This window comes from Urocampus carinirostris, chromosome 14, assembly GCF_059441175.1.
Source record: "Urocampus carinirostris isolate Australia breed hairy pipefish chromosome 14, RoL_Ucar_1.0, whole genome shotgun sequence".
In the NCBI taxonomy this organism is placed as follows: Eukaryota; Metazoa; Chordata; class Actinopteri; order Syngnathiformes; family Syngnathidae; genus Urocampus; species Urocampus carinirostris.
In genome coordinates this window covers 36,759,682-37,048,039 of record NC_142362.1, presented here as the reverse complement: position 1 = coordinate 37,048,039, position 288,358 = coordinate 36,759,682, and the positions used below count along the sequence as shown (strand labels likewise).

At 40.1% G+C, this 288,358-nt stretch overlaps 3 protein-coding genes and 3 long non-coding RNA genes across 9 annotated transcripts; 3 read left to right on the top strand and 3 right to left on the bottom strand.

The window, feature by feature from the left end:
• Window positions 1-34,683: 34,683 nt before the first annotated feature.
• On the bottom strand, window positions 34,684-46,583 carry ndufa10 (NADH:ubiquinone oxidoreductase subunit A10). Its single transcript, XM_088352944.1, has 10 exons — window positions 46,416-46,583; window positions 45,136-45,304; window positions 43,011-43,226; window positions 42,849-42,935; window positions 42,653-42,774; window positions 37,331-37,410; window positions 35,385-35,439; window positions 35,233-35,318; window positions 34,933-35,041; window positions 34,684-34,863 (listed from the first exon to the last, which is right to left on the bottom strand). Exons 1-10 carry the CDS (start codon window positions 46,488-46,490, stop codon window positions 34,795-34,797), a joined length of 1,068 nt encoding a protein of 355 aa, XP_088209070.1. The 5' UTR covers window positions 46,491-46,583; the 3' UTR covers window positions 34,684-34,794.
• Window positions 46,584-84,919: 38,336 nt separating this feature from the next.
• LOC148353348 (aryl hydrocarbon receptor-like) lies at window positions 84,920-188,867 on the top strand. Of its 4 annotated transcripts, none has more exons than XM_088352168.1 (11): window positions 84,920-85,303; window positions 114,735-114,925; window positions 157,037-157,140; window positions 159,865-159,954; window positions 160,030-160,138; window positions 160,827-160,954; window positions 161,028-161,230; window positions 161,303-161,412; window positions 169,383-169,524; window positions 170,636-172,026; window positions 188,552-188,867. In XM_088352168.1, exons 1-10 carry the CDS (start codon window positions 85,245-85,247, stop codon window positions 172,017-172,019), a joined length of 2,520 nt encoding a protein of 839 aa, XP_088208294.1. In that variant the 5' UTR covers window positions 84,920-85,244; the 3' UTR covers window positions 172,020-172,026; window positions 188,552-188,867. The 4 variants fall into 4 exon arrangements, with proteins under 4 accessions (XP_088208294.1, XP_088208293.1, XP_088208296.1 ...); XM_088352167.1 differs by lacking the exon at window positions 188,552-188,867 and adding an exon at window positions 173,360-176,904; XM_088352169.1 differs by lacking the exons at window positions 84,920-85,303; window positions 114,735-114,925; window positions 188,552-188,867 and adding exons at window positions 154,522-156,130; window positions 156,197-156,506; window positions 173,360-176,904.
• LOC148353350 (uncharacterized) lies at window positions 96,793-98,261 on the top strand. The gene is made up of 2 exons (XR_015852754.1): window positions 96,793-97,032; window positions 97,797-98,261. It is a non-coding gene; the product is annotated as an uncharacterized LOC148353350 (long non-coding RNA).
• LOC148353349 (uncharacterized) lies at window positions 98,345-99,518 on the bottom strand. Its single transcript, XR_015852753.1, has 2 exons — window positions 99,139-99,518; window positions 98,345-98,724 (listed from the first exon to the last, which is right to left on the bottom strand). It is a non-coding gene; the product is annotated as an uncharacterized LOC148353349 (long non-coding RNA).
• LOC148353347 (uncharacterized) lies at window positions 108,891-244,672 on the bottom strand. Its single transcript, XR_015852626.1, has 2 exons — window positions 243,268-244,672; window positions 108,891-109,359 (listed from the first exon to the last, which is right to left on the bottom strand). It is a non-coding gene; the product is annotated as an uncharacterized LOC148353347 (long non-coding RNA).
• On the top strand, window positions 197,717-287,982 carry LOC148353346 (aryl hydrocarbon receptor-like). The gene is made up of 11 exons (XM_088352166.1): window positions 197,717-198,234; window positions 202,355-202,542; window positions 261,583-261,692; window positions 269,005-269,094; window positions 271,814-271,946; window positions 273,212-273,345; window positions 273,858-274,060; window positions 274,131-274,240; window positions 277,715-277,856; window positions 278,511-280,116; window positions 281,447-287,982. The coding sequence occupies exons 1-11, from the start codon at window positions 198,194-198,196 to the stop codon at window positions 281,588-281,590; spliced, it is 2,901 nt and encodes a 966-aa protein (XP_088208292.1). The 5' UTR covers window positions 197,717-198,193; the 3' UTR covers window positions 281,591-287,982.
• Window positions 287,983-288,358: the final 376 nt, after the last annotated feature.

Sequence of the window (288,358 nt, the reverse complement as noted above, 5' to 3'; positions counted from 1 at the left end):
GCAAGGTCTCGCAACAAAGGCAAGCAGCCGCCGACTAGATTTTTCCTCGTAGGCAATGTGGTCCGCGGTGTATGCTGCAATACGTATGCCGGCGTTTCATTTCCCAGCCAATATGTCAATCATCATTTGAATCAATCACTATTGGCTAAACTTATTCGGAGGTAAAGGGGGCGGATCCTTTTTATCATTTACAGGCTCGCATAGGCTAAAGGAGCAAAACAAAGCCTGCAATTGGCCGAAAAAGATGAATGTGAATAGCAAGTTTGCTTGAACTACAGCATAGAGAAAACATGTTTTATTATTCTGTATTTGTAAATATTTTACTCTCCTGGATTTACTACACTCACGGCTATAAGAGGACCATGGTTGCACATTATTATTGAACGCAACGACTTCGGTGAGCTACTCCGGCTATATATTTTTCCAGTATCTTGTTTCAGACTGATCTCGATGTTTCTGTAATGAGTCTATTTTTAAATTAAACTCAATTCCAAGTGTTTATTGTCATATGCACAGTAAAGTTGTGAGCGAAAAAGAAAATAGAAACTAAGGAATGGTTGGCATTTCTTGAATCCCAAGACTTAAACCTTCCGAATGATATTTGGAACGATGCATTTGAGTGACATCGTACAGACACTGTTTCCGTACATGTCTGAGACACGTATTTACTTCTTTGCAAGCTTTCGGAATGTTAAGGGGGTTATAAGTTTGACTGAACTATCTGACTGTTTTGTCGACGTTCCCATTGTAGAGCCTTACAATCCGGTGCGCCTTATGTATGGAAAATATAGGACGAAAAACTATTTTTTGGGGGTGCACCCTATAACCCGGTGCGCCATATTGTGCGGAAAATACGGTACGTAAAACGGTAGATACGAACATTTTTTTCAGGAAGTCGAAAAATATCTGGACATTGCTGTAAGTTCGATTTTTTTTTCTGTGTGCACCTTTTTCCGAGTGCAGGACATAACTGTAGAGCTTCTTTCCACCGTCACAGCCGTGTAGCGCTGTGAGAGATCACCCAGAATCCACCTGGAAGTTAAAAAAAAATCTGCTTCTTCTTTTTAGTTCGTATGTAAACATACAGTGCTGAATCTCCAGCGTGCTCAGAACTTTGACGTTTTTATTGTTTAATATCTCGTGCATCCATTCAATATGGTTGGTGTGAAGTGTAAAGGAGAGGCGAGCTGTTTCTTTTGAAAGTGGAATAAAAAAAGCTTGATGCCTTTGAGTAAATGGTCTGAACGCTTTTTTTCTGCCACTTTTTACCACGAAGGAAGACCTCTTGAAACACATCTTCCAAAAGTAAGTTAAGCCTCACTTTATTTATCTTTATAGAGCATATTATTTTTAATATGATCATAAGTAAGTAACCTGTAATATAGAGCATATTACAGGTTACTTATAAACGCCTTAAACATACTTATACAAACCTTAAACACAAAAAATATAGCACTGAAGCAACTTACAAACAAATTCAACTACAAACGATGGTTCGGATCACGTTCGTAAGTCGGGCAGTGTCTGTACACAAAAATCACATTGTCGGCTGATTAACTGTTTAAGCGTGGCCAATTACCAGGTGTACAGGTTTTTTTTTTTGTTTGTTTTTTGCCATCAGGCTGTAACATTTTTATCTCGTGCTTAGCAAGGAAATCAGCAGTTATACTTTTCGTGTATTCGCATATTCTTCCGTCCAGGTTGTATGGCATCACTCTACACAGACCGATAACTAATATGTGATATTTTGCAGGAATTCGTTCAAATACAGCGGAAAATCGGTGCCCTGATCAACACAGCATGTAAAATTTTGGATTAAGGAAACTAACATACCCAAGGAAAGCTCAGAAAATACTCAGAAACTCAGAAAATAAAAGAAATGGCAAACTCCAAACAAAGGCTGGACCTGAGAATCAATGTGATGTGTTGAGGCCTCTCTGAAGCAGTAGTGCTAATAAGTAATCCTAATTGCCAGCTGGTTAGTTTTATTGACCACTATTTCATTTCAAGTCTTTAGAGAAATGGCAGGATGTAAAATATTCACACCTGTGTGGTTTTCTAGAAATACTGTATTAGATATTCATAAATTGGGGTTAGGATAGAAACTCTGACTGTAGAGTTTAATAATGAATCTGTCTCCTGAACTTTGAAATATGACTTTGAAACATGCTGCAATGTCATTTACTCCATGAGGTCCATACCATTTGAGACCAGACAGAGGCCTGAAGATTAGTCAACCTTGTATCGAGAATCGACACGCTAGCTTACGGCTACCACTGTAGAAAGATCCCTCGTGTCCTAGCAGCTTGGCAAAGGAGCGTTTTCGGCAACAGCAACGTTAAAGGGAGCGTCAGCTTGCACGGCAGATGGTATCGTTATGGCCATTCAAATTGCACAATGTCTGACCATTTCCTGTTTCTGCACTATGATGTCTATGTTTGCACCAATGCATATGCTGACTATTTTTGCACTATGATGACTTTGCACCAAATGCAATATTGCACAACCGTTACGATACCAACGTTATCACGACAACCCTGTATGTAACATCCCACATGCCGACATTTCTTGTGTAAATACCATGTAAATTATAACTATAGCCTTATCCCCCTTGTCTTATAACATTATCTTCTCTGTTCCTTTATCTTCTTGCTCATACCTCACTATGAATGTGTAAAACTGGAGTGTCATGCCCAATTTCGTTGTCACAATATGTTAGCCCATTTGTAGCAATGACAATAAAGGTATATTCTATTCTATTCTATATTCTATATTCTATTTTTCTTGCTCTCCTTTGACTGGAGTTCCTACATTTAGCCTCCCGCTGTCTAAGAGCAAACAACTTGAACATTCATCACAATCTGCGGTCACAAGAGATGCAACAGCTAATTTTTGATAACAGTCATCAGTAAATTGCTGGGAAGTCTGCCGTACCTCTTCAGGGTGACAATGATGACAGGTAACAACAGTGATGAAGCTAAAAACCACTCAAGTGCAGCCTTGCCACTCCAACAAACAGGAAAGAAAGACGCACATGGTGGATAAAATCCTCTTGGTGGTTTTGATGCCATCTGTTTTGACTCGTGGGCGGCCCCCACTCTGGCTCCTGAGAGGAGCAGCGCTGTTTTTAGCTTTTAAACAACTCGCTAGCAACACAAACTCAAACGCAAACACAGCAGTCCTCCCCTCCTGACACCTCTGAGTTAATGAGCTGTGACGTGTAGGATGCACTTTCAAGCCACTTCCTGCAAGAGCTTGGGGACCGAAAATAGCGCAAACGTCAAGACGGGTCTCGAGCTCGGCAGGTCGAAGATCAAAATGAGAATGAAACCCCGTTCGTGCTTCCCAAAGCTCTTGGGAGACTGCGTTTGTGTTTGGTGTGCTTTCCTCTGTAAATTGGCACTGATTAAAAGATTCCGATGCTCCAAAGTGAATCAAGCAGCTCATGCTCAGTGGCTCGTCTATCAAGTTTACTATACAAATATGGAAACTTCCGCCTGATGTTTGCCCTCAAAAGACAATGCACTCCAAGAGTCTCACTTGATCATCACTCTCGTGACAACTTCACAGCTGAGCACTGGAGTGTTGGTACAATCACTACCGCAAAGAGAAAAGAAGCTGTTACACCAAGGATCTTAAACTATAGGCCCACAGGTTAATAAATTGGATAGTAGTTTTTAGCCACAGATGCAGTCAAAAGGAAGAAACCTCAAAAGACTCACTGTGCATCCCACAAGAACATTTATTTTTCCTTTTTCTTTTTTTTGTTCCTTAATGGATTATTGGATTACCTAAAATCTATGTCCTGATAAATTGTCTTCACACCAGTGTCCCCACACCCGTCATGGACAGTTTCAGAATAGATGTGCACACAAAGGCACACAGGCTCACGCTATAAAATGTGCTCAATGACAGCGACATTTTTTTTTCGTTTCCAGGCAGTGACATAACTTTACATACGTATAATAAAGATTGCCTTTGTGGAGTGTGTCATGCTTCATTCTTGCGATTCTTGATGGCGTGCATGTCGAATGAAATTGACTATCAATAAATGAATCAATCAATCAATTTGGCCTCTAGAGAGCTTTGTTTTGCCAAGCTTCCGTACCTTAGCAAGAACACACGCCACTGGTGGTCTATGATATCACTGGGCGTTTAAAACGTGCACGGCAATGCCCGCTCGCTCTCTTTTCTTTGGACCGGGCACAGAAAACAGGCAAACTGAACTGGATTGCACGTGGCTTGTTTTTTTTTTCCCTGGACAGTTGGAAAGGTAGGGAAAGGCAAGGTTATGGGTGTACAAAAGGATTTTTATCCATCCATCCATCCATCCATTGACTTCCGCTTATCCGAAGTCGGGTCACGGGGGCAGCAGCCTTAAAAGGGAAGCCCAGACGTCCCTATCCCAGCCACCTCCTCCAGCTCATCCGACGGGATCCCGAGGCGTTCCCAAGCCAGCCGAGGGACATAGTCTCTCCAGCCGCCCCCAGGGACTCCTGCCGTTGGGACATGCCCGAAACACCTCCTGAGGGAGGCGTCCAGGAGGCATCCTTATCAGATGCCCGAGCCACCTCAACTGGCTCCTCTCAATGTGGAGGAACAGTGGCTCCACACAGAGTCCCTCCCGGATGACTAAGCTTTTCACCTTATCTCTAAGGGAGAACCCAGACACTCTGCGGAGGAAATGCGGAGGAGCAGTGGCTCTACACAGGAAAGGATTTTGAGGTGATTCTAATGTTGTACAGTGGTACCTCTACTTACGGATTTAATTTGTTCTGGAAGTAGCTTGGTAACCTTAAACATTTGTAAGAGACACCTTTTGAATGTAGATGCGCTAATCAGTTCCAAGCCCCGCAAAAGTATGATAGAAGTTGTTAATAAATAATAAAAGTGTCATGGAACAGAACAAGACTCGGATCCAATAGCGTCAGTTAAAGGCTTTATTGTGACAAGATTCGGTGGAGCAGGCTTGGGACGTCGAGCCTTGGCAGTGGAAAGCCTCTTGGGACGATATGGCAACTCCGTGGTGAAAACGCGTGGCGAAACGTAGCAGGTAAGTCGGTGGCCGGGGCGGAAGAGTAGATCGTAAACTTGAATGTTGGAGGTTCACTCAGGAAATGAGGAAGACACTCGAACGTCCATCTCTGGACGCTGACAGCTTATGTAGTAGACTTCCACCAATCAAGAGATCGCGTTCCAGCACACCAGCTGATTACCTCAGGTGACTCCGGTTAGGTAATCACGACAGAACCCCCCCCTCAAGGGACGGCTCCAGAAGTCCCCCAGGGAAAAATAAAAATAAATCCAAACACGTCACATGGCAACACCGGTAATCCAAGGGAAGAGAAAAAAAAAAAAAAAAATCACAGGCCAGCTACAAATAATCCCCCAAAACCCAAAATACATCACCAATAATCCAAAATTGGAGGGCCCAGAGGTCGTCCGATGAACCCTCAGAATTCTTCCGAGTGGATAGAGGCCCCTTCGTCCGCATCTGAAGGGGTGGTAGCGGGTGGGTCTGCCGGTGGAAGAGCAGCAGCGTCAGACCTACGACGACGACCACGGCGTGGTGCTGGTTGGTCAGGATGCAGTTGATGAAATTCTGCCACAAGAGATCGGTCCAGGATCTGCCTGCTGGGAATCCATGATCTCTCCTCCGGACCATATCCCTCCCAATCGACCAAGTACTGGAAGCCCCGACCCCTGCGTCGGGAGCGGAGCAGGCGGCGCACTGTATAGATAGGCTCCCCGTCCAAGGAGCGTGGAGCTGGGGGAGGAGGTGAAATGGGTGCCAACGGACTCTGGCTGACGGGCTTGATTCGGGAAACATGAAACGTGGGGTGCACTCTCATAGATCTTGGTAGACGGAGACGGACTGCTGAGGAGTTGATAATTTTTACTATAGGAAATGGGCCAAGATACCGAGGAGCCAGTTTCCTCGACTCAACCTTCAGTGGATGATCAGCTGATGCTAGCCACACCTTCTGGCCCACCTGGTACTTCGGAGCAGGACTCCTCCGTCGATTAGCTCCAACGGCATGAGTCTTGCTAGCCCGAAGGAGTGTGGCCCGAGCACGAGCCCAAGTTCGCCGACAGCGACGTGCATTCGCCGTAGCTGACGGGCAGTTTACTTCCTCTTCTTGACTAGGGAACATAGGGGGTTGGTACCCATACACACACTGGAAGGGGGACATTCCAGTGGATGAGCTAACCAAGGAATTGTGAGCATATTCCACCCATGCCAATTGCCGAGCCCAGGACAACGGTTCGCTAGAGACCATGCAGCGAAGTGCCGTTTCCAAATCTTGGTTCACTCGTTCAGACTGCCCATTGGATTGAGGGTGGAACCCTGATGAGAGGCTGACAGAGGCACCCAACAGACGACAAAACTCCTTCCAAAACGCGGATGAGAACTGGGGACCACGGTCAGAAACAATGTCCAGAGGGATGCCATGGAGGCGGAACACATGCTGCTGGACTATCATTGCAGTTTCCTTGGCGGAGGGGAGCTTCGGTAGTGCCACGAAATGGACCATCTTACTGAATCGGTCCACGATAGTTAGTACAGTCGTCATCCCCTCGGATACTGGCAACCCCGTCACAAAGTCCAAGGAGATGTGGGACCATGGGCGGCGGGGAACCGGAAGTGGATGTAACAGACCGGCCGGACGTTGGTGGGATGTTTTGTTCTGGGCGCACACTTGACAGGCGGAGACATATTCCCTAACGTCCTTGGCCATGGTAGGCCACCAGAAGCGTCGGGACAAGAAACTGTGAGTCCGAGCCGACCCCGGATGGCAAGAAAAGTGAGAATTGTGCCCCCATTGGAGGACCTCAGACCGTAAGGGTTCGGAGACGAATAGTCGACCCTCGGGACAGGAGCTGGGGCCCGCCTGATCGGGTATCGCCTCTCTGACTCGGGACTCGATATCCCAGGAGACTGCTGCCACCATACAGGAAGCTGGAAGGACCGTTGCGGGACCCTGAGGTGTGTCATTGGAATTCTGGAATTGTCGGGAGAGCGCGTCGGGTTTCACATTTCGAGATCCGGGTCTGTAGGACAGAGTGAAGTTAAAGCGGGTGAAAAACAGGGCCCAACGTGACTGGCGAGGATTGAGCCGCTTGGCCGATCTAATATATTCTAAGTTCTTGTGGTCAGTCCAAACTATGAACGGCACCGTTACCCCCTCCAACCAATGCCGCCATTCCTCCAGGGCTAGCTTGACGGCCAACAACTCACGATCCCCCACGTCGTAGTTGCGTTCGGCCGGGGACAACCGCCGGGAAAAGAAGGCGCACGGGTGCATCTTCTGGTCCTTGTCCGACCGCTGGGACAGGACAGCACCCACTCCCACATCTGAGGCGTCCACCTCCACTACCAGTTGGCGTGCAGGATCCGGTACCTGGAGTATGGGGGCCGTAGAGAAATGGGTTTTTAGACGGTTGAAAGCTGCATTAGCCTCGGAAGACCACCGAAATGGCTCTCTAGGACTGGTAAGAAGCGTGAGGGGAGCTGCCACCGAACTGTAGTTCCTGATGAACCTCCGGTAGAAATTGGCAAAACCAAGGAATTGTTGGAGCTTTTTCCGAGACTCAGGGACAGGCCAAGAGGTGACTGCTGATACCTTGGCAGGATCCATCTGAAGGGTCCCCTCCGCCACGATGTAGCCCAGGAACGAGACTGTCTTGGCGTGAAACTCGCACTTCTCTGCCTTAACAAATAAAGAGTTCTCTAGGAGACGACGGAGAACCAGCTGGACATGTTTTCGGTGTTCATCGAGGGACTTTGAGAAAATCAAGATATCGTCCAGATACACAAAAACAAAACGATTAAGCACATCTCGTAAAATGTCATTTACCAAAGATTGGAAAACAGCTGGAGCATTGGTTAATCCGAACGGCATTACCAGATACTCGTAGTGACCGTTGGGTGTGTTGAATGCCGTCTTCCACTCATCACCCTCCCGGATTCGGACTAAGTGGTAGGCGTTGCGCAGATCAAGTTTAGTGAAGACCGTGGCCCCCTGTAGAAGCTCAAAAGCAGAGGCAAGCAGCGGCAAGGGATAGCGATTTTTAACCGTGATTTCATTAAGGCCCCGATAATCTATACAGGGCCGGAGTGACCCGTCCTTTTTTCCCACAAAAAAGAACCCCGCCCCAGCAGGAGAAGAGGAGGGTCGAATGATACCAGCCGCCAAGGCATCGGAAATGTATTCCTCCATGGCCTTCCTCTCGGGAACGGACAAGGAGTAGAGGCGGCCCCGAGGAGGAGCAGACCCCGGCAGGAGATCAATTGCGCAGTCATAAGGCCTATGAGGGGGCAAGGAAGAGGCCTTAGCTTTACTGAAGACCTCCTGTAGGTGGTGGTAACAGGCTGGGACCTTGGACAGATTGGGTGGAGCCCTCGTGGAAACAGGATGATTTGGGTAAGGAGCGGCTTGCAGACAGGTTTGGTGACAGTCCATGCCCCATTCAAGTATCGACCCAGTGCGCCAGTCGAAATGGGGGTTGTGTTGCACCAACCAAGGATGACCCAGGACAAGGGGTTGGTTAGGGGAGTGAAGTAAGTGAAATCGGATCTTCTCTCTGTGATTTCCAGACAACTGTAGTTCAATGGGTTCCGTTATTTGAGATACGGTGCCTAATAGGCGGCCATCCAAAGCCCGAGCTGATACCGGGTTAGGAAGGGTTTCAACAGGTATCCCCATCTTGTGTGCGAGTGACAAATCCAGGATATTTGTTTCAGCACCAGAATCGATGAGGGCATGGAAGGGTTGAGATGTACCGGAAATAATGAGATTTGCCCGGAGAACAGGTCTATCAGTCTTGGGGGACGATACTAAAGCTGAGCTCAATCGGATGTCCCCTATATCCGACGAGCGTTGGCTTTTAACGGGCAATTGACCACCCTATGTCCCTGGCCGCCGCAGTAATAACATAGCCGTTCAGTACGCCTTCGCTGGCGTTCTTCGACGGAGAGAAAGGTGCGGTCCACCTCCATCATCTCATGAGGTGCGGTAGAATTGGTTGGGGGGTTCGGTATCTTACTAATGTCTTGACTTAGCCGGGTGATGGGTTGGCTGGGATCTTCTCTCTCTCTGCGTCTTGCCTGAACCCTACGGTCGATCCGGGCGGTCAGTTCGATAGCATTGTCAAGAGTTACCGGAGGAGCGTGGGAAACCAATTCGTCTTTGATATAACCGGACAAGCTATGGAGGTAGGCGTCGACCAGCGCCTCTTCGTTCCAGTGACTCTGGGCTGCTAGTGTGCGAAAGTCAATGGCATAGTCGGCAATGGAGCGTCTCCCCTGGCGAATGTTCAAGATTGAACGAGCAGCATCGACTGATGAGGCTCCAGAATCAAAAACTTTAATCATCTCCTGGCTTAGCAAATTAAAAGAGGTGCATGCTGTCGCCCCCCGTTCGTATTCTGCCGTTCCCCAAAGGCGGGCTCTGCCAGTCAGATGATTTATCACAAAAGCCACCTTCGCCTTTTCGTTCACAAAGGCTCGCGGTTGTAGATCAAAAATTAGTCGGCAATTTATAAGAAAGGGGCGGACCTGGGCGGGCTCTCCACTGAATCTCTCTGGCGAACCTACTCGTGGTTCAACACTGCCGACCTGATCAGAAAGGGGCGGAACTGGATCTTGTGCTCGTGTTGCCGGGGGAGCTTCGCACTGTTCAAAAAATTCTTGGTGACGTCGTACTTGCCGGACTAGTGTGGATACGTCGTGGACGATCTGTTGTATTGCGCCTTCGGTGTGTTGTAGGCGCTGTAGCGCGGATTCCTGTTCGGCATTTCCGCATCTCTCAGAGGTGGGACGAACTGTCGCTGGATCCATGCTTTGGTTCGAGTGTTCTGTCATGGAACAGAACAAGACTCGGATCCAATAGCGTCAGTTAAAGGCTTTATTGTGACAAGATTCGGTGGAGCAGGCTTGGGACGTCGAGCCTTGGCAGTGGAAAGCCTCTTGGGACGATATGGCAACTCCGTGGTGAAAACGCGTGGCGAAACGTAGCAGGTAAGTCGGTGGCCGGGGCGGAAGAGTAGATCGTAAACTTGAATGTTGGAGGTTCACTCAGGAAATGAGGAAGACACTCGAACGTCCATCTCTGGACGCTGACAGCTTATGTAGTAGACTTCCACCAATCAAGAGATCGCGTTCCAGCACACCAGCTGATTACCTCAGGTGACTCCGGTTAGGTAATCACGACAAAAAGAGCATCAGAACATGGAACAAATGCATGTTAGAATAAGATTCTTAGTTCACAAATCACTAAACCGCATGGGTTGTTGGAGCACTAATGAGGACGCAACTCTGGACAGCTTTCTCCGCTGATGACGGTTCCTGGCCTGTTTTCAGACTGGGCAAAGTTGGCACTATTCTATGACTTAATGTTGTACCCCAGTTCTGTTTCTGACTTCCTCTCCTCTTCCCCCTTGGACTGTTCCCTCGAGAATTATCTTGGCCTGTCTTGATGATTTTTTGACGTGACCATACCACAGAAGTTTCTGTCCGCCCAGTCCACAACAGTTCTTCGTAGGGTTCAATGTGCCTTCTGATGGTGATGCACCCCGTTTCGTATAGGCTAAGAAGCTGATGCTTAGAAGTTTCCTGTAGCATTGCATATCCATGGCCTGGATTTTCATTTCTAGTTTTGCTGAGAGAGTCCAAGCGTAGAGGACGATGGAAGTAACCAGCGTTGGCATGAGTCTGATCTTCAATTTTTTTCTTGTCCCATGAAGGCTAACGTCTCGCCGCTTGTTCTTTTCCAAAACCAGACCTAGTATTCGGACTTCAAAAAAATCGAGCTGAAGAGAAGCACAGCAGTTGAGGACATTTATTACAAAGTTTCAAAATAAATGTAAAACCAGAGTGCACTCCGGACCAGTCGATGGGAAGCGAATCTCACTAGTGTGGTCCCCCCAAAAGGCATAAAAAATTGTTAACCACAGTTTAGATAGGAAATGGGTGTGGATTTGCAAAATGGAACATGAAACTCTAACAGACACACCTGGGATCTTGCATTACAAGGCAAAAGAAAGGGGAACTCTCTCTACAAGCTTTAGTACTGCACATTCCTGAGACTTCAAAAGTTGTGAAAAAAAGGAGGAAGACCACTGCTGGGAAAGTTTTTTTTTTTTTGGTTTGAACAAATTTATTGACACTAAAAACAGAAAACAATCATGACAATCTCAACAGCAATTAAGCACATTCACAATATTATATTCCAATATTACGTTTTTAACAGCAAACACAAAGTGAGGTTTGAACAAACCTTCTCGAAAATCAAACATATTCACAATTTCATTATATAACATCTTTGTTAGTGTCAATAGATCCGTCCAGGCCAAAGTCGATTGTCCTCGGTCTGAACAAATCCACCGACACCAACAGCAGCAAAACACAGCCATCAAGCATATTCACAATTTTTTTATATTTGACAATATGACGTGACGATATGACGTTTTAACATTTTTTCCTGACATTTTCAACATCAATTAAACAATTTCAGAGTTATTTTCTTTTAACAGTAGTTAACCAGCGTGTAAAAGGCAATACTATTGTGCAAGGGCATAGCTCTGCCATCCCACCCTCCCAAGCAGCATTCTTCCAGTCCTCTGTGTGGGTCCTTTCCCTTCTGCGTGGGTCCTCTCCCTTCTGGGTTCCACAACCCAGGCCGTTGCTGCCGGGACTCCCACAGTGTAGCTCCGGCTCCCCCCTCCGGGTGGGTGCAGACGAGTCTTCTTTATGGCTGCGTCCTAGGCCCGCCGCTCGCAGATTGTATGGTATCTGCAGCCATTTGGAGCACAGCCACGGGGGGGATCTGCCTGCACCTCCATACCAGCAGGTTTCTGGAGGTCCAGATGGCGTCCTTGATGGCGGCGAGAGTGAGCCAGTCCCTGGCAAAGTCGTTCCGATGCCTCCTCGATCGACTCACCCCGTAAAGCACGTACTGTGCATCAGGGACCTCTCCTGCTGGCAAGTCCGGGAACTTTCCTAAGTACTGATAAGAAAGGATATAGCAAGTAGATACTTCACGCAAATACGTGGATTATAGTAGGTGCATTTATACCAACTCAATGAGAAATATGATCATCAAAGCCATGATGCAATGGTCAAACTATAAATTTACTTTGAAACACTCATGCTATGTGACAACATACTCAGTGACCAATTTTAATAATCCAACACCATCCAGATGGGTTTAGGTCAGCCAAGTGCGGCTGTGGTTTGAACTATAACGAAGATAGAACAATAACCCTTAAAAACCCCAATAACGAAGATAGAACAATAACCCTTAAAAACCCCAAAACCCCAAACCTCACTTTGTGTTTGCTGTTAAAAACGTAATATTGGAATATAATATTGTGAATGTGCTTAATTGCTGTTGAGATTGTCATGATTGTTTTCTGTTTTTAGTGTCAATAAATTTGTTCAAACCACAGACCAAAAATAATCGACTTTGGCCTGGACGGATCTATTGACACTAACAAAGATGTTATATAATGAAATTGTGAATATGCTTGATTGCTATTAAGATTTTCGAGAAGGGTTGTTCAAACCTCACATTGTGCTTGCTGTTAAAAAAGTCATATTGAAATATAATATTGTGAATGTGCTTAATTGCTGTTGAGATTGTCATGATTGTTTTTTCTGTTATTAGTGTCAATAAATTTGTTCAAACCAAAAAAAAAAAAAAAAATCCTCGCCATGGTTTCTAGTTCTGACCTCTCTTCGGCTAAAACAGCTTCATGATTCACTCTATTTAAATTTAGTGACAGGTTTCGCTAGGGACTGTATATAAATTGCAGCTAAGTCATACATTTACTTGATTTATGAGTGTGTTCAATTATTTATATGGCATATATTTGCAGGTATTTATTCATACATTTATTTCTAGATAGGGCAGAATTGGTCTTTTGTAATTTTGAAACTTTCCTGATGGGTCCTTTGGTGGTCAGGTCATTCCGTTACGATCAGACCGATATGCAGGTAAGCAGGAACAGAGGCAGGAGTGGTCAAAAAGGTAAGATATTTAATCACTAAATCATGTACAAAGTAAAAATAATTAACAAACTATCCAAACTAGAAACCAAAAAGAAACCCCAAACCAAACCTGACATAGAATTGAAAGACAAAGACGTGACCCAGTGCGTTATCCAAGCAGTCAAAATACAAGGCAGGTGTCGGAAGATTTAACACAGGTGTGTCCAGTTCCACTCCTCCCGTTAGTACACTCTGGCGGCATGTCAGACTGTGACACAATGTTTACGATGTTGTTTTTGCATCGGGGACATACTTTTTTGTTCTCAATAAATCATTTATCTACCAAAAGGGCGGATCACAAGAGTTAGAGAAAATTCCAAGGCACTTCACACCAGTCCTTGGTCTGCACTGATTCTTGCAGGTGGTTTAATAACACATAAGGCAAGACTCAAGGCCCCACTCCCAACGGTAAATCAGAACAATATTTAGAACAAAATAGAGACTGTATAGGAAAGGAGTGGGAAAACAACAGCCCGTAAGGCTTTTAAATCCAGCTCGCCAAACGAAAAAGGTACAAATTAAAAGGTTATATTTTGTATAATTGTAAAATACAATACTACCGTATTTTCTGCACTATAGGGCGCACCGGGTTATAGGGCGCACCCCCAAAAAATAGTTTTTGGTCCTATATCTTCCATACATAAGGCACACCGGATTATAAGGCGCTACAATGGGAACGTCAACAAAACAGTCAGATGGTTCAGTCAAACTTATAACCCCCTTAACATTCCGAAAGCTTGCAAAGAAGCAAATACGTGTCGTAGACACGTGCGGATGCGGTGTTTGTACGATGTCACTCAAATGCATCGTTCCAAATATCATTCGGAAGGTTTAAGTTTTGGGATTCAAGAAATGCCAACCATTCCTTAATTTCTATTTTCTTCTTCGCTCACAACTTTACTGTGCATATGACAATAAACACTTGGAATTGAGTTTAATTTAGAAAAAGACCCATCACAGAAACATCGAGATCACTCTGAAACAAGATACTGGGGAAATATATAGCCGGAGTAGCTCACCAAAGTCGTTGTGTTCAATAATAATGCGCAACCATGGTCCTCTTATATCCGTGAGTGTAGTAAATCCAGGAGAGTAAAATGTTTACAAATACAGTACAGAAAAGTAAAATACTGTTTTCTCTATGCCGTCAACCCAACATGCTATTCACTTTCATCTTTTTTGGCCAATTGCAGGCTTTGTTTTGCCCCTTTAGCCTATGCCAGCCTGTAAATGATAAAAAGGATCCGCCCTCTATACCTTCAAATAACTTTAGCCAATAGTTATCGCTTCAACTGATGATTGTCACATCTTTTTCGGCCAATTGCAGGCTTTGTTTTGCCCCTTTAGCCTATGCCAGCCTGTAAATGATAAAAAAGATCCGCCCCCTTTACCTCCGAATAACTTTAGCCAATAGTGATCGATTCAACTGATGATTAACACATCTTTTTCGGCCAATTGCAGGGTTTATTTTGCCCCTTTAGCCTATGCGAGCCTGTAAATGATAAAAAGGATTCGCCCCCTTTACCTCCGAATAACTTTAGCCAATAGTGATCGATTCAAATGATGATTGACACATTGGTTAGCCAATGAAACGCCGGTATATAAATCTCAGGATACACCGCGGACTACTTCGCGTTCGGGGGAAAATCTAGTCGGCGGCTGCTTTCATTAGTTGCAAGACTTTGCGACTTAATATTGATCGGTAAATAAGGCGCACTGTATTTTAGTGCGGAAAATACGGTACTAACAAAAGATTGTTGTTTTGGTGCAACTTTTGTCCTCAGTGTCCCTTTGTGTAATTCTGGGTGTTTCAGAACCAATTTAATGAAATAAATATTTGTAAACAAATACAAAGGGAAATATAAAATGTACATGTACATGTTTGCATGTATAATAATTCATAAATGCTAATGAGAAGAATAGGATAGGTGCAGATGATCATTTTTCCTCATGTATTGACAATGTAACGGATATAAGACAAATAGCCGATTCAATAAAAATAAAATAAATATTTTCCAGCCCCAATGCCAATTTTTATAACCCAAAGCGGCCCACTATTGAAAAAGATTGCCCAACCCTGGTACACGACTAGAGAAATTAAAATATTGTGGCAACAAGTGAATAAAACAAGAAGTAAATACGTTTATAATGACATTTGAAAATATGGATTATCATAAAGTGCATTTGTTACTACTGAATGATTAGTTTGATTCAAATGTGATGATTTAAAAGACGGAAAAGGATTTACCTGGAGAACTCATCGTGAGTTTATATGCAGTTCAATATTCTAACATCTTTAATGACAGTAAAGGCTATTAAAATAATTCCAATTCTATCTTATATAAAATGGGTATGTACTCAAATGTAACCTTTCCACCTCCTTCTTTAACTGTTTCTAGAAATGTCAAGATTTTTTGTTTTAAGATGACATTTTCTTTAGATGGTGTAGTTTAAATCACATTTCAATCGTTGCTGTGTGAAATCTATTTTAGGAAGTAACTCAAAAAGATCTGACAGCCTGTTGCTGAAACTAGTACTGCCACAAATGTTTATGGGTGACTTCTGCTAGGGGTGGGCTATATCGGTAAATTTGGTATCAATCCGATTCAAGTAAAAGACGCTTTGCTTGAAAAAAACGTGTTCATTAACCAATAGAACCCTCCCCCTTTGAGTTACTTTATATTACAATAGACATACCACACAATATTCTAGGCACTGAATATATATATATATATATATATATATGGGCAGCACGGTAGCACAGTGGTTAGCGCTTGTGCGGCACAGTTCTGAGGTCATGAGATCAATCAGTCAAACCAAAAAAGCAGCAATGTAAAGAAAATAAAAAAAAACTATAGAAAACTGTCAACAACTAAAATAAGTCCTATGTACAACGGAGTGGTTTAAAAGTAAGAATATAAAGGTACAGTGGAACCTCGGTTCTCGACCATAATCCGTTCCATTTCTAACATGAACGTGTAAAAATACAAAAATCAGGTCGTTTACACGTCATTTAGCACCCGGGTCTCCACAACAAGTGGTGAGCAGTTAAAGGACAAAGAAAAGAATTATGAGTAGGATTTCTTACCTTGGCGGTTGTCTGCAGAAGCCATGCTGTGTTCCTGAAAGAAGGGAAACTCGCACACCTTCTTCATATTTTGCTATTATTTATTTCTTAAATGCAATAGTTGTACGCACTACTTCTCTTTTTTCACCTGTAGCAAACTTTGCTGCTTGCACCAACCTTCTTCCGGGCATAATTAGGAGTTAAAACACTCCCTTCACCGCTTTTGAAAAACGAAAGCAGAGAAGGAGTGCGCGTTGCCGTGACAACAGTTCTTCACGAGGGGTGGGGGCAATCTACACATGTACGCCGCTCAGCATCGCCCCTAGCATACCGGCGTTCAAAGTCCGGTTTTTTGAACGAAAAGCGAAGCAAGAATTTCGCAAAATTTTGGGTCGAGAACCGATTTGTTCGAACTGAGAGGCGTTCGAAAACCGAGGTTCCACTGTAGTAGAATGGCCAAGCCAAAATCCAAACCTTAATCCTATAGAGCAGGGGTAAGCAACCTTTTCGGTGTGGAGTGCCACTTTCCAATTTCCTTGTAAATCAGTGTGCCACACCAAGATTAATGACTCACACAAAAACATTTTAAAATCCAACAGAGCTGTCATTTTACACCAGTCCAAATATATAACAGGGATATACATTGAAATTGTATAACTGACCAATTTATCTTCCACTACTCTTGTTCATCAATTAACTAAAAAATGAATGTGAGCATCATGTGGACTGTAGACATCCATTACTTTAACTTCTTACCACAAGAATCCATCGGAATCAACTATTCTTCATCAACAATGAAGTACAATCAAAAAACGAGTGATATGGACAGCTACCAGACCATTCATCAATGATATCTTATGCAGGAAATATCAAATCTTGAAATAACAGCAGCAAAGCAGAAGGCTACTTGAAAATACTGTAGGTGCAACAGAAATAACAGCTGAACAGTAGGGTACACGCACACACAAACGCTTCTTTAATATATTCGCCATAAGTAAGTGGTTTTCTGTACATTGCTATGCAGTAAGCAATGTGATAGCTTGTGTTTTTTGCAGTGACAAAGGTTTTCAGGGTGTGTGTTTGTTTGCCGTGCGTTTTAATGTCTCTGCCTTGTCAGACTTGTCCTTGAATTTATGTTCGTGTCTCGTCTCGTAATGACGTTTAACACTTGATGTGCGAGGTACAACACTCTCGAGGCATAATGCACCAACAGCATGGACATTTTTTGTACAAAGCCCCAGTCCTCTGTCTACACTTGTAGGAAAAGCCTTGATTTTTTTTTCGCTGGAGGAGCTGTCGTGATTCATTCATTTATCGCGCGCCGTGTTTCTGTGGCTGGGTTAAAACACGGATCTCTCCTTGGCGCTGCGCAGACACAAGCTCACACACGGCGCTGAGGAGGAGGGGCACTACTGTAAAACCTCTACATAACACGGCGCGCAACTGCAAATGTCTTAATTTCAGGTAAATATGCGCATTAAAAAAAAAAATGTTATTTTGCCGCGCGATCGCGCGCCACTGGTTAACCCACCAGTCATAGGTTGCCGACACCTGCTATAGAGCGTTTGTGGAAAGATAAAAAAGATGCTATGCACAAACTGAACTTGAGATGTTTGGTAGGAAGAAAGGTCAACAGGACCTTCGTAAAAAAATGTCGACCCCATCCAATCCAAGTAGTAGCTTAGCATTGATAGTATCGATATTTGGATCGATCCTCCCACCCTTAACTTCTACTTTTCTCTTGCAAGGGTGAGTTCAGGGTTTCACTGGAAAACCTTTTGAACATTTTTTACTCCAGGTAATGCCATGTCATCTGACTCAGGAAAGGAAAAGGAACAAACCGGCAGTTGTGTGATTGCCCATGAAGGTCAGACCAAAACTGCAGTATTGTGATTTTAAGGAAAAGAGAGTTTTACAAATGCTAGAATTTTTGGCGATGCCCAACCCAAAAGACAAAATGTAGTTACATGTGAACTTCATTTAAACTTCTCTAAACTTCCAAACTCTATAATGGTTCAATCATTTCAGACCAACTCTATATTCTCTCACAAAGAAGTGAAGAAAATTGACAACATGTTTGATCCCTCATTCCACAAATATTTCTTGTTTCGAGATTTATTTTTTTTCATCGCACAATTCGTTTGATAAACCTTCAGTTTTTTTTATTCACCTTGTGCTGATGCTGGAAGCCAGCCGAATTATTTTCCAATATTTCTTTCGCTTCTTCATATTTTCACAACGGATAGTGCTTACTAGCATTGATTAATCAGTCTTTTTTTATTGGCCGTGTGTTATATCTCCTGCACAGGGTCCCCTCTGGAATCAATTACATCTCATTTGATTGATGTTACACTCAACCAAGATAGCAGCTTGGAGTCCTTGTCAAGTAGGAATACAAAACTGGAGCAGACTACACAAACGGGAAAAACATTCAAAAAGTCATGCTCTGCTATATGTAGCTGCTGTAAGAGTGTAAATCACTTGAATAGTTTTGTATGACGTATTTTTCAAATGTAGTGTTGCATTTCTACCATACATATATAAAATCCATATATATATATATATATATATATATATATATATATATATAGATAGATATATTATATGTAGGCAGCACGGCGGCGCAGTGGTTAGCGCGTGTGCGGCACAGTTCAAAGTTCTTGGGAACCTCCTATGTGGGTTAAAATCCAGCTACCGGACTTCCTGTGCGGAGTTTGGATGTTCTCCCCGTGCTTGCACTCCGGTTTCCTCCCACATTCCAAAGACATGCATTTCAGGTGGATTGGCCGGTTCAAATTGTCCCTAGGTGTGAATGAGCGAGCGAGTTGTCTGTCCCTGTGTGCCCTGCGATTGGCTGGCAACCAGTTCAGGGTGTCCCCTGCCCACTGCCCAATGATTGCTGAGATGGGCTCCAGCACCCCCCCACCCTACTGAGGATAAGCGGTGCAGCTAATGAGATGAGATGAGATATTACATGTAGATAGATAAATTGATGGTTACAGATGCATGTCATACAAATAAACACATTAATAAACCACGAAATACCTAAATAAGCAACAGGTAGCTCTGGAGATTTTTTTCACTACCTTCTAGATAGATAGATAGATAGTTAGATAGATAGATGGATAGAGGGATGGATAGAGAGATAGATTGAGAGATAGATAGACAGATTGAGAGATAGGGGGAGAGAATTGGGGCTGTAAGGGGCAAATACCCAAATAACAATCACTCCTGCCCCTGTTTTTAACTGCATTACACACATTTGGGCGCACATATTGGGACCGGCTACTTCATGGTGTAGGCTAGGGCTCGCCAGCCGGGAACATGGTGAGCCTACAAAACAGGGTTACCTTTTGTACATTACTCGTTAGCGTGACCACTGGGCCTTTACCGGTTCAGCCTGGGGAGTCGGGTTGCGCCAGTAGACCCGGTGCATCATTCCATGCTCGGGCTCCTAATATCCTCCACTTAGGAAAAAAAACCCTCCTCCCATTAGGCCAGAAGTGGGGTTGGGCTGTCTGCCTCTGTGGGGCTATTGCCCTCCACACTGGGCTGGTCTCGAGGTTTCGGGCAACCTTAGGGAAGTAGGTGGCAGGTTGGGCTTTGCGTGGATACGTTAGGGTGGGGTCGGGTCTCGGATTTCGTGGGGTAGTCAGCTCGGTGGGAAGGGGGTGAGGGGGCTTTGGCTGTGTATGGCATGATAGGTGGTCATCTGATGGCATTGGGTGTGAGGGAAGTTTCTTGGGTTGGATGTTTGGCAGACGCAGACCAATCTCATTTTCGATTCCCTTAAGTGTCCTAATTTTAGTGAAACTTTGGATCTGTTGAGGGAAAATGGTCTGGCAAACAAGGGGAAGACCACCGCCCTACCTGACACATCACCTTTTTTCAAAGGAGCAATAATGAATGGTCTGGGATCAGATGCCCTGACCCACTATGAAAAGTGCTTTGTCGTGTATTTTGTCATGTATTTTGTAGTGTACTTTGTCACGTATTTTGTTGTTCGAATGAGGAGGCGGCTCAGTTGCCTGAGCTATCCAGCTATTTGTGGAACTGTGATCAAGAAAGCCAATGGAGTTGATCAGTGCGCTTTTCGATCAATCAATAGGTGAAAAGCTGAGGCCATTAATACCAGGCGGCGCAGTGGTTAGCGCATGTGCGGCACAGTTCAAGTCATGGGAACCTCCTGCGTGGGTTCAAATCCAGCTCCAGACTTCCTGTGCGGAGTTTGTATGTTCTCCCCGTGCTTGCGTGGGTTTCCTCCGGGCACTCCGGTTTCCTCCAACATGCCAAAAACATGCATTTCAGGTGAATTGGCCGGTACAAATTGTCCCTAGGTGTGAATGAGCGAGTGAGTTGTCTGTCCCTGTGTGCCCTGCGATTGGCTGGCAACCAGTTCAGGGTGTCCCCTGCCCACTGCCCGATGATTGCTAGGATGGGCTCCAGCACCCCCGTGACCCTACTGAGGATAAGCGGTGCAGCTGATGAGATGAGATGAGATATATACCAGAGCCATATCCCCCTAGTGGGAGGTGGCTAGAGTCAAGAACACATTCCTGACTCTTTCTGGGAGATTGATACAGAGGAGGGGATTCCCAGCCCCCTTGCTCAACCCAAATGATGTGTTGGGAGTCATTAGGTGACCAAACCCCCCAATTCCAACCCTTAATGCCGAGCGCCAAGCAGGGAGGCAATGAGTACCAATGTTGTAAGTCTTAGGTATGACTCGGCCGAGGCTTGAACCAGCGACCTCCCAGTCTCGGAGCGGGCGCCCTACTTCCAAGGCCACCGACCTATAATGAATGTCCATAATTTCTACATAACCATTGCACAAAAAAAAGAATGACAAAACAAATAAATGTCAAAATGAATTGAAAAAATGCATGAGAGCGGTACATCCTATCTAAGTTGCATTTATGTCAAATTTAGGTATTACGTTATTTATTTCTGAATAAATAGCTTAAAAGAAGGCAGCACGGTGAAACAGTGGTTAGCACGTGTGCGGCACAGCTCTGATGTTATGAGATCGAACCTTCCTGTGTGGAGTTTGCATGTTCTCCCCATACTTGTGTGGGTTTCCTCCGGACACTCCGGTTTCCTCCCACATTCCAAATACATGCATGTCAGTTTAATTGGCAAGTCCAAATTGTCCCTAGGTGTGAATGAGCAAGTGAGTTGTCTGTCTCCGTGTGCCCTGCGACTGGCTGGCAACCAGTTCAGGGTGTCCCCTGCCCACTGCCCGAGTAGAGCTGGGATGGGCTCCAGCACCCCCGCGACCTTAGTGAGGATAGGTGCCGCAGATAATGGATTGATGGATAATATAGATCTTAATTTTAACAGAAGCATTAGTACAGAACAATTGCTCATATGTATTATGCTCAACAACGTTGTAGATGAGAGTTCATTCATATGGCATATATTGGTAGGTATCTAATTCTACTGTACAATAGTTTCTATAGGTCCTACATATTCTCCTCTAAATATTTATTCGTTTTGTTAGTTCAGACCACGGCTTTAAAAACACTGTATCCTTGTGAAAAAAGTCACAAGGATTTTTATTAATTTTTTGCCATAGGTTTACATGTTGTCGCGACCAGATAATAACAGGCGCTGCCCCATAATCAAAACGTGACTCCCTTCTTAGCACCTCAGTCTGGATTTTGAAGTACAAAACGTGTACCTTACAGATAAAGTGTTTTTTTCTAATGGTTCTCAACCATTCGCCTTCGCTAGCTACAGAGCAGCATTGTCACCTAGCGGTTGCAGAGTGAAGCACGGCATTATGGACTGCACTGCAGACTAACAACGTCACATCTTGGTCAGCAGCAGCAGAAGCAGCCCCAAATCGGTAATGGTGTACACCAGGTCTCACGCTTTTTTATTGAACACTGTGTCATTACAAACAAAAATGCACGAAACGGTCTAAAGCTAACAATTCAAGTGGACAAAAAAGTGCTGCGGAAATGCATAGACAAAATACACACACACGTGCACACGCACACACACACACACACACACACACACATTCAAATCTGTGATATACATACGTGATTTTTTTATCTAGCATGTGCATTTATCAAGGCCTATGATTTTTAGATCTTGAGTAAATCACAAATATGTTTGTTAATGAGACATCCCTACCCATATAGAGTGCTCCGAGGTCCTAAGATTACCCACAATGCATTGCTTGCGGGCATTTTGGAAGTCAACAAAGCTTTTCACTTCATTCTTATTGTTTAGCGAACCAGTTAGATTCTACATTGTAATGCCGAATACGTGCGTTATTGTTGGCTGTTGTAGCCGAGGGGAAAAGGGTGGGAAGGGCTTCTTTAGACTTCCGAAGTGTGTTTACGATCAGGGGATTGAAGCTCAGGAGAAAAGTGAACGGCGAAGACGAATGTGGCTGGCAGCTATCAACCGGTCGAATTTGCCAAAGCTTGACTTTGTTCGTGTTTGTTCTGACCACTTTCTGACGGGTAAATTGAATTATTTATGATGTAGAAATAAATTTTAAAAAGGTTATGGGACATGTGTACTTCATGTACATCTGTCGACACCATTCAAGTATGGCTAGGTTAAATACTGTGTGCACAGACACATCCCGAACCCAACCAGACACAAATCTGTCATAGGCTTCCATACTTTTGTAATTTTGAAAATCCTTCAGTTCACAAAAGGGACTTGGGTGGAAAATAAGATAGTTGACAAGTTCGATGTAAGTCACACACGGCAACAAATCGGGATCAGACTTCCAGTCCTTGTTTTTAATTTTGTAGGGATCCAATTTTCCAATAAAATGCAACTTCGCAGCGTACCGCACACGTGCTTCCTTGTCTAAACTCTCCACGTAGTTTTCCATAGTGTTGACAAAATCCGTACACAAAGCTAGTTGAGTAAATAAATAGACAAACTGAGTAAATATTTGCTCCTCTCGCTATCGCCGCTTGTAATCGACAGACTTCCAAGATGGCGGCACGAAGCCGTGTTACTATTTTTAGCACAGAGCTCGGAGCCCTCTATAGGTGTTGGGTAAAAATGTCAGCAATATGTAGCTTCCTTTTTTTTAGCTGCAGGAAGTTCTTCCCTTTAGAATTTACCACTACCTTGATTTTTTTGCACGACATATAATAAATGTTCATAATTGCTACATAATCTTTGCACAAATACACATTTCATAGTGCTCTGTTTGGGTGTAGCATGCACGCAATGACGATTCATAGGAAAATGCCATACTAACTTATGCCTGCTGCCATTAATCTCGAGGGAAAGAAAAAAATGCAATGGTAAAGCAAACCCATGAGACAGCAGTGCCCGTGTCATTTTTAAGCAGACTTGGCAACGATTTTAAGCACAATTCAAGCACTTTTCAATTCTTGAAAACACATCAAAATTCAAGCATTTTCAAGGATTATAACCACACATATGGTCAGTGTATATCAATGTTACTTAATGAGAAGATGTTCTCCTCAATTTGAAAACGTGATTTTAATAATTATTGTGATGGATAAATATTATTCATACTTTTAAAGTTTCTTTGATTCGGGGTGGCTTTAGGTAAATTTAAATATATAGTTCTTGATTTATTCATCACAGCATCTTCAAATTTGTAATGAATTCTATTTTATTTCTCAGGAAAAGGTCCCACCTGTTTTGGCCATTAAAAAAAAGGTTGTGGCATCCAAGGTTCAGACACAATTAGTTGAGCGACAACATTGCTAATTCTCCTTCAGATTAATCTCAATGCCGAGCAAGACACCGTGGGTGACATTTTGTAGCGTTAAATTAGTTCTCAGGGATTTCTTTCCCAATATAAAGTCAACTTTTGGGCGAAAGGCCATTTCAGACTTTTTCATAAGGGCTGGGAAGAGTGTTTTCCTGCTGTTATTCAATGCCACTAATCTGGTCTGGATTCTGCAATTTTGTGGCCATTTTGCTGTCGATGACACTATAGGAGCAGCGGGCAGAAAATGCAACTTTTCCACTATGTCTGGTAAAATGTAGTTTAAGAGAACAATAATAGGAACAAAACGTCCTGCATTCAAAAAAGGTAATACTATGTACTATGGCAAATAAGTTGTTTATTAAGGACTGTCGCGGAAAAATTATGCATTGTAATAAGGTTCTTTATTTTCTGTAATGCAGTTGAAATAACAAAAAAAGCCATACATTCTGAATTCATTACAAATCAACTGAAATATTGCAAGTTTTTTATATTTTTAGTCCCTCTGGTTATGACGAAAACTCAAATATCCGATCTCATAATATTATAATATTAACATCTAAACAATGGGCAAATGTGAGCACGAAATCTGCGGTAAAAGTGCACTTTGATTTTTATTTTTTTTAATTTGTGATTTCATTTTTGCAATACCGTATGCCTGGAGAAAAACTTTCCAAACAGTTCCCATAAATGGAGAAAAAGATCTTTGAGTGGTTGGACACCCAGACACTAAATTGAAATGGAGTGTGTTGGTTAAGTGTTGGTAAGCAAGTTTTCAAGATTGTACAAGAAAAGAAATATGAAGGGGTCACTGCTTCCACAGGTCGGTGAACTTTTTTTTTTTCTATTTCTTTTGTTTGGTGGCTATTTTAAAGCAGTTTTAGGTGAGAGGTGACTTGCATATTCCTCGGCATCACCTGTCTCACGCTTACCTTTTTTGCTCCCTGGTTGCCGTTAGATAAAAGAGGAGAAGTAGACATTGTGGTAAAGAAGTTTGATGACTATTTTGTTCAGCTGAGGAATATCCACGAATGTGCATGTTTTTACTTGCGTGTTCAGAAGCCGGGGGAGAAGGCGGAAAGCTTCATAGGGGCTTTACTGTATATGAACTCTTGGAACGTTGTGATTTCGGCACGAGGCGTGAGGAAAACATCCAGGACCGGATAGCTTTCTGAATATTGGTCTGCTAGTGATCCCAAGAGCCAAGAAGAGATCCGAAGGTTCGAGAGAGTTCTCCATTCGGGCCCCGGTGCTGTGGAATACTCTTCCCCCTGAGATTCGATCTGCAACCTCAGTGGAAATGTTTAAATCTAAGCTTAAAACACACTTTTATTCTATAGCATTTGAATAACCTATATTTTATATTGACAATACCTGTGTATTATTTGCCCTCGTGTATGTTTTAGATGAGGGGATGGTGTCATAATCGTGTGTAGTTTGAAATAGTCTTTGATCTGTGCAACCCTTTGAGACTCGTTGTGATTAAGGGCTATACAATTAAAGATGACTTGACTTGACTTGACAAGGAAGTGTCGCGTAAGCTGCAGTTGATGGCCTGACTCAGACCGTGCAAGTGGTCCGAAAGACAGAAGAGATTGCTGCGTACGTCAACATGCAAGAAGAAGCAGTGGGGACTGTATGAAATCTAAACCACAAGGTAGGGGAAAAAAGACAGAAAATGGGGAAATTTAAAGAAATGTTATAAATGTGGAAAAACACAGCCTCACACAGATAAAAGCTGCCCTACTAAGAAATCCACCTCACATATTTGTCACAAAGTATGAGACGAGGGTACACTGAGCATAATTAAAAGCAGGTGAACAAGATTATGAGCGGAATAAACAGTCAGAACAACTCGAGCAGTCAGCTTACCTTCTGGGTGCTGTGACAAATGTGGGAAAGGGGAAAAAAACAGTGGTCCGCTGAGTTCAAGCTAAATAAAAAGCCTATAGTGTTCAACTCGCTCGCTCATTCACACCTAGGGACAATTTGAACCGGCCAATCCACCTGAAGTGTTCAAGTCCGATGTGAATGTAGTCAGCACACACATGCAACCCAGGAAGTGCGTTTTAGCCACTAGATATCTCACTGGACGGCCCAGGTTCCAGGCCACTGTAACTTATAAAGGAAAAGCATATCCACTAACAGCCTATGTAGTAAGGGGCACCTCTGTCAATCTACTGAGTCGCTCCATGTCAGTAGAGATGAATAGTGTGAGGAGAGTAGACAAAATTAGTTTGAACTCTAGGCAGCATGCGGCCTATGGGACACTGAAAACTGAGCCCATGACAATACAGCTAAAAGACAATGCCAGGCCGTAGCTGTGCATACTGCACGCCGAGTACCACTCCCAATGTTCCAAAAGGTAAAGGAAGAGCGGAAGAGAATAATAATGAGGCAGTGACACAACCCACAGAGTGGTGTGCATCGATGGTGCCTGTCTCAATGAAAAAAACAGACAAAGCTAGCATCTGTGTTGCTCTTAAAAGACTGAATGAATCTTTCAAAAGAGAGCGGTACATCCTATCTACTTTGGATGAGATAACAGCCAAGCTAAGTGGAGGAACCGTCTTTTTATCTCTCGATGCAGCCAGCGGGTTCTGGCAAATTCCACTGCATCCAGACAGCTGCAAAGTCCACCTTCATTAATCCATTTGTTCGGTACAGTTTCGAACGCTTGCCATTTGGAATAACTAGCGCTCCTGAAATATTCCAGAGGAAAATTATAAATACTCTCCAAGGGCTGGAAGGTGTAGAGGTTTTCACGGATGATATTTTAGTCTACAGGAGCACTATGGAGCAAGACAACAGTCGTCTCAACAAAGTGATGCACCGCGTTCAGTCAGCTAGACTTAAGCTGAATATGGAGAACTGCTACATCAGACAGAGCCAACTGAAGTTCCTGGGGAATTTAATTGACAATTCAGGATCGAACCTGATCCTGGGAAGGTTGCAGCCATTCAGAAAATACCAGCTAAAGTGAATCCTAGGAATGGTGACTCTCAATGGGAGGTAGATTCCCAATCTCTCCACGGTGGGGCAGCCGCTCCATTAGTTGGTGAAGGATAAGAATGACTAGAAATGGGGTCATGCTCAGCAGAAGGCCTTCAAAAACAAAGGAACTACTGAATACTGCACCCATGTTGGCTTACTATGATCTCACCAAGTCACCAGTGTCAGTAGATACCATCAGTTCTAGATTGGGGGGTGTGCTGCCACAGCTTTACGGAGAGCAGTGTCAACCAGTGGCATACTGTTCCAGGCGAGTATCTGATGCAGAAAAGTTATGTTTCGATAGAAAAGGAGTGTCTTGCAGGCGTGTGGGCACGTGAAATATTTGTCACATACCTAAAGGCCTTGGATGCATCAGGTTTGTGACAGACGACAAGGAATTAGTACCTCTCATTAACAGCCATAGCCTAGAAAATGTTCCTCTCAGATGTCAGAGTCAACTCATGAGGCTCATGAGGTTCACCGTGTAAAACCCTTGTGGTAGCAGACACACTGACACGCAGCCCACTGACATGCAGAAGGGGGACGCGGATAGACACAGTGATGTAGCATGCAATGTAGCCACAGTAGTGGGGTAATACCAACTTCGCCAAACAGTCCTGGAAAGATCAGGAAGGTCACTGCAACCGACAGTTACAGCTGGTCAGTAAGTTTGTCAGCTCAGGGTGACCTGAACACATAAGTAGCCTCTTTGGATGCCAGGGAGTACACCAAAGTGAGGTTGGAGCGCTCAGCTGAAGGCGGCCTGGTCTTGTGCCAAGTTCTATATGAGCCGAAATTCTGGAGAAAATACACCATGGGCATTAAAGCCTGATCAAATGTAGCGAGAGAGAGCTAAAACATCAGTGTGGTGGCAAGGGCTGTCCAAGCAGTTAAAGGACAAGGTTATGTCATACGAAGTGTGTTTGGAAATGAGGAGGACACAACACTGCCCAATAAACCTTGGCAAAGAATTGCATTAGACCTGTGCAAACTCAACCACAACTATTTGACAATATCCGACTACTACTCAAGATTCCTGGAAATACTGCACCTGTCCTCAAACACCAGTTCACAGATAATTCAGGAATGTAAAACCATGTTTGCCAGATTTAGGGTCGTGGACCAGAGAGTTTGCGATAACGGGCCATAATTTGCCTGTGCATGGTTTCAGAACTTCGCAAAGGAGCTGGATTTTGAACATACAACATTCAGTCCTCAAGGCAGCAGACATGCAGAAATAGCAGTGCAAGTAGCAAAGAACAGCCTTACTGAGAAAGCTCCGGTGCTAGCCCTGATGTCCTACAGATCAACTCCATGTTCCAACGAGGGCTACAGTCCAGATGAAATGCTAATGAGAAGGAGAATCAGGCCGACATTTCCGACCTTGGAGAAGAATCTCCTGCCCAGATGGCCCAGCAAGAAAGCAGTGCAGGCTCACTACTACAACCCCCATCATGGACCCAGACTTTTACCCACTCTACAACCAAGAGAAATAGTCTACACCAGCCTGGACCATGAAAAGTCATGATCTAGACGAGCGATGGTCTCTGGAGAAGCTGCCACACCAAGACCCTAAACTGACTGAAGACACTAAATACACACACATAAGGGACTAATAGTTCTTGTTCTCATGATAATCCTGTTTAGAAAAAAATGTATTGTCACAAAAAAACGTGATATGACCAATAGTTGTGATTAAGATGACATATTGTTTTTGTACTTTGTAGTTGCAATTAGCGCTTTTCTGGTAAATATAGTGTCTGATTTTAATACAAATTTCATTTAATGAAGTGAACTTGACTGATGACTATTTGATTTGTTATTGATAATTTTCAGATCTACCGACTATTTTGAGATGCAAAATGTTTTTCTTTCTTAGAAAAAGGGGGGCGGGGGGTTTCTTATACTGTAAATTATTGTGTTTGCACAGCAGATCCGTTATTATGGTAGACACTGAGCAAGGATGTTTGTAACTCAGTGAAAAAGCTATCTCATGTTCTGAAAATAAACAACGGTTAAAAAGAACCACGTTCATCTTTAAGATTCAGTACTTGTATTTGTTGAACAAATACTTGAGCCTGCAAATTGGATTTGTTCTTGAACATTTAATGAATAAATTAATGGATAAATGAAGGTTTCTACTTTGCAGGTTATGACTATTGCGGGATGTTTTTGGAATCCAACCCATGCGAAAAACAGGGGATTACTGTATTGTTTTTTCATATGAAAAATATCACAATTGTTTGCTTTTATGGGGCCTATAGTCTAGAAAATGGACCGAAAATATTGAATGGGAGGTAAAGGAATGTCTTTTTCACAGCGAATTGCAGAATCCTTCAAGATCAGCTTGCTGGAGTCTGAAATTGGTTTCTGAACCAATAGCAAATGTAGGAATATAAAATCTGTGACAGCTATCGGTGTCATTTTATCCAAACAGGACCACCACACATTATGATAAAATACGGCTACACTGGCTATAAATGTTGACAAATTAGAGTGATCTTGCTTGATGATTACAATTATTTTCATTTCTTAAAAGAAGAGAAACCTGAAACTCAACACAGTCATTAGCGCATCACGCGTGTTGAGGCGTGAACCCATTTTTGGGTGCCATTTCCTCTTTTGGCAGGGTAATTGGAATTTTCACCTCTATACTGTAGTGACATACCTGATTGCTTGTACAGTATTGTGATCCTGGCTTCAGAGAGTAGAATGTCTTTCTGGAAAAGTTTCTGAGTCAGCAGATCAAAAATAGCTGAGTCAGCTTGCTTTAGGCATTTTTGCACATATAGATAGGTCAACCCTTTTAATTGTCAGGAAAACAATGTTGTTCTGGTCATGGAGAGCGGAATGTATTTCTGGGAAAAACGCCAGTCAACCAAAAAAACTGCCCATTCAGCTTTTCTAGCGTGACCAACCTGCCTGTGAAATATGGTGTTGATATTCAATATTGTTCTGACGTGTGAGAGTAGAACGTCTGTCTAATAAGAAATACTGAATCAACAAAACCAAGTTATTTTAGTCATTTTTCACATCTAGGGTAATCAAACATGACTGCCTGTGAAAAAATGTGTTGGTATCAAATGTTATTCTGTATTTTGGTCTTTTAAATATTAGATCGCTTGCTCCTAAAGCTTTACTTGTTGATAACATTATTCGTGATTATAAACTTAACTGTATGGGTCTTTGTGAAACTTGGTTACGCCCGGATGAGTATTTAGCGCTAATTTATGCTTCACCCCCTGACTACGCGAGTAAACATGTAGCACGCACGTTTAAAAAGGGTGGCGGTGTCGCGCTTATCTCTGAAAAATCGCTCAAATTTAATCCTCGTAACTCTAATAATTACAAGGCGTTTGAGGCTTTTGTGATGCGGTCCTCTCTATTGTCAATTTATGTAATAACTATCTACCGCGCACCTGGGCCATACACAACTTTCTTAGACGAATTTGCTGAACTTTTGTCTGAACTAGTAACCTATGCAGACAAAATTATAATTATGGGGGACTTTAACATTCATATGAACTCCCCACTCAGTTCACTTACTATTGCGTTTAGGTCTCTAATTGATGCATTTGGTTTTAATCAACTGGTTGATTTGCTAACCCATAAAGATGGAAACACGCTAGACTTGGTTCTGACTCGAGGAGTTTTAACCTCAAACATTATGGTGTTACCGTGTACTACCGTTATCTCGGATCATTAATTAGTTACATTTGAGGTGCTAGCTAAATGTAGTGTTAAAAAAGCTGAAGGATTTAGCGGACGCAATATAAGCACTGGCACAGTTTGTGAGCTCTTTGAACTCCTTCCTGGAGCAGTTGCGTCCTTTCCTTCATACAATGGCTCGATTGACTCACTCATGAATGAGTTCAATACCACCCTGACTAGTGTCCTGGATTCAGTAGCGCCCATAAAGCTAAAATCACGTCCTAAAAGACGCACGCCTTGGTTTACTGATGAGACTAGAACCCTTAAACAAGAATGCAGGAAATTGGAAAGAAAATGGCGCGCTACCAAGCTTGAGGTTTTCCATCAAACCATTTAACCTTGTTAAAGTATAAAGCGGCCCTTGCCTCTGCAAAATAGGCCTACCTTTCGAAGGTGATTGCGTCTCAAAAGAACAATCCCAAAGTCCTTTTTGACACTGAAGCATCGCTTACAAGGCAACAGACTATTGCAGATAGTTCGACGCACTCTGCTCATGACTTAATGGTCTTCTTTAATAAGAAGATTCAATGCATACAGGAAGAAATTGCTAAAGAAATTATTAATACCACACATATTAAAGGGCTGAAATCTACAGATGCACGACAGGGTGGCTGTCCAGGGAAATTGTCCGGTTTTAGTGAACTGTCACTTGATGATCTCAAACAGGTGGTGAATGCGGCCAAACCGACACTTTTGCTGCTGCTGGATCTTAGTGCTGCTTTTGACACAGTGCACCACAATTTCCTACTAGAACGGTTGGAAAAATGGATTGGTCTCTCAGGAACCGTCCTCTCGTGGTTCAGATCCTACCTCTCAGATAGGACGCACTGTGTTAAATATGGTGAAATGACATCTGAGCCCTTTAATGTTACCTGTGGTGTTCCGCAGGGTTCAGTGCTTGGCCCCCTTCTTTTCAGCATTTACATGCTTCAATTAGGTGATATTATTCGCAAGTACAATATTAGCTTCCACTGCTACGCAGACGACACTCAACTATATCTTCCGTTGGAGGAATCTCCCACACTAAACTGTGGAAATTTGGAGACCTGCCTCATTGAGATAAAAGAGTGGATGTCACTCAATTTCTTGCGTCTTAACTCTGAAAAGACCGAAATGTTAGTCATTGGTCCATCTAAATGCCGTGACTTATTCTCAAAAACTGCTGTGAACATTGACAAATGTCACATCACACAGAGTGACTCAGTTAAAAATTTAGGTGTCATATTTGACCCTGATCTATCCTTTGAAATGCATGTAAAGAAAATTACTAGAACCGCTTTCTTCCATCTTCGTAACATTGATAAAATCCGTTCAATACTGTCTCAGTCGGATGCGGAAATTATAGTTCATGCGTTTGTTACCTCCCGTCTCGATTACTGTAATGCACTACTCTCTGGTCTCCCGAAGTCTAGAATCAGTCTCTTCAGCTGGTACAAAATGCCGCAGCGAGGCTTTTAACTAGGACAAAAAAGTGCGATCACATAACACCGATTTTGGCTAACCTGCATTGGCTCCCAGTTAGCCTTAGATGCGATTTCAAGGTTCTCTTAGTATTATACAAAATCATACATGGACTTGCTCCCTCTTATCTTTCAGATCTGATTTGCCCCTATGTCCCTACGATCTGAGAGTTCCGGTCTTCTGGTGATCCCAAGAGCAAAGAAGTGTTCTGCTGGTTCGAGAGCGTTCTCCATCCGGGCACCGGTGCTGTGGAATGCTCTTCACCCTGAGATCCGATCTGCAACCTCAGTGGAAATGTTTAAATCTAAACTTAAAACTCACTTCTACTCCATAGCATATGAATAACCTACTCTTCTCGTCGGCTGAAAAATAGTCTGTGTAATATAGTGTAATAATCTGTGAAGCCCTTTGAGACTCTTCGTGATTTAGGGCTATACAAATAAAAATGACTTGACTATTGGAAAAATATGTATTTCTCAGACAAAATGCTGAGTCAACAAAACCAAAAGTGCTGAGTCAGCTTTTTGAGGGGATTTTTATCCCTCTTTGATTGGGAGTGTTAACAAGTAAAATTATGCAAGCACTATTATTTTATATACTGTCACTTCAAGAAGTGCAGGAGGTTGTCAGTGCGTATGGTGGATCACCGGAAGCGTTGAGTTTCCAAGGAGGAGCCAAGACACAGATTTAGGGTGTTTCTGGAAAGAAGAGTGGAATTAAAATCACCTGGCGCTCTTTTGCAAAACTGGTGGCAGGCTCCCAGAAGAGTTGTTAGTGCAAATTACTAAATAGTCACCTCTATATATCTGCAGCCGTGTTATTATATGGAAGGTCATTTCATGCCTGTTGGACCCAATCTACACTTTTAATATCTTTTGCATTTTCATCTGGCTCACTGCTAACTTTTTTGATTTTATTCTTTAATAAAATATATTTTTGGCCCATTATCAGTTTATTAAACTAATTTGTTCAGTGTCACGTTGTAAATTATTGAGATTATTCCAAGTCTTTTGTAATCCATGCATCCATTTTCTGCTCCGCTTATCGTCAGTAGGGTCGCAGGGATGTTGAAGCCCATCCCAGCTATCTTCGGGAATTGGGCAGGGGGCACCCTGAACTGGTTGCCAGCCAGTCGCAGCGCACACAGACAACTCACTCATTCATTCAAACCTAGGGACAATATAAAACAGCCAGTTAACCTAAAATGTATGTTTTTGAAATGTGGGAGGAAACCAGAGTGCCCGGAAGAAACCCACGCAAGCACAGGGAGAACATGCAAACTTTGCACAGGAAGGCTGGTAGCTGGATTTGATCCCATGACCTCAGAACAATGACTCGCATGCGCTAACCACCGTGCTGCCGTGCCGCCCAATATTTTGTAATACTGTTTTCAAAATGTATTAATACTATATGGCGGTCTTGGACTCTACTAGCATTTCCTTTTAATTTTTTTTCAATTTTCCAATTATTACAATGTACACAGAGCTGCCAAACATTCAGAATCATATTTCAGACTGGTTTTGAAGACATTTTTAGATTTTGAAAACAAATTTCAGTGGCATTTATAGGGCCCGGTTATAAGTCGAAAGTGGTTCTTAGACATAAAAAGACATTCAAAGATCAAACCTGGAGTTACTGTGTGTCCATCAGATAGCAGTGAAACAAAGTGATGACTGCAATACAAAAGTATGATGAGCTGGTTTCAGTGTCCTTTAACTGTTGGACTAACTGTAGCTTGTAAGGCATTATGTGCAGTCATCTTCTTCATACATGCCAAACAGTTGTTGTAGGACACCAAGTTCACTTACAGGCTGTTCTGACCGATTTTTGGGGGCTTCGCTGGAAAGTGGGTCAATCACATCTTCTGAAGTTAAAGGGGTATCCCCTTCTTTAAGCTGGGCATAAGCGCCCATCTGTTATGAATTTACCATGCCATCTCACTATGGACTTCCTCTCTGGTGGCTCCTTTCCAAATTTTAAACAAAATGCACGTTGAACAACAGTTCATGATTCAGATTTTGCAAATAAAGCACAGAAAATGCCTTTTCTGGTTAGCACCATTAATAGGTCTGAAAATATATTTACCCCAAAAAAATCAATAGCCTTACAAAAAAACCATTATGTAATTAGCTGTAAAATGGCACAACTTTTATCTTACTACTGTTATTAGTAAAGACATATGGGGACTTTAAATGTGCCCAAGATTTTCAGAACACACGGCGCTATGGTGCAAACTTACAATGTCAATTAGGTATGATATACAGTTTTAGGATACAGAGAACGATCTGATCTATTGGCAAAATAACTGAATATAAAAATATTCGCTTGTTACAGCCCTAAATTGAAATTATGTGACTTCAAGTGTTAGCTTCTTGGCTATATTAGTACGATTAAAAAATAAATCAATGTTATTTATATGGTAATCAATGAAAGCAGCTGCCATATAAAGTCTAGCCTGAGGCGCATCTTTGGAAGGCTATAACATTTTTGATGACCTTATTCAGTTTTACAATTAGGTCGAAAAAATCTTTGTAAGATAAACGACTGCTATAATAAACATTGATTGCTGTAGAAAAGAGGCAATTTCTTTGACCAATATAATAGAGCTCATCACCAGAGATGCTTCTAATAAAGTGACCAAACGGATCAGTGTGTGTGTGAGCATGCTCCAAGATCACCTTTTGAATGTTTACGAGATAAATTTATTCTTTCAATACATACATGATAGGATGTACAATTGGAGACAATGTATAAGCACTTTCTGCTGCAAACTGTAGCAAACGTTCTTCCTCACTTGAGCCAAATGTATTTGTCTCCGACATCTGCATTATAGCCCTTAGCATATTTCCTCCCAGGAAGCTTAAAAAAAAAAACAATTCAATAGGTCAGTTTTTGACAAACGGTAGAAGTCACGTTCATTCTTTGTACCGATTTAAAGGCGTAGAATTTTTCATCGAAGTCAAGCCCTCCAACAGTGATCTCGGGCAGATACTTGGGAATTTGTGTCAACGTTGACACACTGTGTTTGTCTGCAACACTGAAAACAGCAAAATATCTCTCATTCTTTTTTTGATGGATAACCCTCAATTGAGTGTCTGCTGTTAGCATCAGTTTATAAAAAACACAAGAGACTTCAGTTTCAAATTGTCACATTTTGCATTCTCCCAAACACAGTAAATAACAAGCAAGGAGTGCAGTTTGTTTATATTTCATTGACCGATATCTCACAGGGTTCTCATGTAATGGTAGGTGACGTCATCCTGTTCCAGCCACGGGCCTTTGTCAAACTTCAAATACTCAATGTCCTCTGCCACCTGGTTGCATTTGAGAATGTCAATGAATTGTAACATGGGAGAGGTTTTTCTTCATAAGAGACTTACCTTTTCAAAGTCTTGGGCTTGGGCTGCATCGTACATCAGCAACTCAGACTGTTCACTGAAATCCAAAAGCCAAAACTAGTTTACAAATGAATTGTGACAATCTTTATTTTCATATGTACCAATTTTCAGTCATTCATTCACTCATTCATCCATTTCCCAACAGCTTATCCCTAGGAGGGCCGTGTGAATGATTTTGTGTAATTATATATAAGCCGTTACTTTATTATCAAGCTTTCAACCCTGCAGCTTACGGAATGATGCGGCTAAAATGCATTTTTTGTAGCGGCTGCAGGAGGCACCCGAGCAGTAAAGGTCAGGGTGATAAACATGGAAAATATGTGTCGAGGGAGAGGCAGGTTTAATGTAATTTTGTGTTTTGTGCAAAAATAAAACTAGCATGTACAAACCCTCATCATAGAAAAGGTGTCAATCGAAGGGGGAGTGCCAACTACCATCTTGGGAATCATTTTACGAGTCTGTTTATTTGTAAATGGAAATATCGTGGCGAAACAAATGAAATAAAAGGACCAACATCCAATAAGGCAGAAACGTTTCAGGCAGATTTTTAGTATTATCGTGTTTTGGAGTATTCAATTCTGTTGGATTGTCCTTGATGTATAAAAGGAATTTTCGCAGACATTCAAATAAGTTGAAGATGGGCAAGGGACATAATGGCGAGTTACAACGGCTTTATAGTTTTTGAGTATCTTGTTTCAGACTTACAGTAATGTTTCTCTGATGAGTTTATTTAAAAATGGCTATCACATCTGGAATCCCAAGAGCTTAATCTTTCCAATAATATGTGACATGACGTATTTCAGTGACTGGTGACATCGTAAAGACACATTTTTGTTTATCACAAGTCCAGCGGCCCACCACAGCGTTAAAGGGTTAAGGTACCGTATATTAATAAAACTCTTTCTGTGTACCATCTTTCTTTGTAAATATCTTATGTTTTTATCTGAACACAGGTGGCTTATGGAAGTTGTGGCTTAGGTATGTAAAATATGTACAAAATGTTTTTTTCCTTTAAAAAGGTACTGGGGGCGGCTTACAATCAGGTGCGCTCTATAGTCTAGTTTCACAGCTCTATAGGTCCAACTCCCACTCAGATGTTTTCTCGTCAAAGGTAGAAGTTTGCTCTTTATGAAGTATCAATGATGATTAAAAAGAAAATCTTTAAATGGATAATACAATTTGAATTGTTTTTATTCTTATTAAAAAAAACTTTTTGAATATTGTTTATAATTAAAATGCATGTGTCATTCCTTGAAAAAAATATATAATAAAAGACGTAAAAGAGATACAATAAAATAAATAATGGGATGTACTGTTTAGGCAAAAAATTGTCTTTGCCGTGGTTGACGCGAATCAAACCAAGGACTCCCTCAGAGCAGGCAAAAATCATACCACTAAACTTTTTTTTCTTATAATTTCTTACACATCTTTATAATACTGCATAAAGAGCTGTTGTTAAACGGACATAAAAGGCAACGGGCAACACTTTTTCATTTTTTGATCCAATATTCTGAGATCAGTTCTGAAGGTCTAGTTGAGGAAACTGTGAACGTGCAATTATCCCAGATATATACAGCTGGCTTGACATTGCCGCCCTGTTTTATCCTGGCGTGGGAAATGTGCAACCGATTGGGTCAAAATGCGCCGGCCAAACTAGATCATGCTGCACTTATTCAGTTAGCCTGGATTTTTTATGCCACTTTTGTGCAATACCCCCTGCACTGGTTGCCAGGGAACAGAGACAATCACACACACTCATTCCTACAGACAATTCAGACTCACAATACCAATAGGGCTGGTAGCTGAATTAGAACCCAGAACCAGTAGGCAGGCGAGTTAACCAGTCATCCACCAGGCCGCAGTTAGCAACATGTTATGTGTTTGTAGTTTGGCTTTTCCCAACAACCACGCAAACATGCATTACGCACCTGATTTCTGGCAAGAAGGTCTTCTTGTAGCTGTCTTCAATGCTCTTCAGGTACGCCAACGGCACATTCTGAAGATAAGGCTTAGAGAAAACAAATATTCAACTTAAAGGGAGTCACATCCACAAACAAAACCAAAAATAGTCAGTGTTTTTACAAATTATTGTTCACCACGAGAAAAACAGGCATAATTTGATTCAAGTCTCATTCAGGAATGGCCAACACCTAGATAAAGGCAATTGAGTTTTTTTAAAAGCTTGATCAGTGAATTTGAAATTAGGAGTCTGTTATCCAAATAAAAAAGGGCGGTTATTATTGCACCTAAAAATCACAATTCGTGGATTGTGGATGAATGCAAGCAGTAAAACAACTGGTCGATTACAAAATTAATCAACAATTGTTTTTATATCGGTTAATATTTGAGATACAGTGCGAAAAAAAGTATTCGGACCCCCTTGAACTTTTTATTTCTTTGCCACAATTCAGCTTCAAATGTTACTTTTTGTTGTTGTCAAGAATCGACAACATCTGGGACACAATTGTGAGGTAAAAATAAATGTATTCGATATTATGTTTTTTTTTAACAAATAACAAAAACTGAAAAAATGGTGTGCAAGATTATTCTGCCCCATTACTTTAAAAGCAGCAAACTCGCACCAAAATGTCACCAAGGATCTCTGAAAGCTCAATGTTGTGTTAAATGAATGATGATAAATAGAATCCAGCTATGTGTCACCAAGTCTCTGCCGGGATTCACCTGCTCTCTAATAATCTCAGCAGTCTGTTTGAGATGTAGAAAGTATCATGAAGACTAAAAAAAACACCAAGGAGGTCTGGGATACTGTTGTGGAGAAGATTAAATCTGGATTTACATACAAATAGATTTCCCAAGCTTTAAACATCTCAAGAAAAACTGCTAGCAATCATATTGAAATGTAACAAACCACTGTGAATCACCAAGATCCAGCCATCCAGCTGAAACAGGGGTCTCTCAAATATTTTGAGGGCCCCGCCTTAATATATGTTTAATCAAAGTCTGCGCAAGTTAATATGGAGACTAACTCCATGTTTATTATTTAGCCAGGGCTAAAAATTAGGAACAATTCACTTGCAAATGCAGCCAAAACAACAATCCTTGCGGGATATAAAAAAAACATTAGCTTCCAAATCATAATTCCGTCTGCCGTGTGCTTTAAAAAGGGTATTTGAAAGTCAGCGTACTTGGCTGGTCGCTCCCATTAAAACCCTGACCTGTAAAATATACAGAAAAATAGAGAGCCATAAAGCAAAAGACAAACAGAGAAAGAGAGATAGTCAGAGAAAGTGACAGAGAGCAAAAGAGAGGGAGAGGACACGAAGGTTACTTATGACTAATAGGATTTTTATTCTCACAAACTATTTGGTTTCTTGATCATATCAAATATTCCCTATAATTAAACGTCTTTAGCACATTTTGACCTAGATTTTTTTGGGAAACTGTTAGGGGCCGGTCACACAGCCGTTTGCGGCTGAATCACGGCTAAAATTTTGCGTTTTTTTTTGCCCGTGGTTGCCCGGGATGGAAAATGCGCAAAATTGGCCAACCCGCTGTTCATCGGTGGTATGCCCGCAAAACAGACGCCGGCGACTGTTCCGCTTCCTCATCGCGTCATTTCTGCGTCATTTTCTCGTGTGGACCACGGGTATAAAAGCTCCCGAGCCGGTGTTGTGCCCAAATCCGACTCCTACGCAACACCCACACCGCCCCACCCCCTCGACTTTTTCATCCACGTTAACAAACGCATTTTGTAGAATATGATCGCACTTTATTGTTTAAATAAACGCGTTATATAGACTAGGATCTCCCAATTGTTATAATTAGCTCGCTTTATAGTTTTAATAAGCGTTTTATATAGAATACGATCGCTTTAGTTGGAAGCACAGAAGAATGCGCGTTCACGCGAGGGGGGGAGGATTTACCGTTCGATTACGTTCACAACAAAAACAAAGACGGAATGGTTTAAGTTGTATTACATTTCCAACAAATGCAAGACGAAATGGTTTTGGTTATATGTTCGCCATTACATTCCCTTAAATTGAGATAAAACGAGGTAAACGTGGTTGAAGTAGTGAGGGGATGCAAATCTTGGCACCGGACTGTAGAAATCATAACCGCACAAGACACAATCCGGTGAAGATCAAGATTTCAAGCTATGGCATCATTTTTATTTTATTATCTTGAAAAGAATTGTCAAGAATTAAAAATGGATTAAGACGAGGTCACTACGCTGACGGGGGTGGGGTTTAAGGGTTATTGGTCTATCTTCTTTATTCATTATCGATCAGTTTATAATACGCTACAAAGCTTAGGAGCCGGGACTCTTACTCTCAGCCAAAAGGCCAAGCTAAGGTCCTAGCATTAAAGCCTTGCTGCGACCATTGCGAATGCACCGAAAGATTTATTTGAAATGAAGAGAAACTACGCTGACGGGGATCCATGTTCACCCCCTTGACGTCACGAGCACAACTGACGTGTGCTCGGCATTCGCGCTGTTTGTACGCGGAGAAAGGCGTTTGACTGTCACACGCGTAACACGCTAATTTCACGTAATAACACCGCGATACAGGCGCAGAACATGCTATTACCATGCTCCACCCACGATTACCCGCGGAAATTTCCCGTCCTACCCATGTGTAAGCACGCACTGGCCGCGGCCAGAGCACGTCGTTCCGCGTCATTTCCTCGTGTTGACCACGTGTGCGGCACGCGGTTTAACACGTGCTCAAACTTTTGAGCAGCTCAAAAGTTTTGAGCGCGGCCAACCACGTGAAAATTTCCGACCGCGAGTAAAGCACTGCTCTATCTCGTCTATATGGCAGTCTCAAAACGTCCAACAGCGCCCAACAGCATCTGCTTCACGGTCAGATATTTCTGGCCGTGGTTCAGCCTCATTACGCTCGTGAAAGGCTGTGTACCCGCGCTCTGAAGAATTGAGCAGCGCCAAATAGTTTCGTGCTGCCACCCGCGCGCGAATTTCCGACCTCGTGTTAAGCACCGCTGTATCTCGTCTGGATGGCGATCTCAATGCGTCCAATAGCGTCTGCCTCAAAGGCAGAAATTTCTGGCCGTGATTCAGCCGCAAATGTCTGTGTGACCGGCCCCTTAAGGATATAAAACACATCTGGTAAATTTAGAAAGGTTGTAATCTCACTTTTTACATGGGTTCAAAGATGTTCAATGTCAGCGCCATGGGTCACACGACAGAAATCAAGCAGATATTCAATTTCTTGCCAAACGTGTCCTCCATTGTATTGTCAATGGTTGCAACAGCTTCTGTTATTCATGCTGTTATTTGATTTTCAGATCCCACGCCATGCAATTTCCTTTTGTGGGGAATTATGAACTACAGTAAGACCTCGGTTATCGCGGTTAATGGGGACCAAAACCACCCGCGATAAGTGAAAATCCGCGAAGTAGTACCTTCAAAAAAATTTCTTATTTTTTAGACCCGGTTAATGGGGAACAAAACCACCCGCAAAAAGTGAAAATTCAAATTTCTTCAAAAAAAAAAAAAAAAATCTCATCTCATTATCTGCACCGCTTATCCTTATTGGGGTCGCGGGGGGGCTGGAGCCCATCCCAGCCATCTCCAGGCAGTGGGTAGGGGACACCCTGAGCTGGTTGCCAGCCAATCGCAGCTGCAAATCACATTAGTTCTCGCAGCTTGCTGCGTTCTTCATCGACGCACAAGCCGAGTGATCCACCGCTGAGAGTCGTACAGCAGGGCGATTTTACGTCCGCCCGGGACGATCGGAGACATATTCACGACAGGGTTTTTATCTGCGCTGCACCGCGGGTGCCGTTCGGTTGCTCCCGCGAGCGAGCCCCTAACCCGCGGCGCGGGTACTTTCAGGCGCGATATGCACGACACCGACACAGTTACGGGGGTCCCGCGCACGTCCGCCGCGCACGTCCTCCGCGCGCGGACGGCCGCCTGTCGTCGCGCCGCGCTACTGGGGTCGTCGGACGAGCGGGCTCCCCCCAGTTACGGGGGTAGCCCGATCACGCCCGCCGCCTTTTCTCGCGTCACGCCGTGTCACGCCGCTGCCGCCGTGTGACGCCGCGTCCGCCGAACTCTCTCCGTCACGCGGCCCGGGAGAATTTAACTAGCAGCTTGATGTGTGTTGTGTGACCAGTGGTCACATTGAACATCTTTCAACATTCTATGAATATTAAATACATGTGATCCAAGCTTTCTGAATTTACCAGATATGTTTTTATACCCTTGATAGTTTCTGATATATTCAATGTCAAAATGTGCCAAAGACTTTCGTAACACTGTTTTTATATTATATTATTAATGTATTACTGATTTATTTTCTTACAATTCTACATGCTAGAAGAAGACTGATGAGAGGTGCAGCCAAGAGGCCCATATTCACTCTGGAAGAACTGCAGAGATCTACACATTAGGTGGGTGAGTCTGTGCATAGGAAAACAAAAATTTGTACACTGCACAACTCTAACCTTTATAGAAGAGTGGAAACAGGAAAACGATTTGTCACAGATAAAAAGTCTTCCTTATTATGTGCAGAGGTCACCTGGGAGACACTAAAAGTCAAAAATGGTCCTCTGGCCAGATTACACCAAAATTGACATTTTAGGTCAAAATGCAAAACAAATTGTTAAGCGTAAATGCGACACAGCTCATTGCTCTAAACACACCATCCAGACTGACCAACGGGGTGGTAGTCTTGTTGTTATGGGCATATTTTTCTTCAACAGGAAAGAACGGTTTGAATTGATGGAAAAATTAATGGGGCCAAATAAATGAAAATTCTTGAAGAAAAGCCATTGGAGTCTGCACTAATAAATATATCCCGTTGTTAGGATGGCAATGTCAAAGTACAAAGTTGAATACAATTAAAAACCTTTGAAGCAGAGCTAAAAATAGCAGTTCTCTAACACTTTAGATCCAACCTCACTGAGCTTGAACTGTTTTGCAAGAAATAAGGGGGTTTTCAGTCTCTCGATGTGCAAAACTGAGAAACATACCCCAAGCGTCTTGTACCTGTAATTTCAAAAGGTGGCACTTGAAAGTGTTAACGCAGTAAGGGCGAGTAGTATTGCACACTCAACTTTCCAGGTATTTAATTGTTAAGGGACACTGTAAAATTTGATCATTAAATGTTGCTGTGTTGTGTAGCACCAAACCACAAAGAAGAATAATGTGACCAAACCACACTATATCGCGTGTGAAATAATAATTTCAGCCAAGAGGAAAGAAAAACTAATTAGCATTTCCATAAAAATGATGATTCTAGACTTTAGTAATTTAGGCCTACTTTGTTGCTTTGTTTCAGCTTCTTCTGCACCTCATCAGCAGGTACATCCACATAGATGACGAGATGCGGAGGCAGGAACTCGCAGATGCTGATGTGTTTGATCTCGTTGTAGTGCTCCACACCTTTTTGTACCAAAACCACGTTAAAGACACAGAGTGTGTATATTTGTTGATGTCAAAGGCAATGTAGCACTTACACTCCTTCCTGATGTAGCCCTGCTTAAACATGGCGTCCAGGAACACCATATCACTGAAGGGTGAGCGCTCCAGGATGACACCTTGGCCTATGTCACACAACGTTATAATTTCAATGAAAATTTAATGTACTAACAAGAGACTGTAGTAGATTTTCATGCTACCTGTGGTGATCATGTGTTCAATGGCGTTCGAGTAGTGCAGCAGCCGCATGTTGTACATCCACAGCTGCAGCCTGTAGCTGTTTCCGTCGGCAGCTTTCGGGTCCTGGTAGAATTTCTCTAGGCTGCACATGCCATAAAAGTCGACCGGAAGAGGCTCCTTATCTCCTGACATCTTATCCAAAAAGAAGGTATCAGGTTCGGGCATGTAGAGCATCCCTGAGAAAACACAACATTGTTAAATTAGAGAGAAAAAAAATATATACGTATAGACAATATTAATATGTTCAAAATAAGAAGAAAAGACATCTTTGAATTTTAAAACTGCAAGAAGAACTGGGAAGCGAGCCTTCAGATAAGAAATTCCCACTTGTTCCTAAGATACTTCCCTAATCCCTTTCATTTACTTCAGTCTCCTAGACTAAGAAAGCAGATCTGCTTTCCTGGTTGAGAAAATAAAAAAAAAGCAGCATGATGAGCTGATAGTGACAATGATGTTAACAGTTCAGAAAAGTCAAAATGACAGACAACAGTGTGCAATAATAGTCAAAATAACGAACTCGGATCATAAGCATTACAAATCAACCAAAATATTATGATCCTTTATTATTTTTAATATTGCTAATTATGGCTTATTTTCATCTTGTCCTAATATTTTGAGATGGAATATTTTGCTTTTTGAACATAACTCGCAATATTAAAATAAAATACATAATTTCAGTATATTTGTTATAAATCCAGACTGAGTTTTGCTTTTTTAATTGCCTTAGAGCACAGATGTCAAACAGGCGGCCCGCGGGCCAGATCAGACCCGCTAAGGAATTGAAGCCGGCCCGCGAGACAACACTCAGAGAAGCGCAAGAGAAAAACAAGCTGCAGGTTGATATATGTCAACTTGATGTTGCCAAAGCCAGGTGCCTCTCACAAAGACACTGTATTTGTATTTTTTTCTCTCTGTCTCTGTCTGCCTTCGAGGAAATAAGGAGGTCACGCTTAAAATCAACCTTTTACACAATAAATCTGCTAGTGTACTTATCCAAACCAGTGGAGGCTGATTATGTTTAAAAAAGTTACAGACATTTATTGGGTTATCGTTCTGGGACCTATGATTAGACCTACATGGACATTTGTGATGCTTAAGCATTTAGTGTACACTTTGCACAGCTCCTACAATGACTTCTGGGGATGAAGAAGCCCTTGAATCATCTTGACATGATAAGTATGCTGGGTTTAGGACGCATTTGACACCATCAGGCCCCCTTGTAATAATAAGCAAGAACTGACTTGCAAGAAATACATCTTTTTGCAAAAACCTCATTTCCTCTGAATTGTTCTCAAAAACATGTTATTTTGCTCAAACCTAGCTAAAATCTATAGCAGATTACTGAAAAACGAAACGAATTAGAAACAAACATTTGTTTGAGGAAAGATGATGGTCTAATCTTTTATTTGGTGGTCTTAATTTATACAGGACCAACACATAGTTTTTCCAGGAAAGATGAGTCAAAATGCTCAAACTCAGCCATTTTACTTGGAAAAAAATAGCCTATTTTGGGAGAGTCAGGCGATTTATTTTTGTAAAATGGCTGTCACAAAAGGGTCTTCCTCAAAAATAGAGCACTGTGAGATTAATTTTTTGATTGATAACCTAATTAAACATATATATATTCAGAGTGATTATTGAGAATTTATCATGTTGTTAAGGACTTTGATAATGGTAATTTATTATGCCAGTTAGAAAACATCTATCCGTCCATTATCTGCACCGCTTATGCTCAGTAGGGTCGCGGGGGTGCTGGAGCCCATCCCAGCCATCTACGGGCAGTGGGCAGGGGACACCCTGAACTGGCTTCCAGCCAGTCACAGGGCACACGTGCTAACCACAAAGCCGCCGTGCTCGGTTAGAAAACAGATACTACTAAATATGAAAAACAATCAACGAATCGTTTTCCACCATTTATTTCCTAGAAAATCACAACCCACCACTCGAGAGGTAATTAGGAAACCAGTCCGCAGGCTACCAGAAAGATCTTTATGGGCCACATGATGCTCGCTGGCAACCTGTTGGTGACGCTGCTCTAGAGTAAGTGGTGTTTTTTACAATCAAATATATTCACAAAATGCTTACCCAACTTGTTGGCCAGATTCTGTGCCAGGTTTCCTTTGCCTGACGCCAGGTTGCCATCCACTGAAATAATCTTGCTGTACCATTTCAAGCGTGGCGTGGTCCTTTCGCCCAGTACATACGCCAACCAGCCATATTCCAGCTTATTTGCAGCCGTCGTGTGCACGGACACCTTGGGTAAAAAACAAACCGATGCAGACACTGACCTTAAATCAAGGAGAATAACAAGGATTGTTTGTGAAAGTGCAGCAATATAAATAGTACAGCAGCATTTAAGTGATAAAACCCAAAATTATTTTTTTTCTATTGAAAAAGTATTACGCTAATACTTCTGGATGCAAAACAACGGTTTAGTTCTGCTAATACTGATGACCAGGAATATCCTGCTTCTAGAGACACATACCGATAACCAATGGTGTATTTAAGAAGAAGAAAAAAACAATACCTTTATGTGTACTTTTATATTGTTTACAATTAAATTTTAAATCTCCAGTAAACATCTCTTCAAAAAGAAGAGACAAGATCTTGATATAGTACATACTTTGTCATTTTATGAAGTACAAACATTAATTTGCCAAATGTGTATACAAACCATCAAAATAAGTGAAGTACATTACAAATGTTGGTCATCTTTGAACGAATGTGTAGTACAGAAAAGTAGCACATTGTGTGCAAAAAGATGTCAATCTTAATCAAATCACAGGACAAACACGTTCCACGCACAAAACCAAAATCTCTGTACTTATTCGAATACAAAAGCCCGTAAAATCACAACAGTGCAGTAAACATTCTGGGCCAAGCTCTGCAACATCTATAAACGTTGGGACACTTTCATTTGAAACTTAATGCCTTCTCTGATCTTGGCATCAAAATATAAGCAAAAACAAACGCTTACTATAGAAACAATTTTAAAGTAGTATTGAAATAGAGCGATTTTTTGTTGTAAAACTCATTACCAATCCCAATCTGGGGACGCAAATTGTAAACAAAGCAATTCCTTATATTGCGACGGGTTTTCATTGAAACGATTTATTTGAGGACATAGCTACACATAACGCTTGCCGCTATTATTACTGTTTAAATGAGATACATAACATCAGCAGTATTTTCCTAAAACGTTCTTCTGTGGCTTTCCTCTTAGATTTAACTGACGAGCAGCATAGATATTGAAGAGGCAGCCTTTAGTGCTGCTGGTTTACCACGCAGCTAGCATGCTAGTTTAGGACGTCATTGTAGAAGTAGAATACATAACAGACCAGAGCTCGTGCATTTTGTCTTCGTACCCTCTGAGCAACATTTGCAGTTTTTACGGCGGTTGCCACGGGTCGGAAAACCAACCGGGTCGCCCTCAGGGCCATTATCGATCAACTGTCCTCCAGATCTCCTCCGACTTGACCTGAAAACACATCAACGAGTCGCAGAGTGGTGCGTCAGACATAAAGGGGCCTTCCTTTAATTTTGTCTCAGCCGACATACGTTAAAGGGGTGGCTAACCACTGCCTGAATACAATTGCTGTTTTATAACGTTTATTTCACGGAATGTTTGTACTACGTCAATAATGTAAAATAATAGTTCGTAATCAAATAGCTTGTAATCTAAATCATTTTTTAGGATTACATTGGTGCCTCTTAGCGTTTAAATACAGGTGGCAGTACATAGTTATTGTTACAATGTATGTGTTTCACTCGACAACAGAAAGAACCATTACTGAGCCATGACTTCCAATTGAGGCCATTTCACCGTTAATAATAAATACTACATAGTGACTGTGGACTATTTCTCAAATTTTTGGGAAGTTGATTATCTGCCTTATACCAAGTGCACCACAGTCATCCACAAGTTAAAGGCACATTTCGCTCGCCATGGTGTGCCTGATGTGGTGTTTTCGGACAATGGCCCACAATATAGCTCACAGGAGTTTAAGAGATTCAGCCAGTCTTTGGAATTTGAACATGTAACATCGTCGCCCACATATCCCCAAAGCAATGGAAAAGCAGAGTCTGCTGTCAAGACGGCTAAAAGGTTAATGGGGAAAGCCCTGCGGGAAAAGTCGGACGCATATCTAGCCATACTGGCTCACAGAAACACTCCTGTGCAGGGTTTCCAGGCCAGTCCTGCACAGAGACTGATGAGCTGACGGACAAAGACGTTACTGCCCATGTGTGAAAATCTGCTTAAACCTGCAATTGTGGACACTGGTAACGCTGTGCAGGAAAACAAGCTCAGACAAGCTCGCTATTACAATAGAGGGGCTAGCGGACTACGGCCTCTGCAGAATGGAGAACTGGTGCGAGTACAGTCACAAGTGGCCGGACGCACTGTCTGGACACCTGCAGCGGTGGTACGACAGGACCAGAGAAGGTCCTATTCGGTGGAGCTGGATAACGGGACTGTGCTGAGAGGCAACCGTAGACACCTGAGGCCAGCACCAGGGGTCTCACCAGCAGCAGAGACGGTCATCGCGGTCCCGCCAACCTCAACCCCTAGTGGTGGTGATCACGTCACAGACACACCTCAACCCTGCTCAACAGCTACTGTGCCGGATCCTCAGATGGCCCAGACTGGTGTCACCACCACAAGATGCGGCAGGGATGTTAGGAGGCCTGCACACCTCCGGGACTTTGTTTAGCACAATGTGAAGAGAAAAAAAAGGGAGGTGTTACAATGTATGTGTTTCACCCGGTGCGGTTATAAGGGGGCACCAACTTGCAATGTAAATACTGAAGTTTCCGGTAAAGCTGAGTGACATACATCTGTGTGCTAGTCTTCATTAATTCATGTAATATCTAGCATAAAACAGTTATTTATCTTATAAGGTACCGTAAATTCCGTGATGCGGCCAAGCGACGCTCGAGTACAAAAGGTAAGATCTAGACCGGTAGAATATATGCGCCGAGGAAGACTGCAACTTCACTAAAACTGGCCGCATGCAAAAGGCAACTTTTCGGGAATGTAATGGCGAACATATATCCAAGACCACTTCGTCTTGCATTTGTTGGGAATGTAATACAACTTAAACCATTCTGTCTTGTATTTGTTGTGAATGTAATCGAACGGTAATGCACACCGTATATAAACCACTTTTGAGCAGGTAACGTGTTTATTTAGCCTTTTTCGACTCAAATCGCTCGTATTTAAACTGTTATGCACTCTACCATAAAGCTTATTATGCTGAAACGAACTGTCAAATCATCAACAGATATAAAAGTGAGATAAAACGAGGTACGTAAAAGTGGTTGAAGTAGCGGGGGATGCAATTCTCGGCAGTGATGCATTTCTCGACTTAACACTGGCTGCGGGAGCGTGGGACGACGTCCATACGACAAAGTTTCTTTCCGACACTGAGGAAGACGACTTTGATGGCTTCAGTTCTAAGGATGAAGATGAAGACGGTTTACCGTGATTTTAACAAGTACGGTATGTTTTTTTTAACAGACCTGTTTACTGTGTTGCGAGCGTGTTGCTACCATTAACTGCCCGGATGAAAGTTATACTATTATTATTAAAGCTTTGAAAACTCTCGGTGTACCGTCTTTCTTTGTAAATATGTGTAACCATGTATAATATGTATTTGCAACTGTATATTCATTTAATGTATTTATTTGTATTTATTTTGGACACTTATTCTGATATGTTTTGGACAGGCGAATTAAAAAGAAGGGGCGTAACAAACGCGGGCTGACGGGAAGTGGGGACCGGTAAAGGTGAGTGTTTGTGGACACGGCGGACAATAGTGGATATATATTTTTCCCACCCTTACCTTTGGAAATATACATGTTGTGGAAAAGAGACGTGCTGACATCAGAGTTTGATAAGTTTTCTAAAAAAAACAGCGTATCATGTTGTTACTGTGTTTTTACTAGGATATGTATTGGAAGAGGAGTTAATTAGACTCTGTCAATGACTAAATAAATATGTTTACCAGAAAATTACAATGAAAAAGCCCCGGAGAGCTAATTTCAGAACAGGTCCACGGGCATCTCGGCTGTCCTTATCAGGGTGCTTGTGAGCACAATGTTGGAGACCCCTGCACTACACAATAGAGCGACATCTCGTAGTCAAAGAAAACAAACTGTCTCTTTAGCTTAAAAATTGAAAAAAAACATATCTGTAGTTGGAACATTTTTCTCTGGTACAATGGATAATTTAGTTATTTTACGAAACTGTAATCACTTAACTTGTATTGCACACGCCACTTAATATAAATCAAAATTCAGAACCCTTTGAGACTCTTTGTGATTAAGGGCTATACAAATAAACATGACTTGACTTCCAGTGAAAGTAAACAAATAACAAATGCTACTTTTTTTATTCTTTCATTCTCCAAACAAACATTTTAGGCCGCTTGTTGTGATAGACATATGACATAGCAAAGGTTTGTACTTTTTCTTACTCGTTTAATTTTAATTTTGTTTTGGAATTTTCCCTTTTGAACGTAGTAGCACCTATCAATGGTAAAAATACCTTTATTCATTTACAAAACAAGGCTGCTTTTTACGTTGCTGTTTGAGAAACTCATCAAACTGGGTGCACTTTTGGTGCCGTGACCCGTGACTTCTATCAAACTCTCCGAACCGAGGACTGTCCTACCTGCCACATCAGCTCACAGTATTTGAAATTTTGGTTACATGAACGTTATCGTTAAGCTCATTACCGTGCAGTGTCACAGTGATGCAGATAGCTAAGTGTGCTATACAGTGACGTGTTACGCAGGCTGCTGATTAATTTTGTGATTTTGACTTATTTACATCTTTGAAACATGTTTAATCAGAGCACGAGTGACATTTCAGAGGGTGTAGCTGATCAGATGACAAATATTATTCAGGAGATAGGACATAAATTGGCTGATAGCATTTTCTCACATATACAGTCACACAATATAGTATCTCCTAGCGCTGCTGCCACACAAGATGTAGCAAACAGATTGAGTCAGCCTAGTCATGTGTCAGATGGATCACAGGTACAGGTGGTTACGCAGAGAAAGGTTAAGGAACCACCGTCATTTATTGGGGATGGCTCAGACTCAATAAAAGTACATGAGTGGGAAGATCTAATGAGGACATTTATTAAAAAGAGTAATGTGAGGCTTGAAGAGCAAGCAGAGGAAATCCTTATGCATTTGAGAGGAAAAGCTAAAGATGTAGTTAGGTTTGGCATTAGAAACAGTACTATAGATGTCTATACCCGCCCTGACATGATTTTTAGTCTTCCCAGGAAACACTTTAGCTGTACCAAGTACTCTGCTGTCCCTTTAGCTGACTTTTATTCAACCTTGCCCAAAGACCAGGAAGACCCCTATGACTACTGGCTGAGACTAAACAGAGCAGCTGACCTTGCCTCTGACTGCTTGAGTGAGCAGGGCAAAACATTTGACAACCCTGAAATTGAGGTTACTCGCATGTTTATTAGGAACTGCCCTTGCAAAGAACTTGCACTCACTTACAGATCTAAAACCATCGATAAGTGGTCAGCATGTGAAGCACTAGAGGTGCTGAATGAATACCACGCTGAGAAGAGCTTCAAAGCAGCTTCCCTACAACAACCTGCGAATAGAGCGCAAATTGCCGTACACAAAGCTGAGGTGATCCATGGTCCAACCCTCATGCACGAGCCACCTCAGACTTCGAGCCCACAGTATGTCCCTCTAACGGACGTTATTAGTATGTTGGAGAAAGTTCTGATACGTGTTACCTCAAACCAGTTTCAAGAGAGAAGGCGAGCTCCTACCAGGCGACCTGGAGACAGAATTAATGGTTTCACTTACAAGCCATGTATCATTTGCAAAGAAGTCGAACACAGTGCTCTCTCTCATTGCCGAGACAAAAACCTTTGCTTTCACTGCCATGCCCCAGGGCATTCTCGACGTGATTGTCCAGTGACGAAAGTTGTCCCACTGCCTCAGGGAAACTGACTGATCTGCGCTTAGGGAAGAACAGTGCAGATCAACTGAGTATACCTCCCACCACTAATGTGATGCCTGACATGCAAGATAATAAATTAATTTATGAGTTGTATAGCAACATGATACCTCCATCGAAGAAGCTGATCTTTCAGGGGTTTCAGAGAATAGCGGAGACTGACGAACTGTTTTACACACCTGTACTTGTGCAAGATGGCCCCACTTTCAGAGCGCTGTTAGACAGCGGGTCGATGGCTTGTACAGTAAGTGAGGACACTGCTAAGTCCCTGCTGCAGCAATTCCCTGATATGATGAGTTACACGGCCGATAACTATGTCATTGTAGCCTGCGGTGGACACCAAGTTTCTCCCAGAGACATGTACGACATTCACGTCACAGTTTACGGATGCCAAATGATAATGCCAGTAATGGTTGTGCCAGGCCAGACAGAACAGATGATCCTTGGCAGCAATGCCATCAAACATATTTTGACTCAATTGAAAAGCACTGACGGCTATTGGAGATTATTTTCCACTCCTGACAACGGTCTGTCCGATAACCACAGTCAATTCCTGTCAATGCTTTCTAACACAGAGAGATGGAGAGGTGATTGCATTCCAGACAAGGTAGGGACAATAAAAATCAAGAGTTGCGTGACGCTGAATCCACGGACCGAGTACGTTATTTGGGGCAAGTTACCTGAGTTGGCCGGGACGTCAGCGGGCAGCACAGTGGTCGTTGAGCCAACCCAATCTAAGGCTGGGCCGAGACAAGTCCTTGTCGGACGAGTTGTTACTCCACTCTGGGGAGATGGATGGTTGCCTGTTAAAGTCTTTAATCCCACGGACAGAGTGTTGGTGCTGAGAAGAAACAGGAAAATTGCAGATGTGTCTCCTTGTATCGCAGCGGAAGACCTGCCCAGTGCAGAGGAGGTCAAGTGCAACGTGCAGAGTGTACAGAGCAAAGATGTCCGACCCGGGTCAGAAGAGGATATGATGCGTACATTGGAAGCTCTGGGACTGCAAGACATTGACCTGAAGTCATGCGAGGTTTCGCTGCAGTGTAAAGACAAGCTCCTTCATATCATCGAACAATTCGAGTCAATCTTTTCTCGCCATAAGATGGACTGTGGAGAGGCCAAAGAGTTTGTACATCGTATCCACCTTGTTGATGATAAGCCGTTCCGTCTACCCTACAGACGTATACCACCAAGTCAGTATGAAAAACTGAGGACGACTCTGAACGAGATGGAAGAGAAAGGATTTATTCAGAAGTCGACTAGCGACTATGCATCTGCGCTTGTTCTCAGTAGCCTAGATGGTAAGGCGCCCGCTTTGAGACTGGGAGGTCGGTGGTTCGCGCCCCGGCCGAGTCATTCCTAAGACTTAAAAAGTGGTCGGCGGCGCCCTCTGTTGGCTGCGGCTGCATCGGCTCGCTACAACGGGTCAGGTGTAATCGACATTTCGTTCTGTGTACATTGTTACACAGAATGACAATACAAGGAAATTATTATTATTATTATTATTATATGGAAGCGGATTGGAGAACTAAGGGTATGTACTGATTTCAGAAGGCTTAATGCGAGAACCATAAAGGATGCCTACCCACTACCGCATAAAGCTGATGCTTTGGCCGCACTTGGGGGAAATGCCTTTTTCTCCACGATGGACCTGACGTCAGGCTACTACAATGTCCCCTTGCACCCTTGGGCTTCACGAGTACAACCGGCTCCCCCAGGGACTTTGCAACAGCCCAGCAACATTTATGAGGATGATGATGTCGATATTCGGTGATCAGAATTTCATGAGCCTATTATGTTACCTCGACGATCTGATGGTGTTTGCCCCCACAGAGGAAGTTGCACTCCAACGCCTGCAGATGGTGTTTACTCGCCTTAAGGAACACAACCTCAAGCTCGCACCCAAAAAGTGTTTTTCCTCAGACGGACAGTGAAATTTCTTGGGCATGTCATCAGTGAGGATGGAATTCGGACTGACCCCGAGAAGGTGAGAGCGATAAATGACGTACAAGTCGCTGACCTAATGGAGTCTGATGGCAAGACGCCATGCCCTAGTAAAATCAGATCTTTTCTAGGCATGGTGATGTATTACCAAAGCTTCATTGAAGCATGTTCTGTGAAGGCAAAACCTCTGTTCAGGCTCACATCTGAATCTGGTGCCCAGCATAAGCGCAAGAGAGCCCTTTACCTCACTGTTGGACCAGGTCAACGGAGTGAACAACAGTACTGTGCAAGAGGAAATCAGAGTATCCAACAATTGTCACGCTGTTGTAGACGAGAGTGCTGAGACATCAGATGAGTCCGTGAAAAGGGCAGTTCCACCAGGCACGAATGGTTCTGTGACATCAGAAGAAGTTGCTGCTGTCTTCAGTGCTCAGTCCACTGGCGGCGTGGGTCAAGTGATGGGAACGGATGCTAACTTCAATCTTCTGCAGAAGGAAGATCAGTCAAGGGCACTCCCAAAGAGTCAGTTTGTTGGTTTACAAGAACAGGACAACACAATAAGTAGAACCATGTACTTTGTGCATAGACACAAGAGACCTACCAGGCGTGAGAGAGCTGTCGAGTCGCCAAGTGTGATGAAACTACTGAAGCATTGGAGCAGACTCACCATACAGAATGGCATGCTCTACAAAAAAAGGAAAGATCCTCGCATGGCCAAGAAAATCTTCCAGTTTGTGGTGCCTGACTCATTGAAACAGAAAGTCCTCCACGGTTTACATGACTCAGCAGGTCACCAAGGCCAGAACCGTACTTTGTCTCTGGTGAGGCAACGATTCTTCTGGAATGGCATGGAACGTGATGTTGTGAATTATGTCAAATCCTGTCAGCGTTGTATAGTAGGGAAAACACCAGAACCACACAACCGTGCACCGCTCAAGAACATAGTCACCTCTGAGCCTATGGAGTTGGTCTGTATAGACTTTTGGACTGCTGAGCAAGAGAACAAGTCTGTAGATGTCCTGGTCGTAACTGATCATTTCTCCAAGATGGCGCACGCCTTCCCTTGCAGGAATCAAACCGCCTAACAAGTTGCTCGCCGTCTGTGGCAGGATTTCTTTCTTGTCTATGGTTTCCCACGGCGTATCCACTCTGATCAGGGAGCCAATTTTGAGAGCAAACTGATCAAAGAGCTTCTAGAGATGGCAGGGGTGCAGAAATCCCATACGACTTCGTACCACCCCATGGGAAATGGTATCGCAGAACGATTTAACCGAACATTGGGAGATATGATCAGAACCCTTCCCCCTCAGCCCAAAGCAAAGTGGCCACGAATGCTGCAGCAGCTCACCTTCTGCTATAACTGCACAGAGCATGAGACAACAGGGTTTGCACCGTTTTACCTAGTGTTTGGTAGGATCCCTCGTCTCCCTGTCGATGTCATGTTTCAACATGCTAGTACCAATGATGCTGTTGTCAGCTACTCTGACTTTGTAACCCATCTGAAGAAGGATCTAAGTGAAGCTGCTCAGATTGTACGGAGGAATACTCTCAGAGAACAGACTCGCCATGCCAAGCTGTACAACCGTAGGGCCAAAGGATCACCCCTCGTCGCGGGAGACCGGGTGTTGATCGCCAACAGAGGTGTCCCAGGGAAACGCAAGGTTGCAGATAAGTGGGAGTCGACCCCGTATGAAGTCATATCAGTCAAGGCTGATCTCAATGTCTATAGAGTCAAGGATTGCCTGACGGGCAAAGAGAAGGTAGTTCACAGGAATTTGCTGCTCTATGTTAGCTTCTTGCCTTGTGAGGGAGATATGGCCAACAAATCTGAACACTCAGGGTGTGACGCTGCTACGCATGGAAGTGATGTATGTCCTGATTTACCTGACGCGGTCGAAGGCAGTGATGTCCGTACAGTAAACTGGGTGATACAGTCAGGTGAAGAGCAAGTTCATTCAGAGATGGAGGATAACTCACTAGACAGCAGATCTGATGTCCAGTCTGACTCTCTCACAGTCGGTACATCCAGTCAAGGAAGTCAGCACATCCCCGAACAATATGATGATCATACTGCAAGTGACAATACGGAAAGCCCACCTCAGTGCTATGAAAACATGATCCCTTTGGATATGGACCCACCAGACACTGTCCTCCCAGACGAGACCCCATTGAACACTGACCATCCGGACACTGTCTCCCCTGATACTGACTGTTTAGACTTGACTGTCCCAGACCCTCAAGCTCAGGTTATTTGTACTCAACCTAGCCGTTATGATCTTAGGGTCCGCCAGTCCATCAGGCCTCCCAGTCGTCTTATTTGTCAGATGAATGACCAGTTTGTAGATGACAACTCTGTGTCCGCAATATCTGCTAGTTCCTTGTTTAGGTTCTTTAGAGATGCACTTTCAGTTTGAGTAACAAAGCTTGAGCAAGAAACAAGAATTGTGCCTATGTGAGCACTTGAAACAACAGTAACAATGTTTTATATTTCAGAGATGTAACAGGCATCTTTGAGTCTGTGCTTGGTTAGGAGTATATAAATATAATAAATATTGCATGACCTGTAGTACCTGAGCTACAGTGACCCCAATTAAAAAGAAAAATAGATAAGAAAAACTTGACGCTGTTAATTAAAGCAACAAAAGACAAAAAAATATAACAAACAAAGGAGAAATATTGATAATAAATTTGATCATTTAAAAGTATCCCATTATCTGCACCACTTATCCTCAGTAGGGTCGCGGGGGTGCTGGAGCCCATCCCATCTGTCTTCGGACAGTGGGCAGGGGACACCCTGAACAGGTTGCCAGCCAGTTGCAGGGCACACAGAGACAGACAAACATTCACTCGCTCATTCACACATAGGGACAATTTAGACTGGGTTATTAACCTGACATGAAGTTTGAAGTAAAAAAATAGTTTCATTGGGAAATAATTTTTGGTCATTTGTCGTGAAACTAGTTTTCTAGAAAAACGAGAAATTATATACAAAGTCATGACCGGAGTGGGCCCTTTTTCAGCTGGAAGTTTTTTACACAAAGCTGGCCCACTTAGCTATGAGGAAAATTTTGAACGAATGAATCTTCAGCAAGCTCTCATGATGAGGAAATTTAGGTATATGTTGATAAGTTAACAGAAAATACTTTACCATTTTAAATTTAAAAGAAAGTTATGTAAAGATTCTTATATATATAGCCACTTTTAGAAACGCGTAGACATGCCCTTAAAAATGTGCAAAATACTAATCTTACGTTTTTCAGATTGTGATCAAATTTGACCGTGGACTAGGTAAGGCTTTATGCATTGTTAAACTTGTTTGTGTCATGTTTATCTCTACAGAAACCATATTAAAAGAAAAATATATTCCTCCCCCCATCATTTTCAATTTTTAAACATTTCAGGGAAGCGCCAGGTAGCACTTTTCAGATAATAAAATTCAACCAAATATGCTATATGAAATTAGATGTACACTAACACTAACTAACATGCTGAGCTGCGGGGTGTCGAAGTTGAACATCACCTCTTTTTGTTTTGTAACGTCTGTGATCAAAATTTTAATTAATTAAGGTTTATCGGAGGGAAATAAACAAAGGAATATCGAACAGATATAGATCTTAAAGTGCGGCCATTTTTCTTGAATATAAAGGATCCAGCACTTGAGTAAATCATTCGTCACTTTGCAAGTGGGTGGAACAAATACTACAGTATTGTGGATAAAAACTACTAATAGTCTGTAGTCTGTACAGCCCTTAGATATTTCTCGTGATTAAGGGCTATACCACTAAACTTGACTTGACTGTATGTCAGCCACTTGCGATTGATGCCATGTTGGTTATATAACACCTTAGCTATTGTGGGGAGTTTTGTATGCTGCTGCAGAAGGTAATTGAAAAACATTCGCAGATCTTGTCTTTGAGGATTATCAATATTTTTAAAATCAGTCTCCTCATCTACATACACTGCTGCCTGCATCTGGGGGATCTCCTGCTGCCCTGCTGCTATCTCCTTGTTCTAGCCTCCCTCTAGTCTAACATGTCTGTTCATTTCATGCATTTGGTTTTGTCTTCTTTTTCTTTTCCTGGCTTTTTCGGCTCCACCTAGCACCTTTCTGCCCTCTCTTGGGCAGACACTTATCATCCCAGGGGAATCCAGAACTTTAAGGTCCAATATTCTCGCACAACATTGAAAAGCCTTGCACCATCCCAAAAGCTATTCATTTTGTGGTCTATATTTTTTTAAATTACGATTAAAAAAATCAACCAATTCATCGATTATTTAGTTGCAGCCCTGGTTAAAACTATAGAAAGATCTAAAATTACAGCAAAAATAAACCAAAATGAAGTATAACAATATCATATTACCTCCTGAGCCACCATAACCACTGTCAATTCAGACAGCATGATAATTGTAAATTGAAAAAACACACACATGATACTGGTGCTAAAAACAGATGTGCCTTGAGATTTTTCAATCAATAAGGTTCTAAAAACACTGTTTTCAGATGCTTCTTTATTATTATCATTACTATCACTTGTATTACTATGATGATGATGGTAATAATGGTTAATAATTCATTCAATTTGTGAGTGTATGGGGCTTATGCAAGCTGACATTCAGGCATTGGACCTTGTTGCCAGCTGGACAAACCCTGTGACTAGCTGGCAACAAGGGCTTGATGATGTTTTTTTTTATTATTATTTCTATTTGAACATCATCCATCCATTGCGGCAGGGTCGGGTGGGGTTCTGGAGCCCATCCCAGGCATCTTCGGGCAGTGGACAGGGGACACCCTGAACCGGTTCCCAGCAAAGCTCAGGGCACACAGATACAACTCACTCGGTCACTCATACTAAGAGACAATTTGAACCGGCCAATCAACTTGGAATGCATGTTTTTGGAATGTGGGAGGAAACCAGAGCGCCTGGAGGGAACCCACGCAGGGTGAACTTGCAAACCCCGCACAGGAAATCGAACTCTTGGCCTCCGCACTATGGGACTGCGCGCCAACCACCCGGCCGTCATGCTGCCCGAGCCTCAGGTTAAAAGGTAATAATAAGTAGCCTAGATGGTGGGGCGCCCGCTCCAAGACTGGGAGGTCGTTGGTTCAAGCCTCGGCCGAGTCATACCTAAGACTTACAACATTGGTACTCATTGTCTCCCTGCTTGGCGCTCGGCATTAAGGGTTGGAATTGGGGGCTTTGGTCACCTAATAACTCCCAACACAGCAGTTGGGTCTAAAATGGCAGCGCCCTGTTTGGCTGCGGCTGCATCGGCTCGCTACAGTTTAACTGTACGGGTCAGGTGTATCGACATTTCGTTCTGTGTGCATGGTTACAAAGAATGACAATAAAAGTAAATTCTATTCTAAGTAAATTCTATTGTAATTCTAAAATAAATAGAAATGTATTGACCAACAAAAAGGTAACAGTTCTGTCCTGAATTTGAAACTTTGTTATATTTCTTCCTTCTTGCTCAAGTATGTGCATTTCTTGGACACGTTTAAATGAACTATTTTTTTTTTTGTGTGTGTTTGGTTTGGGGTTTGTACAGTATTTAAAACAGCACTGATCTTACTTTCACAATTTGCTCGCTACACTGACAGAAAACCTGGGGACAAGCTGGTTACCAGGTGGGCAGAAGGGATGGAAATGCATGTTTTAGGATCTGGTCCACCAACTTCCATCCGAGGGCGTCAAACAGGATTGGAACTGGGCATAGATGTGTCTAATGACCACAGACCTGATTATTCTGACCCTTTGTGATGATATTGTTTCCGTTTTTTTTATTTGGATACTTTGGTAGTAGTTTAGTACTCACTTTTAGTTTTTTTTGTTTGTTGAATTTTACGCTTGAGTCTGATCTTTGTCAAGTTTATTTGTTACTTAGTTCCCTGTTTTATTAAAACATGCAATCCTTATTATGAGCACCCCTGCCTCAATTCCTGTTTTCCCTTTACTTGGGTCCACCCACAAAACCCAACAGTGTGTCGTAGATCAAGATCTAAGTGAGAGATGGTGTGGCAATGTGGAAAAGATTAAAAAGATCATGCGAAGCGGACCATATAAGTATAGGTAAATATTTTATATTTAATATGGAATTGGACAGGGAGGTCAAATGGAGTTGTCGTTAAATTAAGTTTGGGGTTGAGAAGTCAAAGGCAATAGAGTTCTTAAAAATTTGCAGTTTTGATATTCAGTTTTATTGGGAGACCTAACAGAAGCAAATTATAGTATAACAGGCAGGTGGTGAAGGCTATGAACAAGGAAGGCAATGTTGTGTGGAGTTTGATGAGCATAAACGATTAACATAAAATATGTGACAATACGCAGATCGAGTGATATTGAGAATGTGCGATAGAAAAGAAAGTGTATTATCGAAAATGACACCAGACTTTTTACCTGTGAAAAAGGTATAACACAGTTTTTATGAAATATATTTCAGCTATGGATATGATATTATTCTAATAACTGCAATGCTTCAAGATAATACATTTGACAGTAAATTGCCTAATTTCTTATTGATGTTTCTTGTCAAATGAGCTCCTTTTTCTAGCAGTAACTGAGCTTTAATCCCTCTTTGCTCCTCACAGTTGTCAATTTCCCCAGAGCAAGTAATCTTCGTAAACTACATTACTGTTTCGCAACATCTATTGTCAAAAAAGCCACAAAAGGGAAAACATGTGAAACAGTCAAAAAGTTTGTTTGCTTCTAGCATTTCACTCAGTTTAGAGACTCATATCTTTATTTTTATATAACTGGAGCTGTAGTAGTCATTTATTCTTTACTTTCAACCACAAAGAAATCAGAATGCAAAAAAAAACGTTTTTTGGGGGTGTAACGAATATGGGTGGTAATAATTTATTCTAACAAACAATTTATTGACCAATGGAATTAAAGAGCTGAGTTTATTCTTTTCAAAACTCGTCTTGCCTATTTGGAGCATCACATACGTTTTTTGATCATTATGTCAGGAACACGGAAGAAAAACCTTGTTTAGTTATTCCGAAGGGTGGCTACACACACATTGCTGAATTCTTTTTACCGTTTTGATAGTTCAATATACTTTATCTAAGACACACACACTCTTGAATTTATGGACTTTTCGTTTACTAATCATCTACTGAAGAAGCTTGAATAGAACACAAATCAATAATAAGAAAATTTAAAAAAGATGTTGGCTTGATTTTTACGTAACTGTATTTTAAAAGAGTTCCCCCTTTAACGTCACACCAATACAAATACCTAGCAACCACGAGATGTTCTGTAATGTTCTGCTTTGATGAAGAAGACGGCCCAGTCATCAGGTCCTCGGCTGTTGAGCGATGAGGAATCATGGTAGGCTTGGGAGCCGGTTGGGACAAGGACCACAGGATGCAGAGTGTTGAAGTGTTGACTCCTGGTGGCTTGAGGCTTCTCTCAGGTCGCTGGCTCTGTCCCAATGGTGTGGCTGCTAGCTTGATCAAGCTTGGCTGCTGACTTGGCAAGGCTCTCTGACTGCCGTTGAGCTGAGACCTGGCCAGGACCGGCCAGGGCCTTGGTCCAGCTCCTCCTGTCAGGACATGCCCTCCTACCTTATGGCTGGCCAAATTCAGACTGCCCTTGCGAAGTGAGATGTGCATCAGCTCTGGGTTCCGGTCTCCTGGGAGAGGCGGAGCCCCTGTAGTGGAGTTGTGACGGCAACCTATGCCACGCGTGCCAGCAGTGGCACACGAGGGGTTAACCAGTGGCACGCGAGCACACTGCAAAATAATAATGATTATATTTTAAAAATGCACATTTTTACCTGAAATTTAGAAATTTTCAGTTGCACACTGTGTTTACGGGAGCACCCCTCTTCTTTGTGTGTGAGTGCGTGTCTGCGCCACGCCTCGCAGAAGAGCAAAGCTCCGTGTTTTAAGGCAGCCAACGAAACGCACGTGCGCGATAAATGAACGAATCAGAAGGGCTCCTCCAGCGAAAACAGCGCATTCTTTCCAGCCAGCGTGGACAGACGAAGGAGGCTTTGTGCAAAAAATAACCATGCCGTTTTGTGCATTATGCCTCGAGAGCGTTGTACCTCGCGCATCAAGTGTTAAACGTCATTACGAGACAAAACATGAACATGAATTCAAGGATGAGTCCGACAAGACGGAGACATTAAAACGCGCAGTGTCCAGGTATAGCAAACAAACACAGACCCTGAAAACATTTGTCACTGCTAAAAACAAAAGTTATCACATTTCTAACTGCATAGTAAAGCACAGAAAACCATTTACTAATGGTGAATATTTTAAAGAACCGTGTGTGTGTGCGTGTAATCTTCAGACGAGGAACTGTAATAGTCATCACCTTGGACTCTCTTCCTCCAACTACCACTGGATAATGGACTTCCTTTCAAACCGCCCACAGTCCGTGAAACTCTGCAACCACGTCTCTCTCACCCTAACACTGAGCACTGGCTCCCCCCAAGGATGTGTACTGAGCCCCCTGCTTTTCACCCTCTACACCTCCGACTGCTCACTGACCCACCTCACAAACACAATTGTTAAGTACGCCGACGATACTACCTTGGTCGGCCTCATCTCTGAAGGGGACGAGGCGGCGTACAGGGATGAGGTGGAGTCACTGACAACGTGGTGTTTGAAAAACCACCTCATACTGAACACCACAAAAACAAAATAACTCATACTGGACTTCAGGAGGAAAGGCAGGAACCCAGCACCACTCATTATAAAAGGAGATTTTGTAGAGAGAGTCCACTCTTTCAAATTCCTGGGTGTGCACATCGCTGATGACCTCTCCTGGTCTGCAAACACCAGAGCGGTGATAGGGAAGGCCCAGCAGGGACTCCATTTCCTGAGAGTGCTCAGGAAAAATCATCCGAAACAGCAGCTGCCGGTGTCCTTTTACAAAGCCACAGTGGAGAGCTAACTGCGGTCATTGTGCTTGCTGTTTACGTTCCACCGGATGCTAACGTTCCACCAGACACTAACGTTAGCATAGCGCTAAATTTCCCACCCGCTGCTATCAATAAACAGCAGCTTGCACACCCCGACGGAGCTTTTATCGTCCCCGGCGACTATAATCGGACATGTTTAAGGACTGTACTTCCCAAATCCATTCAATACTTGGACTGAGCAATTAGGGAAAAACACTGGACCGTGTGTACAGTAAGATCAAACATCTAGTTGGATCCGGCCATCTCTGTCCCTCACCCCCTCATACACCCCCTTCCGGAGGAAAACAAAGCCTATGCAACAAGGACAGTACAAACATCTTCTTTGTTCCTTTATCTCTTTTTTTCTTTAGCCTCACGGTAAAATGTGGACCTAGAGTGCCACGTCCAATTTGGTTGTCACAATATATTCAACCCATGTGGTAACAATGACAATATAGGTATATTCTATTTTATTCTATTCTATTCTGACATACTGCATTACGGTGTGGCATGCTGGGTGCACGGCAGCAGACAGAAAAACACTTCAGAGGGTTATCAACACAGCCCAGAGAATCGTTGGATGCTCTCTACCCAGTCTGGAGGACATTGCCTGCTCTCGCTACCTCAGCAGAGCAGAAAACATCATCAAGGACTTTTCTCACCCCGGTCACCGCTTCTTTGACCTGTTGCCTTCCGGCAGATGCTACAGGTCACACAAAACAAAAACAAACAGACTCAGAGACGGTTTCTTCCCCAGAGCCATTACCACCCTTAACACACCCCGCACAAAAAACTGAAACTCTTGCAAAAACACTACCAAATGTAAATTCGTATTCATGCCTATGCTCACTTTGCACAATGTTGCCTATTTTTGCACTACCGCAAATTGCACTAATACGATCCCAAAACTGTATGTAGCATCCTACATGCCCACACTTTTGTGTAAATATTGTGTAAATTATAACCTTTATCTTCTTTGTTCCTTTATCTTCCTTGTTTTCTTTTATCCTCACTGTTAAATGTGAAACTGGAGTGCCACATCCAATTTTGTTGTCACAATATGTTCAACCCATTTTGTAACAATGGCAATAAAGGTATATTCTATTCTATTCTATTCTTTTCTATTATATTCTATTCCATTCATATCAGTAGGTGGCAGTAGATTTTTATATACTTTTTATGTACTTATTTATCAGGAGACCAGAACAGACCAGGAAACCCCAGAGCATTCGTTTCAGTTCTTTATTTAAGGAAGCGTTCAGGGCTTGCGGGAGACGTGATGGCCGTCAGACATCAGTAGCCGAGCCGGAGAGATAGCTTCGGATCAAGTGGCCAATCGGAGTGCGGAAGTCAGGCAGGTCGAGTTTCCCCGGGCTGGAGAGGAGATCGAAGCGTGGGACGGAAACAGGTCGGATCGGAGGCAGGCAGAAACAGGTAAGCAGAGTTCTTTGACGAACAGGAAATCAGGAGAGTCACACAGAGTTACCAAAGTACACTCTGACGAGGAGGTCTGGGCGCAGCGTGCTTAAGAGCGAAGTGCCAGCCAATCAGAAGGCACCCACATGATTGCTCCAGGTGATCAGAGTTAGTAATCATGACACTAATTATCTGCTCTTGAAGTAGCACAGTACATTTAATCACTTAATTTGTTTGACAAAGCGGTTTAAGATTGCACTGTAAAAAACAAAAACATAAAGCACATCATTCTTTTTTATTTTAAGTATTATTTGTTTCTTTTTATATACTAATTATCTGCTTATGTATTTTCAATAAACTGAAAGAGAGATCAAGAGGTCGCAGGTTCGTTTCCCGGCTCCTCCGTGCTATATGTAAAAGGGAAAAGTGTGAAGCACATTGTAAAGCCCTTTGAGAGGTCTTCATTGACTTATATATATAAATGCAGACCATTACATTACATTATGAGGTAGTACAGTGAAATATTTTACATAACTTAATTTTCAAACATTTTTGAGGGACGGTGTGCCTCAAAACTTTTTTATAAATAAAAGTGTACCTTGGTTCAAAAAGGGTTGAAAAACAATGAGTTATATGATTAAAATGTATATGCATGTTGTATATTTGGACTGGTGTAAAATTACAGCTCAGTTGGATATAAAAAAATGTTGTGCGAGTCATTAATCTTGGTGTGGCACTCCAATTTACAAGGAAATTTGAAAGTGGCACTCCTCACTGAAAAGGTTGCTGACCCCTGGGTGTAAAGTTTAAAGAAGAGGCGAGCCGTTTCTTTTGAAATGAAAGTGAAATAAGAAAGCTTGATGCTGTTTAGAAAATGGTTGGATCGCTTTTTTTCCCGTCAACTTTTTACCACGGAGGAAGAAGTCGCCTAGCTCTTCCAAAATTAAGTCAAACTTAACATTATTTATTTTTAAAGTCAAGTCAAGTCTTGTTTATTTGTTTAGCCCTTAATCACGAGGAGTCTCAAAGGGCTTCACAGACCACAGAATGTTAACGCCTAATGTTTAGCTTTGTATTAGTATTACCGTATTTTCCGCACTATAAGGCGCACCTAAAAGCCTTTATTTTTTTCAAAAGCTGACCATGCGCCTTGTAATACAGTGCGCCTTATTTATGGAACAAAATAATTCGCAAAGTCTTGCAACTAACTTGCCGCCGCCGACTAGATTTTCCCCCTAACGCCAAGTAGTCGGCGGTGTATGCCTGGATTTATTTACCGGCGTTTCATTGGCTAACCAATGTGACAATCATCATTTGAATGGATCACTATTGGCTAAAGTTATTCGGAGGTCAAGGGGAGGATCCTTTTTATCATTTACAGGCTGGCATTGGCTTGAACGGCAAAACAAAGCCTGCAATTGGCCAAAAAAGACGTGTCAATCATCAGTTGAATCGATCACTATTGGCTAAAGTTAGTCGGAGGTCAAGGGGCGTATCCTTTTTATCATTTACAGGCAGGCATTGGCTTAAACGGCAAAACAAAGCCTGCAATTGGCCGAAAAAGATGAATGCGTATAGCACGTGGCTGACGGCACACAGAAAGCATTTTTTTCTATTCTGTATTTGTAATTATTTTATTCTCCTGGATTTACTGCACTCACGGATATAAGAGGACATTGGCTGCACATTATTATGAACACAACGACTTCGGTGAGCTACTCCGGGTTTTATATTGTCCCCTGTATCTTGTTTCAGACTGAACTCGATGTTTCTGTGATAAGCGGTGCAGATAATGGATGGAATGGAGAGTCGATTTTTAAATTAAACTCAATTCCAAGTGTTTATTGTGTTAGGGTTAATATTTTCGTAATAGGTTAAACTGGAGTGATCAGTAAGAGAGGCAAATGTAGTTTTAGAATTTATTCACGGCAGTGGGCAGACGGATTCAAAAAGTCTCACCGTCTCACAAGTTTCCCGCGTTGCAACCCGGTTTTGTTCAAAGCGTGCGCATGCGCAGAAAGTATCAATGACGTCACACATACGTCTACGGTTCAAAGTTCGCACATGCGCAGTAATAACCAACGACGTCATATATCTTTCGGTTCAAAAATAGTACAATAGTGGAAAACGTGTTGTAATATAAATCAAGCTCATCAGGATTATTTGTAACATAGAAGACAGAGAAATACACAATTAACTAAATATGATTAGCTTTGACATTTCCCCCCTGTTGTGGATTTCGAAGGATATCAGTGATAATACCAGAGATTTTCAAGTTAACACATTAAGAAATACAACAGGTTAATAGTTTCGTGGAGGGGCGAAAAACCTTCATAAAGGAAAAAATTCCCCTCCTCCCACCTCATTTTCATGAGGTCGAGAGTGTTTCCTATACTAGGAAATGTAGTAGTAATGTGCGATAGCTAAAAACACAAAACAAAGAACCCTGCCTGTGCGTTGGTCTCCACAGGGCCTGAATGACTTGGTGAGCGGGACTCGATTAGCTTACCCGCTCAGATCTTCGCGTGTGCAATAGAGAGGTTTCCCTTTAGGGATAAGTCCTTTTAGACAATGTTGTCTAAGTCCATTTAAATTTGGTGTATGGGAACTGATACCAATGTAACAAAGCAGTCCGCAAAGTCCAAAATTTTCAACATAACGATAGAAGAAATTGAACCTAATCTCGTTTCTTCCCTCAGTTGTTAGGATTCTAATTTTGGTACTTTTACGACCATTTCTCTAGATATCATTGTAGAATCTAATGCCTATTCTTTCGGAAGAATAGATTAGGGCACTATTGGCAGCTTTGATGCAGTTTTTCATGAGCATGGGCATCGTAAGGATCCCCACACCTCCTGGCGTGATGATGATGTGTTGCTTGTAGATGAGGTGACACCATCCAGTTGTCCACATTGGATTGCTCCTCTTTTCGGATCTGGCAAGTTAGCTTCTTCCCTGAGATTACAACAGCCTCCTGCGTCGAGGCGGACGTGTGTAGGAGACACAGTTGATGGCGCGAGTGCTAGCACACTCCCCAGAATCCTGACCGCTGTCCTTGGAAAGAAGTTAGGTTTGACGCTCCCTGTGGGCTGACAGAACTCCATCATCTGATCAGCAGGGGTCACCTTCTGTATGGATGAGAGAAGCAAAAATCAATACCATAGAACTGAATATTCAGGGAAAGCTATAGTTGGGGAAAAAAGGATAGTCAGGACTTAATTTTTTTTTATTATTAAATAGAATGTGCTATGCTATTTCTTCCCCCCTATTGAGACTTCATGGCTCAAAACGAATTAAAAAAAATTCATTTATAGATTTGTATATTTTCTCAAGTTGTCTTTATATTTTATAAGTGAAAATCAAAATCCCCACTATAAGTTGCCCTATCCATTTTGAGCGTTCTATCCCAAAATGCTAACTCGAAGATAAACAATTTATCTTTTAAATTGTCAGTTCCAGATTTCAAATTTTGCTTTTTCACTAAATCTAGTCACTGAATCAGTTTAACCATTATCCTTGTCAGAATCATTTACCCTGATTTGAGTGATTGAGTGTTCTCTTTTGTAGATTGATCACATTTGAGAAAAACATTTGTATGCACTTTTTATTTGCATTTTCTTTCGATTTTCAATGTGTTATCCTGCTGTTGGCCATTCCCCTCGAGGCAGATGACCAGGATAGATTGTTAAATTGTCAATTTAACCCAAGAAAAGACGTTTTTATTGTTATGATTCACCCTTTGTTTTGCCTTTTGTAAAAATCATAACCTATGTATTATCTTTTCAGTAAGTAAATTTGTTCAAAATGACAGTATTTTGCAAAGAAAGCAGGTAATTCACGTTCAAAGTGAATGATTTTGCCAAAAATGAAAAATACCATCCAAAAATGTTCTCAATGTGGGCGATTTTCTACTGGTAAATGGTTATTTTCATTGATTTTTGTTAATCAATTTGACAAACATTGTAAATTTTGTTATATTACAACATTTCTTCTGTGTAAAATTTTTCTATCCGTCCAAATTTCGTAATTTGAATCTCAAAAAACAGTTATATGGAGAGCTTATTCAGAAGACAATTTTTCATCAATTTCGGAAAAAAATAGGTTTTAACTTATATTTTACTGAATGTCTCAATGTTCCCCCCTGAGTTAAAACCTAAGTTCACAATCTATGAATAGGAGTGAAATCAAACACATTTATAAATTTGCAAGATGAATTTATCAATCTTCCTCAAATACATTTACACTTTGTATTAACAAGACTCTATATAACTTCAAGCAGACGCATTCTTGAATGTTGTTGTCTTTCAGTCTTTTGATTTGCTTATTCCACATTTCATTCACCATTTGAATGTTGCTTTTGGCCCATCAAAAATAGTTTTTCAGAAATGTGTCCATGTCAAACACAAAATGACTTTATTGACTTTTTTGTCAATTTCACTGGCAACGACTGCAGGAATCTCCTGTTAGCTGTCTGAAAAGCAGTTGGGATGTGCCCCATCACTCCCTTGATGTCGTTGTTGATGAGCGTAGCTGGGATGTGCTCCATCTCACTCCCTTGGCCTCGCTGTTGATAAGCGGCGCAGATAATGGATAACTGATGTCTTTGGCTCTTTCAGCAAATGATTTTTGTCCATGGTTTCTTTTTGACAGGGTGGTATGTCCTTTGAAGAGTAAATGGACTTTCAAAAAGAAAGGAAAGAGTCTTTTTGTGGAATTCACTGGCATTTAAGAGTCTCGTTAATTCCATTGTGCTTACGTAGTGGGATTTTTTAGTAAATTGGCCGGATTATTCAATGTCTTAAATTTTTCTCTAAATTTAAGTACTAGTAGACATTATCTTAGTTTAATCAATTTCTATTCATTTATTTCCCATGCAATTATTCTTAAATTAGCCCGATATGTCTCAAAATCAACTAATCCGTTATTTCCTATGACCCTCTTCAAGATTGATCAGTTTCTCATTGTCTTCTAAAAATGCTCTTCCATAGAAACCGTTTCCTTTTAACTTAACCAAACCATAAGTCAGTATTTGTTACACATTTGTTTATCATTTGTCAATCGTAACACTCAATCTAAAAAAATTCAGTGTGTAATCAATTGTCCTTTGGGCTAAATTTGTCAAAATTCCAAACTCTCACACTAAACATCAGAAATCTCAAAAGATCAACAAAAAATTCTCAAAAAATGCCAAATCGAACTTAATGTCATAACTTCTCCAATTGTATGTTCTTCTCTCTGTAACCATAATCAATCTTTTATTGATTCAATATAGAACAATACATACTTGTCACTTATGAATTATCTTGTTGAGTGTATCTATTTTGTTTATTCATTATCTTTTATTTTGCGCAACAATCTTTGTTTCTACGCACTAGTCTTCGTTCTAAGCAGCCTTTCGAGATCCCTTGTGATTAAAGCTAAACAAATTAACGATCTGGTCTGACTTAATACTTGTTTCTTTTTTTTCCTGTTTAAAAGAAAGAAAAAATAGATTCAGTGACTGAAATAGCTTCAGCTACGTTATGATTTCTAGTCTCCAATTCTTTTTTGTGTTAATTTGTCGTCATTTTCAAACTTCCTTCAAAATTTTGATTATTTGAAATGGTTCAAATGACCTATTGAGAGTAATCTATTATTGAATACGAGAACAACTAAGGAAATAACCTTTACATATTACGCCTCTTTTGAATTTGTCCATTTACGAACGAGAAGATGAACACTAAAATTATGGACGTTTTTCCAGTCATCTTCATTGCTTTTTTCGTCCCTGCTTTATCAGGAGCAAAACTACATGTCTTAAAGTTATTACCCTTTGTTATTCGCATATTCAACAAAAAATGATTAGTTCGGTTACTCAAATGTTCTTTCTTTTTAAACTATTCTGTATAGTTATCTTGTATTATACACTCATTGTTTTCATTTCCCCACGTTATTTATACTGGGGACGCAACTTTTTTCCCTTTAAATTGTCATTATCATTTAGTTACTCTTTAACAAAGATTTAACACATTACAATCCTAATCGTTAATTTGGTTTTGTTATATACGAGTTTTATTTTCCTGCACGCCGATCTTAGCTAACGAGATCTCATCGCTTCGAGATTACGTCATTGTTGTTGGTAATTCTTGTCGAGTGAAGGTCAGTCTTTTTATTAGACAAACGGCTTTTTTCCTTGTTCAATTCATCAAAGAGAGCTTGCTTTTACGGCTCATTTGGTTTGATGATTGATGTCACGAATTATGTACTACTAAGATGTTAAAGAGAGAAGTACAGAAAGTAGAAAAGTGGAAAAAAGACAAGCCTGTTATTTGCAATTACCATCAACAAATGCAGAAAATAAATTAATAATTTGATGATCAAAACTGAATGAATACGCAGATATCTTTGTATCACTTAATTTCAGGGGTTATTAGATCTCTCCCAAGATCTATAAATCTTTTAGCAAGCTAGTACAGGGAATTCAAAATCCCTATCATATTATCATTATTGATAGTTCAGTATTAAAATTGTTTCATATATATATATTATATATGTGTGTGCAGCACGGTGGCGCATTGGCCAGCACGTGTGCGACATTATTAAGGACCTGGGAACAGGTGTGTGTGTTCCAAGCCAGCCACTGGCTCTTGTGCGGAGCCTGCATGCTCTCATCGTTTCCGTCCGGCTATCCGGATTACTTACCTCATTCAAAAACATGCATTTCAGGTGGACTGGCTGGTCCAAATTGTCCCTACGTGTGAATGAGCTAGTGAATTGTGTATCTTTGTGTGCCCTGCAATTGGCTTGCAACCAGTTCAGGGTGTCCTCCAATCGCTGCTCGATGGTCGCTGTGATGGACTCCAACAATCTTGATACCCCATTGAGGACAAGCGGTGTAGCTGATAGGATGAGATCTACTCGTCATAGTTATGGTTCATACCGGCCGAATATGAACACAAAACTTTTCTGGTTCTCACCTGTAACACCTTTATTGATGACATATTCCTTTAATATCATAAAAATTGGTTTTTCACTTACCATTGTTCATCACATGGAATATCTTCATCATGTTATTTGTGCTACCTTTCGCTGATCCCATTTTCTCCCATTTTCTCCTCAGCGGGTTGTTGAGTCCAAATGAGACAAGAACCAAAATTCTAGAACTCAAAACATTGTTAGTGCAACACTTTTGCTGTAAAATCAAACTTTACCTTAGGTCCTTTGTAGTGTTTTCACGAAAGTTCCCTAACAATATTCTAGTCTATAATATTTCCCATTATGGCAACGAAATAGTGTAGTGTTCGATAGTATATCTATGTTCGTTTGCCTTCAATTAGATTTATCCCTTAAATAATTTCCGTTAATTTGTATAGCTTATCTATAAAAATACTGTCACATGTTTTGCACAATGCTGACAACTTTTTTACTGTGATGTCTATTCACCAAATGCATATTACACAAACCTCAATTGTATGTAACATCTTACATGCAATTATTTTTGTGTAAATATTGTATCAATTATAACTATAACCTTACTTCTCTGTTCCTTTACCTTACTCTAAAGATGGATTGTTATGCCAAATTTCATTGTCAGTCACAATATGTTAACCCATTTTGTAACTATGTCGGTAAAGGTATATTCTAATCTATTATAAATGGTTTGCATTTATATAGTGTTTTTCAAGACCCTAGAGGAACTCCAAAAACACTAATGTGATGTTTTTCATACTTTTGTCTCAAGTTTTTCATATCCAATTTTCAGCGAATTGTTTTTTTCTTTAAATAACTTTTCCCTTTTACATTCCTTCTTTCTCTTACTTGTATTCCACTTGCTCTTTTCCTTAACGATTCACTTTCTTTTCCCTTTTTTACTTCCTTCTACCAACTCTCATTTACTTGCAATATCCTTTCTTCTTTTTTCGCTCTGATCAGTCCACATCTTGTGTCTCTTCCTTTCCTCATCTTTTCTTTCCTTTCGTGAACTAATTCAGCCTTCAATCTGATCTTCGTGCCTACTTCCTTTAAAACCTTTCTTCAAAAACTTCGAACTTTCACTGTCCCTTCCACTCATAAATTTCACATCTGGATCATCTAACAACTTCCTATTGGTCTGACCCATTTTCTTCCTTTAACCAAAAAGAGAAAAACAAAAAAAACAACCCTAGTTTCATAAAAAGTTAATGAACCAAATAGAATTTTCTTTCTATTCTTGTAATCCTTGATTTATATATATAAAAAAAATATTCAAAGTTGAGAATACACAAACCCAAATACATAAAAAAAAAATCAAGAAACAAAATTTAGAACTGAAAACCGGAATATTCTATCTTTATTTTTGTTATTGTATCTTTAGTAAGTGTTATTCTGGCATTAACTCATTTAATGCATCTAAAATAACTCAAACATAAGTTTTCTAAACTTAGCACACTTAAATTTATCGTTTTCCAATTGAAAAAACAAAAAAATTTGGACCGAAAAAAAAAACATTTTTTGGAACCCCTTAGGCCCGCAGGCGTTATGTTGTACACCGTTAGCGTCAAACGCCGATTTCCCAAAAAACGAACGTTTTCGATTCCTAACGCGATGTGCTCTCGGTTCCACCCAAAAACAACATTTTTTAAATGGTCTTACTCTTAAAAAAACCGTTTCTCTCGTTGCAATGTGCACTTCGCTTCCTTTTTTTTTTCCTTTTAAAAATGCGCGCGCTCTCTCGTTTGCGGCAATTTTCTTCCGTATTTTTCTATTTTTTTTTTTTTTTTTCAGTTACGTGGGCCGATTAAAAAGCTAGCTCAAACATATAAGACAAGAAGAATAAGAATATAGGAAAGAATACAAACATTTACACATTGAACAAACATAAAACATTTGACAAGACAGAGTGGGCCCACAAAAAATTAGTTTAATTTTAGACCGTGTACACTTTTTTATGAAGCCATGCAGTTTACTTAAACCTTATTTTATTTTATATAACCACAGAGGGACCCGTCCTTTTTTTGAAAAAGGACAATGGGAAAAGTGGGGGTCGTCTCTGTACCCCTCCCCCTTACTTTTCTTTCCCATTCTACCGTCCCCACGCTTGGGGTTAGTGTCGACATTTCCGTCCCGAGGCAATCAATCCATTCCGTCTCAAACAAAAAGTTTGAGTATTTAAAATACTTCGTATTTTATTCTGATTCCTTTTGGGTATTTACTTAGCTAAGGTTTGTAATGGCTTCTCAAGCCCACATATGGCGCCCGTCAACACTATTGTCTCTCTCTGTGGCCAATTCAACTTTATCTTTTTATAAAAATGGCTTCGTTCTTAGAATTATTCCAAATTTTTATATTACAAATGCATCTCTTACCGATCACTTCCTCCTGGTTCGTTGACGGTGACGCGGACTTTGAAGGGTTTCCTTTGTTCTAGACCACGCGGTAGAATTGATTGTTTTTTTTTTTTTTTTTTCGTTTTCAACTTCAAAATACTACGTACTATCCGGGTCTCGGCACCAAAAATGTTAGGGTTAATATTTTCGTAATAGGTTAAACTGGAGTGATCAGTAAGAGAGGCAAATGTAGTTTTAGAATTTATTCACGGCAGTGGGCAGACGGATTCAAAAAGTCTCACCGTCTCACAAGTTTCCCGCGTTGCAACCCGGTTTTGTTCAAAGCGTGCGCATGCGCAGAAAGTATCAATGACGTCACACATACGTCTACAATTCAAAGTTCGCACATGCGCAGTAATAACCAACGACGTCATATATCTTTCGGTTCAAAAATAGTACAATAGTGGAAAACGTGTTGTAATATAAATCAAGCTCATCAGGATTATTTGTAACATAGAAGACAGAGAAATACACAATTAACTAAATATGATTAGCTTTGACATATTGTCATATGCACAGTAAAGTTGCGAGCGAAAAAGAAAATAGAAACTAAGGAATGTATGGCATTTCTTGAATCCCAAGACTTTAACCTTCCGAATGATGGAACGATGCATTTGAGTGACATCGTACGGACACCGCATCCGCACGTGTTCTCGACACATATTTGCGTCTTTGCAAGCTTTGGGAATGTTAAGGGGGTAAAAGTTGGACTGAACTATCTGACTGTTTTATCCACGTTCCCATTGTAGCGCCATATAATCCGGTGCGTCTTATGTATGTCAAAAATGGGACCAAAAACTATTTTTTCGGGGTGCGCCCTATAACCCGGTGCGCCTTATAGTGCGGAAAATACGGTAGTACTATGCTTTATCATTCAGCCTGCTTTGTAACGTTATAGAGCATATCTTTTTTGGTTTGAACAATTTAACGGACACTATTAACAGCAAATAAACAATGTGAGGTTTGAACAATTTTTCTCGACAATTTTAACAGCAATTAAGCATATTCACAATTTTGTTGTATCTGACAATATAGATAGATAGATAGATAGATAGATAGTGACGTTTTAACAATTTTTTTCTGACATTTTTAACAGCAATTAAAGACACAATTTCATTATATCATATTCCAACAATATGAGTTTTTATCGACACTTTTAACAGCAAGTAAATACATTCACAATTTCATTATATCATATTCTAACAATATGAGGTTTGAACAATTTTTATCGACACTTTTAACAGCAGTTAACCAATGTGTAAAGGGCAATACTATTGTCCAAGGGCATAGCTCTGTCTTCTAAAGTGGGCTGTTTGGGAGGGCAGGATGATTCACGTTGCTCCAAACCGTTGTAGGCTCGCCAAACGCAAGCCCCCGCACAGGACTCACTGTTGCTCACTCCTGCACAATAGCAATAAGGGCCCTGTGGTTTTGTAAAGTGTGACATTCTTGTGTTTCTAAATCAAATTTCTTTAAAAAGTCCCGAATAAAGAGATGTGTTGGTGGCAAGTTAAAGGACAGTGGTATCAAATGATTGTTTGGTACAAGCTTTAGCTTCCGCAAGTACGAGCCCATCCAGAACTGGGTCATCGCTAGACTTTTCAGGAAGTTGGGTGGGCCCATAGCGTTTTGGAAGTGGAGGGAGACATATTTGCGCCCTAGGAAGAGCTGAAGGTTAGGCACCCCTTTCCCCCCTTTTTCCTTTTTCTTTTTCATTGTATCTCTTTTTATCCTTTCCCACTTTGAGCCCTAGATAAAGTGAAAGATTCCTCGGTCTAGTTGTAAAAGCACGTTTCTTTTGGGCATAAAAACAAAACTGATTGATAAAAGCAGTGGGAGGATGATCGCTTTGATGATTAGGACCTTCCCCTCTATTGTCAGTTTTCTTAGAGTCCAAAAACCAAGTCTTTGCTTAACTTTCCTTGTCACATCGTCCCAGTTGGTCTCGCCTCCTCCATTCGCATTGAATTTTATCCCTAGAATTTTATGGTCTGTCTTTAACACCGTCAGTGGGAGTCCTGCCTTTTCTGTCTCTGTCCACGGTCCATAAAACTTCGCTTGTGACTTTTCTCTATTGAGCCTTGACCCAGATGCCCTCCCAAACAGGTCAGTCAAGTCAAGGGTTCTTTAACGGATAAGAGCTCAGTACATAAAATATTAAAATCATCCATGTACAAAACACACTTAATAATTTGTCCCCCACTTCCTGGGATATTGATCCCTTCGACAAATCTATCTTTTCTTAAAATTTGTACCAAAGGTTCTATGCAAAGGACATAGAGAAGGGGAGATAAAGGCCAGTTCGACCCGCTCCCAGGTTCACTTATTAAAAGTCTTTTTAGCGTCCTTGGGCCTTCAATTCTAAATATTATAAATACATCACTCTCCTCAGGTGTAGTTCCAGCAGCTTTTAAGTCCGCCGTTATTAAACCCACACTGAAACGACCCAACCTTGATCCAGAAATATTAAGTAATTACAGACCTGTGTCAAACCTACCTTTCCTCTCTAAAGTACTCGAAAGAGTAGTGGCACAGCAGCTGAATGCTTTCATATCGGAGAATAACCATTTTGAATCCATGCAATCAGGATTCAGGGCTAACCACTCTACTGAGACAGCTCTGATCAAGGTGACAAATGATCTCCTAATGTCAATGGATTCTGGCGCTTCATCACTTTTGCTGCTGCTGGATCTTAGTGCTGCTTTTGACACAGTGCGTCAGCTGGGGTTATAAAGTTTAAAATTAACTTATTTTGTGGAGCACCAAAAGATATGTCTTACCTTTGTAGTACTCTGGTAAAACTGACAAAACCCCGCCTCCTGGTCACATGTTAGAAGCCAAAACCAAACCCCACCCCATACCAGCAGATGGCACTGTTGGACTCAGCATTGCAGGACATTTACCAAAAACTATACACATATTTTAGCAGGAATTTCAATAAAATAAAAGTTATTATTACACCCGTTACATACACCCCCCTGAAATTCTGCTAAATATGGGAGTGCATGTCAGTTCTAAAACTCTCCCAAAAAGGAGTGTGAAAAGAAAGGAGGCGATCAAACTCCTAACTAAGCACAGACTCAAAGATGCCTGTTACATCTCTGATATATCAAACATTGTTCCTGTAGTTGTAAGTGCTCACATAGGCACAATTCTTGTTTCTTACTCAAGCTTTGTTACTCAAACTGAAAGTGCATCTCTACTGAACTTAAACTAGGAACTTGCAGATATTGCGGACAGAGGATTGTCACCTACCACATGGTCATTCATCTGACAAATAAGACGACTAGGAGGCCTGATGGACTGGCGGACCCTAAGACCATAACGGTTAGGTTGAGCACAAATAACCTGAGCTTGAAGGTCTGGGGCAGTCAAGTCTAAACAGTCAGTATCAGGGGAGTCTGCGTCCAGATGGTCAGTGTTCAATGGGGTCTCGTCTGGGAGACCCATACCCAAAGGGATCATGTTTTCAGAGCACTGTGATGGGCTTTCCGTATTGTCACTTGAAGTATGGTCAACATCTTGTTCGGGGATGTGCTGACTTCCTCGACTGGATGTATCAACACTGCGAGAGTCGGACTGGGCATCAGATCTGCTGTCTAGTGAGTTATCCTCTACCTCTGGATGAACTTGCTCTTCACCTGCCTGTATCACCCAGTTTACTGCTGGGACATCAGACGAGTCAGTAAAAAGGGCAATTCCATCAGGCTCCAATGGTTCTGTGACACGGTTGGAAAAATGGATTGGTCTCTCAGGAGCCGTCCTCTCGTGGTTCAAATCCTACCTCTCAGATAGGACGCACTGTGTTAAATATGGTAAAATGACATCTGAGCCCTTTAATGTTACCTGCGGTGTTCCGCAGGGTTCAGTGCTTGGCCCCCTTCTTTTCAACATTTACATGCTTCCATTAGGTGACATTATTCGCAAGTACAATATCAGCTTCCACTGCTACGCAGACGACACTCAACTATATCTTCCGTTGGAGGAATCTTCCACACTAAACTGTGGAAATTTGGAGGCCTGTCTCACTGAGATAAAAGAGTGGATGTCACTCAATTTCTTGCGTCTTAACTCTGAAAAGACCGAAATGTTAGTCATTGGTCCTTCTAAATGCCGGGACTTATTCTCAAAAACTGCTGTGAACATTGACAAATGTCACATCACACAGAGTGACTCAGTTAAAAATTTAGGTGTCATATTTGACCCTGATCTATCCTTTGAGATGCATGTAAAGCAAAATACTAGAACTGCCTTCTTCCATCTTCGCAACATTGCTAAAATCCGTTCAATACTGTCTCAGTCTGATGCGGAAACAATAATTCATGCATTTGTTACCTCCCGTCTCGATTACTGCAATGCACTACTCTCCGGTCTCCCGAAGTCTAGAATCAAGTCTCTTCAGCTAGTACAAAATGCCGCAGCGAGGCTTTTAACTAGGACAAAAAAGTACGATCACATAACACCGATTTTGGCTAACCTGCATTGGCTCCCAGTTAGCCAAAGATGTGACTTCAAAGTTCTCTTAGTATTGTACAAAATCATACATGGACTTGCTCCCTCTTATCTTTCAGATCTGATCTGCCACTATGTCCCGGTCCGAAGCCTACGATCTGAGAGTGCTGGTCTTCTGATGATCCCGAGAGCAAAGAAGTCTTCTGCTGGTTCGAGAGCGTTCTCCATCCGGGCACCGGTCCTGTGGAATGCTCTTCCCCCTGAGATTCGATCTGCAACCTCAGTGGAAATGTTTAAATCTAAACTTAAAACTCACTTCTACTCCATTGCATACGAAGAACCTACTCCTCTTGTCGGTTGAAAATAGTTTGTGTAATATAGTGTAACAATCTGTGAAGCCCTTTGAGACTCTTCGTGATTTAGGGCTATACAAATAAAAATGACTTGACTTGACTTAACCCTGACGTACACCGCAGTTGATCTCTACTGCTTCCGATAAATTCCCGTTAATCATGAATTTGCTGTAGGTGTCTCGATATAGCAGTCCCACCCACTTGATGTATTTTTGGGGAAAACCACATTTTTGCAGTACCCTGAAGAGGCATTGGTGCGAGACTCGATCAAAGGCTTTCTCAAAGTCTAGGTTTAGGACCACTAGTCGCATGTTTCTGTCTCTCGCATAACAGATGGTGTCACGGATCAGCATGAGACTGTCGTTTCCTTCCCATGATGGCACATGTTTGGTCCGGATCAACCAAGTCTCCTAAGACTACAGACATTCGTTTTGCTAAAAGCTTGCTGAAGATTTTACAGTCCACGTTTAAAAGCGTTATGAGTCGCCAGTTTTTTAAGTCAGTTTTGTCTCCTTTTTTGTGCAATAGAGTAACTATCCCTATTCTGAAACTGTCTGGCATGTTGTCTCGACTGGAAAATTCGTTAAAAACAGTCATCAGATCCGGTGCTAAAATACCCCAAAAAGTCCGATAAAATTCGAGGCTGAGCCCGTCCTCCCCGGGTGATTTGCCTTTTTTTAAAAGTCTTTATGCAATCATTCAGTTGTTCTTGGGTAAAGTCCGATGCTAAAAAGGGGCCTTGACGCACTGATCTCGAGATATGATCTAATACATGCCCCATTTCATTTTCATGTGTTTCTTTCCTTTCATATAATTTTTTGTAGTAGTCTTCGACTAATTTGGTTATTTCACTACTTTCCTTTGTTATTAGCCCATTTTCGTTTTGGAGTTTAAAAAGCCCCTCACTTTTGCTCATATTTATTTTTAAAAAATAGCGTGGCATTTTTACCCTTCTTCTATTTCTCTTTCTTTGCTTCTTATTATGATGCCTTTGCTCTTTGTTTCCGCCAAAGTGTTTAGTTCTTGTTTGATCTCTCTGATTTCATCATTAAAGTCCATCCTATTTTGTGTTAGGGTAAAATAGCGTTAGAGTCTTCTTTGTAGTCCCGACGTGTCTTTAAGTTTCTTGTTTTTCCCTGCATTTTAAAAAAAAATCTGCGTTCGTGTCTTTGTCATCTCCCACCATTGTGTTTGTGAATCATACGAGTCTTAAAGGGTCTGCCAGTCCTTGTACCGCTCCCTGTATTGTGCGGCTAAGGCCTCATCCTCCAGCAGTTCAACATCCACAGACCCCTCCCAACAGTCATACCTGAAGGAAGTGAGAGAGAGCAGGACAGTAGCAAGTGATATGAAAAAAAGACAGGAATTAATGTGGCATTACTCAATGTTAAACCCCTTGTAAATATGTAGACTATTCGAGAGGCTCTGGCATTGTCACTACTGAACCAGGTGAAGCCCTCCTCTCCTGGATGTATGGATTTGAAACAGTCTTCCAGTTTAAATGTCCGGCACATGTCCTGTAATAAAATTTGTGTTTTATCTACTTTAAACTCCTCATCGGTCCCCTTACTATCCTTTCTACTTAGGATGCAATTAAAATCTCCCACAATTAGTGGTTGATGGCCTAGCATATGTGACTGGATGTTTTCTAAGAGTTTGTACCTGAGTTGTTTGTCAGGATGACCGTATATGTTAATGGGGTTAAAATCGTTCCCTATATAGGAAAGTCTTGCTAAAATTGCGCGTCCGTCTCTCATCACAGTACTCCCTTTATGATGAGTTGAGGGTTGTTTATTAAAATGGCCACCCCATCGTTACGGTTTTCATTTGAGCCACTCCATAATGAAGGATAGGGCCAAATCTCTTCCCACTGTTTATAATTTTTTAAAAAGGGGATGCAGCATTCTTGTAGTAAAAACACATCCGTTCTGATGGTTTTTAAAAACGATAAAACGCTGTGAGCTTTAACTTTTGATCTCACACTTCTCACATTGATAGTAGAGAAGGTAATGTTCATAAGTGTTGTTAAAGTATACAAACTACTCAGACAAAACCGGGGGATCCGAGTCCATTCTCTGGTGGTCATTGAAAGTGTCACCTGTGTCGGATTCCTGATTGGGGCACAAAGCACCACTTAAGAACGGTACGTCATTTGGAGACCCACCGGGGAAAACTCTGGAATCCTCTGACTCTCTGTCTGTGGTTCCAGGTCTTCCCCTTTTTTCTGGGTTAAGGGTGGGCCAGAGGACCTATCGGAGAGTCTCTTACTTCCCTGCCCACAAGGGATCAGATTTTTTTCTTCCCGACTTCATACAGTTCCCTTGTGGGCGTTTTTATCGGCAATCAGCTTTCCTCTAAATCTCTTTTCTTTGTTTCCGGTGTTTTCAGCACCCCCAATTTTGTCCTATTTTTACCCCTCTTTCCAGTGGCCGTATGGGTTTTGGGAGAGTCATTCGCCTTTTCGATGTTTGTCTTCTTCAAATTCCAAGAGTGGAGTAAAAAACAATTTTGATTTTTTGGCCTCTCTTCCAGGCCCTTCCTGATTAATATGGGTTTTGGGAGGGGGAGGGTAAGTTGCCTTTTCTATATGTTTGTCTTGTCTAAATTCAGGTATTGTTGAAAATTCAAATTTGAATTTTTGGCCTCTACTCCAGGTCCTTTCTGACTCAAATTTGATTCTTTGGCCTCTCCTCCAGGCCCTTCCCGACTAGGGGTTTTGAGAGGGACATCTGTATTTTCACTTTGTTTGTCTTGTCCATTTTCTTTGTGTGTTTCTTGTTCATTTTCATTGGGTATTTCCATAACTTTATTCATTTCATTGTCTTTGTTATCTTTATTCATTTCATTGTCTTTGTTACATTTATTCATTTCATTGTCTATGGTGTTTCTTTGTTAACTGCCTTCCTAGCTTTCAACTTGTTAGCAAACGATTTCGGGCAGTGCCTATAGAGGTGGTTCGTTTCTCCACAGAGGTTGCATTTTCTGCTATTGGTACACTCCTCAAAAGAATGTCCAATTATCCTGCACTTTCCACAAATAATTCGATCACATACCTCAGCCAGATGCCCATGCTCACCACATTTGCGGCAGAGTTTTGGTTGTCCTTGATAGTAGATAAAGCCACGGTTTTTCCCCCAGGACAATCATCGACAGGGGGTGTTTCAGTCCCTGAAAGCCCTGAGGGTCTTGTCATTGTTGGACGGGTATCCTCCAGGTACAATTCCGAATGCCGTTCTCATCCTTCACCTTTATAGCCTGGCCTTTTATCAAGCAGTATCTGCTCAACCAAAAACAGATGTCATCTGCATTCACCACTTCATTAAACATTCTGACAATGACTATCTTGCTAGCATTATCAGTCAGCTTCTCCACCAAAAATCCAGAAAACGGGGGCCTCACTCCCTCAAAGCGACCCCAAAACTCTTGCAAAAGAGCCGCTGTTACAAAACTTACATCAAAGCCCTTGGCAAAAGGCAAGTTTATAATGCAATATATCTCGTCCGGTTTAAACTTCAGACACTTTTGAACAAACATGTTTGAAAAATCCAGCCTTGACATTTTTTCCGAATCAGCTCCCACATCTTTGAACAGGAATCGCACGCAGTTATGTCTCCACCCGCCATGGCAGGACTAGGCTGCTTTACTTTGCTAATCGGAACGCAATATATCGCAGACAGAAAGGATGCAATATGATAGTGGTCAATAAACCTCTTAAAACAGATTGATACCAGAGCCACAAGCCAAAGTTCTCAATCCTAACAGAGGCAATCACGCGACATACTCACCCTCCGACTGACTGAAAGGGAATCACTTTGTTAAACGTTTATATTTCAGTTGGAAAACAATACAGGTTACTCATCTATCCATCAATTATCTGCTCTGCTTATCCTCAGTAGGGTCGCGGGGGTGCTGGAGCCCATCCCAGCCATCCTCGGGTAGTGGGCAGGGGACACCCTGAACTGGTTGCCAGCCAATCGCAGGGCACACAGGGACAGACAATTCGCTCGCTCATTCACACCTAGGGACAATTCACCTGACATGCATGTTTTTGGAATGTGGGAGGAAACCGGAGTGCCCGGAGGAAACCCACGTAAGCACGGGGAGAACATGCACACAGGAGGTTCAATCTCATGACCTGTGCCGCACATGCGCTAACCACTGCTCGGGCGTGCTGCCCCACAGGTTACTCATACAAGCCTTAAACATACTCATACAAACCTAAAACATACATTCCATACAAAATATAGCACTGAAGGAACTTAAGAACACATACCTGTCAACCTGTACGTTTTGGCCTACAAAGTACGTTTATTATACATTTTAAGACGTGTACGACGTATGAGAAAATCTGAACGGAAAAACGCAAATTTGTCAAATATGGGTACCATCCGGTAAACACCGACTATCACGAAACGGCAAATCAATCAAGTCAAACCAGTTCGCTGCGGAAGCCTCTATATTGGTATCGTTTTTTTCGTTGCAAACGAAGCGAGAGGTTTGATGCTACTGTGCGCATGCGTCTGCCGCCTGGGGATTTCCCATCATGCATCATTCCGAAAAAAAAAAATATGGTGTAAGATTCTTTTGTATTTTTTACGGGAAAATACGACAGTTTGTACGGGCATGGAGCCGTGAAGGTTGACAGGTATGCGAACAAATTCAACTTATGAACGATCGTCCGTCTTGTTCGTTAGTAGGGCAGCGTACCAGAGTATTTGTCAACTGTAGGATAAATATATGTATATAATTCCAACAGTATTACATGAAAAAAAAAATAATTACATCTCATCATCATATCAGATTTACTTTAAGACAATCACAAAAGCAAATGATGAATGGTGTCGAAAAGATAGGAGTGAACTTTGAGGAAAGGAAAAAAGTGTTTTGGAAAGAAGTGAAAAGAGTAAGAAAGAGTAATTCTGGAAAGGAAGAGAAGGTGAAAGATAAGGACTGGAGATTGCTGGTTAGCGGTAGTGCAGTCAAGACGAGATGGGCAGAGTATTTTGAGGAGTTGTTGAATGTGGAGGATGGGAGAGAAGTGAGAGTCGAGGCAATCGGTGGTATGGGGAGAATGCCCGTGCTCGATTATTTAAATGTAGAGCCTGTGGAAACATGGGAGGTGCAAGAGGCACTGAAAGAAATGAAAGGGGGGAAGGCGCCTTGGTTCGATGGTTGTACTGCTGAATGCTTGAAGAAAGGTGGCACAGCTATGATTGACTGGTTAGTACGCTTGTTGAATGTAAGGGAGAAGTAAAAAGGTGTATGACAGGGTCGATAGAGAGGCTTTGTGGCAGGTGATGGTGATGTATAGAGTGGGTGGAAAGTTGTTGGAAGCATTGAAGAGTTTTATGTGAACAGCAGAGCGTGTGTAAGAGTAGGGAGTGAGACAAGTGAGTTGTTCCCTGTGTTGGCTGGTGTGAGACAGGGGTATGTGATGGCTGTTTAATGTGTACATGGATGGTGTGGTGAGAGAGGTGAATGCAAAAGTATTTGGCAGAGGTCTAGAGATGATGGATAACAGTGGAACGGTGTGGCAGGTAAGTCAGTTGTTGTTTGCAGATGACACAGTGCTTGTGGCTGATTGTGAGGAAACATTGACAAGGTTGGTAATGGAGTTGGGAAGAGTGTGTGATAGGCGTAAGTTATGTGTGAATGTTGGGAAGAGTAAGGTGATGAAGTATTCACGTGATGGATCGGACATGGCGTTGGAAATAAGGTTGCATGGACAGGTGCTGGAAAAAGTTGAAAGCTTTAGGTACTTGGGTTGTGATGTGGCTGCAGTTGGCTGAATGGAGTGTGAGGTATTGCACATTGAGTGAATCAAGGAAGCAAGGTTTTGGGTGCTCTGAGGAGAGTGATAAACAACAAGAGTATGAGTATGGATGTCAAGAGGGGACTGTATGAGAGTGTGATTGTGCCGACTGTGTTGAATGGTGCAGAGACTTGGAGCCTGAACGCAGATTTGAGAAGGAAATTAAATGTTTTTGAGATGAAGCGTTTGAAAAGTATGTTAGAAGTGACAAGATTGGATAGATTGAAAAATGAAATTGTGAGAGACAGAACTGCAGTAGTAGTGGAACTGAGCAAGTGTGTGGACAAGAGAGGACTCATGGAGAGGATGGATGAGGAGCGAATGTTGAAGAGGATCTACAGAGCAGAAGTAAATGGAAGGAGATCAAGAGGAATGCCGCGATTGACGTGGATGGATGGTGTTATGAGTGCACTGAAGGAAAGAGGTCTAAATATAATGGAAGCTAGAGCTCTTGTTGGTGATAGGAATGAGTGTAGAGGTGTTGTAAAAGAATAGTTGGATGTTTAGACGTGTTCAAAGGGATAGGCAGGGCACCTGTATGATGCGGCAGGGGTAAACCAGCAAAACTGCTATTGAACAGAAGAGTGTGTTGTGTCCCCTTGACCCGACTGACATTGCCGCTTTATCGTGTACCGTTTCATCTTGAGGGACGAAAGCATGACCAACTTGGGTGCCGGGTGCCGAAGTGCCTAACTTGTTTGGGTATTTGGGTTGGCAATGGTCCCCCAAAAAATCTTGTGGGTGTTTTTTGCTATTTTTTCCCTTTCTTTTGGTCATCCCTCTTGAGGGATATGGGACGGACAGACAGATGGACGGACGGACAGACAGACTCATTTTTTGCTGTAGGTGGACAGTACATAGCAATGGAGGAGATAATCTAAGGGCTGTTTGCAGCCCATAGACAGCATTGATATGGTGTGTCTCGGCTAAGTGTTAGTTTTCAAGCTCTCAAAATTACACCAGCCAACAAATATGAAGGCATCACATCTTCCCCAAGTTTTTTTATACATGTTTTATTTTGTTTCCTTAATTATGGGGCTTGTTTCTAGGTGGTTATCTTCAATGTGAAGAGCGCATATACAGTAATTTGCAAGTGGGCAGGGGACACCCTGAACTGGTTGCCAGCCAGTCGCAGGGCACACAGAGACAGACAATTCACTCGCTCAGTCACACCTCGGGACAATTTGGACCGGCAAATTTACCTAACCTGCATGTTTTTGGTAGGAGATACCGGAGTGTTCAGAGGAAACCCACACAAGCACGGGGAGAACATGCAGATTCCACACAGGAGGTTCGATTTTATGACCTCAGAACTGTGCCGCACACTCGCTAACCATTGCCCCGCCGTGCTGCCTGTCACCAATAAGTTATGTAAAATACAAAATAATATTTCGAAATAATTTTATCTGGGGTCAAATGATTGGAAACACTTCAGGTGAAAAATAAAACTACTTTTTAACAAACATTTTTACCGAAAAATGATAAGAGATATTGCGCCAAACAAACAATTACTCAATTGCGAGACTGTGTTTTTCCCTACACACAGCACAGTATGCCGGAATTGAACATTTATGTACGGTCCCTAAAATAGACCCGTGGAGTGACTATCCAACGTCGAACGTCAAGTCAACTTATTTTCACTCGTTCTAACCCCACCCCAAACTCAATTTTACCCCTCCCTTTCGCTTCCATTTCGGTCACAGCTTTTCCGCTGCAGGGCTTACACAAGCAAGCTCCTTTCCCTTACCTACCTGTCAACACGACACCAAACCACTATAGGCTCCTGTGGCGTTGTTGTTTTTCAGCCCCCTGATAATAACATGTCGCGTTGTTACCGTCGGGAGTGACTTTTTGACACGCCGGAGAAACGACGTCTCGCGCGTGAGGAGAAGAGGTTGCCTCGACGGCAAAAGGACAAACTTTGAGGTGAAATTTGGCGTTAAAAGAGTTGCACAAATGTTAGCTACCTCTGGGACCTACGCCAATAAGAAGAGGAAGAAACCTGTCCTCAAACAGTAAGTGCAATTCCGACTGGCATATTTTGTTGTAAAGACCAATTCTGGAAACTAATGGCTGAAATCTTTAAAGCTTTAGCGGTCACTCGCCCCATAAAGTTGAAATGAACGTTGAGAAAGTTCAAAATCTTGCCGTTTTTCCGTTTTTAATGTGTTATGATTGTGAACTTCACCCGTATTACGATTTGTGACACTCCATGTGATTTGTTTCCCCTTATCGAAGTGAAAGCCACATCCATTTTCTTCTCGACTGAAGTCAAAAGTTTTTTTGCTTTTCAGAATAGTGACGGGAATTCCGGCTCTTTTTAGAGAACCGGCTCTTTTGGCTCGGCTCATGAAAAAGAGCCGTCTCTCCTGACTCCCAAACTGCTTTTTTTCCTGTTGCTTTTATTCATATATTGCTAATTATGTCACATTATACATGATATGACTTTAAAAAAGGGGGAAGATATGGTTAAAAAGAGACAACAAGGGGGAAATGAATATGTAACATGTAATAAAGACTTAAAAGATATATTTTTTTAATGTCTGGAAGCAAATATATTTAGAACAGGGGATGGTGTAATAATAGTCTGTAGTCTGTAATAGAGTTGTGGTCTGTGCAGTCAATTGAGACATCTTGTGATCCAGGGCTATACAAATAATCATGACTTGACTTGACTTAGAGCAGGGGTCTTCAACGTGGTGCTCGCAGGCACTACAGTGCCCCCTAAGGACGAATGTCGTGCCCGCAGGCCGGATCTGAAAATAGCTCACCAGTGCTGGATCATTCTGCTTTTCTAGTAAAATGACTTTTAAGTTATTGGCTTAGTCTATTTAACCCTACTTCCAAATATCCACCCGGCAAAAAAATATTACAAACATTAATAACATGATGAGTTGTTATTTTAGAAATGCAAATCAAACTGGGCGCCCTTTGCACTAATAAGTAACAAAAAGTAGCCCTCAGCTTGAAAATTGTTGGAGATCGTTGGCTTGGAGACCGCCCAAGTTATAATAGCTGTGCAATCAAAAAGAATAGTGCATCTTAACAATGGTGCAATGAAAATAAATGCAACAACAATTGAAAGCAAGAACAACAACAAAAGTGAGTCGCAATATATGTTTTCAAAGTTTTGCGCGCTTGTTTAGGGTGGTGATGGCCCTGGGGAGGAAACTGTCTCTGGCCTCTTGTTTTAAATGGACAGTGCATTCCATTTAGTGCCTCTTAGTGGTACAAAAAGACCTTTTAGTCAGTTAAAAAAACATAGATTTGAATGATAATCAAACTACTTAAACTATTATATTAATGGTAATTTTATAGATATTTATAGGTCAATACATTTTTATTTCTCTTACTTTATCGAATCCATACCTAGTAGTCACTGCCATTTTTGTCTGGAATCTTGCTGCCATGCTGTGCTCATTTGACACTGGTTTTCATTCGCAACAGACAATACAGTGCCATTTAGTGGTCAAATGTTACCCAATGTACCCTACCAAAGGGGAACAAGTCCAAAAGGTGGGGGGAAGGGATGGAAAAATCCCTTTATAATGTCGATAGCTCTGCTGTGGTAAAATAAAACCAAAGAAAAGAATAAAAGGGGGAAAAAGCTAGGTAAAAAAAGGTCACTTTAATCCATGGGTCAGCGATGTTGGAAGAGCCATTACAGACTAAAAAAACAAAACAAAACAAAAAAAAACCCCGGAAATATCAATGAAATAAAAAAGGTATTCATACACAGAAATTACTCATTTAATATTTATTCTAAACATTTTTGCAGCCTTAAAAATGTCAAGATTTGTGATTGTCCTGGAACACGATTAAAAAATAGATATTTCCTTCCCTCTTCTTTTTCTGTTTCCAAGCATTTTTTGAAATACGCTACAGAGACACTAGCATTGTGCCACATGAGGCTCTAGAACCGCAGGTTGCTGACCCCTGCTTCAATCACTATGCTACCAATAATAATAATGATGCAAACTTATGCATGAATTGTATTAATAATTTAAAATATATATTCTTCTACCAAATGTTTTAATAGCATTTCTTTTTTTACTTTATGGTGAATTTTTAATGCAGGGGTTATTACGTTTTTGCAAAAGTTAATTGATGTATTCAATTTAAGCAAATCCATTTTTTCTTGTTTCCATTTATCTGCTCAAGTTTTGTCTCATTTTCTAAAGGTTTATCAAGAGCCCATTTCATTCAATTGGTATTGAACTGCACACAAGATATCCATTATTTGCACTGCTTATCCTCAGTAGGGTCGCGGGGGTGCTGGAGCCCATCTTAGCCGTCCTCAGGCAGTGGGCAGGTGACACCCTGGACTGGTTGCACACAAGATATACAAATGAATATTTTAATTTACAATTAAAAACTTAAATTAAGAGTAACGGCAATGTGATATCTCCCCTTGTAAGAATTTCATATGATAATTTGCTTTGAAAAATTCAAAAGGGTACTTCAGAAGTGTTTTATTGCATGCTTCCATTGCGGCATCCAGTGGTCATATTAAAATTTGTAGGCCTTTGTTTGATTAGAAGCGGCTACATTTTTTTTCTTGTGCTACTCTCAGCATCTTATCGCGGCCCGGACTTAATCTCTTGGCGGGACTGATACAGCCCTCGGGCCATAGTCTGGTGACTCCAGCTTTAACCATTCTTATACTAAGCAACTTTAAAGTCAAGCAACTCAGAATCATGGTAAAATAAACCACAAAACAAAGTGTAATTTAATAACATGTACTATTTAGTTCAAAACGTTTGTAAACTATGAAATACAAAAATGAGCTTATTGTGAAACACTGAACTAAACTGATTGCCAGCCAGTCGCAGGGCACACAGAGACAGACAACTCACTCGTTCATTCACACAATTTGGACCGGCCAATTAACCTGACATGCATGTTTTTGGAATGTGGTAGGAAACAGTGCCCAGAGCAAACCCATTCAAGCACGGGGAGAACTTGCAAACTCCTCACAGGAAGGTTCGATCTCATGACCTCAGAACTGTGCCGCACACTCAAACACAGAACATAATTAACAATATGTACTGATCTACAAAGAAGATAAAACACAAAACAATTTCACCCATTATATTTTTTACAGTGTTACACATAACCATCATTAACATTACTTTATCATACAATAGAGGAGGGGTGGCGAACACGCGGCTCTAGAGCCGCATGCGGCTCTTGGCCAATGACAATGCGTCTCTTTGCCTCATCATATTTTCTATGTACTGTGGCTCTTTGCCTCGTTTCATGGTTAGTTTTTTTTTCCCTCTTAAAACACATTTGAATCCATCAGAGTTAATAACAAATAATATATAATATTTCGAAATAAATTTGGCAGATTTGTTGTTTCTATGCTGCTCACGACACATAACTGACTGCCAATCATCTGTGTAGGTTACGTCTAATGCCAGTGTAGTGCCTAAATCCGACTCCCCTGCAAAATCGCTCCCCCCCTCGCGTGAACGCGTATTCTGCTGCGTATTCTAATAAATTTAATAAACGTGTTATATAGACTACGATCGCTTCATTGTTTTAATTAGCTTGCTTTATTGTTTGAATAAACTTATTATATAGAAAACGATCGCTTTTGTCGGAAGCGCAGCAGAATATTTCAATTACGTTAACGCGAGGGGGGGGGGGGAGATTTTTCAGGGGAGTCGTATTTAGGCACTACACCGGGAAATTAAGTAAACATTTCATGAGCGTGCAGACTGTTCCCCTCATGGTCAAAATGGCAAAATGCAAAGCGAAACGGAAATATGAAGATGAACACAGGGCATTTCAGGGAGAATGGGAAGATGCTTACTTTTTTATTGAACTGAATGGCAAATCACTGTTTATTATGCAGTACCATGATATCCCATTCCAAGACTTCAAATCTTCAGCGTCATTTTTGCACAGCCCATGCTAATATTGACACGGAATTCCAAAGGTACTGAACTACGCAAGCAAAAATTGAGCACCTTGAAAAACCAGGTAAAAAGAACTTATATAAAAATGTTATTGTTTATTTTTTGTTATGTATCAAAATTGAATGACAAAAAATCCCAACATTTGTTCATGCATTCAAATGTTTTTTGTGTTCTACTTCCCCAAAAATTTCTTTGAACCATTTTTTACGCGACATTTTTAGTATGCCCTAGTGTAGTTTGGAAAAAACACCCGACTGAACATGCTTGTGTGAATATTTTAATATTCCGTTAATTTACATTTTACAGGTTATATGTGTGCATTTGAAGTGTGTTCAGTAGTTGTGTGTGTCAGAGAGAGGAAGATAATTAGTGAGAAAAAGGTGTGTGTGTGTGTGTGTGTGTGTGTGTGTGTGTGTGTGTGTGTGTGTGTGTGTGTGTGATGAGAGAGAGGTGCCTGTGTGTGGAGGGGGTTTGTGACCTCCAGGTTAGTTGCTGGCTTGATGTGTGTATTGAGGGTGGACACTTTCCTTAAAATCAACACAAGAACAATATTTTTTGTATTGTAAGGAGAGGAGTGTGTTATGGGAAATATGTTTTTAATTGTGTGTGTTTGTGTGTGTCTGTCATAGCGTGGTGTGGCTCTTTGACTCTCACAGTTAAAAATTTCAGCTCTTTGTGTCAAACTTGTTCGCCACCCCTGCAATTGAGTCTCAACATGATCCACATTATTGAGGAAATCACACGATCAAATGGTTGATCCTTTTTTAGTCACATGCATTAGACTGTGTTTGTATTTCTTGTTTATTTTTCTCGTCAATCCTGTTGCAGCAAACATCACAAAATGAAAAAAATACCTGAAAACAACAAAGGGATGTCAGGTTAAAGCCAAAGCCCACCCACAAAATAACTTACCGCTTCTTTACTAATCAATTCAACAAATTATCATCCAACCAATCCATTATCTGCACCGCCTATCCTCAGTAGGTCGGAGGGGTGCTGGTGCCCACCCCAGCTGTCTTCAGGCAGTAGGCAGGGACACCCTGAACTGGTTGCCAGCTTGTGGCAGGGCACACACAGAAAGACAACTCCCACATTCATACCCTGGCACTGGCCAATCAACCTGACATGCATGTTTTTGGCATGTGGGAGGAAACCGGAGTGCCCGAAGGAAGCCCATTCAAGCACGGGTAGAACATGCAAACTCGGCACAGGAAGGGTGGTCGCTGGATTTGATCCCATGACCTAAGAACTATGCCGCGAATGCGCTAACCACTCATCCGCTTTGCTGGCCTCAAATTATCATATGGTACATCATTATTACAATGCAGTACATTGAGTTGCAATTATTTGCTATACAAATACATTTAATTGATTATTGATTATATATTTAACAAACTTAAATGAAATATATGTAATTTGTTACTCTCTGCCTCTATCTTCTAACTTAAATTCATGATCGCTGCTCCCTCAGCTCATTCGTGATGCGTGTGCAAGTATGTTCATTTCATAGACGCAGACGCTTAAATAAACTCTTTATCTTTTGTGGTGTTTAGGTTGGCATTTTGCCCCTCCTAGAAGCAGGCATTTAAATACTGTCACCGTTTTCATGCTACACTGACAAATAATTAAAAAAAACCTGCAGGGACGAGCATGACGTAAATCTCCAGCACTCCCACAACCCCCTATTCCTCAGACATAATATGTTCTACCCCGAACAGTTCTGATTAAAGTAAGATAAAAGCAGATAGGCGCAGTGGAATATAAAGCTCTTTAAACATAGTTGGGTATTGTTAACACATACCTGATAGAGAAAATATTGAACTTTTTGATGATACCAAGAAACGAGCACGCCATCTTTAAAGTCAACAATACAAACTCCATGTAAAAAATGCGTAATGTCGTAGCCAATCACAAGAGGGAGAAACGCTTCTCGAAGGGAACAGACTCGTGACTGGTGAGGAACCGGCTCATAGCTCAGTGTCGTTCACAAACGACACACTAGTTCAGACCACATCCCTGTCGCAAGGAAGAACTGTATTTAAGGAGGACTCTTATGTTAAATTATTGCGCTATCGTAAACTCCTTTAAACTAAATCAAACAAAGTAAAAATGACTCTGATAATAATACACGAATTATTAAAATCTAATTTCAATAAGTAAATGTATTATCCATATGGATGGGTTTGTGTCTATAAAATGACCTGAGTTGCAAGCCACCTTTAAAAAATAGCGCCGCTCCGCTCTGGCACAAGTGCGCAGCCCTGGCGCATTCATCACAATCAAGTTGGAGAGTCGACTGCTGCTCTCACGCGATGGACCAGCGAGGGCGGGGCAGTCTCGCGCGCCTCTTTCTGTTATTGTAATCTGATACTCCCCCCTTTGCCTCCCTCCTTCCCCTCTCTCCCTCTATTTTCTTCCAGCAAATCCTGTTTCCTTTTTGGCCTTTGACAGTACTGTATTACATGGTGCCAAGTTTGATATTTGCGTGAGTTAGGTATAGTCATGTCAGTGTTATAACAGGGGTTTTCAAACAATGTGCCAGGGCACGTGAGACCTTGTCTAGAATTCGTTTGCACAAAAAACATGCTATTTTTATGTCAATATCTGCTAACTTGTCATGTAAACATTGAGTCAAAAGTCTCCTTATTTAGGGGCATCCGTGCTGTGGATTCGGGTGGACCCGAACACAGGAAGTAGGAAAAGTAAAGGTGCTCGAAAATTATGGAATTTAATCACAAAATAAATAATTTAAGTCTCAAACAAATGTCAAATGAACAACTAAACTAATCAAACCAGAAAAAAACAACTGAAGTACCAAAATGAAACTGGAAAACAATTTGTTTGGGATTTGGATGGTGATAAATTAATGTGGAAAATGAAAATGACCCGACAATGTGTGCAGATCAAAATGTTTTTTCAAAGCGTGCAAGATAACCCAGGACAGGTGTGTGGTGTTTGGACACCTGTGCCCAAACCCTGGTTGAGGCCCTTAAGTGGTAGGAGGAGGGAGGATACTCTATCAATCTAACTACGACGCTCCCCTACTTACGACCATTTGACTTATGAAAAACGGTAGATACAAACATTTTTTCCCGGATGTCGAAAAATATCCGGACATTTCTGTAAGTTAGATTTTGTATTGTGTGCACCGTTTTCCGAGTACAGGACATTACTGTAGTGCTTCTTTCCTCTGTTTCATTTTAAAGTGGAAAGTGAAAAAAAGTGGAGGTGAAATGAAAGTGGAATATGGAAGCTCGATGCTGTTGAGAAAATGGTTGGATCGTTTTTTTTTTGGGCCACTTTTCACCACGTAGGAGGAAGTCGCCTAACTCTTGAAGCTCATCCTTCCAAAAGTAAGTTAAACTTAACTTTATTTATCTTTATAGAGCATCTTATTTTATGAAATGTTTATTTTTTTAGTACAAAAGATTATAGGTTACTTATAAAAGCCTTAAATATACTTATATAAACCTTAAACATACAAAATATAGCATTGAAGCAACTTACGAACAAATTCAACTTACGAGCAATCTCATTCGTAAGTAGGGAAGCATCTCTACAATGAAAGCACGTTTACATGATAGTTCATGTATTTCTGCTTCTCGTTCGAATCAGTATATTTACTTATAACAACCAAGTTTTTTTACCAGTAGGAGATGCTAATTTATATTCAATATCCTTTTATTGTTTTAACCTAGCATTTTTCGATCAAAACAAGAATTTGCCTCGGTAAAAAAACTGGCATCCTGTCAGTAATTCTAGTTGTAGTTGAACATATAAAATAACATTTCAAAAGTTTAAAATTGGGGTGCGTAGTTTGATGTGTCCTTAAAAAAGTTTAAAATAAAATATTTTCTTTATTAATTATGGGTTAACGTCACTCAACTGAGCCTTTATATATTTCTTATTGACTGCGCCTATCTGCTTTTTTCTTACTTTTATTGTCAGTGTTCCTGCCATAGTTGAACAAAATGAGTCTGGCGGTTCATGAGTGACTTCACACACATGCTGTTTTTTTTCATTTATTCTAGGATAAAAATGGTGGTACTAAGAAAAGGACTGGTGCAAATACAGTCCAAATGCCAACCCAAACCTCCAATAATATGAAAAAGGAAGACTTTATCGGAGCTCATCAAAGAAAGCCACGTACGTGCACACGGCACAGAGGCACCTTGACAGAGGCTGCGATGATTTCAGCCAGAAGATGGCGTCAGCAAGTTGAATATTTTGGAAGTTAAAGACACACACAATAAACGAGAGGCACATAATGTCTCATCTCATCTCATTAGCTGCACCGCTTATCCTCAGTAGGGTCGCGGGGGTGCTGCAGCCCATCCCAGCAATCATCGGGCAGTGGGCAGGGGACACCCTGAACTTGTTGCCAGCCAATTGCAGGGCACACAGGGACAGACAACTCGCTCGCTCATTCACACCTAGCAGCGTGTACTGTACTGTATTTTTCACTTTATACCCTTCTTTGTAACTAGAGCCGTTTTTTTTCCATTTCAGGTACTTTCTAACCCATAACCTTTGTATGTAAAGACATTCGTAAATAGAGGTACCACTGTAAAACATTTTGTAATAACACAAATAGACCACCGAATACACGTTAGATGTCCATGGCACATTGTAATTCAGGCAGTGGATATGAAAGGGTACCTTTGCATCGTTCCGTCAAGTCAAGTCATGTTGATTTGTATAGCCCTTAATCATGAAAAGTCTCAAAGGGCTGCACAGATAGCCATTACAATGCCCCTTTGTATGATGTTCAGCATGTCAAAACATGGAATAACGATAGTGTGAAGCTTTCATATGTACAGGAACAATAAATTTTCTGTTCCTGCTCAGATTCCTGCTTCATAACATCATCAAATTTTAGACAAGCAGAGGCGAATGTAAACAACAAACAAAACCAATAAAACATGACGGGCATATGTAAATAGATAGAATACAATTCGTTCCGTCCCCAACTGACTAATTTAGCAAGGACATTTTCCACATGGTGGTCTACTGTTGTTGCTGTGTTTGGTTTTAATGTTTCCCATGTGCGCTGCGCTGTTTGATATCATCCCATGCGCAAGAAGTCTTGGTCCTTGTTGTCACAGATGGTTTTTGTGCATACCTGGTGTCTTTGTGCTTGTAAAAAGAGCCTCACCTACATACAGTAATTTGTTATGGACATTTAGATTATTTTGTATCTTAGTAAAAATTCTTCAGTGTGTATTTGTACATAGATCATGTAATCTGGTGTCTTTGTCATTCAACATACCGGAAATGCTCTTAAATGGCAGTAAACACAATATGACCCAGCATATAAGCAAAAATTTTAAACAGAGGTTATGTGATTACTTTATTTTATGTAGTTAGTGACGCCAACGAAATGTGTTAAAATGTATGTTCAATGTGGAAAAAGGTATTTTCGTAATGTTTGCCCGTGCAAATTTCTTTTTTAATTTTGGTTACAATGGATAATTGATTGATCACTCACAATACATTTGATCATTTCCACCGATTGCAATCCTATACACCACTCAGCTAAAGCAGGGGTGGCGAACACGCGGCTCTAGAGCCGCCTGCGGCTCTTTGCCTAATCATATTTTCTATATAATGTGGCTCTTTGCCTCGTTTTATGTTTAGTTTGGTTTTCCCTCTTAAAACACACTTGAATCCATCAGAGTAAATAACAAAAATATAAATAATGTTTTGAAATTAATTTGTTGTTTTCATGCTGCTCCGGACACAACTGACTGCCAATCATCTGCGTAGGTTACGTTTAATGCGGGTCAGTGCGTGGTGTGGCTCTTTGACTCTCACGGTTAAAAATTTCGGCTCTTTGTGTCAAACTTGTTCGCCACCCCTGATCTAAAGGCCTCTTTTGCTGAAAACAATGAACCCCGCCTTGTGCAAACAAAAGAAGTTATCTGAGCTTGGCTTAAGCATGCACACACTTGACAGTTTGTCAATATTTTACGGATAAGGAAAACGAGCCTAGAGTAGTGATTTGTCATTTGCACAAAGATAAAACAATTCAGCAGGAAGGAACTGCACCCAAGGCATTCAAACAAACCGCTTATTTCCCACCATACCAATAGGTAGGCAGTATTTGAAGTTGTCAATAAAGCAAATACTGACCTAACTAAAGTGGATGCCTGTTAACGTTTCTGAGCAGTAAAAAGAATAAAGCTACTAAACAGAATAGGATGAAATTCATGGCATTGGACCATCGATTTAGAAACTTTATGACGCACTTACGCCTAAGATGTTATTTGACTAATTGGAAACGTGGCACGGCGGTTGAGTGGTTAGCGCGTCTGCTGCACAGTTCTAATGTCATGGGATCAAATCCAGCTACCAGCCTTCCTGTGCAAAATTTTGCATGTTCTCCCCGTGCCTGTGTGGGTTTCCTCCGGGGACTCTGGTTTCCCCCCACATTCCAAAAAGATGCAATTCAGGTTAATTGGATGGTCCAAATTGTCAGTTGGTGTGAGTGGGCGAGTGAGTTGTCTGTCTCTGTGTGCCCTGAGACTGGCTGGCAGCCCATCCCGAAGACACGCATCGAGATTGCAAATCTGGTCTGAAAAATCGCAATTTTTTTTTTTTTTTCCAAAAAGGTGCAGCCCTAGTGAGTTGCCTTACAGATGTTTAATATAAAGTCTAATTGGATTACAACCCTTACATATGCATATATTTATTCTCAGAATTTCATTGGCCAACCAATGTGTCAATCATCATCTAATCGGTCCCTTCTGGCTAAAGTTTTTTGGATACGTAATAAGGCATTTTTGTTTTTTCAATAGAGGCCCTCATAGGCTATTGGCAAATGGACCGAGAGAAAAAAACCTTGCAAAAGGTTGAGAGTGGTGTCATTCAAAATGTCAGAGGCTGGGGCCATACAGACGGAATACACCAAGGAACGTCAAATGATGCGGAATTCCTTTTAGGCTGATTTTTTTTTTCGTCTGTTGCTATTTTCGTGCTTTTGGAGTTAAATACTTTACACTGTTGAATTTACTGGACTGTCGTGAATATCTTAATTGGTGAGCTGTACCGGATTCATAGTTTTCGGGTATCCTGATTTAGATTGTGATGTTTCGTAGAAGGGTACATTTTTTTAAAAGATCAGCATGTCTTGAATCTCAAGAGTTAAAGCTTTCCAATGATACGTGTTATGACGGCCGGTACGGCGGCTGGGTGTTTTGCGCGCAGCTCCCACAGTGCAGAGTTTCAGGGTTCAATTTCAGCTACCGCAGCCTACCCGTGTGGAGTTTGCATGTTCTCCCCATGCCTGCGTGGGTTTCCTCCAGGCACTCTGGTTTCCTCCCACATTCAAAAACCATGCATGTCAGTTCAATTGGCAAGTCTAATGAATGTGAATGAGAAAGTGAGTTGTCTGTCTTTGTGGGCTCTGCGACTGGCAACCAGTTCGGGGTGTCCCCTGCCCACTGCCTGAAGATAGCTGGGATGGGCTCCAGCACCCCTGCAACCCTAGTGAGGATAAGAGGTTCAGAAAATGGAAGAATGGATGGATTCGGCATGATGTAATTTAGGTAATGATGTCATTGTGCAGACACGTCTTTGGCTGAGTCCCATTCTTCGCACTTTCACTCGCTATGTGCCCTAGTCACTCGGTTTGCGCGTTCACGTGAAAATGGGGTGTGTCCCGATACTCTCAAGACCGAGGCAGAAGTGCCCTCAAACCATGTCGTAGCCACTTCAAGACCGAGGGGGCTCTCGACCTCACTTGGCGGCGAAGTGACTACCCAGAAGGCTTTGCGAATTCTCAATATCAACAAACATGCCCGGAAAGGAACCGCACAAATGTAAGTAGTTTTCCACAACCACGCATGTATTTGCAACAAAATGTATTGAGATATCTTAGTTAGACGTAAATGCAATAGAAAATCGTATTTTCGCGTTAAAACACGAACATTGCAAAATCGCTACTTTACGAAGTGCACTAATCTACCAAGGGAGCTGGCAAAAAAAAATCTTCACGCTACAAACTTTAAAGTAGGATAACTGGGCAGAAAATCACGGTTCAGCCCATCCCTGTTTTTATCTTAAACGAGTCGTCCTTTTACATCTACTGTACATGGCCAGTCGCTAAAGGAGCATAGTCAGAATACCGTTCTGAACATAAGCGCTTGTTTACTGCACACAATTTCGGGTGTCGTGTTTTATTTACAATATGATTCTTTCATGTGAGATCAGAATGCATTAGTTTTCATCATGCATTATGAGTAATGTCTCCGAATTTCACGTGGAAATACAGTTGAAACAAACTACTATCACATAGTCCACTGCCTTCTCTGTAAACACATATTAAGTAAACTAATTACCTTCTCAAAATGTTGTCCAAATGTGGAGACAATTCTAAAGCATATGTGATGCTGGCCAATAGAAGGCTCATACAGCCATAAGAATAACATGTCAATTTTGTGTATCTATTCACTATCAAATAATTATCCAGAACACATCCTATAATTTCCTGTCTCACATCAACTTGCTGAGCATCCTATACTCAGTTGTTTTTGTACAATACATCAGCATTAAGTAATTCTTGTTTTTTCCACCCAACCTAAAGGCCACTGTAGAACGTCCCGTGGAAGAGCTGGTCACCATCACAGCTACCACGCCATCCACACCACCGGGCACGTCGTTGGCACCTTCTAATCCGGCGCCAAACCCCAAATCACCCAGAAAAAAAAGGAAGCACGATACACTCCTTGACTTTTTGAAAGCGGAGTCTGCCGGAGTGAGGAAAAGGCTCGAAGAAACTGTGGCCAAAACTGAGCGGTTCCCGTCCTTTTTGGGAAGCTCGTGGACAAATTTCCAGAACAGTGACATCTCTGCAATGTTTCCCTTTGTTTTATAAAAGGATAATATTGTTTTTTTTATTAAGAACTCAATGAAGTTCCAGTTTGTGTTTTCCAGCTTCATGGAAGTATTGGTATATTTTTGTTAAAATTTGTGACACATTATTTACTATTATGTATTTTGGCCCAATGTGAGTTTGTTTTTCTGAAAGTAAACTATTATTTAAGCTGGAGTGATTTGTAGTTGTTTTCTTTCCAACAGTCACATAGTTCACACACAGTATCTCACATCATTATGAAATAAACCACCAAGGTGTTACTCAAAATGAAGATGTTTATTGAATAGTAATGCAGAAAAGCACATAATGCAAATGTGGGTCTGACTTAAAGAGCCTAAATATGGCTTTTGGGCAATTTATTCCATATTAACTGTGGACAATTCTTTGTACGGTGGACCTGGGAACCCTGAAGACCCGTGACACCACACGGTAGGACAGAGCGTGGGCCAGCCAGTACACGTAGATCAGGACCTCCAGCCACGGCCCTGTTCCCTCTTTAGCAGCTCATGCAGGGCCCACATAACCTAACCTTCTTGCTCAACCTTAAGTCCTGAATGAGTTCTGACTCCACATCCAACCATAAGCACAGGATGGGAACATTCCTGTCCAACCTGTCCACGCTTATGGGACAGCCACTCTGGAACACAATAGATAACAATTTAGACATAAAAGTGGGCATAGAAAAGAAAAAGACCGCTTTAACTGTGATGTAAGCATCATGAAAAAATGTTGAAATGACCTTTTTTATATCCAATGACAACTCTTTTGAATTAAATTCCTTATGAACTAAGGTTTTTGGGTCGTACAGGGAAGTTTGGTGACGATATTATGTCAGCTTAAGGGTCAGGTGGACTGTTCTTGTGTTTGTTTACTTTTCGTCATGTCACACATTCAAAACCCCTACTATATGTCATAAAATGGCATTAAGATACTAATAAGTAGATTGCCATTTATGTCTACACAAACATAGGGTATTATGTGAACGTGCATTGTATGTTAACTCTTACTGTATTTGACCGAACGGGTCATTTTTTTTAATGAGTGTACGTACCTTGTAAAGATGAATCAGCACTACATAGCGCCAAAGCTGTCTTCAGTATAGCACATTTCTCCTCCGTTGATTGGAGACACGGAAAAGATGATGAGCTTTCAGGCAATCGGTAATAACACAGCTGTAGCGGGCATTTTTAACGTTGCACGAACTCTCCAACTGACACACTACGTTGAGACTCGAGTTGTTTACATGTGACGTAGGCCTATACGTCACTAAGGTCTACAGCCAATTAATATTACCGCCATCTCCTGGACAGGGGTGGAACCTTGCAAGTCTTGTCCAAACCTTTTCCACTTTGCACTCCACTCGATGAGGGCACTCCTCTATCGAGGGACCTCACTGGAGGGTTCTCGGGGCCGAGTGAGAGAAATGGGATTGGGCCTTTGTTTCTCTACAATCTGAATTTGTTTATTCAGTATATTAGTCTGATAGAACATTTGGGATAAAGGGATCATGCACAACAAATACAAAACTTACTAAGTTGGTATTCAGTACAGTTTCCATCTGTACAAAATCAAAATAAAGCAAATTTTTCATTTGAATAAATAGATAAATTATTATTATTATTATTATTATATTTTTTTTTTCTTGAAAAAGTTATCGCCCACCCGGGCAGAGTCGTTGTGTAAGTTGTACGCCCGACGCAAAAGATGCATGTTATTTTAAACACTGCCTACCACTCAAATAATTCTAATTATATGTATTTTTTCCAAATGATGTTAGAATTTTCACAAGTTTCATTTACATGACATCTTCTCTCACTCAAATACGCCATGAACATAAAAACAGCAACTACATGCCGTATTCTTATTTTTCATGTGAGCAGGTTATGTCACAGGAAAAATTGTCAAGGGGCTTGTGGCGTCACAAAGTCGTGATTTCTCCTGCTCCGTTATAGACACGAGCAATTAGACCGACTGAAGAGGGCTGTCCCAGAAAAGGTTCCTGTCCCTTTCCCACAATGGAAATTCCTGCATTCTAAACATTGATGTAATTTTCAAATCTGAAACAAAGCTGTCATCTGAAATGCATAGAGGTCTATATGGCTTAGACATTATTAATCAGATTGTGTTTTGTACCAGTTTAGACCCTTGGAATATTATTGTAAAAATGATTTTTGTTGACTTCTCCTTTAAGTAGTTTAAGTTTTTGTAACACACACACACACACATATTGCTTACTAAAGTTCATTGCAACCTTTATTATACTAACATGTGCATGCATGCATCCACACATACACGCACACACATAAAAGGTGTGGGGGCACGCAAAGTAAAACAAGTCCCTTTCAGAGGTAACACAGCAACCTTTTGTTCTCTCCAGTTTGTTTCACTGTGAGTGCTGACACACATTTGACACCTTGCTCTCCCATTTAAAGTAGGATTTGTCTTTAGTCTAACAAAAAAAAAAAATCATTTAATTTATATTTTGAAAAGTTTATCACAAAGTCATGAAAATGTCAGGGAATGTGAAAAACTTCAGCGTTCCATTTTTATTCTTTTTTTTCACCTATACATTTTTTGTAAGCCAGCACAAGCTTTTTATAAACCATCCTTGCAATTTGTGTTGATCACCAGGCAAAGAAAGCAACACCAACTGTCGCTGAATCATTCTCCAGAGGTTGGTCCGCAGTTTGTAGGATCAAAACCTACAAAACTGTGTTTGTAAAAAACAAAACCCTTGTGGTGCAGATTGCACTGACCATAGTAAAGCCTAATTAGTACAATTTCGTTTTTTTTTTTTTTTTTTTAGAATTTAAAAACAAATCACCGTTAAAATCAAAATAACTTAATGTAGGTAATATGTAGGTTCAGTTTTTAATATTGGACACCTCCAAAGGACATCACATAACATTCCAGTTCGTTATTTTGACCATAATACCTCACTTTTGTTAGTTGTTTTGACACTTATGCACTGTTTACATCATTGTCATTATTGGCCAATCATGTTGCTGTTCTTTGATTTTTACAACCTTTTAGGCGGTTCTGCTTTTTAACTCAGATCATCTGACAAAAAGAAAGGGCTCAGACAAGGGCTTTTGGTACATGTTTGAATTCCTTTTTTGAAGTTTAGGCTCTCCATTTTTCTCCTTACAAGTTCAAAATCCATTGATGTCTTACTTTTGTACCATTACAATTCGTGCTTTGCCATAGATCATCTTGTCATTTAGAGCCGAAAATAAACATTTGACAAGTGACATAATCTATTATTTGCTAAATTACGGATGTGGATAGAAATTTGTTTAGTGGGGGATGCCGGGTGATATTTTACCAACAGAATTGTGTACCATTCTAGGGCGGCAACGAACTATTATTTTCATAATGGATGAATCGGTCGATTATTTTTTTCGGTTATTCGATGAATCAGATTTCTAAAACACATCTTTATTAAATCCCCTTTATTCAAATATTTGACATTGTGGACCAATACAAAAATAGTGCACAAAACAACAGACTATAAAATATAATATAATATAAAAAAAGTTAAAATCCAAGTGCTTTTCAAATAACTAGAGTTGTTTAAAGATAGAAAAGTAAGTACATGTCTTAAGGTGTTGTAAGAAAAGTTTTATTAGAAAACTGAGTGGGGGCTGGCCTAACAGGCAGAAGCAACTCGTTACACTGCTTTTAAGGCTTATAAAGCAAAAGCCCGGGTTTCTCTTCACTTCATTGATGATCTGGGAACAGAAGACGTCTGTTCAGAAACCTAAAGCATACTAGTCCCACTAAGTTGTGGACAATTCATGAGTTTTTTATCTGTCATTTGATGACATATTGCTGCATTCAACAACACATTTGAGACCGTGTGCGAAAGGCTGTACAATCAACCCAAATGTAATCAACATTGCGATGTGACGTAGTGTGATAATGTAATCGCATGACACAGTGTTCTCGTTTGCCCGCGTCCCTGCGTCCTAGACGCATAATTTTAGCTGGGGACGCATAGTGTCAAATCAACCTGCGTCCCAACGTTTTTGACACAAAATTGTCATTATTACCCGATTACATTTTTTTTAACAAAGATTTACCGCACTCCAAACTTTTCGTCAGGCAGATCCGCCATTGTTGTTTTGGTCTCGCGGTTTGAGTTTTCGTCTGCACGCCGATCTCGGCAAACGAGATCTCGTTGCTTCAAGATTACGTCATTGTTGTAGTGCTTGTCGTCGAGTGAAAGAGAAATATGCCTCCAAAAAAACATTAGTATTAGGTGAAAAGCAACACAAAATTGTTAATTTCTTTAGTGTCAGTAACAAGTTGAAACAATGCAGAAAGTGTAATATATATATATATATATATATATATATATATATATATATGTATATATATGTATATATGTGTATATGTGTGTGTGTATATAGATGTATATTACTGTATTGAAGCAGCCAGAGAACCTGAATGAGCCTCGTAGCAAAAAAGCTCTACTTGCATGTTTCACATACCTGTTCAGAGCTGCAACCTGTCACACAGCTAGGCTGGTGACTGTGCTGGTTGGCTTAGTTTTTTTTTTTGTATATGTCTGGCGTTCAAACAGAAAGGGGGGCGGATTATTTGTACTCTTGTCTTTGTTGAACAACTCTTGCCTCAAAAGAATGCAAACACGAGCCATGTGTAACATGTTTTGGTTGCTGATTTGTACAATAACTTATATTAAATAAGCTGAGATATATTTTTTAATTTAGTCAACATAATCAAGTGTGGGAGGAGAACCGTTTGAAGCATGCACTGCCCGCGCTGCTTCAAGTTGTGTTGATCACTTGTTTGGGATCACATGACCACTCAAGATGGCTACATTGGTTACCGTTTTTTCGCACCTTGACGTCGTTAATAAACGTTTTCTATAAAAAACATCACTCGTATACAAGATCATCTGATGACCGGAATACATAACTCATGTTAAAAGGAAAACACGCCAATCCGAAAGATACTTTGAAAAATTATTTTCACCCATACACAGTTGTTGGTGGTTGCTATGGTAAGAAGATGTTTGTCATCATTCTGTGAAGATCAACAAAGGAACTCCGCCTGCCAACACTTGTATCGCGACCGTTATTGGAGTTTTTGCAAAAGTCGACAGGATAATACCGAGGGAACTGTAGCTTGTTGGAAATTGCTATGCTGATCAATTTGTGCATTAAATCAACAATTTTTATGGCTTTGTGGACGTTAAAGTTAAAATTTAAACTTGACTACATTTGTGAATAATAAACTTTGATTGAGCAGTTTTGCTCTCGTTGTGAATGCCATAGCATGATGAAAGGTTTCACAAATACAGACACCACTTAGTGAGGTGGAACATTTTATATGTCAAGTCAAGTCATGTTTATTTGTATAGCCCTTAATCAGAAGGAGGCACAAAGTGCTGCATATGTAAACACAAAGATAGCTTGTTGGAGTTGCTTCCATTGTCTTTTCCTATTTCTTTATAATTTGGGCACCTGTTGCTAAAGGAACATGTAACTTTGGTGTTGACTAATTTATCCTCAGGAAGGGCGTCTTAAATGTATTTTGGTGTGACCGCCATGTATTGTATTAATAGTTAATTTGTTGTTGATACTAGAAAAGAGGCATAAGTAACCAGTTCATGTCTTTGTATTTTTTGGTTATTGTTCAGTATAATATAAACATCAAAAGATATACCAAAGAACTGAAGAAGGACTATTGTATTACGTGAACGTGAACACAACAGTCATGCTCAAAATTTCAAACGAAATAAAGAGGATCTGGTACCAGTAGTGCCACACGCGTATCAGAAGGCTTTGGAGGCAAAGTGTGCTGCAGCAGATGAACTCGTTGGGGCTGCTACCCGTCAATGCCATGGCCCGGCTTATCTCTTAAGAGTGGAAGGACGCTTTACACCAAGGGTCGACAACCTAAAACATTTTAAAGAGCAAAAAATGAAAAGCCCTATATAAGCCAAAGTGAATTTAACACATGCCATATGTATTTTAATTAGCTATTTTAACATACTATCAAAATGACTTAGTTGGATACAACGCATCCTGTGGGTACTAATGGTACACAAGACTATTCAGTTGTAGTCAAGTTTAACTTAATTAAAATATTAATGAATTACATTATGTTTCATTGCTTTGAAAAAAATGAAAGAACTGCAAAAACGAAATGCAATTTTTGATGTCATTTTTATTTTGAAGAATTGAAAAGAATAAAAGGGAATGTTCATATTTTGCCCTTATCTGGGCAACAAAACAGTGCAATGATGCTGTAATCATTTATAAAAATAAAGTAGCAGCCTTTTAAAAAGTGAAACTAAATAAAATTAAATTGATACAGTTTAATATGAATTTCTGTGCAGTACTTGGAAAACAAGCGAAGGAGAGTTCTCCAGGCAGGCGTTCAAGCATGAGAGCCACCACTTTACGTCACAATTTTTGACTTTGCTGCGTTTGAGGCCACAACCTGTATCCCTTCTTTTTACAACCTGATGACAATGAGAGATCAAACCAGTCACTTTCCACCCGTAAATTCGTACCAGCTAAACTTCCCTTTCATCTCATAGTTACATCGTTGCACCCTTTGTTGAAATCTAATATTTACTATGCACATTCTTACAACATTGGAAAATGTTCAAAGTGTTTGTGTCATGTTTGTCTTTCTACGGAAATAATATTAAAACAAAAATACATGACACTCCCCATATTTTTTGATTAGTAAACATTTTAAGAAATGTGCCAGGGAGCCGCTCGGCAGAGCTAAAGAGCCGCATTCAACTCCTGAACCGGGGTTTCTGACCTCCGCTTTACCCAGGCAACAATGGTAACCAGATGATGAAGGTGCTGTATCTGAGTCAGATCAGGAGGCTTCTTCTACTCCTGGTAACCATGGAAGCAAGTAATAATCTTATTGTGGGAGAGCAAACCCCAACCCCAAAAAACCGCCTGGCTGTACTTTCCAAGACACAGGATGGTGCCCCACAACCGAGGCGGTAAGGGACCTGTGAAATGTGATTATAGGACTCAATAGACATACCAAAGAAGTAAACTTGTACACACAAGACAAAAAGTCACTAACACTTTAGCCATCATACTTTGCCGGTTGGTCACGTGTCAAAGGGATGTGCAAGAGCACAGAATTATGTCCTACACACGCAGACAGCCACAAGAGTAGTCGCTGTGCAAAATGACATTCCAAGCAACGACCAATGAGGAAAAATATGTTTTTGCTACTACTGCTGAGGATTCAAAACAATCGTCCACCTTTAATGACGTCATATTCTTCTTTTTGTATGAAGCTACGTGATGACATTTTTCAGAGCCAACTGGGCCCAGTCATGGTTTTGTACAGTAATGTAATTGAGGTGGTGGGGGAGTCAGGCATCAGCATGGTACGGAAGAAATAGCCCTTGTGTGAGTCCACCCTAAAATCTCTCGGCCCACCCATGAAACATGAGCAGTTGGGTCAGTTGTCCCCCCTTTCTTTCTCCTGCCAGTCTCTCTTTGTGTCTCTCCGTCTTAATCTGTCTTTTTCTCCCTCCGTTTCATTTTTTTCTTCTTCTGTGCATTGTAGACAAAGTTTTAGTACAACTGGAACTCAAAACTGCCTTACTTTAAATCAGTGGCATACTGATTGGTCAGCTAAGACATGGGTTCACCAATAAATCATCAATAACAGAATGTTTAGTCGATTTGTCGCGTTGTTGGACTGGTTTATGACGTGCTTTTGGTTCTGCAGCGTTGATGGGATGGTAAAATCTGCAGATTAAACTTGTAGCCTGCTTGCTACAAGATTGGCCAAACTGATTTTTGGGGAGAGGACTTCATATTTATTGTTGCTAAGGTTGAAAGGTTGTTTTGACAAAGAGCTAAAATTCACTATCGCACGAATGAAATGTGATTCATATCATCCTTCTGTTCTTTTTCAATGTGTCTGTATTTCCATTTTGTTTCGTTTGAGAATTTCCTGCTTATGTACAATCCTTTTGTAACGTGATATTTAGTGTCACTGGCCACTCATTCAATAAATCTAACACAAATGACCAGAGGCAGGTAGAGTAGCCAAAAATGTTATTCAAGTAAAAGTACTGTTGCCTCAGAATAATGTTACTCAAGTAAAATTACTTGAGTAAAAGTAAACAAGTACTTGGTAAAAAAATTACTTATATACTGACTAACTGTAGCAACGTCATATTTTTTTTTTTTAAACAACCAATCAACAAAAATACATTGAATTTAAAAACAGAATCAAATAATCAATGTAAATTCAAGTGCTTTAATAAGCAATAAAATAAAAATAGTATAAATAAAATACATAATTTAGGCACATCTGGCACATTTAGAGCCCCAATACTTAACAGGTTTTGCAAGCAGAACATCAAGCTAGCCCATGAACTCGAACAAAGGAGAGATTTCATATTGTAGCTGGTGTTTGGTATCCTTTTGATGTGAGGCCAGGGTTGCTCCTCCTCTTCCATGTTTTCATAGTCTGTTGCTAAGCGACATTTCCGATCTGTTTCAGCCGTAAACAACTTTTTCCCCGATAAAGTCGAAGATTGTTTCGTGGCGATGCTGAGCCTGGCAGTTCTACGTCAGGGGTCGGCAGCCTATGACATGCGTGCCAGCAATGGCACGCGAGCGCACGGCAAAATAATAAGGATTAGATTTTAAAAATGCGCATTTTTACCTGAAATTTAGACATTTTCAGTTGCGCGTTATTTAGAGGCCTTATGTTAGCGCCGCTCCTCCTCTGCTTCATGTGTCAATGTGTGTTTGCGCGGCGCCTCGCAGAGGAGAGATCCGTGTTTTAACCCAGCCATCGAAACACGCGCGCCATAGATGAACGAATCATGACGGCTCCTCCAGCGAAACGGCGCATTCTTTCCAGCCAGCGTGGACAGACGAATGAGGCTTTGTGCAAAAAAATGATCGTGCTGTTTTGTGCATTATGCCTTGAAAGCGTTGTACCTCGCACAGCGTTAAACGTCATTACGAGACGAAACATGAATATGAATTCAAGGATGAGTTCGACAAGACAAAGACATTAAAACGCCCTGTGTCTAGGTACGGCAAACAAACACAGACCCTGAACACCTTTGTCACTGCTAAAAACACACTAGTGAAGCAAGCTGTCACATTGCTCACTGCATAGCAAAGAACAGAAAACCCTTTACTGACGGCAAAGATTTTAAAGAAGCCTGTGTATGCATGTGTGCGCGCGCGTGCCTTCTGCTTTGCTTCTGCTATTTCAAGTTTTGATATATTCTGCAACAATATATCATTGATGAATGGTATGGTAGCTGTCCATAGCACTTTTTTTTTGATTGTAGTTTATTGTTAATGAAGAATGGTTGACCCTGGTTAATTCTTGTGGCAAAAAATTGAAGCCATGAATGGCGACAGGCCTTTCCACTTATTATTCACATTCATTTTTTAATTGATTGATGAACAAGAATAGTGGAAGATAAATTGGTCAGTTATACCAGTGTTTTTCAACCAGTGTGCCGGGGCGCACTAGTGTGCACTGAGACCTTGGCCCAATCCCATTTCTCTCACTCGGCCCTGAGAACCCTCCAGTGAGGTCCCTCGATAGAGGAGTGCCCTCCGCGAGTTGAGTGCAAAGTGGAGATGGTTTGGACAAGACTTGCAAGGTTCCACCCCTGTCCAGGAGATGGCGGTAATATTAATTGGTTGTAGACCTTAGTGACGTAAAGGCCTACGTCACATGTAAACAACTCGAGTCTCAACCTGTAGTGTGTCAGTTGGAGAGTTCGTGCAACGTTAAAAACGCCCGCTACAGCTGTGTTATTACCGATTGCCTGAAAGCTCATCATCTTTTCCGTGTCTCCAATCAACGGAGGAGAAATGTGCTATACTGAAGACAGCTTCGGCGCTATGTAGTGCTGATTCATCTTTACAAGGTACGTACACTCATTAAAAAAAAATGACCCGTTCGGTCAAATACAGTAAGAGTTAACATACAATGCACGTTCACATAATACCCTATGTTTGTGTAGACATAAATGGCAATCTACTTATTAGTATCTTAATGCCATTTTATGACATATAGTAGGGGTCTTGAATGTGTGACATGACGAAAAGTAAACAAACACAAGAACAGTCCACCTGACCCTTAAGCTGACATAATATCGTCACCAAACTTCCCTGTACGACCCAAAAACCTTAGTTCATAAGGAATTTAATTCAAAAGAGTTGTCATTGGATATAAAAAAGGTCATTTCAACATTTTTTCATGATGCTTACATCACAGTTAAAGCGGTCTTTTTCTTTTCTATGCCCACATTTATGTCTAAATTGTTTGTTATCTATTGTGTTCCAGAGTGGCTGTCCCATAAGCGTGGACAGGTTGGACAGGAATGTTCCCATCCTGTGCTTATGGTTGGATGTGGAGTCAGAACTCATTCAGGACTTAAGGTTGAGCAAGAAGGTTATGTGGGCCCTGCAGGAGCTGCTAAAGAGGGAACAGGGCCGTGGCTGGAGGTCCTGTTCTACGTGTACTGGCTGGCCCACGCTCTGTCCTACCGTGTGGTGTCACGGGTCTTCAGGGTTCCCAGGTCCACCGTACAAAGAATTGTCCACAGTTAATATGGAATAAATTGCCCAAAAGCCATATTTTAGGCTCTTTAAGTCAGACCCACATTTGCATTATGTGCTTTTCTGCATTACTATTTAATAAACATCTTCATTTTGAGTAACACCTTGGTGGTTTATTTCATAATGATGTGAGATACTGTGTGTGAACTATGTGACTGTTGGACAGAAAACAACTACAAATCACTCCAGCTTAAATAATAGTTTACTTTCAGAAAAACAAACTCACATTGGGCCAAAATACATAATAGTAAATAAATAATGTGTCACAAATTTTAACAAAAATATACCAATACTTCCATGAAGCTGGAAAACACAAACTGGAACTTCATTGAGTTCTTAATAAAAAAGAAAATATTTTCCTTTTATAAAACAAAGGGAAACATTGCAGAGATGTCACTGTTCTGGAAATTTGTCCACGAGCTTCCCAAAAAGGACAGGAACCGCTCAGTTTTGGCCACAGTTTCTTCGAGCCTTTTCCTCACTCCGGCAGACTCCACTTTCAAAAAGTCAAGGAGTGTATCGTGCTTCCTTTTTTTTCTGGGTGATCTGGGGTTTGGCGCCGGATTAGAAGGTGCCAACGACGTGCCCGGTGGTGTGGATGGCGTGGTAGCTGTGATGGTGACCAGCTCTTCCACGGGACGTTCTACAGTGGCCTTTAGGTTGGGTGGAAAAAACAAGAATTACTTAATGCTGATGTATTGTACAAAAACAACTGTGTATAGGATGCTCAACAAGTTGATGTGAGACAGGAAATTATAGGATGTGTTCTGGATAATTATTTGATAGTGAATAGATACACAAAATTGACATGTTATTCTTATGGCTGTATGAGCCTTCTATTGGCCAGCATCACATATGCTTTAGAATTGTCTCCACATTTGGACAACATTTTGAGAAGGTAATTAGTTTACTTAATATGTGTTTACAGAGAAGGCAGTGGACTATGTGATAGTAGTTTGTTTCAACTGTATTTCCACGTGAAATTTGGAGACATTACTCATAATGCATGATGAAAACTAATGCATTCTGATCTCACATGAAAGAATCATATTGTAAATAAAACACGACACCCGAAATTGTGTGCAGTAAACAAGCGCTTATGTCCAGAACGGTATTCTGACTATGCTCCTTTAGCGACTGGCCATGTAAAGTAGATGTAAAAGCACGACTCGTTTAAGATAAAAACAGGGATGGGCTGAACCGTGATTTTCTGCACAGTTATCCTACTTTACAGTTTGTAGCGTGAAGATTTTTTTTTACCAGCTCCCTTGGTAGATTAGTGCACTTCGTAAAGTAGCGATTTTGCAATGTTCGTGTTTTAACGCGAAAATACGATTTTCTATTGCATTTACGTCTAACTAAGATATCTCAATACATCTTGTTGCAAATACATGCGTGGTTGTGGAAAACTACTTACATTTGTGCGGTTCCTTTTCGGGCATGTTTGTTGATATTGAGAATTCGCAAAGCCTTCTGGGTAGTCACTTCACTGCCAAGTGAGGTCGAGAGCCCCCTCGGTCTTGAAGTGGTTACGACATGGTTTGAGGGCACTTCTGCCTCGGTCTTGAGAGTATCGGGACACACCCCATTTTCACGTGAACGCGCAAACCGAGTGACTAGGGCACATAGCGAGTGAAAGTGCGAAGAATGGGACGCAGCCCTTGTCTAGTGTGCCAAAAAATCAGGCCGTTATTCAGTATTTTGCAATCTTCAGATGAGGAACTGTAATAGGCATCCATATCAGTAGGTGGCAGTAGATATGTATATACTTTTTATGTACCAATTATCTGCTCTTGAGTTAGTACAGTACATTTAATAACTTAATTTGTTTAACAAAGCGGTTTAAGATTGCACTGTAAAAAATAAAAACTAAGTACATCATTCTTTTTTATTTTAATTATCATTTTCTTCTTTTTATATAGTAATTATCTGCTTATGGGGTAGTACAGTGAAATATTTGACATAACTTCATTCTCAAACATTTTCGACGGACGGTCTGGCTCTGAACGTTTTTATAAATAAAAGTGTACCTTGGTTCAAAAAGGTTTGTATATCCACGTTGTATATTTGGACTGGTGTAAAATTACAGCTCTGTTGGATATTAAAACAATGTTGTGCAAGTCATTAATCTTGGTGTGGCACACTGATTTACAAAGAAATTTGAAAGTTGCTGACCCCTGTTCTACGTCAATATAAATGTTCCTTAGTGGAAACAGACAGACGCGTAAATACTAGGAGTGGATTTATTGAGTAACGACTTTATTGTTGCCTAATGTAGCAGAGTAAAAGTACCGTTTTTTTCTTCACAAATTTACTCAAGTAAAAGTTCAGGGCTTTAAATATACTCCTATAAGTACAAAATTTGCAAATTACCCATATTTTTTGCTTTCAAAATTAACTTCACAAACCTCTCTTCTTTTGGCCTCATGTTTGGAAGGATGATCTATGTTCATTGACTTAACCACACAGGAAAATTGCAGCTCAGCTGCATAAATCATAACTTTTGTTTATTGTGCTTTACAAAATAACTCAAACCTCAATTGAATATTCATCAACTTGGACTCCTCGTGCAATAACTCTTTATCACTAAATTGTGCTACCGTATTTCCTGGACTATTAGTCGCTCTGGAGTATAAGTCGCACCAGTCAAAAACGCGAAATTAAGAAGGAAAAATCATATATGTCGCATCGGAGTATAAGTCACATTTGGGGGAAGATTAATCAGTTAAAACCCAACACCCAAAACATACATGTCATATTGAAAGGCAATTAAAAATAAAGGAGAACAACATGCTGAATAAGTTTGTATGGTTTACAAAGGTTACATGATTAACCAGCCTGTTAATTTCAGTAACGACGTAATATTTGAAGAGTTTTTCAGATAACTCGAGCATAAATGAGATGCTAAAGAAAAGCTCATATTCACTCCAAATCACAGTTGTCAGTCACGGTACACAATCTGACCGCCTCTCCCTTCCGCCTCTAAGTCGGTTTCGTCAGACTCCTCATTACTTCCGCTTTCTGCTTTTCACGCGGAGAGGCCTTTTTCAGCACAACATGGCAAGGTTGAAAATATAAACACAGGCCTAGACCACCCTCTTGTGGTTTTGGGTGAAAATAACATGTGAAAGGATATACACGGTAATAATGTGTTAATAATTTCACATATAAGTCTGACCAGGGAACAAGTTGGACCCCCAATCAAACTATGAAAAAAAATGTCCTTTATCGTCCCGAAAACATGGTACACAAATTTTTGTTTATGGGATATTCCTCATTCGAGCCAATACCTTCAATACATCTCTTTTTCTACGAAGGGAAATTTATTTTTCAATATTTGCAAAATACTTAATGGAACCAAAGCATTTAAGCCAAGTCAGTAGTTTTCAGTAGTAAAGCCTTGGCAACAAAGAATTATTTGTACTTAGCAATAAAAACATATTGCTGTGAAGTTCGTATGAACAGTGAAACGTTCTGTGTTTGTAACCATAATCATTGCAGTTGTTGCCATTTAATACTTTTTTTATTACTATGATTCCCCTTGCAGAGCATGTGTGTCTGATTTCAGGGTCATTCGTGAGCATTTGGCACTCGTAAGCTACAGCCAAGCACAGTGAGTTCAGCTTTAAATAGGTCAGACATGGCTGTTGTTTGTTGGAATGAGGACTGCCCAAGGCAAAAAGAAAGATAGGAAGGAAGGATGTGTACATTGGCAATGTTCAATTGATTTTGTTCCCTTGTGTAATCTTTAAGTACCAAATATTAAACTATCTTAAATTGTTTTTTGTGAAATTGTCTTCGGATTTAGACCACAGGGTGACATAAATCAAGGGACCCACGTTTTTTTCTCCCATGGGCCCTGTTTCTGATAAATGTGCATGTAATCGGATTTTCTAAAGAAAATCAGATATGAAATAAGTAGGATATATGCAGAGTTCTCAGATCAGATAGTCATTTAAAATGTTTTATTAGCCAATTACAGGCTTTCTGTTCTGTGCTTTGACAACTTATTTTGTTTTACTTGTATACCGTACTTTCCGCACTATAAGGCGCACCGTGTTATAAGACGCACCTTCAATGAATTATATATTTTTAAACTTTTTCCATACATAAGGCGCACCCCATTATAAGGCGCTATAAGTGCATGCTGGGTTAAGATCAGGTAACTGTGCAATTTTGTAATTGTAATCCTGTGCAGTCCTCCGAGACATTTTTGTGATTAAGGGCGTCATAAATAAATGTGACTTAACTTGACTTTGCTACAGTAGAGGATGTAGTTACGTTATGCAACCGTTAGATGGTGCCGCGCTAAAGGGAATGTCAACAAAACAGTCAAATACCAGCTCAGTAGCCTAGATGGTAAGGCGCCCTCTCTGAGACTGGGAGGTCGCTGGTTCGCGCCTCGGCCCAGTCATACCTAAGACTTATAACATTGGTAAAAATGGCGGCGCCCTCTGTTGGCTGCGGCTGCATCGGCTCGCTACAACGGGTCAGGTGTATCGACATTTCGTTCTGTGTACATTGTTACAAAGAATGACAATACAAAGGAAATTATTATATTTATTATTAAAATAGGTCAGTCAAACTTTATTAATAGATAACAAACAAGCTTTCCACAACTCCATTCACTCTCAAAATGAATAAACAGCCGTTTTATTATTTTCTCTGAGGTAAAGCATTTTCGTGACACATCTTTAACATCTTTGAACAACAGCAAGGCATAACATTTTACTTTTCCTCCATTTAGTCAACATGCAAAAAAATGTCTGATACTGTTATGGTAAATTAAACGTTAGTGCAATTGCAATATAGTGACACTCGTAATGTGCAAAAACAACAAGTGCAAAACAATAACAGTAAAGCAATAACATAATAACTGTAAAATGTAAAACGTTGTAGTGGGTTTTACATAATTCACCGTTGGAACCGTTGTTCAGTTAGAGAGATCCTAGGGGGACTCTCAATTCTGCCGGCTCGAGCCACTCTCGTGTTCGATTCATTAATGTTGAACTCTCTCGCTGCTGCTCTATTCCCGTGTTCTACTGCGTGACTGATCGCCTTGAGTTTAAACTCTGCGTTGTAAGCGTGTCTCTTAATAGAAGCCATTTCAGGGTCTTTATACAAACGCACAAATAAAAGAGAATCGTTGTTTAATATTTCCCAGTATGCACAGCGCACTACTTCTTCTACGCGAAAAATGGAGTCGGTGGCTGCTTACCGTAAGTTGCAAGACCTTGTAATTCAATATTGATCCATATATAAGGCGCACCGGATTATAAGTCGCATAGTCAGCTTTTTAAAAAAAAATCAGATTTTATGTGCGCTTTATAGTTTGGAAAATACGGTAATTGCTCTTTAGAGCTGCGTGTGCATTTTGAAAGGACGAAAAAATAAAAAAGTTTACGAAGATCACTGGTACATTTTAGATATGTTCCCAGTTACAGTTTTTGGGGAATGTCAGCTCATTGGCCAAACTAATTAAATGTTATAAGAAAGATTTGACACATCATTCATTTTCTATACATTTATTTTCTTTGAAAAATTAAAAATCACAAAATATTGACTGCTTATTTTTTGAAGCCTTAACAACATGCTTACGTTTTTTTCATAATTTGGCATTGTTTTGAGTAGCCTCATTTTAGTTCATCAAAGCACCCCCCATCCACCACACACATTTTGTCACCTTATACCAGAGGTCTCCTCTTCAAGCTCTTCAAGAGCTACTTTTTGTTACTTATTAGTGCAAAGGGCACCCAGTATGATACACATTTCCAAAATAACAACTCATAATGTTATTGCTATGTTGATTCCACTTTATTACTAGGTTAATTATTGGAAGTAAGGGTTAGCTCCTCAACTGTCTTTAGGTGGTACCACGCTGGTATACCCCTGCCTTGTATACAGTATATATACTACAGCTGATAATTGTGCTTGTTTTCAGCAATCATAATTTGTACTGAATTACTGAGGTTCGCACGTGAATTTTCATTATCAACACACGTGAATTTTTACTTATTATGATTTACAGAAAAAAGCCCAAGAATGGGAATGAAATCATTAAATCCAACCCGTCCAAGCGCCATCGAGACCGGCTTAATGGGGAGCTGGACCGGCTGACCGATCTTCTTCCTTTCTCCGAGGATGTACGCTCCTGTTTAGACAAACTGTCTGTCCTACGCCTGAGTGTTGGATACCTGCGAGTCAAGAGCTATTTCAAAGGTGAGATATTAGTCCATTGTTTTATTAATGTATTTACATAATGTAACATTTTTTTAAAAATGTAACTGCACAATTGACCTTTATTAAAAAGCCAAGAAACTATTCATGAGCTGGTGTGTACATTTAAAAATGACCCCAGCTACGGTCTACAGTCAGTATGAAAAGTATTCAGAGCCCCTGAAATTAATCTCAATGAAGCCATTTGCCCAAATAAAAACAAAACATTTTATTTCTCATTAATGTACAGTCAAGCCCCATTTCGACAGAAAGAACTTTTGCAAACATATTTAAGAATACATGAATGGCGGTCAGCCAATAAAACAGGGGGGGCGAACAAGTTTGACACAAAGACACAAAGAGCCGAAATTTCTAACTGTGCGAGTCAAAGAGCCACACTACGCACTGACCGGCATTAGACGTAACCGAAGCAGATGATTTTGTATTTATTTATTCAGCCTGTATAAACCATAAACATGAAATATACAAGAAATCATTTGACACGCAACACTCAATAATGATAAAATGATAGATTTAAAAGAATAGAGTAAAAAAGATATTGTAGTGTATAATACAAGATAATTTTATAGAATAGTTTTAAAATAAAGAATATGTAAATAACAAGATTAGAGTAGAATAGGTCGGAGGAACGCCGTTGGCATAATAATACTATACATGATAACCCAAATCAATTCCCATTGAACATATGAATAGCGGAAGGGTAAAAACTCTTTAAGACGTGAAGTCTTGCTCGCAATGGAGCGAAGACGGCGACCTGACGGCAGGTAATCAAAGTACCTGCGAGCAGGGTGACTAGGATTGTCTATATTTTTTAGTTTCTGTTTTCTAGTTCGATCGATGTAGATACTTTGCAAGGACGGGAGGCCAGTACCTATTATTTCCTCTGCCGTCCTCACTACAGATTCCATCTTTGACAATTCTTTCTGATTGGCGCGACCAAACCAAACTGTGATTGACCTAGTTAAAACGGATTCAATGATAGCACGATAAAAATTGACTAGAATGGATTGACGGACTCTGAATGATTTGAGTTGACGAAGGACGTAGAGCCTTTGTCTGGCTGACTTTAGAATATCAGTAGCATTGACAGTCCATGTGAGGTCAGCTCAAAGTAAGTACCCGGAAACTTGAATGAATGGACCAGTTCCACCTCACTACCATTAATTGACAGTGGCACATACGGGGGAGGCTTAGTACAGAAATGATAAATTATCATCTCCTTAGTTTTACCTACATTCAATGACAGATTACTCTCATGACACCAGGTGGAAAGTGAATCAATTTCTACTCCGTATTCAGATTCCTCTCCATTTGAAATAAAGCCAGTAACAGTGATCATTTTACCTCTGAAAAGTGATGGGTCCCGGGGACTCGCATGCTCAAAAACTATGGGTCCCAACCAGTGTTCCCTCTAAGCTGCGCGGCTCGCACATTTTCAGCGCACAAGAAAATCTTGCCAGTGCACAAAAATGAGGGCTCAAATTACTAATTAAGAAGCGACTTAAGTCAAAGTTACAGTGCATGAAGGTAAAAATACACGGGTTCCCCTGACGTTGTGTCCTAAATGCGGTATTTTGAATGAGTAAAGTTAGTAGTTTGTCGAGAACCGGCTTCTTCGGCTCGGCTCCCTAAAAGGAACCGGCTCTTTCGGGTCCTAAACGGCTCTTCAGGTTGTTTTTGCTTTGAACTTAATTATTTTCCAAAGTGTAATGATAAAAATGAAACGTTCATATATTTTGAATTTATTGCACCCAAACTGAAATATTTCAGGTCTTTTATTTTCTTATATTAATGATTTCGGCATGTAGCTCATGAGAACCCCAAATTCCTATCTAAAAAAAAATAGCATATCACGAAAAGGTGCTCTAATTGAGCTACTGACCTTATCATCTGAGTGAACAATTCAACTCTACACCTCTTTGTATGATTTTCCAGTTCCTATGAGCATTCACACCAATTTGGGTGTTCCAGTCGCCTTGCAGGATATCTTTCTTTGGTGTTTTGTCTATGTTGTCTTGGGGTAAAAGTCCTCAGTTTCTTCGTCACTGTGTTCTAAGGTCAGAATACCTCAGCAGTAGCTTAAAAATTAGTTTAACGTTGACATTAGCTCATCGTTGGCTTAGCAGTCGTACACCCTTGCAAGTAGTACCAATATTAAACTAACACAAAGTAGCCCCACACAAAACGTTTTCCAACCTTACAAAGATGATGGTCTAAGAAGAAAAACTCAATTTTAGCTTAATGTTAGCATAGTGATCACTAAATGCTAACTTAAAGTGACCTTAGCTTGGTGTTGCCCACAAACTATTGTCTAGATTAACCCAAAAAAAACTAACTCCGAAAAAACGTTCTCCGTAGCGATGACTGTTATGGAAGGATACACAAAAGAATACAGAGTGATCGCAGCACTAGCTTAGCATAGCTATCACATAGCGCTAGCTTGGCTAAACGCTTGCTTATAGTTACTCATGACATATTGTGTACGTTAAACAGAATTGACGCAAACTAACACGACAAAAACGTTCTTCATATTTAAAGAGATTAATATGTGATTGAAGGATACACAAAAGTATACTTGGTGGATAGTTTACTTAAGTATATGTATATATATATATATACAGTCGTATGCAAAAGTTTGGGCACCCCTGATAATTTTCAAAATTTTCCTTTATAAATCATTGGTTGTTCGGATCAGCAATTTCAGTTAAATATATTATATAGCAGACAAACCCAGTGATATCTGAGAAGTGAAATGAAGTTTATAGGATTTACAGAAAGTAAGCAATAACTACCGAAGCAAAAGTAGGCAGGCTCATAAATTTGATATATAAACGAAAATCTTGAAAATGATCAGGGGCACAGAAACTTTTGCATACCACTGTATATATACATACATACATGCATAAATCCCAAATAAAAACCTTATCACGACTCTCGCTTTGCTCGCGGGTGATAAAACCTGATAAATCACAAAGTGTTGAGTAGAATACAATATTTAAATCGGGCCTTATTAACCCATCCCTACATGGCCCGGGCTTGCCGGCATGAACCCTGTAAGACCCAGATTTAGAATAACAAACGCCTAATTTTTTTAACCAATCAAACTGCCTCTGTGCTGTCCTTGCATTACCGGGAGACGGCACTATCTGATAAATATCCAGAGATGGCTTTAAATCTCATGGCAAGGATTTACAATTGACTTTTTCAATATTTGAGGTCAAGCATAAACACATTAAGGACGCCAATTGAACTGACTCTTTGCAGTTTTTTGTTGCTTTTTGCTAACACCCTCATTCCAAGCAAATTCACCTCTTCATTTACGTAGCTCTCTTTGGCCATAACAAAGTTTGAGGACAAAAAAAACTACTCATGTTGAAGCTTCAATTAATTGCATCTCTAATCATGTTTTCTAGTGAATGCAGCATAGATTTCATGCGATCTGATTCTGTGGGAAAGGAAAAAACTCAAAATCTGAACCTGTAGACTTAAATGTACGACCAGTCCTAGGATACATTTTGCGTCTAAAAAAACATAAAAGATTGTGCAAGAGCAGAAAATGAGTGTGGTACATCTCTGTCCAGCGCCCACAAAAATAAGCGGTTTTGAGCAAAACAATATTGACGAGATGTTGTTCATTGCGGCAAAAATTAACACTGTCTAAATTGACTCATAAACAACTAAACAAATTGGATTAAATGTTTTTCATCGCCTTAGCTGCAAATTCAAGTGTCAACTATTTAACGTTATAAAGTATCATATCATTATTGCGGAATACTATTTTTTGATTCGATAAAGATTTCTTACATAAGTCAATTCAAGTCATATCTTTTGTAAAGCCCTTAAAAAGTCTCAAAGGGCTGCACAGACCACCATTACATCAGGAGTTTACACTGTTGAATAATTCAACTGATGTGTGCATGGGAAAATATAGATAGATAGATAGATAGATAGATACTTTATTCATCCCCGTAGGGAAATTCACACTTCCAGCAGTCTACCCCGTTGTTTATTAACAGATGAACATGATGCCCTAGGGGTGCTTGTAGCGAAGTGGATGACGTCACGCCAGTCCAAAAATTCGACATCCCTGCGGCAGATGGAAAACTTTTCTTTGTGAAAATCCAGGGATACACCACCTCGTGTTAGCAAGTCCGCCTCCTCTCCGATTCCCCCCGGCTTTCGTGTCTCTGTTTAGCGGCGTTGAAGCCGGATTGCTCCGGGTAGCTCCGGGTGGCTACACGTTAGCGTCCGGAATGCTAAACGTGAGCCACGTTTCCGCAAAACACAGCAACTGCGCTCCCTGTGCGCTTCGATGTTTTCCACCAGCACTCGATCTTATTTGGTCGTGAGTTCGCATTTACCATGATTACGGATGGTACCGAAGACTTATAACGCCGCTAGCCGCTTCGCTAGCTCCGGCTTTCCTTCCACGATAGGCCCCTTCATCACGCCGGCACGAGAATTTTTCAGGGCAAGGAGTTGAAATTCCTTGAATACAAAACCCATGTCCATAGGATAGAAGTAATCCATAGTGTAGTTGTCAAAACGGGAAGAAAAAACACCGAAGATAGGAGCAGACAATAAAACAATAGGGCAGCTGCTGGAAAAGGCAGCCGCTCGTGGCAGCGCCGCTTTGGTGAAATATGTTAGGTAAATCATCGTTGCATGTTTAGGCAAGCCGAGCTCATGAATTATGCATGAGGAAACCAAACCAATATAACACATGTTTAAAACTTGAGCTCAAATTGAGTTACATTTTGCTGTCTTTCTGGGAACACTATTTACATTTTTTCAAATGTTAATGAATTAGCAAATGTACTATTGAACAGTCTACACGGGCCTGCAAGCGTCCATTTTCATCATTTTAATAATGTTTCCTGTTTGAGGAAGAAGGGAGCTGTAGGGGGGGCTGTAGGGGAGGCGGTAGGGGGGCGGCAGTCCAAAATCGAAGTCAGAAGTTTGAACGTTTGTTTGACGATTTGTACACAACACGTTGCACGATTAACTGAAATTGAATCGACATCACGATGTGATGTAGTGCGGTTGTGAAACCGCAATGCGTTTTTTTTTAAGGTTCTGTAGTGAGTGACGGTGTTTGGGCCAACCACAATTGTTACTCTTCGAGTTTTTAAATCGCCGACCAATCAGAGGCAAGTTTTAATAATAGCACAAGCCAATAAACGCGATTCAAAGTTTGCAAGCACTACACTATGCCACACTTACCGCTTGAGCTTATGGAGTGTCATGGCGGACTCTGTAAACATGGTCCCAGAGTCAACAAACGAGAAGGAAACGAAGGTTGCACCGAAGAAGGTGCCTCACTTGTTTGGACCTATTTTGGTTTTGACAAAGCGGATGTGGAACAGAAGAAAACGCCCGTTGAAGAATTTGCTTTTGCGTAGTCGCTAGGTCCAGAGGAAACACAAGTCATTTGTACCAGCACCAAAAATTATCACGGCATGTAAAAAGGATTACAAGTGAAAGAAGAAGGTGCATCTACAATTGGACTGAGAGGTAGACAAACTTCGATCAAAGTGGCATTTGTGCCCTTCTCGCCGTACGAAAAAAGTTCGCAGAGGGACAAATAAATAACCAATGCTGTGACTCAAGGTAAAAATGTCTAATAGTGGCCAAACCCAAGTCTGCATTATCTATTTAAGGTAACACTTTTTATTTATGCAAGTTAATAAGTGAAATGTTATAATAAGAGGAATAAATTGTTGTAGCATTAGTGTTAATAAGTTAGCAGGAATGGTGGGTTTGAAGGAATTAACCAGGGACCCAAGGGGGCGCCAGCCTGCAAAAGTTTGGGAACCATTGCTTTAGATCAAGGATTCATTGACAATTTGAATCAAATAAGAAGCAGTGAACTAATCGAATCAGCGAACTAATCGAATCAGCTACTTTGTTGAAGATGGTACTCTCTGATGTTAACGCGCTAAACGTATATGTACATGAATGCTAGGGGCCAAACAAGGAATTAGCGAGGCAATCATAACACTATTTGAGCATATTTCTACTTCAAAGAGTTTGTCTCAATCTTGCCTTTGCCCTCCATAGAAGTATACGCCCTACATGCGTGTTCTTAAAACAGCAGCCGCCAATTTATTGTAAACAGGAAGCAGCAAACTGTGTTATTTGGAAGGAATTCAAAATAGAGTTTCTATGTTGATTCCCTTTCAATAACGCTTACATACTTTTTCAGGACTGTTTGTTTCCTTCAAGTTTTTATAATTTGTAATGATGCCGCTGGGGATTTTTCTACCCAGATGGGCAGCAACATGCTACAGGCAGGCACAGGGACCCTAGTAGTTCACCCAGATATCTACACTTAAAGGCAGGTGTGCGCAAGAAGCGGGCATCTCCTCGGGTGAGGCCAGACTGAAAAGTAAGCGTGTGTACACAAGCATGAAAAACACTGGCAGCGAAACAAGTTTGCTGCGGCAAAGCTTGGCCGATTACCAACTATGTGTAGGCTTACGCAAAGGCACCCAGGAAACATTATTGCAATAATGCATTCCTATAAAAGATACAACCCTGTATGTTAGCAGGTCACGGCATCATTTGTTGCCCTCTCCTTTCCTTGTTAGACATGTACTCCACTCGAAGCCCCAGCACAGCCTCAAACATCTTCAAGGACAAGTTTGCATCCAGGTGAAAAATGAAATGAAATGATCTGCATTTATATAGCGCTTTTCAATTCAATGACTTCCCAAAGCGCTTTACAATGTGCTCCACATTTCCCAATAGCGGCCTTGCAGCCATGTAAGGCGCTAACCTGCTTATTGGGGGTATTGGGGGTTACCTAAGTACACTTCGACATGTAACACGGACGAGCTGGGATTCGAACTGGGATCCCTTGATCCCAAGACGAGCGCTCTACCTCCTGAGCTACTGCCGCCCGTCAGGTTCAACAGGTGTCCAGCTGTTGAACCTGTTGTCCTCTGGAAGATGCTACCAGTGCATTAAAACAATAACCAAAAGGGGGAAGAGATTCGTCCCGATACCCATTATACCTTCAACTCCCATCGACAGTGTTTATGAGCATAATGTTATATACAACTTCTCCCCTGTGAATATGCACACTTTTATTATATATCATTATTATCCTGTTTTTTTTGGTAAGGCGCCCGCTTTGAGACTGGGAGGTCGGTGGTTCGCGCCCCGGCCGAGTCATTCCTAAGACTTAAAAAGTGGTCGGCGGCGCCCTCTGTTGGCTGCGGCTGCATCGGCTCGCTACAACGGGTCAGGTGCAATCGACATTTTGTTCTGTGTACATTGTTACACAGAATGACAATACAAGGAAATTATTATTATTATTATTATTTTTTTTTTCAAGTTTTTATCCTTTTGCACCTACTTACCTTTTTCTCACTCTCATCTCATTCGCTGCACTGCTTATCCTCAGTAGGGTCGCGGGGGTGCTGGAACCCATCCCAGCAATCATCGGGCAGTGGGCCGGGGACACCCTGAACTGGTTGCCAGCCAATCGCAGGGCACACAGGGACAGACAACTCGCTCGCTCATTCGCACCTAGGGACAATTTGGACCGGCCAATCCACCTGAAATGCATGTCTTTGGAATATGGGAGGAAACCGGAGTGCCCGCAAGCACGGGGAGAACATAGAAACATAGAAACTCCGCACAGAAAGTCCGGTAGCTGGATTTGAACCCACACAGGAGGTTCCCAAGACCATAGAACTGTGCCTGCACACGCGCTAACCACTGCGCCGCCTTTTTAATTTGTTTTAATTGCACAAAAAGGAGAAGCCCTACAATTTTATTATACTTGGATGATTGCAATCCATTTTTTTCCATTTAATCGTTCTGCCATGGTCCAGATATTGCAATAAAACTGTGAGTGCATATACCGAACCTGGAGGTTTTTGGTATGATTACCAAAACTGTCTGACCCCCCTATAAGTCAAGTCAAGTCATTTTTATTTGTATAGCCCTAAATCACGAAGAGTCTCAAAGGGCTTCACAGATCATTACACTATATTACACAGACTATTTTTCAGAATATTTTCATACATTCCCCTGCTTTGGAGCCGACGAAAAGAGTAGGGTATTCATATGCTATAGAGTAGAAGTGAGTTTTAAGCTTAGATTTAAACATTTCCACTGAGCTTGGAGATCGGATCTCAGAGGGAAGAGCATTCCACAGCACCGGTGCCCGGATGGAGAACGCTCTCGAACCAGCAGAACACTTCTTTGCTCTTAGGATCACCAGAAGACCGGCACTCTCAGAACGTAGGCTTCGGAGCGGGACATAGGGGGAAATCAGATCTGAAAGATAAGAGGGAGCAAGTCCATGTATGATTTTGTATAATACTAAAAGAACCTTGAAATCACATCTAAGGCTAACTGGGAGCCAATGCAGGTTAGCCAAAATCAGTGTGATGTGATCGGACTTTTTTGGTCAGGTCTATAATTACATAAGATTTCTGGATCAAGGTTGGGTCGTTTCAGTGTGGGTTTAATAACGGCGGATTTAAAAGCTGCTGGAACTACACCTGAGGAGAGTGATATGTTTATAATATTTAGAACTGAAGGTCCAAGGACGCCAAACAGACTTTTAATAAGTGAACCTGGGAGCGGGTCGAACTGGCAAGTTGTCGGTTTGGCCGCATTCACCACCTGTTTGAGATCATCAAGTGACAGTTCACTAAAACTGGACAAATTCCCTGGACAGCCACCCTGTCGTGCATCTGTAGATTTCAGCCCTTTGATATGTGTGGTATTAATAATGTCTTTAGCAATTTCTTCCTGTATGCATTGAATCTTCTTCGTAAAGTAGACAATTAAGTCATGAGCAGAGTGGGTCGAACTATCTGCGATAGTCTGTTGCCTTGTAAGAAATGCTACAGTGTCAAAGAAGACTTTGGGATTGTTCTTTTGAGACGCAATAAGTAAAACTTTATAATACAGACGCTGCCCTACATACAAACGAGATACGTTCTGGACAATCGTTTGTAAGTGGAATTTGTTCGTAAGTTGCTTCAGTGCTATATTTTGTATGGGATGTATGCTTAAGGTTTATATAAGTATGTTCAAGGCTTGTTTAAGTAACCTGATTTGGTTTGCAATAAAAAATAAACGTTTAATAAAACTGTATGCTTTATAAAGTTAACTTTAATTTACTTTTGGAAGATGGGCTTCAAGACTTAGGCGACTTCCTCCCCCGTGGTAGAAAGTGGCCGAAAAAAAGCAATCCAACCATATTCTCAACAGCATTAAGCTTTCTTATTCTACTTTCATTTCAAAACAAACGGCTCGCCTCTTCTTTACACTTTACACCAACCATATTGAATAAAGAGACATTCAACAATAAAAATATCAAAGTTCTTAGTGCGCTGGAGATACAGTATAGTATGTTTACACACGAACTAGGAAGAGGAAGCCCGGATTTCTTCTTCAGGATGCTGGGTGAGATCTCACAGCGCCACCCGCCGGTAGTGGAGGAAAGAAGCACTACAGTACGGTCCTGTACTCGGAAAATGGTGGACACAATACAAAATGTAACTTACAGCAATGTCCGAATATTTTTCAACATCCCCCATCGTAAGTACCGTTATTCTTAACTCCAATGTTCGTAAGTAGGGGAGCGTCTGTACTTAGTACTTGATATTATAATACTAATGTAGACATTAGTACTGGTGGCTGAAACCATGAGTCATGTGCCGCATTGGGCTAAAACAGGGGTCAGGAACCTTTTTTCCCAAATAGCCTTAAAGGAAACATATTTTGCGATTGTTTTTGAGAGAGCCCCACCATTTAAAATGACAAGATTCAACCAAACCACCAAACACACTCTACAGACAGTTGTTCCAGCTAATTCTTCAGCAAATTTTATTTCACAGTGTGACGTTTGATGATTCGAGTAAATATATGAAATAATAATGCTAGAGTCTGTGTGCCACATCAATATAAATATAACAGAATTTTAGCTGCCTTATACATTTCTGAAAAACAAACATGCATACATTTACAAGTGCATGTTATGTTTCTCTTTTTGTCAATAAATAACCCACTTAATCCAATTGCTTTTGAACCTCTAAGAATTAAAGCAAAGTACTAAATGATGTCCCTTTATAGCACTTGATAATACGCATTGCAAAGCTCAAAATGCAATAATGCTTGCTCAGAACTCTTTTTTTTTTTTTAAATTTGAATTTGATTAATATCTTGATAAATAAAATAAATATATAATAAAAGGCCAGGTATGTGGGGCACACTCGGGCAGTATTTTTTTTTATTTTTATTTTTTTAACAATTTTATACATATTATATTTTTATATATTTGTTTGGTGGGCCGGATAATAAAGCTTTAAGATCCGCATATGGCCCTTGGGCCGGAGTTTACCCAACACTGCACTCGTTAATGTCAACCCCTGTTTACAGTTAAATTATTAAATAAATGGGGAATGACATCAACGAGTGCAGGGTTCCATGGGTCTGAGCAGTCACAAAAAGTCTGTGAGCATCGCATGGAATAACCGGTGAGAAACATGAATCCTACACGTAGCGACCAAATTATCATCAAACATAGTCAAAACCTGATATCAAATCAAGTTACATTCTGCTGGCTTTATGGCAACATTAGTTAGTTTTTCAAATTCTAATGAATTGGTTAATGTAATATTAGAAAGGTCGCAATGGCCCATCCGTCAGTTGTTTTTACAACAACTGAGTTCAGATTTCCGTTTTTAATTTTTTTTATTTATATAAGTCAAGTCACTTTTATTTGTATAGCCTTTAATCACAAAATGTCACAGGTTAAAATTACACCATCCCCTGATCTTAAAGCAACATGCGGGCAAGGAAAAACTCAAAACCTTAGCACAAGGAAAATAAGAAACATTGAGAAGGGGCCTCACAAGTGGTAATCACCCTTCCAGGATGGCCAGGGAGGGTGCAATAGATTTATCATTGGGTAACAGTCCAGATAACATAGTGAATAAATAAATATTTTGTTACATAATACTTAGATTTTGTGGATTTATTTAGTTGGTTCCACAATACAGAACTATGATAAATCAACACTATTTGACGGTGGAAGTACAGTGTTGGCAAAAAGGTTGACATTCGAATAATTGGCAAGTTATTTGAATGTAACACGAGTGATCAAAGATATCCCCAAAAATTTGTCCTTTCCCCTGCCTTTTTCTTCAATAATAACCCTTTTTTAACTTTTCTTCTTTCGTTCATTTTTTCCTAGCATTTTACATTTTTTTCTTCTTCTTTTGTTCTGTAATTTCATTTTTCCTTTAATGTGTAATGTTCCTAACTTTTTGCTTATTTTTCTTGCTTTTTTTCTTCCCCTGTTTATTTGTTTTCCCCCCTTTTTTCCATTTAATATTTTCTTTTTCTTTTGTTTTTTTTTTTGCTTAATTTGTTCCGCTTTTCGTGCATTGTATTACATAATAATTGGTGACATATAGATGAAAGCAACAAAAGCAATCTGAAGAGCCATTTGGGTGCTGAAAGAGCCAGCTCATTTTAGTGAGCCGGGCCATAAGAGACTCTTTGAATTAAATATCTTTGTGATAAAATAAATACAAAAATAATAATTAAACAAAAAAAAGCTAATTTCTACAACCCCCCCCCTTTTTCTCTCTCTCTCTCTCTCTCTCTCCTCTCTCTCTCTCTCTCTCTCTCTCTCTCTCTCTCTCTCTCTCTCTCTCTCTCTCTCTCTCTCTCTCTCTCTCTCTCTCTCTCTCTCTCTCTCTCTCTCTCTCTCTCTCTCTCTCTCTCTCTCTCTCTCTCTCTCTCTCTCTCTCTCTCTCTCTCTCTCTCTCTCTCTCTCTCTCTCTCTCTCTCTCTCTCTCTCTCTCTCTCTCTCTCTCACGTTAACTCGAGCTCACATGCACGCTTGCTTAATTTTTCTTAATCCTGCGCTGACTTTGACTTCAAAAGACTGCCTAAAATACCGCAAAGGAAACCTACATGCACTGTAATCCTGGCCGAATTTGCTAGTGAATTCCTTTCATAATTTTGAACCCTGATTTTTATGCTCAAGATGGATTTTCATGTTTGTTGAGACAGTCTGGGCAGTGCACAATTGCGCACGCGTGCAGCTTAGAGGGAACATTGGTTGTACATCTAGAACAAATGCTATTCCTATATGCTATTTTAGTAGTTTTGTCCTTTATCATGCTATTCATTTTGGTAACTTTTGTACTGGAATTTAATTATTTAAACTCAGCCTTGTCATCATGAATCTAATTTATTTGTGTATATTGTGATTATACATGATTCAAGAGACAATACGTTCTTTGTTGTGTCTGTATGCGATCACCAAAGCTGCCTCTGTGAGATATTCCTGGTTAAAACACAAGTCACGGATCGACACTCAAGTAGGAACATGTCTGTAACTTTAGACTAAGATCTTACAGAATAGCCGGGTAAATGAAAAGGAAAAACGTGACTGCCACGCGGGAGATTTAAAGAGCTGATAGTGTGCGACAAGCTATTTATGGCAGTAGACTTAGTAGCGTTGGTTTATGAGGCTTAGCTGGATCTTTTTGAAGGCCTCGTGGCTCACTCCTAACATATTTGTGTTTAAAAGAAAGAAGAGGAAAAAAGATTCATTCAAAACATCCAGAACCTGTTGACAATTAAAGGCGATGTGGTAACACATCCTCGTGCGCTGTTTTCTGGGATATCTGAAGCATGTACACACAACCCCAAACACATGACACAAGTGGAAGAGAAATAAAGAGCAGCTTGTTGTGTCCTGGCAGCTCTCTGGAGTTTTTTGCACAGGGGAAGCCCACGATGTGAAGATGTAGCTTGTGAACAAGTAGGCGGGACTAAACTGAGTTTCCTTTTGATCCATGACTCGCTGCTCATGGCGTGAGAATGCAAGTAACCAATTTTAATCATTGTTTCATTGTTACCATACTCCCATTCCGCAAAATGTCGTATGGGCCTCCCAGGCGCTAAATCGTGTATGTTTACTGGAACACAGCTTACCCCACAATGCAGTTGTCCGCATTTCAGGGGTTCAAGAAGTTTGTTTTTGAAGGCCAAAAATTATTTCTTTGTTAGTGATCTGTCCATTCTTTCAGTCTTTACAGACTATTGTTAAAGATACTGAGACCCCTTACTTCTATTAAATTGCATATTGTAAATGGAATATCCCCATACTCGGGTGCTGATCTAATAGCTTAAAAAAGTCTGGATGCTTAACATTTCTGTGTAGCTGGTTGGGTTACAGGTACGTATTGCTCACTGACGGGGAGGCACCCTATATTTGAAAAGGTAAAACACTAACATTGGCTGTGTCTGCTAATGTTTTATCCAGGGTGCTATCAAATCTCAAATCGACTGTAACCAAAAGTTGCTCAAATTGTTTAGCATTTTTATTTTAGCTACGATAGCTACATCGATGTCTTTGGCGTGACTAGTTGCGGCTAATTTCTGATTCCCTGCAAAAAAAAAAAAGACTAAGGCAAAGATGGAATTTACTCTGTAGCATCGGCAGGTAAACTCACCCCGATGAGTTTTTGGAGCTCAAAGCATACTACTCAGACAAAACAGACACTAGGCCCCCAACTGCAGGGTAAGCAGAGTTCCAATTTATCCAAGCAGAAATGATAGTCCGTAATTACTGTTAACTACAATCACAATTTGTTTTGTAGCCGCTTCACAAGTTGTTTTAATGAGATTGGACTTTTTGAAAGTTTGTGTTCCTTTAATGACATAACAGCTCTGGAGCAAACAAGCCGGACAACTTTAAAACTTATTTCTTCGAGTCGCCTGGTATGTGAAATACTTAGCGATTTGTTTGCGTCATTGTTGGGAAGAACACTACGAGTTTTTTGCCTATTTGAAAAAAAAAACTGTTTGGGAATACTTTTAACTCAATTTCTCAATTTGAATGGAGTCAAGTAAGAAACTTACTATACCAAGCAGATACAGAATTTTGGTATAATTTTTGAGGGTCCATTTGGGGAACTTCATTCTCATTGCTACAGAACTACTAACATGATCTGATGTTGTAATTACCATCCCACATTTCTTCACCTGGCATTCAGTCATGCCACTGTGGTAGTTATGCCTTGCTGGCTTGATGCAAGGACTTAAGACCTATTGAGACTTGCGGCATAGAGGTCGGCATGGACCCGCACGGGGGAGTCATCCGAACTTGATTGCTTATCATACTTTTGCTAAGGAACCACATGTCGAAATGCAAATGATTGAAGTTTCATTCCAAGTCATGCAGTATTGCTACGGTTGGCAATTAACCCCAGTTGTAGTTGCATCACATCCTAAGGTTAAATGTGGAAGTTGTTTGTTTCGTTTTCAGTAAAGAAAAACTAAGCAAAAAAAGTGAGATTTTGAATACTATTTTGTAGATATAACTCCACCCAAATTACTTTTCATATTTCATTGTGGGACGGGAAAAGCAGAAACCGGCAACTGATTGATTTGATACATTTCAGCCTGGAAAAAAAAGTGAAGGAAGCAAGAGTGCAATCACCTATTTAATCCAACCTATATGCCCTATGTCAAACTCAAAATTTAAGGGTCAAATGTGGCCCATCAGATAATATTGTGTAGTCCGTCCATCCATCCATCCATCCATTATCTACACCGCTTATCGTCAGTAGGCTTGAGGGGGTTGGAGCCCATCCTGGCCATCTTCGAGCAGTGGGCAGGGGGACACCCTGAACTGGTTGCCAGCCAGTTGCAGGGCACACAGGGACAGACAACTCGCTCACTCATTCACACCTAGTGGAAATGTGTAAATCTAAGCTTAAAACACACTTCTACTCTATAGCATATGAATAACCTATACTTTTTGTGGGCAATATCTGTATTATTTGTAATTGCAACATCCTTTGCCTGGTAATCCTGAAAGGGGGATACCACATGTGCGGTCCCTTCTCAAGGTTTCTTCATTTTTCTCATGTTGAGGTTTTTGAGTTTTTCCTTGCCCTCATGTTGTTGTGATTAAGGGCTATACAAATAAAAAAAATGACTAGGGACAATTTGAATCAACCTGACATGCATTTTTTTGGAATGTGGGAGGAAACTGGAGTGCCCGGAGGAAACCCGCGCAAGCACGGCGAGAACACGCAAACTCCACACAGGAGGTTCGATCTCATGACCTCAGAACTGTGCCGCACACGCGCTGACCACTGCGCTGCCGTGCTGCCCTTGTGTGTTCCGGGAGAGCTTAAAATGTCTGAGTGTCTGAAAAAAAATTAGAGGGTCGAAAGAGGGCTTTAACAAAAAATGAAATTTCCCACAATGCCTGTTGACTACGGTACCTGTGTATTGACTCTTAAGTTCAACTACAGCTCATTTCAGTATTCTTATATCAATACCAGTAGGTGGAATTAAGACACAAATTATCCTCAAAATGTTATTTTTAGTTTATATGTGTGGTGATTTTTTTCAATGCAACAGTAATGTTTGGGACTTGAATAAATAATACATTTTACATGAAAGAGTAGTTATATTCATTTTACATACCATTCATTTTTCATTTTGTTAAATTTATAAGTTACATCAGGCCCTTTGAGCACAGCCATTACCCTGATGTGGCCCTCAGTGAAAATACAATTGACACCCTTGCTCTATGCATTTGAGGTAAAAAATATATTGCGTGTGTTGAGTATGAGCACAACCAAGTTAGATTGATGACTAACTCTCCCTACTTTACATAAACGTCAGCATAACATTTGTGTGAACTGAACAATCCCGAGCAACACGACGGCAGATTTGTGTCTGAATCAACATTTTCTGACGTGTCTAAAACTGCAAAAAAAAAAACATTTCCATAAATAAGCCTTTTAAGAAAGGAACCCATACTGTATCTATCTATTTTCATTGGGAAACGTTAGGAATGTATCCTGTTTTTTCTACAGAAACCATATATTCTTTCCATTATCGAATATTTTTGAAAAAGCGCCAAGGAGCCACCAAGGCAGGGGTCTCCAACATGGTGCCCGCGGGCACCAGTGTGCCCCCTAAGGACAGCTTAGGTTTTTGCAGCCTGTCCTGAAATAACTCACCAGTGCTTGGTCATTTTGTAGTAAAAATATTTTTTAACAGTTGACTGAGTCTATTTAACCCTACTTACAATTATTAACCGTTAATAATATAGTAACAACATAGTAAAAGCATGATAAGTTGTTATTTCAGAAATACAGACGCTGCCCTACTTACGTGCGAGATAGGTTCCGGACTATCGCTCGTAAGTTGAATTTGTTCGTAAGTTGCTTCAGTGCTATATTTTGTATGTTTAAGGTTTATATAAGTATGTTTAAGGCTTGTATAAGTAACCTGTATTGTAAACATTTCATTAAACAATATGCTCTATGAAGATAAATAAAGTTTAGTTTAACTTACTTTTGGAAGGTGCGCTTCAAGAGCTCCTCCTCCGTGGTAAAAAGTGGCAAAGAAAAAAGTATTCTGACCATTTTCTCAACCGCAACAAGCTTTCTTATTCCATTTTCATTTCAAAAGAAACTGCTCGCCTTTTCCTTACACTTTCCAGCAACCATATGGAATGGATGAACGAGATATTGAACAATAAAACCGTCAAAGTTCTGAGCGTGCTGGAGATTCAGTACACGTAGCACTATATGTTTACACACAAACTAGGAAGTAAGGGCCGGATTTTTTCTTCAGGGTGGATGCTGGGTGACTTCTCATAGCGCCACCACACGTGGGTAGCGGCGGAAAGAATTACTAGAGTAATGTCCTGTACTCTGAAAAAAGTGCACACAAAATCTAAATTACAGCAATGTGCGGATATTTTTCGACATCCCAAATTTTTTTTTCACATCTACCATTTTAAGTAAGTCGAATGGTCGTAAGTAGAGGAGTGTCTGTATACATAAACCTGGGTGGCCTTTGCAATAATTAGTAACAAAAAGTTGCCCTTATCTTGAAAATGTTGGAGACACCTGCACTAGAGAGTGCCAAAAACGTGCATGTGGCTCCCAAAGTGGTATAAGATGTCTAATTTAGTTGGCTATACAAAGCATGTTCTTCTGTCTGGTCAAGTGTTTAGTTGACATGATGGCTTTTACAGAAACTTGAAATTTAAAAGATTTGCACATACATAATTTTGTTTTCTTCAGCTGTTTTATGTATGTGTACAACGCAGACTTTGACGCACAGGCAGCCAAGCACAAAACAGTCAGGGCAACTGTTTAGCCAATTACAATGCCAAACACAATGCACAGTAAATATCCGCCAAATAGCAATAACGTGATAAGCAAACCGCGATAAAGCAAGGGATTACTGCATAACAACTAATGTTTACCTGTATGGACTCTCCAACTCGTAGTTTCAACAATACTACTCCTTACATCAAAGTAACGCATTAACACTGTCTGTTCCCAAATATTCATTTTATTGGCTCTTTAGTTACATGGTGCTACGTGGGTTCAAATTGGGCACATGTGTTCCAAACTATTTACTCCCATACCAGCTACACAGATTTACACAAATATGACTACAATTATTTGTCCTTCATTTCTAATTTTCAAAGTGTGTTGCCCTCTTTATTTGTCTTATACTACTCAGTCAGCCTTTTCCCACATGATCATAAAGTCCAAGTTCCGTTCCACCATGACTGACAAACATTTGAAATTGTGCTTGAGGCTGCCTTTCAGCAACTACAGTGCCAATAACTGTAACAACGTTGCTGATTTAATTCACTCCAACTCTTCCAAGTAAATTTAGGTGGTTGCTAGAAATTATGTTAATTATGATGCTTAGTGCAATACATGCTCATTCTGTTATGCAAGGTACACTACAATACATTGTACTAATCAAAAATAAATACATCTTCAACATATATAAAAATAATTTCGTATTTTCCATTTGGGTAAGTAAACTACAAATCAGCAACATGAATCCTATCAAGTAGTTAAATCATTGTGACATGATCTTTTATTAGTTACTTTACATCACAATGAAGAAGTTGGTGAAACCAGATTAATTTACTCAAGAAGAAATGGCTCTAAGAAAAACAAAACAAAACAAAAAAACACAATACAACCCCCCCGAAAAATGTAATGTGTAGAGTGACTATGCTTGTTGTCGCAGAAAAAGGTAAGAAAAAGGCATCTTTCACGTACAGTGCAAACGCCAGCCTGATCCCCCAAAAATTGAAAAAAGGAGAGATTATTCGAGGGTATCTAAAAATTACATGTACTTTGCACGTGCAACAGCTTGACAGAGGCTGCAGAATGAAACAAGCCAGAAAATGGCATCAGTGAATAAAAAAGTTCCAAATTCCGTACAACACCTTAAATCTCAGGAATTAACCTATTTTGATATAGATTAAAAAAATTGTATCTAAATATTGTAGTTGATGCTAGACGATCAAAAACAACAAGGACCAATAATATTGGGAAAATGTGTATTTGAACATCTTAATTTAGAATATTTATCAAATATGATAAGACTTAAACGAGAGTTTGGAAAGTAAAAAAGCACAGTAAATCTTTGCTATAGCCGGTTTCACTTTTCGCTCTCCTGCTACTTGACTTATTTGCAACAAGCATTCTGAGTGGCTAAATTATCGTTATGTTGCTTTTTTTATCCGTGTGTTAATAACGTTGCGGTTATATATTTACACGCACATCAAATACAGTGCCCAAAAAATTGGTAAAAATAGATTGTATTTTAGTTTCAATGTAAACCTCTATTATCTATAAAAGGTTTTCACGTAATTACCGTATTTTCCGCACTATATGGCGCACCATGTTATAAGGCGCACCTTCAATGAATGATATATTTTAAAACTTATGCCATACATAAGACGCACCCCATTATAAGGCGCTATAAGTGCATGCTGGTTTAAGATCAGGTAATTGTGCAATTTTGTAATTGTAATCCTGTGCAGTCCTTCGAGACATTTTTGGGATTAAGGGCTATTTACGGTAAATAAATGTGACGACTTGACTACAGTAGAGAATGTAGTTACTTCATGCAACCTCTAGATGTTGCCACGCTCAAGGGAATGTCAACAAAATATTCAAAAAGGTCAAACTTTATTAACAAACAAGCTTTCCACAACTCCATTCACTCCCAAAATAAATAAACAGCCGTTTTATTATTTTCTCTGAGGTAAAGCATTTTCGTGACACATCTTTGACATCTTTGAACAACATCGACATATCATTTTATTTTTTGTCCATTTAGTCAACACGCAAAGAAAAAAACGTCTGATACTGTTATTTTAAATGAAACGTTAGTGCAATCGCAATAAAGTGACACTCGTAATGTGCAAAAACAACGAGTGCAAAGCAATAACATAATAACTGTAAAATGTAAAACGTAAACACACAAAAGAAAAACAAAGATCACTCTATAAGCTCCTCATCGACGAATCCCTCGAATTCTTCTTCTGCTGTGTTCGAATTGACCATATCTCAGTGAATGGGCCATCCAACACGTCCGGTGTTTTTGTGCCAGCGCTGTTGCCTTCATACGTATAGTTATCGTACTGACACTTCTGCTTGCCGCTCTTTGTTGAACAACCCACTGTTCAAGTGTCTCCTCTAACTCTGGCCATCTTGCTTTATTGCCACGGAAACTTTGTTGAGTTTTCCTTACTTGGCGGAGCTTATCTTCATCCTTTCTCCACTTCCGTACCATCGATTCATTTAAGTTTAACTCTCTCGCTGCCGCTCTATTGCCGTGTTGTGCTGCGTGACTGATCGCTTTGAGTTTAAACTCGGCGTTGTACGCGTGTCTCTTAACAGGAGCCATTTTCTTATACAAATGCACGTATGAAAGAGAATCTCGCTCTCTCTCTCTCTCTCGCTCTCTCTCTCTCTCTCTCAAACGTGACATTCTGAATAATTCTGCGTTTGTTTAAGGTAAATTGTGCTTTACATCTTCACCAGTCATAACCCTGGATTCAGACAAATACTGTATTTGTTGAATATGAATTAAGCAGTTTAATGGGGTAGCCATTTTGCCACTTAGTAAACAAATACAACACGAGCCCCGGCAACTACCAATCGTTTAATATTTCCCAGTATGCACAGCGCGAAAAATGGAGTCGGCGGCTGTTTCTCGTAGTTGCGAGACCTTGCGAATTTAATATTGAGCCATATATAAGGCGCACTGTGTTATAAGGCGCATGGTCAGCTTTTGAAAAAAAACAAGACTTTTAGGTGCGCCTTATAGTGCGGAAAATACGGTAATTTTGCTTACCAGCGGAGTGGTTAACGCGCCCGTGGCACAGTTCTAAGGTCATGGGATCAAATCCAGCTACCAGCCTTCCTGTGTGGGGTTTGCTTGTTTACCGTGTGCTTGCGTCTGTTTCCTCTGGGCACTCCAGTTTCAAAAACATGGATGTCAGGTTAATCGTCCAGTTCAAATTGTCCCTTGGTGTGAAGGAGTGAGTGAGTTGTCTGTCCCTGTGTGCCCTGCGACTCTCTGGCAACCATTTCAGGCTATCCCCTGCCCACTGCCCAAAGTTAGCTGGGATGGGCTCCAGCACCCCCGCGACCCTACTGAGGATAAGCGGTGCAGTTAATGGATGGATGGATTTCACCTAACACAGGTTCTCTTTGGAACGTATCCCGCAATACACGAGGCACTGTAATACAATTTATTGAGAAAAATTAAATAATTTCATGACACTTTGGTCTCTTGGGGACATTGAGCTGTCAAGCATAATGCTGGGTACAAAGAACAGACCAACATTTTCTAAAATCAAATATGAAAAAAACGTGATGATATAGTATTTCAACTTAAAGCGACACTGTAATATTTAGTGCCTTCTAGTAGTACAAAAAACTTTCATTCAGTAAAAACAAAAACATATCATACAAATTTAGATTTTCAGTAAAAAAAAGGAATTGGTTGTCAAATTTGTATTTCTTTTACAAAGTGGAATCCTTTCTAAGAGGTTGCCATGTTTGTTTGGGATTTAGCTGCTACGCTGTGCATTGTGGCACTGTTTTTTGTTCCCATTAGACAACAGTGTCATCTAGTGGTCAATTATTACACACTGGTGCTTAAAATCTCTGTTATTTATATATAAGGCAAGTAAGCATTAACTCCGAATAAATAGTTACCATGTTGTTTTTTTTCTAGTGAACTGTCTCCTCATTATCTGAGAGTAATCCATAATTTTAGCATCCAATACGTTCACTGTTCAAGCAATATTTATTATCTATTGTGCCTCTCAAAGACGTTTTCATTTATGGAATGATTTAGTCCCTAATTTATATCAATGAAAACATTTATACACTATGATCATTTTTTACAAATGTGCTTAAGAAAAATATTATATCAAGAGTTTCATTGAGAATTGGATCATATGGAAGGCATTAGTGGTATAATTGCACACCTGAAATGTTATGTTTTATATAATATATATATATAATATATATATATATAATATATTTTATTTTATATGCGTTGCCTGCATGATAAATTGTGATAGGTTTACATTAGGCTCTCAAAAGCGTCTGCTACAGCTTACTCCCTAGTTTTTGTAATTTGCGTCTGATTATTTTCTTATATTTGGTTTTTCTTTGTTTTTTTTTTTCTTGATGCTGTTTTTCAGATTCAGATTCAGATTCAGATCTACTTTATTGTCATTCTAGTACACGTGTATACAGAACGAAATGTCGATACATCTGACCCGCACAGTTTCCTTGAATGTACAGATATAAATAAAATGTTGTATTGAGTTGGAGTATTGAGTACTAATAATATACTAAATAATTATGGCTATGTATAGTATTTTACAGTAGCGCAAATAGTGCAAGAGGAGCAGCTAACCAGATGTGCAAAATGGGCAGTCAGGTAAACAAGTCAGGTAAACAGTAACAATAACACTGTAACAATAACGCTGTAAGTACAATAGTGCAGAGAAACAGATGTGCAAGGAGTGGATAGCTCTAAAGAACTGCCAGTAGTGCAAAAAGTCAAACAAAACCAACAGATGTACAGATTGTTCTGTGCTGAAATAAAAAAGCAACACACGATCGTTTTAGGATTAAGGGATGCCAGTTCGATTCCCGGCTTGTCCGTGTTACATGTTGAAGTGTCCTTGGGTAACACATTGAACCCCCAATTACCCCCAATAAGCAGGTTAGCGCCTTACATGGCTGCACGGATCACGGCCCCTATTGGGAAATGTGAAGCACAATGTAAAGCGCTTTGGGAAGTCATTGACTTGAAAAGTGCTATATAAATGCAGATCATTTCATTTCATGATTTGAAAAAGGAATGCTCCTGAAGTAAATTGTGATTTCCTGTTTCTACGGCTGCTTCATTGACTACCATAAGCACTAGGCTAGCATTGGTCTACGAATGTAGCCTTTTTTATCTTTGCACAGTGGAACCTCGGTTCTCAACCATAATCCGTTCCAGAACCCTGTTCGAAAACCGATTTGTTCAATCACCGATATCGGTTTTCCCATTAAAAGTAATGTAAATCATTTTTAATCCGTTCCAACACCCTGAATGTTTACCATGAACGTAAACATAAAGCTAACCCAGGCTAATCGTATGTTCGCGTTACCGTAATCTTCCCTACGAAAGATTACGCTAACATGAACGTGTAAGAAAAAAAAAATCTGGTCGTTTACACGTCATTTAGCACCCGGGTCTCAACAACAAGTGGCTGACGCTTCATTGGAAATGCGGCTCCGTTACAACACCCTGAATATTTTACGTAAACAAAGCTAACCCAGGCAAATCGTACGTTCGCATTATCGTAATCTTCCGTACGAAAGATTACGCTAACATGAACGTGTAAAAATAAACAAAGGGTAAAGAAAAGAATTATGAATAGGATTTCTTACCTTTGTGATGCTCAGCAGAAGCCATGCTGTATGTATAGCAAGATCGGAAACTCGCACACCTTCTTCATATTTTGCTATTGTTTCTTTCTTAAATGCAATAGTTGTACGCACTACTCTTCTTTTTTCACCTTTAGCAACTTTGCTGCTTGCACCGAGCTTCTTCGGAGGCATAATTAGGGGCTAAAACACTTGGTACACCTATATTAAAAGCGAAAGCAAAACGAAACACGTCCGCACGTGATAACGGTTCTTCACGAGGGGTGGGGGCAATCTACACCCGTACGCCGCTCGGCACCGCCGCTCGGCACCGCCGCTCGGCACCGCCGCTCGGCATCGCCGCTCGGCATCGCCGCTCAGCATCGCCGCTCAGCATAAACTTTGTTTATTGAAGTCATTCGGAACAACATTAGTTGCTGTTTTAATTTATTTTTTTACGTTTTTTTTTTCTCTTTTATTCTTCTTTTCCGATGTGTTGAACATATGTTCATGTTGTTTGCCACTTCCTGCCTCTCCCACAAACAAAGTTGCTATTTTTAGGATAGAATTGACACCAAACTAACACAAACATTTTTTAAAGATTAAAGCCCAGCTATTCAAAATATTTTTAGGAACAAAATTCAGATAAAATCTGTCCCCAAATCAATTAAAGAAGAAATTACAGTGGGACCTCGCTACTTCGCGGTTCCACGTTCGCGGGTTCAGAGCTTTGCGGGTCTAAAAAATAATAATAATAAAATTAAAAAATTAAAAAAAATAATGTATATATATATATATATATTATTATTATTATTATTTTTTAAAGCATCTTTGAAGGGGCGTCACTACTTCGCGGTTCCACGTTCGTGGGTTCAGAGCTTTGCAGGTCTAAATATAATAATAATAAAATAAAATAATAATAAAAAAAATATTTATTTATTCATTTATTTTAAGCATTTTTGAAGGGGCGTCGCTACTCCGTGGTTCCACGTTCGCGGGTTCAGATCTTCGCAGGTCTAAAAAATAATAATAATAAAATAAAATAATAATAAAATAATAATTATTATTAATTTTTTTTTAAGCATTTTGGAAGGGGCGTTTGCTACTTCGTGGCTCCACGTTCATGGGTTCAGAGCTTCGCAGGTCTAAAAAATAATAATAAAATTATAATAATAATTTTTTTTTTTTTAAGCATTTTGGAAGGGGCGTCGCTACTTCGTGGCTCCACGTTCGTGGGTTCAGAGCTTCGCAGGTCTAAAAAATAATAATAAAATAAAATAATTTAAAAAAGAATTAGAATTTTTTTTTTTTAAGCATTTTTGAAGGTGCGTCGCTACTTTGCGGATTTTCAGTTTTTGCGGGTGGTTTTGGTCCCCATTAACCGCAATAACCGAGGGATTACTGTATAAGGAGAAATATTTATTGATGATTTATTAGTTTTATTTATTCATTTGAGCACTTGTTACTTGAAAGATTTTGTTTAGTCGTATTACCGTATTTTCCGCACTATAAGGCGCACCGGGTTATAGGGCGCACCCCCCAAAAAATAGTCTTTTGTCAGATATTTTCCATACATAAGGCGCACCGGATTACAAGGCGCTACAATGGGAACGTCGACAAAACAGTCAGATAGTTCAGTCAAACTTATTACCCTCTTAACATTCCCAAAGCTTGCAAAGAAGCAAATACGTGTCGTGGACACGTGCGGATGCGGTGTCCGTACGATGTCACCAAACAAACATTTCTTAGTTTCCATTTTATTTTTTGCTGGCAACTGTGTGGACAGCAAAGTAAGAATTTTATTGTGCAGGGAAACATGGTTCTTTACTGTGCATATGACAATAAACACTTTGAATTAAATTTAGTTTAAAAATAGACTCATCACAGAAACATCAAGATCAAGATGCTGGAGCCCATAAAACAAGATACCGGGAAAATATAAATCCGCATAGCTCACCTAAGTTCTCTTGCAGCCTTCACGTTCATAAATGATACGTAACGATGGTCTTCTTACAACCGTGAGTGTAGTAAATCCAGGAGAGTAAAATATTTACAAATACAGAATAGTAAAACATGTTTTCTCTATGCCGTAGTGCAACCCAACTGTGTGATTCACATTCATCTTTTTCGGCCAATTGCAGGCTTTGTTTCGCCCCTTTAGCCTATGCGAGTCTGTAAATGATAAAACGGATCCGCCCCCTTTACCTCTGAATAACTTTAGCCAATAGTGACTGACTCAAATGATGATTGACACATTGGTTAGGAAATGAAACGCCGGTATATAAATCCCAGCATACACCGCGGACCACTTCGCCTTCGGGGGAAAATGGTCTTCTTACAACTGTGAGTGTAGTAAATCCAGGAGAGTAAAATATTTACAAATACAGAATAGTAAAACATGTTTTCTCTATGCCGTAGTGCAACCCAACTGTGTGATTCACATTCATCTTTTTCGGCCAATTGCAGGCTTTGTTTCGCCCCTTTAGCCTATGCGAGTCTGTAAATGATAAAACGGATCCGCCCCCTTTACCTCTGAATAACTTTAGCCAATAGTGACTGACTCAAATGATGATTGACACATTGGTTAGGAAATGAAACGCCGGTTTATAAATCCCAGCATACACAGCGGACCACTTCGCCTTCGGGGGAAAATGGTCTTCTTACAACCGTAAGTGTAGTAAATCCAGGAGAGTAAAATATTTACAAATACAGAATAGTAAAACATGTTTTCTCTATGCCGTAATGCAACCCAACTGTGTGATTCACATTCATCTTTATCGGCCAATTGCAGGCTTTGTTTCGCCCCTTTAGCCTATGCGAGCCTGTAAATGATAAAAAGGATCCACCCCCTTTACCTCCGAATAACTTTAGCCAATAATGACTGATTCAAATGATGATTGACACATTGGTTAGGAAATGAAACGCCGGTATATAAATCCCAGCATACACCGCGGACGACTTTGCCTTCGGGGGAAAATCTAGTCGGCGGTGGCTTTCTTTAGTTGCAAGACTTTGCGACTTAATATTGATCCATATATAAGACGCACTGTATTATAAGGCGCATGGTCAGCTTTTGAAAAAAAAATAAAGGCTTTTAGGTGCCCTTATAGTGCGGAAAATACGGTACTTTGTTTAATCAAAATCTTCGCAGACACATGATAAGCAATTGTTCTTCTCTCAGTGTTGAAGGCTGACTGAAACGTAATTTAATTTCTTGTGGAGACAAAGAGCACCAACAATAAAGAACAGATCAATTTGTTTACACAAAGGTTTACCTACTATATACTGAGTTATCTCATTTGTCGTCACAGAGATATCATGTTATGAATGGTGTATCACACACACTTCTTTTATTTGGCCTATTAAGATCACCCCTAAAAGAACTGTTTGTCTTGCTGAGTTCTGGAACACCGCTTCCTTTTAGGTCACACTGCATTGTTTTAAATTTCTCTTTTAATTACTTTTCAGTTCTGCCAAATACTCTGAATATTCCATACTTTACTCTTCCAGTTTATGGCACATCAAAAATTACGCCATTTATTTCAAAAGTTTCAGAATCCTAAAATAAAAGAAAAAACAAGCAATTCTCATTTTTGAATTGACAATGTCAAATGTCCCTTGGTCATTTATGGTGCATCAGTGCCATCTGAGTAATAACATTGTCCAAGTAAAACTTTTTTTATTTTATTATTTATCTATATTTTGATATAGATTAAAAAATTGCTTCCCCTGAAACATCTTCATGAATGAACAAAATAATTTTTAAAAATTCTCAGCTCCGATTTTTAAAAAAAAAACCTGCATATCTATGCGTAACTCCCTTGGTGAGACACAGATTGTTTAATATTTTAATATTTTCAAATTTAATTGATGTTTTGTTAGGTCATTGTCGAAACAAGGAGCCCGATTAACAACATTTTCATAATTCTTGCATGATATTTTAATCAATTATTGTTACTCAATACACCTTATGGTGCAACTTTCACAAATCATCAGTGACTCTCCCAGGTTTATCGGGTGTTTCAGGTCTTAGTCAGGCACCCTCACCCAGAAGGGCCAGCCGAGGGTGATCAATCCCACGACTTGTGTCATGGTAGCGCACTATGCCACTTCTCAACCAGAGCCAGCATGACGCCTTTTCGGCTACTCCCAGAATGTAATTGATGGCCACAAATTCCAAGGAGCCACAGGACACTGTAAAGACACGCCTGCAAAGTCCCTACAGCCCAATAGGCTCACAGCAGGCCATTCACCCATTTCTCCGTCATTCAGCCACAAGATCGACGTACTTGGCCGTCTTACATTGTATTTGACTAGTTTTGCTGTCAAACTCCAATTAAATATTGATTTTCAGAGGAATGGTTTTAAGAAGAGCATGATTTTTAAATACTTGACTATTCATTGTTTGAAACAAAATATGGCTTTGCAATTCATGAATAAATGTAAGCTTACATGTATTTTCAATCAAATGTATGGTGAACTTTAAACTTTAAGGTTTAAATTATCAATAATTAGAGCATTTGTTTCATTTAAAGCTTTTTCACATCTAGGGTAACCTACCTGACTGTTTTTAAAAGATGGTGTTGATATTTAATGTTGTGGCGTGGCAGAGTGGAATATCTTTCTGGGGGAAAAAATTCGGAGTCAACAAAACCAAAAATGCTGATAGAGCTTTTTGGGCGTTTTTCACGTATAGGGTAACCTACCTGATTGCCTGTGAAAGTGTTGGGCATATCTAGAACTCGTTCCCCTTTTCTTGTGTGGACAGACACACAGACAGACAAACAAACAAGTTCCCAAGTGAAAACATTATCACCACCTTTGCTTTGCTCGTTCGTGGTTGATGATGAGAATTGTCTGGAGAGATATTGCTTGTGTCATTTTTTTTTTTTTTTTTTTTTTTTACAGTTTTTTAATTTTTATGAATAGAAGTTGAAAATGACACAATGCTCAAAAAACATTGGTGTGTTATTCTCTCATTAGTTTGTACAACCCTACCATCGTTTTTTTTTTTTTTGGGCAAGAAAATAATGAAATATTTCTGAAGCACCAACTCAAAGGCTGTAATAAGAAAGCAACAGTCTATAAAAAAGGCCAGTCCAATTTCCGCGTGCTTCCCCTCAAACATCTGCATGACAGTGTAGTTGAATCAACAAAATAAACGTCTGCTTCCTGTGTGCACGTCCCGAACATAAACTGAGTGATTTGTCACACAAGTGAAGAGAGAATTGAACCTCTGGAATGAGTGACCAGCATCAGTGATGGCAGCCATTTGCAGCCTTTTGCTCATATGCGTGAGAACAGCAATCTCTGTACAGGATCAACTGGAACTAAATGTTTTCAAATCAAGATAATATCCCCCTTTGCATTGCCGGCATGCTTTATACTTGCTCGCTGTATGGCAAATCTCCAAGCTGTGACTGCATTTCCTCACCCGCCGCACCCCGCTTCTTGCAGTCTTCTCTTCTCCTTGTGCCCCAGCGACTAACAAAACAGGCTGCCATTCTTAAAAAAAACTGCATAAGTTGCATATGTATGCAAGGGGTTGTTGAAATGAATTCAAACCAAAACAAGTACTGACATCATGTGGTTTTACTGCCTTTAAGTGCATGTTTGCATATGTTAGTACTTATGGAGCACCAAAAATGCGCATACTAAAAATAAAATAAACAATAAATAAATGTCTGAATGAAGGTGACTATTAAGATTCATTTTCAAAATATAATTCAGTAATTAAATGCAAATAAACTATATACTATATATATGGAAATGAAAACAGCAGTGCCCCCTTCATGCAAGATTACTAATATTAATGATAATACATTTTATTTCAAAGCGACTAATTGGACACCCAAGGTTACTGTACACGGAATAAAAACAGTAGGCAAGTCTGAAAAAGTGGGTTTTGAGTCTGGATTAGATGAGGTGGCAGAATTCCCGAGATCAGGTGGTAGTGAGTTCGAGAGCTGGGGACCAGAGCGGCTGAATTTTTTTCTTGGATTGAGCTCTTATCTAGAATTTCTCGTATTTTGAAAAAAAAAAAAAATCCTATAGAAATAACTGAAAGCCAATTATGGTAATCTGTTCCAGGCTTCACAAAGTCATCCAGGTTAACCCAAAATAACTATCATACATATCTTCCTGATCACTAAAACACGTTAAAATAATAATTGAACATACAGATACAGTAATATTATAGATAAGATTATTTTAAGGTAATAAAATGTAAGTTTATTATGAAGGCTTACAAAAGAGGAAGAAAGTGGTTTGCTAACGGAGGTGTATGTATGGTGGTGCTAGAGGAATGATGGGGAAAGGAATTTTTTAATTCTTTGTATTTCTTTTATCTTAATTTACATGTATTTTGTACTCTATTTTAGATCCCTTTTGATTCTTTCATAAATATTTGGATTATTCGTTTTTAGTTTAGGAATGTTTATTTTTGTTTTTGAAGTTTTGGTCCTACAGTAGTACCAACCGTGTTTCAGTAAAATAATTTAAATGACAATTTCTTACTATGGGGCCGGTCACACAGCCGTTTGCGGCTGAATCACGGCTAAAATTTTGCGTTTTTTTTTTGCCTGTGGTTGCCCGCGATGGAAAATGCGCAAAATTGGCCAACCCGCTGTTCATCGGTGGTATGCCCGCAAAACAGACGCCGGCGACTGTTCCGCTTCCTCATCGCGTCATTTCCGCGTCATTTTCTCGTGTGGACCACGGATATAAAAGCTCCCGAGCCGGTGTTGTGCCCAAATCCGACTCCTATGCATCCCCCCCCCCTCGCGTGAACGCGCATTCTGCTGCGATCGCTTTTGTTGGAAGCGTGCATTGACGTTGGTGACTTTTTCATCCGCGTTAACAAACGCATTTTGTAGAATACGATCGCACTTTGTTTAAATTAACGCGTTATATAGACTAGGATCTCCCAATTGTTATAATTAGCTCGCTTTATTGTTTTAATAAGCGTTTTATATAGAATACGATCGCTTTTGTTGGAAGCGCAGCAGAAAGCGCGTTCACGCGAGGGGGGGGATTTTATATACGGTGTGCATTACCGTTCGATTACGTTCACAACAAAAACAAAGACGGAATGGTTTAAGTTGTATTACATTCCCAACAAATGCAAGACAAAGTGGTTTTGGTTATATGTTCGCCATTACATTCCCTAAAAGTGATATAAAAGTGAGATAAAACGAGGTAAAAGTGGTTGTAGTAGCGAGGGGATGCAAATCTCTGCAGGGATGTATTTCTCGGCATAACACCGGGCTGTAGAAATCATAACCGCTCAAGACACAGTCCCGTGAAGATCAAGATTTCAAGCTATGGCACCGAAGAAGCCAATATGTTATTATTGTAATAGTTTTTCATTTTTATTTTATTATCTTGTTATGAAATGAAAAGAAATGTCAAGAAATAAAAATGGATTAAGACGAGGTCACTACGGTGACGGGGGATCCCTTGACGTCTCGAGCACAACTGACGTGTGCTCAGCAAATCGCGCTGTATATACGCGGAGAAAGGCGTTTGACCGTCACACGCGTAACACGCTAATTTCACGTAATAACACCGCAATACAGGCGCAGAACATGCTAATACCATGCTCCACCCACGATTACCCGCTGAAATTTCCCGTCCTACCCATGTGTAACCACGCCCTGGCCGCGGCCAGAGCACGTCGTTCCGTGTCATTACCTCGTGTGCCGCCCGCGGTTAACACGTGCTATAGTTTTGAGCAGCTCAAAACTTTTTCGCGCGGCCATGCGCGTGTGAATTTCCGACCGCGAGTAAAGCACTGCTGTATCTCGTCTATATGGCGGTCTCTAAGCATCCAACAGCGCCCAACAGCGTCTGCTTCACGGCCAGAAATTTCTGGCCGTGGTTCAGCCTCGATACGCCCGTGAAAGGCTGTTTACCCGCGCTCTAAAGAACTGAGCAGCGCAAAACTTTTTCGCGCTGCCACCCGCGCGCGAATTTCCGACCGCGTGTTAAGCACTGCTGTATCTCGCCTGTATGGCGATCTCAAAGCGTCCAATAGCGTCCGCCTCACAGGCAGAAATTTCTGGCCGTGATTCAGCCGCAAACGGCTGTGTGACCGGGCCCTAAGAGGACAACAAATATGTAGCATCTCATTTTTGTCAAATTAATATTTACAACTGTTTTCTTGATCAATGTGGTGAGGGGGCCTCTCCTTGTGAGAGGTAAGAGAATTCTCCCAACGTGGTCCGCTGCGTGTCGTAAGAGGCGACTAAAGTGGAGGGAGTGAGGGGACTGGGGATCCTCTCCTCTCTAGCTCTACTCCCTAAGAGACAGCAAGGCAAAGAAAGGGGGGCGGGAGACCGAAAGGTCTCGCAAACCCGAGTTATAGGGTCACTCAATGTGAGAGGATGTGGAAGTAAAGCGTCTGACTGGAAGAAAGAGGAGATCAGAAGGATGATGACTAAAAGGAAGGTTGATGTGTTAGCCTTGAGTGAAACAAAGTTGAAAGGAAAGGGTGAATTACAGCTTGGAGGTATGTATGGTAGAAAGTCTGGCGTTACGAGTGGACAGGCTAGAGAAGGAGTGGCTGTGCTTGTGAATGAGAAAGCAAAGGAAAAACTGTTGGAGTGGAAAGAGATATCTTCCAGATTGATGAGGGTGAGGTTAAAGTGGGGTGTAGAAGTATGGATGTTTATAAGTGCATATGGACCTGTTTCAGAAAGAAGTGCTGAGGAGAAAGAGGGGTTCTGGAAGGATTTGTCCGACTGTGTCGCAAGTGCGAAAGAAGGGTGGAAAGTGGTAATACTAGGTGACCTTAATGCTGGATGGAACGGTTGAAAATGTGATTGGTAGATATGGAAGGAATGAGAGTTGTAAATTGATTGAGTTATTGAATTATGTGTGGAAAATGATTTTGTGATTGGAAATACACTGTTTAAAAAGAGGGACGTGAATAAGTACACCTTTGTCAGAGTGGATGGTGGTGAGATTGTGGACAGAGCACTGATGGATTATGTAGTGTTTAGAAAAGGGGTGTTAAGTAGATTGTTGGTTGTGCATGTTTACAAAGGTGAAATGAGTGGTATGTCTGATCATTTTTATGTGGAAGGAAAACTGAGAATAGATGGATCGTGGAGGGCTAGTTATAAGAAGAGTGTGAGGGAAGAGGTGAAAATGTCAGAGTTGAATAAGGCAGAAAAGGAAAGAGAGTTTAAAGAGAGGATAGGGGAAGATTATGAAGAGATTAGTAGAAGAGAAATTGAGAGTGTGGAAATGGAATGGAAGTAGTTCAAAGAGGCAGTGTTGAGGAGTGCAAAAGAAGTGTGTGAAATGAGAAAAGTTCGTCGAGGTATTAGGAAAGGAAGTGAATGGTGGAATGATGAGGTATCAGAGGCTGTGACAGAAAAGAGACATGCCTTTGAGGAGTGGCTGCAAGATAAGAGTGGTGATGCGTATGAAAGGTATAAAGTGAAGAAAAGGTTGGTAAAAGCGGCAGTGGAAGCAGCGAAAAGGAAAGCAAATGATGAATGGTGTCGAAAAATAGGAGTGAACTTTGAGGAAAGGAGAAAAGTGTTCTGGAAAGAAGAAGTGTAAGAAAGAGCGAGTCTGGAAAGAAGAGAAAGTGAAAGATAAGGATGGTAGATTGCTGGTTAGCGGTAGTGCTGTCAGGACGAGATGGGCAGAGTATTTTGAGGAGTTGCTAAATGTGCTGTATGGAAGAGTTTTGATTAAGAGAGTGAGAGGAAAAACGAATGAGGTGGGGATGGAGGAGCAGAGTGGTTTCAGGAAATGAAGAGGATGTGTGGATCAGGTGTTTGCAGTACGACAGGTGCAGTGTTCATTTTACCTCTGAAAAGTGATGGGTCCCGGGGACTCGCATGTTAAAAAAATCTATGGGTCCCAACAGATATCTATGGGTCCCCCAAATTTAGTGTTATATTGAAATTGTAAATCGGCGACAAATATATAACATAAATCTATATATTCATTCAGTTTTAATCTCACCGTTTATTGATAATACAAATCAGTTATCACTTCGAGTTTTCAGTTCACAACAATATTGTACATTATACAAAATAATATTGCTTAAATAATTATAATAATCTATATTTTCATTCAGTTTTAATCATTACAGTTAATTTATAATACAAATCAGTTATCACTTCAAGAGATTTCAGTTCACAAAAATATTGTACATTATACAAAATAATATTGCTGAAATATTAGTCTATATATTCATGCAGTTTTAATCATCACAGTTAATTGGTAATACAAGGCAGTTTTCACTTCAGGTTTTCAGTTCATATATTCTTCGTGGTTTGCTGTCCCGCCACAGTTGTATTGCCTTCTCTAGGTCCAATTGCAGCAACGGAATTTCCATAGCTAATTTGTGGTTTTCATTGTCGTGGTGCCGATTGAATGTGCTCTTCTGAAAGTTCGTATTGCGAAATGATTCATGCAATCCAGTTTTTTTGTCACGCTGGGTACACGCATCACAGAACATGTAGCCTCCATTATCATCCTCCTCATAGCGTAACCAGGAATATAATTGAGTCCATTTTGTCAGAAAAGTCCTTTTCTTGCTAGGAGTATTCTTTTGTTTATTTTCTTTCGTCGAATCGTTCGATTCAACACACGTGCTTTCCTTGCCGGAATTATTGCCGATGTTATCACTCTCTGCATTATGTTTCGACTTATTACTGACACTGATAAATGACCAATTTTGTGTTGATTTTTACCTAATACTGTTTTTTTAGAGGCATACTTAACCTTCACTCGACCACAAGCACCACAACAATGACGTAATCTCGAAGCAACGAAATCTCGTTTGCCGAGATGGGCGTGCAGACGAAATCTCGAACCGCAAGACCAAAACAACAATAGCGGATTTGCCTGACGAAAAGTCTGGAGTGCGATAAATCTTTGTTAAAAAAAAGTAATCGGGTAACAATGTCAATTTTGTGTCAAAAAAGTTGCGTCCCGGGGACGCACTCTGATTCGACACTATGCGTGCCCAGCAAAAATATTGCGTCTAGGACGTGGAGACGCGGGCAAACGAGAACACTGCAGGTGTGTGAGAAATATTTTGCAAAAGGTAAGGATGTTTATTTGGCTTTCATGGACTTGGAAAAGGCATATGACAGAGTTGATAGAGAGGCGTTGTGGCAGGTGATGGTGATGTATGGAGTGGGTGGAAAGTTGTTGGAGGCATTGAGGAGTTTTTATGTGAACAGCAGAGCATGTGTAAGAGTAGGGAGTGAGACAAGTGAGTGGTTCCCTGTGTTGACCGGTGTGAGACAGGGGTGTGTGATGTCACCATGGCTGTTTAATGTGTACATGGATGGCATTGTGAGAGAGGTGAATGCAAGAGTATTTGGCTGAGGTGTAGAGATGATCAATAACAGTGGAACAGTGTAGCAGGTAAGTCAGTTGTTGTTTGCAGATGACACAGCACTTGTGGCTGATTCTGAGGAAACATTGAGAAGGTTGGTAATGGAGTTTGGAAGGGTATGTGATAGGCGCAAGTTATGTGTGAATGTTGGGAAGAGTAAGGTGATGAAGTGTTCACGTGATGGAGTGGGCATGGCGTTAAAAATAAGGTTGCATGGACAGGTGTTGGAAGAAGTTGAAAGCTTTAGGTACTTGGGTTGTGATGTGGCTGCAGTTGGTGGAATGGAGTGCGAGATATTGCACAGTGAATCAAGGAAGCAAGGTTTTAGGTGCTCTGAGGAGAGTGATGAGCAACAAGAGTATGAGTATGGATGTTAAGAGGGAACTTTATGAGAGTGTGATTGTGTTGTGTTGTATGGTGCAGACAGTTGGAGCCTGAACGCAGATTTGAGAAGGAAATTAAACGTTTTTGAGATGAAGTCCTTTAGAAGTATGTTAGGAGTGACAAGATTGGATAGATTGACTGGAGTAGTAGTGGAACTGAGTAAGCGTGTGGATAAGAGAGTACTCGGTTGGTTTTGACACATGGAGAGGATGGATGAGGAGCGAATGTTGAAGAGGATCTACAGAGCTGAAGTAAATGGAAGGAGACCAAGAGGAAGGCCACGATTGACGTGGATGGATAGTGTTATGAGTGCACTGCAGGAAAGAGGTCTAAATGTAATGGACGCTAGAGCTCTTGTTGGTGATTGGAAGGAGTGGAGAGGTGTTGTAAAAGGATAGTGGGATTGTGTACGCGTTATAAAGGATGGGCTGGGCACCCGTATGATGCGGCAGGGGTAAACCAGTGAAAGCTGTCGGGCCCTGCTGTTGAACAGAAGAGTGTGTTGTGTCACCCTGACCCCAGTGACACGGCCGCCTTCTTGTGTCCCGTTTCACTTGGAGGGACGAAAGCATGACCAACTTAGGTGCCGAGGTGCCCAACTTGTTTGGGTGTTTGGGCATTAGGGTTGACCATGGTCTGAAAATGTTAATGTGCGGTTTTTTTTTGTTTTTTTTTTCAATTTTTCCCTTTATTTTCTTTGTTTTTGTATGTTTGTCTTGCTGTCGGTCACCCCTTTTGAGGGATATGACCAAGGTAGATAGATAGATAGATTCTTAATCAATGTTACCATGTTTATGAGACATTTCTTCAAAGCCAATGTGATCCGATGTCAGTTTTAAAGCTGTCTGCGCTTTGTTTTGTTTTTTTCTCAGGATTTACCAGGGCTCAGTTTTACCAAAAAATCCAAGAATCAATCAAATGTATCAATGACACATTTGCGTCGGTCAATATCAATGCAGTGTAATGTTTGCCTGGAGTAAAATGTGTTCATTTTTTCTATCATACAATGGTTCATGAACTTCTACAAAGAGGATGCTGCAATAAAGAGGGCATTTTGCCCTGTCAAAATACAGACAAAGAATGCACTGGAAGAAGCTTTCAAACTTAAAATATATGGGTTTTCTTGGTCAAAGACTAAACAGATGAGGGGTGAGGACTTAAAGTGAGCCTTGTTTGGTGGCCATGCACAACAATAAATAAAATATTCCAGATACCTGCCTTGTTCTGTGGGAGAAAGAGAGGATGTATAAAACATGTGTGGTTGACTCCATAACTGCAGTTGCAACAAGGAATAGCAGATTTTATTGTTGATGTAGCTTGTTGTTTGTCTGGTAACAAAACCAAGTCGGCCAGCAACTCTTGACTTGTGCTTCCTTAATTCCAAAAAGCAGGAAATGATCTATTGAAACAACCTATCGTCTTTGAAAGATGCTGGCAAGGATCCACGAGGCATCAAGCCCATTTTGCAAGGAATTCCTGTTGGACGTTTGCACAGAACGGCACCAGAAACTGTCAAGTGTGTTAAGAATGGAAAGACATGGAAGAGGTTAACCACAGGGGAAGAAAATTCAAATGAAAACAAACACGGGGCCCCTGAGAGGCCCACTTACTCACGCGAGGACTGAATGATGGGGGGGTGGGGGGGGGGGGGGGTGGTTGCAGGATCTCCAGATATGGAATATGGGCGGCCAAGAAGCTTTATTTTTCTTCAGGCAGGGATTAATAATGACTTGTGCGATGTATGTCTTGTTGCTTCTGATTGTAAGTACCGTATTTTCACAACCATAGGGTGCACCATGTTAAAAAGCACAGTCTCTAGCTGATGCTATTTCTATATCAAACACTACACAGGAGGCACCACACGATAGGGCGCAGGTGCCCACCACTGCGGCTGCGTTACCACAAAGCAGACAAGCATACAAGACACACACATAGTGTCTTTATGTGTTTGTTAGTAGACCATCTAATGAAATTAGAAAATCATATATAATGCCCCCTTTTTAAGCATATAAATTCATTAAGATGCATTAAAAAAATAAAAATGCACGTGTTTTCTTTTGTATGACATGTGATAAATATCTCGAGAAGTAAATGTAAAAGAAATCAATGCAGAAAAAATACATGATTTCAATGTTGAAGTTCACATTAATGTTTTGTGAAGATTACCTGTATATTTTTATGGACAAGTATATAGAGGGCTACTGTGGACAAACATGGCATCAAAACAAAATTGTTTTAGTAATACTTTTTCCAAACCTTTCGCTCAGCAAGCCGAATTTAAAAGTCTGACGAGCCAGATCTAACCTGCGCCCCAAAGTATGACCACCCCTTCTCTTAACAATCACACTGCCACCTACTTCACTGTTGTCAGTATCTTTCATGGCTACACTTGAATCGATAAACGAGTAGGTCACTAGACAGGAGTCCAAATACTTGTATTTATTTTGTAAATGATTTCCTGCGTTATCATGGGGTCATGTACAATGTTCCCTCTAATTTTCCACGGGTCTGAGCATTCACTCAAAGTCGGTGAGCAATGCTTGAAACAACAGTGAGCAACGGCAATCCCAAGTGTGGCAACTGAGTCATTATCAAACATGTCCAAAACTTGGCATCAAGTTACATTTTGCTGGTTTCTGGCAATGCAAACATTTTTTCCACTTTTGAATGAATTGACTAATGTATTATTGCAAAGGTTGTACGGCCTACCTTTTCAAGATTTACATTTCTTTTTTTATCCTGGTATCTTTTGTCGCATACTACTAACCAATGAAATAGAATAGAATGTACCGTTATTGCCTTTGTTACAAAAAGGGTTAAACATATTGTGACAACGAAATTGGGCGTGGCACTCCAGTATCACATTTAACAGTGAGGATAACAGAAAACTAAGAAGATAAAGGAACAAAAAAGATAAGGTTATAATTTACACAATACAAGGGAACAAAAAAGATAAAGGTTATAATTTACACAATATTTACACAAGAAATGTGGGCATGTAGGATGTTACATACAGTTTTTGGAACGTATTAGTGCAATATGCGTTAGTGCAAAAATAGTCAACATTGTGCAAAGTGAGCATAGGCATGAATACAATTTTACATCTGTATGAGGTAGTGTGTTTACAAGAGTTTCAGTTTTTTGTGTGGTGTGTGTTAAGGGTGGAAATGAAACTGTCTCTTGAGTCTGTTTGTTTTTGTTTTGTGTGACCTGTAGCGCCTGCCGGAAGGCAGCAGGTCAAAGAGGTGGTGGCCGGGGTGAGAAAAGTCCTTGATGATGTCTTCTGCTCTGCTGAGGTAGCGAGAGCAGGCAATGTCTTCCAGACTGGGTAGAGAGCAACCAACGATTCTCTGGGCTGTGTTGATGACCCTCTGAAGTGTTTTCCTGTCTGCTGCCGTGCACCCAGCATGCCACATTGCTTTGTAAAAGGACACCAGGAGCTGCTGTTTCAGATGATTTTTCCTGAGCACTCTCAGGAAATGGAGTCGCTATTGGGCCTTCCCTACCACCGCTCTGGTGTTTGCAGACCAGGAGAGGTCATCGGAGATGTAGACATCCAGGAATTTGAAAGAGTGGACTCTCTCTACACAGTCTCCTTTTATAATGAGTGGTGCTGGGTTCCTGCCTTTCCTCCTGAAGTCCAGTATGAGTTCTTTTGTTTTTGTGGTGTTCAGTATGAGGTGGTTTTTCGAACACCACGTTGTCAGTGACTCCACCTCATCCCTGTACGCCGCCTCATCCCCTTTGGAGATGAGGCCGACCAAGGTGGTATCGTCGGCGTATTTAACAATTGTGTTTGTGAGGTGGGTTGGTGAGCAGTTGGAGGTGTAGTGGGTGAAAAGCAGGGGGCTCAGTACACAACCTTGGGGGAAGCCAGTGCTCAGTGTTAGGGTGGGAGAGACGTGGTTGCAGTGTTTCACGTACTGTGGGCGGTTTGAAAGGAAGTCCATTATCCAGTGGCAGATTGAGGAAGAGAGTCCTAGGTGAGAGTTTCTCCACCAGGATCTCCGGGATAATGGTGTTGAAGGCTGGGCTGATGTCCAGAAAGAGCATTCTGACGTAGCTCCCCCGGTGGTCCAGGTGTGAAGTGCTGTGTTTATGGCGTCGTCAGTGGAGCGGTTTGTCCTGTAGGCCAACTGGTGGGGGTCCAGTGTGGATGGCAGGGAGTCCTTGATGTGCTGGGACACCAACCTCTCAAAGACTTCACGACCACAGGTGTAAGTGCGACAGGCCTGTAGTCATTGAGGCTTTCCACTGCTGACTTCTTGGGGATGGGAATGATGGTGGAGGTTTTGAAGCAGGGTGGGACGGTAGCCTGTGACAGGGAATGGTTGAAGATGGTGGTGAAGACCCCAGCCAGCGGATCGGCACAGTACCTGAGTACCCTGCCTGGTACCCCATCCAGCTGCCTTCCTGGGGTTAACAGTTTTCAGCACACGCCTTACTTCATGCTCCTGAAGTGTCAGTGTGTTACTGCTAGTTGTTGTTGGTGATGTGACTGTTTGTGGCCTTCCAGCTTCAAAGTGAGCTAAGAATTGATTAAGATCGGCAGCTAGTCAAGCATCAGCCCCAACAGTTGCCAGGTTGTTGCCTCTGAAGTTTGTGATGTGTTGTAGACCCTGCCACATCTTCCTCGAGTCATTTCCAGCAAAGAGGTGCTCGATCCTCCTCATGTAGGCTGCCTTCGCGTCCTCAATGACTCTCTAGGTCAGCCCTGGCCATGCTGTAAAGAGCCTGTGTAAGAGTAGGGAGTGAGAAAAGTGAGTGGTTTCCTGTGTTGACCGGTGTGAAACAGGGGTGTGTGATGTCACCATGGCTGTTTAATGTCACCATGGCTGTTTAATGTGTACATGGATGGCATTGTGAGAGAGGTGAATGCAAGAGTATTTGGCAGAGGTGTAGAGATGATCATGCTGTAAAGAGCCTTGTCTCCAGACCTGAAGGCGGTGTTCTGGTGTTTGAGGAGGGTGCGCACCTCGCTGGACATCCAGGGTTTTTGGTTTGGGTAGACCCCTATTTTTTTAAATAATAATAATATTTAATTAGATTTATAGCCGCCTTTTATGACATGTATGGTCACCAAAAATGAAAATAAAATACACTAGATTATGTTTTAATTAGTTTATAATTCCAGTTTTTGACAAAGAAAAAAATCAAAACGATATGTTTAAAATGGAAGTAAATGGGAAGACTGGAATAGGTTTGTTTTTTAGTTTGGTTTTGAAAACTGGAACTGAAGTAATATTACGGATATCAGGACGTAATGCATTCGAGAGGCTGTGGGGAGTGGAGAGGTGGTGTATAATTCCGGCAGAAGCTGAAAGTTCTGTCCCCATGGTAACAAGGCGGCAGGAGGGGGTGTCCCGTATAGGGCGCACCCCTAATTGTTTATTAAAATACTTCATAAAATCTTGTTTAACTTTTTCTCCGCTCAAATTAAGCATCAAAATTGACGAATGTTGAATATGGTCAACAATGATTAATATTGTTTATTGACAACGTTAATTATGGACACAACCAACATAACATTTACAAGTTTTTAATGTCTTTCAAAGTCTGATTCATTATCAGATAAACAAAAGAGTTGTTTCCCTTGTCATGCTATTTTGCGTTTATAACTTTGAGGACGACTGTCTGTTTTTTCCATTCTATAATATTTGTCTCAGGTACTGTGAATAAAGATAGTGTGATACTAAGATAAAATTGAATGCCTTTTTATATGTAATATAGTCTGCCAGTCCAGAGGTACTGTCCCCGATGTCCTCGCGATGTTGCAGAGGCGTGTTAACCATGACATGCCCACAACATCCAGAGCCTTAATGAACTCCGGGCAGATCTCACCAACCCCAGGGGCCTTGCCCCCTAGGACCTTTTTGACCACCAGTGACTTCAACCCCAGATATATGAGAGCCCACCATAGTCCCCTGGCTCTGCTTCCTCAGAGGTAGACTTGTCTGTGGGATTGAGGAGATCTTGGAAGTATTGTGCCCACCGATTCACTATGTCCTGGGTCAAGGTCTGCAGCGCCCCATCTCCACTATAGTCCGTATTTATGGCACACCGCTTTCCCCCCATTAGACGCCGGATGGTGGACCAGAATTTCCTCGCCTTTCATGGCCTCGCCAAACCCCTCCTCCCACGAGTTTTTAACTCAGCAACTGATGAAGACGCATTCCGCTTGGCCAGATAATACCTGCCCGCTGCTTCCAGAGTCCCACAGGCCAGGAGGGGTTGATAAGATTCCTTCTTCAGATTGACTGAATCCCTTACAGCCAGTACCATCAACAGGTCTTAGGGTTGCCGCCCTAATCACGCCTCTCCAGGTCTGACTGTCATTGCCCACGTGAGAGTTGAAATCCCTCAGCAGTACGAGGGAGTCCCACACACCTCCAAGGATTGTAATAGGGGTAGGTACTCTGAACTACTATTTGATGCATAAGCACAAACAACAGTCAGGACCCGTCTCCCCACCCGAAGGCGCAGAGAGGCTACGCTCTCCTCTACCAGGGTGAACCCTACCTACAGGCGCTGAGCCATGGTGCAACTAGTATGTCTACACCTTCTCTGCGCTTATCATCATGGCCAACTCCACAGTGAAAGAAAGCCCAATCCTTCTCGAGAGGACTGGCACCCGAGCATAAGCTTTGTGTGGAGGTGAGTCAGATTATATCTAGTCAAAAATTCTTCACCTCCATACCAAATTGGGCTCATTCCCACCAGAGAGGTAACATCCCATGTCCCAAAAGCCAGTTTCTGTAGCCGGGGATTGGCGCGTCAAGAACCCCTCCTTTGGCTGCTACCCAGCTCTACACACCCAGCTCCTCCCACAGGTGGTGAGCCCATGGGAAGAAAGACCTACGCCATCCCTTTGGGCTTTGCCCAGCCGGACCCGTAAGCAGAGGCCAACAGGCGCTCGCCAGTGGACGCCACCTCCAGGCCTGGCTCTAGAGGGGGCCCGATAACCGACTTCCGGGCGAGGGAAATTGTGGACCAAAGATTTTTGTCATCATAAGGGGGAGATCAATTTGAGGTGGTAAATTTATATTTATATGGGGCTTTGGCTCTGGTATTAATATTTCTTAAAATTGATCAAATGATCAAATGACACACCGTGAAATAAAATGCGCAGGAGCTTGAGTGCGGGCTTTTTGAAATTTTGTCTCAAACTATATGGTGTGGCACTTTAAAAAAAAAGGTTTCAAATATTCTTGCTTTTATGGCTCTTTGGTTTCCAACCCCGGACATAGATGAAAATCAAAAGGACCTTGCTACCAGTTCACGTTCGTTAAATGTGAGCTTTTGCTTGTGGGGTAGAAACAAAGCAAGAGGTGTCTTATTACTGCCTGTTCCTTTGCTCTTTTACAACGTTCAATAAAATCAGGATTACAATATTTTTTGTCTTAAACAAGCAAAGGCACATTTTTTAGCTCCTTCCACTAATTGTATAATCTCACACGCCCGACAAGTACTCATCTTTGAATTCAGCAATTCTGTTTACTTTCATTTAAAGAGCCATGAGTACTGTATCCCACTTGTGACATTGACCTTTATCTCTTTTAGCAATGCTAAAGAACAACACAAGCAGTGGACTTCATGGGGTCAATGGGCCCAATGGCAACAACCTGTCCAACAAAGCCTTTTCTGAAGGAGATCTGCTTCTCCAGGTAATGGACATAGACTTCCAATTACTGTATGTTGGAAAAAGATTTTTGCCGTATGATTGATGGATTATTTTAGAATGTATGGTACTGTATACAGAGGACTAAAAATGCCTAAATTAAAGTTTCATAACATAAAAAACAATTTTTTAGTGAAATAGAAAAATGTAAAAAAAAAAAACATTTAATTTAAAAAATCTTTAAAGAAATATAAAAATTACATAATGAAAACTAAAAGAATAAAAACACGAGGCTAAACAATAGACCCTGAGATGGGACAATCGTTCGTAAGTTGATTTTTTTCTTAAGTTGCTTCAATGCTATATTTTGTATAGAATGTATGTTTAAGGTTTATGTAAGTATGTTTAAGGCTTGTATAAGTAACCTGTTTTGTTTTGTACTAAAAAATAAACATTTCATAAAATATTATGCTCTATAAAGATTAATGAAGTTCCGTTTAACTTACTTTTGGAAGATGAGCTTGAGGTGTTAGGCGACTCCCTCCTCCGTGGTAGAAAGTGGCAGAATAAAAGCGATCCAACCATTTTCTCAACCGCATCAAGCTTTTTTATTCCACTTTCATTTCAAAAGAAACGGCTCACCTCTTCTTTACACTTTACAGCAACCATATTGAATGGATGCACGAGATATTAAACAATTAAAATGTCAAAGTTCGGACATACAGTATAGAATGTTTACACACAAACTAGGAAGAGGAAGTGGATTTCTTCTTCGGGGTGGATGTTGCGTGACCTCTCACAGCACCACACGCCGGTGGTGGCGGAAAGAAGCACTTCAGTACTGTCCTGTACTCTGAAAAATTGTGCACACAATACAAAATCTAATTTACAGCAATGTGCGATTATTTTTTTGACATCCCGAAAAAAATAATCCCATCTACCGTTTTTTTGTAAGGCAAATGGTCGTTAGTAGGAGAGCATCTGTACATAATTAAATACATTTAAATAAATCATATTTATGTTTTTTACGTGTTCTTATTTAATACTGTTGTGGGATTTTTCATTTTATAGTTATTAGTTCATTTTTTCAGTTCATTTTTTTTCATTTACAATAATCTTTCTGTTTAATTTTCCTAGCATTTTATTTTTAATTTGTTTTAATTTTTGTACTTTTATTATGATTTATATTTTAAATTAAAACAAGCAAAATGGCCAATTTAAGATAATAAAGATTAAATTTGGCTGCTTGGATTCTTTGGTGGTTGGGAGCGGCTGTACCTAATTTAGTTAGAGACTCCACAAAAGCAGACCACATGAGAGCAGTTGTTTTTTTTATTTTTTTATTTTGTCTGTATTTTTTGAGAGGGCCTTGTCATGAAACCTAGTCAAAGACACACACGGAGGCTTAAAATACAACTGTGAACATCTCATCTCATCTCATCTCATTAGCCGTACCGCTTATCCTCATTAGGGTCGCGGGGGGGGCTGGAGCCCATCCCAGCCATCTTCGGGCAGTGGGCAGGGGACACCCTGAACTGGTTGCCAGCCAATCGCAGGGCACACGGGGACAGACAACTCATTCGCTCATTCACACCTAGGGACAATTTGGACCGGCCAATTCACCTGAAATGCATGTTTTGGAATGTGGGAGGAAACCGGAGTGCCCGGAGGAAACCCACGCAAGCACGGGGAGAACATACAAACTCCGCACAGAAAGTCTGGAGCTGGATTTGAACCCACGACAGGTTCCCATGACATGAACTGTGCCGCACAAGCGCTAACCACTGCGCCGCCGTGCTGCCAACTGTGAACATGTTCACAGAAATTGATGCATCTGTGTCGGAGCCTATAAGTCACAATCAAAAATATAAACACAAATACACACAAATCGGGATTCATAAAGTAGTTTTAATCTAGATTAGATTATTATTTTTTAGTTAGTGATAAGTTTATCGCTTTGTAGACACTCAAAATAAGAAGAGAAGACATTAAGGTATTTTAAACTTTACAGGAGAAATGGAGAGGACTGTGCAAAAAAAACTCACAATGCCAAATTCCAAATCTGTTAAAGCCCCAGCCTAAGCCTTTTATTTTTATCAAATTCCTAGGTTACGAAAAGCAGATCTGCCCTTAAGAGTGTGTGAATCAAAGAACAGAAAAATTAATGGCCAATAATAACAATGATGTATCTGGTACATAATATAATGAACAAAAAGGTATAATTATCAAAATAACAAACTGGGGTCCTATGCAATCTCCTTTGCTGCTGCCCACTAACTGACAGCATGTGCAATCTTCTTTTCAAGTGTCCAATATTACAAACAGAATAAATTTATCAATTTCAATGTCATTTAAAACCTCTGTGAAGGGCAGGAATACAGTATATAATGAAGTAACAATTCCATTCATCCATCCATGTATTATCTGCACCGCTTATCCTCAGTTAGGTTGCGGGGGTGCTGGAGCCCATCTCAGCTATCTTCGGGCAGTGGGCAGGGGACACCCTGAACTGGAACTCAGTCACCCATTCACACCTAGGGACAATATGGACAGGCCAATTAACCTGACATGCATGTTTTCGGAATGTGGGAGGAAACTGGAGTGCCCGGAGGAAACCCACGCAAGCACGGGGAGAACATGCAAACTCCACACAGGAGGTTCTCATGACCTCAGAAGTGTGCCGGACACGCTCTAACCATTGCCCCGCCGTGCTGCCCCAAGTTACAATTCAACTAACATTATAAGTTTTAACTGAAGTGTGACGGCACAGGCGCTGAATGGCTTTGTATTGGTCATCACGTCCGAGGGATCTGTGTTCTATGCATCTCCCACTATCAAAGAGTACCTGGGCTTCCAGCAGGTGGGTGATTTTATTTAACAGTTTTTCTACACTAAAAACACTAAATAGACTTGCTGACATTGTTTCCCATCTCAGTCGGACGTTGTTCACCAAAGCGTATATGAGCTCATCCACACGGACGACCGCCCTACATTCAGGCAGAACCTTCATTTTGCTCTAAATCCACCTGACGCAAATGGAGAAGGTACGTGACCCAAGATAATTTGCCATTATCACTTGCAGGATTTGATTGTGTTATTCAGAATTTCTTGTTGAATATTTTGTTGTGCACAACGCCGCTTAACTTAAGATGCAGTTGGACACAATATTATTTTTTTCAGGTAAATATAAATGGTTCATTTGGTCAAAAACAGGGGTGTCAAAGTTAATCGGATGGAAGCGTGCAAAGAATAATTAAGCTACAAGTCGAGGGCTAGACAGTTTAATTGTTGAAATATGTTAAAACTTAAACAAATGTGTTCTGATATGATCAGATGAATAAAGAAATATTTTCTTATGGCTCTGTCAATAAGTTTTAATTTTCAACAGGCACAGAAGACAAATTTACTTGATATAAAAATCCCCATTGTATAAACATTAAATCAAAGAAGCCGCAATTATTGAGACACCATCAGTAACCTATATTTTATATTTTAACAAAACTGGACTTCAATTACTTTATAAAAAGAAATGATAGCGATTTTCCATCATTTACCAAACTACAGTAAAATAAAGTACTTGGAGAAGTAGCACACAGTGAAAACAAATACACGATTCCACGTCTATGATACAATAAAGAAACAAAATCATCTCAGCCCGGAGAATACTTACTTTGGGGCCTGCAGGCCTTGACTTTGACATACGTGGTCTAAAAGATCTTCTGGTGTTTTCAGGTGGAGAAGACTGCATGCACACAGACTTCTACAGTCCCGATCATCTTCCTCCTGAAAACTCCTCCTTTCTGGAGAGAGGTTTTGTGTGTCGCTTCCGATGCCTCCTGGACAACTCATCCGGTTTTTTAGTGAGAAACGCCAGCACTTTGCACATGTCCAAAAAGTTGGACTCATTTAACTTCTGTTTTGTATTTGCAACAGGCTCTCAAGTTCCAGGGACGCCTCAAGTACCTGCATGGCCAAAATGTTTTCAGGGACAGCGGAGTGCACAGCAAACCGCAGCTTGCCCTATTTTCCATCGCCACACCCGTCCAGTCTCCGTCTATTGTGGAGATCCGCTCCAAAATGTTGCTATTTCAAACCAAGCACAAGCTGGACTTTACACCTTTGGGTGTTGACAACAGGTGACACCTAATTTTCCCATTGTACACTGCTTTTTTTTGGGGGGGTAATGTGACAGTGTTTTTTCCTTGCAGGGGGAAGATTATTTTGGGCTACTCAGAGACAGAGCTGTGCATGAAAGGCTCCGGCTATCAGTTTATCCACGCTGCTGACATGATGTACTGCGCCGACAACCACATACGCAGTATGTCAGAAAACTTTGATACTTTCAGGCAGGAGGGTCCAAACTATGATCAAATTACCTACATGCGAGTAGTGTTGTCGTTTGCCCGCGTCCCTGCGTCCTAGACGCATCATTTTTGCTGGGGACGCATAGTGTCAAATCAACGTGCATCCCCGGGACGCAACTGTTTTGACCAAAAATTGTCATTACCCGATTACGTTTTTTAAACAAAGATTTACCGCACTCCAAACTTTTCGTCAGGTAGATCCGCCATTGTTGTTTTGGTCTCGCGGTTCAGTTTTCGTCTGCACGCCGATCTCTGCAAAATATATTTTGTTGCTTCGAGACTACATCATTGTTGTGTTGGTTGTCGTCGAGTGAAAGAGAAGTATGCTTCCGAAAAAACAGTTAGTATTAGATGCAAATCAACACAAAATTGGTAATATCTTCAGTGTAAGTCGAAACATAATTCAGAAAGTGATAACAACGGCAATAATTCCGGCACGAAAAAACGGCGGAGAAATTCTTCAGAAGATCGCGGAGGCAAGGAAAACACGTGTGTTGAAGCGAACGATTCGACAAAAGAAAATAAACAAAAGAATACTCCTAGCAAGTAAAGGACTTTTCTGCCAGAATGGACTAAACTATATTCCTGGTTACGCTATGAGGAGGATGATAATGGAGGCTACATGTTCTGTGATGCGTGCACCCAGCGTGATATATGAACTGAAAAATCTGAAGTGATAACTGCTTTGTATTACCAATTAGGTGTGATGATTAAAACTAAATAAAAATATAGATTTATATTATATATTTGTCGCCGATTTACATTTTCAACCTCGATAACACAAAATTTTGGGGACCCATAGATATCTGTTGGGACCCATAGATTTTTGAGCATGCGAGTCCCCATCACTTTTCAGAGGTAAAATGAACACTGTACGAGCCACTCGAGATTAGAGAAATTTGAGATGTGAAATGTCTTTTGAGCAAAAAATCTTGCCTGACATATGACAGTAAGTCCAAGTTATGAAAATTTCTGATGATACCCACTAGAAACCTCTCAACGCTAGCTTCAGGTTGTCACAGCTAGCACATGTGTTTCCTTCCATACAGACCTGACCCTGCATGCTTGTGTTTTTTTTTTAATCGTTTAGTATCTTTCGTACTTGTGGAGACACACTATGACAACTTCTTTGGTGCGAGTAGGGGCTTTAAAGTCATTTATATATATTTTTTTCTCATTACTGTTATTTATGTTAAATTATTATTTGAATGTGTTTAGTGTGTTTTATAAGTATTTAGGGTTAACTTGGATGCTTTGAGGAGGCCATGAATTCGTTTTAAGCTATTTTGTACCGGAATAATTTGCCCTGAATAGGAGAAATACTAGTGATGAGCAAGATCAGAAAAAAATAATCTCGTACGTAGAGGTATCATTATAGAAGTTTAAAGTGTAGTAGACACTCAAAACAATGAGAGATAACATCAATTGATTTTAAATTTAGATGGAATACAAGAGAGCAAGCCTTCAGATAAGAAAATTGTTCTAAAAGCCTTCCCCTAAGCCCTCTCTTTTTAATTAAATGTCCTAGGTTACAAAAGCAGATCCGCCCTAAAGGGTGTGATATTCAACCCACAGCAACATGATTGGCTGTCAGTGACACAAACAGTTCCATCTATCCATTCTCTGCAATGCTTATCCTCAGTAGGGTTGTGGGGGTGCAGGAGCCCATCCCAGCTTTTTTCGGGCAGTGGCAGAGAACACCCTGAACTGGTTGCCAGCCAGTCGCAGGGCACACAGACAATTTACTCGTTCATTCACACCTAGGGACAATTTGGACCGGCCAATTACCCTGAAATGAATATTTTTGGAATATAGGAGGAAACCGGAGTGCCTGGAGGAAACTCACGCTAGCACGGGGAGAACATGTAAACTCCGCACAGGAAGGCTAGTAGCTAGATTTGATCCCATGACTTCAGAGCTGTGCCGCAGATGTGCTAAACACTCAGCCGCCGTGCTTGCAAACAGTTCATAGTAATAAAAACAACTAATAACAGTGCACAATAAAAGTCAAAATAACAAACTGGCATCCTATGCAATCTCCTTTGCAGGTGTTCAATATTAAAAACAGAAAAAAACTATCACTGCATTTACAATTTTTAAAACAAAAAATATTTTTTCATCCCAAAAAAAAAAATCATTTCTGTAAAATTAATTTTCAACACAAGAGATTGGGGATGTATGCCTTGTGAGTTTGGTTCTTTAAATGATTGCATCTAGAACGGAAATACTGTATTACAAAATATTCACTTATTTAACCCGCTTAGGCACGGAATGCTATACTGCAATTCTAACATTAGTTGCGGGAGTGCTTTAGCACAATTTATCTTTTAACACAACTTAACAATCGCATTGCTATCTACGAAGTCCTCTTCAAGGATGGAGTTATGGTGGTCAAAAAGGATGTCCACCTGCCCAAACTTCCTGAGTTTGCCAACAAGAACGTGCCCAACCTTCATGTGATGAAAGCAATGCAGTCCTTGAAGTCTTGAGGCTATGTCAAGGAGCAATTTGCCTGGCGCCACTTCTACTGGTACCTCACCAACGAGGGCATCAAATATCTGCAGGACTTTCTTCACCTGCCCTCCGAGATTGTGCCCCCCACACTGCGTCGCCAGACTCGCCCCGAGACCGCCAGGCCCAAGGATGGAGACAGGCCTGCTCGTCTTAACCGTGGAGAGTCTGACAGAGATGCATACAGGCAATCTGCTGCACCTCCTGGTACTGACAAGGAAGCAGAGGCTGGTGCTGGAGCTGCTACAGAGTTCTACTTTAGGGGTGGCTTTGGACGTGGCAGAGGACAACAGCCTCAGTAAATTTATACTTTCTGTACAATAAAGACAATTCAACAACTTTAAAGGAATAGCGTGTATTATTTTATGTTTATGTTGCTGTAAGGGGGCGCGCGATGTCTGGATGGTTAGCGCGTGAATGAGTGAGTTGTCTGTTTGTGTGTGCTCTGCAACTGTCTGGCAACCAGTTAATAATGTCTCCTGCCTACTGCTCGAAGATTCTTGAGATGGACTCCAGCACCCACGCAACCCTATTGAGAATAACCCTCGCAGAAAATGGATGGATGGATCTTGCTGTATTGTGTCGTACAATCAAAAAGGAAGAATACAAACTACGGAGTCTCAAAGCGACCATTATTCACCATTTTATTTTTTTGCCCAGCCTTTTTTAGGTTTTTGGGTACCCATAAAAGCAAGATGACGAACAATCATGTCATCTCCCTTTGGGTGAGGCTAATTTCTTGATTGAAGAGTATTTATTTTAAATGAATGTTCATATGATAGTTCTTTTATTTTCATTTTAACCTCTAGAAGCTGCTAAATATTACACACTGATCCTTTAATGGCTGTCAATTTGTTTTTTTTTTCCAGATTCCTTGGGCAATAAAATGCATTAGAATACACACATTGTGGCACAAAATTTCTTGCATTTTTTGCATTCAGTGACGCAAAGATGTGCGACTTGTAAAGAAATTGAACAAGAATTTTGAAAGACTTTTTAATTTTTTCTGTAGAAAGCGGGTTTGAAATATTGAAATATTTATAATCAATAGGTCTTGAAATATTTCCAGTGCTTGATTAGATTGATAGTGTATTTTAACAAGTTTTTTTTTAACCTCTATAAGCCGCTAAATATTACACACTGATCCTTTAAAGGCTGGCAAGCGTAATTGTAAATGTGTTGTTTTCCAGGTTTCTTGGCCCATAAAATGCATTAGAATGGTGGGTAGAATGCATCAGAGGTGGGCACGGTTGGGTAGGGTTACTCTAACTTGATTACTTTCAATTACTTTTGGATTACTCCCATACCAAATATTATAAAAGACAAAATAAAATAAATATGAATAAAATTATTACATTTTGTGCAGGCTTGGGGAGTAACGGAATACATGGAACGGCAAAAATTATGTTGGCAAGCTGTTTGGATTTATTTTCATTTTGTTTTTCGCATTTTATGTTAGTTTTGCCGGAGATCAAAGAGATCAAAGCCAGGAGAGAAAGTTTACGTGTTGTGAGTTTTTTATTCATACTTAGTTTCTTTTGTCTTTTATTAGCATATTTGGCGTTCGAGTAATCCAAAAGTAATTGAAAGTAATCAATTTAAAGTAACCCTACCCAACCCTGGAGGTGGGTAGAGTAGCCAAACCTTTTACTCAAGTAAAAATACTGTTACTTCAGAATGATATTACTCAAATAAAGGTAAAAGTAGTCATACTAATACTTACTTGAGTAAATGTAAAAAAGTACTTGGTGAAAGATTTACTCAAGTACTGAGTAACTAGGAATGCCCTATTTTTTTTAATTTAAAATCAATCAGATAATCAAATTATCAAAGTCATCCAATAAACAAAAAATACATTTAATTTAAAAGTAGATTAAAATAAGCAACACAAATTCAAGTGCTTTAATAAAGAATAACATACAAAAAAGTATAAATTAAATAAATAAATTAAACACATCACGCACAAACTAGCACATTTAAGCCCCAATGCTCGTCTTAACAGGCTCTGCAAGCAGAACAACAAGGCAGCCCATGAACTCGAACAAAGGAGACATTGCCTAATTTAGCTGGTGTTTCGCACCCTTTTAAAGGGGAACATGCTTTTGATGTGAGGCTCCTCCTCTTCTGTGTTTTCATAGTCGGTATTGCTATGCGACATTTTTTGTGAAAAAATTGACCAAGAGTTACTAAGGACCTTTTGACTTTCTTTGTATAAAGCAGGTTTGAAATATTTTCGGTGCACAAGGACTTTGTGGATCGGAGTCACTTAAAGGGTGATTTTTGCACATAAAAGACAGGAAAAATCGACATCAAAGATTTCAATTCATTATGTACAACACTTGGGATAAAAATACATACAATTAACTTAAACTGGAAACATGTGATTAAAGTAGGCTCGTATAGACCAGTTCAATATTTGTGCAATAGTGACTTCATGAGATATGTACCCAAAGCACATGCAAACACTGTTAAAGCATGTTCCAAATTAAATAGCTGTCTCCATACAGCTTCAGCCTAGAAGTCCAATTTGACTCATCCAGTGCCCTGGACATGATAAACTTTTGCATGTCAACCATCCTTGGTTCCACGGATAACTTTTTAATTGTTTTTTTTAAATAGCATAGTCTTCACCACAGCGTCTCAAAACTAGCATTTTCGCAATTTAACAATATTCAACTACAATCTACTCAAGAATTGTATCTGGTACAGATGTCTTTAGTTAAACAAGTGATTTTTGAGAAAAAGGCTAAAAATTGTTAAATTATGAAAACAACAGTGGGACTTGGTTTTATTTTTGGAAATCACCAGTATTGATAGCACATAATACAAACAACATAAACAATTGCTAATTAGTGAATAATTTTAACATTTTTCCGTACAATAGTGGCCTTAAGTTTTACAGATTTTCTAATTTGCTAATTTGCTTACCAACACCTGGTGAATTTGTAGGAAACATTAACAAAAAAAAATACTAGATTTCAAAATGATACTTTGTCGATGCAGACCGTAGCCCATATGTTATAATGGCCATGATCGCATACTAGGTATGTAGGTAGTTAAGGCATTTTTCTTCTAAATTTTTCTTCGCTTATCCCCGATTAACCAGGGGTCGGCGCCCATACACGCTCGTGCGACTGTGTACAGTAAATGACGCAACCATAGTTCTACCAAACTGATGTGTTGCAACACCGTTGGGAATCATTAATACAACCCCCAATCTTAGGGAGGCAGTGGGTACGGATGTTGTAAGTCTTTGGCATGACTCCGCTGAGGTGCAAACCAGAAACCGCCCAGTCTCAGGGCGGGCGCTCTACCCCAAAGCCATCGAGCGGGTCCATTATTGCATGCCAGCGGTTAAATTATAGAATTAAGATTATTAATCATTCCAATTTCAAAAAGCTGATAAAAATATGAATAACTGAGGACGTCTTCCTACCTCCCATGCATAAAACCAAAAAATAAAATTGCATGAGGGCATTTTTATATTTGCTACCACAAGAAAAAATCAGGCAGAAGACTTCTGCTTCCGTGCTGCGAACTGAACTCCGAGGACAAGGTCTCATGAAACTAGTCATAATTAATTAATGTGCAGCAGACTTCAAAATTCCCCAGTCTGTCACGAAGAAATGAGGAGTTATCGTTACATAGCTGTCCGTTTTCCCTTACATCCACCCGTTAGTTTTGAGCACAACAGATGAGGTTTGGGATCATTGATGCCTAATTTTTACTATTCAGTATTATGCTTTATCATTCCGCCTACTTTAATAGCCTACCCTAGATACTATAAGCATGGATGACAAGGGTTCTTTTCTACGCATAACACATTTTTCCACAATAGGGAAAAGAAGAATATTGTAGCGAATATGGGTGGTAAATAAATTATTCTAACAAACAATTTATTGACCAATTGAATTAAAAAGCCGAGTTTAATCTTTTCAAAACTTGTCTCCCCTTTTTGGAGCACCACATTCTTTTTAGATCATTATGTCAGGAAAACGGATGACACTCGCTTAAGGTGAATTATTTTTACCATTTTGATAGTTCAATATACTTTAATCAAGAAACACACACTTTTGGATTTATGGAATTTTCTTTTACTAATCATTTACTGAAGAAGCTCGAATAGAACACACAACAATAAAAATAAAATAAAGCAAAGACGACTACAAGTTGAGAATTTTAACTGGCACCATTTGGATAGACAACAACGATGGCTTGATTGTTACGTTATTGTATTTTGATAGAATTCCCCCATTTACGTCACACCCAATACCAATACCTAGCAACAACGAGATGTTCTCCGAAGTTCTGCTTCGATGAAGATGCCAGCCCATTCTTTTTGTCCTCAGCTGTAGAGCAATGAGGAATCCTGGTAGGCTTGAGAGCCTGTCGGGACAAGTACCACAGGAGGGAAAATGTTAAAGCACTGCTGGTGGCTTGGGACCTCTCTGAGGTTGCTGGCTTTGTCCTACAGGTTTGGCCGCTAGCTTGATCAAGCTTGGCTGCTGACATGTCATGGTTCTGTGGCTGCTTGTTGAGCTGAGACTTGGTCAGGACCAGCCAGCGTTTTGGTCCAGTTCTTGTTAGGATATGCCCCTGTTGCCTACTTGCTGGCCAAATTCAGACTGCCCTTGCGAGGTGATACCTGTACCAGCTCTGGGTTTCTGTCTCCTGGGAGGGGCGGATCCCCGTGGTGGAGTTGTCACGGCAACTTTCGATGCGCAAATGCACTACCCAACCTCACATTCCACCATTATCAGTCAGATTACATATCTATGTGATTGACGTAAAAAACAGTATTCACTTCACATGTTTTGACATTGTTTGATCATTTTCTGACTTTGCAAAATGGAATTCTGACCAAACATTGAATACTCTACAATTTCTATGTTTGGCATTGAATGTGTTAACTAGTTTATTTAAACAGTTTGATGAATGCAGTTTTATACGTGAACCTACTCGCCTTGCTATAAAAACTCAAGTGGGAGCTATGAAATTTTTTTAATTTTTGCCTTAATTGCCGTACTGGTTTGAAATGAAAAAATAGGAAATCGAAAATAAAATTTTAGCAGTGCATGGGCAATAAGATAAGACTGTATCAAAGCTGAGTATATCTTACTGGAGTCTGGTGGCCAGGGGGAGCAAATGTTTGCATTTATCCTAAAAATAATGTATTTTAATGCAAATGACTTAGAGACTCCCTTCTTTTTTTAAATCATTGAACGGGCCATGTCCAGACCACGGGCTGTATGTTTAATATGCTTGGGTTACAGGCATGTCAAACATACATACGAATGTTTATACATACGTAATAATGTTTTGAGAAATACAAGTATCATATACCCTTTATTTTTTCGTGTCTGACCCTTTACAAAATTCACCATTCGTGTTTTATGTGTTTTTTGCTTCACAGTGATTAAAACAGGCGAGAGTGGCCTAACAACGTTCCGTCTCCTGAGTAAGTCTGGAAACTGGGTTTGGGTCAAATCCAACGCAAAGTTGATCTACAAAGGAGGAAGGCCCGACTTTATCATTGCGTATCAACGAGCGATAGTGTGAGTGTTCCTCTCCTCATTCACAGTTAAACATTTACGGTCAAGATTTATTCTCATGATATGGATTAGTTGGTAGAACATTACGGTTTTAGGTTTGATCCGTTGACCTTAATTTAGATACTCGGACCCGCCGAGAACCCATTTACCCTCCTATTAAACCTTTTGATTTCATCTCTTCTTACAGCCACCTAATCTCTTTAGTCGTGGGTGAAATTGTTCTAGTAATAATTAAAAAAAAAAATAACCTTGATGAAATCCTATTCCTCCTTACAGACAAGTAAAAATACCAGACTCTTATCCAAATGACTAAACAAGCTAACGATTGTTACTACAAAGATGTGGTCATCCTAAAGTCATACTATGTACTTATATAAAAGCTTACATCGGCTGACCCCTTAAAACTGTTTTTGAAACAGCCACATACCGAAAGAAATGCCTACCCAAATTATTGTTGATTAATTGTACCTAGACAATGAAAATTTTTAGACCATTTACTGTTCTTTTAAGCAACACTTCGACGTCATACACTTGTTTCCCATTTTTTGTATTTTGCATCATTTCCTTTGACTCAATTGATGTTCTCACTGTAACTATCACTAACTTTCTTGGGACTCATTATTATTGGCAAAAAGGCAATAAAACACAGTAGATCACAATAGATGTGGTTCCTATCAATCACAATTGGGACGGTGCTGATTGATGGAACAGGCATAAAAGATCAGGCGAGGAGGGAACATTAAGACATAGCTTGGCGGTGGGCTATTGGGTGGCTATGCCTGTCTTACACATACACACACACACACACACACACACATGAGGTTATAAGCTGATCGCTAGGAAAAAATTAAATTGATCTATTTTGTCATTGAGAACAAAGTAGTTAACATTGTATGCAATGAGATTAGACATGGCACTGCAGGGTAACACGAAATAAAGATCTTAAGAGAAAAATAAGATAAAAGACATTTAATAGGCAAAATATTTATATTGTAATGTTTAGAAATTGGCCTCAGGGGTTGTATAAAGGCTTCTTTTAATTTTTGCAACGACTCTGCTTCCCAAAGGGATGTTCACAGTCTCGTCATGAACATATCTGCTTTGCGTGTTTCAGCAATGCCGAGGGGGAAGAATACCTGCGCCAGAGGCGGATGCAGCTGCCTTTTAGTTTCACCACAGGCGAAGCTGTGCTGTACAACTCAAGCCCGACCATGGACCTCACGCAGACACAATTTAACAAAAAGTTTAACAATAACGACATGGACGTAAGCCAGGAGTCGCAGTTCCCTCGCTCACTATTGGACTGCTTCCTGAAGCAGGATGAGTCCGCCTACAGGCCAATGCCAGAAGTGCCCTTCCCCACTGATCAACTTTTTAAGGACTCTCCACCGCTACTAAGTGTACCCAGTAATGGATGGCTGGACACTGGCACGGGGTCTGGTTCTAGCGCTCCCCTCATGGTGAAAGAGGAAACCAAGCAGTCTGTGCTGGCCGTGATAGAAGGCCTGCAGGAAATGGCGCAAAAGGGCAATTTCTGCAGCGCCCTTGAGAACCTGCAGGTGGACCAGTCTGAGCTCATGCAGTGGGAGGAGTCTCTCAACTGCTTGGGTGAGGAGGGCAGCCAGGAAGCCAGTGTTTGCTCCGAGCTCGACAATGTCCTCTTCAATGAGATATTCGACCAGATTGATTTGGTTTTGTTTAAGAAGAAAGCTGACGAGGGTTGCCTGAAGCAGGAACCATTTATCCCAACCTTGCCGCAGGGCGAAATTTTCAATCAAAGCAAGAGCTTACACACGGGGAAAATGGTACCAGGATCTGCTGCCGCTTTCAGCGATGGCCAGAAACTTTCCCACTGTGGACCCTTTCCGGGTCCTGCAAATGATTACCAAGGTTCCAAGCAGCTGCAACTTAAGGACATCTTCAGTCCAGAAATAGAACTCCCAGAACTTATTGTGCCTGATTCTTCAGCTGGTGGTACTGTGGTCCATCTTCCAAATTATGGACGGCAGCAGCAGATTCACCAGCATCAGAATAACTTATACTCGCTTAAACCACCCATAATTCCTCATAATGACTTTACCAACCACCACCCTGTTGTCCCAGACCCGACAACTGGTGTTCCTCTGTGGTCCAAGCCATCCCACCAGTCCGTTACACCTAATGGTCCGCTTTTGCAAGGCCAAACATTCCCGTGTGCTAGGTCAGGGCCCAAGGCCTCAAATGGATTTGATTGCTCTCAGGATAGCTTGCAGGTTACCAATCAGAGCAGCTGCATGTATGCGCAGCCCCTTACTCTCACCCAGACTTCCTACCAAAGCGGAACGTGCCTAAATCACAGTCATCTGAAGGGCGCCTCCTCCATAAAATGGGATGCCAGTCAGCCCATGGCAAGCACATCAGGAGCCAACCAGGAGAACGCAAACATCTGTCCCGTGATGGCGCCTTCCAACATGTCAATGGCAGATCAAAGCTTTAATCTTCACTGCTACCAGGAATGACATGCAGGTACAAAAACAAGTTTTTGCTCATCTTGTGGTTGACTGTACCAGATTGCTTGACTCTTTGCACTTTTATATAGCTGTGAGCTAAGTGAGTGGTGTGAGTTGAGTGAGCGAGCGAGTTTGCGAGTGAGCATGTGAGTTAGCAAGGGACCAAGTCCGTCCGTCCGTCCGTCCGTCCGTCCATTCATTATCTGTACCGCTTATCCTCAGTAGGGTCGCGGGAGTGCTGGAGCCCATCCCAGCTATCTTAGGGCAGTGGGCAGGGGAGACCCTAAACTGGTTGCCAGACAGTCGCAGGGCACACAGAGACAGACAACTCACTTGCTCATTCACACCTAGCGACAATTTGGACCGGCCGATTAACCTGACATGCATGTTTTTTGGAATGTGGGAGGAAACTGGAGTGCCCGGAGGAAACCCACGCAAGCATGGGGAGAACATGCAAACTCCACACAGGAGGTTTGATCTCAGAACTGTGCTGCACACACGCTAACCACTGCGCTGCCGTGCTGCTCCTTCCGTCCGTCCTCTATTCCACAATACCGGACTCCTTGCCCAAAACCCCTTTTTGGACCCGTATATTGCCTTTCCCATCCCGCTTTTTTGTGGCCAAAGAGCTCTATCGGATTTTACTTACAGCCATCTCTGGCTTGGTTCTGCTGCTGTTCAGTGCAGAGCTGTACCTTCTTGTGATTGGCCGTGGAAAGTGGGTTTATAATGTCCATTATATTGAGCAAGTTTTTTGTGATTTATTTTTGCAGTCGTTTTTATTCAAACGCCAAAACTTCAGCCATACATGAGCCAAATTTTCTCGGTGCGCGTCTGCCTAAATTTAATTATGTGTTGTAAACTAGACATTATCATGCAGGTAATTTGTCTTGCTGCTATCCCAAAATGTTTAGGCTGAATAATATAACCGACACATCGGGACAGTACTTCTTTACAATCATAGTGCACGTGGAAATTAAGTATATTAAAAAAAAAAATCTGTTAATTAAATGTAAACAAGCAAACACGACAAATTGGCAACAGAAATGTTTTACAAATGGCTTGTATTTGCATTATTTTGATGTAAAAGTCTTAGAGCAAAAACAAATGTAAAAATTAGCCCACACTCTCCATATTGGATTCCTGTTTTGTACTGGGAAAACAAAGTAGACCATCTGTCCCCAGGACAAGCTACATTGTCAAACCGGTATTGTGGAAAAGAGGCATTAGTAGCATAACAATATTCTCAATGGCCTTGGTGAGGAAAGGAACAACACCACTTATCCCTCCAAATTTCTTCTATGCAGTCGATTTTTTTTGTTTACTTCTATTTTTTTCCCCCTGCATAGATGGACGATCGCTCGTCATCGAGGATGTCTTGGCAACCGTCCGGCATTTACCCAGAGATCCCCTCTACCCTTCTCCAAATGCAGTATCAGCGCTTAAACGCCAACTTTCGCACTTACTTTCACATATAACCTCTTTTGTGTCTGTCCCATGTTTACTCTCATGAAACTTCTTTATAGTAGGAATGATGTATGAAGACGAGAACGGAAACAGCCAAAGATTTTTTTCTGTTTGTTCTTTTTACAAGGGAAAACAATTATTCGTTACAAAAAACACACACAAAATATGTTCTGTAACCAGGTGTCCCTAAAAATACATATACCGTATTTTCCGCACTATAAGGCGCACCTAAAAGCCTTTATTTTTTTCAAAAGCTGACCATGCGCCTTATAATACAGTGCGCCTTATATATGGATCAATATTAAGTCGCAAAGTCTTGCAACTAAGGCAAGCAACCGCCGACTAGATTTTCCCCCGAAGGCGAAGTAGTCCGCGGTGTATGCTGGGATATATATACCGGCGTTTCATTTCCTAACCAATGCGTCAATCATCATTTGAATCAGTCACTATTGGCTAAAGTTATTCGGAAGTAAAGGTTGTTGATCCTTTTTATTTTTTACAGGCTCGCATTGGCTAAAGGGGCGGAACAAAGCCTGCAATTGGCCGAAAAAGATGAATGTGAATCACACGTTGCGTTGCACTATGGCATAGAGAAAACATTTTTTACTATTCTGTATTTGTAAATATTTTACTCTCCTGGATTTCCTACACTCACGGTTGTAAGACCATGGTTACATATCATTATTGAACTTGATGGCTGCAAGAGAACTTAGGTGAGCTATGCGACTTTATATTTTCCCGGTATCTTGTTTTAGAACGATCTTGATGTTTCTGTGATGAGTCTATTTTTAAACAAAATTCAATTCAAAGTGTTTATTGTCATATGCACAGTCAAGAACCCCGTTTCCCTGCACAATAAAATTCTTACTTTGCTGTCCACACAGTTGCCAGCAAAAAATAAAATGGAAACTAAGAAATGTTTGGCATTTCTTGAATCCCAAGACTGTAACCTTCCGAATTATATTTGGAACGATGCATTTGAGTGATTGGTGACATCGTACAGACACTGTTTCCGTACATGTCTGAGACACGTATTTGCTTCTTTGCAAGCTTTCGGAATGTTAAGGGTGTAATAAGTTTGACTGAACTATCTGACTGTTTTGTCGACGTTCCCATTGTAGCGCCTTATAATCCGGTGCGCCTTATGTATGGAAAATATAGGACCAAGAACTATTTTTTGGGGGTGCGCCCTATAACCCGGTGCGCCTCATAGTGCGGAAAATAAGGTATATATATATAATATATATATATATATATATATATATATATATAGGCAAGGCAAGTTTATTTGTATAGCACAATTCATACACAAGGCAATTCAAAGTGCTTTACAGAAGTGGCAGACAGGTTAAAAACACACAATAAAAGACTTTGAAAATTTTAAATGTGGTTTTTAAAATGCATTACAACCACAGATAAAACATACTAAAATCAATGAATTAAAATAAGGTAAAAGTGACGAGTGCAGATAGAACCCTTTCAGTTGTATGCCCAGTTGAACAGAGCTGTTTTCAGCCTTGACTTAAACATTGTCAGAGGAGACGCCTGTCTGACGTCATCAGGAAGATATATATACATATATATTATATATATATATATATATATATATATATATATATATACATACACACATACTTTAATTACATTATGTTAATTTATCCGTAATGATAAAATGATAGATCATGTTAAAGAGCACATTTGCAACCAAATATCTATTTCTTTTTCCACCTGTTGGGTCCCAGATAAGTTAGAACCTGTCTCATTGGTGCCCAGGGACTGGATATACCAAGCAGAGTTGAGCCAAATAGGCTCCAGACTTTCATACACCGTTTCCCCGACATTTTTTGACATTCACCATCATTATTGTGCATTTCAGTGTTTCTCAACCAGTGTGGAAAAAACTGCCTTGGCACAAAAGAGGTTGGGAGACACTGGCATATTCATCCTTTTAGTGCAGTGCTTCTCAATTATTTTCTCTCACTGCCCCCTAATGTAGTGGAGATACAAATGTACTTTATTGGAGGGCAGTTAAAAAGAAAAAAAAAATGTTGCAAGGGTAAATGCGCGGTACCACCAGGGGGCACGTACTCACTATTTGAGAAGCAACTCTTTAGTTTAGTGTGAGGCGGTTTACAATTTATATGAAAATGATTTACTGCTTTTTTGTTATGCAGCAAAATTGATTTAATTAGATTATTTCCTTAAAATTATACACATAAAACCCTAGTGTCTAAAAATCTAACCCTTTTAACAGTACCTGTAAACGGCAGCATTTCCATGTATAAGTAGAATGCATACCAAAAAAAACATCAATAATGGTTTACAGTTTTTTTGTAATTTTATGTATTAGAAAAAGGAGCTGAGATAAGAAGTTGCAACATTAAATACGCTTCCCAAATACCGCAAATTTCAAGATACAAGCCGCTACTTTTTTGCTACATTTTAAACACTGCAGACTACTCCTTCCTTTTTTGCGGCAGCACTGAGAAAAACAGTGAGCTGTTCTTTTCCAATACATATGCGCTCGAAATACAAAATGATGTCTGGAAAAACGTATGACCCCTTTTGAGAAAAATTGGTCAATTATTTTGCCAACATTAATCATATAACAAGGGCAAACAACAAGAGCTTTGACAGTGCTTTAATTGATATCTACTATGTACTTACAATATTTTAACATTTGGTTTACAAAAAACACTTAAAAGATAACATAAGTTTTACACCCATTTACTTGTTCTCATGATATTCATATAAATGGCAACCTCAAAAAAAACTATCCATTCCAAGGATCATGCACAAGCAGCATGCAGTTATACTACCAGTTAACACATGCAGTAACTACTTCAGTTGGTTATACTTAACTATGAGGACAAAACATGCACATTGACTTGGTATCAAAGCCCCCTCATGATATTGCTACTTGACACTGCAGCAACTTACCTTGCATGTGCCTTCACGCAAAAGAAAAATCCTAACTATTCTGTGGCCTTGACAATAATTAATTTTTGTATTGTTCACTAAGGGAGCAATTTCCGCAAACAACAAGTGCACTTCATAAAATGACAGAAAACCCATCAGGATCTCACTGTGAATGTCCTCCTCACACATACTGTAATGGCAGCTTTGTCCAGTATTGAGCTATGTATTATCTGTCTGTCTAGCTATCTCACTGTGTACACTTTATACAAAATGGAGGAAAAACATGTTGATCTTATGACTCAGTTGAGGGGAAGAAAAAAACAAGACCAAGGAACGACCTGTTGGAGACTGGAGCCACTTAGGCCGCCTCAGCCAAATAAATGTATAAATATAATGCTTCACTTTCATGCAAGCCAATTATATTGTCAAGTATAGGCCAAACATTTATCTTTTTTTCGTTTACTGTGTATTATTTTTTAATAAACATGGATATATAATCAATTGAAAATTGTGTGTGTGTGTGTGTATTAAAAAATAACTGATTAATCTCAATTAAAAAAAAAAATAATCATGTTTAACAAATCTGATTTTTCAAATGGCAGTTAATATGAAAAAAATATGCATAGAAAAATCAAATTGCATTATGCCAAACTATATACTAAATAAACTAAACGTGCATACAGAGTGTAATGCCAAAGACAGCCTTCACAACCAAAATATTTATGTACTTTATGAAAACATTGTTAAACTGTAAATTTGCTGTAAAGATGTTGTAATAATTTTAACAAAAAATGCATACCAAAAAAAAGTGCATAAAGCTTGTGGTGTCAAAGACAAAGCTTCCATAAACAAAATATTCAAGTTCTTTGTGTAATCTATTGTAGAACAGTAGACTTTTCTGCAAAGCTGCCAAAATGCCTTATGAATCGACATTTCTTAAGCAATTATTTTAAGTGAGAAACATTCACTTAACATTTTTACTGGAAACATTCACTTAACATTTTTACTGCAGTTCTGAAATGGCTTTTTTTTCCCCATCCCCCCCCCCCAAAAAAAGTTACAGTACTGGATCATTTATACTAGTTGACTCAACCCTGTGCCTCCTTCTGACTGAGAGTCCCACCTCTTGCACCAAACTAATCTAAAGTCAGGGTGCTCGACTTCCATGTGATTTTCTTTAATATATATTCACCGCCCTCTCGCACTGCCTTTTTTCTTAATCAACTGTAGCAGGTTTTTTTGTATCCATCACTTTTCTTTTGCAGAATTGCTGGCAGGCTGGCAGCTGCCTTTTTTGTTCACCTCTGCGCTCCTCTCTGAGCCATCACATTTTTTAAAAAAATCTATTTGTCATTGTTTATTACTGTCTCTCTTCCTTTCTCTCATAAGTACGTATTGCTGCTGTGGTTAATGGGGCAATTTAATTTCGACCGAAGGTAAATCCGTCACTATGACTGGTAACCTTAAAAACTACCACACAAATTACTAAAGGAAACCCCTGCCCTCCCCCAAATAACCATATTTAATTATATCATTTTCTCCCCTTCTGCAATTTAGCAGCAAGAAGTAAAAGATTAATTTAAAAAGGTGAACCGAGAGGGTAAACACCCACTGGTAAGAGTGAAGTTAGAATGTTAAAATCATTCAATCTTGGGTTTGCTTCGTGTGAGACCCCCGTAATTAAGTGCATGAAGTGAATGAATGATTGTAACAGGGAACACCCCCCAGGCATGTTTTTGCATTATTCATCTATTTTATGTTATTTTATTTATATGTTGATATTTGTCTGTTAATGTTGTCTTGTTTTGTTGCACTTTAATTATATACTTTTCTGGTAGTTTTGCAAAACTTTTGCATTTGTAGTCATGTTTTGTGATCTGGCAGCTCAGAGGTCCTGAATGTGACAGGGGTGGCCCGTTGGAAGAATGAAAGAGAGACAGATGAAGAATGAAAGGAGAGACGAATGAGAGACAAACGAGAGAGAGCGCAAAAACAAAATGAGAAATGTTGAGAAAGATGATGGAAACAAAACAGATTATAAAACTCTCAACCAACGCACACCGTACTCATACCTGTCAACCTCCAGGGGTCCGTGCCCTTACAAACTGTCGTACTTTCCCTTACAAAATAATCTTGCACCATGTTTTTTTATTCAAACGTGTTTATTTATGTAGTTTAACATGTTATATTGTACATGTGTTTCGTTATAATATATATATTGTTAATTAACATTTTGTTGTGAGATACTGAGTTGCTCGACATGAATGAGGTTTATTATAAAAAAAGTTCAAAAATAAAGTACCTTGAACATTCACTGTAGAAGGAAAAAATACATTCAAATATAATTAAGTAGAATAATACATTTTCTTATTCAAATTATTAATCATCTGCATTCAATTATTGTTTGTAATACAGTGTTCATTTTACCTCAAAGTTATGGGTCCCATGGAATCGCATGCTCAAAAATCTATGGGTCCCAACCAATGTTCCCTCTAATTTTCCACGGGTCTGAGCGTTCACACAAAGTCGGTGAGCAGCGCTTGAAACAACAGTGAGCAACCATAATCCCATGTGTGGCAAGAAAATTAATTATCAAACATGTCCAAAACTTGACATCAAGTTCACATTTTGCTGCGTTTCCGGCAATGCAAAATTATGTTTCCCTTTTGAATGAATTGACTCATGTACTATTGCAAAGGTTGTACGGCCTCCAAACGTCGTTTGTTCTTAAAATTCTTTCACAAGATATCCATTTCTTTTTATTTCCTGATATATATTGTCGCATAATATTAACATTTTTGGGGGCTTATTTAGTCGGTTGTAAGATACAGAACTGTACTTAATCACATTTTTAGTGGAAGTACAATGTTGGCAACAAGATTCACTTGATATAATTGGAAATTATTTGAATGCAACACAAACTTTCCGAGCTTTTACTTTTTTCTTTTTGTTCTCTATTTACTTTTTTTCCTACATTTCTTTCTTTTCCTTTTCCTGGCTTTTTTCTAAATTTTTCCTTCTTTTTTCTCTTCCTTTTGTGTCCTTTTTTTTCTCAGCTTTTCACTACTTTTTCATTTTGGTATTTTTTTCTTTTTTGTTCTATTCCCCCTTCCATTTTGTGCATAATTTTACGAAATATCTGGTCATGTTGGGATTAAAGAAGCAAAAACAACCCGAAGAGCCGTTTAGGACCCGAAAGAGCCGGTTCCTTTTAATGAGCCGAGCCGAAGAAGCTGGTTCCCCGACAAACTCTACTAACTTTACTCAACTTCATTCTCCTTCGGCTCGACTTCAAAATACTGCATTTAGGACACAACGTCAGGGAAAGCCGTGTATTTTTACCTTCATGCACTGTAACTTTGACATGAGTCGCTTCTTGCCCGCTTTGAGACTGGGAGGTCGCTGGTTCGCGCCTCGGCCGAGTCATACCTAATTGGTAAAATGGCGGCGCCCTCTGTTGGCTGCGGCTGCATCGGCTCGCTACAACGGGTCAGGTGTATCGACATTTCGTTCTGTGTACATTGTTACAAAGAATGACAATACAAAGGAAATTATTATTATTATTATTATTCTTAATTAGTAATTTTGAGCCCTCATTTTTGTGCGCTGGCTAGATTTTCTTGTGCGCTGAGAATGTGCGAGCAGTGCGCAATTGCGCACGCGCGCAGCTTAGAGGGAACACTGGTCCCAACAGAGATCTATGGGTCACCAAAATTTAGTGTTATCGAGGTTGAAATCGTAAATCGGCGACAAATATATAATATAAATCTATATATTCATTCAGTTTTAATCATCGAGTTATTAATTCATTTTCTGCATCAAATTATTGTTGGTAATATACCGATTAAAGGGATAACCACAAACCTGTCTTTTTTTTAATTTTCTCCTTTTATACTTCCTTTTTTTCTTAACTTCTTAACATAATTCGTAATATCAATCATCAAAGCAGCACGGCGGCGCAGTGGTTAGCGCTTGTGCGGCACAGTTCATGTCATGGGAACCTGTGGTGGGTTCAAATCCAGCTCCAGACTTCCTGTGCGGAGTTTGTATGTTCTCCCCGTGCTTGCGTGGGTTTCCTCCGGGCACTCCGGTGTCCTCCCACGTTCCAAAAACATGCATTTCAGGTGAATTGGCCGGTCCAAATTGCCTATAGGTGTGAATGAGCGAATGAGTTGTCTGTCCCTGTGTGCCCTGCAATTGGCTGGCAACCAGTTCAGGATGTCCCCTGCCCACTGCCCGGAGATGGCTGGGATGGGCTCCAGCCCCCCCCCCCGCGACCCTAATGAGGATTAGCGGTACGGCTGATGAGATGAGATGAGAATCATCAAAGCAAGTGAGCCGTTTGAGAGACGGCTCTTTTTAATGAGTTGAGCCAAAAAAGCCGGTTCTCTAAAAAAAAGACTGACTTCCTTTCACTACACAACTGGAACTCGTTTGACTTGATTCATTTGCCGTTTCGTGATAGTCGGTGTATACCTGATGGTACCCATCATTGACAAATTTGCGTTTTTCCGTACAGATTTTCTTGTACGTCGTACACGTCTTAAAATGCATAATAAACGTACTTTGTACGGCAAAAACGTACAAGTTGACAGGTATGAATTTCTCTGCCGTTTTTTGTGCCGGAATTATTGCCGTTATCACTTTCTGCATTATGTTTCGACTTATTACTGACACTGAAGAAATTACCAATTTTGTGTTGATTTTCACCTTCCCTCGACGACAACCACCACAACAATGACGTAATCTCGAAGCAACGAGATCTCGTTGGCCGAGATTGGCGTTCAGACGAAAACTCGAACCGCGAGATCAAAACAACAATGGCGGATCTGCATGACGAAAAGTTTGAAGTGCAGTAAATCTTTGTTTGAAAAAATGTAATCGGGTAATAATGACAATTTTGTGGCAAAAAGGTTGCGTCCCGGGGACGCATGTTGATTTGAGACTATGCGTCCCCAGCAAAAATGATGCGTCTGGGACGCAGGGACGCGGGCAAACGAGAACACTGGTAATATACTGATTAAAGGGTTAACCACAAACCTGTCTTTTTTCATTTTATCCTTTTATACTTCCTTTTTTTCTTTACTTCTTTATACAACATAATCATTCGTAACATAATGCATCAAAGCAAGTGAGCCGTTTGAGAGCCGGATCGCGTTAATGAGTTGAGCCGAAAAAGCCGGTTCTCTAAAAAGAGACGGACTTCCTTTCACTACACAACTACCACATAAAATCCGGGTTTGAATGATGCATGATGGGAAATCCCCGGGCGGCAGACGCATGCGCACAGTAGCATCAAAACGCTCGCTTCGTTTGCAACGAAAAAAATGATACCGAGATAGAGTCTACCGCGGCGAATTCGTTAGACTTGATTGATTTGCCGTTTCCTGATAGTGTTAACCGGATGGTACCCTTAATTGACAAATTTGCGTTTTTCCTCACAGATTTTCTTGTATGTCGTACATGCATAATAAACGTACTTTTGTATGGTAACGTACAGGTTGACAGGTATGAGTTTGGGTAGTGTCAGGCTGGATACCTTAGGCCCGATATTAAGGTAAACTATCGTCCATTATTTGCTCGATGTGACTATAATTCGCATGATCACGATTGTACTGGTTCACCTTGTTGAATTTCCCAGGAATAAAATTATTTGCATATGGATATTTACAGCAATGCTTCTGTAAATATGCCATATCTGCGCCAATTACTAATGTAGCATTCAAGGTGCAGTGAGCACCAATGGCACCTTCGCAATCCAAGGGGGTGCAGAAAGTGGCAAGAAAAATAAGTTCACAGTAACTCGCTACAGTAATGAAATGACACATTGAAGGTAATATTTATCTGTAATTTACAGGGAGACCCAGTAGCAGGACAACACTCCCTCCTTGTGGCATAGGGGAGCAAAGAAAGTAAACCGTTGAAAGAAAGATAATGGGTAGCATGAAATTGGCTGGAAACCTTAAGCGTTCCTGTTTACATTAACCCCTGGACCTACTAGCCCGTCAAATGCACTGGACTCTGGCAAGCCAGTGACCTTCCAGCAGCTTTTCTTACTAACGAACTGCTTCAGCATATTGTTGTTCAGACAAACTTGTATGATGCAAATAGTCATCATAAGCTATTGTAAATGTAATTTGCTTTTTCCAATCATTTGAAAATATTTTTACACTATGTGGGGAGGACTAATATTCTCCTGGAAATGAAAAAAACATTTTTGGCTACAGCGTTGTCTGTGTTTTTTGTTATTTTGAGAACGTTCTCTGCTATTGAATGCATCCGTTGCAGTGAACATATTTGACATGACGCGTCTGTTAAAAACTTATAAAACAAGTACGAAAACAAAGGCCACGATGGCAGAGAAGACCAACTATGCCGACATCCATCGCACATGCAGTCTGAACATATTTCATGATAGGTTAAAAAAAAGGCATGGATTGGTCCACGTTTGACCCAACTGTTTTTAGAGATTCTGTTTTCAGATTCTGAAAATCATTGAATGCTCTATGCTGTCTGGAGGACATTGTATACAACAGCAGAGCCAATAACATTGTAAAGGATTTCTCTCACCACCTATTTGGCCTGCTGCCCTTTGGTATTTGCTATACACACACACATATATATATATAAATATATGTATGTACCGTATTTTCCGCACTATAAGGCGCACCTAAAAGTCCTAATTTTTTTCAAAAGCTGACCGTGCGCCTTATATATGGCTCGACTCGATTTTCCCCCGAACGTGGAGTAGTCCGCGGTGTATGCTGGGATTTATATACCGCCGTTTCATTGGCTAAACAATGTGTCAATCATCATTTGAATAGATCGCTATTGGCTGATGTTTTTCGGAGCCTCGGATAGGCTAGAGGGCCGAAACAAATCCTGCAATTGGCCGAAAAAGATGTGCCAATCATCAGTTAAATCGATCGCTATTGGCTGAAGTTATTCGGAGCCTCGGATAGGCTAGAGGGCCAAAACAAACCCTGCAATTGGCCGAAAAAGATGTGTCAATCATCAGTTAAATCGATCGCTATTGGCTGAAGTTATTCGGAACCTCGGATAGGTTAGAGGGCCAAAACAAACCCTGCAATTGGCCGAAAAAGATGACTGAATAGCAAGCTTGCTAAACTACGCCATAAAGAAACATGTTTCATTAGTCTGTATTTGTAAATATTTTACTCTCCTGGATTTACTACACTCACGGTTGTAAGAAGACCATGGTTGCGTATCATTATTGAACGTGAGAACTTAGGTGAGCTATGCGGCTTTATATTTTCCCGGTATATTGTTTTAGAACGATCTTGATGTTGCTGTGATTACCTGATTTACTCTATAGTAAAAATAACAAGTTACCAGGAAAGGAACTATGTCCGTTACTTTCAAAATAAGTTGTATGTCAAAGAATTTGAAATGTTTTGAGCAGTATACAAGTCAGTTGTATAGAGAAGAACAGGTAGTTGTGTTATCGAACTTTGTATATAAATACTATATTTTAAAATGATTAAATAAAATAAGCAATATTTTCCTGTGCCTCTGTCAGGCACAAAAGAAAAATTTCCTTCACCTAAAAATTCACGTGGGCGGCACGGCTGTTGAGTGGTTAGCGCGCAGCCCCACGGTGCAGAGGTTCAGGATTCAAGTCCTGCTGCGGTCCCCGTGTGGAGTTTGCATGTTCTCCCCACGCATGCATGGGTTTCCTCCGAGCACACAGGTTTGGTCCGGGCACTGTGGTTTCCTCCCACATTCCAAAAACATGCATTTCAGGTTAATTAGCCTGTTCAAATTGTACCTAGGTGTGAATGAGCGAATGTGTTTTATGTCTGGCTGGCAACGGGTTCAGGGTGTTCCCTGCCCACTGCCGGAAGACAGCTGGGATGGGATCCAGCACCCCCGCTACCCTACTGAGGATAAGCTAAACTTAACTTCATTTATCTTTATAATCAAGTCAAGTTTATTTGTGATGCCCTTAATAACAAGGAGTCTCAAAGGGCTTCACAGACCAACGCCCAATGTGTAGCTTTGTTTTTCAGTAATATGCTTTATCATTCAGCCAGCTTTGTAATGTTATAGAGCAGGGGTGGCGAACAAGTTTGACACAAAGAGCCGAAATTTTTAACTGTGAGAGTCAAAGAGCCACACCACGCACTGACCTGCCATGGAAGACAGACGCACACAAACACACACAATTAAAACCCTATTATTTTCCATAACACACTCCTCTCTTTACAATACGACAAGTATTGGTCTTGTGATGATTTCAAGGAAAGTGTCCACCCTCAATACACACATCAAATGGAGCTTAGCCAGAGTTAACACAGCAACTACCCTGGAGGTCACATACAGCCTCCAAACAAAGGCACCTTTCTCTCATCTCAATACACACACACACACACTTTTTTTTCTTTTTCTCACTGTCTATCTTCCGCTCTCTGAACTACTGAACACACTTCAGATCCGCATATATATCCTGTAAAATGTAAATTATTGAATATTAAAATACTCACACAAGCATGTTCAGTCAGGTGTTTTTTTCCAAACTACACTAGGGCAAAATAAAAACATTTGAATGCATGAACAAACGTTGGGATTATTTTATCATTACATTTTGATACTTAGCATAAAAATGTTATTGTTTATGTTTTATTAAGTTTTAAATTACTATTGCTGGAGTGATGAGATGATATTCTCAGTGGGATTTCTGGCATCTCTTGTTTCCGGTAATTCTCTGCAAATCAGCAGTTGTAGCCCCTCGTAGCAGTTCCTTTACGTGACTGTCAGTCAGAACGGACCGATCCTTTGATTTCACGTGTTTCAAGGTAGAAAACAGGGACTCGCAGACATATGTTGACGAGAACATTGACAGCAGCTTGAGAGCAGCTCTTTTTACACATGGATATTTTTCAGTTGGCACAGTTCTCCAAATCGTAACAGGGCCTTCTTTCAAAAGAGATTTCAGTCTGTGATCTTCGCGTAGCTCAATCAACTCCAGTTCAGTAGCTGCCTCATCAGTGACAAGCGGGGATTCCAGGCAGTCAGTCTCTGCATTAAAAGGGTCGATGTGGAAACTAATCTGTGCTTCTTTCTGCTGCAGGTCCTCAAACCGCGAAGTAAAGTTCCCGTGCAGATTCATAAGTAGTGTCACGTACAGTGGAACCTCGTTTCTCGACCATAATCCGTTCCAGAACCCTGTTCGAAAACCGATTTGTTCGATCACCGAAAATCGTTTTTCCCATTAAAAGTAATGTAAAATCGTTTTAATCCGTTCCAACACCCTGAATGTTTACCACAAACGTAAACATGAAGCTAACCCAGGCTAATCGTACGTTCGTGTTAGCATAATCTTCCGTACGAAAGATTACGCTAACATGAACGTGTAAAAATATAAAAAGGATTATGAATAGGATTTCTTACCTTTGTGGTGGACGGTGGGGAGAGAAAAATCATCAAAAGTTTTTCAACCTCTTCCAAAACTTGTGGCAGTTGCTTGCTTATAGCGCCAACTTCCTTAGCCGCATCACTCGATTTCACACCCTCCTTATTCTTTACTATCGTACTGATAGTAGATTTAGCCATGCTGTATTCACTAGCAAGATCGGAAATTCGTACACCTCTTTCATATTTAGCTATTATGTCTTTCTTAAAGGCAATAGTTTTACGAACAACTTGTCTTTTTTCACCTGTCCTGCTTGCACCGACTTTCTTCGGAGGCATAATTAGGGGCTAAAACACCCGTACGCCGCTCAGCATCGCACCCTAGCGTACCGGTGTTCAAACTCCAATTTTTTGACCGAACAGCGAAGCAAGAATTTCTCTAAATTTTTGGTGGAACACCGATTTGTCCGAACTGAGAGGCGTTTGAAAACCGAGGTTCCACTGTACTGCGCTGTATTCATTTTAATGGCAGCCTTCTGCTGTGCGCTACGCAAAGAAGGAAAGTGGGATAAATTGCCGTTTTGAATGTGCACTCTGAAAACCTTCAACTTGTTGATAAAATCAACTACACTATGTGCCAGATCAGGAACAGTTTTGAATTTCCCCTTGCAGATCCAGGTTTAGTTTATCCAAGTGTGAAAGCATGTCTACTAAAACAGCCAAATCCATTAGCCAGTTGGGGTCTGAAATCAAGGGGTATGTTTTTTTTTTCTGCCATAAACAATTTTACTGCTTCCAAAAGTTCCAAAAAAACGAAACCTCTTTACCTCTAGAGAGCCATCTCACATCGCAGTGCAGAGGCTGGTCACCAGGCAAGTCTGCGGCAAGTTCAGCAATGAGCATCAGTAGATTGATGCTCCTGACCTCTGGTGAAAATCCTCCTCCCTCTGCTTCATCAGTGATGTTCGGCATTTGATCAAACCACTATCCAACTTAGTTCCCCCTCAGACTGTAAATGCTTTTGTTAATCTCTACCTCTTCCAAATTTTGTGTTGCGGGTTTTGTGAATATGTTGCTTCCAAGTGCCTTTAAAGATATTTTTTTCTGTTGTATTATTGTATTATATTGTATGGAACTGAAACAGATTTTCTTCCCTTACAAAATGTTGGTTGTGTTTTTCTTTACAGTGAATACATACGATTGGAAGCACGCCATTATTTTCAAAGCATTTGCACAGATTATGTAGCATTTTAATACATTCTCAACACTGCACGTTAATTTATTTTTTGAACAACTAAATGTGTTCTTTTCACTTTATATCTACAGTTGATTGTACATAAGAACCTTTTGCACTACATCACTCTTGATTTAACCTGTTTTCATTTGTATTTGTCATAAAAAACAGATGTTTTATACCTGCAGTAGGCAAATTTGCACTTTCGTATTTTCCAGCTCTCCGTTTATTGTGTTTTTTTATTTCTTGTATGATTCATTTAAAACAAAAACAAAAATAAAGTCATTGCTTAACTGCTGGGCGATGTTGCGAAATAAGCCAGCACTGAAGTCTTGGATATTGCCACTTTAAAGTAAAGTCAAAGTGCCTTTTTACGTTTTCATGTGTATGTTTATGCATGCTGGGGTTTTTCTTTCTTTTGGAAAAGCCAAACCCTGTTCTAATCCTCACAATAGTGCAATTTGATGTTTGTACAATATTCCGGGTTACCGAGTTGGCGGCAGTTTTGTGTATGTACTGTGAAGACTGTATGGTAACATGTTTTTATGTTTGTATACCCTGACAAAAGATTTCACGGTGCTATAGTGAACCTGATTCTGGTACAACTAAAATAAAGAACCTTAAGCATCAGTCGAGACTCTTTAGGGATCCAAGGGCTGCTACACCATGTTTTCTTTTTTTTTAGTAAATGTTGTTTCAGTAAAGTATGAGGCTGCATCAAAAAGAGGGATATAAACATACAATTAATAGTTTACAAATTGATTGAAAAAAGTAATGGTAGGGCAGCACAGCGGCGCAGTGGTTAGCGCTTGTGCGGCACAGTTCATGTCATGGGAACCTGTCGTGGGTTCAAATCCAGCTCCAGACTTTCTGTGCGGAGTTTGTATGTTCTCCCCGTGCTTGCGTGGGTTTCCTCCGGGCACTCCGGTTTTCTCCCACATTTCAAAAACATGCATTTCAGGTGAATTGGCCGGTCCAAATTGTCCCTAGGTGTGAATGAGCGAATGAGTTGTCTGTCCCTGTGTGCCCTGCGATTGGCTGGCAACCAGTTCAGGGTGTCCCCTGCCCACTGCCCGGAGATGGCTGGGATGGGCTCCAGCCCCCCCGCGACCCTAATGAGGATAAGCGGTACGGCTGATGAGAGATGAGAAAGTAATGGTAACATGTACAAAATGATAATCAAAGTATGCAATAGTGCAAATGTCAATAGTGCCTGGTTTACCTGTGAAGGTTAGGTTGTCTTTGTTGGTACAACTAATGATAATTTAATATAATTAACATAACAAATCAAGGTATGTTTGCATATGACAATTGAACAAACCTAACACTCAATAAATGTTTTATATTAATATAAAAAGTCATGTTAGTTTAACAAGTTATGATCTAATTTGTAGCACATGAATATATCATTTTGAGTAGATATAACTTTAGTACGTGGAACCGATGTTCATATTATTTTCATGTAGATTCAACAAACTTTTTTTCAGTGTGGGTGTGTGATGGTCTTGGGGTGCTTTGCTGCATAATGAATTCTGGTTTTTAACAGAAGATCCTGAAGGGGAACATCCTGCCATTAGTTTGTGCCATCAATCGTAAGCGCTATTGCATCATGCAGCAGGACAAGGAGCTCAAGAACACCAGCAAGTCCACCTCTGAATGGCAAAACGATTAAAAAAAGAAGGTTCTGGAGTGGCCAAGTCAAAGTCTGGATTTAAATCCAATTGAGATGCTATGGTGTGTGACCTTAAACGGGGATTTTATGTGAAAAAAACCCTCCAATATGGAATATTTGAAATAATTTTGTAAAGAGTGTCCCAAAATTCCTCCAAAGCGCTGCGAAAGACTCATTACTAACTATCGTAAACATTTAATTCCTGTTATTGCAGCAAAAGGTGGCCCAACTTGCTATTTGGTTCAGGGGGGCAATGACTTTTTCCTTTTGGGCCAGATAGGTTTAAACTTTTTTTTGTGCCTTAATAAATGGATTCGACATTACAATACTACATTTTGTATTTCCTTGAGTTGTCTCTGTGTGATATTAAAATTGGTCTTTTTATCGAAAACCTCTGAGAGTGATAAATATGCAAAAAATACAAAAATCAGGAAGGTGATGAGTATTTTTTTCACACCACTGTAGCCCCCTAAGAACACCTGAGTAAACTGCGGGCAGGTTCTGAAAATAGCTCACCAGTGATGGGTCATTGTAATTTTTTAGGAAATGTATTTTCTTACTGTGGTTGACTGAGCCCATCTCAACTCAACTTCTAATAATGGCAGTATGTAACAACATAGTGATGGCTTAAAAAGTTGTAATTTTAGAGATGCTTATCAAACTGGTGGCCCTTCGTTCCAATCAATAACAAAAGGTAGTTATCAGCTTCACAAAGGTTGGTGACCCTTGCTGTACATACATCCGCACTGTAAAATCTACAATTGTATTCTCGTGTATTAGAAAATTAAATATTAAATCTATATTCCATTTTATTATAGACACATTTTCCTGACGACTCGTGCATAATATTCCCTCATTCAGTCATTAGCTTGTCTTAAGAAACTAAGGGGCCGGTCACACAGACATTTGCGGCTGAATCACGGCAAAAATTTTGCGTTTTTTTTTTGCCCGTGGTTGCCCGGGATGGAAAATGCGCAAAATTTGACAACCCGCCGTTCGTCTGTGGTATGGCCGGAAAAAAAGACGCCGGCGACTGTTCCGCTTCCTCATCGCGTCATTTTTGCGTCATTTTCTCGTGTGGACCACGGGTATAAAAGCTCCCGAGCCGGTGTTGTGCCCAAATCCGACTCCTACGCAACACACCCACCCCCCCACACCCTCGCGTGAACGCGCATTCTGCTGCGATCGCTTTTGACCTTTTCATCCGCGTTAACAAACGCATTTTGTAGAATACGATCGCACTTTATTGTTTAAATAAACGCGTTATATAGACTAGGATCTCCCAATTATTATAATTAGCTCGCTTTATTGTTTTAATAAGCGTTTAATATAGAATACGATCGCTTCTGATGAAAGCGCAGCAGAATGCGCGTTCACGCGAGGGGGGAAGGATTTACCGTTCGATTACGTTCACAACAAAAATAAAGACGGAATGGATTATGTTGTATTACATTCCCAACGAATGCAAGACGAAGGGGATTTGGTTATATGTTCGCCATAACATTCCCTATAAGTGAGATAAAACGAGGGAAAAATGGATGGAGAAGCGAGGAAATGGAAATCTCGGCAGGGATGTATATCTCGGGCTTGACACAGTCCCGTGGATATCAAGATTTCAAGCTATGGCATCATTTTTATTTTATTATCTTGGAAAGAATTGCCAAGAAAAAAATATGGGTTAAGACGAGATCCCTACGCTGACGGGGAGGGGTTTATTGAGGGTTATTGTTTTATCTATTTTGCTAATTATTCATAATCGATCAGTTGATAACACATTACATAGCTTAGGAGCCGGGACTCTTACTCTCGCCCAAAATTTTTTTTTGGTTTGAACTAATTTATTGACACTAAAAACAGAAAACAATCATGACAATCTCAACAGCAATTAAGCACATTCACAATATTATATTCCAATATTACGTTTTTAACAGCAAACACAAAGTGAGGTTTGAACAAACCTTCTCGAAAATCAAACATATTCACAATTTCATTATATCACATCTTTGTTAGTGTCAATAGATCCGTCCAGGCCAAAGTCGATTGTCCTCGGTCTGAACAAATCCACCGACACCAACAGCAGCAAAACACAGCCATCAAGCATATTCACAATTTTTTTATATCTGACAATATGACGTGACGATATGACGTTTTAACATTTTTTCCTGACATTTTCAACATCAATTAAACAATTTCAGAGTTATTTTCTTTTAACAGTAGTTAACCAGCATGTAAAAGGCAATACTATTGTGCAAGGGCATAGCTCTGCCATCCCACCCTCCCAAGCAGCATTCTTCCAGTCCTCTGTGTGGGTCCTCTCCCTTCTTCGTGGGTCCTCTCCCTTCTGGGTTCCACAACCCAGGCCGTTGCTACCGGGACTCCCACAGTGTAGCTCCGGCTCCCCCCTCCGGGTGGGTGCAGACGAGTCTTCTTTATGGCTGCGTCCTAGGCCCGCCGCTCGCAGATTGTATGGTATCTGCAGCCATTTGGAGCACAGCCACGGGGGGGATCTGCCTGCACCTCCATACCAGCAGGTTTCTGGAGGTCCAGATGGCGTCCTTGATGGCGGCGAGAGCGAGCCAGTCCCCGGCAAAGTCGTTCCGAGGCCCCCTCGACCGACCCACCCCGTAAAGCACGTACTGTGCATCAGGGACCTCTCCTGCTGGCAAGTCCGGGAACTTTCCTAGTTGTTCGGCCATTGTCCACAAGACCTGGGCAGCGCTGCACTCACAAAAAAGGTGCCCCACCGACTCCCGGGCGCCACAGCCAGGCCGAGGGCACGTCGAAGTCGCTGACATTCCTCGGCGGTGCATCATGGCTCTGACTGGGAGAACTTCACGAGCCACCATCCATGACAAGTCTCGTAGTCTGTTTGGGAGGGCAGGATGATTGACGTTGCTCCAAACCGTTGTGGATTCGCCAAACGCAAGCCCCCGCACAGGGCTTACTGTAGCTCGCTTTTGCACAATAGCAATAAGGGCCCTGTGGTTTTGTAAAGTGTGACATTCTTGTGTTTCCAAATCAAACTTCTTCAAAAAATCCCGAATAAAGAGATGTGTTGGTGGCAAGTTAAATGAAACTGGAATCAAACGATTGTTTGGTACAAGCTTTAGCTTCCGCAAATATGAGCCCATCCAAAACCGGGTCATTGCTTGACTTTTCGGGTTGTTGGGTGGGCCCACAGCGTTTTGGAAGTGGAGAGAGACATATTTGCTTCCCAGGAAAAGCTGGAGGTCAGGCACTCCTTTCCCCCCTTTTTCCTTTTTCTTTTTCATTGTATCTCTTTTTATCCTTTCCCACTTTGAGCCCCAGACAAAGCGAAAGATGGCTCGGTCCAGTTGTAACAGCACGTTTCTTTTAGGCATAAAAATTAAACTGATTGACAAAAGCATTGGGAGGATGATCGCTTTGATGATTAGGACCTTCCCTTCTATTGTCAGTTTTCTTAGTGACCAAAAAACAAGTTTTTGCTTAACTTTCCTTGTCACGTCATCCCAGTTGGTCTCGCCTCCTCCATCCGCATTGAATTTTATCCCTAGGATTTTCTGGTCTGTCTTTAACACCGTCAGCGGGAGTCCTGCCTTTTCTGTCTCTTTCCACATTCCATAAAACTTCACTTGTGATTTTTCTCTATTTAGCCTTGACCCAGACGCCCTTCCAAACAGGTCAGTCAAGTCAAGGGCTCTTCCAACAGATGCACGGTCAGTACATAAAATATTAAAATCATCCATGTACAAAACACACTTGGTAATTTGTCCCCCACTTCCTGGGATATTGATGCCTTCGACAAATCTATCTTTTCTTAACATTTGTGCCAAAGGTTCAATGCAAAGAACATAGAGAAGGGGAGACATAGGGCAACCTTGACGTACACCGCAGTTGATCTCGATTGCTTCCGATAAATTCCCGTTAATCATGAATTTGCTGTAGATGTCTCGGTATAGCAGTCCTACCCACTTGATGTATTTTTGGGGAAAACCACATTTTTGCAATACCCTGAAGAGGTATTGGTGCGAGACTCGATCAAAGGCTTTTTCAAAGTCTAGGTTTAGGACCGCTAGTCGCATGTTTCTGTCTCTTGCATAACAAATGGTGTCACGGATCAGCATGAGACTGTCGCTGATCTTCCTTCCCACAATGGCACAGGTTTGGTCTGGATCAACCAAGTCTCCCAAGACAACAGACATTCGTGTTGCTAGAAGCTTGCTGAAAATTTTACAGTCCACGTTTAAAAGCGTTATGGGTCGCCAGTTTTTTAAGTCAATTTTGTCTCCTTTTTTGTGCAATAGAGTAACTATCCCTATTCTGAAACTGTCTGGCATATGGTCTCGACTGGAAAATTCGTTAAAAACAGTTAACAGATCTGGTGCTAAAATATCCCAAAAAGTCCGGTAAAATTCGAGGTTGAGTCCGTCCTCCCCGGGTGATTTGCCTTTTTTCATAGTCTTTATGCAATCATTCAGTTGGTCTTGGGTAAAGTCCGATGTTAAAAAGGGGTCTTGACGCACTGATCTTGAAATATGATCTAATACATGCCCCATTTCATTCTCATATGTTTCTTTCTTTTCAAATAATTTTTTGTAGTAGTCTTCGACCAATCTGGTTATTTCACTACTTTCCTTTGTTATTTGCCCGTTTTCGTTTTGAAGTTTAAAAAGCCCCTCATTTTTGCCCATAATTTTTTTAAAAAAATAGCGTGTACATTTTTCCCCTTCTTCTATTTCTCTTTCTCTGCTTCTTATTATGATGCCTTTGCTCTTTATTTCCGCCAAAGCGTTTAGTTCTTGTTTGGTCTCTTTGATTTCATCATTAAAGTCCATCCCCTTTTCTGTTAGGATGAAATTGGAGTCTTCTTTGTAGTCCCGACATGCGTTTCATCTCTTTAAGTTTCTTGTTTTTCCCTGCATTTTTAAAAAAGGTCTGTGTTCGTTTCTTTGTCATTTCCCACCATTGTGCTCGTGAATCATACGAGTCTTGAAGGGTCTGCCAGTCTGGGGTTTGGGGTTTTTAAGGGTTATTGTTCTATCTTCGTTATTCATTATCCATTATCCGTTATCAGTCAGTTCAAAATACGCTACAAAGCCTACACTTACTCTCAGCCAAAAGGCCAAGCTAAGGTCCTAGCCCTAAAGCCTTGCTGCGATCATTGCGAATGCACCGTTCCCGGAGGTACTGCAATACCGGGCCGGTGCGTGGAGTGGACAGAGCAAGCTCTTATTCCATCTTTTTTTTTTTGGTTTGAACAAATTTATTGACACTAAAAACAGAAAACAATCATGACAATCTCAACAGCAATTAAGCACATTCACAATATTATATTCCAATATTACGTTTTTAACAGCAAACACAAAGTGAGGTTTGAACAAACCTTCTCGAAAATCAAACATATTCACAATTTCATTATATAACATCTTTGTTAGTGTCAATAGATCCGTCCAGGCCAAAGTCGATTGTCCTCGGTCTGAACAAACCCACCGACACCAACAGCAGCAAAACACAGCCATCAAGCATATTCACAATTTTTTTATATTTGACAATATGACGTGACGATATGACGTTTTAACATTTTTTCTAGGCCAAGCTAAGGTCCTAGCATCAAAGCCTTGCTACGACCATTGACAATGCACCGAAAGATATATTCGAAATGAAGAGAAACTACGCTGACGGTGATCCATGTTCACCCCCTTGACGTCACGAGCACAATGGTGTGCTCGGCAAATCGCGCTGTATATACGCGGAGAAAGGCGTTTGACTGTCACATGCGTAACACGCTAATTTCACGTAATAACACCGCGATACAGGCGCAGAACATGCTATTACCATGCTCCGCCCACGATTACCCGCTGAAATTTCCCGTCCTACCCATGTGTAACTACGCCCTGGCCGCGGCCAGAGCACGTCGTTCCGCGTCATTTCCGCGTCATTACCTCGTGTTGACCACGTGTGCGGCACGCGGTTTAACACGTGCTCAAACTTTTGAGCAGCTCAAAAGTTTTGAACGCGGCCAACCACGTGAAAATTTCCGACCGCGAGTAAAGCACTGCTCTATCTCGTCTATATGGCGGTCTCAAGACGTCCAACAGCGCCCAACGACATCTGCTTCACGGCCAGAAGTTTACGGCCGCGGCCCAGCCTCGATAAACTCGTGAAAGGCTGTGTCCACGCGCTCTCAAGAATTGATCAGCGCAAAATTTTTTCGCGCCGCCACCCGCGCGCGAATTACCGACCTCGTGTTATGCACTACCGTAACTCGTCTGAATGGCGATTTCAATGCGTCCTATAGCGTCCGCCTCAAAGTCGGAAATTTCTGGCCGTGATTCAGCCGCAAATGTCTGTGTGACCGGCCCCTAATATTGCATACTCACCAATACTACCATTTTACGCATTGAACTACTGCTTTTCCCCCCTCAAAACACCTACAGTTTTATTTTATTTTTTAATTTCCAGACTTTTCGAATTAACAATCTTGATTCGAGACTAGAATTTTAGTCCAAGTTTTTGTTTTAGTGTTTCCCACTTCCAGCTTCAAAATGACAAGATTTTTAAAAAATATTTGTGAGACATTAGGGTGTGCAATAATACCTATCGCTTTTTTAATGTTAAACGGTTGGCATGTATACACAATATAATTTGGGATGCAACAATTAAAGCCATGAGCATCACAACCAGAATCCGTAACATCTCTGTAATCATAGTACATTTACACCACACTCCTCGTTAAGTGGCCTGTTTTGTTTAATTTTGCATGGAAAGTGTTTGAAAACTAAATTAAAATAGTGAGTTAAAAACATATCAACGCAAATATATCAATCAAATTTTCAGTCTTACCATACCTGTCAACTTTAGCGAATTGCTTCCTTTATTAATGATTGCAATTTCTTTCACTAAGCGATAATACACTTCACAAACGCAACGCAGCACCTCTTACTGACAGCAACACAGACTATGTAGAATAAGCACAATATGATTGCAAACACAAATTCATTTTAAGAAATCAAAGTATGGTCGATAATAACCTTTTTAGCAACAATTTTAAATATCTACGATTACATTGTCGTCTGCCAACAGTGACCGAGACGAACCAGATCAGCGTCTAAACGGGCATGACAAGATTTGTCAGACCAAAAAAACCCGCCTTTTTTGCCTTTTAAATTCCCGTACGAAAAACGTTTATAAAGCGAGCATAATTTGAAATTATAAAGAAAAACCTATTAAATAATTTGATAGGTATGAATGTCACCCCTCACCCACATTCACCTATAAAACCCTCATCGCCCATGCTTCGCGCTCATTGGTCCTGAAGGTTCGCTCGGGAGTGCGCACGCCGGAGTGAGTTGACCAGCTCCTGCTACGTCGACAATCTGTGCAGAGTGTACCCGCCAATGGCATGCACCGGAACACTCCCCCCCACACCAACTCCCGCCCCCTACCAGGCCCCCCGCGCTCCACACACACACACACACACACACGCACGCACGCACACACACACACACACACACACACACACACACACACACACACACACACACACACACACACACACACACACACACACACACACACACACACACGCACACACACGCTCCCTCCCATCCTCTCCCTCCACCGTAGGCATGGGAATTCCAGCTCTATTTTGAGAACTGGCTTTTTCAGCTCGACCACCTGAAAAAAAGCCACCACTTAAGGCTATTTAGATTATTTAGTTAATTATTTATTGTTACCCATAAAGGAGAACCGGCAGCACGGCGGCGCAGTGGTTAGCGCACGTGCGGCACAGTTCTGAGGTCGTGGGAACCTCCTAAGTGGGTTCAAATCCAGCTCCCGGCCTTACTGTGCGGAGTTTGTATGTTCTCCCCGTGCTTGCGTGGGTTTCCTCTGGGCACTCCCGTTTCCTCCCACATTCGGCACTTATATGTGTGCTGTTCCAGATAAGAACTTTAGCACGTAAGCCATTTTTTAACATGATGTTGGCAATGTATTTTCCTCTTTTCATTTTAGGGACAAGGAAACAGTCAAATCAAGAGGTGAAGAAATCATTTAAATAAGAACCGCCAGAAAAAGAGAATGGATAGGCTGCAGGGGGAAAGCTTAAGCTTGGACATTTTACACAGATGATACATTTTTATTTTAAATAAAATCTCGCCGATCAACATACGAACTTGTGACATTTTCATGAAAGCAATTAAACTGTATGAAGTTGTTTGAACACATTCAGTTGAAAATTATTCTCGTTTCAAAATCATTATCATTCAGTCAACAGAACACTATCTTAAAAAGATCCATTCACAAACTCACAATGACAATGCACTTATATGTGTGCCGGTCCAAATTGTCCCTAGGTGTGACTGAGCGAGTGAGTTGTCTGTCCCCGTGTGCCCTGCGATTGGCTGGCAACCAGTTCATGGTGTCCCTTGCCCACTGCCCGATGATTGCTGGGATGGGCTCCAGCATCCCTGCGACCCTACTGAGGATAAGCGGTGCAGCTGATGAGATGAGATGAGATGAGATAAAGGAGAACCACACACACACTCCAAAAATGAAAACCAATTTGCCTGGAGCCGGAAAAGATTTTAAATCTTACACAGGCCTTAATGAATGCAACACATGCTGTATTTATCTATATTGACTATGAGAAAGAGAGTGAGAAAAAGACAGACTGAGATGGATATCTAGATAATAGGGTAAGAAAGAGAGGAGAGAGAGAATGAGAGAAAGAGAAAGACACAGAGGGGGAGAGAAACAAAGAGAGAGAAGGACACTCAGAGAGAAAGCCACAGAGAGAAAGAGAGATATTAAAAGCAAGAGAGAGAGAGAGAGAGAGAGAAGAGAGAGAGAGAGAGAGAGAGAGAGAGAGAGAATGTAAGGGAGGAGACGGCACGGAGAGAAAGGGGAGGAATAAAGCGAGAGAGAGAGAGTAAGAGAGAGCGTTTCGAAGAGTGCCGACACTGGTTGATCACTTCAAAGAGTCGGTCTATAAGGCTGTTTTGTTCGCAAATGACACTTCCCTACTCCACTGCAGTTTGCATCCGGGCCTCTAATGTTTTGCAGCGCATCGCCCATCTTGGCGCATACCACATTTTTCACTTGGCTTCTTTAACCCCCTTTCTATTCATTTTCTTTTTTTATAAAGCGTGGCGCGCTTATTGAAAGCGTTTTTCTTACTCTTTTTCCTTTTGCACAATACCTGGAACATCTTTTGTGACGAATAAAGGTTGCAATTTATGTCTCGTGCTGGAACAAGTGCGTCCATCCAAAGGAGACAACTATTGTGGATTATTTCTACCTTTCCAAAGCTTTTTTCCCCCCGAGATTATAAACGAGAAGAAATCGTTTCTGTTTTGGAACTCCTCCCGACGGCATCGACTGCAGTTTTCCTACATTTACTTTATTTGAATAGAAAATGCTTTAAAGGGTTGATTTTGTTGAAATAGAGGCCGAATATAGGAATATTGGTCGTCCATGTAGCGCAGCAAAAGGCGCAGGGTGTTTGCGGCTCACTAGGCTTACATAAGCAATAGCGTCATGTATGCAGGACGCAAGAGGAGAAAACCCGTCCAACGAGCGTAAGTTTATTCCTTTATTTCATTACATTTATATTTATATTTCAAATAGTATGTCACTCCTAAAATATACATATATATATATTTCGTTTCAATTTGTATTGTTTGCTGCAGAACATGAAAACGATACTTTCCCCAAAAATGCAATTTTACGTACGTTAAATATGTTTTTCTATTGTTCTTCAAAAATATATCCTATTATAATCGAATGGCATCGAAAGTGTTGTTTGTTTACATTCCAAACGAGCTTTGCAGTCAATGTTGTGCACCAAACTGCGCTAATGCTTGAGGATTATGCATCGGAGGGCCTGTCATTTCCAAGGCCGGATTTTGACCTTCAAAACAAATACGCACGAAAACATAAAAGCAAAAATGCACATTATTTTAACATATCGAAGGTGCATTTAAATCGTTAGATTGCTTTTTTTTGTGCTCCTTAAAGGTGTTGATTGGGATTGTGGGTGATTATGCTTATTTGAATTTTTGAAAACATACGAAAAAACAACACTCAAAATTAAGGGCTATATTAGAACTGAATTCCATTAAATTTAATTGTCTTTATTGTCATCAATATTAACTTTGCGAAACGTCTGATGCAAATAGAATGTACGTGTCAGTCTCAAGGTAAACGTTTTATAAAGAATCTAAAGAGAAAAAAAATGAAAAAAAGCTGTCAGGATAAATAGTCAAGTCAAGTCAAGTCATTTTTATTTGTATAGCCCTTAATCACAAATAGTCTCAAAGGGCTTCACAAGTTATTACATATAAGAAGTTTAGGTTATTCGTATGCTATAGAGTAGAAGTGAGTTTTAAGCTTAGACTTAATAGGAAAACATATTTACAACGTAGCGCTAAGAGACTGGCCCGAGTTATAAGAATAGTGCAATGAAAAATAATATTACTTTGTATAAATAGTACCATGTTTTGTCAGAATGAAAATTGTTGTTTTCCCCATGGGAATCAACGAAGAAAATGGAGAAAGGTGGAACGAAGGAGAAAAAAAGGGGACAAAGAAAGCAAATAAATGAACCTCAATCTTGTTGTTTTGGGGAAAATTTCAACAATTTTTTTTCCACATACGTTTTAAAAAAAATGTTCTATTCCAAATATGGAGGACTGTATTCTCTCCCCTTTTTTAAAATACAATTTGATTGCAGAGGCTGTGGGTGTTTTTTGTTACTTGTAGAAGTTTTTTTTAAAGCTGCTGAATGCATCCGCTGCAGTGAACATATTTGACATGACATGTTATTTGAAAACAAATAAAAAAGGCTGGAAGATAAAGGCCAGCAGTGCAGAATCCATCACAAATGCTGTCTAAACACGGTTCATGATAGACTGTACTGATAAAGACACTTTTCTTTTACTTGAGAAAGAAAACGTTGATTTTTGCCTGTTTTTTTAGACATAGTATACCGTATTATATTACATGTATACAAAACAAGCAATCTAAATGTTTTTGACCATTCACTTGAAAATCTCTATGTGCTAAATACTCACTTTTTATCTAATGTGCTAAAAAAAGTTTTTTTCGTCATATTTATGGCAGTTTTACAGAGTTCCCAAAGATAAATCCGAAATGAATATTTTTAAACGTAGTTTGGATTGGTCAATAAACTTTCTATTATATTTATAAAATGAAGGAACACAGGGTGCATACACCTATTTTTTACAGACCTGTGTTAGAAACTAAACTCAAACATTTACAGCTAGAATTTACTGGTTTTAGGGCAATCAGATCCATTTGTAATCTCGAATTTTCCAAAACATTTTTCTTGGGCAAAAACATAAAGCAATGGTGGGCAATCTACTGCCCGTGGACTGCATGTGGCCCGTCAGGCTTTTAGAATAATGATAAGTATAAAATGGTTAATAAAGTCTTTTTAATAAAAAAAGTGTTGGTTTTAGTTGGACTATTGTTCCGAACGTCCCACATAATATTGTAGTTTTTCAATGCATACGATCAAATTGTTTAAAAATGGGACGTTGTTTATTACCTTTTGTGTACTCTCAAGGATTTCAAAACCAATTTGTTTAAATGGTCTATTTATGGCTACATCTTTTATTCAGTTGCCACGTTTTAAATCAGGTACTTATTTCATCCATCAAAATATTAAGCCACATTTTGGGGAGTTTTCAATGCAAAAAATCGTTTTTTTTATGCTCAAAAAGGGAGTTGCAAAACCAATTTGTTTAAATATAAGTGCAGATGTCTGCATGTTTATTAGATCACAAATGCATTTTGTCACTGCTGTTCTCCTGAATGGAATAAAAAAGGCCCAAAAATGAAGAGATGCCATTTTTAAATAGCAGCAATGATATGAGAAGTATTTGATAGTCCTACATTCTATTTTTCCCTTATGTATTTCCGAGGTATTGCAGACTTTATTGGTGTATGTTTTTTTTTTAATAAAATCAATATTTTTTTTCCTCCTGGCCTGTCCTTTCTGCCCATTTTTTAACACAATCAAAATGTTTGCTTAATTCGCTCGCTCATTCACACCTAGGGACAATTTGGACCGGCCAATTAACCTGACATGCGTGATTTTGGAATGTGGGAGGAAACCGGAAAAACCCATGCAAGCACGGGGAGAACATGCAAACTCCACACAGGAGTTTCGATCTCATGACCTCAGAACTGTGGCGCACAGGCGTCGCCGTGCTGCCCATTGTTATATAGCAATCTAGTCGCAAAAATTTGGATGTACTTATTAGAGCTAACTGGTCAACATTTGACTTTTTTCACAGTTTGATAGCCTCCTTATGTAAACGGTTTGCATTTATATAGCGCTTTCAAGTCACTGAAGACCTCCCAAAGTGCTTCACACTTTCTATTGACCGCATTGTGCGCTTTACAAACAAGTTCTTGTTCAACATTAGATGCTACCTGTAGTCTCATGGAGTAATTATTTTGTTGTCAAGTGAGAAATACATATTCTTGTTGATACAAAGCCTTAAAATACCTTTGTACTGTGCTATAGTGCTTTATGTTTAAATTGAATGCACAACTGTTCTTGTCTTATCCACACAGTTTTCTTCCAACTATATAGCAGGGGTGGTCAATGGAGTCAAATGGACGGTAAAGCTGGATCAAAATCTTGACTATAAGACTGATAAAATTTTGAAAAGGAAAGGAAATGCTCATGGTAGTTGCTTATGTCGCGCTAGTCACATCTGGTAACACCTCAGGCGATGGTAGACAATTTTAAGCTAACAGTTAACTGCTACAACTATATGTGTGCTCAGTCCTGGCTGACAACAGCCCAAAATTTAAAAAAAAGCACTTCTTATAATCAGTGTATTCATTTTCCCAATGTTTTAAGTGAGCAACCCAAGATACTAATAGTAGATTATTATGCTAATACAGGTCGTGTTGTGCTACTTGTAGCTTGCACCCCTAAAGCAATGACAATAAAGATGATCATATCCCACTACATAAAGTAATTATTTTTGTGGCGTACTGTGTGTATTAATTTTTAATTTTGTATTATAAAAAAAAATGGAGAACATTGGGGCTAGAAATAGCATCAGTGATGGCATTCGCTCGTATTTAGTTGCCATTAGTAGTATAATTTGATTTTTGTTGAACAAAAGTGGGCTAAATACACTTCAAACATAATTTGATTGAAACAAAATCTAATAAAGTGCAAAAATCTATTAACCAAAGACAACACTTTCTGAAATGGCAATTATTGTACAGTAAAAGAAAAAATAAACCAGGATTTCTGGTGTATGATACATTAGTGGAGGGCCTGGTAACCTGTGGCTCGTGAGCCACATGTGGCTCTTTTCATGAGTAAATATGGCCCAGAGATAAAATAGTAATTGCGCAATTCTTTAATTTGTTGTTGCATGTGGTGCTGATTGACACATTTGCAAAGCTAAGACAACACTTGTTAATGATTAGGTTTGGTCCAATTATAACTACAGCTTACAGTCCAGGTGTCACAATAACAAACACAGTTTGGGGTGTAAATCCCTGAAAAAACCTTTATATAGCTCTTTAGGTGGAAAAGGTTTGCGCCCCCTGCATTAGTGTATCAAGATCATCTCAGGCGCCGTAGAAAATCTTCCCGTAGGCCGAATGTGGCCCGCAGGCCTTGACTTTAATACATTTCACCCGTAGGGTCAAACAGCCATCCAATGAGGGAGCAAAGTCCAATCCGTCCAAGAGGCACAGGGATCGCCTCAATGGGGAGCTGGAGAGGTTGGCTGGCCTTCTACCATTTCCTGAGGAGGTCACTGCTAGTCTGGACAAACTTTCCATCCTGCGACTGAGTGTCAGCTACCTTCGAGCAAAGAACTTCTTCTCTGGTAAGTTCTGCCAGTTGTTGAGATGTGATAACGCTTTTTTTTTTTTTTTTTTTTTTTTTTTTTTTAGCTCAAAAGAAACTGTAAGCAAGAAAATTTTTAGCATATGAATTAAAGCAGTGATGTCAAACTCAGTTTGGTTCTGGGGCCGGATCACAGACGTTCTGTTCTCAGGCAGGCCAGATCAGTAGAAGGATATCAACTCCAAATTTATTTTTTTCAGTATTATACTTCATTCTCCATTCTACATTATTTTCCTACCCCACACATTATAATCACAGATGACAAGGGCGTCTTTCTTAAACACATTTATTCACAAACTATGCAGGAAAATTATTTTCACGTGTGTCATCGGATACGTTACATGGTTTATTTTAACAGTTGAATGAATGCAGTTTTACATTTGAACCAACTCACCATGCTATACAAATTCAACACTGCCCTCTCGTGGCCAGAGAGCACATTTGGCATTTATTTAAAAAATCACAACTTTGATAGAAATGATCGAGAGCATGGGTCTCCAACGTGGTACCCACGGGCACCGTGATGTCTCCCAGGGACAGTTGAGGTGCCCGCCGACCTGTTCTGAAAATAACTCACCAGTGCTGGGTCATTGTGGTTTTCTAGTTAAATGTACGACATATTGGTAGACTAGATATATATAACCCTATTTTTAATTATTAACCTGGTAATATCATAGTAACTACATAGTAATAACATGATAAGTTGACATTTTAAAAATTCAAATAAATACATTCCAGTTCATGGGCCTCATGGACAAAAAAATCTATTCAAGTATTGATAATTATTTTAAGCAATAAATTAACATAATTACATTCTATTCATGTATTAGACAAATGTATGTATTTATCTTTTTATTGATTTATTTAACAGGAAATACAACAAACTAAATTCCAGTTCTTGGGTTTTATAAAGTGAATGAGAAAATAATTTACAGTTGTTTTAGTTAGCCAACTGGCTACCTTTTTAACATTGAAGCTAGCTATCTTCCCACCTTTTTAGCTACCTAGCTAGCTTCTTACATTTTTTTGCATGCTATCTCGCTAACATTTGACCCTTTTTGGCTATTTATCAAGCTAAATTTTGGCCTACTATCTAGCAAACTTTCCAGCTTTCTTTAACGTTCTATCTGGCTATTTTTTTGTCTTTTTACTCTTTTAGCTAGCCATCTAGCTCCCTTCCAGTTTTTTTAATATTTATTTTTTACCTGCTAACCTTTCTAGCTGAGTATCAAGCTACCATTTTAGCTACTTAGCAAACGATCTAGATAAGTTGCTATTTTCAAAAATGCATATTAAACTGGGTGCCCCTTGGGTTAATTACTAAAATAAAGTAGCTCGACGCTTGAGAAAGATTGGAGACCCCTGATTTCAAACAACGCAGGACCTTTAGCTACCTGGCAGCAGCTATCTGAAAAGACGTTTCAGTCATTAGTTTGTATCCTTATTTGTGTTTTGTAGAACTTGCTTTGAATGCACCACACAAGGGGACAGTGTGTATTGAATGACCACTAGATGTCAATTTATTGTGAAGTGCAACAAGTTTCACTACACTATACAGCAAAATCCGTGGGTAATATATTACACAGCGTCACTTTAACTTTACATGTTTTTCTGGGGAAAGTGTTTGTTATCTGACTACTAGATGTCACCTTATTGTGCAGTGCAACCGAAAAAGAGTGCAACGAAGTTCATTTGCTTTTTGAAATTGTTTGGTAAAAACGTAAAAAGAACGAATTAGGATCTAGCGGGCAATGGGTGTATCATATTTGTTTAGTTCAAGCACTTGTGGCTAGATTTTTGACTCCTATTGATCAGTCAAACAGCAAATATACTTCATTTTGAAAACATCTGATATAATTAATGATTTTGGCCACTTTAAGAAATGTTGAATAAATGTACAAAAAATAAAACCAAACTATAAAAAAATGCAATCAGCAATGTTATTTTTCTTTCCTTTCCTATGGATACATTCTTTCAACAAATCAAAACCAACAATAAAACACTCAAAAAGGCTAGAGTAGCATACTTCTCAAATCGTATTTCTGAAAATAAACATAACCCTGTATTTATTTATTATAACTAAAGCCGTTTTTAAAAAGTTCCTGCTGGAGCCAAGAAATGCTCTTTCTGAGGACTTTTCAGACCACTTGAGAAGTAAAATTACAAAAATTAGGTCAAGCCATTTAGCCCATCAGAATGTAAGATCTACAATAGCTGGGCAATTATTTTACCTGGGCTTCAGACCACTGGAAGATATCCTTCTCTGTTCTGGGTACTATTCAAGAGTTTTTCTTTTTTCTTTTGTCCAGGGAAGGTATATTGCAAAAAAAAAAAAAGACATAAATTCAGAACACTTTACTGTAAATTATTTTCTCTTGTTTGCCCCATTAATTTCTTGTTAGTTTCTTGTTCTTGTATAAGCCACGCACCCCACCCAGGCGCTGGCTACAATTCACTACTGTTGAGACACAACCAAACATGCGCATATTAGCTAATTCCATGATTTTATTATTTTATCTGATAGTTGTCAATTTGGCTTGGATGAGAGCAGATATATATATATATATATTATATATATATATATATATATATATATATATATATATATATATATATATATATATATATATATATATATATATATATATATATATATATATATATATATATATATATATATATATATATATATATATATGTATATATATATGGTAGGCAGAATATCTACATGAAGAGAAAATTCAGCGCTCTCGTATTCTGTGCTTTAGGGCGCTGTCGAAACTGTAAACACTTTTACTTTATAGGTAAATCTAAAAATGGTCACCCTTCAAAGAATGTCGGTAGGGGATCAAGGGTTGCATGTGACAATGTGAGTGCAGGGTTATTAAGCAATTAGGGGATTCTGTAAGTCATTATCTGCATTGAACATGTAGCAGAACATTGCAGTAATGTACCATATCGTAACGACGGTGAAGTTAAAAATTTTTATTGACAACAAGCTCACTGCGAATTAAATGCATACACATGAATAGGTAATCCAAATATGACTAACCAGACCCCACTTAAGTGGAATATTGGCAATCTGCTGAAGTTGTTTTAAATTTCTGGGCACCTTTACATGGTCTTGCATAGCTTAAATATTGACCATATGGTGAGATTAAACTTTGTATTCCCAACATGTAAACTTACCGCCTCAATAATGACATTATACAGTGCTTAAGGAAGCTTTCAACATAATTTTTTATGTCACAAATGCATGCTATGAATCATGCTTCCATTTGTCGGTGCAAGGTCGACTCGACACTCACTTTCAAGATTGTGCTTCATTTATTGTGTTTATACTGTATTGACAAACACCCCATGATACAGTCAAGTCAAGTCATGTTTATTTGTATAGCCCTTAACCACAAGAAGTCTTAAAGGACCGTACTGACACTAGACTATTGTGACACCATCCCCTGATCTAAAACCCACATGAGGGAGAGGAAAAATTCAAACCTCCGCATAAGGAAATGATGAAACCTTGAGAACGTGCCACACATGAGTTAATCCCCTTTCTAGGATGACCAGGCGTCAATGGAGTTTGCTAGGGCATCAACAAACAATTCACAGACATTATCAACAAACAGGTCATTCATAAGCTATATAAGATGAGTTTGTTTTAAGCTTAGATTTAAACAGTTCAATTGAGGTTGTACATCGACTCTCAGAGGGCAGAGCATTTCACAGCACCGGGTGCCCAAATAGAGAACACTTTTGAACCAGCGGATCACTGGTAGACCAGCATTTTCCGACTGAAGGCTCCTAGCAGGAACATAGGCCGAAATTAAATCTGACAGATATTAATGGGAAAGTCAATGCTTAATTTTGTATAAGACCAACATGAGCCATTGAAGATCAGTCAAAATTGGGGTAATGTGATCAAACTTTCTTGTCTTAGTTAAAAGCCCTGCTGCAGCATTTTGTACAAGCGGCAAGCTCTTGGCGGTAGACTTCGGGAGACTGGGGAGAAGTACATTACAGTAATTGAGACGGGAGGTAACAAACGCATGAATTAAAATCTCAGCATCAGACTTGGACAGCATTGAGCCAATTTTTGCAACATTGCGAAGATGGAAAAAAATCTGTTCTTGTAATATTTTTACCGTGTAACTATGAGGAAATATTAGGGTCAAATGTGACACATACATTTTTGGCTGAGTCACTCTGGGTGATATTATATTTGTCAAGGTTCAGAGCAGTGTTTGAGAACACGTCGTGGCCTTTAGATGGACCAATAATGAACATTTCAGTCTTTTCAGGGTTGAGGCACAGGAAGTTAAGTGATATCATATTTAGCAGTATTAACTGTGAAACCCATGAAAGCAAAGGGAATGGAGCAATCAATCTCATGTCAGATTACTCAAAGACCTGCCAGTACGTGGCAAAAATAACCTGCAAAATTTCCCAGTGCATTAAAAATATATGTAACCTTTATGGCGTAACTCCACAGGAATAATCGGAGGACACTATATTTACTGGTATCAGTGGTTCAGAAAAGGCATTAGGACACTGAGTGACTTTTTTGAAGATGGACATATAGTTTCTTCTGATAGTCTTAGAAAAGAAAATCCACCTTGAAGATTGCAGTTTTTTTCTGGAAATATTTACCAATTAGGCACTGCCTGGTCAAAGTAATTTAAAAACACAAAACATTATTTACATCGAGTCAAGTCATGTTTATTTGTATAGCCTTTAATCACAAGGAGTCTCAAAGGGCTGCAAAGACCACAGATGATTGCAAACCACAGACTATTATTACACCATCCCCTGTTCTAAAACCTACATGAGGGCAGGGAAAAACTCAAAAACCTCAACATAAGGAAAATGAAAAAAAACCTTGAGAATTGACCACACATGAGGTAATCCCCTTTCCAGGATGACCACGCTGCAATCGATGTTGCAATTACAAATAATACACAGATATTGTCAAGATGAAATATCGGTCATTCATAAGCTATAGAATAGAGGTGTGTTTTAAGCCTAGATTTAAACAGTTCCACTGAGGTTGCAGATCGAATCTCAGGGGGCTGAGCATTCCACAACATCGGGGCCCAAATGAAGAGAGTGCTCGAATCTGCGGTTCGCTTCTTGGCTCTTGGGTTCAGATTCAGATTTATATTTAGATATACTTTATTGTCATTCTTGTAAACGTGTATACAGAACGAAATGTCGATACATCTGACCCGCACAGTTTCCTTGAATGTACAGATATAAATACAATGTTGTGTTGAGTTGGAGTATTGAAGTACTAATGATATACTAAATAATTATAGCTATGTATAGTATTTTACAGTCGTGCAAAGAGTGCAAGAGGAGCAGCTTACCAGATGTGCAAAATAAAGTAGACCAGCATTTTCAGAGTGAAGGCTCTGGACCAGAAGATAGGGGAAAATTAAATCTGGTAATATGCATGATTTTGCATATTACCAACAGAACCTTAAAATCACATCTTAAGCTAACAGAAAGCCAACACAGGTTAGCTTAAATCTGGGTAATGTGATCAAACTTTCTTGTCTTTGTTAAAAGCCTCGCTGCAATGTACTGTAATGCTAAATGTAATTCACCCTGGTCACCTTGGAAGGGGGATACCACTTGTGAGGTCCCTTCTCAAGGTTTCTCTTTTTCCTCACGCTGAGGTTCTTAGTTGTTCCTTGCCCGCATGTTGGTTTAAGATCAGGTAATTGTGTCATTGTAATCCTGTGCAGTCCTTTGAGACATTTTTGTGATTACGGGCTACAGTGCATCCGGAAAGTATTCACAGCGCTTCACTTTTTCCACATTTTGTTATGTTACAGCCTCATTCCAAATTGTATTAATTTAATCTCTTATCTCAAAATTCTACACAAAATACTCCATTATGACAATGTGAAAACGTATTTTTTTTTACTTTTTTAGAATTTATTAAAAATAGAAAACAAAGAAATCACATTTACATAAGTATTCACAGCGTTTGCCAAGAAGCTCAAAATTGAGCTCAGGTGCATCTTTTTTCCACTGATCATCCTTGAGATCTTTCATCCTTGGAGTCCGCCTGCAGTAAATTCAGTTGATTGGACATGATTTGGAAAGGCACACACCTGTCTATATAAGGTCCCACAGTTGAGTGTGCATGTCAGAGCACAAACACCAAGCATGAAGTCAAAATAAATGTCTGTCGACCTGCGAGACAGGATTGTCTTGAGGCACAAATCTGGGGAAGGATACGGAAAAATTTCTGCTACATTATTCGTAAATGGAAGACATTCGTAACCACCAGGACTCTTCCTAGAGCTTGCCGGCCTTCTAAACTGAGCGATCGGGGAAGAAGGGCCTTAGTCAGGGAGGTGACCAAGAACTCGATGGTAGAGCGATCGTTTTAGGATTAAGGGATCCCAGTTCGAATCCCGGCTTGTCCGTGTTACATGCCGAAGTGTCCTTGGGTAAGACACTGAACCCCCAATACCCCCAATAAGCAGGTTAGCGCCTTACATGGCTGCAGAGATCACGGCCGCTATTGGGAAATGTGAAGCACAATGTAAAGCGCTTTGGGAAGTCATTGACTTGAAAAGCGCTATATAAATGCAGATCATTCATTTCATTTCACTCTGTCAGAGCTCCAGCATTCCTCTGTGGAGAGAGGAGAGCCTTCCAGAAGGACAACCATCTCTGCAGAAATCCACCAATCAGGCCTGTATGGTAGAGTGGCCAGACGAAAGCCACTCCTTAGTAAAAGGAACATGGAAGCCCGTCTGGAATTTGCCAAAAAGCCCCTAAATGACTCTCAGACCATGAGAAACAAAATTCTCTGGTCTGATGAGACAAAGATTGAACTCTTTGGTGTGAATGCCAGGCGCCATGTTTGGAGGAAACCTGGCACTGCTCATCACCAGGCCAATACCATCCCTACAGTGAAGCATGGTGGTGGCAGCATCATGCTGTGGGGATGTTTTTCAGCAGCAGGAACTGGCAGACTAGCCAGGATAGAAGGCAAAATGAATGCAGCAGAATATAGAGATATCCTGGATGAAAACCTGCTCCAGAGCGCTCTTGACCTCAGGCTGGGGCGAAGGTTCATTTTTCAGCAGGACAACGACCAAAGCACACAGCCAAGATCTAAAACGAATTGGCTTCAGACCAATCCGTAATGTCCTGGAGTGGCCCAGCCAGAGTCCAGACTTGAATCCGATCGAACATCTCTGGAGAGATCTGAAAATGGCTGTGCACAAACGTCTCCCATCCAACCTGATAGAGCTTGAGACTTATTGCAAAGAAGAATAAGGCAAAACTGCCTAAAGATAGGTGTGCTAAACTTGTGGTATCATATTCAAACAGACTTGAGGCTGTATTTGCTGCCAAAGGTGGATCAACAAAGTATTAAGCAAAGGCTGTGAATACTTATGTAAATGTGATTTCTTAGTTTTCTATTTTTAATAAATTAAAAAAAAGTAAAAAAAAAAAAAAAGGTTTTCACATTGTCATAATGGAGTATTTTGTGTAGAATTTTGAGATAAGAGATTAAATTAATACAATTTGGAATGAGGCTGTAACATAACAAAATGTGGAAAAAGTGAAGCGCTGTGAATACTTTCCGGATGCACTGTATACAACTAAATTTGACTTGACTTGACTAGAAGGGACCTCAGAAGTGGTAATCCCCCTTTCAGGATGACCAGGGTGAATTACATTTAGCATTACAATACACAAACATAATAAACACTAGGTAACATGTTAAAAGTTTGTCCGGAAAGTGCATGACAGCAACGACGCCCCCCAGCCTGCAAACTAGTCTAGAAAGTCCATGATAGTCACGACGCAGCTTCCCATCTCTGCCAGCTGGTCCATGTAGGCGTTGACATGCTTCAGGTCAAACGCTGGTCCGCTGACTAATCTCAAATCGTCCTTCTCCTTCTTTTCACCACCAGGCTAGCAGTCGGAAAAAGACAGGACAATACAGAATATGAGGTGGGCATCAATCATAAGCTTTGGAATAGAAGTGTGTCTTAAGCCTTGATTTAAAAACTTCCATTGAAGTTGCAGATCTTATCTCCGGAGGCAGGGCATAGCACCGGGGCCCGGATGGAGAACGCTCTCAAGCCTGCAGACTTCTTGGCTCTCGGGGTCACAAGTAGACCGGCATTTTCCGAGCGCAGGCAGGAACATAGGGGGAAATCAAATCAGAGAGATAAGAGGGTGCAAGTCCATGCAAACATTTGTATGTTAATAAGAGAACCTTAAAGTCACATCTTAAGTGGACTGGGAGCCAGTGCAAGTTGCCCAATACAGGAGTAATATGCTCAAACATTTTGGTTCTCCTGCCAGTCTGTCAATATCGTCAGCAAAACGGAGGTTCGTTGAAACGTATTCTCCCAAAATCACAGTGTGTCCTCTTGGAGACAGTACTGTAATGCCCTGCTTGGACCCATATACTGCTAAAGACTGGACTCATGACCTTTGCTTGGACAATTTTGAGACAATGGAAGCTCCTACGTAGCCCAACAATAAATGTTTGGAAAACACTGATGATGGATGCAATGTGAAAAGAAATGCTTGGGAGATTAAATTGTTTGAATATGTCTAAGAAGCGATGGGATAACTTTGGTAACTTTTTGTCCTGACTAAAATCTGTGACCCTTCGGTATTTGTAGTGCATTGCACCACACCCCTTGTACAGTATAGTGCTTTTTCTTTTTCCACATATAATTTTGAACTACTCTTTTGCCTGTCTGTTTTGTTTTGTTTGGGATTTAATTTTCTTTTTGTATGAAAAATAGTTAAATCTTATTAACCCAACAGTTTTTATTGACTTCGATTTGGATTGTTGTTACTTGGGTTATTCTAAGGAGGTACACAAGTTAGCTTTGTTTCTTTCTTCTGCTTCTGGATGTATTTGTTGGCCAACATCTTACAGTTGATCGGAGATGTGATGATAAACGCAAGCAGCCAGCACCTTATTTCGATGATTTCATTGTAGGGTGTCCTGGTGGAGCGTGGATGAGTATCCCTCAATATTTAATGACGGTAGCATGTCGGCAGTGACGTCAAGAGTGAGGACGAAGCGCAACCATTAAAAGTCAGAGAGCGCGAGAGTCGCACGCCACCCGACAAGCTCGTACAGCGGAGGGGGCGAAGAAGGCGTCCTCGTTTTAAGGCAACGACCTTCCGGAAAGAAAAGCTGCAATGCGGCCGTCAGCTGCTCTCAGTGGATGAATAATTCACTTTTGACGTTTAAAGAATTCATGAAATGGAAGCAGAGCAATGTTTGTTTGGGCTGACGGCCGTTTGGGGTTGGACGGAATATCCTTTTCTCAAGGAACATAGACGTTGGGTGTTGAGTTTTGTTAATCGCAGAAGAGGAACTGGGGTATTTTTTTTTCCTATGACTGTCTTTAGAAACAGGGCCGGGCCGCAGAAAAAAATGAGCTGATTGATGTATTTAATTTTTTTTATATGCTGATAGAGTGTCTTGAATACGATACCTCTGCAATACAAGAATCAAATAGATAACATAAGCCAGTCTATTTTTCTACCTGAACAAGTTGTGTTTCATGTTCCGTTTGTTTATATAGGGACCACTTCATCGAATTGGTTTTGAAACACATAAAATCCACACAAAAAAACGTATACATTTACATAAAAAAACGTAGAAATAGCAAAGTAATATTTCAGTTTTCTCAGCGCTAAGTTTGATCATTTGCATTGAAAAACTAAATGCAATAGGGCTACCTTAGAAGTATTTTATGGTATGCTTTAGCGGCATATAGTGGACATATCAAAAACAGCAGGTAGTTGTTGACTAGAAGGGGCTCATTTTTATTCATATGCTGCTCTCAGCATTGTCTCAGTGGTTGTGACTACTGGTCTAAATGCATTAAGTTACTTCCTGTACACTCCTGCTAAGTAATTAACAAGCTCAAGGGCGCTTTGGTTAAGCAAGCAGCTCCACTTGAGGGCTTCATAGCTCTGGGCTTCCTTTGCGGTCAGCTGTAATTTGTTGTATGTAAACACAGTAAATCTCGTTTGTCAGATGCCCCCCACTGCAGATACTCTGAGGATGGAGGGGGTAGGGAAAAGGAGGGGGAGGTAGAAACGCTTCGAAATTGTCAGTGTTCTAAAAACAATCAAACGCCTAAACGTACGCTCTTGCTCTGAAAACTGTCAAGATGGCGATTCTTCCGCATCCTGCTCGGTTTTGAACAAAGCCTTGGCCGTTAAGCTGGCATTATCCAGCCTGCCGGCCATCTTGTTTGTTGTCAGGAGCCATCATGGACTGGCGAATCTCACCCGAGCAGCATAAGGAAAAGCTAGGGTCTTTGATGGGGGTGGATTGATGGTAGGTTAGTGCATTAAAGCAGAAAAGGCAGCCTGGAATAACCTTAGCTCGTTCAGCGCTTGCATCAAACTGCTGTGAGGTGTCACAATAAGCAGCTATGTTAATTAAGGAATAACATTTTTCTTTTAAAAAAATCTGTCAATGAATTGTAAAAAAAAATATACAATGTATTAGTTGCATGTAACCGTGAATTACTGACTTGGACAAGAAAATAAACAAAAAATATTATTGTTCTCCAAAATAAATACATCAATTAGCATTTACTTTTACACTAGATAGGTTTATTTATCCACTGTATCTATCTACCTCTCCACTTAACTATCTACATAAAAATTATATCTAGATAGAATGTATCTACCTACCTACCTACCTTCCTACCTACCTATGGATATATAATTTTATTTGGAGGGGGGGGGCAGATCTATCCATCCATTTATCTATCTATCCATCCGTCAAACCAAATCTCTCTCTCTCTTTCTCCTTTTCCTTTTCTCTTTTTCTCTCTTTTTCTATCTCTCTCTCACACACTGTATTTCTCTTTTTCTCTCTCTCTCTTTCTCTTCTGCCCAAAAAAATAGCTAAAATACCCTAACTATATATCTGGAGATATCATGAATATTAAAAGAGAGAAATAATTGATATGCGTGTCAAATGGATTTCTTGCTCAAAAACTCATGACCTATTTCCGCAATAATTTGGGTATTGATGTGAACTCTATTTAATTTAGCTCAACATTACTTCTTCTAATCGGATAGAAAAAATATTGTGCTCATTTTTATTTTTTTTCTAGAAAAAAAACTTTAATAATATAAATAAACTTGAAAAGTGAGTAAAATCCCAAATTACAGAACCTGTGTTACCTGCTGATCTACAGCAATCACAAAAACTTACTTCTGTCTATTCAGGCAACAAAGTAACATAATACTTAAGACTTTAAAAACGTGAAATGGGAAACACTAATATTCTACTCAATTTATAAGATGTGAGTGTAAAGATATTCTACACAATTTGGTTCATATGGTGCAATTGTACAACGAACCTTCTCTGTGTTTATGTCATTTTGTGAACAGGTGTAATATGGTTATCAGATTAGGGTTTAAGCAAAAACAAAGACTGAGGCGCTGGAAAATCCATTTTGCTGACTAATGTGTGGCATTATCCAGTGACAGATGGCTCGCTTGTCAGGATTTGTCAGTAGCCTACTGGCATGCCTGTCACTGAATACCAAATTATATTTAGGGTCTGGTTAAAGTTAGTCTAACTTGAACTGCTTTTGCTTTAGTCTATTTAAAGAAAACACCATGCACGTGTTGGTCAAAACCTTGTATGTAAAATAATCAAACAATCTGGATCAGCATTTTTAATCCTGGTAGTGTTGCTCCTGTGCCAAGGTCTTGATGAAATCCAGGATGACACATGTAAACCAATAAGGGCTTCCCTAGCCTTCTCAGAAGATTCCCCATCCTCCTTGTTTTAAACCTGTGATCACATGACTATCCCGTCACAACTGTCATTCTAGAAACGAATTGAATTTTACTTATTACTATTGACAAGATTTATTTGTAGCCTACAAATTATAATTATAAATGCAAATGGATCTTTTTGAAGCACAACACATTTATTCACAATGGAAAAAGAAAATGCTTTTTAATATTGGCATTTAATGTATTGACAGATTGTTTATTTTAACAGTTAAATAAATGCAGTTTCATATCTGAACAAATTCACCACACTAAACAAACACAATTGGGGGCTATGACCAAAATCGTACTTGCCTCAATTGTTATACTTCTATGAAATGAATAAAACAAATTCAAAAAAAGACTTTTACCATTGAACAGGCAATAACATCAGATACAACTAGCAGAAAAATACCGCTCGATATTGTCTTTAACATAGAAATCAATAAATCTTATTTTTAATAACCTGTGCAAACAAATATTGTGCCATCACACTTTTCCCCTTTTTCTCTTTGCATTCCTGCATTCTACTTGCTGCTGCTGGCTGTATAAACTTGGCATCTTTTTGCTTTTACAACTGCATTAATATTAGGTGTCAAAACCTGAGTAGCAGAGTCGCAGCACATTTCACTGTGTCATTTAGTGTTATTATTGCTTGTTACAGAGAACACAGGTTCACAAAGACAAGTAGTCCCAAACATGGATAGAACCTTTGCTGATGTCTGCTCTCTAACAACTTTACTACCCTTTAGCGATGAGAAGGGTTGTATTTGGCTTGTATTTATTTACAAAATGTCCTAACTTTTGATATAGATGAGCTAGAGACTTGCTTTTTTTTTGACGCAGAAGATTGATGGCCAGATTCAGCCAGCGGGCCGCATGGTGGACATGGCTGCTTTGAAGACAAAAATAAGATAAAAGACTATCAGGATAAATATGCAAAAATATTTACAAAGTAGTGCTTGGAGAATGGCCCAAGTTAAAATGAGAAAGCAATGAAAAAAATAGTGCATTGTAACAATAGTGCAATGAAAGTAGTGCAATAACATTAAGCAGAAATTAAAGTTCACTAATAAGTCGTAAGATATATATTTTTCACCTGTTTAAGTGGGGGAGGAACTAGCTGATGTTACAAGGCTATCATAATTATTATTCAAGAAAAGGTTGCAACCTGTTTATGGCCATACCACCCTGAGAACACCCGATTTAGGGAAGCAAAGCACGGTCGGGCCTGGTTGGTACTCAGATGGGAGACTACCTTTGAATACCAGGTGCTGTAAATTGGTCCTTTAGCACACATTCTGCTGCGACAGCACTGACTGTACCCACCGGTACAGTCGGTGAAAATGAATTTTCCTAAGGGAACCAAATACATTGAATTGTTATTATTATTATTATTATTAGAATACCATTGGTATCTATAATCATAATAACAAAATGCATTTGTTAAGACCTATTTTATTTTCTTTGTATATAAATGATTTTCATAATGTATCATTTATGTCAAAATATATCCTACTTGCTGACGACACCACAGTAATAGGTTGGGGTAAATATTTACAGGAATTTCAGGCTGAAATGACCATAGAACTTAACAAAGTCAAGGAAAAGTTTGATAAAAACAAGCTATCATTAAACTCATGAAAATCAAAAGTTATGGTGTTTGGGAAATCCTCAAAAGACACTGAAATACAAATACATAGGTATTGTTAAAAGGGAAAATGTCAAAGAGTAAACGTTTCTCAGAGTGATTCTGAGCCATGTTATTAGCTGTGTACCACATACAATTAGTACTGCATAGAATCCAAATGAGCAAATAACATTTCAGTGAAGTGTAGACGCGGACATATACTACTGTAAGGTTTAGGGTTACCCTAGAAGATTTGTGTTTTCCATCAAAAGTCACCATATTATTTATCAAATGATTTGCAAAATAAATCAAAAGTACAGTCAAGACATTTAAATGGTCAAAAAAAGTTTTTTTTTGTTTGAAAAAAATATTTCTGTCCTTCAAACTTTGATTTTGCTCCATTTGCAGCAACCACCGCCTTGAAGACCTTGTCGCTGCATTCTAACTGTTAATTTGTTGAGGTAATCCGGAGAATTTTTACCCCACGGCACCAGAAACCGATCCCACAATTTGGATTAGCTTGCTGGGCACTTCTTGCGTACTATACGGTCCAGCTGTTCCCACAACAGCTCATCAGGGTTGAGATCTGATGAACACGTCTGTCAGTCCAGACAGAAAAGCAGCAGTCTGCTTCTTCCCTACTTTTTGCTGTTTTTTGGGTCATTGTCCTGTTGTCAATTGAAATTGGATCCAATCAAACGCTGTCCACAGGGTATGGCATGGCGTTGGATGTACCATGTGGCTTATTCAGGTAATTATTCGCTAGCTTTAAGTGTGGTTCTAAATAAAAGTGGCAAAGAAACACCCCCAGAGTTGAAAGTCCCCATCAGTACTGGGAATCACAGAAATATTCACTTCCAATTATTTCTGAACTTACTATGACACATCTATGCACCCTGCTTCAGCTGTATCCTGTGAGAGATTTTTTCATAGCCAGATAAAATTCTCTGCAAAAAAGCATCCATCTGGGTCCCAAAACTTTGTTTTAAAAAAAAATGAATAAGCGCTTTATTTTATTTCCTTTTTCACCTGTTGCATAAGCACAAAGTAGCATAGAACAATTCATGATACACTGACTCTGTTAGTCTCTTAATACACTCTTCGAATATATTTTTTGTATTCAGAGCACATTTTACACAAGCATAATACACTTTTCTGCCCACATGATGGCGTAGGTAATGAAGAATCTTGAAGCTCCTAAGTGCATCAAGCACTTCCCATGAGGTCTTCACTGCTTTATGGGGTTTCGTTTTGCCTTCACCACTGTTGTGGCAAGCCAGGAATTCAGTGAGGTTTGACATTTGTAAAACACACAATCAAGAGACAGTTTTTTAGTCTCATCTCATCTCATCTCATCAGCTGCACCGCTTATCCTAAGTAGGGTCGCGGGGATGTTGGAGCCCATCCCAGCAATCATCGGGCAGTGGGCAGGGGACACCCTGGACTGATTGCCAGTCAATCGCAGGGCACACGGGGACAGACAACTCACTCACTCAGTCACACCTAGGGACAATTTGGACCGGCCAATTCACCTGAAATGCATGTTTTTGGAATGTGGGAGGAAACCGGAGTGCCCGGAGGAAACCCACGCAAGCACGGGGAGAACATACAAACTCCGCACAGTAAGGCCAGGAGCTGGATTTGAACCCACTCAGGAGGTTCCCACGACCTCAGAACTGTGCCGCACGCGCGCTAACCACTGCACCGCCGTGCTTTCCCTAAAAAGGTTTATTAACTTTTAAAAATTGTTTTTAAAAGTGGGGGCTGAGGTCCAAAAAATAAAGGTTCTTCTCTAAACGGAGGTCGGTGCCCTGTGGTTGGTGGCCCCAGTGGCTTGGAAGGACTTGTGCTTTGCCTCACCAGCCTGGTGATCTCCCTTCCTCCCTGGACAGCTGCTCTTAAACACAGCTCCCTAGGCAATTAGTGGATTGGCCTCAGGTGTGACCAATGTTTCCTCAAATTGTCCAGGGTTCTGAGCATTCACACAAAGTCTGTAAGCCTCGCTGAGAACAACGGTGAGCAATATCAATCCCAAGTGTTGCAACCAAATCATTAGCAAACATGTCCAAAACCTGACATCAAGTTACATTTTGCTGAGTTTTCGGCAATGTTGAATTATGTTTCACATTTTAATGACCTGGCTAATGTACTATTGGAAAGGTTGTACAGCCCACAAACAACAGTTGATTTTACAAGAACCTTTACATGAGATTTCCATTTTTTTTAAAAGTATCTCTTGTTACATAACATGTTGGGGTCTTTTTTTAGTCTGTTGCACAATACAAAACTGTATTTAACGAGTGGCCATCTTCATAGACAAAATCGCGGGTAATTATGCTACAAAACAATGTAAACCATCAACTAAGCTCCAACTACAGAACCATCAGTATCATCAGCCATGCAAGTAGTTTTGCTTAAGGTCCTACTGAACAGACTACACCCATAGGCTGAAAACATCCTAGCCGAAGAACAGTCAAGTTTCAGGGAGGGAAGAAGCACCACACCACACATTGTTAATCTGCGCATCCTATGTGCGAAGTTTCAACAACACTAGAGACATGTCGTTCATGCTTTTGTTGATTTCAAGGAGTTGTTTGACCATGGCGAGTATATCTCAAACCACAGCCGCACTTTCCAGACTTAAACCCATCTGCAGGGACAACAACATAGCAGTGAAATCAAATATCAGAATGATGTAAGCGATTGTTACTTCCATCTTCCTCTATGCTTGCGAAACATGGACTCTCACAGAAGAACTGGAAAAGAAAATCCAGGCCCTAGAGATGTGATGCTACAGGAAACTTCTACGCATCATGTACTTAGCCCATGTGACAACCAAAACTGTGTGCAACTTCATCAGACCCTACAAATAACTGTTGTCAATTGTGCGCGGACAGAAACATCAGTATGGTCACGTCACCAGATCACCATGACAGACCAAGATAATTTTCCAGGGCACAGTCCAAGGGCAGGAGGAAGGGAAAACCAAAAATGAAGTGGGCTGACAACATTAAGGAATGGACTGATGCCAACTTTGCCACGACCCAAGAACAGGCCAGGGAATGTCAACAGTGGAGAAGGCTGTCCAATGTTGCGTCCTTATTGGACGCCTGACGACACGTGCGGTCAAGGGATCCGTGAACTGTGATTTAACCACACTTTTTAGAGGAAATACAATGATGGCAACACAAATGACTCGATATATTTGGAAACTGTTTGAATGCAACACCAGACCGATCAAAGAGACCCCAAAAACCTTTTTTTCTCTTTCTTTCTGGACTTTTCTTTTTTTTCTTCCTGTTTTTTCTACTTTTTATTTCTTTAATTTTTTTTTCTTTTTTTTCTCCATTTGTTTCTTTTTTTCTTAGCTTTTTACTTATTTTAAATGGGTAAATTAAGTCATTTAGCTATGTAGTATAACTGTGCTGGCGGTAACTAAAGTAAACGACAGTTGTATCTTTATATTTTTAATGTCATAGTAAAAAGAATAATGCCCCCGGTCGTCTCTCTAGTCAACGACCCAATCCCACCCCCCGCGTCCTGGTGCAAGAATTCGAGCTCACATGCACGCTTATTTTATTTTACCAAATTTGGTACAGACATTGACTTTAAAATAACGCGTTTAAAACACTCCGCCAAGGGAACCTGTGTTTTTTTTACCTGCATGCACTGTAATTTTGGCCAAATTTGCCACTAAATTCGCAGTTTAGAGCATTGATTTTTATGCACTGGATCAATTTTTCTTGTGCGCAAAGAAGATATGGGCAGTGCACAATTACGCACTCACGCAGCTTAGAGGGAACATTGAGTGTGACCACTCCCAGTAGCCAATTGATTGCAGGGCATGTACTGAAAGGTATGGGTGGTTGACAACCTCGCCCAATAGAAAAGGGTGTGTCAGCCCACCCAGTTCAGCATGCCTTGAGGGGTGGGAGCTTAGGTTACCACACTGTCCATAACCCATGTTTTCCAATCTTAAGCTGTCCAATGTCTGTTGTTTTGCTCATATTAATTTATTTAGTTGTCCAATCTCAGATGTGGATTTTTCTTTTGCCAGCGTCTCGGAGTAGCCTCTTCACTGTAGATGTTGTGTTTTGTGGTTGCTATTTAACAAAGCTGCCAGTTGAGGACCTGTATGGCCTCCTTTTGCTAATGTACTTGTCCTCTTTCTTGGTTGTGTCACTTCTGTTTCTACTCTGGTTAGAGCCTGTTTTGTTCTTTTCTCTGAAGGAAGTAGTACACACTGTTGTAGGAGATCTATCATTTCTAAGCAATTGTATGCATGGAATAGCCCTCGTTTCTTGGAACAAGAATAAAATGTAGAATTTCACATGAAAGTTCTCTCTTCCACGCCATTCTGAAAGTTTGATTACTCACAAAAATGGTTGTGGACAAGCTAAAAAAAAAGTTTTATAGCTTTCCTAACCAGCTAAACTCTTTTTAGCTGTGCAAACACATTTGCACAAGGGTTTTTGAATCATCTGTTATGGTGTATTTTTAATAGGTTTAATGTTATTTTTATTGAATACAAATAATGCTTTTAATTGAAGAATAGAAATCATTATTTCCTTTTTTTTTTTTTTTTTTTTAACTTTTTATTTCTCACACCAATTTTGACAGAGGTTTGATTCCACCATCTTACATCAACACAAAATATATACACTTGACACACTCATAAATAACAGAAGGAACAATAAAGAAGAAAAAATACTATTAATAGAAAAGAAGAATAAATGTTCATACAATACATCCATACAAAAAGAAATATATAAAAAAATAATAAATAAAAATATACACCCAAAAAAAAAAAAAAAAAAAACCAACAAAAAAAAAACATAATAAATAGGGGGAGGTGATTAGACATCAAGTAAAATTTGTGTGATAGGCTTCCATCTTTTCTCGAATTGGTCAAGTTTCAGTTGAAGTCTTGCAGTGATTTTTTCCATAATGTACATTTGCTTTAATTTGTCTCTCCATTGTTTTATGTCAGGAGGTTGTGGTTTCAGCCAGGACACTGTGATCATTTTCTTTGCTACCAGAAGCATTACCCTTAGTATATATTTCTGTTGACCAGATAGTAATTCTTCTGGCAAAATTCCTATTATGTAAGCCTTTGGGTCCAACCGCAACTCCCAGCCAGTAATTAATTTTATTTCTCTCTGGATACTTCTCCAAAAATTTAATATTACAGGGCAATTCCAGAAAATATGCGTAAAGTCTCCGACCCCCCCACAGTTACGCCAACATAGATTTGAGGTATTTTTATATTTTGAAGTGATAGAGGGTGTATAGAAGAATCGCATTTTTACTTTCCATTCAAACTCCCTCCATGTCGGGCTGTTGGTTATTTTGTGTCCCTCTTTCAATGTTTTTTCCCATTCGTTGTCTTTTATCGCTACATTAGTTTCTTGTTCCCATTTTTCCTTAACTGCCATGTCCTCATTACTGAGATCCATTCTCAGGGCTTTATATAGTTTTGATATAACCCCCTTTATTGATTGTCCTTTTGTATATGATATTAATAATTCCTCTACCTTAGTTGGCTCCTTACATATTTTCCCCCATTCCTCGTGTTTCTGGAGGTAATGCCTTAGTTGCAAATATTTGTAAAAATAATTTCTGGGTAGGTCAAATTCTTGTTGGAGTTGTTCGAATGATTTCATTGCCTGTGCTTCCAATACTTGGGTAATCAACATCAGTCCTTTTTGGGCCCATTTTTGAAACCCTACCTCCATAACCCCAGGTTTAAAGTCTGGGTTTTTCGCTATTTTGGTAGCCCTATTCACAGATCTTGATATTTTTAATTTTTTTTGTATTGTTGACCAAGTTTTAATAGTTCCTTTAATCCATTCATTCTGGATTTTTAGTTTCTTCCACCTCGTGACTGATATGTATGGTAACGATTCCACAGGCATATTTGGACAAGATCGCTGCTCCATGTCCACCCATATCGTATCTTTGTCTGTAGTAATCCACAAGATGAGTGCTTTAATTTGAGCTGCCCAATAGTAATATTTAATATTGGGTAGGTCTAGGCCCCCTTTTTCTTTAGGAGCTAACAGGGTTTTGTATTTTATTCTAGGTTTCTTGTTTTGCCAAAGGAATTTTGTTATCAATTTATTTAACATTTTAAATGTGGATGCCGGAATCAGAATTGGAAGGGATTGAAACAGAAATAATAGTCTTGGTAATATGTTCATTCTAATTGTTTCTATCCTTCCGATAAGACTTAAGGGCAAAATTTCCCATTTTTCCAAATCTTTCCTTATTTCTTTTATCAACATTCCATAATTTGCATCAAACAGCTGTGTGGAATGTGGTGTAATGGTCACCCCCAAATATTTAAACCCTTTATTTGTCCATTTAAAATCAAATCTTTCAATCACCTCTGTTGGACATTTTCCTGATATCATCATTGCTATTGATTTGCTCTCATTATTTGAATACCCAGCTACTTCTCCATATATTTTAAGGCTCTCCAACAGTGGTGGTATTGATAACGAAGGTTCCTTCAGCATTACCAACAGGTCGTCTGCAAACAATGATATTTTATGTTCTGTTCCTCCTTCATCAAATATCCCCCTTATTTGCTCATTTTGTCTAATTGATTCTGCGAGTGGTTCTATGCTTATTGCAAACAAGAGTGGGCTTAAACAATCCCCTTGCTGGACTCCTCTTTTGATATCAAAGAAATCTGAACAGTGACCATTTACTCTAAGACGAGATTTAGGGTTTTTATAGATTATTTTCACCCATTCAACAAATATTTGAGGGAAGCCAAAAGCTATAAGTGATTGATGTAAGAAGCTCCATTTCACCCCATCGAAAGCTTTTTGTGCATCCAAGCTCAGTAACATCGAGGGTTGGGTCTTAGATTTTGTGCTCTTAATTATGTTTAGTATCCTCCTAATATTGTTTGCACCCTGCCTTCCCGGAATAAACCCTGTTTGATCATTTCTAATTAATTTCGCTATAAATTTCTGCATTCTTTTTGCCAGTATGCTTGTAAGAATTTTTAGGTCATTACAAAGTAAACTAACTGGTCTATAGCTTTCACACAATATTGGGTCTTTTCCTTCTTTGTGCAAGACTGTTATGATGGCTTCCGACCATGATTTGGGGGGATCTCCTTTTGTTAGAGCATAGTTAAATACTTTATGCAGTACTGGTGTTAATTCTTCCTTAAAGCTTTTGTAGAACACCCCCGGGAATCCATCCGTTCCTGGTGATTTATTTATTTTTAAGTTATTTATTGTATCTTGTATTTCCTGTTTTGTAATGGGGCGAATAATTTCTAATGTATCCCCCCCTGTTAGTGTTGGTAAATGTAGTTTTCCTAAAAAGTTTTGTGCCGTGTAGTTATCTAAGTCATTTTCTGAGTCCTTGTATGATTCTTTATAATAATCTGCAAATGCTTCTGCTATACCTTTGGGTTTTACTAAACATTGTTTAGAGATAGGATGTTTTATTTGTGATATAATTCTATCTGTTTGGGCCTTTTTAAGTTGGAAGGCTAGCAGTCGACTGGCTCTATTGCCCATTTCATAGTATCTCTGGTTCACAAAGCGCAGAGCCCCTTCTGCTTTATTTGTCAAAAGTTCATCTAATTTGCTTCTGGTTGTTTTTAATACCTGTAATCTGGATTCATTTGGTGTTTTTTTATGTTCTTCTTCTAGTTCCTTAATCTTATCCTCCAATTCCTTCTGATTCTTTAAGCGTATTCGTTTCAGTCGGGACGATATTTCAATTAATTTCCCCCTTATTACAGCTTTCCCTCCTTCCCATAGTATTGATGGAGAAACCTCATTGTTGTCATTGATTTGGAAATATTCTTTTATACACCGTTTTATTTCCTGTACTACGTTTTTATCTGAGAGGAGAGATACATTCATCCTCCAATACCTAAAATGGGGTTCATTGTCTAAATTTAGTTTCAAAGTAATTGGAGAATGGTCACTTATAGTAATATTCTCTATACCACACTCTACTACTGTATGCATATGTTGTCTTGAAATGTAAAAGTAATCAATTCTCGAATAGCTGCCATGCGGGTTTGAATAGAAAGTATAATCTTTAGTTTGGGGATTCTTCTCTCTCCATGGATCTATCAATCCCAATTCTTTAGTTATGTTATTCAACATCCTCGACCTTTTTGTATTTGTTCCATGTACTGAAGGACACTTGTCCACTTTGCAATTCTGTACAGTGTTAAAGTCACCTCCTATAAGTAACATTCCCTTCGCACAGTTGGTTATTACTTTAGCTAATACTTGAAAAAATGTCCCCTTTTCCTCAATTGGTGCATAAACATTCATTATTGATATTTCCCAACCGGCCATTGACCCTATAATCATTATATATCGCCCCAGATTGTCCTTCACTTCTTTTTCGACTTTAAACGCCACCCCTTTTCCAAGTAAAATTGCTACTCCCCTCCTTTTACCATAGGATGCGTAGAACACCTGGTTCACCCATTCTCTTTTTAGCTTCTTATGTTCAATCTCGGTCAAATGTGTCTCTTGTAATAAGGCTATTGAGCTCTGCAATGTCTTGAGTTGATTCAATATCTTCTTTCTCTTGATGGGGTGGTTTAGCCCATGTACATTATATGAAACAATATTTAGATTGCTCATGATTTGTATTGAGTCTCACTGATTTTTGAAGCATACAAAAACACTACATTAATTACTAACACCTCCATTGAAAAAACAAACCAAATTACTAACAAACATATTGACAAGCACACATAATTCCCCACCAAAAAATAAAAAAACACACCCAAAAAACAAAAACCCATGTCTTCCAAGAGTCCAATCGGAGAGTTGTGGCTACCCTCCTGGAAATATGCACTCAGTGCGTGAACAACTTTTGTACCGTCGTCCATAGTTATAACTAACTAAATATTTTAGCGTAGCTCTATGCCAATATATATATATATATATATATATATATATATATATATATATATATATATATATATATATATATATATATATATATATATATATATATATATATATATACACATATATTGTTTTAATTTAAAGATAACAATTTTACTTGGTATTTTACTTACTTCTAACTTGTTGAATTTATAATAGAAAGGGCAGATATGGTCCTTACTCTTTCACCCCAAATCCGAATTTGGCTTCGTTTTGCTCCATGAGAGCTTGTAAGTCACCTTCTATGATGGGGGTGTTCCTTTGTCTTCCTCTCAATTCCGGTCACTGTGGTCCAAATGTTCTTTGACAACATCTTTTGCAGTGTTTCCGTGTTGTCCTCTTCCACTTCGATCCACATTTCTTTTAGCAATGTTGCTGCCTCCATCAGTGTAGAGAATGTTCTTATTCCTGAGTCCAAAAACATCTTCAGCTGGGCGGGATATGGGGATTGTGCCTTTACGTTCTTTTCCTTTAACTTTTTGATAACGTCCCTTACTTGTTTCCTCTTTTTTTGGATTTCTGTGGTGTAATCTTGGTTGAAGTAAACGGTCTTGCCTTCGTACGTTGTCTTCCGCTTCCATGCTTCTTTCATTACGGATTCTTTCACTATGTAGTCGGTGAAACGTACAATAATTGCCCGTGGCAGTGCTTTACCTTGAGACTTGTTCACCAGTGAGCGGTGTGCCCTCTCAATGCGCAAATCCATATGTCCTGTTGTCGGAATGTTCGATTTAATAAAGTTTGTTATGAAGCCGATTGTGTCGTTCCTCTTGGCACCCTCCGGAATGCCATGTATTCTAATGTTGTTCCGTCGTGATCTCGACTCCAAGTCCTCACACTTTGATGTTAGTTTGGCGGTTTGTTGGAGCAAGGAGACTGTTAATTGTTCTAGTCTTGACGTTCGCTCTTCCGTGTTAGCATGTAGCTCCTCCATGCTTTCCACCCTCCGCTCCAGCAACACAGTGCGCTCCAGAAGCTCTTCGATGCTTTTTTCCAGTCTTGCTATCGCAATCTTGTTCTCACTGGCTGCTTCAGTGTGTTCTTGCCGTAATTTACGGATTTCATGGAGGATGGCCGAGTCACGTCCCTCGTCGACCGATGACATTCCTTCTGCTCCCTCGATCTTTTTCTCCTTAGCGCCCTTTTCCTCAACAAGTTTCCCCTTCTTGACCATATTTTGTTGAAGAATTTCTCTTTAATATCAGTCACAATTTGTACCCTTTCTGTCTTTCTCCAAGTAAGTATTCCATTACTCTTTAGTGATTTTTGTCAGAGCTACTTTCCTTGCTGCCGTCTACCTCATTGCGCCACCGGAAGTGAAGAAATCATTATTTCTATCTTTCTTAATGTATGACTCTACTTTCTATTTTTTTTGCAACTAATTTGATTGATAAAATTGTGATTTTTTTCCTGGAAAACACAAAATTGACCGCAACCAATGAGACTCTACAACATAATTTACTACTTAACTACCACTTAAAAGGGTAACCCCATTGTGTGAATTAGTTCACAATTAATTCACATTAAATTAACCTACCTCAAAACTGGCTTTAAATAGATTAAACATTTCATTATCCCGCAGTTCAGGAGACAAAAGTATAAATATTTAACATGTATCCCTAATGTTAACACAATATATTACTTATATATGCATTCCGTTAATAGAGTGATGCTGTGCTCACGTTATGTGAATCCCAATGGAGGTAGCCATAGATAAGGACAATGAATTATGCACATCCTTAACAAACAGTGCTTGTTCTTGAACTTAAAAAACATGTTGGCCCACCCGAAAAATGTTATGTTGAAATTTTTGTTTTGTGCGTTACTGGAAATCAGTAATTAGTTACAGTTACTAGTTACTTCATTTAAAAACTAACTCAGTTACCCCTTAGATGACTACACCAAAAAGAGATGCTTTACTATACCCTAAACCTGCTTTAAAATAGCTATATAAAAACAATGAGAATAAATCTGTTCTGTACATGTAACTGTGGAAGAAGTGAACCATTCAAATTCCTTACCTTGTGCAGTCCCAAGAACCTGCAACGAGCACTATCTGGGATTCAAACCACTGTAAGGTCTCATTCTCCATTTGTAGGTACTGTCCAAGATGTTTTCCTTTTTTCTCCAGGCATGGTGTATTGAAAAAAACACTCATGAATGCGTTCAATACTACCCTGACTAGTGTCCTGGATTCAATAGCACCCATAAAGCTAAAATCACGTCCTAAAAGACGCACGCCTTGGTTTACTGATGAAACTAGAACCCTTAAACAAGAATGCAGGAAATTGGAAAGAAAATGGCGCGCTACCAAGCTTGAGGTTTTCCATCAAACCTGGTGTGACAGCTTGTTAAAGTATAAAGCGGCCCTTGCCTCTGCAAAATCAGAGGTGATTGCGTCTCAAAAGAACAATCCCAAAGTCCTTTTTGACACTGTATCATCGCTTACAAGGCAACAGACTATCGCAGATAGTTCGACGCACTCTGCTCATGACTTAATGGTCTTCTTTATTAAGAAGATTCAATGCATACAGGAAGAACTTGCTAAAGACATTATTAATACCACATATATTAAAGGGCTGAAATCTACAGATGCACGACAGGGTGGCTGTCCAGGGAAATTGTCCAGTTTTAGTTAACTGTCACTTGATGATCTCAAACAGGTGGTGAATGCGGCCAAACCGACAACTTGCCAGTTCGACCCGCTCCCAGGTTCACTTATTAAAAGTCTTTTTGGCGTCCTTGGACCTTCAGTTCTAAATATTATAAACATATCACTCTCCTCATGTGTAGTTCCAGCAGCTTTTAAGTCCGCCGTTATTAAACCCAAACTGAAACGACCCAACCTTGATCCAGAAATCTTAAGTAATTATAGACCTGTGTCAAGCCTACCTTTCCTTTCTAAAGTACTTGAAAAAGTAGTGGCACAGCAGCTGAATGATTTCATATGTGAGAATAACCTTTTTGAATCCATGCAATCAGGATTCAGGGCTAACCACTCTACTTAGACAGCTCTGATCAAGGTAACAAATGATCTCCTACTGGCAATGGATTCTGGCGCTTCATCACTTTTGCTGCTGCTGGATCTTAGTGCTGCTTTTGACACAGTGCACCACAATTTCCTACTAGGACGGTTGGAAAAATAGATTGGTCTCTCAGGAACCGTCCTCTCGTGGTTCAGATCCTACCTCTCAAATAGGACGCACTGTGTTAAATATGGTGAAATGACATCTGAGCCCTTTAATGTTACCTGTGGTGTTCCGCAGGGTTCAGTGCTTGGCCCCCTTCTTTTCAGCATTTACATGCTTCCATTAGGTGATATTATTCGCAAGTACAATATCAGCTTCCACTGCTACGCAGACGACACTCAACTATATCTTCCGTTGGAGGAATCTCCCACACTAAACTGTGAACATTTGGAGGCCTGCCTCATTGAGATAAAAGAGTGGATGTCACTCAATTTCTTGCGTCTTAACTCTGACAAGACTGAAATGTTAGTCATTGGTCCATCTAAATGCCGTGACTTATTCTCAAAAACTGCTGTGAACATTGACAAATGTCACATCACACAGAGTGACTCAGTTAAAAATTTAGGTGTCATATTTGACCCTGATCTATCCTTTGAAATGCATGTACAGAAAATTACTAGAACCGCTTTCTTCCATCTTCGTAACATTGCTAAAATCCGTTCAATACTGTCTCAGTCGGATGCGGAAATTATAATTCGTGCGTTTGTTACCTCCTGTCTCCATTACTGTAATGCACTACTCTCTGGTCTCCCAAAGTCTAGAATCAAGTCTCTTCAGCTGGTACAAAATGCCGTAGCGAGGCTTTTAACTAGGACAAAAAAGTACGATCACATAACACCGATTTTGGCTAACCTGCATTGGCTCCCAGGTAGCCTTAGATGTGATTTCAAGGTTCTCTTAGTATTATACAAAATCATACATGGACTTGCTCCCTCTAATCTTTCAGATCTGATTTGCCCCTATGTCCCGGTCCGAAGCCTACGATCTGAGAGTGCCAGTCTTCTGGTGATCCCAAGAGCAAAGAAGTGTTCTGCTGGTTCGAGAGCGTTCTCCATCCGGGCACCGGTGCCGTGGAAGTCTCTTCCCCCTGAGATCCGTTCTCCAACCTCAGTGGAAATGTTTAAATCTAAGCTTAAGACTCACTTCTACTCCATAGCATATGAATAACCTACTCTTCTCGCCGGCTGAAAAATAGTCTGTGTAATATAGTGTAATAATCTGTGAAGCCCTTTGAGACTCTCCGTGATTTAGGGCTATACAAATAAAAATGACTTGACTTGACTTGACTTCAAAGAAACCAAAATTCAGCACATTTTTACCCTATTGATCTCTTGTTGGTTTGTTATTCCTGTATAGGCCATACTTGGCTACCCACGTGCTGGTGACACACAACCAAAAATGAGCATATAAACTGACCCCTGATTTTAGTATTTTATTTTATTGTTATAAGTTTAGCTTAGATTAGTGTATATTGGGAGAATATCTCCATGAGGAGAAATTCTAGGTGCTCATACTTTGTGTTTAGGATGGCGCCACCACAACTTTATTCAGTTGAACTTTGTAGGTAAATATAAACATGCTCACCCTTCAGCTGATGTTGCTGGGTGATGCAGGAGTACTCGGCTATCAAAGAACACTGTAAATCATGGTCTGCATTTAATAAAAAGTAGAGTTACGCAGTAACACAGAAATATAGTTACAACAGTAGAGTCACAAAAATGGATGAATAACGTATTCCAGTACTTGTTACCGAGTAATGTAATTGTGTTCGAGGAATGAATTCCCAACCACATGGTGGCTAATTTATTGAGTTACAGTGGAACTTCGGTTCTCAACCATAATCCGTTCCAGAACCCTGTTCGAAAACCGATTTGTTCGATCACCGAAATCATTTTTCCCATTAAAAATAATGTAAATCGTTTTAATCCGTTCCAACACCCTGAATGTTTACCTTGAATGTTTAACGTAAACATAAAGGTAACCCAGGCTAATCGTACATTCGCGTTATCGTAATCTTCCGTACGAAAGATTACGCTAACATGAACGTGTAAAAATAAAAAAATCAGGTCGTTTACAAGTCATTTAGCACCCGGGTCTCCACAACAAGTGGTGAGGGGTTCATTGGAAAGGGGGCTCCGTTCCAACACCCTGAATGTTTAACGTAAACTTAAAGCTTACCCAGGCTAATCGTACGATCGCGTTATCGTAATCTTTTAAATAGGATTTCTTACCTTTGTGGTGGTCAGCAGAAGGCGCTCGCACACCTCCTTCATATTTGGCTATTATTTCTTTCTTAAATGCAATAGTTATACGCACTACTTTGCTTTTTTCACCTGTAGCAACTTTGCTGCTTGCACTGACTTTCTTCTGAGGCATAATAAGGTGCTAAAACACCCGTACGCCGCTCAGCATCGCACCCTAGCGTACGCACTCACGCATTACCGGCGTTCGAACTCCGATTTTTTGACCGAACAGGGAAGCAAGAATTTCTCGAAATTTTTGGTCGGACTGAGAGGCGTTCGAAAACCGAGGTTCCACTTTTCAGAGAAAAAGGCCTTTGTCATTGTCATTGTTAACAACTTTGTTTTGGCCTTGTCATATTGTTTATCGAATCATATTTGAATGGATTAGGTCTAATGGAACACTAGTGCTTGCCACACAGCTGCAACCAAACAAAAAAATTGTAGAATTGCTTCAAAAAGTTGTAAAGTCCAAACAGTTATGACATTTCTTTCATTTGAAGTCATGTATGAAGTAAACATTCCTCGTATCATCCTGTGGGGAGGGGTTATACTGGCTCCATCATCCTCAGTAGGTCATAGCTTCAAAACCTCCCCCCATGCTGCCCTTCCTACTGTCCTTCCCCCTCCCTCCCAGCTACATAATATGCCATTGCGAGGAATGCTGGCTAACAAAAGGAAAAACCTGTTAATCACCGGTGATCAAAAATTCCCCCCTACGCCCTCAACCCATGCCATAAGCAAATATGCAAGCCATGTGATGGAGACAATCTAGGGAGAAAGAGTACTGGATATGCGTGCCGACTGCACTATTCTGCATTAGTGCTTCTGTGTTCTTGTTCACGTGTGTCCTGTGAGTGTGACTACAGTATGTGTATGTGTGTATATGTATGTGTATGTGTATATATATGAGGGCGGTGGGGGTGGTACGTGTACATCGCGTGCTCACCCTGCAATGTTTGAGGGGTGAAGGAGTTGAAACGTTCTATATTTACCCTCTGCCATTCACACTCTGTTAGAATAATTAGCGCACAAAAACACACAGGCACAGTGGATTGTGTGGGCTTCATGTTGAAACACACATTCACTGTCGAGCCAAGGTTTAGATTGAGATATGCTTTTATAAATCCGTATTTTCTGGATTATAACACGCACCTAAAAACCCATAATTGGCCTCACATTTAAAAAAGAACCTTTAAACTTTGTTCCCCTTATGTACTGGAAAGTACAGAGAATAAAATTAAAAGTGCATAGTTACAATTAAATCATGAGGACGCTGGCGTGTATGTCGCCGCTTCTCACTCCAAAAACTTTTCCAAACTTTTTCGAAGCTCAGATACTTTTTCTGATTTTTCTTTTGCCCTTCTGTTTTGGACTGTGGGTACTTTGGTTGATGTAACCTGAACCAACATTTCACTTTATCAATCAAACCCTCGCAACTTAGCCCTCGGGCTAACTTAAACATACCAGCTGTCACAGCACCGGCCTCTCTCCCTCGTCATGGCGTGCCAAAACCTCGCCGCTTTTGGATTATTCCTGATACTCCTGACGTTCTGCCACCATCCAGCGACAGGATTGCTCCAGTATTCTATCGCGGATCTTCTCCGGATCCGGTGGATTGCGCGGGGGCCTCCGCCACCGGAGCTGCTCCACCATCCTGACATAACTCGCCTGCCTCGACGCCGCTACATTCACCGCGGATCGCGCAGGCACGTCGAGTATAAAAACCCTGGTTCAATCACCTCGACCTGGTCCACATCTCGACGCCCTCCCATAAACTGCGGCCGTAGGGCTAACTGCCATACATTAGCCCGCCTAGCTAGGTCGGCTAACAGCACTGCCGCCGTCAAACAAGACACCTCCGCCGTCAACTTTGGATTGCTGAACGTCCGCTCACTCAGGAACAAGGGCCACCTCATCCAAGACGTCCTCGCCGAACGAAAACTCGACTTCCTCGTTTTAACAGAAACTTGGCAACAAACAAACGACTTCGCTGCTCTGAATGACTCCACTCCTCCCGGCTTTGTTTACATCTGCCGTCCCCGTGGCAACGGCCGTGGAGGAGGTCTCGCGGTAATTCACCGCGAGAAGTGGAAAGTCTTGCCTGTCTCCGTCACTTCATCGACTTCCTTTGAATGCCTGGTGTTTAAGCTCCCCGGACCCACGCCAACCATTATTGCTTCAATTTATCGCCCCCCAAAGCCACATAGTGATTTTATCAATGAATTCTCCAGCTTAATTACACATTTATCCACTCTCTCGCCAAATTTAATTTTATTAGGAGATTTCAATATTCACATGGACAACCCCAACCTGCCACTCACCAGAGACTTCACATCCTGCCTGGAGAGTCTCGGGATACACAGCCTTATTGACTTCCCCACCCACATTAAAGGCCACACATTGGACTTGGTTTGCTGCTCTGGCCTCTCTACTTCCAAGCCCACTTCCAACGTTTTTCTTGAATCTGATCATGTCCTCCTCACTTTTAACACCGTACTCTGTCTCTCTACTGTCAAAACCTCCCGTCTCATTTCTTTTCGTAATACCAAAAATATCAACATTGACACCCTCTGCTCCATTATTGACCGTTCCCCACCCCCAGAAGCTCTTTCAAGCCCGGATGAGCTTACCACTCACTACAATACCTGCCTCACAAATATTCTAAATTCTCTTGCCCCCCTGAAAACCAGGACTGCCTCATTCTCCACATCTGCCCCCTGGTTTACACCCGCTCTTCGGTCAATGAAATCAAAGAACCGGCAACTTGAGCGACTCTATAAGAAAACCGGCCTCACCATCCATAAGGACATGTACACTACCCATACTGCTAAATACAAGGACCAAATTGCACAAACCAAATCCAGCTACTACTCCGGCCTCATCCTTTCCAACGAAGGAAATTCAAGAACTCTCTTCTCTGTCATGAACAAAATCCTCCAGCCACCAAATTCTCTCCCCCTCCACCTGTACTCCACAGCAACCTGCAACTCCATAATGGAGTACTTCAATCACAAAATCCTTAAGATTCATCACCAACTCCATCAAAACCTGTCTGCTCCCTCCCCATCTGAATTTCCTTCTCCTTGTCACTTCTTCTCCAGTTTTGCTCCACCCACGACTGCTGAATTATCCAACCTCATACTCAAATCCAAGCCCACCACTTGCCAGCTCGATCCCCTCCCTTCATCCCTTGTTAAATCCTGCCTCCCTTCCCTGCTTCCTCTCATATCTGCCATTATTCACTCCTCACTCTCTTCTGGTATTGTCCCATCACTTTTCAAAACCGCTGCTGTTACTCCTACACTTAAAAAACATGGTGCTGACCCCAACAACTTCGACAACCTCCGCCCCATCTCCAACCTTCCATTTATTTCAAAAATCCTTGAAAAAACTGTTGCTGCTCAACTACACTCGCACCTGTCCCTCCACTCTCTCTATGAGCCCTTTCAGTCTGGTTTCCGCCCCCGCCACAGCACAGAGACTGCCCTAATCCGTATTGTAAATGATCTCCTCATAGCATCCGACTCCGGTTTAGTCTCCATCCTCATCCTCCTAGACTTGAGCGCCGCCTTCGACACAATCTCTCACCCTATCCTCCTCAATAGACTCTCCTCCATTGGTCTCACCCATACTCCCCTCAGTTGGTTCCATTCCTATCTCACTGGCCGCACTCAGTTTGTCCAGCTGAAATCCTTCACCTCAAAGCCCTCCCTAGTCACCACAGGTGTACCCCAGGGATCTGTCTTAGGTCCTCTTCTCTTCATCGTCTACCTCTTGCCTCTTGGTCATATCCTCCGCAAATTTAATATCCACTTTCACTGCTTTGCTGATGACACCCAACTCTACCTCTCCTGCAAACCAAACTCCATACTCCCACCTCCCTCCCTCACCTCTTGCCTTTCTGAACTCAAAACATGGTTCACAACAAACTTTCTTAAATTAAATGCCAATAAAACAGAATTCCTCCTTCTTGGCACCAAATCCACTTTATCCAAAGTAAACAACTTCTCTCTCAACATCGACAGCTCTTTAGTGTCCCCCTCCCCCCAGGTCAAGAGTCTGGGTGTCATCCTGGATAGCATGCTTACCTTCCACTCACATATCAACACCATCACCCGCACTGCTTATTTCCACCTCCGCAATATTACCAGACTCCGCCCTTCCCTCACCCCCCGCACTACTGCTATTCTCGTCCACAGTCTTGTCACATCCCGCCTTGACTACTGCAATGCTCTCCTCTTCGGCCTTCCCCAAAAGTCCCTCCATAAAATTCAGCTGGTTCAAAACGCCTCTGCTCGCATCATCACAAAAACATCTTCCCAGCAGCACATCACCCCCGTTCTCCAACAGCTACACTGGCTTCCTGTTCAGCATCGCATCAGCTACAAACTCATCTTATATACATATATGGCCATTCACAACCTGGCTCCTCCTTACCTGTCCGACCTTCTCCAGGTGCACGTCCCCACTCGCTCCCTCAGATCCTCGTCCTCCCTCCGACTGTCAGTGCCCCCTGCCCATCTGAGCACCATGGGAGCCAGAGCCTTCAGTCGCGCTGCTCCCAAGCTTTGGAACAATCTACCTCCGGACCTCCAAAACTGCACACCTCTCTCCACTTTTAAGTCCCGTCTAAAAACACACCTGTTCAGGACTGCCTACAACACATAGCTTCTCCATTTCTTATGTTTTTATGATTTTATGTCTTGTTTTTATTTATTATTTCGTTTACAACTTTTTAAATTGTATTTTTTTCTTTCATTGTTTGTACAGTGTCCTTGGGTGGCCTGAAAGGCGCTTTTAAATAAAATGCATTATTATTATTATTATATATCATACTGTAACTGTCCCGCTTTTGAGAAACATACAGAGTGGTCTTCTAGTGCCCTCTTGCGTTTAACATGTCAATTGTTTGTTGTAGAAAGGAAACAAAAGAGAAGAGCAGAAGTTTGAAACCCTCATTACGAATCCTTGTTTGACGTTGCTATGGGCAATAATTGTCCGAAAAGTTTTGTGATTATTTGATTGAAGATTTTTATTTTCCGTAAGTTTTTCTTTAAGAACTGACATAATCTTGTTTGAAATGTTGTTAGCATGTCTTAGCTTAACTTATAATGCTGGGCATGTTTCGTCAGCAAGCTAACGGAACTTTTTAGTACATGGTTTTTAGTTGAGCAATCTTATGAGTGTAATGGCTATGGCCATTGTCAGCATTAACAGCAAAGAAAAGAAATGTGGTTATTTTGGAGGTCGTTTTCTTGCTGTCGAGCTCGCAGAAAAAATTATACTTCGGACTGAGGGACAGCACAGTAACCATTTACAAATAAATGAATTTATTTTAGTGGTAAAACCAGATGTCATAATGTAAATTCACGTTCTTTGAAATATCTATCAATCCATCCATTTTCTGAACTAGTTTGTTTCAGTTTAAAACTAATGAGTCAAACTCACGGACTGGGGCCCAAATTCAGCCCGCTATATCATTCTATGTGGTCTGCAGGCGCTTGAAGTGTTCGAGCGTCTTGGAATAAATATTTCAAGACTGATTTGACCAAAAACTACATTTTCCAAAATGCTTGTCGACTAGGATACCAATGAACTGACAGTTCATAAGTTACATCACATCTTTTAAAGACAGCCCTTTTCGCCTATGTGGCCCTCAGTAAAACGAGTTTGACAAAAGAATATATTTTTTTAATTCAATTAAAGAAAATTATTTTTCAAGTATGAAACTACCCTTGACACACATTCTAGTTAACTAGCTGGTTGAGGTAAGCCCATTCTAGCAATGGAAACCTTGTAAAAAATGTCTGCATTGAACATTTTAAACTGTACATAAGATAGTCAACATGACACTTTTCTGTCATATTAAAGGAAGAATGTGTTATTTAGTGCCCCCTAGTGTTAAAATATTAATTTGAAAAACAACATTGACTTAAATAAAAAGCAAAAATACATGAACTATCATATAAATATAATTTTTTTTTTACCCACTCGTAGGTCATGAAATTTGTATTTCACATTTTTTTTCACAAGGCTTGTTGTAGAAATTGGAGGTCCGATAATCGAGAGAAAGTCTTCTCATAAGTGGATAAAAGAAATAGACAGGAGCCAGTCTCGTTACGGAGGGAGATTGTCACTTTATTGATGCGTCAATAAAGATCTCACAGAGCTAGGAACATGACAATGTATTTAAAGCTGGTAGTGACGATTAGGCTTCGATTGAGTACACCCCAAAAGGCGGTCCTGTATCACGTATGAGTACGTGACCAGTCCCGTGTACGCCGTATGAGTACGTGACCGTTCCTTGCACGCCGTCTGGCAACGGTATCTTCAAGGTAAACTCTAATCGTCTGGTAACGGTATCTTCAACCGAGGTCACCCCGACCTTTTCCCACAAGCAAGTAATGTATTGTAAGTTAATGTAGACATGTATGCAAATCTATTTCTATATATGCAAGTGCAAATGCTTTTGAGGATTTGCCACAACATAATCCCCCCTTTTTTTTTTTTTTTTCCTTTGAATGGAAATTAAAATTGAAAAGGAATACAGAGTAGTGGCAAATTATTACCAATCATAGATATCAATACAGGACAGAGTTTACGCGAATCGAAAATAAAATAAAATTCTGGCGGTCAGCCTGCTGTGATTACTCTAACTTTCATTGTTCATGTTTCATTAAATAAAAAAGAAAAAACCCCTAACACTCCAAACATCTGACCTATGCACTAACCCCCCCTTCATTTATCTTTATCCGTACATACTGTATTATACACGTGGACCGTCGACGGTTGATCGGTACGTGATAAAGGTAAATGAATAATTAAACTGATAAGTGATAACAAATTTTGGTAACAGCCGTCGATACATTTCAAGATGAGTGGATAGTGATACAGCATATACATCGGCCTTTGGCCTGACCCCTGTGCATAATTTGAAGACCATGCACTGTCGTATTCGTCAACGGGTGGCGTGAAGTCAGATGTTGGAGTGAGTGTTATCCCAGCAGGCATCACGCTCAGTTTCCATGCAGCCACAAACCCGGAAGCGACGATGACCATCCCAGGCAGCAGCTCGTTCCCCGGCAGTGTGACATACCAACAAAAGAATCACAAGTAGAAACCAATATATTTGTTGCTGTTATTCCTAGTGCTACTTGATATTGTTATTAGTGTAGATTATCATTTGTGTCTCTTTCCGCAGATGCTCCATTATTTAATGTAATGTAGACTGACTATTAACGTTGCCAAATAAAATTCAAGGTTTTGAATTTAGTTGAGTCATCTGTCCTCCCTCAGGAATAGGCTTCGATATTTAATCACTAACTGTGCTCATTGAGCTTCTTGCCACCCTAGTATTAGCCACTACTGTCATTTGTTCTCCAAAAGTCTTAAGAATTCCTCTTTTAAGAATAGGTATGGCACAGAAACACAACAAATACATAATTATTACGATAGTTAGTACGAAAATTTCCCCCCTTCGCTAACATACTACCCCAGTACCCAAATGTAGACGAGAACCAACCAAAAGAGATACTGTTCTTTTCAGTATTTACTGTCACTTCATTGCTCAACTCACGAATCTTTGACAGTGCTTCTGTGAAGCTTCCTGCTTCGGATGTATTTAAAGGTATATACATACAGCCTTCCTCCTTTATCATATGACACACGCCTCCTTTACTGGCCAAGAGAAAATCGAGGGCCTGATGATTCTGCCAGGCCATCCTAGATGTCTCATGTAATTGCTCTCCTACTGCACTAAAGGCCTCGTTAATGTAATTAATAAACGTTGTTGGTTGTAATAAATGTAGTTAATCCATTTTGCGTTCTTATTCTGAGTTATCCAGATAAACACCGATTCTAATCCAGACTTAATGTCATTGCTAGCTATAAATTACTCTGGAATTACTCTCGGTTGTCCGATGTTATTTAGCCATACCCGTCCACATACATATGTTTTCTTTACTCCGGCCAATTGTCAACAAAGATATTTCATTTAATTGCTTTTTCCCCTTTTCACTTCTTCCTTTACCACTTGTATATCCCTCTCTTCTCTTTTCCTCAACGCCTACTTTCTTTTCGCCTTTTTACTTCTTCCTTTGCTAACTCTTATCTTTCTGTATTTGTAACTTCCTTACTTGCTCTGCCAACAAACCATTTTCTACATAACTTTCCCTTCTCCTACGCCCCCTAACACATGCTTTTTAGCCCACTAGTTTAATGGGAAATTGACATATAACCATCTCACTTAATCTTTCAATTCATTTATTTATTTTTTCCAAACCAATTAAATCTGCTATCCTAGCTCCACCTACTTCATTTGAAAACGACGTGCATTGATCTACAACGATTCATCTTACTCATTTGTATTCCATTCAATGAATATTTCCTCCATATTCAATGAAAAAAAGTATTTACTCACGCTTTTCCACTACTCTCGTACAACAATGCTTTTCATTCTCAAATTACTCCATTTATTCCACTCAATTGGATTCTTCATCATCTTCACATTCCTTTATTTTCAAATTTTTAACTGAAAACGAAACATTTTTATTCATTTTCTGTCACTAATCCATCTTTCTATGGTGTGGTTCTGGCATTACCTCTATGAATCTGAAATAACTCAACATAATTTTTCTAAACTTACCACTCCTAAATTTATCGTTTTCCAATTGAAAAAACAGAAAAAATTTGGACCGTAAAAAATATTTATTGGAACCCCTTAGGCCCCTATGCGTTATGTTGTACACCCTTAGCGTCAAACACTGATTACCCAAAAAACGAACATTTTCGATTCCTGACGCGATGTGCTCTCGGTTCCACCCAAAAACAATATTTTTAAACGGTCTTATTGTTGATAACAAAACGTTTCTGTCGTTGCATTGTGCACTTAAATTCGCATCCTTTTTCTTCTTTGTTAAAAACGCACGCGCTCTCGTCCGCGGCAATTTTCCTTCGTATTTTTCTATTTTTCCTTTTCAGTTACGTGGGCCGCTTAAAAGCTAGTACAAACAAACATAAGACAAGAAAAAAGAGAATACAGGAAAGTATACAAACATTTACAACATTGAACAAACATAAAACATATGACAAGACAAATGGCCCTCAAAAATTTAAGTTGTTTAGTCAAATTAAGTCAGTGCACATTGAGACCATGCGCCTACACAACTACCGAGTTAGGGTTACGGTTTTCCTCTTCTACACAATTTCCCGAATTTTACGTACTGGCCGTGTACTCATTTTTGGCTGTCGGCGTTGTAACCTCACTCTTTAGTGCTGTCGCCGTGGGTGTAGGTTTCTCTGGACTTTGGTGTGTCGGAACCTTTCTTGCCTGTATCGTCACATTAAGGTTTAGCCTATCATTATTATTTAGTATTATTATTTAGTATATTATTAACTTTAGTCTGTACTGTCGTTAACATATTTGGTTTCTGGTAGTCCGTCGGCACTCCGACTGGTTGCACGTTTCTCTGACTCATCCCATGATACCCGGAATTTCAGTAATTCAAACTTGTCTTCTATCGCAAATTGCACTATTTATACACGTCCTTCTACTCAATCAAGGAAGCAAGGCTTAGGGCGCTCTGAGAAGAGGGATGACTGAGAATGGGCGCCAAGAGTGGACTGAGAGTGTGATCGTGGCTACTGTGTTGTGCTGCGCAGAGACGATTCAGTTTTATTAAGACGACAGCAGTATGTGTGTGTGTGTGTGTGTGTCGTCGTATCGATACTAATAACTACAAGGAGTGGAATGGAACTATGACGACTATAACATGAAACCAAACGAGACGTCACGCTCTATAGAGAATTTACCAACCTATTTCATCATCGCCTACAATCAGCTTAAAATTTTTCCAACATTCTGCTTCTTAAAAGAACCTAAAAAAAAATCAGTCATTAAAAGCGCAATTAACCACCAGTCTATCGTCCCAAAAACAATTGTTTTAAGTCAATGGTGGGCAAACTTTTGTCGTCACGGCCTAGGGACACATCCAGTTTTTCTCATTTACAATTATGATGTTGTATTTCATTATATTTAATTCCTGTTTATTTACTTTGTGTAAGCTTTGCACATCAAACTGAAATATTAGCCCTTTGTTCCTTGTTATTTTTTCCATTGTTCCTTACAAAACCGCTCCCCAGTTCCCAAAGGTATGACGGTGATCGTTTGGATACACCATTTTTCAGATCTTTCCCCAAACACTATTTATGTCTGGACTTGGGCTTGGCTATTCTAACACATTTATATTGTTAGTTTTAAAACATATTATTTTAGATTTTGTTTATGTACGAACCTCTACTGAACATCAGTATACCTTCAGGGCAATTGCAGTTGACTCAACAAGGTTCGTTTGCTTTCGGAACGGACTAATCCCGTTTCAATCCAATTTATTCAAATTGATAATGTGTTTCGATTTACAATAGTTTCATCATTCCATATTTACTGCTAGAACCAATTAAACGTATAAGTAGAGGTACAACTGTGTTATTGTAGTTGTTTACGTATTTAGTATTTCTGTCATGTCCAGCATGGTCGCTATGGTGACCGTCTAATTTGCATGTGTCCTTCTTAAGGGCTTGCCTGTTCTGAGTAAAAGCCTGTTTCATGAGTATTCCTAGTTTGAGTTCCTGTTTGCCTGTAAACCTGTTTTTGTTTTGTTTTGTCCCTGTGTGTTGGACAATTTTGCTAAATAAAGTAACTGGTCGTTACGCGATTGAATTCAGGTCCGCTCTGCACTTAACTCAACCATTCCTGCAGTAGTATCTTATAACATTTACTAAATAAGATTAAATAAGATTTTCGAAGTTGGTTGTAGTACACTTGAGGCTATATTTTTGCAGGATTTCTTTAGCAGCGCTAGTATTAATGCTGTTGTAGTTTTGTGGCAGTATTCTTGCAGAATTTCTGTAGTTGGTCTTTTTAGAATTATAGCCGTACCATATACTATGTCCTGGTTTTCAAGCTCTATATTCCGTTTTCTAGTAATTTCATAAAATTTCTGTAGTAGGATTTAAATTAACCCTAGAGGTTTAATTCTGACCCAATTGTGGAAAAATGTATCTGATAATGTTACTTCCGGCGCCGTCACGAATGGCAGCCGCTCCAGCAGCTTCCGTGTTATTTTCGCTACCTTTGTGATTTATTTATTTGTTTATTTATTTTACTTACTTTATCAGTGCCTTGCAACACTTGGATTACTTTCTATCCTATGGATATGATTTCCAATTCGCAAAAATACGTACATTAAACAACACCACCTTCATTGGACATTACCGAATCTTACTGCATTATGTGTTCTGTGTAGCACTATTTAGTAACTCTATATAACATGCTAAAGTGGGCATTTGCACGTCACACTGGGTATTTGTATATTGTATTCTTTTGGCTTTATTATTGTATTGTTCTCAACTCAGGGATGCTGCTGGAAATGTGAAGTTCCCTCAGGGGATGAATAAAGTATCTATCTATCTATCTATCTGATTAATTCGTTCACCCCTGTGCTCAGCATCTTTTTCTATAATAAAATTTTATGTATTGCGTGGTACGTATCTTCTTATTCTAAAGCAAAACAACTTGTTATGTCTATGTTTATTTGCCTTCAATTAGATATTGATCCTTTTAATAATTTACTTTTATTTTTATAGCTTATCTATAAAACACTGTTATATGTTTTGCACAATGCTGACAACTTTTTTGCACTACAATGACTATTTTTCACCAAATGCATATTTACACAGACCTCAACTGTATGTAACATTTTAAATGCACATTCTTGTGTAAATATTGTATTAATTATAACTATAACCTTATCTTTTCCGTTCCTTTACCTAACTTTGAAGATGGAGTGTCATGCCAAATGTAATTGTCAGTTACATTGTGTGCACCCGTTTTGTCTTATCATAAATGATGCGTATATATGTAGTGCTTCCAATACCCTGAGGAACTCCAAAAACACTACCTAATGCGTTGTTTTTCATACTTTTGTCGCAAGTTTTTCATACCCAATTTTCAGCAAATTATCCTTATTTAAATAACTTATGTTGTATGTTTGTCTTAGTGTTTCTTTTTCTTTTCTTTCAGAATTAAAGCAAAACAATATACTAGGTTAACTTTTTTGTGGAATTCAGGGGCACTTAGAGTCTCGTTAAGTTTTATCGTCCTTACGTACTGAGATGTTTTAGTGCAAACAGGTGGCCCGCTAAGGGATTGAATCCGCAACCTTGGCGTTATCAGCACCAGGGGGGGTTGAATCCGGCCCGCGACAACACTTAGTGAAGCGCAAGAGAAAAACAAGCTGTAGGCTGAAATATGTCAACTTGATGTGGCTCTCACAATCGCTGTAGTTATACAATCTTTCTCTCTCTTCCTTTCGTCCCACCCTCTCTATTTTTGTCGTCCTCTCTTTTGCACTTTCGAGATTACGTCATTGTTGTTGGTAATTGGTTAAGTCCGTCTTTTTCATTGGACAAAACGGCTTTTTTCCTTCAATTCATTGAAGAGAGCCTTTTCGTCCTCAATTAAGGTTTTTTCCTGCGAGTTTTTATTAGAAATGTCTTGATAGTGAACCTAAATCGTTTAATTAGCTTTTTTATAAAGTATTTAGCAATTTATATCCAAAACAGGGATTGCTGGTGTGACTACGCGATTGTAAACTGGAGTTACTGGAGTTTTCCATAACATAACATGAGCATCACCTAGAGGCAGTGAAAAATAGTGCTTATGTGGGTACTGTGACCCCCCTTAATTATCCTGTTAAGCACTTTTATTTTGGTTGCACTCCACAGTGCAAAGACTTCTTGCGGTCAATTTATACACACTGTCCCTTTAAAAAATTTCGAGTGCATGTCTCTTATGAAACCATATTCTAAAAATTATATTTTACACATTTTCGTCACATCTCACATTTTTCTTTTTTCCTGTAATGTTTTTGATTTTGGTACTTTAGAGCTTATCTACCTCAGGGCCAGTGAGCCCTTCATGAGGTAAAGTGTACTTGTACTTTCCAAATCACCAACCGTTTTGGCATGTTATACAGTAGTGTCACACTTAACCGGGTCGCTGTCTCTAGGATGCGTCATGGTCGTCAACGTCGCTTTTCGGATCTCCGGTTGCACTTTCGGAACCGCAATTTCCATTCGCCGCTGCGATTTCTCGAGCTCTGCTCCTAGTAACAATCATATCAGACAATTTATTATCACACACAGCTTTGTTATCCACATCTTGTTTTCCTAATTTGAACGTTACTGCCCTGTTGATCTTGCTTGGTCTCGTTGACGGTGGCAGCAGGGGTCAGCAATAAATGATTGGTGAAAAATTAATGCCATTAATTGCGAAAAATTAATGGAATGGTTGCTTAAATTCATAAATCCATTTATTGCAAAATTTAAATAATTAGCAACTATTGCGAGTTTGCGACCCATTAATTGCGAAATTATCCGGGTTTTTTGTTAGTCGATTGCGTCAACAAACGTGCAAATTTTTTCGCCGCGCGAGCATTTCGTATGCGGTCAAGGGCACATACACGCACAATCGGGACAGTGCATGTATACGCGTAAGCTACCGTGTTTCCCCCATTATAAGGCCCAGCTTTTTATGAGAAATGAAATTCAACCTTGTCAACAAATTGCCTAGAAGCCCAACTTTTTTTGTTTTCTAACAACCGCTTCTGGGACAGCGAATTTGTTTCCCACATCGTTTCATCTAATGAAATTCTCTAACATTTTCACTCTCTCCGATGTTTCTATGTTGTACACATTTTTGTTCATAAATGAATGTGTAATAAACAGCAAAACCTCTTATTACTAGGGTGTCTTACTGCGCATGATAATGTTGGCGTGAATGTTCCATCATTCACTGTTCATCTAACCTCAGTTAGTGTTCCGTCAATTCGCATATTAATTTAGGAGGAATCGACAAATTATAATTATAAAACAAGCCCCAACATGCCGGTAGCTGATGTGATCACCAATAACTCAGAAGATATTTTTTGTACTAAAAGTAAAGATTAAAGGACCAGTTTGTTCGACCATATTGACACGGCTAGCACACCATTAAATTACCAATTAATGGCTAGAAATCCAATAAATACCCATCAATTGGCCTTGCCGCAAAAAAAAATTAATTTTAATTTTTTCGCACTTAAATATTATTTTTCTTCCAAAAATCAATTAATGATGACCCCTGGGTGGCAGCGTGAGCCCTCGACCTGGACTGCGGCCAGCGTTGCCCTCACGACGGTGTACGGTCCCTCACGCCTCGGATGGTTCCTCTTTCGTCGACCTTGATGTACACGAGATCCCCTGGGACGTCTTTTCAAATGGTTGTTCGACCTTGGACTCCTGTCTCTTAACCAGCTAGTAGATGACAGCCGTCAATTGTCACATTCAGTCTCTCAGTTCAGTTTGTAGTGTTTTGTAGTTGCTCAAGTGGCCCAGATGCGGTGCTGGTCTGCCTGTTACACGGATATGATTTGACCAAAGTGAAATTATCTGAAAATGAGGTGAGGGTCTGGGGGGCGCGGGCCCCCAACTGGGTCCAGGGCAGTGCCCCGGTGGGGGGACAAGTGGGGCGAAGTCCCCCCCGGAGCTCATGGGTTTTCCGTGTTTTTAAGTACTTTCAATGCATTCAGATGACAAAGAAATAGACAAAACAACAACATCAATTTTCAATGTAGTTCGAACTATCCCATAGAAATTACAGTTTAAGTCAACTCAAAATCAGTCACCTTAAAAAACATTGGACTACCTTTGCTTTTAAAAACTATCACTGAGAATGTCATAATATCTAACTCATGCGATTACTAAGTTAACACATAAATCATGTTGAAGAGTTCAAATTTCATGAACAAATAATTGTATCATGACCAAATGAAAAGTAACTTATTAGAAGATACCTCTAATGTCTTTGTTATGGCAGAAGAGTTTATCTATAAATGAAAGTACTGTAGTGGGTTGTACCTAATTCACCCATGGAACCATTGTTTAATGTGTAGTTTTTGTAAGATGCCCTTCACAACCTTTAGAACAAACAAATTTATCTGATATAAAGTCAAAGGTATTTCCCTGTTACCTATTCTCCATGCCTCTGGAGACACAATCACCGATTTCCTGGAAAGCAGATTCAAAATACAATTTTAGCAGTATTTCTGTGTTAAAAATAAAATAATTCACAATCCAAACGTATCAATATTCCTCAGATTTGTAAACACTACGTCAATCAACAAGATTCTAGCGTGATTCAAAGCAGACTTGTGTTGTTATCACCGCCCTGTCGACGGCCTTGGCCGTCTGGCTCAGTCCATTGTGACGTTCACTCGCAGTCTGCCGCCGGAATGTTTTCGTGAGCTTATCAGTACCAAACTGACCTTGGTGCTCAGCTGTCTACCCCTTTCTCCTCGTAACTGGCTGCAATCAGCACTGTTTGAGGACAGCCTGGACGTGCTCCAGTGTCCCCACGACCCTTCTGTAGACAAGCGGCCAGACAATGGATTAGTGAACGTCTTTGTTTGTTCTTTGCTCGTTTTTCTGTCTATCTTCGGCCCTTTTCAACGATCGTCTGACTTCTGAATCCTGTTAAATCGGTCATGTTTACAAACCCGGATGTTTAGTCTAGGTTAAATGACTGAATGAATGAATGAAGACATCACCTTAGCAAGTAATCTGCTCTTCATTGTATTTTGAAAAAGCCTGCCAAATTGTCCTCAATTTACCCAAACTATGCTTATTACGTTTATCGGAACAAGATCTCACAAATCAAAAGGCCACACGCAAACGGAGCACTTGACTTGACGAATTAAGTAATCCCTCCATTTTTTTATTTTTATGACACCACTTAACATAACGTTACATAAAGTAAAGGGAAAACAATACACACGGTCGAGCTCAACTTACACACGGAGAAAGACAGAGTGGTGGGGGTAAGGGGGGGTAAAAAACAAAAAACAAAAAAGACAAAAAGAACCAACGGTTTGCGCTAATAACCCACAAAAACCAAGAAGCAGTCACTCCATCATTCATCCATGCCTCCATAACTCCACACCCAACGCCAAACAAAACAAAAACAAAAAAGACAAAAACACAAAGGTTCTCCTCCGCACAGCGTCGTCCTCGCCCTTAAACAGTTAACTATAAATCACCCGCGTACAAAATAAGATATTTTATTTCCTTTTTTACAAAAATACAGAATATAATTTGCATAAACAGTCAAATAAATATTACATTTCAAAAGGGTCTTTAACAAACGTTTAGGACACTTTTACTTGTATTTATTTTTATTATATAATTACCTCTTTTTAATATTAAATATAAAAGCAGTAACGTTCGCTCATTGGTAACATTTTTTTAATGACTGTTATTATTTAAATAAAGAGAAATCACATTTAAGCAAGCGATGTTACCTGCCATTGAAATAAAAATCACTCAGCGAAGCCCACGACCCTGAGATTAAGAATCTCATGCTCCACCGACTGAGCTAGCCGGGCGGGGGAGAACACACATCCACAGACAGAAACACACACGCACAGTTCTCGCTAGCTGGCACACACCAACATTCCCGAATGAGACATCTCCCACACCAAAACATGTCATCAATTCCCACACATTCTTTGTATCGCCTGTTCTATGCGAAAGTATTTTAATAATAAAACATCGATTACTGCTCATTTTTTAACGTCGGTCTAATAAAATCAGATTTTAGAAAATGGCGATCTCCCACGCACCATACTTCTTATTAAGTCAAGGTTACATGTCCGACTCCCAAATCATAAATCCACTAGGGAAACAAATAAATATTTCCCGTATTAACAATATATAAATCGTCTATTTTGAACTGCCACTAGCAAATGACGACGTCTTATCACAGCTTTACACAGATCTCAAGACAATCATAAATAAACAAATACCGACGCCGCTGCACCATTTTATCCAGGTTTTCAGGCAGCCCATGTCCCAAAACAGACAGGATTCTTTGAGCTCAGAACTCCCGTCGGACATAAAAATCTCAACTCAGTCTATATATCTCATCCGTCCTAACTTGGGCCTGACTACAGACGGAAAATCCCACGTGCACGAATTTTCATAATTTAGCTCCGACGTCACAGGCTCCTGTCCCCCCACGAATCTCCACAAGCAAACCGAAGTAAGGAGAGAAAAAAAAATCTTCCTTACCTCAACTGCTCATTCGAGACCGTTCCACTGAGAAGTCTTTTCCCTTTTCTTTTTTACTTAATTAGTGCCAATCCACGTTGCGGCGCCAAATGTTGTAGAAATTGGAGGTCCGATAATCGAGAGAAAGTCTTCTCATAAGTGGATAAAAGAAATAGACAGGAGCCAGTCTCGTTACGGAGGGAGATTGTCACTTTATTGATGCGTCAATAAAGATCTCACAGAGCTAGGAACATGACAATGTATTTAAAGCTGGTAGTGACGATTAGGCTTCGATTGAGTACACCCCAAAAGGCGGTCCTGTATCACGTATGAGTACGTGACCAGTCCCGTGTACGCCGTATGAGTACGTGACCGTTCCTTGCACGCCGTCTGGCAACGGTATCTTCAAGGTAAACTCTAATCGTCTGGTAACGGTATCTTCAACCGAGGTCACCCCGACCTTTTCCCACAAGCAAGTAATGTATTGTAAGTTAATGTAGACATGTATGCAAATCTATTTCTATATATGCAAGTGCAAATGCTTTTGAGGATTTGCCACAACAGGCTCACCTAGTGGGAGCTGATTGTCCACCATCTTGCAGCAACAGGCATCCATAAAAGCCTTGTACCTTGTAAATCCTGCGCAAAAATAATAATAAGAATGTTGCATTTTGGTCACTTTGAGTCTCTGTATTTTGCATTATTTTTTTTGCATTGTGGCACTTGTTACAGGTTGCACTGCACAATACAGTGACAGTGGTCAAATATTACACAGTGTCCCTTTAAGCCATGTCTTCAGACCATTGTTTGTGGGACCGTTGAAATGGCAGCTGGTGCCCCCGATGCAAGGCCAGTCTCCGTTAGCAATTAGCTCCACGTCTAAGCGGCGTGGAAGTTAAAGGCAGCTTAACCGCGTTTAGTTTCGACTCTGGGAACAGCCCGTAATCCCAAAGCAGCCGACCTATGTTTCGTAATGGGTCAGGAGATCCAATAATTATTCGGGGCCTGAACCCTCTGTGGTTTGAATTCTTGCAGTTGATTCTCTGGAAACTGGCAGCTTGTGGCTAAAATTCCATGAACCGTTTGGTAGTTGTACTTTTATTGGAGTTTGGTGTTGTAAACATCACAAAGGCCTCCCATTAACAAAAAATAATGCACGTTGTTGAAAAATTACAAATCTATCTATCTATCTATCTATCTATCTATCTATCTATCTATCTATCTATCTATCTATCTATCTATCTATCTATCTATCTGTCCGTCCGTCCGTCCGTCCGTCCGTCTGTCTGCCTAAGAATGTTCTTTCTTGTATGAAGACCTAGGCCCTTTTTAAATTTGCCATGTGGCCTACATTTTCAATTTTGGCTGGCAGCCACAGCTGATTAGAGTCAACTTGAATTAAAGATTTATTTTGATGTTGGCCCACCATACAAATTGTTGTCATTTGGTATTTGGACACTTTGCCTCAAATCCCGAGGGACTTTAGAAATGCTGAAGGTTTTGTTTTCGACTGTCAAAAACAATTGTCAAATTTTACAAATCTTTCCAATATGGAATTGTTTTGGTCTGTGTGGATGGGGGTTGGCTTTGTAATGAATCGCGTCACTGTTCATGGCCAGTCCAGCCTTTATTGATTGCAGGTTAGTTATTTCCCTAAATAGCAGCATTTCATTTTACAAAGACCTGCTATTGTTATCTCAAGAGACTTGACAGTGGAAACATGCTGCATTTTATGCAAACAAACAGGTAAACCTGTAAATAATTGTGTTTAAATGATGTTTTAGCTTTTAAAAGTACCTATGGCAAAATCATATAGACCGTTTTCTGTGTTGTAAACAAGTGTGACGTGGCCGAGCTGCGCGCACATTGACCGGGCAGAACAGCAATGGACAGAACCACCCGGTTGACAGAAAAAGATTGTGGATCGTAGATAGTAACATCTCTAATAAGCACAAAGTATGTGCAAGCAGCAAGATAGCTACTTTATTTAGAGATAAAAGTTGACAAAAACATAGAAACGTTCTTCTGATCAACGCTACATATAGATTGTGCGAGCAACTTTGTGGAGCTTTTGTGTGTGACTTTTTTACTTCTCAGAGAACGCCGGTCTATATTGGGTAAGAAGTGAGTAAAATACCTTTTAATGCCAGTAAGTTTATTGGACCAAACATTTGGTTCAGATTACCAGTTCATGTTTACATTAGCATAGTTCATGTCAAGTCAAGTCATTTTTATTTGTATAGCCCTTAATCACAAAGAGTCTCAAAGGGCTTCACAGGTTATTACACATAAGCAGTTTAGGTTATTCATATGCTATAGAGTAGAAGTGAGTCTCAAGCTTAGATTTAAACATTTCCACTGAGGTTGCAGATCGGATCTCAGGGGGAAGAGCATCCCAAAACAATGGTGCCTGGATGGAGAACGCTCTCGGAACATTTCTTGGCTCTTGGGATCACCATAAGACCGGCGCTCTCGGAACGAAGGCTTCTGGCCGGAACATAGGGGGAAATCATATCTGAAAGATATGAGGGGGAAAGTCCATGTATGATTTTGTATAATAATAAGAGAACCTTAAAATCACATTTTAGGCTAACAGGGAGCCAATGCAGGTTAGCCAAAATTGGGGTGATGTGATCGGACTTTTTTGTCCTAGTTAAAAGCCTCGCTGTGGCATTTTGTACCAGCTGAAGGCCTACAAATTTGCACAGTTTAGTGTGGCAGATTCCTCCATCGGGAGATATAGTTGAGTGTCATCTGCGTAGCAATGGAAACTGATATATTACTTGCGAATTATATCACCTAATGGAAGCATGTAAATGCTGAAAAGAAGGGGGCCAAGCACTGAACCCTGCGGAACACCACAGGTAACATTAAAGGGCTCAGATGTCATTTCGCCATATTTAACACAGTGCGTCCTATCTCAGAGGTAGGATCTGAACCATAAGAGGACGTTTCCTGAGAGACCAATCCATTTTTACAACCGTTCTAGTAAGATATTATGGTCCACTGTGTCAAAAGCAGCACTAAGGTCCAGCAGCAGCAAAAGTGATAAAGCGCCAGAGTCCATTGCCCGTAGGAGATCATTGGTTACCTTAATCAGGGCTGTCTCAGTAGAGTGGTTAGCTCTGAATCTTGATTGCATTGATTCAAAAAGATTGTTCTCGGATATGAAATCATCATTCATCTATAACTATAAGAAGTGAGTTTCCTTGGCTTGCACCCATCCACCTTGAATACAGTATATCATGAGTGTTGGTGGGATCAATAATAATGACAAATAATCAATAATTATCAAGATAGATATGTACTATTATCATTAAGTATAGATATTTTATAAAACATGTATTACTACTAATTTTAATATTGTTATATTATTATTATTGTTGTTGCTGTTGTTCTTATACATATATATATATATATATATATATATATATATATATATATATATATATATATATATATATATATATATATATATATATATATATATATATATATATATATATATATATATATATATATATATATATATATATATATATATATATATATATATACATATATATATATATATATGGCAGCACAGCGGCGGAGTGGTTAGCGCGCATGCGGCACAGTTCTGGCACAGTTCTGAGGTCGTGGGAACCTCCTGCGTTCTAATCCAGCTACCAGCCTTACTGTGCGGAGTTTGTATGTTCTCCCCGTGCTTGCGTGGGTTTCCTCCGGGCACTCCGGTTTCCTCCCACATTGCAAAGACATGCATTTCAGGTGAATTGGCCGGTCCAAATTGTCCCTACGTGTGACTGAGCGAGTGAGTTGTCTGTCCCTGTGTGCCCTGCGATTGGCTGGCAACCAGTTCAGGGTGTCCCCTGCCCACTGCCCGATGATTGGTGGGATAGGCTCCAGCACCCCCGCGACCCTACTGAGGATAAGCGGTGCAGCTAATGAGATGAGACTATATATATATATATATATATATATATATATATATATATATATATATATATGTCGGGCAGCACGGCGGGGCAGTGGTTAGCGCTTGTGCGGCACAGTTCATGTCATGGGAACCTGTCGTGGGTTCAAATCCAGCTCCAGACAATTTGTGCGGAGTTTGTATGTTCTCCCCGTGCTTGCGTGGGTTTCCTCCGGGCACTCCGGTTTCCTCCCACATTCCAAAAACATGCATTTCAGGTGAATTGGCTGGTCCAAATTGTCCCTAGGTGTGAATGAGCGAATGAGTTGTCTGTCCCTGTGTGCCCTGCGATTGGCTGGCAACCAGTTCAGGGTGTCCCCTGCCCACTGCCCAAAGATGGCTGGGATGGGCTCCAGCCCCCCCGCGACCCTAATGAGGATAAGCGGTACGGCTAATGAGATGAGATGAGATATATGTATATATATATATAATATATATAATGTTACTGTGTACCTGACTTGTTAACCTGACTGCCCATTTTGCACATCTGGTTAGCTACTCTTCTTGCACTATCGGCACTATGGTAAAATACTATACGTAGCCAAAATACAATACAACATTATTTATATCTGTACATTCAAGGAAACTGTGGGGGTCAGATGCATCGACATTTCGTTCTGTATACACGTGTACTAGAATGACAATAAAGTAGATCTGAATCTGAATATATATATATATATATATATATATATATATATATATATATATATACATACTGTGTGTATATATATATATATATATATATTGCTTTAACTTTTGGGTCAACAATGCGTAAAAATATATTTATAAATGTAAATGTCTATCATGCTAAAAACATTTCTTTAATGAGCGATAAATTAAATATTATTCTCTATTTTCTCTTTTTCCAAAATGATAGCTTGTTACGCAGGGATTGTGGAGGGCGTTGAAGCAGCATTAGCCCAGACCATCCCCATACCCATAAGTTATATTTGCTATTATTGTTGTGGTGGGTCAGATAACCAAGCAATATCCAAAGGGAAGACCGTTCGTCTCACGTGTTACCTCACTTCGGTTTTTGATTTTGGAACTCTGGAAAATGTCAGTCTATCTTTTCAGCTTTGAATCATACTGTTCTCGTCTTAAGGTAAACACGTGGAATAATCATGATATTTAATTAGCATTTTCATCTAAATAGAAGTGCTCTATAACAAATTTGTACATACGTATGGGTGGACAATTTAGAAGATAATTTTGTTTGCTTTGATTTGAAAATTCTTCAATCTTTAAATTTACCTCATTAAAAATCACAACATCTTAATTTTTATTGATATTATTCATCTCTGAATTTCTTTCAGCTGGTAAGAGCCTGAGGTTAGTGATAAGTTTATTTGTTTTTATTATTGGACACCTGCAAAGGAGATTACATAGCATGCTAGTTCATTCTCTTGACTACTATTACTGTCGTTCGTTGTTTTGACTATTTTGAACTGTTTACCTCCTCAGTGCCATTGGCCAATCATGTTTCTGTTCTTAAATTTCCACACCCTGTAGGGTGTATCTCCTTTTGTACCCAAGGGAGATTTAACAAAAAGAAAATGCTCAAGAGAGAGCTTTTGGGACATATTTGGAATTTGGTGTTGTGAGTGTTTTTTATAGTAGAGTCCTTACCTGTTTTCTTTGTAGGTTCAAAATCCATAGATGTCTTCGCTCCTTATTTAGAATGTCTACTAAGCTGGAAAATGATCATTTAGCATCGCGTATCATACACACAACATTGCAGAGATATGCTTTTGTTCTGTTGGCTTATACATAACTATTGTTCTTCTAGGTAAAATGTAAAAAAATAGAACTAAAATAGGAATCAAAGTACATTTTAATTTGTCTATCACTGACTGAAGCTGCCTCAGATACCATTTCCAAAGCTGGCTTCTGCTCATTGAATACACATTGGAGGACTTTGATCTATAAGTCTCTTCTTGGCCTGACACTGTCTTATTTATTCACTTTCCTAAAAAGAACTGTGAGTCATTGTGCCTTTGAGTCAAATGACATTTTGCATGTCTCTGTCTCTCGTGTTTGAAATAAAAAACATTCAGTTACGCTGCCTGGAAAATCTGATGTTCACAAATTGTTACTTTCCAAATGATTCCTGCGTTATATTGATGACATTGTTTTAATCTTGTTTTTATTTTTTGTTTTTATCTGCTGTCTTGTTTTGTGTAATGTAGCTGTCTCTCGCCAGGTCGAACTTGTTTGTATTTTTCCTTGCGCTTTTTAGCACTTGTTTTCGGTTTCGTTACACAATACAGCGGCATCCAGTTGTCAAATCATACACACAAGTCCATTTAAATAAAAAAGGCATTCATTTTGTTCTAACACTTTTTAGAAAATTGTAACTTTGATTTTTGAAGTGTACAAAGCAAAACATGAACTTCAGTATGAGTTTGTTTTATAATTACAGTAATTTTTTGCTACGCTTTACTCTCACTGCTGTGTATTGGACTTTGGTCGACTGTCATTTGGTTACACAGGAATTGCTTGGAATACAGAGGGTGAATGGCTGGCTGTAGTAGCTGTTCGTCAATAACAAAGTCACAAATGGTCATGAGAAACATGATTTTAACTTGAACAGTGTAAGAAATTTGCCTAAGAAAAACAGAGATTTATATTTAATGCTGTGGCAACGTCATCAAGGGCAAGTGAAAAATAAAGAAAATCACCTGAAGGCAGATGAGGCATAAACTGAGTGACTTTCTGTGTCACCGCGCTTGTCAAATTCCATTCATCAATCATCTAGTATACGTCAAAGCTCATGAAGTCTTCCTTTTTGTTTGTAACATTAATGATGATATCAATATTTCATTGCATTCATTTGATTCAATCAAGATGATCGTGTGACAACAAGCAGGTGCAAATCTGCATTACATTAGTATGCTAATAGCTAGAATGCACGAATACACTCACCTCAAATCCATTGCTCGCATCTATTAATAAAGAAAACTTTCAAAATTCTGTGACATATGAGAATAAGAGTTTTAATACCAGCCACGAAGACTTTAAATAATTTAATATGGAATGTGGGAGATGGGTGCAGAAGATGTTATGAATTGTTATGGGTTTTCATAAGGTAAAGTGTTACCATTGAAAACAAACCCTTAATAAAGAAGATTTGAAAAACAAAGGCAACCGTTGTATCATCGAGTCATACAAGGTTTCCATGTATGTTCTTTGTTTTCGTGACACCCATTAGGCTAAAATAAGCCCTTTTTGGGAACAGCAAGATGTACAATGCAGTTGACTGGAAATGCCCGTAGGTGACTACCGCAGCTCGAGCTATTATGCCACATGTATGTTATGGAAGCGGGGAATGTAAATTTTTCATACCGTACACTTCTGCCTACTGAAGCTTGCTAACGAGATCTGCTCTTTGTCTTCCTCTGACCATTCAAGAAGCTTTGTGCTGGCCCACTTTTGAGAATAATATTCTGCAAATAAGCACCTTGCTGCAATATGACAGCTAGCTGCAGTCTATGACGTGGTGGGTATATTCAATAGTAAAAAAGAAAAATTAGAATGCTAGTCATAATAAACACAAAAATGGTACACTGAATATTCAGACTAAGATTGCCTTGTTTATAGGATAACAAAACCATACACTACTTATGCCCCTAAACTTTTTAAATTTAAAAACAGGACATACAGTATTAACCTAAACGTTTAATTTCACAATTAGATAAAGAGTCAATAATATGCGTATAATTAATGTTACTGTTATTAGGAGTCATTAGCTATAATATACACCAGAAGTCACCAACGCTTCCGAAAATATCTAATGTGTGAGGGATCATTGTAAGGAAATTTACAAATGTAAACAACTGAAAGATTTACAGAATGTGATTTATGTGTTTTACGATATGACACCTGCAATATATTTTCCTCAGGATGCCAGGTTATTTGTTGTTTTGTCTATTACGATTGGGCACAGTTGTTTGTTATTTTGGCTTGCTGTTTGTTGTCTTGACTGTTATTTTGAACTGCTGTTTGTTATTTTGACTATAATGCCCTATTTACATCATTGTCACTCTTAGCTAATCATGTTACTGTTCTTTAATTCCCACACCACCTAGGGCTGATTTTTGTAACCTATAAGATGGAATGAAAATGAAAGGCTCAGGAGAGGACCTCTATAACAAGTTAGAATTTATTATTTGAAGGCTGGGTCTTTCCCTGGTACCCTTGCAAGTATCCATTGATGTCATCCCTCCTTTATTTGAGAGACTTAATTGCAAACTAAAAAAGCTGATAAATATTGAAAATATTTGGGGGGAAAAAAGCAATTAAAATGTCTGCTATGTAAACTTTGCTGGTCGTCTTTTTATTTGTCATATCTAGGCTTAAAGGCCCCGAAACTTGACATGTTTTGATACTTGATGTTGCTGCTGTCATTTCTGTATGTTTCTGCCCGAAACAAGTCATGTTTTTTTGTATAGCCCTTAATCACAAGACGTTTTAAAGGGTTGTACAGAATACAGACTATCCTCTGATCTAAAACTTACATGGGGACAAGGAAAAACTCAAAACCTCCGCATGAGGAAATAATGACACCTTGAGAAGGGACCACACATGAGATAATCTCCCTTCCAGGATGAATAGACTGCAATGTATGTTGCAAGGGCATCAACATACAATACATACATCATCAACATGAAATATAGGTCATTCATGAGCTATATATTATAAGTGTGGATGTTTCAAGTGCATCAACAAACAATACAGACATCATCAACCTGAAATGTAGGTCATCATAAGCTATTGAATATAATAGTGTTTAAGCCTAGATTTAAACAATTCCACTGAGGCTGCAGGTTGAATGTCAGACGGCAGAGCATTCCATAGCACCAGGGCCCGAATGGAGAACGTTCTTGAACGTGTAGGTTTATTCTTGGCTTTTGGAATCAGTAGTAGACCAGCATTCTCCGAACAAAGGCTCCTGGCAGGTACACTGTGGTGGAAATTACATCTGAAAGATATGAGGGTGTGAATCCATGCATTATTTTTTATAATACCAACAGCACTTTAAAATCACTTCTTGAACTGACAGGGAGCCAATGCAGGTCAGCCAAAATTGGGGTAATGAGATCACACTTGTGCCCTGCGATTGGCTGGCAACCAGTTCGGGGTGTCCCCTGGCCACTGCCCGATGATTGCTGGGATGGGCTCCAGCACCCCCGCGACCCTACTGGGGATAAGCGGTGCAGCTAATGAGATGAGATGAATGAGATCACACTTTCTTGTCTTAGTTAAAAGCCTCGCTGCAGCATTTTGTAGCAGTTGCAGGTTCTTGATGTTAGACTTCAGGAGACAGAGAGTAGTAAATTACAATCATTGAGACGAGAGGTAACAAACACATGAATTATAATCTCAGCATCAGACTGGGACATCATAGGGTGAATTTTAGCAATGTTGTAAAGATGGAAAAAAAAGCTGTTCTAGTGACATTCAGACAGACAGAGATGCTATTGCGCTTGAGTGACTCTCAGCCGAGATTATAATTGTGTAAGAAGCCACACTCTGTTAGAAAAACGTGTCTAATGACAAATGTCGACAATGGAGTTCATTTTAATTATAGATTTTTGTTGACAGCGTCGACCAAACATTGCAGCTTTATAAGGTCGAACGGCCCCAGTTGATCATGAGGTGATGTCATGAGAAAGAGCGCAACAGACCTACACATTAATCTCTGACCCCTGCAGGAGCACCGTGCCACGACCCATGATGACCGCTGACCTGGGGGCTAGAGGGGGCATGACGTATGACATGATGGGGCAACGAAGTTTTGGGTCAGCTCTTTTGTTGTCCGCAATAGAGGGTTAACAAGGAGTCCGAATGTGAATAGCAGGGAGAGGCTTCTCAGCTATCAGATGGATTTGCCGCAACGGAGCACCCGGGCCATCACACGGAACACGGCTTTGGTCTGACACCCCTGACCTTATTCTCAAAAATACTGCATGTGACATAATCCAACATGCCTGTCATCTGCAGTTTTTTTTTTTACTCATACTTACTTGTTGCTGTGAGGGCTTTATTATGACCTTTGAAAGGTATTGTCAAGAAATACACTAGCCTGAACTGAAGGAAATCTTTAGCCAACAAATATAACATTTCTGGAAAAGCGTCAATAACGATTGCAATACAGAAATCCCTCATTTATTGCAGGGTCGCATTCCAAAAAGGTCTTGTGATAGTCAAAACCCCAAAAGGGAAAAATAATTTATTTATAAATCTATTACACATTGAAACCAAAGAACAAAGCCAATTTACGTGCTCAAGCAATTGTTTAACAAATAAAAGCACTTTACTTTATAACGTTTTTTTTAAACTTTTGTACTGTCAAATTGTAATGTTAAAAATAATCTGACGACGATATTGCACTATGAATTGATATTTTGCCCCCATCTTTTGGAGGTTATTGGAAAACAAAAATGTGGCCAAACAAATAAAAGTACAGTACTCTTCATCCATCCATTATCCGCACCGCTTATTCTCAGCAGGGTCGTGGGGATTCTATAGCCCATCACCAGGTATCTTCGGGCATTCGGTAGGGGACACACTGAAATGGTTGCCAGCCAGTCGCATGGCATACAGAGACAAACAACTCACTCATTCACACCTAGGGACAATTGGGACCAGCCAATTAACCTGAAATGCATGATTTTTTTAAATGTGGGAGGTAATCATTGTGCCCGGAGGAAACCCATGCAAGCACTGGGAGAACATGCAAAACTCCGCACAGGAAGGCTGGTAGTTGGATTTGAACCCATGATCTCAGAACTGTACCACGCAGACCCTAACCAATATATATATATAAATATATATATAATCAGCGGCAGCTGATTGGTTATGAAATGCTTTTACCTTTCTTTAGCATGTTGAAAGTCAAACTTTGTCTGAAATACAAAGAATCTTCTTCTGCCTTTTGATTCTTCTGTGGGTCCATAGCGTTTTGTTGACATGATTGTTTTTAGAGGAACTCAAAATTAAAAAAGATTTGCAAATAGGTAATGTAGTTTTGTCAAGCTGTTTTACGTACGTGTACAACTTAGGGGCCGGTCACACAGCCGTTTGCGGCTGAATCACGGCTAAAATTTTGCGTTTTTTTTTTGCCCGTGGTTGCCCGGGATGGAAAATGCGCAAAATTGGCTAACCCGCTGTTCATCGGTGGTATGCCCGCAAAACAGACGGCGGCGACTGTTCCGCTTCCTCATCGCGTCATTTCTGCGTCATTTTCTCGTGTGGACCACGGGTATAAAAGCTCCCGAGCCGGTGTTGTGCCCAAATCCGACTCCTACGCAACACCCACACCGCCCCACCCCCTCGCGTGACTTTTTCATCTACGTTAACAAACGCATTTTGTAGAATACGATCGCACTTTATTGTAAGGGTGATTGTTCTATCTTCTTTATTCATTATCCATTATCGATCAGTTCATAATACGCTACAGAGCTTAGGGGCCGGGACTCTTACTCTCAACCAAAAGGCGAAGCTAAGGTCCCAGACTTAAAGGATTGCTGCGAATGCACCGAAAGATTTATTCGAAATGAAGAGAAACTACGCTGACGGGGATCCATGTTCACCCCCTTGACGTCACGAGCACAAATGACGTGTGATCGGCAAATCGCGCTGTATATGCGCGGAGAAAGGCGTTTGACTGTCACACGCGTAACACGCTAATTTCACGTAATAACACCGCGATACAGGCGCAGAACATGCTATTACCATGCTCCACCCACGATTACCCGCTGAAATTTCCCGTCCTACCCATGTGTAACCACGCCCTGGCCGTGGCCAGAGCACGTCGTTCCGCGTCATTTCCGCGTCATTACTTCGTGTTGACCACGTGTGCGGCACGCGGTTTAACACGTGCTCAAACTTTTGAGCAGCTCAAAAGTTTTGAATGCGGCCAACCACGTGAAAATTTCCGACCGCGAGTAAAGCACTGCTCTATCTCGTCTATATGGCGGTCTCAAAACGTCCAATAGCGCCCAACAGCATCTGCTTCACGGCCAGAAATTTCTGGCCGTGGTTCAGCCTCAATTCGCTCGTGAAAGGCTGTGTACCCGCGCTCTGAAGAATTGAGCATCGCAAAACTTTTTCGCGCTGCCACCCGCGCGCGAATTTCCGACCTCGTGTTAAGCACCGCTGTATCTCGTCTGAATGGCGAACTCAATGCGTCCAATAGCGTCCACCTCAAAGGCAGAAATTTCTGGCCGTGATTCAACCGTAATTGTCTGTGTGACCGGCCCCTTAGACTGCAACGTGATTAACGCAAAGGCAGGCACAGGTCAAAAGGGGGCGGACTGACAGTTCAACCAATCATAATGAGGAACACAATGCACGACGAAAACCCGCAATGTACGTAAACTGTGAAGAGTAAACTGTAATCCTGTGAGGGATTACTGAATTTGGATGGTAATTCATTAATATGCAGGGGACTGTAGTGATATGTCGTACCACCCACCCTAGACCTAAGATTTATGGCCCGAGCCCGAACCCGAACCCGAACCCGAGGCAATTTCGGGCCGGGTCGGGCCTGAAATGTCAGTCATACGGTCGGGTCGGGTCGGGTTCGGTCCTGCTTTTTTTTTTTTTTTTTTTTTTTTTTTTTAATTAATTAATAATTATAAATATATGTTCATTAAAAATATATACTTAAACTATGTATGGATACTAGACCAAGGAATACTTGTTATAAAATAAATAATTTGGATAAAACGGAGAAGGAGCTGTAATTGCTATTTAACGGAGCCAGAGCATGCTCTGTGCACGTGACGTGAATGCTGTCCTTGTAGTGGGTTGTACATAATTCACCCACGGAACCATTGTTTAGTTAGCGAGTTCCTAGGGGGACTCTTAATTCGGCCGGTTCTAGCGACTCCCGTGTTTGTTTTGTAATTGCAAGTTTACATGTCATTAAAGCAGCTCCCGTTGGCACCTTTGTTTGGCACTCCGCCTACGACTCCCGTCTCTGCTCGCTACATCCTCTTAATAATCTTCCCCTCCGCAAATTCGCATGATTTTGGCCTGGTATCCCCGATATGGAGTCGGACCAACAAGAAGTGAAAGATGAACTAAAGAGAGGAGAACTGACAAGGAAAACACACTCTGGTAAGAGTGAACTGTGGAGCACTTTCAAATTGATCGTCGAAAATGATACAGACACTTGCGTTGGCTTCGCTGTGTGTCAATTTGACACTCAGCGAAGCCAACGCTAGAATCTTAAGGACGTACTGCTGCTGTGGATTATGGCCCAATGACGGACGCTCTTAAATGTTTACGCCGCCGGAGAAAAATCTTGGCTAGTCCTCGTGCTCTTGGAAAGTGGCAATAACACAGCAGTTTTCATCTTCGCACAATTGACAGCAGTTCTTTGTAGGGTCCACTGTGCCCTCTGCTCATAGGTTTCGTGTCACATGTGCTATGTAGCTGATGCCTAGAAGTGTAGCATCGTATCTCAATGGCCTGGATTTTTCTTTCCAGCTTTGCAGTGAGAGACCGTGTCTCGCAAGCGTAGAGGAAGATGGAGTAACCAGTGCTTGTATGAGTCTGATATTTTTTTTCACCGTGATGTTCTTGTCTCGACACAATTCTGTGCATATTTACTTTAGTACAACGTGCATATTCGATTTGTTTTTATGTTGCAATGAAAATGGGCATTAATGGTATTCAATTAGATTTATTGATACCTGCAGAAATATGATACTGTTGTGCAAATAAAGAATTATGAATCTTTTGTTTTGTTGAATCAATGGTACCATCCAATAATTTACTCCCAGCATTTGGATATTGACAAAAAGGGGCACGGTATAAATCAATCAAAATTGTATATACCTTAAAAAATAGGAAAGTTAAATGCTTTACAGTTAGGACAAACAATACCCACTCTTAGAGTGTTTTAACTCAGGAACTAGGTGGAACTTTACACAACAGATTTTGTCAGAAAGGCTAAGCAACTATCAGACGATTGGTACATATTTTGTTACCTTTTGTATAGGGACTCTTGAAATCAACCTTGTGTATCCAATTGTTGTGTTAATATATTTTTCTAAAATGTATAAACTGCTATGGTTTTAGCCAGGCATCAACAATACCTCACAAATCTATTGGAAATGCAAAGGTTTACTACTGTATCGATTAAACCTCTCGGTAGATTTGGCTGGCAATGACCCAGTATTTTGCATTGATAACACTTTGTCACAGTAAAACAAATGTTATGTGTCCTCCTTCTACAGTGGCCCTGAACAACCGAGACAGAATCCCTCTAACCAGCGCAAACAATGCAGACGGAAAAACTGCAGCCGCTTTGGACGCCAAGATACCTGAAGGAGAACTGTTACTGCAGGTCAGTTAAGACAAAATGTTTTCAAAATATTAATCATTGGCATCACTGAATCCCCCAAACTGTTCTTCATTTTATACAGCAATACTCTTCTCTTTTGTGCACTTTGCAATTTACCGCTTGCTGATGATTATACTTCTCATCTGAACCTGCAATTTAAGATTCCTTACAATGGCCTGGATGGCAGCTGGTTAATGCAAAATTACGCAATGTTTTTAATAATGAAATAATAAAACATTTTGCCATATCATTCTTATGTAACAACTAATATTTATATATGACTACGCACTGTTTCTAAAAATTAAACATAATATATTGTTAAACATGAACAGACCCATCCCAAAGCTTTTAGGGGAAGTCAAAACAAAGGACTTCCTAACAATAACCAAGGTCAAGCAGATGACTAAAAGTTACACTTTCTTCATTCCCTTCATCCTTCCATTCTCCCATTCTTCCATCCATCCATCCATCCATCCATCCATCCATCCATCCATCCATCCGTCCATCCATCTGTCCATCCATCCATCGATCCATCCACTCTATATAACTTGCTAATTCGGCAAAAGTAAAAGATGGCTTCTTCTTCCCCGTTGCCATGGTGACTCATCAATTAAGGGTTCCATATATGGTGTCTTTTATCGAGCGCCGTTGATCCAGTTGAAACTAGGCTGACTTGATTTAAAAGACTCAGATTTAGCGTCTTGGAACCGGAAACTGAGTGTTGTCTACCTTAGGCTGGCACAGTGCAGAAGCCAGGGTTCGATTAAGCACTCTATTGTGAAATGGACCACAGGGAGCACTGCATGGGTTTTACATGGTGTGTGTGTGTGTGTGTGTGTGTGTGTGTGTGTGTGTGTGTGTGTGTGTGTGTGTGTGTGTGTGTGTGTTTTGCATACAATATTTGGTTTAAATGTTTAAACTTTTTATGTTGTGAATAAACTATTACTCATGACCTCAAAAATGCAATGCTCTGGCTCAAGGGGCTGTCTTAAGACAATAAACAAAAAATACATAGCACCAAATTTTCAGCAATGATTTTATTTTCGGCATTTTATTTTCATATTTCTGATAAGGGTTTCACATTTTTTGGTTTTGCTCCCATTTTAACTTTAACTTGCTTCCTTTATAGATAGGGATGCTCCTTCTTCCTTGAAACTTGGTTGATACCTATTGTCTTTATTGATTTACATAATGTAGGTGGGTGTTTCTTTTTTTCAGCAACATTTTGTTGTAATGATTTTTGGAAAAAAAAAGAAAAATGATCCCATGCTTCATGTTTTAGTGATTTTATTACATTACTAATATGTTCAATTTTAAAAATACATTGTGGTCAAGCTCAAAGGATGTCATTTCCTGTAAATTACTTTTATGGAATTGTAATCTTTCTGGAGAACAATTGAACAGATTCTAATAGAGTAGATACTGGGGCGTGTAGAATTTGAACAAAATAGCTGGTAAAACATAAATTATTAAATTCAATTGCATAATTAAATTATGTTTATAGTAGGATATTAAAATATCACACACACAAAAAAAGATTTTAAGCCTGCACCTTTTGAGGAAGTTCATTACATTGCACTGCGGACACAATAAAATTGAGCCTGTTACTCACCAAAAGTTATCTAAAATACAAAATCCTATTTGAAGTGCATTATTTTGTGTTAATGATTGCAAAAACTTAAAGTGAATACTTAACTGTTTGTAAACATTTTGCAACTTTTAGAGAAAAATCAGGGTAGGAGAAAGATGCGGACATGAAATGTTGCTCCGAACAGAGAATCACCCAGGTCCTGTGTGCTCTTTTCACTGTTGACAAACCCGTTAGTGATAAAAAAACATCTGGCACATCTGGTTAATTAGATCTCTGATGTGACCATCCGCCAGAAGTCTAGCCCAAGTCTTAGCCTAAAATACTGTTCTCTTTTGTCTTAGTACAAATCCTTCAATGATACAACTTATAACAAATACTAATGGTACTTAAAGTGCTAAATACAGGGCATTTTGTTTTATTTCACAGCAGTTCTGTACTGTATGTGTCATTGGATCAAGCAAAAACTGGCTGCCAAATCGCTTATGATGTGCCAGAGTCATTGATTTTCCAGTCCAATTCCCCCCAATGTCCACCAAACTGGCATTCACGTAGAGGAAGGAGCCGCATACCCGCCCACCAAAACCTGACCCTACCGAATAGGTTGGTTCTGTCGCTCTAGTATGCGATTCTTTTGGGTACCTCATAATGAAACATGAAAGCTCATATAGAGAAACGGCTCGGTCAGGAGGTGAAAGTTCTGAAAAGGGGGCCACTTCCTGCTTTCTTCTGCTTCATTTGTAAAAACAATCTTTCTCTGTCATGGGAATCATTTGGATGTACGTAGTGTCGCCTTTACTTCCAAACATGAATTATTATTGTATCCCTAATTCATCAGATTTGGGGTTATTTGCCCAGCCTTACAAATAAATAAATAAATCATTTCCCTTCATGACAACATTTTGCAAATTTTAAGCATTGTTTCATAATATATTTTCTAATTAAATTGGAAAAATTATTTATCATTAAACAAAAGAAAAACATAGTTCAATTGTATTAAAAAATAAGTTATAAATAACTCCTTCATTGGTATTGTAAGTAAGTAAACTCTTCAATTACATTGTCTGAAGAAGGAACTGCGGGGGAGAGATTGTAGCTACTTTTAGAGATGCACAACCAGCAGTTGGTTCATTACAAATACAATAAATCTACAATGTCTTTGAATCTTTTGGATGATTTATGCAGGGAGGCAGAAGTAATACGTAATAATAACAACAACAATAATAATAATAAAACATTTCTAGGGAAAATCCACTTCTCTGAAAATAATCAATCTTAACTGTTTGATATGTCAACAGATAAGTTTATTGTTTACTAGGCACTCTTAACAAGGAAAGAATACATCAATGGATTTTAAACTTGCGAGAGAGAGAGCGAGACAGACGAAACCTCTGATGAGAAATTCAAACCTGTTCTAAAGGCTCTCCTCTGAGCCCTTTCTTTTTACCAAATCTCATAGATTACAAAAGAAGATTTACCCTTAAGGGTGTGTAAATGAAAGAACAGCAACTGGATTGACCAATAGTGACAATGACGTAAAAAGTGCATAAGACAAAATTACGAAAGACTGTGATGTGCAATCGTCAAATGACGAACTGGTATCCTATGCAATCTACCTTGCATGTGTCCAAATTTAAAAAGAATATAAACTTATCATGGGCAGCACGGCGGCGCAGTGGTTAGCGCTTGTGCGGCACAGTTCATGTCATGGGAACCTGTCGTGGGTTCAAATCCAGCTCCAGACTTTCTGTGCGGAGTTTGTATGTTCTCCCCGTGCTTGCGTGGGTTTCCTCCGGGCACTCCGGTTTCCTCCCACATTCCAAAGACATGCATTTCAGGTGAATTGGCCGGTCCAAATTGTCCCTAGGTGTGAATGAGCGAATGAGTTGTCTGTCCCTGTGTGCCCTGCGATTGGCTGGCAACCAGTTCAGGGTGTCCCCTGCCCACTGCCCGATGATTGCTGGGATGGGCTCCAGCCCCCCGCGACCCTACTGAGGATAAGCGGTACGGCTAATGAGATGAGATAAACTTATCATCAACGCAACTTATTTTTAGCATTAAACTGTACACTCCATCCCTTTTCCTGGTAGCCACTCATGTTTATCGTGGAACAAGTGTGCCAAACAATTGCTGTGACTGGGTGTGTGTATGTGTGTGTGCATGTTTGTGTCTAAAAGAATAACATGAAGTCGCCAGCATTAGCCAATTGCTCTCCCTGCACAGCCGCCCCTGGCCTTGTTTGGGATCAAGATGTCCTTGCTTGTTTGCATGTTAGTGTTGACATTTTTGTGTATTTGTTGTGACCTGTTTATTTAGGCAATGTGGCTAAATGTGGAAAGGTCATGTGAACACTAGGTGAGCTGGAAATATCAGTGCTCCCATTCACTGTAGAAGCCTCTTCTTTCTACATTTTAGTTTGTGTTACTCTTATGCTATTTAAAAAAGGGTATAATAAAAAATAAAATAAAATACAGTATTCCCTGTTTTTTCACAGTGGTTGCATTCCAAAAGGACCCGCAGTAGTCAAAACCCACAAAGCAGAAACCTTTATTTAGTGATTAAATTCTCTATTATGCATTGAAACAGAATTACAAACCTAATTTACAAGCTCAAGTATTTACATTACCATATATATACAGTGCATCCGGAAAGTATTCACAGCGCTTCACTTTTTCCACATTTTGTTATGTTACAGCCTCATTCCAAAATGTATTAATTTAATCTCTTATCTCAAAATTCTACACAAAATACTCCATTATGACAATGTGAACTTTTTTTTTTACTTTTTTTGAATTTATTAAAAATAGAAAACTAAGAAATCACATTTACATAAGTATTCACAGCCTTTGCCAAGAAGCTCAAAATTGAGCTCAGGTGCGTCTTTTTTCCACTGATCATCCTTGAGATCTCCTTACAGCTTTATTGGAGTCCACCTGCAGTAACTTCAGTTGATTGGACATGATTTGGAAAGGCACACATCTGTCTATATAAGGTCCCACAGTTGAATGTGCATGTCAGAGCACAAACAGCAAGCATGAAGTCAAAAGAACTGTCTGTAGACCTGCGAGACAGGATTGTCTTGAGGCACAAATCTGGGGAAGGATACATAAAAAATTCTGCTGCTTTGAAGGTCCCAATGAGTACAGTCGCCTCCATTATTCGTAAATGGAAGAGATTTGGAACCACCAGGACTCTTCCTAGAGCTGGCCGGCCTTCTAAACTGAGCGATGGGGGAAGAAGGGCCTTAGTCAGGGAGGTGAACAAGAACCCAATGGTCACTCTGTCAGAGCTCTAGCGTTCCTCTGTGGAGAGAGGGGAGCCTTCCAGAAGGACAACCATCTCTGCAGCAATCCACCAATCAGGCCTGTATGGTAGAGTGGCCAGACGAAAGCCACTCCTTAGTAAAAGAAACATGGAAGCCCATCTGGAATTTGCCAAAAAGCACCTGAATGACTCTCAGACCATGAGAAACAAAATTCTCTGGTCTGATGAGACAAAGATTAAACTCTTTGGTGTTAATGCCAGGCCAATACCATCCCTACAGTGAAGCATGGTTTTGGCAGCATCATGCTGTAGGGATGTTTTTCAGCAGCAGGAACTGGCTGACCAGTCAGGATAGAAGGAGAATTGAATGCAGCAATATATAGAGATATCCTGGATGAAAACCTGCTCCAGAGCGCTCTTGACCTCAGGCTGGGGCAAAGGTTCATCTTTCAGCAGGACAACGATCCAAAGCACACAGCCAAGATCTCAAAAGATTGGCTTCAGAACCACTCCGTGAATGTCCTGGAGTGGCCCAGCCAGAGTCCAGACTTGAATCCGATCGAACATCTCTGGAGAGATCTGAAAATGGCTGTACACAAACGTCTCCCATCCAACTTGATTGAGCTTGAGACTTATTGCAAAGAAGGATGGGCAAAATTGCCTAAAGATAGGTGTGCTAAACTTGTGGGATCATATTCAAAAAGACTTGAGGCTGTATTTGCTGCCAAAGGTGGATCAACAAAGTATTAAGCAAAGGCTGTGAATACTTATGTAAATGTGATTTCTTAGTTTTCTATTTTTAATAAATTCAAAATAGGTAAAAAAAAAACCTTTTCACATTGTCATAATGGAGTATTTTGTGTAGAATTTTGAGATAAGAGATTAAATACAATTTGGAATGAGGCTGTAACATAACAAAATGTGGAAAAAGTGAAGCGCTGTGAATACTTTCCGGATGCACTGTATGTATATATACCAGTATATATACTATATATATATATATATACATATATATATATATACATTACAAATAACTTCAGAGCTGTCATATAATAATTTTAAAAATAATCCTGCCGCTTCATTGCACAACTGTTTAGATTAAGGACACGATCCACTTTACTTTGCACGTTACTTTGTTGCCATCATGTAGACGTATGGAAAACTGCATTGGAAGGCAACGCAAAATGTAGCCATACAGTATTGGACCAAAAACTGCTTCTATGTTTATTGAAAAACGTAAAGAATGTGTCTTGTGTGCCCTTTTACTGAACCCATATATTTTTCCATTATCAAACATTTTTGAAAAAGCACCAGGGAGCCACTAGAGAGCGTCAACGAGCCGCATTTGGCTCCAGAGCATGTTTAGTAGGCTGAGAAGTCAATAGAAAGCATCTTCCTCTGCCCTTTTTCCCCTGCCACCGGTGATATTGTCGGTCAAGAGGGTTTTGTTGACATTATGGCTTTTAGAGAAACTCGAAGTTAAAAAAATTGGGTTTGTCAAGCTGTTTGACTTATGTGTACAACTCATACAGCAACCTCCTTGACCTGCAGCCAGATAGAAGCAGAAAAGGGGCCGGATGGCTGTTTAGCCTATTAGAATGGAGAACACAATGCACACTCAAAATTTGCATAGTAGCGAAACTGCGATAAGTAACCCGTGATATAGTAAAGGATTACTTTACATGTTTGATTGAACATTTGTATTTGAACACTGAGAAACAATGGGGAAATCAACAGAGAAAAACCACTCAAGTGATTATGTAACTCTACTGTGGCTTTGTTTAATGACACCTGATGTTTCCTGAGCACAAGGTGGAGCTAGTGCTGGGCCTTCTCTACCACTGCCCTGGTTTCATAACGTGTACAGTAATTACTGTCATCCATATCAGACCTTTTTTCCTCTTTTTAAAATACAGTGAATCCATATTTATCGTTACATTGAAAAAAAGAAATGTTTTACTGTAGTTGAAATTTGTGAAGTAGAAAACTGTACTTGTACTTGCAATGAAATTCTTATTGAAAAACTATACTTAAGCCCTTTTTTAACGCTCAAGCATTTGTTTAACAAATAAAAATACTGTAACTATAAATGTTTTTTACTTTTTACAAATAACTACCATACTGTCAAATAATATTCAATATCATTGGATAAAAAATAAATACCAGCTCGGTGGCCTTAGGGTAGAGTATATCTATCAATTATTTTGTTGAAAATACATTTTACCAGGGGTACATTAATGACAAAAGTTTGAGAAACTCAAGGGTCCCAATATCCTTAAACAATTGTCTGCCCAATGCTCATGTTCCTACAATTTGAGATCACGTGCACATCGATGTTTGTTGTGTTCATTAATTTCGAGTACACATTATGTGATAACCCCACGTGACCCTTAATTAGTAGCATGCCTTTGCAACTGTTCACTGCTGCTAGACTAAATACAAAGTTTGTGTTTTTCCTTCTAGGCTCTTAATGGGTTTGTCTTGGTCGTCACTGCCGGAGGGACCATCTTCTTCTCCTCTCACACCATCCAGGATTACTTAGGCTTCCACCAGGTCACTAAACTCAATAAACATTCAGTCATTTGGTTTTGGATCAAGACTTTTGCTCCACACGCTCTGCTGGCAAGGTTGCATTGAGCATCTTTTAGGAACAGCTCAAAATCCTGCGTAGTTCAAAGAAGCTGAGCAGCATTCACAATCACATTCCTCCTGGGACAAGCCCTAATCTTTATTTTCCTAGTTGGTCGTTGCAGGATCCATCCAAGTTAAGTTTTCGTTCATTGTTACTATCCTATCGGAAAAGGGGAAAAAACACAGGCCTTAGTATACTGACTCAAAGTAACCCAAGCTGTTGAGAGGGGCAGATTATCTATAGAACATTTTCCTCTCATTTTAAAAAGCTTTAAAAGCAATCAAATCAATTCATTTTTTAAGCCCTTTCAGGCAAAAAAATTGTCTCTCAAAGTGTATAAAAGCATTCAGCATACAACAAGACAATAAAATCCCTGCTCCCCACTCCACCCGACAACCCAAAACACATTATACAAAGACACAAGCAATGGTTTAAAATACAATTTAAAACAAAATAAATAGAAATGGCGATAAGATATGATCATGACAAGGCACAGACTAACCATGTGAGGAAAGGGACCTGAGGAAGGCTTATCCACACTGATAGGGATGGCAGCAGACGGCTTAGGATTTTCAGCCATTGAACCACACCCTACCAGTGTGGTAACCCTAAATGAGAAAACACTGAAATATAAAAACATCTGCAAAACATATGAAATAAAAAAGGAAAATATGATTCAGTAAAATATTAGAAAATAACCAGATCTAATGAACTAATGAAAAATGATAAATTAAAGGCCATATTAAACAAGTGGGTCTTGAGCCTCCACTTAAATATATCAAGGGTTGCTGCAGACATAATGTCCACCAGCAGATTGTTCTGTAGGTGAAGGCCAAGGTGGCTGAAAACTGTTTCACCATAGGTTTTGGTCTCCACCCTAGGAACAATCAACAAGCCGCTGCAAGAGGACCTCGGGGACAGCGAGGGCTGATATAATAAAAGAGAATCAGACATATGGTCCAAGACCATTAAGACATTTAAAAACTGGTAGAGGCACCTTAAAATTAATCTTGAAGCGTACAGGGAGCCAATTCAGCGATTTTAAAACTGGTGTAATGTGATTACCCGCCTGATCCCCATGAGCATCCGTGCTGCTGAGTTTGGTAATAACTGCAAGCTAGCAATAATCTTTTGGGAACACAAGAGAGCAGGGCATTACAATAATTTAAAAGACGATATGTAAAAGCATGAATCTGTACATCCTTGTTTGCCTGGAGAGAAATGGGTGGACTTTGACGGACGATATTCTTGAGATGATAAAAAACTATTGTAGTTACATTTTTATATGTGGAATAGAATTGAGCTTAGAGTAAAAAGTAATATAAGTTTTTAATGAAATCTAAATGTGCCCTCTGATGGTGTTGCGTGCAGTTTTGTTTGACACATGGGCTAAGTAGCTGATGCCTAGAAGTTTACTGTAGCTTTGCATCTCCAAGGGATGGATTTTATTTTCCAGTTTTGCTGTGAGAGTCCATGTCTTGCATGCATAGAAGAAGATGGAAGCAACCAGCACTTTCATGAGTGTAATCTTTGATTTCACTTCTGTGTTCTTGTTCCTCCCGATGGATTTATGTCTACTAAGTGCAGCTTTGGTTTGAGCTATCCTGGCCATGATTTGTGCTTCTGACTCCTCTTCTTATATGACGGTTTCAACATTTTTGGTGACAGGTTCTAGCTCTCTGGGGTTGATTCTGATGTTTGTGGTAATATCTTGGGGGGTGTTAGTCATCACTTTTGGGTTTTTTTTGTGCCGATTTCCATCCCACACTGGCTTGATGCTTTGTCCAAACGATGGACCAGTTCCTGTTTATCTCCTGTTAATGCAGCCATATCATCAACAAACCAGAGGTTGAATAACTTTGGAGAGAGAATGCAGCCTGTCTCACACCAACAGTGGTTTGAAACCATGCTCCAATGCTACCATTGATCAGTACTGCTCTGTTGGCATTGGCATACAGTTGTTCAATTTGTCTGAAATCGTTTCTTCCCCATGTTGTACTTCCTTCCGCATGGTGGGCCATAAAGCGGCTTTCCATACTCTGTCAAACGCCTTCATGAAATCCTCCCAAAAAGATTACAGAAGTTTCTCTGGTGTTGTTTAAACTTTTTACTTAAGATGCACAGATTAAAAGTGTGTTGTGTGGTGCTCTTTCTCTCTCTGAAACCTTCAGATGTTTTCAGCTTTCATGAGGAGGAAGGAAGGAAGGAAGGAAGGAAGGAAGGAAGGAAGGAAGGAAGGAAGGAAGGAAGGAAGGAAGGAAGGAAGGAAGGAAGGAAGGAATAAATGATGGAATGATTAATGGAAGGAAAGAAGAAATTAAAGGAAGAACGGACAGATGGACAACTACTCTGTGCATACTAAACAATCCGGTTGACAAATGAGTATGAGATTCAGCACTTGTTAAATTTCCTTTTTTTATAAAAGGCACAGGACTTCCTTTCATCTCTCACAACTCACGAGAATCGCGTTTCCACTTTGATTACAAAATATAGGACAAGAGTTTAAATGTCACTTCATATTGTACACAACAGCCCCACGCAAAAAGAATTAACGTTTATCAACAATGCCAGTTATTTGTAAACTTAAAAATCAATTATGCCACTGGAAGTCATGACTCAGTTTCTTCATTCTTTTTCTAGACTGACGTCATGCACCAGAGTGTTTATGAGCTGGTCCACACAGAAGATCAGCAGGAGCTCAGGAGAAATTTACACTGGGCATTGAATCCACCTCCTGCGGCACCATCTACTGTCAGCCAAGATTCACCTCAAGGTTGTTTGTCTCTTCCAGATGTGACCAAGTAATCACGGGGAATTAGCTCAAATGGTAGAGCGCTCGCTTAGCATGCGAGAGGTAGCGGGATCGATGCCCACATTCTCCATCATTATTTGCACATTTGTGTAATGTAATGACTTCTTGACACGTGGTTGGAGGATAATGGTTTTAAAGTACGTTCTCGTCCTCAAAAACCCACATTGTAACCATCTAATATAGTATTAAATATATCATTACCCGTCAATATCATCGGTGTAGTTTGAATCAGATGGTAAGTTGTATTAGTGTTTCTATTAGGATGGCATTAGCTCAGGAGGTAGAGCTCTCATCTTGGGATCAAGAGATCGCAGGTTCGATTCCCGGTTATATGTCGAAGTGTCCTCGGGCAAGACACTGAATCCCTAATGCCCCCAATAAGCAGGTCGGCGCCTTGCATAGGCGCTATTGGTGTGAGAGTGTGTATGGATGGGTAAGTGTGAAGCACATTGTAAAGCGCTTTGGGAGGTCTTCATTCACTTGTAAAGCGCTATATAAATGCAGACCATTTACCATTAAAATCGAGATCTGGTTCAATCTATAGACAATAAATTAAATGTTGAAGGTGTAAGTGTATGCTATTTAGATTTTTTTTTACTACTTGTGTCAAAAAGCTTTTTTAAATAATAGAGAATGATTCTGGACTAAAACTGAAGGGCTCCCCTCTGAAAGTGTTGTAATACTTTCTTCAATTTAAATTTAAAATACAAAAAAAGTTAAAGGTGACTTGTTTTTTTTATCTGAGGGCTTAGCTACAATTTAAGAGCCCATGTTGGTATACACAAATTGGGAATTCAAAATCAGATTGTTAAGTACCCACAGTTTAGGCAGGAAGCCACGAGACTGTCCATTAGGTTGTGTCACATGACCTCATAATCTTTGTTGGATTTATGAGGTGACGCGGTCCCCAACAGAATTTTAGTTGTAAGATGCTTATGTCTGTATCTTTGGATTTTTAGCAATGTGTTCAAGATAAGACTTGTAGCTCTAAGATCCCAAGCCACAAGGGATTTGGGCTATGGGGCAAGTTGAACCTACACTTTTTGGGATACATTTTAGTTATAAAACAAAAAGTAACATGAGTTGAACCTACGAGTGATATTCTTTTCTAGCTTTAGAATCCTATAATTCCAGAGTAGCTTCTTAAGAGCAAAAGCCAGCCAAAAGTATTTTCACAAAATATTGTGATGAAACCACCAACTATTAATATGCTCTTGAATTCACAGAGATGGAGTCAGACAGCAGTTCTTCTATCGTCACTTACAACCCTGAGCAGCTTCCTCCAGAGAACTCGTCCTTTCTGGAGAGGAGCTTCGTGTGTCGCTTTCGCTGCCTCTTGGATAATTCATCTGGCTTCCTGGTGGGTTTTGCAACAAACCGTTGCTCAGTGCTCAAATCTGTACCTTGTGAATATTTTTGCCTATCTATCTTAACATTTGTTTTATAGAACTTTCTTCTTTTAAATCTTTGTTACGTGTTTATCTGGGAGTGTCACGCCTAACCTCGTTGTAAACAATGTTCACTACAGTGTTATCAATAAAAAAGACAATTCCGAATTATAATGGATCATTGTTTTATTAGTCCCTAAAGCTCATAAAAAGACAATTCCTTAGCGAAAATGTTAAACAAAATACACATTTTTGATAAAACTCACAACTGGCAATGTTCAGGAAGTCTTTAGTTGGTTAAGCACAGTCATTAAAGGGTCGGGAACCAAGTGCAAACAGGAACATAAAAAAAAAGGCAAGACCTCTACTACAGTAGGTTTTACATATCGCCTTGCATCTACTACAACACAAACTCTTTCTACATCAGAAACTTCTTGCAAATGTGTAGCAATAAATTCACAAATCAACATTCATCTTTTTACAGGCTCTGAACTTCCAGGGCAGACTCAAATTTCTACACGGACAGAACCAGCGGCAAGAAAATGGTGGAAAGGCTCCACCGCAGCTCGCACTTTTTGCCATTGCAACTCCTCTGCAGCCTCCGTCAATATTGGAGATCAGGACCAAAAATATGATCTTCAGAACCAAGCATAAGCTGGACTTTACACCATTGGCTTGTGATGCAAAGTAGGCCTTGCAAATATGAGGCTAGTGCAGGAAAGGGAATATTTACTGATCTTGATTGTTTCTCTTTAAGGGGGAAGATAGTTCTGGGCTACACAGAGGCTGAATTGCGGGTGCGAGGATCTGGCTATCAGTTTATCCATGCCGCGGATATGTTGTACTGTGCAGAGAATCATGTCAGAAGTAAGTTTTTTTCTCTTTGAATACACAGATGAGTGAACAAAATAATGTTTCAATTCCTGTGCCAATTTAATCAATATTTTGTTTTATTGACTTAGACATTTTTTGTGCAACAGTAAAAATATATTTTGGACGATGAAAGAAAATAATCTATCCATCCATGCATCCATCCATCCATCCAGCCTTGATATACCAAATGATGACAAATCTTCCTCACCAATAGGCTGAAGTCATCTTAATTAGCGGGAGTCTCTTCGACGAGTGTTTCCCATTGGGATAATTTAATCTTTATTTGAAAAAATACAAAAGAATTGTATTTAGATATTAGGTATTTCTTCAAGTACTTTTGAAGTTATCATTTTCCTCATTTGCAAGCAATCAGAGTGGTGTGAGCTGATCACCTCTTCCGTGTGGAGGACCGATTCTGCCATACTTGAATGAATGTATAAATAAATAAATCCCTACAAATAGATGTCATTTGAATAAACAAATACCTGCAAATGTATAACATATAAATAAATGAACACATAAATATATCACATAATACTTAAATATATGGCATTAATGTAATTTATTCATGTATTTATACATTTTATCATTTATTTATTTTGTCGTGTATTTTTTTAAATTATTTTTATTTTTAGAAATTTGTTATGTATTTTGTCACTTAAAAATGTGCTTCATATGGGGAGCTTTTCTCCTACTGCTTGATCAATGATGAACGAACCGGCAACTAATTTCTTGCTTCCCTCTTTTTGGTAGCAAGGCATTCCAGTTGATCGGTGCACTCGCCAAACAATCAATAGGTGAAGAGCTCAACCAGTTTGAACCGCCCCCCTCATTTAAACATGTCAAAAAACATGTCAAAGTAAATACAGAAATAAAAAATGACAAAAAAAATGAATGACAAAATGCATAAGATAAATAATTTATTGTCTTTATATTATATATTTAGGTGTAATGTCGTTTATTTATGTGTTTATTTATCCATATGGTATATATTTTGAGGCGTTTATGTATTTATATATTTATTTCTACATACAGAAAGGCAGTCTGAAGCAGAAGTAATTAATTCGTCCTATTGTGAGGCTTTTCTCTCAAGACATTAGTTTTAGTTTCAGACATTTTCACCATCTTGTAGGGTTAGATCTTTTTAATTACCAAATTTCACCACTGGGTGAGGTTTGGGGGTGGAATGCAAAAAAGGGTAATAAAACACAACCTCGTTGCCTCAGATTATCAGAGGCAAAAATAACAGGATTTCTGTTCACAAAGCAGGACTTTTTGGGCTTTTATTATTTTCCCTCTCCTTTTCCTCTCTACATAGTAACTGTTAATTTAGCATATTAAGCATCATTTGCATGATATTTATGCACTATTGACACTATTTAAGCCATCTAAGTTCAGTAGTGAATTAAAAACATTTTTTTAATTTGCTGGAGAATTCATTGTTTTGCAGAATGACCAAGTAACAAAGATATACCAGACAAAACCCTTTGCTTTCATTGTGATAGCAACAAAAGCAAGGGTAAATATTCCTGATACTGTGTCAGGAACTCTTTCTGGATGGTGTCAAAGCACAGATGATTATAATCAAACGGTTGTCCTTTGTTAAGGCAGTGTTTGCCACTAGGAAAGACAGGCAGCGAGGGACCAGAGACAAAACATGCATTACCAAATGGACAGGCGAAAGGTTGTTTCCAAAATCCGGTAGGTCAGACAGTAGTTCGGTCCATTCGCTAGACAAGAGCAACCTATTGCAACATGCTTAAAAACATATAAAAATGAAAAAAATACAAATGTGTATTTTCTGGGCTATAAGTCACACTAGCCAAAAAAAAAGAAAGAAAAAACATGTATAAGTTGCACTCAGAGGACAAGTCGGATTTTTGGGTGAAAATTTATGTAATAAAATCCAACACAGAAAACAAATAGGTCATCTTTAAAAGCAATTTAAGATAAATACAGAATATAGAACACGGTATACTAAAGTTACACGTACGCCTTTCAGTAACAACGTAACATGTTATTCAGGTAGCTCTAGCATAATCATCTTCACTCCAAATCACTAAATCCATTTAAATTTTCATCCTCTGTGTCTCTTTTACCGGTAAACAACTCCCCGGTAAGTCCTGGTCGGCTTCCTATTTTAGCTTTTGAGTTGCAGTCAAGGTTAAAATTTTCAACACAGGCCTGGAGCACCCCCCGGCAGTTTAGTGTGAAAATAACATGTGAAGTGATATACAGTACTAGCAATGAAAATTGAAAACTAAATGATGTTGAAATGTTTAAATAATATCACATATAAATTGCACTGAGAAAAGAAAGCGACTTATTGTCTGTAAAAATACGATACTCAAATTTTCTCCCAGTCGGACCTGGGCACATTTTAAATGACACGGGAGCAGGTGGCCACTGGAGTGGGAATGACCTTCTATGAAGCGCTTTGAGCACAATGTGGTGTAAAAGGCGCCATCAAGGTTAAATCAATTAACCATTCGTAACTTGTGTATAAGAAAGTCAGTACACTGAGGCATAGTGAGAAAGAAAGTATTTTTAGTAATTTGTGGTTGTATTTAAAGCTTGCCAGGTTCATCAGATCATCAGACACATGTCTACCAAAATACACAGTTGAAGGTAGTCCTGTCAAAAAAATTGAGGATACCAGTCTGAGAGTTAAAACAGCTTTTGCTAGTAATCCTAGAGGATTACGAAGCAGATTGAGTAAAGCTGTGGGGCTGCCAGAGAAGAAGATGTTAGAGGGAGGGGAGTCAACAAATCCAATGCATGAGCAAACCATCACGTATGACCCAGCAGCATTGTTAGGGCAAATACCTCAGTGACCCGATATTTTACTCCCACCAGTCAGGTTCAGGGGGCAATGGAATGCTTTTGTCAACCTTATGAGTGAGCGATCTTGGAAATACTGGAATCAGTACGATACCTTGTAAACACAGGCGAGTATCAGCCTATATTGATACAAAACTGATACTTTCTGCTTGGAAATGTCCTGATCATTGAATAACTAAATCCCGACCAAGTTAGTTTATTATAGTTATGATAGACACAACACAAATATTTTGAAAATAAAGTCAGCAATGCAAATGAGTTGTAAACAGAATTGGATTCAATTTGAAATAAAAATATATTGGATAGACCTTTTCAAGCATCACATTGCAACTCAAAGTGCTGTATAAAAACATTCAATGTACAATAAGAAAATAAAATCGCCAATGCATGTATGTATAATATAACAACCCACCAACAACATTGTTATAGTGATAGTTAAAATGGGAAGACAGTATCGATCCCGAGACAATAGTATCGATCCGATCCAAGTTTCTGCTTTGTATCGATTACATTGACATTTGATGGATACGGCCACCCTTAGTCAATATACAGAACAAACAAGCAAGGTCACAAAACACAGCTTTATGGCCAAACCCACACATAATCCTGTATGTTTGTCAACTGTAGTGATGAAGACTGGGGAAAGTGGACTGACAGTGTTCAGGCTGCTCACTAAAGAGAATCGCTGGAAATGGGTGCAGGCAAACGCTCGTCTGGTTTACAAAAACGGCAAGCCTGACTACATCATCGCTACTCAAAGGCCCCTCTTGTAAGTCTCTTTGCAATTGAACTCAAAACTAGATATGTTGACGATGTTCGAAAATGTAAAAAAAGCTTGTTAGAGAATTATATTAATAAGTGGAGAGACTGTTAAGCCAATCAGAGTGCAATACCCAATGCAGGATGCAAATACATTAAGTAGCGAAAATTTGAAACAGAAACTGCATGATAGCAAGGGATTACTTCAGTGCTCGTGTTAGCGGCAGTACCAACAACATTAGCCTCTATGACTAGAATGCTAATGCTAGCATTCGTTTTTGTGAGCCTTTCACATTAGCATGATCAATATGCGATTAAATACTTGTAACAGTGGTGCCATATCTATTACATTATTGACTCAATTAACCTGTTTATATTTGTATTTTATTATATAGATCTTACATTTTACTTCATTAGAAAAGAAACGTAATCAGCATTGAATGATTTCATAGTAAAGCCCAGATACAGCTTTAAAATAACAGCATAACAAGCCCTGACCTCAGGCATATGAAAAAAAAAAAAGAAACATGTATGAAATAAATAAACAAGCCTCTGAAAAAATCTTGTCGCGTTTCACTTTTGCAAGATCTTGATGATAGGGTTCTCCTCTAATTCCACAAAAACTAAACTTAGCCAAAATAACATCTTGTATTATGTCCTGCAGGGATGAAGAGGGCGGAGAACACTTGCGTAAACGCTCCATGCATTTACCTTTCACCTATGCTACAGGGGAGGCATTGCTCTACCAATCTAATCATCCTATTGCTGGCTTCAGGGATACCGTTTGTGAGAAGAACAGTAGTAAGTCAAAGAAGACCAGGACTGACAGGTTATTGAGGGATGGCCTGGACCCAGGTTCACTTCTCGGGGCTCTCATGAGCCAGGACGAGTCGGTGTATGTTTGCCAGCCTGCCCTGGAGCCCAAAATCTCTTTTCACAGCAGCTTCTTTGGAGAACAAATGGGCTTTGCTGACTCTAAATCCACTTTGCATCGAAGCTGGGATGCATCAAGCAATGGTGATGTCGATCAAAGTATCATCGAACCAAGCACTAGCTTTGACCCACTTCTTGCCACTTTAGACTCTCTCTCCCTGGAAGGGCAAGGGGTTGTGGACTCGGAGGACGCTGGCTGTTCAAATGGAGAGTTGTTTGGAGCTTTAGAGGGTTTGGGGCTGAGCGCTGAGGATCTTGAGCTTCTCCTGCTGGATGAGAGAATGATTCGAGTTGAAATAGACCCAGAGCGTGTGCCGACCTTAGATGACCTGCTAACAAATGATGAGATTCTTTCATACATCTATGACTCAATTGAAGGAAAGAGTGATTCTCGAGACCAGGGTCAGGAGGCGTCAAGCTGCAATCCTTCAGTGAATACAGCAACTGTTTCCGTTTCGGAAAACGCTTTCGTTTCTGACACAAATTTGAAAATGCAGTTTCCTCCGCACAAGCCTCCCGTGCCGGTGAAGGCACCCATCGTCCAGTTGTCTCAACAAATGCAAAAGCACCTCAACATGTGCCCAGGGAAAGGGGGGCACAACTGGGAACGCCAGAGTGACAATTTGACTAACTCCTTTGTCAAAGAAGACATAATAGGGCATATTGAAACTGCCTCTAGTGAACAATGGTCAGCCCAAGACATTCTCATGAGTGCGGGAATACAGTTAGAACACACGAACTCACAGCAAGCTGTTTTTAATGGCAAGATGCCAGAGCTAGATAGGGAGCTTCATCCACAGCATCATAGCTACATTCAGCAGCCGCAACAGCAACAGCCCTTTATTCAGAACCCCCTCTCACAGCAGTGCCGTGCCAAACAGAAGGACGCCAACCTAAATGGACTGTGTGGCATATCCAGTAAAGAGCAGTCAGTAGTAAAATCACAGTGGCAGGATTTTGGCTTTGGGGAGAGTCTGAATTCTTGCCTCACTAACAGCCAAAAGACTCTCGCAGAGACCTCGTTAGATTCCTGCATGGATTACAATCTCCCCAACCTTGACAATTCGGAGTACTCTCTTAATGGTGGCAGTTTGTTTAGGAGTGGCGGGCATCAGCACAGGGACGATTCCACGGTTTTATCATTCCAGGAGATTACCCCGAAGCGTCAGACAGAGTCCATTCCAGTCCCTATAGCCCAGGTCATCTCCAGCCTGTCCCAGTGTCCACCTCCGAACACATCACTGGCTCAAATTCTGTCTGTTGGCAAACCTTGTCGGCAGGTGGACCATTACAGCATGGTGGCCTCGGACTTGCCCCTTGGGAGCAGTCACGGCAAGGTGAGAAACAATGCACTTGGACAGAGGTGGGCAACCAGGTCCCCAAAGGCCGCCTGGCCTGCATGTTTTTGGAGGTTTCTCTTCTTTAACTCAGGTGTTATCAAACTAGGATTCGTAACGAGCTCTTGCCAGCTTGCTCACGAGTTGATAATTTGTATCACTTGAGTTGAAGAACAGAAAACTCCAGATAATGCAGAACATATGGCTGTCAATGACCTGGTTGCCCACCTCTACGCTGGGATATCAGTTATTTAGACAACCACGTTAAGCACAATCTCAATATGCAGCCTTTCCTTTTGTTGTGTCCTTAGCCTTACCCTTGAAATGCATGATCACAAAGAGTAAAGGGAGTCCCATTTTCCCATTACATTTCGGGTAAAGGCTAAGACCAGGGCTATTAAATTACAAATCAGTTGTACTGCATATTCAAATCATACAATGTAACCGGGCAAAAAACGTTATGCACCCAGTTAATGATGTGGAACTAATGAAAATGTTTTACATTTCAAAACCTTTTTCTTGTAGGCATACACTTGCTTCAGCTTCTGTTCTAGGGGTAAAATCTTTTTTTATTTTTTATTGTAAAGTTACATTTATTGTTTCTTAATGTCTGTAACCCTAGACTGGTGAGTATTTATACTGTGTATCCTATTAGTGCCGAGACCTTTTAGATATATTTGTACACGCAATGGTAGCTAAAACCAGTATACACTGCCTACTAATGTTCATTTGACAATCAAGAAACTGCCTTGCTTTGTAATACTGATACCAAAACACATCTATAATGCTATTGATCAGTTGAAGAAAAATCACATCTGGTTAGATCGCCACCATCCGACAGGTTTAAGTCAAGTCAGGGCGTGGCAAATGGCCCCGATTTCTTGTGAAATCATTCTTCTGTCAAGAACCCTCTTGGGGTGGTGCGGAAGCAAAGTGCTGGAAAACTGATTAGTATAGCAGACGGTGGTCTTTTATCCAGGAAGGGTTCATTACACGGGAACCTACGCAGATACGGGAACCTGAGTGCAGGATTAGGACATTGTCTTGCGCTTGCCAAAGAACTCAGAGGGTCGAAAAAGAATATCAACAAGAGAAGAAAGTTGGGGGAAAGAGGAAGTAATGGATAAGGACTATAACATGATGGTCATCTATTTCTTGTCAGCATTAAAGGCCCTGATTAAATTTTAAGCACAAGTCTAGCTCAAATCTTTGGGCCTGGGGTGAGTTTTCTTCATTTGACATTTTAAGTAGACTTTTGCCCAAGTAGAAATGGGCACAGCCTGTCTTTTGCAGCAACGTGTTTTTTTCTTTATTTATTTGCAACGTGCAGATGGAGAACAACAGCCTCTTGACCGCACCATACCCAGCCATGCCTAATGGGAATGGGACATCGCCCCCTGCTGTCCAGATACCATGCCCAGAGACTTTGCCTCCTGGCCTCCCAGATCCACCAGCTACTGGTTTCTACCTCTGACCTGATGCCCCGTGCACTGCAAATGGCCACACACATACATAACTACGCACATGCACACTCACTGGACGAGCCTTACGACACACAGTTGAGACAACTAAAACAAAATTGCTGTCCCGTTTTTGTTCTGTTTTGGCCAAGGTGTTGAGCGATCATTGCATACTTTCACATCATATTATCATAAGAGTCCTTTGTTTACAATAATGCAGTTAGAGAGTTGTGTGAATGAATTACTGATGTGACCGATGATTCAGGGTTTTCTTTCAGTGACGGAGTTGCAGACAAACAAACGGGTGTTTTCTGCGCTTCATGAATGTACAGGCACTCAAGCAGAAAAAGGAAGGGATACTTTAGCACGGAATAACACTTTGACTCTATCCACCCAATCAAATATCAGCGGACCTTCCTGTTGGTGACATGCATTTAACAGCCAGTTCCTTAGTTACGTCCAGACAATGAAATCTAATAAAAAATACCCTTACGCAGTAGTGAGTATGTGCTCTTCGTCGCTCTCTGACTCTCTGGTAGTCACCATCTTGAATTGTCTGAAAAACATTTGACATAAACAACTCGTAGCAGAACTGAATTCGAAAGAGCTGAGAACGGTGTAAGGTGTCCTCTCAGCTTAAATTGTAAGAAATGGATGTAAAGTAATTCACTTTTATGGCTTTTTAAGCCTGTTTATAATTCGATGCAGTTTAAATGTGAGCATGCAGCTTTTAATCATTTGCACTCTATAGTCCGGAATTTACAGTACAATTAACATTTTATTTTAGTTGTTTTAAAGTTCATGCTGCTTGATGATAATAGATAAACTACATTCAAGTATTGGCTATTGCATGTTATAAGGGACATATACAGAAACATTGCTGCTTTTAATTTTAACCAATTTGGTGTCAGTTCCCCCTAAATATGAAAAAAAATAGAAATGTTGTAGAGTAGAATAATGGTTTTGCATCGTGTGAACCATCTAATTGGATGTTTTTTGTACTCCTGAGTAGTTAATGCCAGAAGAAGCCCTTCAATATATATTTGTACAATGACTGCATTGGTTTTCTTTTTGGTAATTGCCTTGTCTAATATTCATAAACAACAAAAAAGAGAGTTTTCTTTTATGTTTGAAAGAAATCCATACAATCAGCGGAAAACCCAAGTTCCCTAACCCGATGCATTCAAAAACACACGCAGCTTCACTAAGACCATTAGGAAACTTGGAAAATAGGATGTATCTTAAATAGGAAGTACCTGAGCAAGAGTAAAGAGAAATAATGTTCACAGATTCATCATCTGATACAAAGCTCCATTCAGAGGTCAATGTGAAAGATTGTTTTGAGTTAACCCTGTTTTTAACTATCTTGCAAGAAAACAGGAGACGACTTCACACAAAAACATCATAAAAGCGAGTTTAAAATATGTTCCAAAAGTCGTACACTCAGCCCTTAGTTTGATTAAGTTTCCTGGGTCACAAAAAGCAGATCCATCCTAAAGGGTCTGGATACTAATGAAAAGCAACATGATTGGCCAATAAAGACAATGATGTATATACCCGGGGTCAGGGACCTATGTGAGCCATATATGGCACTTTTCATAAATACAAACACAAACATTTTAAATACCCAGAAGCTCTAGCAAGGCACCTAGAGCAATTTGATTGGGTGAGCGGTAGGAATGGGTATAACTATACACAGGACAGGAGACGAGCACTTCTCGCCCAGCTCTTATCTGAACTGAAAGTAAATACGTTGGTATCCTCGTTTATGTTAATTCATAACATTTTTACAAAACTGCCTGCACCTTGTTTTGAAACCATTATTAAGGAAAAAAATTACGGTCGAAACAGCTCTCAATACTCTTAAGTAACTGCAGAAGCGAGACCAATTTTAAGTGGTATGTTTGTATTGAAATGGAACACAAGCTCAATCAAAACCAACGAAACTCATCATTGGGCGTTAATAGAGTTGTAATAAAACCTTCCTGTTATTTGCAGACATTCACTGACCATGGAACTGCAAAAAAAGGAGCAAACAATGTGTAGTACTTGGAGGAAGTTTAGCATATTTGACTTGACAAACAAGGAGCAAAGTAAGTCATCATCTGATATTAAATAATCCATCAATTAATTTCGATTGAAGAAGACAAGCTTTTTTGTTTACCGCTTTTTGGAAATGTACCTAATGAAGTGTCTGGATTGAGTAACGCTTGGTTATTTGCTTCACTTTGCATCTCAACGCTCCCCCTGAGGCATCCCAAAAAAGAAAAGATGATAGCACAAACACTAGCAAACAATTTTGTGTCATACATCAAGAATAGAATGTAGTACTTCATTTATTTGTTGAAACGTTGTCCCTGTCAACGATGACATTAAATGTTTGAAAGAAAGTACAGTAATCCCTTGTTTTTTGCGTGTTGCAAAATAAGTCCCGCAATAGTGGAAACCCGCAAAGTAGAAATGTTTATTTATTTATTAGATATCAGTATCATATAATATATATGACTATAACAAAATAACAACTATAGATCTGCAAATAAAAACACAGAACACAAATTGCAGTGGTCTTTATTGTCGTTATATAATAATAAAATGAGATTGGAGGGCTTCCCCTTTCAGTTTAAGTAAGTGAAGTAGAGAGCGGCTGGCTAGCTGAAATTAGTATCCGGGATTCTCAGATTGAGCCAGGTCTCTGTGATGATTAAAATACAAGAGTAGCGAATGTCGCGGTTTCCTACGAGTTGTAGCTCCATGTCATCTGTTTCATGGATAATGGATCTGGCGTTAGTGAGATACAGGTTCGGCAGAGTTGGCTTATTATGTAGCCATAGCAGTAGGCTGGATCTGCAGCCCAGTGACCGATTTTTCTCCCGACGCTGCCTCAGTCTCTTCCCGAACCCGATAACAATCCATGCAGCACTTACTGGTGATCAACATTTCTTTGCGCCCTCCATACTTTCCTCAGAGTCCAATTTAATCAATGATTTTGTTATAAATGTAACAAGCCGCTAAAATGCTAGCGTCGCCGTTCTTTGCAGTTTCTTTTCGGTGGGTTCGCTTCTTGACTGACAGCATACACACCAGCCTATCACAGTTGCGAACACAGACAGTTAGACCCACACAAAACACACACAGCCCTCCGCCACCTGTCCCTGTGATAGCATTTGCTGTGTGTTTGCTGCTAAACACAATACACAATGAAAATGCGCAAAGAATCGAAACTGCAAAAAGTAAACCCAGATACAGCGAGGGATTACTGTGTAGAAGAAGTGATGCTTGGATAACATCCTGCACTTTATTTCAAGCAGCTGTTCAACAATGCAGCTCAGCAATCAGGTTGGAACAAAACCACAATTTTTGGCTTTTATTATTTTCTGGTTTCTGACGCAACACATTTAAACACTACTAGTTTTCTTTTTTTTATATGACGCCCTTGAAAACGTGGAAAACTTTCCATACAATTGTTGATGTGGTTTTTGTGTTTGTTTAGTTGAATTACACAACATATGTGGGGTTCTGATTTTACTTCAAAACATGTTGACCAATGTTAGTGTTCTTATTACAGTGCCTTGCAAAAGTATTGGACCCCTAAGAACTTTTTGACTTATTGCCATATTTCACGCTTCAAACCTAGCGATAAAAAACTCAAAATATTTTTTAATAATCAACAACATGTGAGACACAATCGCAAAGAAAAAACAAATGTATTGATTTATATTTTATATTGTTCCAACAAATAAAAAATTGAAAAGCAGGCATTGAAAAAATATTGACCCCCTTTGATTCAATACTTTGTAAAACCTCTATTTTACGTGATCGTCTTTTGGGGTATGTCTCTGTATGTTTTGCACATCTTGAAAAATAAATATTTGACCATTCTTCCTTACACAACAACCCAAGTTCCTTAAGGTTTAATATTGATTATTTGTGCACAGCATTTTTCCTGATCTTTCCACAAACACGATATAGGGTTGAGGTCTGGACTTTGGCTTGGCCATACTAACACCTTTACATTGTGACTTTTAAACCATTCCATTGTAGATTTTTGCTTTATGTTTAGTGGCATTGTTCTGTTGGAAGGTAAACCTGTGCCACATTCTCTTGGAGACTCCAATAAATTTTCTGCCAGAATCAGCCTGTATTTGGCTCCATCCCTCTTCCGGTCAACTCTATCAATCTTTCCAGTCTCTGCTGAAGAAAAACAACCCAAGAGCATGATTCTGCCAACACCATATTTTACAGTGGGGATGTTGTTTTCAGGGTGATGTGCAGTGTTACTCTTGTGCCAAATGTGACGCTTTGCATTCAGCCCAAAAAATTAATTTTATTTTCATCTGACCGGAGCACATTGTTCCAAAGATTATTTGTGTGTCCCATGGGGTCTTTTTATTGTATTTTTTAGAAAGGGCTTTCTTCTCTTATTCTCTTCGATTAAGGGCATATTTATGCAGAGTAATACTAAGAGTTGTCTTATGGCCAGATTGTCCCACCTTGGCTGTGTATGCCTTCAGGTCATCCATTTGATCATGGGGCTCTTGGTTGCTTTTTTGATTAGTTTTCTCCTTGTTTGGACCGTACGTTTAGAGGAAGAGCTAGTTCTGGGTAGGTTTGCAGTGGTTTTATGCTCTCTCCATTTTTGATATTATTGATTGCACAGTGCTGCGGGAGATATGTAAAAAGGTTGCAAAATGTTTTTGTATCCCATTCTTGCTTTAAAATTTTTACAACTTTGTCCCGGACCTGGTAGGTGTATTTTTTGGCCTTCATAATGCTGTCAGTTCTCTTCTGATCCCATCACGGAGCCGGCACATTTAAACTGAGACTTAATGACACGCAGTAGCACTGTTTCATTGTTAATCATTTAGGTCAACATTACATCATCAAGGAAGTCATCAAGAAACTTCTGGAGTCCATTGTCTGAGCTGAGGGAACCGGGAACAATATTTTTGCAACACCTATCTTTCATTTTGTTTTAGTTGTAGATATAATATAAAATGTTACAATAATTTAGTTCAATTTAACGATTGAGTATCACATGTTGTTGAGTCTTGTAAAATATTTTCAGGTCCATAGCTTTATCTTTGAAGTCTGAAATGTGGCAATATGACAAAAAGTTTTTGGGAGGGCAATACTTTTGTTGGTACTGTGTTATGGTAAATAAAGTACTACTAATACAAATGTGTAGTTTTGGTTCCACTCTTCCCCAAAGTGTACCTTAGTTTTTTTGTCATGCATTCCCAGGGTATCAGATTTGAGACTGTTTAAATCCATCAAACAACAAAATAATGTGTCTCTTTATTTTACCCACAAATGAACCACACTACAGATTAGAACCAAAACCGGATTTAAAATGTACAAAAGAGTTAAAATCCACAGACATAATAAGGTTGTATTTACTGTATCTTCCCTACTGACCTACATCCTTTTAATAAAACGATTTTTCAAGAGATACAGTAATGGCAAACAGTCTAATTACCTGATATGAATTTTAGGAGCAGTTTTTTTAGCAGTTGGCAGCAAAACCAAATGTGAAGGATTCTATTGAGGTACTGACAGGAAGGACACCGTTGTGAATGTTTCTTTCGTAGCTACGAAATATTTTGTATTAAAGTGCGGCGAGTGGCGCTGGGCAGCAGAGGCAAAATGCTGAAGAGATTTTCATCGTGAGATAATGTCATTATTAGTGGTATGAATATTATTGTTTTATGTTCAAATGTGATTCACACTTGGTTAAATGTCAGTCGGATTTCCTTCCCGCTTCATTTTTTTCTACAGCAGAACAGTTTTTGCAATATTTAATATGATTGATGTGACTTATTGAAGATGTGATAACAAATAAGTGTTCTGTATATATATATATATATATATATATATATATATATATATACATACAGAACACTTATTTGTATGTGTAATATTCAAAGGTGTACATAGTTTGGTGTCACTAGTTTCATACACTGTTTTGGCGACACTTGCTCCTGTTGTCCGATGTTTTCATTTTTCTTAATTGGTTTGTTTTAAAGGATTTGTAAATAGTGCAGCTCACACAAATGGGAACAAGACACTATGACAGCCTGGAAATGGTGCCATATTGCTGAGTCTTCTACTGTAGGTGATATAATTGGAGGTCCAATGTGCTAACCACGAGGCAAGGTTGTTTGCTCATTGTCTTCTGTTCTTCCTTCTTATCGATTAATATGATCTCAGTGATCACGTTGGAACAGTATTAAGTATTCCAAAAAACAAACAAACAAAAAAACATGTGTTTTAAAGCCTGTTTGACTGATATCCTCCTTCCATAACGGGGCGCCCTACAATATATGTCAATGTCGATTATGTGTGTGTGGAGCCCGAATATGTAAAGGTGCTTGTGTAGCACTTTAACATCAATAAATCATCAATGCCACATTAAGCTCTTTGACAGTGTGTTACTGTAAATTCAGCATACAATAATTTATATAACAATTTATTTATTCTATACTGTAAGAAATTTTCCAATCGTCCTGTGTTTGCATGTTCTCCCTGCTTCTGGGTGGGTTTCTTTCGGGCATTTCAGTTTACTTCCACAATAAAAAACATGCATGTCAGGTTAATTGGCCAGTTCAAGTGGTCCCTAGGTGTAGATAGATAGATAGATAGATAGATAGATAGATAGATAGATAGATAGATAGATAGATAGATAGATAGATAGATAGATAGATAGATAGATAGATAGATAGATAGATAGATGGATGGATGGATGGATGGATGGATGGATGGATGGATGGATGGATGGATGGATG

Bases quoted from the DNA above. Each gene is read 5' to 3' on its own strand.
- ndufa10 (XM_088352944.1), bottom strand. From the start codon at position 46,490: ATGGCCCTGAGGGCGACCCGGTTGGTTTTCCGACCCGTGGCAACCGCC. The intron at 43,227-45,135 runs GTAAGCATTTTG...GTGTTTTCTCAG, and splicing joins GAATCTGGCCAACAAGTTGG to GGATGCTCTACATGCCCGAA. The intron at 42,936-43,010 runs GTAGCATGAAAA...TGTGTGACATAG, and splicing joins TGAACACATGATCACCACAG to GCCAAGGTGTCATCCTGGAG.
- LOC148353348 (XM_088352168.1), top strand. From the start codon at position 85,245: ATGTTAGCTACCTCTGGGACCTACGCCAATAAGAAGAGGAAGAAACCT. The intron at 114,926-157,036 runs GTGAGATATTAG...TATCTCTTTTAG, and splicing joins AGTCAAGAGCTATTTCAAAG to CAATGCTAAAGAACAACACA. The intron at 160,139-160,826 runs GTACGTGACCCA...TGGTGTTTTCAG, and splicing joins ACCTGACGCAAATGGAGAAG to GTGGAGAAGACTGCATGCAC.
- LOC148353346 (XM_088352166.1), top strand. From the start codon at position 198,194: ATGTATGCAGGACGCAAGAGGAGAAAACCCGTCCAACGAGC. The intron at 273,346-273,857 runs GTGGGTTTTGCA...ATCTTTTTACAG, and splicing joins ATAATTCATCTGGCTTCCTG to GCTCTGAACTTCCAGGGCAG. The intron at 274,061-274,130 runs GTAGGCCTTGCA...TTTCTCTTTAAG, and splicing joins CCATTGGCTTGTGATGCAAA to GGGGAAGATAGTTCTGGGCT.